Here is a 288358-nt window from a genome sequence, read left to right on the forward strand (position 1 = left end):
TTGAAAATCTATGTCAAGAGGACGGCTTGGATCAGAAAGACGGATTCCTTGTTTGTGCTGTATGATGCGAAGAAAATGGGTTGCCCTGCTTCAAAGCAGTCTATTGCTCATTGGTTTAGGCTTACTATCCAACAGGCCTATGTTTCGGCAGCTTTATCTGTTCCACAGTCTCTGAAGTCCCACTCTACGAGATCAGTGGGGTCTTCCTGGGTGGCTGTCCATGGAGCCTCGGCCCTACAACTATGCCGAGCTGCTACCTGGTCGGGGAAGAACACCTTTGTTAAGTTCTACAAATTTAATTCCCTGGCCAAAGAGGATACCCAGTTTGGGCAGGCGGTGCTGCAGATGTCTCTGCATGTTCCCGCCCGTTCTGGAAGCTTTGGGACATCCCCATCATACTAATCTGTCCCCAATATCCCTTATGGATGCTAGAGAAAATAGGATTTTAATACCTACCAGTAAATGTTTTTCTCGTATTCCATAAGGGATATTGGGGGTCATTCCGAGTTGATTGCTAGCTGCTGTTGTTCGCTGCATAACGATCAGTGAAAAAACGGCTAATCTGCAAATGCGTATGCACTGCAATGCGCACGCACGTTGTACGGGTATGAAGTCCTTTGTGGTTTTGCACTGGTTTTATCGACGATTCCAATCAAACAGCCGAACGCAAGGAGATTGACAGAAAGTTTGACAGTTTGACAGTTTATGGGTGTCAAATGACCGTTTTCTGGGAGTGTTTGTAAAAACGCAGGCGTGGCCGGGCATTTGCTGGGCAGGTATCTGACGTCATTACTGTGTCACTCGTTGCAGCAATCATCGCACAGGATAAGTAACTACAGGGCTTGTCTTGTTTTGCACAAGATGTGTTTGCAGGCACTCTACTGCATTGGCGTTCACAATCCTGCAAAGCGAAAATACACTCCCCCGTGGGCGGCGACTATGCGTTTGCATGGCTAAAGCCTGCTAGCGAGCGATCAACTCGGAATGACCACCTTTGGGCGCCCGTCTCTGTGCGGTGACTTTCTGCAAGTTCTCTGTTATGTGTTACCTGTTCAGCTGTTGCTGTTTCTGATGCCAGCCGTTGCTGGCCCGGTTATGTTATGGTGTGCTGGTGTGTAAATCTCACCACACTTATTGTTATGTTCCTTCTCTCAAGTATGTAATTTCTCCTTCGGGCACTATAACTATAGTTACCTATAACTGCCTATGGGAGGGGGCATACAGGGGAGGAGCCAGCACACCCAGTTGAAGAAATTTAAAGTGCACTGGCTCCTTTGGACCCATCTATACCCCATTGTACTAATCTGTCCCCAATATCCCTTAAGGACTACGAGAAAAGGATCTACTGGTAGGTATTAAAATCCTATTTTTTATGTGATGCTGTGTGTTGTTTTTTTTAACCTCACTTGGTTTTTACTTTATGTGTCCTCGCTACGCCTGCTGGGAGATGGCTCCACACATCGATCACCCTTTCTGTAGAAAATCCTTCCTTTTGTATTCTTCTCTTGTTTTGCAGTACTGTACAGTATTTCCCTTTTGCTCTAGAAATCCTTTTTCTCTTTCATCCACTAGGGGACACTGGAGAGCTTACGCTGGGGTATAGAGCATAGGTCTGCAAACTAGGTCCTCATCACCCCACACAGTGTATGTTTTGCAGGTCTCCTCACAGAATTACAAGTGAAATAATTAACTCCACCTGCGGACCTACACCTGTGTACCTGCTGGGTTACCTGCAAAACATGCACTGTGTTTTACCTCAGAACAAGATATCCAAGGTACAGTCAAGGATTCAGGACTTGCTACACAGTAAAATGGTATCCATTCACGCAGCAATGCGAGTGATGGGTTTGATGGTGTCAACATTCGACATGGTGGAGTATGCACAATTCCACTCAAGACTTCAGGAGTGTCTGATTCTTGCCAAATGGAATGGAATACATCAGACGATAAAGAAAAAGACTATGGTGCTTTCGGTAAAAGTAAGAAGGTCATTAGCCTGGTGGCTACAGACATCCCATCTAGACAAGGGAAGACCCTTTTGGATATCCGATTGGGAGATTCTAACAACAGTTGCCAGTCTTCAGGGCTGGGGAGCAGTGTCCAGAAGATTGTGGTTCCAGGGGCAATGAACCAAAGAAGAAGGTTGCCTGCAAATAAATGTGTTGGAACTTTGGGCCATATACATAGCACTGATTCAGGCAAAGGACATTCTTCAGGGAAAACCAGTCCAGATCCGCTCAGACAATGCGACAGCAGTAGCGTACCTCAACCATCAGGGAGGAACTCACAGCGAAAAAGCAATGAAGGAGGTAAGTCACATACTAAAGTGGGCAGAACTTCATCATCCAGCCTTGTCCGCAGTGTTCGTTCCAGGAGTCCTAAACTGGGAAGCAGACTTTCTCAGTCGACACACCATTCAAACAAGCGAATGGGCTCTACACCCAGAGGTCTTTCAGACTCTAGTAGACAAATGGGGGTTGCCAGAGATAGAACTCATGGCGTCCCATATGAACAACAAAGTGCCCGCATATGGGTCAAGAACAAATGATAACAGAGCAATCTTGGTGGACGCCTTGTCGGTGAGATGGGACTTTCATCTGGCTTATGTGTTTCCTCTGATCACCCTATTACCCAGGGTGGTGAGAAAAATAAAGCAAGGAAGGGGTGCCATGATACTAATAGCTATGGCTTGGCTCAAAAGGCATTGGTATATGGATCTGCAGAGAATGTCTATGGAAACTCCATTTCTCCTCCCTCAACGTCCAGATCTACTGACTCAGGGTCCTTGTTATCACAGCCATCTGGATTGACTGTCTTTGACTGCGTGGCTCTTGAAACCTCTATCCTGAAGTCAAGAGGATTCTCACAACAGGTAATTCAAACAATGCTCAGAGCAAGGAACCCTTCCTCAGCTCGTATTTATCACCGAATATAGCAGGCCTATATTCATTGGTGCAGTGAGGGAAAAGTGGACCCTAAATCTTTCAGAGATTCCAGGGTCTTAGCATTCCTTCAGGCAGGAATGAATACAGGTGGCTTCCTTGAGAGTGCAAGTATCGGCATTGACTGTATGGTTCTATAAGAAAATTGCCAATTTACAGGATGTGCATACTTTTTTCCCTACAGTACCGTGGGACTTATGTTTAGTCCTGAAAGCCCTTCAAGTTGCCCCATTTGAACAACTTAATAAAGTGGATCTTAAATGGTTGACAACTAAAGTGCTCTTTTTACTGACTATGGCATCAGCTAGAAGAGTGTCAGATTTAGGGGCGCTGTCATGTCATTCCCCATTTCTGATTTTTTATCCAGATGGAGCAGTTCTCAGAACTAGATCTGGGTATCTTCAGGGGCGTGGCTTGGATCGGCATGGAGTAGCTGTGTGCTGCCTTAGCTCTCCGCTAAAAATCCTGTAAACCCATCCGTTTTCCCCAACCCGTGGATCCTGCTCCCTGCCAGCTGGCCCCTGAGTGTGTGCTGCCTCTGCTGCTGCCCTTGCTGACCCGTTGTGCGGCGCGGTTGTGCTGCTGTGGACCTTCCAGCGTGGTCCCCGGCTCCCTGCCTCCCCGCCGGCCGCCGCTGGAGCTCCGGGAGTGGCGCGTGTCCGCGCGCCCGGCGGTGCCTGTGTGCTGGTCCTACGGCTGGGGGCTGCAGGGGAGAGTGCCCTACTGTCTGCTGGGTACGGTGGGGGTGCATGCCTGAAGCCCCGCTGCGGTGATGCTGGAGACCGAGCCTGGGTGAAAAAAGCCAGCGAAAAGCCGCCATTTTAAGTCCTGCTGCTCCTTCTCCCCCTGCGGTGCTGTGCGGAGCGATGACTGTGGTTGCCATCCTGTCTCTCTCCTGGGCTTAATACTTCCACGAGGCCTCGCAAAGCCAGTGTCCTTTATATTTTCTCTCGGATGGACTGTATATACTTCACTGAAACCGGCTGCCCTACATCAGCTGCCTGTTATCCTGTGGTGATAGCCTGGGTGTCCCTGACTCAGCTTTCCTTCTGCTGCAATTTACACAACGTACACCTGCTTCCTGACTATCTGCAGTGTGCCCACATACTTGTTCCATTTATTTGGGGTGCCATATCTGCCTGGCCCGGGCGGCCCTGACCCGTGTGCTGAACCTGCTGTAATACTCCTGCGGATCTGCATTCCCGTCCAGAGGTACCATGGTGAGGGGAGGACAGAGTGCGGCTAACGCTGCTGCGAAACTGGAGAAATTTGCCAGATCACAGCAGGCATCTACGTCGGCAAAGCGAGGTGAAGCCGGCCCGCCCTCGCCAGCGGCCGAGGTGGACACCTCCGACCATGATGAGCAGGTGCATTCTACCCAGCAAATATTGCAGGCAATCTCTGCGTCCGAACAGAGGGTCACGGACCGGATTGGGCAAGTACAAATGGATGTTTCTCTGCTAAGGCAGGATATGCAGAAGATCCGAGAGCGTGTGGGTGAAACTGAACATCGGATATCGGCTTTGGAGGATGCTGCTCCACCCTTGCAGTTGAGAGTGGCGGACCTGTCTACCCAAGTGACATCTATGCAGGCTAAAATGTCAGATATAGAAGGGAGATTGCGGCGCAACAACGTCCGATTTGTCGGGTTGCCCGAGAGAGCGGAGGGCAACTCCCCGGAGTCATTTCTTGAAGGGTGGCTTATTGATCTGTTTGGCAAGGAGGCATTTACCTCTCAATTTGCGGTGGAGAGGGCGCAGAGGCTCCCGCCTAGACCGCCGCCACCGGGGGCCCCGGCTAGAACATTTATTGCACGCTTCCTGCATTTCAAGGACCGTGATACTGTGCTCCGTCTGGCCCGAACAAAGGGCCCTATCCAGCAAGATGGACATAATGTTTCCGTATTTCCTGATTTTGCCCTGGAGGTGCAAAAGAGCCGATCTCAAATTATTCATGTCAAGCGTCAGCTCAAAGACCGCAATATACAATATGCTATGATGTTTCCAGCCAAGTTGCGGGTGGTGCTTAACAACACCACTCATTTTTTCACATCTCCTCAAGATGCTGGTGCATGGCTGGAGCGTCAACCACGTTCTCCTTGATGATGTGTTGTCGCTCTGAGGCTGCTTCCAGTTTTTTGGCACCACTGTTTCTATTTATCTGATGCATATTCCTGTGAATGTAAATGCAATGTGTGGATATATGCAATGTGGGGCGTATAGGAGTGGGGCAAATTTATGCTATTGCTTGCTATGCATAGTTATGATATGGCGGTAACGGCCAGTCTCACATTATTTTACTGCTATTTGATGCTTTGTAATGGGGCATGTGCCTGGCTATGTTGGTTTTTTTCTTTTTTCAGGGTTGGGGTACTACTTTTTTCTACGAGTTGTGGAGAGCTCTTGCCGAAAATAGTGTAAAGGCTTTTCCTTAGGTATTTTGGTTAGGCCCTTAACCCTTAGTTTGGTTACTTAATGGGAGTTATGGGATACAGGTATGCCTTAAGTTTGCGAGGTGATACAGGGTGGGTGCGGGGGGGGGGGGGTTAGTTTATATTTTTCTAAGCCATCATTCTTTAGTTCTGTGCGTACTTTGCAATGACGCTTTATTTCTGTATGATATTGCTCTGTGCTCTTTTGCCTCCTGGGACGTAGGGGGACTGGTTGCTCCTGTCCCTGTTTATTGTTTGCTCAGCCTTGCTATGTTGCGATGCCAGGTTTTGCTGTATGTCTCTTTGATCTATCCTGTTACCCCTTTCCGTTACGATTTCTATGTCTGCTGTTTCTGAGGGGCTCCGTCTGCTCAGCTGGAATGTTCGGGGATTGAATGAAAAAATTAAAAGATCATTGGACCTGACTCAGGTTAAAAAATACCAGGCGGACATAATTTGTCTTTCTGAAACACATTTGCATGGAGGTAGGGTGTTGGCACTTAAAAAACCATGGGTTAGTCACGTGTATCATTCCACTTTCTCTAGCAGTGCCAGAGGCGTTTCTGTGGGTTCACTACGGCTGGCCGGCGGTCGGGCTCCCGGCGACCAGCATCCCGGCGCCGGGAGCCCGACCGCCGGCTTACCGACAGCTTGGCGAGCGCAAATGAGCCCCTTGCGGGCTCGCTGCGCTCGCCACGCTACGGGCACGGTGGCGCGCTACGCGCGCCACACTATTTTATTCTCCCTCTATGGGGGTCGTGGACCCCCACGAGGGAAAATAATTGTCGGTATTCCGGCTGTCGGGCTCCCGGCGCCGGTATACTGAGCGCCGGGAGCCCGACCGCCGGCAAACAGAAGACCACCCGTTTCTGTAATGATTAGAAAGTCCGTACAATTTCACCTGGATGACTGTGAAACTGACCAATATGGCAGATACGTCTTCCTACGAGCCCATATTAACTGCAGATTGTTTCATATATTAGCAGTACATGTCCCCCCACCATATAATAATGAGGTTCTCCGTCACGCTGCCCGTTTCCTGGCCCGGTCCCCTGCTACCCCTGTGATATGCCTAGGGGATTTTAACAATGTTATGGATAATGGTATGGACAGGTGGAGGGAGTCTGTTGCGTCTTCCCCTCCCCTGGCGTCCCCTACCTCGTTCGCGAGACTGGTGGGGGAGCTGGGGCTGGAGGATGTATGGAGATGTCGTAATCCCACAGCCACTCATTTCTCCTGTCAGTCCGCTACCCATCATGCTTTTTCTCGTATTCATTTGGTTTTAGTTTCTCCTGATTTATCCCCGGACGTGCTGGCGGTGGATTATCTCCCTAGGGGCATATCGGATCACTCTCCTGTTTTAGTTACAGTTAATATTGGTTGAGAGCGGGGTGCAAAAATATGGAAGCTTAACCCCTTTTGTTGACTTTACTGGGGGAGGGTGCGGATCTTCTGGGAAGGGTTCCAGGAAGATAATTTACTATACAGTGGTCTGCCGCTGAAGCATGATGCCTTTAAAGCGTTTTTGCGGGGCTCCTTTATAAAGCGGATCTCTGAAGTTAAAGCGTTCAGTAAGAGGGAGGAGGTGCGGTTGGAATCTTTGTGCCAGCAGCTGGAATCTCAATATCTTGTTACCCATTTGCGGTCTGATGAGTTGTTGTGGAAGAACGCGCAGAGTGAGTGGTCGGATTGTTTATTTGAGAAATCCAGGCGTAGACTCCTTTTTGCAGGACATGAGCAGTATTTTCGGGCGGAGATGAATGGCAGCTACTTGGCCTTTTTGGCCCGGTCTGATTCCCCTAGAACAGTAATTCAGTGTGTGAAGAACTCTGCTGGCCAACTGTGTTATTCTGGATCATTGGTTGCGGAGACCTTCCGTAGTTATTATTCCTCGCTTTATGCCTCCCGAGCCAGTTACTCTGATGATCAGCTTGGGGAGTTTTTGGCTCAGTTGACCTTGCCATGCTTGTCCCGGGAGGACTCGGGGGCTCTGGATGCACCTATCACGTTGGAGGAGGTGGAGGCTGCGATCCTGTCTCTCCCGGCGTCTAAGGCACCGGGATCCGATGGACTTCCGGGTGAAGTCTATAAAAAATACAGTACTTTTTTGCCCCCTATCTCTTACAATTGTTCGAACTACTCTTAGAAGGTGGGGCTCTCCCGCGTTCTATGGCCGAGGCCAATATAATTGTCCTGTTGAAACCAGGGACAGACCCCCTGCTCCCCGAGTCTTATCGACCCATCTCCCTCCTCAATACTGATGTCAAGATACTGGCAAAAATCTTGGCATCTCGATTGAATTTGGTAATTGCAACAATAATTCATCCAGACCAGACTGGCTTTATGCCGGGTAAATCCACGGCCCAAAATCTGCGTAGATTGTTCTGTCATCTCCAGAGAAGTGATATGGTGGGGTCGGACGCGGTGGTGGTGTCGCTTGATGCGGCCAAAGCGTTCGACTCCATAGAATGGAGGTACCTGTGGGGGGTGCTGGAGAAATTTGCTTTTGGTCCTCGATTTATTAGCTTTATCCAGTTGTTGTATTCCTTGCCTGTGGCTCGTGTGAGGGCCAATGGTTTCACATCTGAGCTTTTTGCGTTGGAGAGGGGCACTCGACAGGGTTGCCCCCTATCTCCTGCACTGTTTGCGATCGCCGTGGAGCCGTTGGCCGCCCTGCTGCGCAGTAATGGCGGGGTCAAGGGAGTTGAGATTGGGGGTCACATAGATGTGGTGGCGCTATACGCGAATGACATGCTTCTTTTCCTGCAGGACTCTGATGACTCCCTACAAACAGTGTTACAGGTAGTGGAGAATTTTGGTATCTTTTCCGGTCTGCTAATTAACTGGGACAAATCCCACATTTTACCTATTTCTGGCCTTCTCCCTGAAAACACACGGGGGGCGTATCCTTTGCAGTGGACACTGCGGTTCAAGTATTTAGGCATCTGGATTACTCCTATGGCGCGTAGCTATGTGGCCCAAAATATCGACCCCATATTAGCAACATTTAAAGAGAAGGCTCATAGCTGGAAAAAACTACCATTGTCTATCCTGGGTAGGGTTAATTTATTTAAAATGGTGATGCAGCCAAAGTTCCTTTATGTTCTGCACAATTCCCCGGTCTACCTCCCCAAGAGGATCTTTACTGTTATTGAGGGAATTTTGTCCTCATTAATATGGAGTGGCAGGCCAGCGCGAGTCTCTATCAGGACACTATGCAGATCTCAGATGTCCGGCGGGGCAAGTCTCCCGGATCTCAGACTATACTATGTGGCGGCTCAGCTGTCTCATCTGAGTGAATGGATCGGGGATTCTCTGGGTACCACAGTGAGGGGGTTTCTGGCTGAGCGGACGGAGTGCTCTCCTGCTTTCTCTCTTTCTCCTCTTCAGCTTCTCCTCTCTGGTCTCTCAGCACCTGGCTTGCCTCCCCTGTTACGTCAAGCCTTGCTTATCTGGCGCAATGCGCACACTTTATATGATTGGGAGGGACATGATGCCTGTACTCCATTGTGGTTCAATAGCGCATACCCTGAGCTATATGAGATGTCGCTAGATAATATATGGATTGCTAGGGGTGTCATAGCACTGGGTCAGCTATACCACGGTGGAGTGCTGAAGTCATTTCAGCAACTGAAGATCGAATTTGATGTACCTAACACTGCTCTGTTCCGGTATTTTCGGCTTAGACATGCTGTACAGACCCAATTCCCTCACGGCCCACCATTGATTGTTGACTCACCTGTTAGGACGCTGCTTACTTCTTTGAGTCAGAGGGGGAGGGTGTCTACCATATATGCTGCTTTAAATAATAGTAGCTATCCCGATCTATTAAATAATCTCCGTATTAAATGGGAGACTGATTTGGGGCAATTGTCCCATGAGCAGTGGCTCCAGATTATGAGTTCCCTTAAAAACACTACGCCATGTATAAGATATAAGCACGTTTTTTTCTATATTCTACACAGGGCCTATCGTACTCCAGTTACTATGCAGAGGGCTGGTCTTAGGGAAGATTCTAACTGCCCCAGGTGTCGGGCAGCCGATGCCGGATTTTGGCACTTACTGTGTGATTGCCCTGAGATTTCCCTTTTCTGGCGTAAAGTGTGGTGTGATGTGATCATGACAGCACCGTCCCTCCCTACATTAGATCCTGGTATATGTTTATTTGGGTTAGATTTGGAGGAAACACACTTTGTTTTACTGTACAAATATGTTCTGTGTCTCACTACGCTAGCAAAGGTGGTTATCGCTAGGGTCTGGTTCTCTGCTGATGTACCTAGGGTGGAGCACTGGAGGGCGTTGGTGAACGAGGTAATTCGTCATGAGAGACATATGTATAAAATACGGGGTTCCACCTCTCGATTTACGGAGATGTGGGATCGCTGGAGTAGCACAAGGCTGGGCGGGCAGGTATTAAGCACCTGAGCGACATTTGTAATAACATGGATACTCTTTGTCGTGGGTATATATGCGATAAGAATTAACACGCACACCAAATTGTGATCTGAAAATATCTGTTTATTGATGGCAATTGTTATTGTTATAGTTAATTTTCAATGTTGATGTTTTGTTATGTTTCTGTGATACAAAACTCAATAAAAATCACTTGATTTAAAAAAAAAAAGATCTGGGTATCTTCCTAAGGTGGTGTCTAAATTCCACCTAAATAAAGAAATTGTACTCCAGTCTTTTCAAGTACCGGGACTTTCTGTGGGAGATGCATCACTGGACGTAATCCGAGCATTAAGGATCTACGTGGATCATACCAGTGCCATCAGAAAGACAGAGTCTCTCTTCATTCTCTACAGATTTCACAGGAGAGGATGGCCTGCTAGTAAACAGACACTTGCAAGATGGCTTTGAATGATGATTTCAGAAGCATATTCTCAATCTGATCTCCCTGTTCCGGCTAATGTCTCTGCTCACTCTACTCGTAAAGTCGACATGGGCAGCACAGCGTGGTGCTTCAGCAGAACAGATGTGTAAGGCAGCCACATGGTCTTCCATTAACTCATTCATTAGACATTATGCCTTGTATACCTGTGCCTCTCATGATGCTGAATTCAGGCGAAGGGTTCTCCTGTCCAATCAGGAGCATCCCCACCACTAAAATGCTTTGGGAAATCCCATTGTTATCCTGTGGATAACATGTGGACCCTGCCGGAGAAATATATATGTTATGGTAAGAACTTACCGTTGATAAGGGTATTTCTCCTAAGTCCACAGGATCCCACCCTGAAGCACCCGATTTGGGGATCTTTGTACTCACTAACCTCTTCCTTCTTGTTTGGAAGGGTGTGCATGTGTGTTTTTCTCATCTGATTAGGTCTCTACATGATGCTCCTGCCTTGTGCTTTGGAATACAACTGATTTGACTGAGTAAGTAGGCGGGGATATATGGACGGGCCCATTGCATCCTGGGAGGCCAGAAAGCTTTGATTGATTGGTGCCAATCCGCTGTCGCTCCATCATATCCCATTGTTATACTGTGGATCCTGTGGACTTAGGAGAAATACCATTATCAACGGTAAGTTCTTAACATAACGTATATTTTCAATGGTGATACATGCGTGACTTTTTCTTTTAGGACGTTCCTTGTCGTGTCTCGAAATTGTGTGCTGGTGCCTGGTGACAAAAAAATCCCCCTCACTGTTAGAGTTCAGTCTCTGTAATGTTGAGAATCTGTTCGTTGTGTGTACATTCTGGTTTCCTTGTGTATCGTTAGTATTTGTCTTATTTCCTGTCCTTTTTTTAGGTACAGACTGCCAGTATTCCCTTTTTCCTCTTTGGTCTTGTTTATGAACACCGTTGAACCAAATCCAATTCGTAATTCTGTTATTCTCATAGTCGTGCTTGTCCCTGATGAATTTCTTTACTTTATTCCTAATAACATCATCTTCAATATGCATACCTCCCAACATGACCCTCTCCAGGAGGGACAGAATGCTCTGCTCCTGGACTTCCCTCATAATTTATGATTGCCATCACCTGTGCTGAAACACCTTTCTTATCCATTAACCTGTTCAAAACAGGTGCCAGCTATCTTAAATTAAGAGAAAAGTCCAGAAGCAGAGCATTCTGTCCCTCCTGGAGAGGGTCATGTTGGGAGCTATGAATATGTTCAAGTTTTTTATTCAATACCTTCTCATTGATCCTAAAGTCCTCTTTGTCATTGAATGTTTCTAGTTTACTCTCAGTCTCTTTTATCTCCAGTTCCAAGGCAGAGATGATACATTTATATATATTGTGGCAGCAGAGGCGTAACTAGGGTTTTTGGAGCCCAGGGCAAGATCAATAATGGCGCCCCCCCCCCCCCACCAAAAAAAAAATAATAATAATAATTTTTTCTTAATAAAAATAATAAATTAACAAAATGATAATAAAAAAAAATACAAAAGGAAAGTATGTGCAGACGCCACCGGTGTCACTGCATATAAAGATGTCAGGGTGTGTATGTATGTGTATGTAGGCGCAGTGGTCGAAGTTGAATTTTTGAAGGTGGAATGAAAGAGTGCAGATAGCAATTATGCTGTGACCGCGCTCCGGAAAAGGGGCGCGGTCACTCAAAAGGGGCGTGTCCTTCAGTGTAGTAGGACCCCTTATACTATCTAGTACTGGTGCCCCTTTCACATTATAGCACACGGTATGAGCCGAAATTCACATTATAGCACACAGTATGAGCCGAAATTCACATTGCCCCACACGGCATGAGCCGAAATTCACATTATAGCACACAGTATGAGCCGAAATTCACATTACCCCACCTGGTATGAGCCAAAATTCACATTATAGCACATGGTATGAGCCGAAATTCACATTATAGCACACGGTATGAGCCAAAATTCACATTACTCCACATGGTATGAGCCAAAATTCACATTTCCCCACATGGTATGAGCCGAAATTCACATTACAGCACACGGAATGAGCCGAAATTCACATTACAGCACACGGAATGAGCCAAAATTCACATTACCCCACATAGTATGAGCCGAAATTCACATTATAGCACACGGTTATAGAGTTAGGGGATCCTACACCCAGAATTAACATGGCCTGTGGGGCACTATGATGAGGGGAGCCCACCCCCTTAATAGACTAATTGCAGAGTTTAGCAGCGGAAGGGCTGCAGCGGTTTCTCACCCCAAGCTGCGGCGCTTCTGCCACCTCCGACACTCCACATCTTCGGCACCACCCGGGATGCAGAGCACCGCACTGGGTATGCACCCTTTTCAGTGTGGTCTGCTGCGCTCCGAAGGGGTTCTTGTTTCATGCTGCAGGATCCCGATGTGCGCCTTCCTCCCCGCTGTTACTGTCACGGTAAGCATTAGTATCGTTTACCGCAGAGGCCATTTTCTGAGGCATATGTGTTAAACCTCAGGAACTGAGATGCCCTTCTCACCATACAGCTGTGTGGCCGAGCCGGGCGGGGGGACAGCCAGCAGCAGCATGCCGGATATCAGCAGCAGAGGGTGCGGGCTGTACATACTTGAGGCAGCTGGATATTCAACAGTGCTGAAAGCCTCCGGAGCCCGCACCCCCGGAGCTGCAGTACACCGGCAGAGGACACCCATCCCCCGAACCCTGCGTAGCCCAAAGCCGGAGATCAGCAGCATGTTGAACGCGGAAGCAGAAGCTGCTTATTGCCGGTCAGCATGCTGCTGATATCCGGCTTTGGGCTCCGCATGTGCATTACAGCCCCCACCCTCGGCTGCTGATATCCGGCATGCTGCCCCTGCTGCTGGCTTTCCACCCGCCCGGCTCGCCCACCCAGCTGGATGGTGAGTGAGAAGGGCATCTCAGTGCCCGTGGTTTAATACATATCTCTCTTCGGTAAATGACCATTAGTACATCCCACACACACTGATTACACACACACAGACTGGCCACCCCCAAATCCTACACACACCCACTCAGACTACACACACACATTCTCATACTTTCCTCTCCCCCACACACACACTGGACTGCAAAAATTTACACACACTGACACTGTTCCACACACACACAATTAACACACACTTACACTGTCCCACACACACAATTAACACACACGCACACTGTCCCACACACCAGTGGCGTGCGGTGAGGTCAGTGGCGTGCGGTGAGGCACTACAGCCATAATGTCCGGCGAATCCTGCCGATGACCCCTACCGCCACCGAGCCAATGCCCGCCACTGCCTCTGAGCCGATGCCCGCTGCCACCACCAATGGCTTACAAACTTGCCCACCATCAACTGACCCAGCCCTCCACCACTAATTTGCAACTCAGTCCAAAGTCGCCAATGCCCGCTGCATGCCTGCTCATCATACTTGTGATATATTGTACATTTTTATAGAAAAAAATAATAATCAGTGTTTGGGACTGGGAAGGGAGTGGGAGGAGGACATGAATGCAATTTTGTTGTCCAGGGTTTCCATTAACTTAATGGAGAAGGGTCTGAATGGGTTAAAAATGTAAAAAAAAACTGCGTGAGGTCCCCCTCCTAAGTATAACCAGCCTCGGGCTCTTTGAGCCGGTCCTGGTTGTTTAAATACTGGGAAAAAATTGGACAGGGGTTCCCCGTATTTAGACAACCAGCATCGGGCTCTTAGTCCGGTCCTGGTTCCAAAAATACGGGGGACAAAAGATGTAGGGGTCCCCCCGTATTTTTAAAACCAGCACCGGGCTCCACTAGCCAGGGACATAATGCCACAGCCGGGGGACACATTTATGTAGGTCCCTGCGGCCGTGGCATTACCCCCCCAACTAGTCACCACTGGCCGGGGTTCCCTGGAGGAGTGGGGACCCCTTAAATCAAGGGGTCACCCCCCCTCCAGGCACCCAAGGGCCAGGGGTGAAGCCCGAGGCTGTCCCCCCCATCCGTGGGCTGTGGATGGGAGGCTGATAGCCATGTAAGTAAAAAAAATAAGATTTTACTCACCGGTAAATCTATTTCTCGTAGTCCGTAGTGGATGCTGGGAACTCCGTAAGGACCATGGGGAATAGCGGGCTCCGAAGGAGGCTGGGCACTCTAGAAAGATTTATGACTACCTGGTGTGCACTGGCTCCTCCCACTATGACCCTCCTCCAAGCCTCAGTTAGGACACTGTGCCCGGACGAGCTGACATAATAAGGAAGGATTTTGAATCCCGGGTAAGACTCATACCAGCCACACCAATCACACCGTACAACTCGTGATACTATATCCAGTTTGACAGTATGAAAACAACTGAGCCTCTCAACAGATGGCTCAATAATAACCCTTTAGTTAGCAATAACTATTTACAAGTATTGCAGACAATCCGCACTTGGGATGGGCGCCCAGCATCCACTACGGACTACGAGAAATAGATTTACCGGTGAGTAAAATCTTATTTTCTCTAACGTCCTAGTGGATGCTGGGAACTCCGTAAGGACCATGGGGATTATACCAAAGCTCCCAAACGGGCGGGAGAGTGCGGATGACTCTGCAGCACCGAATGAGAGAACTCAAGGTCCTCCTCAGCCAGGGTATCCAATTTGTAGAATTTTGCAAACGTGTTTGCCCCTGACCAAGTAACAGCTCGGCAAAGTTGTAAAGCCGAGACCCCTCGGGCAGCCGCCCAAGATGAGCCCACCTTCCCTGTGGAATGGGCTTTCACTGATTTAGGATGCGGCAGTCCAGCCGCAGAATGCTTCTGCTGAATCGTGTCACAGATCCAGCGAGCGATAGTCTGCTTAGAAGCAGGAGCACCCAGCCTGTTGGGTGCATACAGGATAAATAGCAAATCAATTTTCCTGACTCTAGCCGTCCTGGAAACATAATTTTTCAAGGCCCTGACTACGTCCAGTAACTTGGAATCCTCCAAGTCCCTAGCAGCCGCAGGCACCACAATAGGTTGGTTCAAGTGAAAAACTGATACCACCTTAAGGAGAAACTGGGGACGAGTCCTCAATTCTGCCCTATCCATATGGAAAATCAGATAAGGACTTTTATATAACAAAGCCGCCAATTCTGATACACGCCTGGCCGAAACGAAGGCCAACAACATGACCACTTTCAACGTGAGATATTTTAGATCCACGGTTTTTAGTGGTTCAAACCAATGTGATTTTTAAGAAACTCAACACCACGTTGAGATCCCAAGGTGCCACTGGAGGCACAACTGGGGGCTGAATATGCAGCACTCCTTTTACAATGTCTGAACTTCAGGTACTGAAGCTAATTTTTTCTGGAAGAAAATCGACAGAGCCGAGATCTGTATCTTAATGGAGCCTAATTTTAGGCCCATAGACACTCCTGCTTGTAGGAAATGCAGAAATCGACCTAGTTGAAATTCCTCTGTTGGGGCCTTTTTGGCCTCACACCAAGCAACATATTTCCGCCATATGCGGTGATAATGTTTTGCAGTAACATCTTTCCTGGCTTGAATCAGCGTAGGAATGACTTCCTCCGGAATGCCCTTTTCCTTTAGGATCCGGCGTTCAACCGCCATGCCATCAAAACGTAGCCGCGGTAAGTCTTGGAACAGACAGGGCCCCTGCTGCAGCAGGTCCTGTCTGAGCGGCAGAGGCCATGGGTCCTCTGATATATAGTTTCTTGAAGTTCTGGGTACCAGGCTCTTCTTGGCCAATCCGGAACCACGAGTATCGTTCTTACTCCTCGCCTTCTTATTATTCTCAGTACCTTTGGTATGAGAGGCAGAGGGGGGAACACATAAACCGACTGGTACACCCACGGTGTTACCAGAGCGTCCACAGCTATCGCCTGAAGGTCCCTTGACCTGGCGCAATATCTTTTATAGCTTTTTGTTGAGGCGGGACGCCTTCATGTCCACCTGTGGCCTTTCCCAATGGTGTACAATCCTTTGGAAGACTTCTGGATGAAGTCCCCACACTCTCGGGTGGAAGTCGTGTCTGCTGAGAAGGTCTGCTTCCCAGTTGTCCACTCCGGGAATGAACACTGCTGACAGTGCTAACACATGATTTTTCGCCCATCGGAGAATCCTTGTGGCTTCTGCCATCGCCATCCTGCGTCTTGTGCCGCCCTGTTGGTTTACATGGGCGACTGCCGTGATGTTGCCTGATTGGATCAGGACCGGCTGGTTTTGAAGCAGAGGCCTTGCCTGACTCAGGGCATTGTAAATGGCCCTCTGTTCCAGAATATTTATGTAGGGAAGTCACCTGACTTGACCAAAGTCCCTGGAAGGTTCTTCCCTGTGTGACTGCCCCCCAGCCTCAAAGGCTGGCATCCATGGTCACTAGGACCTAGTCCTGTATGTCGAACCTGCGGCCCTCTTGAAGATGGGCACTCTGCAGCCACTACAGTAGAGATACCCTGGTCCTTGGAGACAGGGTTATCAGCCTAATGCATCTGAAGATGCGACCCGGACCACTTGTCTAACAGGTCCCCCTGAAAAGTTCTTGCATGGAACCTGCCGAATGGGATTGCTTCGTAGGAAGCTATCATTTTTCCCAGGACTCGCGTGCAATGATGCACCGATAACTGTTTTGGCTTCAGGAGGTCTCTGACTAGAGATGACAGCTCCTTGGCTTTCTCCTCCTGGAGAAAACTTATTTCTGGTCTGTGTCCAGAACCATCCCCAGGAACAGTAGACGTGTCGTAGGAACCAGCTGTGACTCTGGACTGTTTAGAATCCAACCGTGCTGTTGTAGCACTTTCCAAAATAGTGCTACCCCGACTAGCAACTGCTCCTTGGACCTCGCCCTTATAAGGAGATTGTCCAAGTACGGGATAATTAAAAACTCCCCTTTTCGAAGGAGTATCCTCATTCCGGCCATTACCATGGTAACACCCTCGGTGCCATGTACAGTCCAAACGGCAGAGTCTGGACTTGGTAATGGTAATCCTGTACCACAATCTGAGGTACTCCTGGCGAGGATAGTAAATAGGGACATGCAGGTAAGCATCCTTGATGTCCCGGGATACCATGTAATCCCCCTCGTCCAGGCTTGCAATAACCGCCCTGAGCGATTCCATCTTGAACTTGAATTTTTTATGTATGTGTTCAAGGATTTTAAATATAAAAAAGGGTCACACCGAACCATGCGGTTTCGGTACCCCAAAACCGTGTGGAATAGTAACCCCGTCCTTGTTGGAGTAGGGGCACCTTAAGTATTACCTGCTGGGAATACAGCTTATTAATTGCCTCTAGCACAGCCTCCCTGCCTGAGGGAGTTGTCGGCAAGGCATATTTGAGGAAACGGCGGGGGGAAGACATATCGAATTCCAGCTTGTACCCCTGAAATACTACTTGAATGAAACAGGGATCCACCTGTGAGCGAGCCCACTGATCGCTGAAATTTTTGAGACGGCCCCCCACCGTACCTGGCTACACCTGTGGAGCCCCCGCGTCATGCTGTGGACTCAGAGGAAGCGAGAGAAGAATTATGATTCTGGGAACAGGCTGACTGGTGCAGCTTTTTCCCTCTTCCCTTGTCTATGTACAGAAAGGAAGCGCCTTTGACCCGCTTGCTTTTCTGAAGCCGAAAGGACTGTACCTGATAATACAGTGCTTTCTTAGTCTGTGAGGAAAATTGAGGTAAGAATATTTCTTCCCAGCTGTTGCTGCGGATACGAGGTCCCAGAGACCATCCCCAAATAATTCCTCATCCTTATAAGGCAGAATCTCTATGCGCCTTTTAAGGGCAGCATCACCTGTCCAGTGACCGGTCTCTAATACCCTCCTGACAGAATGGACATTACATTCATTTTGGATGCCAGCCGGCAAAATATCCCTCTGTGCATCCCTCATATATAAGACGACGTCTTTAATATGTTCTCATGTTAGCAAACTAGTATGTTTGACAGGGTCACCGACCACGCTGCAGCAGCACGCTCTGCAGGTTTCAGTCTAGTACCTGAGTGTGTAAATACAGACTTCAGGATAGCCTCCTGCTTTTTATCAACAGGTACCTTCAAAGTGGCCGTTCCTAAAACGGCAGTGCCAAACCTATTTTGACAACCGTGTGAGCGCCTTATCCACCTTAGGGGATATCTCCCAGCGTAACTTATCCTCTGGCGGGAAAAGGTACGCCATCAGTAACTTTTTAGAAATTACCAGTTTCTTATTAGGGGGAACCCACGCTTTTCACACACTTCATTCATTCATCTGATGGGGGAACAAAACACTGCCTGCTTTTTCTCCCCAAACATAAAAACCCATTTTTAGAGGTTAATGTCAGAAATGTGTAACACATTTTTTATTGCCGGGATCAAGTCACGGATGTTCCTAGTGGATTGTGTATATGTCTCAACCTTGTCGACACTGGAGTCAGACTCCGTGTCGACATCTGTGTCTGCCATCTGAATGAGCGGGCGTTTTTGAGCCCCTGATGGCCTTTGAGACGCCTGGGCAGGCACGGGCTGAGAAGCCGGCTGTCCCACAGCTGTTACGTCATCCACCCTTTTATGTAAGGAGTTGACACTGTCGGTTAATACCTTTTACCTAACCATCCACTCTGGTGTCGGCCCCACAGGGGACGACATCACATTTATCGGCATCTGCTCCGTCACTATATAAGCCTCCTCCTCAAACATGTCGACACAGCTGTACCGACACACCGCACACACACAGGGAATGCTCTGACTGAGGACAGGACCCACAAAGCCCTTTGGGGAGACAGAGAGAGAGTATGCCAGCACACACCAGAGCGCTATATAATGTGGGGATTAACACTATAACTGAGTGAATTTTCCCCCATAGCTGCTTGTATATACAATATTGTGCCTAAATTTAGTGCCCCCCCTCTATTTTTAACCCTTTGAGCCTGAAAACTACAGGGGAGAGCCTGGGGAGCTTTCTTCCAGTTGCACTGTGAAGAGAAAATGGCGCCAGTGTGTCTGAGGGAGATAGCTCCGCCCCTTTTCCGCGGCCTATTCTCCCGCATTTTTATGGATTCTGGCAGGGGTTAAAATACATCCATATAGCGCTGGGGGTTATATGTGATGTATGTTTGCCAGCCAAGGTGTTTTTATTGCTGCTCAGGGCGCCCCCCCCCCCAGCGCCCTGCACCCTCAGTGACTGCAGTGTGAGGTGTGTATGAGGAGCAATGGCGCACAGCTGCAGTGCTGTGCGCTACCTTGGTGAAGACTGATGTCTTCTGCCGCCGATTTTCTGGACCTCTTTTTGCTTCTGGCTCTGTAAGAGGGACGGCGGCGCGGCTCCGGGACCGAACACCAAGGACTGGGCCTGCGGTCGATCCCTCTGGAGCTAATGGTGTCCAGTAGCCTAAGAAGCCCAATCCGGCTGCAAGCAGGCGAGTTCGCTTCTTCTCCCCTTAGTCCCTCGCTGCAGTGAGCCTGTTGCCAGCAGGTCTCACTGAAAATAAAAAACCTAATTCTATACTTTCTTTCTAGAGGCTCAGGAGAGCCCCTAGTGTGCATCCAACCTCGGCCGGGCACAAGATCTAACTGAGGCTTGGAGGAGGGTCATAGTGGGAGGAGCCAGTGCACACCAGGTAGTCATAAATCTTTCTAGAGTGCCCAGCCTCCTTCGGAGCCCGCTATTCCCCATGGTCCTTACGGAGTTCCCAGCATCCACTAGGACGTTAGAGAAAGAATATTGTTTTTTGTTGTGGAACTACAAGGCCCAGAAAGCCTCCCCCGCTTGCTGGTACTTGGAGAACCTCAAGTACCAACATGCAGGGAAATAACGGGCCCGCCGGTACCTGTAGTTCTACAACAGAAAAAATACCCAAATAAAAACACAACTCACACACCGTGACAGTAAAAATGTATTAAAGCACACTGACACAGTCACACATACTTACCTATATCCCACGCCGGTCACGTCCACTTGTCCAGTAGAATCCAATAGGGGTAGCTGTAAAAATGAGAGACAGATTACTTACCTACATCCCACGCTGGTCACGTCCACTTGTCCAGTAGAATCAAGTAGGGGAATCTGTAAAAATGAGAGACAGATTACTTACCTACATCCCACGCCGGTCACGTCCACTTGTCCAGTAGAATCCAATAGGGGTACCTGTAAAAATGAGAGACAGATTACTTACCTACATCCCACGCCGATCACGTCCACTTGTCCAGTAGAATCCAATAGGGGTACCTGTAAAAATGAGAGACAGATTACTTACCTACATCACACGCTGGTCACGTCCACTTGTCCAGTAGAATTCAATAGGGGTACCTGTAAAAATGAGAGACAGATTACTTACCTACATCCCACACCGGTCACGTCCACTTGTCCAGTAGAATCCAATAGCGTTACCTGTAAAAATGAGAGACAGATTACTTACCTACATCCCACGCTGGTCACGTCCACTTGTCCAGTAGAATCCAGTTGGGGAATCTGTAAAAATGAGAGACAGATTACTTACCTACATCCCACGCCGGTCACGTCCACTTGTCCAGTAGAATCCAATAGGGGTACCTGTGAAAATGAGAGAGAGATTACTTACCTACATCCCACGCCGATCACGTCCACTTGTCCAGTAGAATCCAATAGGGGTACCTGTAAAAATGAGAGACAGATTACTTACCTACATCCCACGCTGGTCACGTCCACTTGTCCAGTAGAATTCAATAGGGGTACCTGTAAAAATGAGAGACAGATTACTTACCTACATCCCACGCTGGTCACGTCCACTTGTCCAGTAGAATCCAGTAGGGGAATCTGTAAAAATGAGAGACAGATTACTTACCTACATCCCACGCTGGTCACGTCCACTTGTCCAGTAGAATCCAGTAGGGGAATCTGTAAAAATGAGAGACAGATTACTTACCTACATCCCACGCCGGTCACTTCCACTTGTCCAGTAGAATCCAATAGGAGTACCTGTGAAAATGAGAGAGAGATTACTTACCTACATCCCACGCCGATCACGTCCACTTGTCCAGTAGAATTCAATAGGGGTACCTGTAAAAATGAGAGACAGATTACTTACCTACATCCCACGCTGGTCACGTCCACTTGTCCAGTAGAATCCAGTAGGGGAATCTGTAAAAATGAGAGACAGATTACTTACCTACATCCCACGCTGGTCACGTCCACTTGTCCAGTAGAATCCAATAGGGGAATCTGTAAAAGTGAGAGACAGATTACTTACCTACATCCCACGCCGGTCACGTCCACTTGTCCAGTAGAATCCAATAGGGGTAACTGTAAAAATGAGAGACAGATTACTTACCTACATCCCACGCCGGTCACGTACACTTGTCCAGTAGAATCCAATAGGGGTACCTGTAAAAATGAGAGACAGATTACTTACCTACACCCCACGCCGATCACGTCCACTTGTCCAGTAGAATCCAGTAGGGGAATCTGTAAAAATGAGAGACAGATTACTTACCTACATCCCACGCCGGTCACGTCCACTTGTCCAGTAGAATCCAATAGGGGTACCTGTGAAAATGAGAGAGAGATTACTTACCTACATCCCACGCCGATCACGTCCACTTGTCCAGTAGAATCCAATAGGGGTACCTGTAAAAATGAGAGACAGATTACTTACCTACATCCCACGCTGGTCACGTCCACTTGTCCAGTAGAATCCAGTAGGGGAATCTGTAAAAATGAGAGACAGATTACTTGCCTACATCCCACACTGGTCACGTCCACTTGTCCAGTAGAATCAAGTAGGGGAATCTGTAAAAATGAGAGACAGATTACTTACCTACATCCCACGCCGGTCACGTCCACTTGTCCAGTAGAATCCAATAGGGGTACCTGTAAAAATGAGAGACAGATTACTTACCTACATCCCACGCCGGTCACGTCCACTTGTCCAGTAGAATCCAATAGGGGTACCTGTAAAAATGAGAGACAGATTACTTACCTACATCCCACGCCGATCACGTCCACTTGTCCAGTAGAATCCAATAGGGGTACCTGTAAAAATGAGAGACAGATTACTTACCTACATCCCACGCTGGTCACGTCCACTTGTCCAGTAGAATCCAGTAGGGGAATCTGTAAAAATGAGAGACAGATTACTTACCTACATCCCACGCCGGTCACGTCCACTTGTCCAGTAGAATCCAATAGGGGTACCTGTGAAAATGAGAGAGAGATTACTTACCTACATCCCACGCCGATCACGTCCACTTGTCCAGTAGAATCCAATAGGGGTACCTGTAAAAATGAGAGACAGATTACTTACCTACATCCCACGCTGGTCACGTCCACTTGTCCAGTAGAATTCAATAGGGGTACCTGTAAAAATGAGAGACAGATTACTTACCTACATCCCACGCTGGTCACGTCCACTTGTCCAGTAGAATCCAATAGGGGTACCTGTAAAAATGAGAGACAGATTACTTACCTACATCCCACGCCGATCACGTCCACTTGTCCAGTAGAATCCAATAGGGGTACCTGTAAAAATGAGAGACAGATTACTTACCTACATCCCACGCTGGTCACGTCCACTTGTCCAGTAGAATCCAGTAGGGGAATCTGTAAAAATGAGAGACAGATTACTTACCTACATCCCACGCCGGTCACGTCCACTTGTCCAGTAGAATCCAATAGGGGTACCTGTGAAAATGAGAGAGAGATTACTTACCTACATCCCACGCCGATCACGTCCACTTGTCCAGTAGAATCCAATAGGGGTACCTGTAAAAATGAGAGACAGATTACTTACCTACATCCCACGCTGGTCACGTCCACTTGTCCAGTAGAATTCAATAGGGGTACCTGTAAAAATGAGAGACAGATTACTTACCTACATCCCACGCTGGTCACGTCCACTTGTCCAGTAGAATCCAGTAGGGGAATCTGTAAAAATGAGAGACAGATTACTTACCTACATCCCACGCCGGTCACGTCCACTTGTCCATTAGAATCCAATAGGGGTACCTGTAAAAATGAAAGACAGATTACTTACCTACATCCCACGCCGGTCACGTCCACTTGTCCAGTAGAATCCAATAGGGGTACCAGTAAAAATAAGAGACAGATTACTTACCTACATCCCACGCCGGTCACGTCCACTTGTCCAGTAGAATTCAATAGGGGTACCTGTAAAAATTTAAATGATACTTACAAACTGCAATCCACAGGAGGAGAGAGAGAGAGAGAGAGAGAGAGAGGGGGGGGGGGGAGAGACTAACCTGCTGCTGCTGCTGCTGGGGAGACCGGCACACACTGCAGGGCCACGACGGGAGGACGGAGCCGGCGGAGGAGGGGGAGAGCCGCACACCGCCGCTCCTGTCAGCGGCAGCGGAGGAGGACGGGGCGCACACTACAGACGCCAATAACCGCCGAGACAATTAACACACGCACACAATTAACACACGCACACTGTCCCACACACAATTAACACACACGCACGCACACTGTCCCACACACACAAATAACACATACGCACACTGTCCCACACACACAAATAACACACGCACACTGTCCCACACACACAATTAACAAACACGCACTGTCCCACACACACACAATTAACACACTCACACTGTCCCACACACACACACTTAACACACGCACACTGTCCCACACACACACAATTAACACACACGCACACTGTCCCACACACACACAATTAATACACACACACACTGTCCCACACACACACAATTAACACACACACACACTGTCCCACACACACACAATTAACACACACTCAAACTGTCCCACACACACACAATTAACACACTCACACTGTCCCACACACACACACACAATTAACACACTCACACTGTCCCACACATACACAATTAACACACACGCACACTGTCCCACACACACACAATTAACACGCACTCAAAACTGTCCCACACACACAATTAACACACTCACACTGTCACACACACACACAATTAACAAACACGCACTGTCCCACACACACAATTAACACACTCACACTGTCACACACACACACAATTAACACACACACTGTCCCACACAATTAACACACGCACACTGTCCCACACACACACACACTCAAACTGTCCCACACACACAATTAACACACTCACACTGTCCCACACACACACAATTAACACACACGCACTGTCCCACACACAACACACACGCACACTGTCCGACACACACACAATTAACACACACACACTTAACACACACACACACACACACATACAAAATGTCCCGCACCCCCTTCCCGCTCACCTGCACTCACTGCTGTTCAGGGGCCGCACGCCCCCCCCCCCGAGGTCGCGCATGCGCGCACCTCCGCGGTCGCGATCACGCACGCGATCGCGTACACCGTCACTTTGCAGGGGGGAGTAGGGGGAGGCTCCTGGCTGCCGCTGCCTGTCTATTGTGACAGGCACAGCAGCCGGGGAGACAGGGAAAGCATGGGGCGAGTGGGCCGTGCAGGTGCCGGTGGCGCCCCCCTCTGTTGGGGCTGCCATGGCGCCCAGGGCACGTGCCCTGCTCGCCCCGTGCTAGATACGCCTCTGTGTGGCAGAGACAACAGTTTTCTATGTGAAAGGAAAGTGGAGGATCCAGACCAGGTTTTAGAAGCAGTTGCAGAATCCCAGGTGTGTGATCAGCAGCACCTGGGATTTCCTGATATAAGGGTTTAAAGGACAGAGTCACCTTGCTCTCTATGGTGGAATAGCTATCCGAGTGATAGGCCGGGTTGTGTGGGTTAGACTAGGGACAACTGGAGCCTATCAAGAGTCTGCTATGCAGTGAGTACCTGTATGCTACTGCATGTAATACTGACTGTATGGAAATATCTTGCTATGTGGTGACCTGCTGTGCAAAATAAACACAGAAAGTGTTCATCTGAGTCCCTGTGTATGTGATCCTTGTCACAATATCCAGAGCCGGATTAAAGGGGGGGTCCCGGGGATACGTACCCCGGGCCCCCTGCCACACCACAGATCGGATCTTTCTTCAATCCGATCTGCGGTGCACTGCAGCGCTCACGAGCCCCGGCTCCCCGCTGCGCTGTCCCTCCTCCTCCTTCAGTACAGCGTGCGGCCAGTGCCGTTTAGCGGCGGGCGAGCGGCACTTTGTGACTACTTATCTCCTCCCTCTCTCTCCCCCCCGAGCGCTCCTGATCGGGGGGCGGGGCTTCACGGAATGACGCGTTTGCGTCGTGACGTCACAATGCAAACGCATCATTCCGCGAAGCCCCGCCCCCCGAGCAGGAGCGCTTGGGGGGGAGGGGGATGATGGATGGGAGAGAGAGAGGGAGGAGAGGAGATAAGCATCGAAGGAGGAGGCGCCCGGCTTGAGGGACGTGAGTCGGCGGGACCCGAAGAGCGGGAAGATGTAAGTATTTTATTTATTTTTTCTCTCTTTCTCTCTCTTCCTCCCTTCCTCCCCCCCACTTGACACTTGCCTGCCGCACTGTGTAAAATGGGGACACCTGCCGCACTGTGTAAAATGGGGACACCTGCCTCACTGTGTAAAATGGGGACACCTGCCGCACTGTGTAAAATGGGGGCACCTGCCGCACTGTGTAAAATGGGGGCACCTGCCGCACTGTGTAAAATGGGGATACCTTCCGCACTGTGTAAAATGGGGATACCTGCCGCACAGTATAAAATGGGGGCACCTGCCGCACTGTGTAAAATGGGGATACCTGCCGCACTGTGTAAAATGGGGATACCTGCCGCACTGTGTAAAATGGGGATACCTGCCTGCCGCACTGTGTAAAATGGGGACACCTGCCTGCGTACTGTGTAAAATGGGGATATCTGCCTGCGTACTGTGTAAAATGGGGATATCTGCCTACCGTACTGTGTAAAATGGGAATACCTGCCTGCGTACTTTGTAATATGGGGACACTTGCCTGGTGTAATGTGTAAAAAGGGGACTTTTTTATTTTTATTTTTTCCCCCTGTGGTGGGTGTGATGATATCAGACGAGGCCACGCCCACTTTAATGAGACCACTCCCATTTTAATCAGGCCACACACCCTTGTCGGGAGCGCGCGCGCATGCTTTTTCTGGCTATATGGGGGGGGCACGCAGAAATTTTTTATAGCAAGGGGGGGGGACGCATTTTGAAATCTCGCACTGGGAGCCAAATTGTCTAGAAACGGCCCTGCGTGCGGCGCACTAATGACGGAGCCGCAGGCTTGCTGAGCCGGACAGCAATTGGACAACTGAGCCGTCGCTGAGCTGCGCTGACTACAGCTCTAAGAATAGTGCTCTAACAGCTGTAGTCAGGGAAGCTGAGCGACGGCTCAGCTGTCCAATTGCTGTCCGGCTCAGCAAGCCTGCGGCTCAGTCATTGGCGCGCCGCACGCTGAACTGAAGGAGGAGGGATTCTTAGAGAAATATATATATATATATATATATATATATATATAAATCCCTCCTCCTTCAGTGGACTAAAAAACTAATAAAAAATAATAATAATAAAAAAAATATATATATATATTTTTTATTAGTTTTTTAGTCCATGGGGGCCCCCTGCAATTTAGTACCCCAGGCCTCCCGGGGCCTTAATCCGGCTCTGTATATATATATATATATATATATATATAATCTCCAGAACAGGAAGCAGTGGATAATGGCCTATACTGGCAGTAGGAGCAGAGCTGCCTCAGGGCATCGTCTGGGGCAATCCTGAGGGCAACTCTCTAAGCCCAGATTCCTAAGCCCAGTTACTGTGTGCGCAGAGCTCTGAACATTTCCAATTTGGCACCAGCTTGCCAGCCAATCAGGCAGCAGTGGCTCCTAATTGGCTGTCGAGCCGCGAGATCTGATTGCATCGCAAGCCGGCGCCACATTGGAAATTGACAGAGCTCCATATGGGTTGCGATCAGCATGAATGCTGTCAACTGTTTTTCTCAATGGCTGACCGGTGCCCTCCTCACTCGGCGCCTTACTCAGCCATGTACCTGGTGTAATGGTCTGGCCAGCTCTGTGTCAGTATGTGTTAAGGTAATACCAGCCTAGGAAGGCCATCAACCATCACTGGTTTCTTCCTGATGATAAATCATTTTAGAGAGAGATAAAGTACCAACCAATCAGTTCCTGTCATTTTTCAAACCTAGCCTATAACATGGCAGGTAGGAGCTGACTGGTTGGTACTTTAACTCTCTGCAATGTTTGATACATCTCCCCCTTGGTTAGTTGATTGAGATGAGCAGCTGTATCTCTTCCAGGTCACTGGGACTCATTAATGCTGTGGGAAGATGACTGCACACACACACAGGCTAATGATGGTCACCTTTACACCCAACCTCTGAGACGCAGCTGCTGATGTTGCAGAGTGAGTGCCAGCTTAGGGATACCTTACTGTAGGCTATAGATCATCTGCTACACATTTCGCCCACCCAGGGCTGGTTCAGGGGCTTTTTGCACCCTGGACAGCAATAGGGGTGTGACTTCATACAGGGGCGTGGTCAATTACGCTCCCCTGTACAGTAGTAGCGCTGCTGAAATGATGTGTGGTGCGCGATGACGTCATCGTGCACAGCAAAGGTCCTCTCCACGAAGGGAGACTAGACGCGTAGCACAGCGGGCCGCGGGACATAGCGGGCATCGGGGGGCACAGCAGCAGCAGATATTGCCATGGTGTGGCGCCCTGCGGAAGGCGGCGCCCAGGGCAAAAGTCCATCTTGCCCATGGCAAGATCCGCTACTGCGTCCACCATAATATAAGGATTGCATCTGCTATAGAATAACCACAGAGCAAGATGCAACTATGGCGGCTGTAGCCCGATGGTCATCTATATTGCTTTCAGGTCACCTACATAATAAGCCTGCAAGCCTGTATCTCAGCCCCCAATAGCCCCGCCTCCCCCTTGCCTGTCAGTTTCCTGTCTGCAGCACATATTCAGCATGGGATGCAGTCAGGATCCCCAGAATCCCAACTGTAAGTACTGGGGTTAGTGTTAGGCTGTGGGGGGTGGGTTAGGGATAGTCTGCGGGAGGTGACAGTTAGGGTTAGGCTCCAGAAGGGTTGGGTTAGGGTTAGGCTACGGAAGGGCTGGGTTAGGATTAGGCTACGGGAGGGCTGGGTTAGGATTAGGGTACGGGAGGGATGGGTTAAGGCCCATACACACTTGACGATAAAATGAACGACGTCGTTCATTTCAGCCCTCATCAACGACGTCGCTCATTATATCGTCAAGTGTGTATGCATCCGACGACCACTGATGCGCGGCCCCGCGGGAAGTTAACGACCCTCGCTTATCTGTGGAGCATGTATGCTCAATTTCCACTATGGTCGTTACCGACCAGAGACGTCGTTGAATGTGTATGGTGTGAAAGACCAACGACCAAGCCACTGTTCACCAGCCCTGTTCCCAGCTCATTATTTTAATAAACTGTTCAGCTTGAATGCTTCAACGATGAATGGTCTTTGGTCTTTCGTCTTTGGTCGTTGGTAGTGTGTATGCTCATGTCGTTTGCTCAGCTGTTCAAGGGAAGTTCAAGGGAAGTCGTTAACGACGGTCGTTACCGATGTGTGCATCGACAAGTGTGTATGGGCCTTTAGAATTAGGCTGTGGTATGGGTAGGTTAGGGTTAGGCTATGAGGAGGGATGGATTAGGCTGTGGTAGGGTTAGGTTAGGCTGCAGGAGAAGTGTGTTAGGGTTAGGCTGCGGGAGGGGTGGCTTAGGCTTCTGGAAGGGGACGGATAGGGTTAGGCTGCGGGAGCGGTGGGTTAGAGTTAGGCTGTGGGAGGGGTGGGATAGGGGTAGGGTTAAAATACTTCCTGGAATCCATCAGGATTTTGACCAACGGGATGCCCTGTCAGCATCCTGACCATCAGGATTGGGACTGCCGGGATTTGGTACCTAACCCTTCAGCACAGTTCTACTGCTGTCTGAGGACAGAATCACACTGAGATTAGATGAGGATGCAAACCACAGCGGGTCAAGACATTGCAGGCTGCAGGGCAGATTATGTCACGCAGTGCAGTGTTACACATGAGGTTATGTCACACACTACTGGACATCACATTGCAGGACAGGCTGTGTCTCACATTGTAGGACATACCTGTGGAAGGTGCCACACACTGTCTCATCAGCTGCTATTGGCGCATTACATATTATGTCACCATTTTTCGCACACTTTACAAATATATTCCATAAATACAATACAGTCACTTAAGTACCATTTAATATAATCAACCACATGGATCAATATTTTTTACATTACAATAATAAATATGTGTATTTTCCATATAAATGGGGAGAATAAACTTGTAGAATACAGATGGCTGAACACTAGGAGTAGTTGTGCGGGGACTGAACGAGCTCTCAGCGCTACTGAAGGTAATTTATACTGCAAATACTGCTGGGCTGTGAGCTTAGGGATGTGTGTTTAGGTCCCTTTTATGTAAGATAGACAAGGATTTGTACTACTGTCTACATTTCCTCACATATAGCGTTCAAGTAATTCATTTATTTATAAAAATCTTTAATTTGTCCCTGATTTATTACCTGAGTTGTTTAATCCTGTGCAAGTGACTATTATAAAGAAGACTAAGCAGTTACTGTACTTTGTTTTTGTCTTCCTTAAGGACTTCCATGCATTGTATACACCTCTAGAGCACATGGTGTATGGACGTAGTTCCTCTCAATGTTATATTAAGGCAAGAGGCCAGATGGTCGTCAGCAATTGGTCAAAAAGCCAATAGGGTCAAAAGTTAGATGGTTAAATGGTTGACATGGATTTAGGTCAACAGTTTCCAAAGATCTACATGCAAAGGGTCGACACAGAAATGTTGACAATTTTTATATTCTTTTAATACTAACCATCCCTTCTGCCAGCCTAACCCTCTCCCAAGTGCTTAACACTAATCCTAACCCTTAAAATTCAAGATAAACCATTTGTTGATCTTTTCAGTGTCGACCGTACACATGTTAACTTTTTGAACATGTTGACCTTGTGACCTTATCGATCAAGGTCCTTGATGACCATTTAACGGTCAACCTATTGCCTGCCAACAATCTAGAGTTGACCTAATGACTGCCTATCTATGTACTATCTACCATTCTGTTACCCTAGTAAAATATGATTATATACTACTGCAATTGTGGTCATGATTTGAGTCACTGGGGGATGGGGGTGTTTCTGGGCAACTGGAAACCCTCCTTGTGCCTGTGTAAGGAGGGGTACAGATTATCCGGACCAGGGTCAGCTGCTGATGTGCAGTTAATGCCCGTTCACCATCTGTGCAAAAACACACAGCAGTGATCAGGTCTGAATCTCCCCCTTGGATTGTAATATTTGGAAGCTATTTGATAGGGCAGGCACCGGGATATGGACTCAGATCAGAGCTGATCTGAGTTTGGAAATTACTTTTTTCATGCACATGTGCAGCCATTAAGCAAGTTACCAGAAAGGGATCCATTGGATCTCTCAGAAAAATAATGCATAGATGTAGCCCGTAACTTATAATGGCTAAAGACATCTAAAGATGTCATTAAGTAACAGATCCAAGCTCAGAATTGCTAACCTTTCCACATTTTGATAATTTTGGTCATTCTTCATTCAAGCATAGAATTTTCTGGGGACTCCTTTTGCCAGCAGTACTGCTGCGGATAAATCGGACATCTGCTTGCTTGGTTGTCTCTCTGTTAAATGGCCACAATACTCTAAAATGCGTCAATCCTCCGAAAACAGATGTCTCTTGAAGACTGACCACCATTTTGTGCTTAATAAATAAGCTTCTAATAGTTGAGACTTTTTCAGAATGCATTTTAAAATGTGTGTTGTCTGCAAAGGTCAGTTGATAGTTTTGGTAGTTTTTGATGTCTCTGAACATCATTCTGGCCTGACCTTTGGCTGAATATCTTGTGGTACCAAATCTTGGGAAAACGAGCAGCATTTTCCAAGGTTCTCCATTTGGAAATTATCCTTCTTGTCACTAAATGATGTATTTCAGATTGTTTGGAAATATCCATTTACACCTTTCCAGACTAATGCTTTCCAACAACTGCTCTGCGGAGGTCACTGCAGATGTCTTTCCTCAACAATGAGTGCTCCAAACTGAACAGCTGATAGTTTATATGGTGGGAGGGGGGTGGGGGTTTATGCTCCTAGGGTACGCCCAGTACTCCTGAAGGCCTGGGCCACCCCATCTCCCCTCCTCTAAGAGCATCCTTGGACTGTCACAGACCTCAGAACCAAATCAGGATAGTCCCTCAGAATTCAGGGCAGTTGTGAGCCAGGTTTGAAGTGTGTCACATGAGGATGGATTCTGCTATACTTTCCAAAAGTGTTTTGCTTCTAAGTTGATAGTTCCTTTCATTACTAATCGTAATGGGCATTTTAGGTCTTGTTCATGGCTACTGAATCCTAATACTCTTCGTATTGCTTTAAGTTTAAGTTGGCATAAATATTTCTATCCATATAACAGGAGTGTTGACCACTGTTCTATGCGACCTGGGAATTTGATTATTTAAAAAGTAACCACAGTTTACCAGAAAAGTAATATATTGAAAAGAGTGTTTAAATTATTCAATACATTTAGTTTTAGAGTGTTACAAATTTTCATGACTTATTATTACATCACTGGGAAAGAGTTAAAGGTTTTAATTTGATAAGTGCTTGTTTAAAAGTTCTTTGTGATTTAGCTTTTTATAATAAATGTTATAAATGACCACACATTTTTTTGAGTCCATTTAGACAACAGCACCTAATTATCTTTAAGTATTGTCAGAGCTCCGCAAGCTCCGATTGGGTTGTGACCGGCGTGAATGTTGTCAACTCTGTTTTTCTCAATGGCTGACCAGCGCCCTCCTCACTCGGCACCTTACTCAGCCATGTACCCGGTGTAATGGTCTGGCCAGCTCTGTGTCAGTATGTGTTAAGGTAATACCAGCCTAGGAAGGCCATCAACCATCACTGGTTTCCTCCCAATGATAAATCATTTTAGAGAGAGATAAAGTACCAACCAATTAGTTCCTGTCATTTTTTAAACCTAGCCTATAACATGGCAGGTAGGAGCTGACTGGTTGGTACTTTAACTCTCTGCAATGTTTGATACATCTCCCCCTTGGTTAGTTGATTGAGATGAGCAGCTGGATCTCTTCCAGGTCACTGGGACTCATTAATGCTGTGGGAAGATGACTGCACACCAGTGGCGTGAGGTGAGGTCAGTGGCTGGTGAGGCACTACAGCCATAATGTCCGCCAGATCCTGCCGATAACCCCTACCGCCGCCGAGCCAATTCCCACTACTGCCTCCGAGCCAATGTCTGCTGCCACCGCCAATGGCATACAAACTTGCCTACCATCAACGGACCCAGCCCTCCGCCACTGATTTGCATCTCAGTCTGATGCCGCCAATGCCCGCTGCCTGCCTGCTCATCATACTTGTGATATATTGTACATTTGTATAGAAAAATAAATAAAAATTAGTGTTTGGGAAGGGAGTGGGAGGAGGACATGAATGCAATTTTGTTGTCCAGGGCTTCCATTAACTTAATGGAGAAGGGTCTGAATGGGTTAAAAAATGTAATAAAAAAAAAAAGTGAGAGGTCCACCCTCCAAAGCATAACCAGCCTCTGGCTTTTTGAGCCAGTCCTGGTTGTTTAAATACTGGGAAAAAATTGGACAGGGGTTCCCCGTATTTAGACAACCAGCACCGGGCTCTTAGACCGGTCCTGATTCCAAAAATACAGGGGACAAAAGATGTAGGGGTCCCCCGTATTTTTAAAACCAGCACCGGGCTCCACTAGCCAGGGACATAATGCCACAGCCGGGGGACACATTTATGTAGGTCCCTGCGGCCGTGGCATTACCCCCCCCCCAACTAGTCACCCCTGGCCGGGGTTCCCTGGAGGAGTGGGGACCCCTTAATTCAAGGGGTCTCCCCACATCCAGGCACCCAAGGGCTAAAGGTGAAGCCCGAGGCTGTCCCCAGCACCCCTGGGCGGTGGGTGCCGGGCTGATAGCCATAAGTGTGTAAAAAAAAAAAAGAATATTGTTTTTTGTTGTGGAGCTACAAGGCCCAGCAAGCCTCCCCCGCTTGCTGGTACTTGGAGAACCTCAAGTACCAGCATGTGGGGAAATAACGGGCCCGCTGGTACCTGTAGTTCTACAACAAAAAAATACCCAAATAAAAACACAACACACACACCGTGAAAGTAAAAATGTATTAAAACACACTTACAAACTCACACATACTTACCTACATCCCACGCTGGTCACGTCCACTTGTCCAGTAGAATCCAATAGATGGTTCCTGTAAAAATGAGAGAGATTACTTACCTACATCCCACGCCGGTCACGTCCACTTGTCCAGTAGAATCCAATAGGGGTACCTGTTAAAATGAAAATTATACTTACAAACGAAGTAATCCACAGGAGGAGAGAGAGAGAAATGAATGAATATTATGCACTCGCTGACGTGGGAAGACGTTAGCACAGACAGGGGAGGGTGCTGCTGCCGGCTGGCCTGTAGCTTTGCCCCTTGTGGCTGTGCCCCCTGTAGCTGTGCCCCTTGTAGTTGTGCCCCCGTAGCTGCGCCTCTGGTAGTTGTGCCCCCGTAGCTGCGCCCTTTGTAGTTGTGCCCCCGTAGCTGCGCCCCTTGTAGTTGTGCCCCCGTAGCTGCGCCCCTTGTAGTTGTGCCCCCATAGCTGCGCCCCTTGTAGTTGTGCCCCCGTAGCTGTGCCCCTTGTAGTTGTACCCCCGTAGCTGCGCCCATGGTAGTTGTGCCCCCGTAGCTGCGCCCCTGGTAGTTGTGCCCTCGTAGCTGCGCCCCTGGTAGTTGTGCCCCCGTAGCTGCGCCCCTGGTAGTTGTGCCCCCGTAGCTGCGCCCCTGGTAGTTGTGCCCCCGTAGCTGCGCCCCTGGTAGTTGTGCCCCCGTAGCTGCGCCCCTGGTAGTTGTGCCCCCGTATCTGTGGACCGTAGCTGCGCCCCTGGTAGTTGTGGCCCCGTAGCTGCGCCCCTGGTAGTTGTGGCCCCGTAGCTGCGCCCCTGGTAGTTGTGGCCCCGTAGCTGCGCCCCTGGTAGTTGTGCCCCCGTAGCTGCGCCTCAAACACACACATATATATATATATATATATAAAAAAAAAAACATAGTTACCACTCCTGCAGTGACGTCCTCCGTCTCCGGCCGCCGGGTCGTCTCTGCTGTACTATGGGGGAGACGTCATGACTCATGACGTCTCTCCCACTGTAGCGCCGCTCAGACACTAGGGGTCAATTATGACCCCTGTTGTCAGTCAGCGGCGCCGGCTGCAGCGGGCGCCCACACGGCCCACGGCGCCTGCTGCAGCCGGGAAGGGGGCTCGCTAGTGATTGGACAGCGGATCCAGCTCTGGATCCGCTGGGCCAATCACATCTGGGGCAGTGACAGGGGCGTGCATTCGTCAGGGCTGAATGCACGCCCCTGTCATTGCGGCACCAGTATAGGTGCCGCTTCCCTGTACTTTCTCAATGGGCTTTCACAGCCCATTGCAGCGCCCCGCCCACTGCCCGCCCCCCGCTGCCCGGACTTTAATGTTAGGTGCGGGAGCCGCTATTCCCCATGGTCCTTACAGAGTCCCAGCATCCACTACGGACTACGAGAAATAGATTTACCGGTGAGTAAAATCTTATATTTTTTCCAACATTTTTTGGCCAAATTATTGTTTTACGGCCGAAGTTGGGGGTTTTCACTGATTCGTAGTTTGCATTCGCGGCAGTGTTTTTTTTTTTTTTGCAGCCGCATTTCCACTTGTTCTTTCGTTTGTCACTCGAACGTGATTCGTTGTGTTTCAGATGTGGGAGTGTGTGCGGCATCGCATAAATACGCCCCAAACCGTCCGAACCTTGTGGTTTCAGTTAGTGGAGAAGTGAGAGGTTGTGGTCTGTGGTGTTGGAGAGTTGGTTAGTGGATTCGGTGTGTTTGAGATTTCTAAGTGCTGTATTGTGTTTAAAAGTAGTCTTGTCACCCCTGGGAGGGGTGGGTTAGGCTGCGGGAAGGGGACGGTCACTGGGAATCATTAATGCTGTGGGAAGATGACTGCACACACACAGGCTAATGATGGTCACCTTTACACCCAACCTCTGAGACGCAGCTGCTGATGTTGCAGAGTGAGTGCCAGCTTAGGGATACCTTACTGTAGGCTATAGATCATCTGCTACACATTCCGCCCACCATAATATAAGTATTGTATCTGCTATAGAATAACCACAGAGCATGATGCAACTATGGCGGGTGTAGCCCGGTGGTCATCTATATTGCTTTCAGGTCACCTACATAATAAGCCTGCAAGCCTGTATCTCAGCCCCCAATAGCCCTCGCTCCCCCTTGCCTGTCAGTTTCCTGTCTGCAGCACATATTCAGCATGGGATGCAGTCAGGATCCCCAGAATCCCGACTGTAAGTACTGGGGTTAGTGTTAGGCTGTGGGGGGTGGGTTAGGGATAGTCTGTGGGAGGTGACAGTTAGGGTTAGGCTGCAGAAGGGTTGGGTTAGGGTTAGGCTGCGGGAGGTTAGGGTTAGGCTATGGGAGGGCTGGGTTAGGATTACCAACAAACAGAAAAGAATAACTTGCGCCCCTGCTGCAGCTCAGTACCAACCCCCAAGAGCACTACTCCTTGAAACAATATACAACCCAATATGTGGAGTGGTTCACAAGCGCTGCAAGTCACTGATCAATAAATATCAGTTTATCCCAGTTATAGTGTTCATGTTCAAACTTCTTGGGTCACAGAGATTCCCCGACTTCTCCCACTCCACGGTTTTTCAAAGGCTCGCACCTTTTGACTAACCTCCTTAGGGTGGGATATGTACATCGAAAGGTTTCTTTAGATATTCTCCTCGTACACACTCATTTCACAGGATCAAGATTATCACAGCCCCGTCCCTCAAAAAGGGCACTCACCTTCCAACAATGCCCTATGTTCCCTGAAAGGTTTCTTTGCTGCTGGTGGAACCCCGGATTTCCACTGGTAACCACCAGTATTGAATAGATATGTGGATAAAAAAACAATGGATATCCGAAAAAATATACAGATTTATTGTATCCTATATGGATATATCCATACAACATAAAAAAATGGGCAATACAAAAATAAAAATAAAAAATTATAAAAACAATAAATGGTTCCCTAGGTCAGTCGGGAATTGCTTACACCCCCAAGTACCTCAAGGTGCCAACCACTCCAAAATTGTTCAAACAGCTTCAAGTTAAAAATCGAGTGTTGTTCCTCTTAGGCAATTAGAAGGCAAATGGAGGAGCCCATACGACCTGGGGTACACAGATATCACACCGACGTGTTTTCGGATTCAAGATCTTCCCTCAAGGAAGGAAGGATCTTGAATCCGAAACGCGTCGGTGTGATATCTGCGTACCCCAGGTCATATGGGCTCCTACATTTGCCTTCTAATTGCCTAAGAGGAACAACACTCGGTTTTTAACTTGAGCTGTTTGCACATTTTTGGAGTGGTTGGCACCTTGAGGTACTTGGGGGTGTAAGCAATTCCCGACTGATCTAGGGAACCATTTATTGTTTTTATATTTTTTTATTTTTTTATTGCCCATTTTTTAATGTTGTATGGATATATCCTTATAGGATACAATAAATCTGTGTATTTTTTCGGATATCCATTGTTTTTTTATCCACATATCTATTCAATACTGGTGGTTACCAGTGGAAATCCGGGGTTCCACCAGCAGCAAAGAAACCTTTCAGGGAACATAGGGCATTGTTGGAAGGTGAGTGCCCTTTTTGAGGGACGGGGCTGTGATAATCTTGATCCTGTGAAATGAGTGTGTACGAGGAGAATATCTAAATAAACCTTTTGATGTACATATCCCACCCTAAGGAGGTTAGTCAAAAGGTGCGAGCCTTTGAAAAACCGTGGAGTGGGAGAAGTCGGGGAATCTCTGTGACCCAAGAAGTTTGAACATGAACACTATAACTGGGATAAACTGATATTTATTGATCAGTGACTTGCAGCGCTTGTGAACCACTCCACATATTGGGTTAGGATTAGGCTGCGGTAGGGTAGATTAGGGTTAGAGTACAGGAGGGATGGGTTAGGATTAGGCTGTGGTATGGGTAGGTTAAAGTTAGGCTACAGGGAGGGATGGTTTAGGATTAGGCTGTGGTAGGGGTATGTTAGGGTTAGGCTGTGGGAGAGGTGTTAGGGTTAGGCTGCAGGAGGGGTGGGTTAGGCTGCTGGAAGGGGACGGATAGGGTTAGGCTGCGGGAGCGGTGGGTTAGAGTTAGGCTGTGGGAGGGGTGGGATAGGGGTAGGGTTAAAATACTTCCTGGAATCCATCAGGATTTTGACCATCGGGATGCACTGTCAGCATCCTGACCGTCAGGATTGGGACTGCCGGGATTTGGTACCCAACCCTTCAGCACAGTTCTACTGGTGTCTGAGGGCAGAATCGCACTGAGATTAGATAAGGATGCAAACCACAGCGGGTCAAGACATTGCAGGCTGCAGGGCAGATTATGTCACGCAGTGCAGTGTTACACATGAGGTTATGTCACACACTACTGGACATCACATTGCAGGACAGGCTGTGTCTCACATTGAAGGAAATGCCTGTGGAAGGTGCCACACACTGTCTCATCAGCTGCTATTGGCGCATGACATATTTTATGTCACCATTTTTCGCACACTTTACAAATATTTTCCATAAATACAATACAGTCACTTAAGTACCGTTTAATATTATCAACCACATGGATCAATATTTTTTACATTGCAATAATAAATGTGTATTTTCCATATAAATGGGGAGAATAAACTTGTGGGATACAGATGGCTGAACACTAGGAGTAGTTGTGCGGGGACTGAACGAGCTCTCAGCGCTACTGAAGGTCATTTATACTGCAAATACTGCTGGGCTGTGAGCTTAGGGATGTGTGTTTAGGTCCCTTTTATGTAAGATAGATAAGGATTTGTACTACTGTCTACATCATTTCCTCACATATAGCGTTCAAGTAATTCATTTGTTTATAAAAATCTTTAATTTGTCCCTGATTTATTACCCGAGTTGTTTAATCCTGTGCAAGTGACTATTATAAAGCAGACTAAGCAGTTACTGTACTTTGTTTTTGTCTTCCTTAAGGACTTCCATGCATTGTATACACCTCTAGAGCACATGGTGTATGGACGTAGTTCCTCTCAATGTTATATTAAGGCAAGAGGCCAGATGGTCGTCAGCAATTAGTCAAAAGGCCAATAGGGTCAAAAGTTAGATGGTTAAATGGTTGACATGGATTTAGGTCAAGAGGTTCCAAAGATCTACATGCAAAGGGTCGACACAGAAATGTTGACCATTTTTATATTTTAATACTAACCATCCCTTCCGCCAGCCTAACCCTAACCTTCTCCCAAGTGCTTAACACTAATCCTAACCCTAAAATTCAAGATAAACCATGTGTTGATCTTTTCAGTGTCGAGCATTTACATGTTAACTTTTTGAACATGTTGACCTTTTGACCTTATCGAGCAAGGTCCTTGTCGACCATTTAATGGTCAACCTATTGCCTGCCAACAATCTAGAGTTGACCTAATGACTGCCTATCTATGTACTATCTACCATTCTGTTACCCTAGTAAAATATGATTATATACTACTGCAATTGTGGTCCTGATTTGAGTCACTGGCTGACCCAGGGGAGATATGGGGGATGGGAGTGTTTCTGGGCAACTATGTGCCTATGTACAGATTATCCAGACTGGGGTCAGCTGCTGATGTGCGGTTAATGCCTTATCGCCATCTGTGCGAAAACTCACATCAGTGATCAGGTCTGAATCACCCCCTTGGATTGTAATATTTGGAAGCTATTTATGATAGGGCAGGCACCGGGATATGGATTCTGATCAGAGCTGATCTGAGTTTGGAAATGACTTTTTTCATGCACATGTACAGCCATTAAGCAAGTTACCAGAAAGGGATCCATTGGATCTGTCTTTGAAAAATAATGCATAGATGTAGCCCGTAACTTTTAATGGCTAAAGACATCTAAAGATGTCATTAAGTAATAGATCCAAGCTCAGAATTGCTAACCTTTCTAAAATTTGGTAATTTCGGTCATTCTTCATTCAAGCATAGAATTTTCTGGGGACTCCTTTTGCCAGCGGTACTACTGCAGATAAACCAGACATCTGCTTGCTTGGTTGTCTCTATGTTAAATGGCCACAATACTCTAAAATGCGTCAATCCTCCGAAAACAGATGTCTCTTGAAGACTGACCACCATTTTGTGCTTAATAAATAAGCTCCTAATAGTTGAGACTTTTTCAGAATGCATTTTTAACATGTGTGTTGTTTGCAAAGGTCAGTTGATAGTTTTGGTAGTTTGTGATGTCTCTGAACATCATTCCGGCCTGACCTTTGGCTGAATATATTGTGGTACCCACTCTTGGGAAAACAAGCAGCATTTTCCAAGGTTTTCCATTTGGAAATTATCCTTCTTGTCACTAAATTATGTATTTCAGATTGTTTGGAAATATCCATTTATACCTTTCCTGACTGATGCTTTCCAACAACTGCTCTGCGGAGGTCACTGCAGATGTCTTTCCTGAGCAATGAGTGCTCCAAACTGAACAGCTGACAGTTTATATGATGGGAGGAGAGGGGGGGGGGAGGGGGGCGGGGGGCTCATGCTTCCAGGGTGCACCCAGAACTCCTGAAGGGGCTGCACATCTCTATATCGCTGTGGGGGGTACACGCGGAGCGATCATGTTTAAAATCTAAGCAATCTAGTCAGATTGCTTAGATTTTAAGCAGCGATCGCTCCGTAAGTACCCCCCTTAAATGTCCTGTTATTCTTCCTCTGTCAAAAAGGTCCTTTTCTGGCCAATACATAGTAAAACAGCAGATAACATCACATTCAACCCCACATACAGTAATGTTAAATTTAAATATGAGAATCAAAAACTGTATGAAAACTGATTTACCAAAACCACCCTCATGTGTTTTGGATCTGTATTTGTTTTTTAAAAATCGCTAACAACTGCTAAAATCAGATAATATTCCTTTTTTATTGTTTTTACAGTATTCTTAACATTAACAACATTCATTTCCAGTCATTGCCAGTCAATTTTGACCACCTTACATTATTGTTTTCATTCAGTTTAGGTCAAAGGCAGCAGCGGATACGGTAGTTAGGTCGACCCAACTTAGGTTGACACTCATTAGGTCGACCACTGAAGGTCGACATTAGCATTAGGGCTTTAGGTCAGAAGGTCGACATGAGTTTTTCACATTTTTGGGGGAAATTTTTCATACTTAACGACCCATGTGGACTACGATTGGAATGGTAACCTTGCATGAAGCATGGCGAGTGAAGTGAGCCATGCGAGGGGACATGGTGCACTAACTGGGGTGTCACTTTTAGGCAGAAAACCAAAAAGAAAAACCCCAAAACAACTTGTGTCGCCCTTTTTACCTGTCGACCTAGCACATGTCGAGCTAACCCCCATGTCGACCTAGTGCCTGTCGACCTAATACAACTGTCGACCTTCAGTTGTTCAACTAATGAGTGTCGACCTTAGTGTTAAGCACTTGGGAGAGGGTTAGGATTAGGCTGGCGGAAGGGATGGTTAGGATTAAAATAATATAAAAAATTGCCAACATTACTGTGTTGACCCTTTGCATGTAGATGTTTGGAACCTGTTGACCTAAATCCATGTCAACCATTTAACCATCTAACTTTTGACCTTATTGGCCTTTTGACTAATTGCTGACGACCATCTGGCCTCTTGCCTTAATGTAACATTGAGAGGAACTACGTCATCCACCATGCGCTCTAGAGGTGTATACAATGCATGGAAGTCCTTAAGGAAAACAAAAACATAAAGTACAGTAACTGCTTAGTCTGCTTTATAATAGTCACTTGCAGAGGATTAAACAACTCTGGTAATAAATCCGGGACAAATTAAAGATTTTTATAAACAAATTAATTAATTGAACGCTATATGTGAGGAAATGATGTAGACAGTAGTACAAATCCTTGTCTATCTTACATAAAAGGGACCTAAACACACATCCCTAAGCTCACAGCCCAGCAGTATTTGCAGTATAAATGACCTTCAGTAGCGCTGAGAGCTCGTTCAGTCCCCGCACAACTACTCCTAGTGTTCAGCCATCTGTATTCCACAAGTTTATTCTCCCCAATTATATGGAAAATACACATTTATTATTGCAATGTAAAAAATATTGATCCATGTGGTTGATTATATTAAACGGTACTTAAATGACTGTATTGTATTTATGGAATATATTTGTAAAGTGTGCGAAAAATGGTGACATAAAATATGTCATGCGCCAATAGCAGCTGATGAGACAGTGTGTGGCACCTTCCACAGGTATGTCCTACAATGTGAGACACAGCCTGTCCTGCAATGTGATGTCCAGTAGTGTGTGACATAACCTCATGTGTAACACTGCACTGCGTGACATAATCTGCCCTGCAGCCTGCAATGTCCTGACCCGCTGTGGTTTGCATCCTTATCTAATCTCAGTGTGATTCTGCCCTCAGACAGCAGTAGAACTGTGCTGAAGGGTTGGGTACCAAATCCCGGCAGTCCCAATCCTGATGGTCAGGATGCTGACAGGGCATCCCGTTGGTCAAAATCCTGACGGATTCCAGGAAGTATTTTAACCCTACCCCTATCCCACCCCTCCCGCAGCCCAGGGCCGGTGCAAGGTTTCTCAACACCCTAGGCAAAACGTCTGCCTACTGCCCCCCCTTCCAATACCCTCTGTCCACCCAGGAAAGGGGAGAGTGGTGAGTTGTCAGTCACGGTGTGTGAGGGGTAGATATAAGGCAGCAGGGGGAGCAGGAGAGAGAGTGAGTGAGAGAGACCAAGAGGGTGTCAGGGAGAGAGAGAGAAAAAGAGGGGGGGGGGAGCAAGGGAGAGGGGAGAATGAGCGAGAGAGAGACTGTATCAGGGAGAAAGGAGAGTGAGATAGTGAAAGAGGGTGTCGGGGAGAGAGAGGGTGTCAGGAAAATAGTAGGGGAGATAAGGGAGAGAGAGGGTGTCAACCAAGGAGAGAGGGAGGTTTTGAGAAAGTCAACAAGCACAGCAATTTAAGTTGAAGTAGTTAGAGAGGGGTTATAGAACAGTCCACATCAAAATGACATCAAATAACTAGCGTATATATCATATAGCAGGTGGAGGTGCGCCCAGAGAGTAAATATAGTATTAACAGAAAAAAGACAGAAAGAAACTCTCTTGTTGGGGCACTCTTGTCTATGAAAAAAATGGAAATCATTAAAACTCAACTTTTATTAGTTATAATTAGAATAAATATACAATAGCCTCAGAGATAAATTTCACATGGGGCATAACACTAGAAAGAATTTTCTAGGGTTGGCGAAAATATCAGGAATATCAAAACATATAGGCATTCCTATATAAATATATTGACAGTCTGATACTGTTATAAAATTGTCCGGAACCTGAAATATAGATAATAAAAAGCAGGAGGCCTCAATATAAGAAGTTTAATCAATTATAGGTCAGACTGACACTATATTAGGCCGAAGCAATTTCCACAGACACAATCAATTAGTAACACATGCAGTCACAAAATACAAGAGTGGCATGGGTGTGGTATGTAGGGATGACAGTAAGTGGGTTGACAGTGTCTAGGTTGACCACTATTGGTCGACAATAACTAGGTCGACAGGGTTTCTAGGTTGACATGCTCTAGGTCGACAGGTCAAAAGGTCAATATGAGGGGTTTTTTGTTTCGTTTTCTCCGTACAGTGACCGGGAACCCCAATTAGTGCACCATGTCCCCGCGCTTCGCTCACCATGCTTCGGGCAGGTGCCTCACTCCACTACCGCTGTGCACTGCACAGATTACAGTTCCCAATCGTAGTCCACGTAAATCGTTATGTATGAAAGATGAAAAAAATAAAAAAAAGTTGAAAAACTCATGTCGACCTTTTGACCTGTCGACCTAGAACATGTCGACCTAGAGACCCTGTTGACCAATAGTGGTCGACCTCAGGGCCGTAACTACGTGTGTGCCAAGGGGGCTTGGCACACAGCGCAGTTGCCCTGGGGGCGCACGGCCAGCGGCATGTAATGAGTCAAATTGACTCATTACATGCCGCCTCTGAACTGCGCCGTGCGCCGCGCTGGAGGAGAGAAGACAGGAGCGCCGGGCAGCGGAGGAGGAGGGAGGGGGAGCAGAGAGCCGCAGCAGCGCTATTTGATTGGTAGTAAGCGCTGCTGCAGCATCCCCCTCTCCTTCTGTATTGGCTGCCTGGCGCTGCTGTGGATGCATCCCAGCATCCACAGCAGCGCCGGGCAGCCAATACAGAAGGAGAGGGGGATGCTGCAGCAGCACTTACTACCAATCAAATAGCGCTGCTGCTGCTCTCTGCTCCCCCTCCCTCCTCCTCCTTCTCAACTGACTTCACACTGCACCGAGAGGGAGCTGCACGAGGAGCCTGTCAGCGGGGAGAAGGTAAGTATGTGTCTCTCTCTCTCTCTCTCTCTCTCCTGCAATGTGTAAAAAGGGGTCCCATCTGCTGCAATGTGTAAAAAGGGGTCCCATCTGCTGCAATGTGTAAAAAGGGGTCCCGTCTGCCGCAATGTGTAAAAAGGGGGACTGGCTGCCGCAATGCGTAAAAAGGGGTCCCGGCTGCCGCAATGCGTAAAAAGGGGTCCCATCTGCCGCAATGCGTAAAAAGGGGTCCCATCTGCCGCAATGTGTAAAAAGGGGTCCCGTCTGCCGCAATGTGTAAAAAGTGGTCCTGGCTGCCGCAATGTGTAAAAAGGGGGACTGGCTGCCGTAATGTGTAAAAAGGGGTCCTGGCTGCCGCAATGTGTAAAAAGGGGGATGCTGTCTGCTGTAATGTATAAAAGGGGCTCTACCTGGTGTAGTGGCGCTACTGTGCAGCGTAATTTGAATAATGGAGACTACTGTGCACCGTAGTATGAATTGCTATTATTTTGTTGCCACGCCCCTTCCCGTGAAGCCACGCCCCTATATATTTTTCGCGCGCCTACGGCGCGCACTGCGCCTATCTTGTACGGGGGGGGGGCGCCAATGTCAGTTCTTGCACACAGCGCTAAAATGCCTAGTTACGGCACTGGTCGACCTAGACATTGTCGACCTAGAGACCGTATACCGAGTGGCATATACAGTCCATCTCAATAACCTGGATGTTAATGATTAACAGATTCCCTCTGTATGGTAACAAACAATAGTGTGTTGCTGAAGTAGCTAACAATGTGTCAATGTAAAAACTTAATGTGATACAATACTGCTGTGTAGGGGTGGTGGTAACGAAAGAAACAAATCAGAATCATTAAAGTGCAATTCAAAATAAGTCTGCCACATAGATGGATACAATGTATAAGTTAGCTAGCAGTGAAAATATTACTGATTAGTTTAAATTCAATGATGTATCTACCACAATAAAACCATGCATGGGTACACTCAGGGGTGATAGAAAAGAAGATCTCATGGTGTAATGAGCTCTGTAGGGCAGCTGCTAATCTGTCATATGCAAAGTGTCGCAGTGATAACAGCGTTACCGTGTCTGCAGAGCTGGCACTCTAGACAGAAGACAGGGGGGTATATAGAATGTCTGCTATTAGAAAAATGGAGCCAGATTGTCCCTGTTGAATTCAATTAACTAATTAATTAAATTCAGTGCAGGGACACTGCTGACACATGATCCAATGACAGCACTCTGGAGAGGAGAGGTGTGGGCAGAGGAGAGGAATAGAGCTGGAGAGGGATAGAACAAAGTTCCAGTGAGGTTGTGGAGAGCCGCTGCTGCCTGCTGTATGTGAGGAATAGTCACAGTGGACAGCGGTGAGCGGGTCCTGCCGCAGCTGTGACCAGATAGAAGGACATAAGAGTGGGCGGCTGTGGAGAGCGGTCGAGTCAGCAGCGTACCCTGTCGTAGTACCCTGTTTTGAATTGAGTCATTGAACTCAAATTTCTTAATATTATTCCTGATATTTTCGCCAACCCCAGAAATTTCTTTCTAGTGTTATGCCCCATGTGAAATTTATCTCAGAGGCTATTGTATATCTATTCTAATTATAACTAATAAAAGTTAAGTTTGAACTAATTTCATTTTCTCATAGACAAGAGTGCCCCAACAAGAGAGTTTCTTTCTCTCTCTACAGAAAAGAGAGAGTGAGAGAGGGGGTTGTCAGGAAAAGAGAGGGAATGAGAGAGAGAAGGAAAGAAAGGGGAGACAGAGTATGGAGAAAGAAAGAGGGGAGAGAGTGTGAGGGGGAGAGAAAGGAGGGAGAAAGATGGTGTCAGGGAGAGAGGGCAAGTGGGTGGGAGAGAGACAGTGTCAGGGGGAGAGAGAGAGAGGGGAGTAAGAGAGTGTGTCAGGAAGAGAGAGAGGGGAGAGCCAGTGAAAGGGAGGGGGAACGAGCTACAGTGAGAGACAGAGGGTGTCAAGGAGATAGGGGAGAGCGTGTCAGCGAGAGAAGGAGGGAGAGACAGTGAGGGAGGGGTAGAAAGTGGGAGAGAGTTAGGGTGTCAGGAAGGGAGACAGACAGATAGGGGGAGCAAAACGGGGAGATAGTGTTGGGGAGAGAAAGAGGGATATAGAGAGGGACAGATTGAGGGGAGCAAGGGGGAAAGAGATGAGAGACACAGAGAGGGAGGGGTAGTTAATGGGAGAGAGAACGTCAGGGAGAGAAGTAGAGGGGTGAGAGAGGGGAGAGACGGAGGGATGGGGGGAGATATAGAGGGAGGAGGGATGGGGGGAGATATAGAGGGAGGAGGGATGGGGGGAGATATAGAGGGAGGAGGGATGGGGGGAGATATAGAGGGAGGAGGGATGGGGGGAGATATAGAGGGAGGAGGGATGGGGGGAGGTATAGAGGGAGGAGGGGAGAGAGAAAGAGGGGAGGGAGAGGGGAGATATAGAGGGAGGAGGGATGGGGGAGAGAGAGAGGGGAGGAGATAGCGAAGGAGGAGGGATGGGGAGAGACATACTACCTGTCCCAGCCTTGCTAGGCTTCAGCACAGATCTCTGATTGGGGGCGGGCTCTTCAGGGCATTAGGCTCCGCCCCCTTACCACCCGCGAATCGCGGCAATGCATTCCCCTGCTGCAAGAAGTCGGCCAGGTAGACTTGAGTGGTCCCGCCGGCCGAGCAATATTTGTCGTATTGTGGGGGCCCTGAATGTCCGCACGTCTGTCCTGTAATCCGGCCCTGCACACATACACCGCACGCCGGCACTACAGAGCCCCAGCAGTGACTCCACCAGGCCAGGCTCCATCTGCAGGGGAAGAAACGTCCCGTGTCTCCGGGGCTGCCATAGTTAAACTCACCATGTGTCCACACGATGCTGCTCAGGGGCTTTCTGCTGTTCACGGGTCTCCTGTTCGTGCCCCAGCTACCCGAGATCCATCAGTGCGATCATCATGCAGGGGATCCCGGTGGAAGTGGCTGTCCAGGAGGCAGCGGATGAGCGTCAGGTACTGGGGTGGAGGGCGGTGGCATCAGGTTACGTCATGGTGTGTGGAGCACATGGGGGGACCATCTGACCTAGGCACACTTACCCACTGATGTCCCCGAGTCTGGCAAACTGTCAGACTGAGTACAGCATGCTGGTCAGAGATCAGTTCCTGCCATCACCGGGTGCCTCCCGAAAAATGCCTTCCAATGGTTTGCTTCATTTTTTTACCAAGGCAGCCTCAGCGGGCCACCCTTTAGGTCCCAGCGCCCATAGGCAGCTGCCTAAAGCTGCTTAGTGGAAGCGCCGGCCCTGCCGCAGCCTAACTCTAACCCACCCCTCCCGCAGCCTAACCCTAACCGTCCCCTTCCAGCAGCCTAACCAACCCCTTGCACAGCCTTACCCTAACACACCTCTCCTGCAGCCTAACTCTACCATAACCCTACCACAGCCTAATCCTAACCCATCCCTCCCGTAGCCTAACCCTAACTGTCCCCTCCCGCAGACTATCCCTAACCCACCCCCCACAGCCTAACACTAACCCCAATACTTACAGTCGGAATTCTGGGGATCCTGACTGCATCCCATGCTGAATATGTGCTGCAGACAGGAAACAGACATGCATGGGGGAGGCAGGGCTATTGGGGGCTGAGATACAGGCTTGCAGGCTTATTATGCAGGTGACCTGAAAGCAATATAGATGACCACCGGGCTACACCCGCCATAGTTGCATCATGCTCTATAGATTGTAAGCTTGCGAGCAGGGCCTTCCTACCTCTATGACTGTTATCACCCAGTTTGTTATTGTTATTTCAAATTGTAAAGCGCAACGGAATTTGCTGCGCTATATAAGAAACTGTTAATAAATAAATAAATAATGCTCTGTAGCTATTCTATAGCAGATGAAATCCTTATATTATGGTGGGCGGAATGTGTAGCAGATGATCTTTTTTTGTATAATCTGTTTTTATTCAGGAAAATATAAAGGTTACATCACGTTCAGACACAAAAGCGACAATGTGTAAAATTAGGATTAAGTACACTTTTGCCTATGGTAGCTGAGTATTAGGTTACCCCAGACCCTGGGGATCAGTACAGGTAAAGGCATCGGTACATCATCCTATAGCATCAATACAGTATCCACTTGCTTTCTGTCTATACAATGAATACAATCGTGGTATCTGGGTGATCATAGTAGGATAGTTATAGGGAGAGTGAGGAATGAAGTAAAGAAAAGGAGGGGGAAAGAACAAAGTGTGACCAGTACTGGGGGACCTGCAAATTAAGAGCTAGATGTAATGCAGTCTTTGTGATCGAACAATTGCGATGCTAAGTCACTTGTTTGCATAAATGTAATCTTTGTAGTCTTTGGAGGACGTGTATTCTACCCATGATAGCCACGTGGTCATGAACTCTGAGAGTTTGTCTCTGGAAACCAGGAGAATGTTCTCCATATTCATGTAGTAGTTAATTCTAGTGAACCATAGTTTTCTTGTGGGCGGAGTTGGGGACCTCCAGAGAGTGGGGATAACTGCCCGTGCTGCGTTAGATAGGTGGCGGAGCAATGATATTCTATGCTGGGCCTGCGAGAGAGGAGTGGGAAAGCAACCAGAAGGCCGGGTCAATAGGGACGGAGGTATGGAGTATATCTTGAGAGATGAAAATGACATCAGCCCAGAAAGGGCGAAGTAGGGGGCAGCTCCACCAAATGTGCATTAGGGAGCCGGTGGCGCTAAGGCATCTCCAACATCTGTCCGTCACTCCAGGATACATGAAGTGGAGGAGAGAGGGGTGTCTGTACCATCTCATTTGTAGTTTATATTGGGTTTCCCTAACTTGTATGCACACTGAACTTTTGTGGGATTTGAGGAATATCATCCGCCAGTCCTTGTCCATCAATTGAATCCCCAGGTCCCTCTCCCAGGCCACCTGGAAGGATGTAGGTGTTTGAGCATCAGTGCTTTGTAACAGTTTGTAAAGTGTGGAAACAGTATGCTGGGGGGAACACTTGGAAACACACAACCTCTCAAACTGTGTTAGTTCCCTTAAAGCCTGGAGATATCTATGCCTGGAATGCAAAAAATGTCTAAGCTGTAGATATTTCCAAAAGTCATGTTGTGGGATGTCCCATTTTGATCGCACCTCTGAAAACTGCCTAACTCCTGAGGGAGTCGCCAGCTGGCCTACCCTAAAGAGACCCGCAAGGGCCCAATCGCTAAAGTGGGAGGGCGTTAAACCGGGTAAGAAGTCGGGGTTTGCTAGAAAAGAGGTCAACGGGCCAAAAGCGGAAGAAAGGGAGGGCCAACTGTGCGCTTTTTTCCAGAAAGAGAGGGTTGCGTTGATAGTTGGGAGAGAGGATGAAGGCCTGGGCAGGGAGGGGAGCCAAGGGAAGATCTCTGGGAATTGCTGCATGTAGAGCCCCTCTAGAGCCACCCACTGTTTGGTATCGCGACTCCTCGTCCAATCCAGAACCCTATTAAGCAAAATTGCCCAATAATAGCCTCTGATATCTGGTAATTGGAAACCACCACTCCGAGTGGAACGAATCATAGTGGATCGACTAATTCTGGGTCGTCTCCGAGACCATATGTATTGTTGTATCAGGAGTTGTATGGACTTGAGCCAGGAGTCTGGGATCCGTATGGGGGAGGGCTTGTAATTTGTAGAGCAGCTTAGGGAGAGTATTCATTTTCACAACATTTACTTTCCCCAGCCATGAGAGTGGTTTGAGATACCATCTGCTATAATCAGCTCTGAGTGTTCGGAGAAGGGGTGCGAAGTTCAAATTGAACAAACAGGTTAAGTCTCTTGGCAGCTGTATACCCAGATAGGATAGGTGAGAGGTGTTCCAAGTGAAGGGGAAGGATCGCTTAAGTTTAGCCACTGTGTCGGGGGGCGTGGAGAGAGTGCAGGATTTGGACATGTTAATCTTAAAGTTGGAGAGTTGTCCAAAATGGGACAGTTCTTGCATGAAGTGAGGAAGGGAGGAGATCGGATGTGTTATTGTGGCCAATAGGTCATCTGCAAACAGGGAGAGTTTGTGGTCTGTATCTCCAACCCTCAGGCCAGTGATGTAGTCATTGGCCCTGATAGCTCTCGCGAAAAGGCTTCAATACAGAGGACAAAAAGTAAAGGAGATAGTGGGCAACCCTGTCGTGTCCCATTACTTATACTGAAGGGGTCGGATAAGGAACCGTTGACTCGGACTCGGGCTGTGGGAGATCTGTAGAGTCCCATAATTCTGCCAAGTGCTAGGGGACCCAGTCCGATGTGCCCCAACACAGACCTCATAAAACCCCAGCTGACTCTATCGAAAGCCTTTTCGGCATCTGTAGATAATAACACGGTAGGGGGACCCCCCTGGGATGCTATATGAATTAGGCTCAGAACCTTGGTGGTATTGTCTTTGGCCTCGCGGTTCGGGACAAAACTCACCTGATCGTTATGGATCAGGGAGGGCAGGAATGCATTTAGTCTATTCGCCATTAATTTTGCAAACAACTTAACATCGACGTTTAGAAGAGATATGGGCCTATAGCTGGAGCACATCGAGGGGTCCTTGCCGGGCTTAGGCAAAACGGAGATGTGAGCCTCCAGGGATTGGCTTGAAAAATGGGCATCTGCGGAGATGGAGTTAAAGGCCTGGAGAAGATAGGAGGAGAGAAGGTCTTTGAATTGTTTATAGTATGCGATCGTGAAGCCGTCCGGCCCCGGGCTCTTACCAGAGGGTGTCGAGGCCAGGGCGTCCTCCAGCTCTAGCTGGGTAAAGGGTTGTTCCAGTGCCTCTCTATCCGCAGGTGGTAGAACAGGATAGGACACCTTTTCTAAATATGCTTTAGCCTGTAGGAAGTTATAGGGAGTAGCTGTATCGTTGGCTCGGTTCTCTAGGTTATATAGAAGGGAGTAATATTGTTTAAAGCACGCAGCAATTTCAGGGGTTTTGAATCGGAGGGCATCCCCGGTGTCTTTTATGTTAATGTACAGAGATGAGCGCTGAGCTCTAAGAGCTTGGGCCAGGAGGCGACCAGGTTTGTTACCCCACTGGTAGTATTTAGAGTTACATTTGCAGACAGAGAGCTGAATACTATCCGTGAGGGTTTTTTTCAATTGGGCACGGGTGTCAATTAGTTCTAGGTAATCAGTCTCCGAGAGGGACATTTTGTGTGAGGACTCGAGGTGGTGAAGTCGTTCTAGTAGTTTAGTGATTAGTGCTGACCTCTGTTTCTTCATAAATGTCCCCAGCTGTAGTAGCAGATCTATAGCCTACAGTAAGGTATCCCTAAGCTGGCACTCACTCTGCAACATCATCAGCTGTGTCTCAGAGGTTGGGTGTAAAGGTGACCATCATTAGCCTGTGTGTGTGTGCAGTCATCTTCCCACAGCATTAATGAGTCCCAGTGACCTGGAAGAGATCCAGCTGCTCATCTCAATCAACTAACCAAGGGGGAGATGTATCAAACATTGCAGAGAGTTAAAGTACCAACCAGTCAGCTCCTACCTGCCATGTTATAGGCTAGGTTTGAAAAATGACAGGAACTGATTGGTTGGTACTTTATCTCTCTCGAAAATGATTTATCATCGGGAGGAAACCAATGATGGTTGATGGCCTTCCTAGGCTGGTATTACCTTAACACATACTGACACAGAGCTGGCCAGACCATTACGCCGGGTACATGGCTAAGTAAGGTGCCGAGTGAGGAGGGCACCGGTCAGCCATTGAGAAAAACAGAGTTGACAACATTCACGCCGGTCGCAACACAATCGGAGCTCGCGGAGCTCTGACAATACTTAAAGATAATTAGGTGCTGTTGTCTAAATGGACTCAAAAATGTGTGAACAGTCATTTATAACATTTATTATAAAAAGCTAAATCACAAAGAACTTTTAAACAAGCACTTATCAAATTAAAACCTTTAACTCTTTCCCAGTGATGTAATAATAAGTCATGAAAATTTGTAACACTCTAAAACTAAATGTATTGAATCATTTAAACACTTTTCCAATATATTACTTTTCTGGTAAGCTGGGGTTACTTTTTAAATCAAATTCCAAGGTCCCATAGAAAAGTGGTCAACACTGCTGTTATATGGATAGAAATATTTATGCCAACTTAAAATTAAAGCACTACGAAGAGTATTAGGATTCAGTAGCCATGAACAAGACCTAAAATGCCCATTACGATTAGTAATGAAAGGAACTATCAACTTAGAAGCGAAAAACACTCTTTTGGAAAGTATAGCAGAATCCATCCTTATTGGCCTATGCAGTCATGTGACACACTTCAAACCTGGTTACCAACTGCCCTGAATTCTGAGGGACTATCCTGACTTGGTTCTGATGTCTGTGACAGTCCAAGGATCTTCTTAGAGGAGGAGAGATGGGGTGGCCCAGGCCTTCAGGAGTACTGGGCGTACCCTAGGAGCATAAACCCCCACCCCCCTCCCACCATATAAACTATCAGCTGTTCAGTTTGGAGTACTCATTGTTTAGGAAAGACATCTGCAGTGACCTCCGCAGAGCAGTTGTTGGAAAGCATTAGTCTGGAAAGGTATAAATGGATATTTCCAAACAATCTGAAATACATAATTTAGTGACAAGAAGGATAATTTCCAAATGGAGAACCTTGGAAAAAGCTGCCTGTTTTCCCAAGAGTGGGTACCACAAGATATTCAGCCAAAGGTCAGGCTGGAATGATGTTCAGAGACATCACAAACTACCAAACTATCTACTGACCTTTGCAAACAACACACATGTTAAAATGCATTCTGAAAGTCTTAACTATTAGAAGCTTATTTATTAAGCACTCAATGGTGGTCAGTCTTCAAGAGACATCTGTTTTCGGAGGATTGACGCATTTTAGAATATTGTGGCCATTTAACATAGAGACAACCAAGCAAGCAGATGTCTGATTTATCCGCAGCAGTACCGCTGGCAAAAGGAGTCCCCAGAAAATTCTATGCTTGAATGCAGAATGACCGAAATTACCAAATTGTGGAAAGGTTAGCAATTCTGAGCTTGGATCTGTTACTTAATGACATCTTTAGATGGTTTTAGCCATTATAAGTTACGGGCTACATCTATGCATTATTTTTCAAAGAGAGATCCAATGGATCACTTTCTGGTAACTTGCTTAATGGCTGCACATGTGCATGAAAAAAGTAATTTCCAAACTCAGATCAGCTCTGATCTGAGTCCATATCCTGGTGCCTGCCCTATCATAAATAGCTTCCAAATATTACAATCCAAGGGGGTGATTCAGACCTGATCACTGCTGTGAGTTTTCGCACAGATGGCGATCAGGCATATAGTTGCCCAGACACACCCCTATCCCCCATACCTCCCCTGGGCCAGCCAGTGACTCAAATCAGGACCACAATTGCAGTAGTATATAATCATATTTTACTAGGGTAACAGAATGGTAGATAGAACATAGATAGGTAGTCATTAGGTCAACTCTAGATTGTTGGCAGGCAATAGGTTGACCATTAAATGGTCGACAAGGACCTTAATCGATAAGGTCAAAAGGTCAACATGTTCAAAAAGTTAACATGTGAATGGTCGACACTGAAAAGATCAACACATGGTTTATCTTGAATTTTAGGGTTAGGATTAGTGTTAGGCACTTGGGAGAGGGTTAGGCTGGCGGAAGGGATGGTTAGTATTAAAAGAATATAAAAATTGTCAACATTTCTGTGTCGACCCTTTGCATGTAGATCTTTGGAAACTGTTGACCTAAATCCATGTCAACCATTTAACCCACATCCCCTTGATGAAGTCCTGTTGCTGACGGACGAAACGCGTTGGGAGTACCTGCAGACATCTCCTTTTATGGACAGATAAGCTTCAAACAATTTTAAATTCTGTACGCATGCATTCCAGCCATTGTTATGGACAGATAAGCTTGATATAATTTTTTATTCTGTACGCATGTTATCCAGCCATTTTATGTGTATTTTTATGTGATTATGTTATTAAATTCTTTGTATTTTTAATATATATACTGCCCAGGCTATATACTTATCTCTTTTGGGAATAAGCTAGTTCCCTAATTAGGCCTGTGAAATTAAGCAGTAACACAATACGTAATATAAATGGTATACACTATGTTAGTTTTCTTCTGCTTTATCCGCATGTTTTTAAGCCACAAAAAGAGTGCTGCTTGAGCCGAGCTCCTCTCTACCAGATAAGTGTTTTAAGCTGATCCTTATCATCCCTTCCTCTACACCTTCATTCCCCCTGAATTTAATCACTACACTCTTGGGCGCTTGTTTTCACCAATTCTTGCAACCATTTAACCATGTAACTTTTGACCCTATTGGCCTTTTGACTAATTGCTGACGACCATCTGGCCTCTTGCCTTAATATAACATTGAGAGGAACTACGTCCATACACCATACGCTCTAGAGGTGAATACAATGCATGGAAGTCCTTAAGGAAGACAAAAACATAAAGTACAGTAACTGCTTAGTCTGCTTTATAATAGTCACTTGCAGAGGATTAAACAACTCGGGTAATAAATCAGGGACAAATTAAAGATTTTTATAAACAAATGAATTAATTGAACGCTATATGTGAGGAAATGAGTAGACCGTAGTACAAATCCTTGTCTACCTAAACACACATCCCTAAGCTCACAGCCCAGCAGTATTTGCAGTATAAATGACCTTCAGTAGCGCTGAGAGCTCGTTCAGTCCCCGCACAACTACTCCTAGTGTTCAGCCATCTGTATTCCACAAGTTTATTCTCCCCAATTATGTGGAAAATACACATATTTATTATTGCAGTGTAAAAAATATTGATTTATGTAGTTGATTATATTATACCGTGCTTAAGTGACTATTGTATCTATGGAATATATTTGTAAAGTGTGCGAAAAATGGATGAAATAAAATGTCATATATAGCAGCTGATGAGACAGTGTGTGGCACCTTCCACAGGCATATGTCCTGCAATGTGAGATACAGCCTGTCCTGCAATGTGATGTCCAGTAGTGTGTGACATAACCTCATGTGTAACACTGCACTGCGTGACATAATCTGCCCTGCAGCCTGCAATGTGCTGACCCGCTGTGGTTGGCATCCTCATCTAATCTCAGTGTGATGAAGGGTTGGGTACCAAATCCCGGAAGTCCGAATCCTGACGGTCAGGATGCTGACAGTGCATCCTGATGGTCAAAATCCTGACTGATTCCAGGAAGTATTTTAACCCTACCCCTAGCCTACCCCTATCCCACCCCTCCCGCAGCCTAACCCTAACCCACCCCTCCCGCAGCCTAACCCTAACCCACCCCTCCCGCAGCCTAACCCTAACCCACCCCTCCCGCAGCCTAACCCTAACCGACCCCTCCCGCAGCCTAACCCTAACCCACCCCTCCCGCAGCCTAACCCTAACCCACCCCTCCCGCAGCCTAACCCTAACCCACCCCTCCCGCAGCCTAACCCTAACCATCCCCCTCCCGCAGCCTAACCCTAACCATCCCCCTCCCGCAGCCTAACCCTAACCATCCCCCTCCCGCAGCCTAACCCTAACCCACTCCTCCCGCAGCCTAACCCTAACACACCCCTCCCGCAGCCTAACCCTAACACACCCCTCCCGCAGCCTAACCCTAACCCACCCCTCCCGCAGCCTAACCCTAACCCACCCCTCCCGCAGCCTAACCCTAACCCACCCCTCCCGCAGCCTATCCCTAACCTACCCATACCACAGCCTAATCCTAACCCATCCCTCCTGTACCCTAATCCTAACCCAGCCCTCCCGTAGCCTAACCCTAACCTCCCGCAGCCTAACCCTAACACACCCCTCCTGCAGCCTAACCCTAACTGTCCCCTCCCGCAGACTATCCCTAACCCACCCCCCACAGCCAAACACTAACCCCAGTACTTACAGTCGGGATTCTGGGGATCCTGACTGCATCCCATGCTGAATATGTGCTGCAAACAGGAAACTGACAGGCATGGGGGAGCGAGGGCTATTGGGGGCTGAGATACAGGCTTGCAGGCTTATTATGCAGGTGACCTGAAAGCAATATAGATGACCACCGGGCTACACCCGCCATAGTTGCATCATGCTCTGTGGTTATTCTATAGCAGATGCAATACTTATATTATGGTGGGCGAAATGTGTAGCAGATGATCTATAGCCTACAGTAAGGTATCCCTAAGCTGGCACTCACTCTGCAACATCAGCAGCTGCGTCTCAGAGGTTGGGTGTAAAGGTGACCATCATTAGCCTGTGTGTGTGCAGTCATCTTCCCACAGCATTAATGATTCCCAGTGACCGTCCCCTTCCCGCAGCCTAACCCACCCCTCCCAGGGGTGACAAGACTACTTTTAAACACAATACAGCACTTAGAAATCTCAAACACACCGAATCCACTAACCAACTCTCCAATACCACAGACCACAACCTCTCACTTCTCTACTAACTGAACCCACAAGGTTCGGACGGTTTGGGGCGTATTTATGCGATGCCGCACACACTCCCACATCTGAAACACAACGAATCACGTTCGAGTGACAAACGAAAGAACAAGTGGAAATGCGGCTGCAAAAAAAAAAAAAACACTGCCGCGAATGCAAACTACGAATCCGTGAAAACCCCCAACTTCGGCCGTAAAACAATAATTTGGCCGAAAAATGTTGGAAAAAAAATAAGATTTTACTCACCGGTAAATCTATTTCTCGTAGTCCGTAGTGGATGCTGGGACTCCGTAAGGACCATGGGGAATAGCGGCTCCGCAGGAGACTGGGCACAACTAAAGAAAGCTTTAGGACTACCTGGTGTGCACTGGCTCCTCCCTCTATGACCCTCCTCCAGACCTCAGTTGGGATACTGTGCCCGGAATTGCTGACACAATAAGGAAGGATTTTGAATCCCGGGTAAGACTCATACCAGCCACACCAATCACACCGTATAACTCGTGATACTATACCCAGTTAACAGTATGAAATATAACTGAGCCTCTCAACAGATGGCTCAACAATAACCCTTTAGTTAAACAATAACTATATACAGGTTGAGTATCCCTTATCCAAACTGCTTGGGACCAGAGGTATTTTGGATATCGGCTTTTTACGTATTTTGGAATAATTGCATACCACAATGAGATATCATGGTGATGGGACCTAAATATAAGCACAGAATGCATTTATGTTTCATATACACCTGATACACACAGCCTGAAGGTCATTTTAGACAACATTTTTTATAATTTTGTGCATTAAACAAAGTGTGTCTTCATTCACACAATTCATTTATGTTTCATATACACCTTATACACACAGCCTAAAGGTAATTTAATACAATATTTTTAATAACTTTGTGTATTAAACAAAGTTTGTGTACATTGAGCCATCAAAAAACAAAGGTTTCACTATCTCACTCTCACGCAAAAAAGTCCGTATTTTGGAATATTCCGTATATCGGAATATTTGGATATGGGATACTCAACCTGTACAAGTATTGCAGACAATCCGCGCTTGGGATGGGCGCCCAGCATCCACTACGGACTACCAGAAATAGATTTACCGGTGAGTAAAATCTTATTTTCTCTGACGTCCTAAGTGGATGCTGGGACTCCGTAAGGACCATTGGGGATTATACCAAAGCTCCCAAACGGGCGGGAGAGTGCGGATGACTCTGCAGCACCGAATGAGCGAACTCTAGGTCCTCCTCAGCCAGGGTATCAAACTTGTAGAATTTTGCAAATGTGTTTGACCCCGACCAAGTAGCTGCTCGGCAAAGTTGTAAAGCCGAGACCCCTCGGGCAGCCACCCAAGAAGAGCCCACCTTCCTCGTGGAATGGGCCTTCACTGATTTTGGATGCGGCAGTCCAGCCGCAGAATGTGCAAGCTGAATCGTGCTACAGATCCAGCGAGCAATAGTCTGCTTTGAAGCAGGAACACCCAGCTTGTTGGGTGCATACAGGATAAATAGCGAGTCAGTTTTCCTGACACTAGCTGTCCTGGAAACGTAAATTTTCAGGGCCCTGACTACGTCCAACAACTTGGAATCCTTCAAGTCCTTAGTAGCCGCAGGCACTACAATAGGTTGGTTCAAATGAAAAGCTGATACCACCTTAGGGAGAAACTGGGGACGAGTCCTCAATTCTGCCCTATCCATATGGAAAATCAGATAAGGGCTTTTACATGACAAAGCCGCCAATTCTGATACACGCCTGGCCGAAGCCAAGGCCAACAGCATGACCACTTTCCACGTGAGATATTTCAAATCCACGATTTTAAGTGGCTCAAACCAATGTGACTTTAGGAAATCCAACACCACGTTGAGATCCCAAGGTGCCACTGGAGGCACAAAAGGGGGCTGAATATGCAGCACTCCCTTAACAAATGTCTGAACTTCAGGCAGTGAAGCCAATTCTTTCTGGAAGAAAATCGACAGAGCCGAAATCTGGACCTTAATGGAACCCAATTTTAGGCCCATAGTCACCCCTGACTGTAGGAAGTGCAGAAAACGGCCCAGCTGAAATTCCTCCATTGGGGCCTTCCTGGCCTCACACCACGCAACATATTTTCGCCATATGCGGTGAAAATGGTTTGCGGTCACTTCTTTCCTAGCTTTAATTAGCGTAGGGATGACTTCCTCCGGAATGCCCTTTTCCTTCAGGATCCGGCGTTCAACCGCCATGCCGTCAAACGCAGCCGCGGTAAGTCTTGGAACAGACAGGGCCCCTGCTGCAGCAGGTCCTGTCTGAGCGGCAGAGGCCATGGGTCCTCTGAGATCAGTTCCTGAAGTTCCGGGTACCAAGCTCTTCTTGGCCAATCCGGAACAATGAGTATAGTTCTTACTCCTCTTTTTCTTATTATCCTCAGTACCTTGGGTATGAGAGGAAGAGGAGGGAACACATAAACCGACTGATATACCCACGGTGTCACTAGAGCGTCCACAGCTATTGCCTGAGGGTCTCTCGACCTGGCGCAATATCTTTCTAGCTTTTTGTTTAGGCGGGACGCCATCATGTCCACCTGTGGCCGTTCCCAACGGTTTACAATCAGCTGGAAGACTTCTGGATGAAGTCCCCACTCTCCCGGGTGGAGGTCGTGCCTGCTGAGGAAGTCTGCTTCCCAGTTGTCCACTCCCGGAATGAACACTGCTGACAGTGCTAACACGTGATTTTCCGCCCAACGGAGAATCCTTGTGGCTTCTGCCATCGCCATCCTGCTTCTTGTGCCGCCCTGTCGGTTTACATGGGCGACTGCCGTGATGTTGTCTGACTGAATCAGTACCGGCTGGTTTTGAAGCAGGGGTCTTGCCTGACTTAGGGCATTGTAAATGGCCCTCAGTTCCAGAATATTTATATGTAGGGAAGTCTCCTGGCTTGACCATAGTCCCTGGAAGTTTCTTCCCTGTGTGACTGCCCCCCAGCCTCGAAGGCTGGCATCCGTGGTCACCAGGACCCAGTCCTGTATGCCGAATCTGCGGCCCTCTCGAAGAGGAGCACTCTGCAGCCACCACAGCAGAGACACCCTGGTCCTTGGAGACAGGGTTATCAGCCGATGGATCTGAAGATGCGATCCGGACCACCTGTCCAACAGGTCCCACTGAAAAGTCCTTGCATGGAACCTGCCGAATGGAATTGCTTCGTAGGAAGCTACCATTTTTCCCACGACTCACGTGCAGTGATGCACCGACACCTGTTTTGGTTTTAGGAGGCCTCTGACTAGAGATAACAGCTCCTTGACTTTCTCCTCCGGGAGAAACAATTTTTTTCTGTTCTGTGTCCAGAACCATCCCCAGGAACAGTAGACGTGTCATAGGGACCAGCTGTGACTTTGGAATATTTAGAATCCAACCGTGCTGTTGTAGCACCTCCCGAGATAGTGCTACCCCGACCAACAACTGCTCCCTGGACCTCGCCTTTATCAGGAGATCGTCCAAGTACGGGATAATTAAAACTCCCTTTTTTCGAAGGCGTATCATCATTTCGGCCATTACCTTGGTCAATACCCTCGGTGCTGTGGACAGACCAAACGGCAACGTCTGGAATTGGTAATGACAATCCTGTACCACAAATCTGAGGTACTCCTGGTGAGGATGGTAAATGGGGACATGCAGGTAAGCATCCTTGATGTCCAGTGATACCATGTAATCCCCCTTGTCCAGGCTTGAAATAACCGCCCTGAGCGATTCCATCTTGAACTTGAATTTTTTTATATAAGTGTTCAAGGATTTCAAATTTAAAATGGGTCTCACCGAACCGTCCGGTTTCGGTACCACAAACATTGTGGAATAGTAACCCCGACCTTGTTGAAGGAGGGGCACCTTGACTATCACCTGCTGGGAATACAGCTTGTGAATTGCCTCTAGCACAGCCTCCCTGTCTGAGGGAGTTGTTGGCAAGGCAGATTTGAGGAAACGGCGAGGGGGAGACGTCTCGAATTCCAGCTTGTACCCCTGAGATACCACTTGAAGAATCCAGGGATCCACCCGTGAGCAAGCCCACTGATTGCTGAAGTTCTTGAGACGGGCCCCCACCGTACCTGGCTCCGCCTGTGGAGCCCCAGCGTCATGCGGTGGACTTAGAGGAAGCGGGGGAGGACTTTTGTTCCTGGGAACTGGCTATATGCTGCAGCTTTTTACCTCTACCTCTGCCTCTGGGCAGAAAGGACGCGCCTTTAACCCGCTTGCCTTTTTGGGGCTGAAAGGACTGTACCTGATAATATGGTGCTTTCTTTGGCTGTGAGGGAACATGGGGTAAAAAAGCTGACTTCCTAGCTGTCGCTGTGGAAACGAGGTCCGAGAGACCATCCCCAAACAACTCCTCACCTTTATAAGGCAAAACTTCCATGTGCCTTTTAGAATCTGCATCCCCTGTCCACTGCCGAGTCCATAACCCTCTCCTGGCAGAAATGGACATTGCACTTATTTTAGATGCCAGCCGGCAAATATCCCTCTGCGCATCTCTCATGTGTAAGACTGCGTCTTTTATATGCTCTATGGTTAGCAATACAGTGTCCCTGTCAAGGGTATCTATATTTTCCGACAGGGAATCTGACCACGCAGCTACAGCACTGCACATCCATGCTGAAGCAATAGCTGGTCTCAGTATAATACCTGAGTGTGTATATACAGACTTCAGGATAGCCTCCTGCTTCCTATAAGCAGGCTCCTTTAGGGCGGCCGTGTCCGGAGACGGTAGTGCCACCTTCTTTGACAGGCGTGTGAGCGCTTTATCCACCCTATGGGATGTTTCCCAACGTGACCTATCCTCTGGCGGGAAAGGGTACACCATTAGTAACCTTTTAGAAATTACTAGTTTCTTATCGGGGGAAGCCCACGCTTCTTCACACACTTCATTTAATTCCTCAGATGGGGGAAAAACCACTGGTAGTTTTTTCTCCCCAAACATAATACCCTTTTTTGTGGTACCTGGGGTAACATCAGCAATGTGCATCACATTTTTCATTGCTTCAATCATGTAATGTGTGGCCCTATTGGAAGTTACATTAGTCTCATCGTCGTCGACACTGGATTCAGTATCCGTGTCGACATCTGTGTCTGCCATCTGAGGTAGCGGGCGTTTTAGAGCCCCTGATGGCTTTTGAGACAGCTGGGCAGGCACGAGCTGAGAAGCCGGCTGTCCCACATCTGCTATGTCGTCAAACCTTTTATGTAAGGAGTTGACACTTTCACGTAATTCCTTCCATAAGTCCATCCATTCAGGTGTCGGCCCCGCAGGGGGTGACATCACATTTATCGGCATCTGCTCCGCCTCCACATAAGCTTCCTCATCAAACATGTCGACACAGCCGTACCGACACACCGCACACACACAGGGAATGCTCTGACTGAGTACAGGACCCCACAAAGCCCTTTGGGGAGACAGAGAGAGAGTATGCCAGCACACAACAGAGCGCTATATATACACAGGGATTAACTCTGTAACTGAGAGATTTTCCCAATAGCTGCTTATAATATATACACAATATTGCGCCTAAATTTAGTGCCCCCCCCTCTCTTTTTTACCCTATGTAGTCTGTAAACTGCAGGGGAGAGCCTGGGAGCGATCCTTCCAGCGGAGCTGTGAGGGAAAGTGGCGCCAGTGTGCTGAGGGAAGATAGCCCCGCCCCTTTTTCGGCGGACTTCTCCCGCTTTTTTGTAGGTATATCTGGCAGGGGATTTTACACATACATAGTCTCTATGACTATATTATGTGTAGTTTTGCCAGCCAAGGTCTTAATATTGCAGCCCAGGGCGCCCCCCCCCCCCCCCCCAGCGCCCTGCACCCATCAGTGACCGGAGTGTGAGGTGTGTATGGGAAGCAATGGCGCACAGCTGCAGTGCTGTGCGCTACCTTGGTGAGGACCGAAGTCTTCTGCCGCCGATTTCCAGGACCGTCTTCTTGCTTCTGGCTCTGTAAGGGGGATGGCGGCGCGGCTCCGGGACCGGACGATCGAGGCCGGGCCCTGTGTTCGATCCCTCTGGAGCTAATGGTGTCCAGTAGCCTAAGAAGCCCAAGCTAGCTGCAAGCAGGTAGGTTCGCTTCTTCCCTTAGTCCCTCGTAGCAGTGAGTCTGTTGCCAGCAGATCTCACTGAAAATAAAAAACCTAAAATAAACTTTCTTTTTCTAGGAGCTCAGGAGAGCCCCTAGTGTGCATCCAGCTCAGCCGGGCACAAGATTCTAACTGAGGTCTGGAGGAGGGTCATAGAGGGAGGAGCCAGTGCACACCAGGTAGTCCTAAAGCTTTCTTTAGTTTTGCCCAGTCTCCTGCGGAGCCGCTATTCCCCATGGTCCTTACGGAGTCCCAGCATCCACTTAGGACGTCAGAGAAAACTAAAAATCGACAGCTTAGTAAATTACCGAAAATGGGGGGTAATTCCAAGTTGATCGCAGCAGGAAACTTTTTAGCAGTTGGGCAAAACCATGTGTACTGCAGGGGGGGCAGATATAACATGTGCAGAGAGAGTTAGATTTGGGTGTGGTGTGTTCAATCTGCAATCTAATTTGCAGTGTAAAAATAAAGCAGCCGGTATTTACCCTGCACAGAAATAAAATAACCTACCCAAATCTAACTCTCTCTGCACATGTTACATCTGCCCCCCCCCTGCAGTGCACATGGTTTTGCCCAATTGCTATCAAAAATCCTGCTGCGATCAACTTGGAATTACCCCCATGGTTTCAAAAAGTTGCAAAAAAAATACGACAGATAAAATTTGAGATTAAAGTCCCACCAAATCGGCTGAAACACGAATCTTGGTAAATAAACCCATATCTGTCTGTCTGTCTATCACCTTTTTTAATAGCTCCACCCCAGACCTGTAGTTCCTGAACCTATTTTTTTTTTTTTTTTAAATAGTATTGTCTAAACATATAGGTGGAATGTAATAGGGTGTGAGAATGAGAAAATAAGAAATTTTGTGAGAGCGCTTTTTTTTTTTTTTTTTAAAGTGGCAATCATTTACATGGCAAAACCAGGTTGATTCTTGCATATAAATGATTGCCACTTTAAAAAATCTCTCACATTCTGATTCTCACAGCCTATACACCCCTACCCCCTCCCCATTACCCTTCCTTTGGATACAGTATGTTCTATTACAGCAGTTTTAATTTACAGTTAATGCTTTTTCCAAAGCTATTTTATATCACATTGTCATTATCAGACATTTAACAAGTTTTACTGTACAGGCATAAGGTAATGGAGCTTCAGCCTATGCAGTTGCACTCCCATGAAATTCTCCTTGAAGCCACAAGCCCCTCTCTATGTCCTACAATAGTAAGAAAATATAAAACACTAACAGCGATGAAAGCATATTAGAGGCACCACTGTAGCCCATGGAAGTAAGTACTCTCAACAACGTGCCACATATTTCCATAGACATACAGTACGAGACTCCCCAGACTTTTCTTATATCCTCAGTGGCCACGTATTTTCCTTTTATTTGTCATTTGTTTATCTGCCCTCATTGAGAATTTGGTAGTATGAACATCATGAAATTTTGAAAACTGAATGCACGTAGCTTAGCTATATACTGTAGCTACAACTCAAGCCCAGCCTGCAATGATTGCTATCATAAAGACATAACAGTACTGCCTCAGACAATGTGTGGAAGTACCAGTAATGGGGGGGACAGGAAGGTAAGGAGCATTCCGCTATGCTTCTGTCATTGTCTATTTCCTTTTGGTTTTGTTATACAGCATTTAGACTACAGTTTTGATTTCGTCAATCCAGATACAATATGACAAAGACTTCCTCTTATTCAAAAAACAGAAGTGTATTGCATTTAACATTGTGACGGAAGACCCTCACTGAGCATCATGGAACTTCCTGGTAGGTTAAATGGTCAGGATGCCACAGTATCAAGGGACACGTAATTCAGCAGCAGACTGTTCCTGGGTTATAAAGAGCTGTACAATATGTATGTTACCCTCAGGATAAATCCACTCAGTTTCATTACATGCATGTGGAAGCAGAACCAAAAATATAAACTGTGGATTGAATACCTTTCTCATAGGAATCAATTGGAAATAAACAGGTATTAATTGATTCTACACTGGCAAACCGAGGAAGAGAAGTGTAAATTGCATTTTGTATGTTGTATGCTCAGATTGTGCACTAAGGTGAGTGACATCTGCAGATGGGGGAAATCAATAAAACTTCCACTGGAATATTGCCAGAAAAAGCTGAACTGCCATTCAGAATATAAACACTTTCCTTTCCAGTCAATAGAAAAACATTTTACTCATCATTTTCCCATATATATTTAACATGTATTTTGTAATACTCCTGGCTGCAGGAAGTTCATTTTAAATTCATACATCATGCATACATATCCCGAAGCTCGCAGAAGATATATGGTGGTTGAAGAATCTGGTTCTTGTCTCAAATGTAGACGCCCGAATGCCACATTTTTTCATAATTTCTGGTCTTACCCTAAGATACGTAAATTTTGGGAGAAAACAATGCGTTTTATTAACTCCATTTTACAACTCCATTAGCGTTGTAATCCTCTTGCCAAGTTATGTAACAATTTTACAGAGTGGGACTTGGGTCCAGAATCCAGAACCCTTTTTCACCTCCTCGCTGTTATAGTCACGGTGGCTACAAAGGTGATACCTTGCAACTGGACATCCCCGCCCCTCCCCCCCCCCCCCCCCCTTCTTAGAAGCTGTTAAAGCCCTACTATTGCAAATGTTATATTTTGACAGGCAAGCTGTTCTTCCGGCTACTGAGGCTGGGGTCAAGCGATTTTATAGCAAATGGGGCGTCTACATTGAGACTTTGGATCAACTTACTCAATCTAAGATTCTGCAGTTTTTCAACAACACCACCTCATGGTTTTTATATCGCCAGATTACTTGATTTGTAATAAATATTCTTTGGTTGGTCAGTGGCTCTTTCCACCGATTCACTGATTGGGCTCATGTTTTGAGAGCTGAGAGGTCTCCTCGCTCTTGCCCCCCACCTCCCCTCCTCCATCTTCTTTCTTCCTTTCTCTCCTCTCTTCCTTTCTCTTCTTTTGTTTTATTTTCACATCTTGGGCGTATTGTTGGTTTTGCATTCCTTTTATACTCCCAAACTGCAATGGAGTTATAGGGTGTTGCTCATCCTTAGTGGGACGGGTATTCTACTCAAATACACCTTGAACACCTGTGTATATTTGTTGCGGAGGGATGTTCCATTGTGCAAGTATTCAGCATTTTACTGATGTTTCACGCCCTGCCAACTATTATTATGTTTTACTTGTATCTTGTTCTTTTATACCCCCTGCTTTTTGTTATCTTCTGTATTGAAAACTTTGAAAAGCTAATAAACAGATTTTGAAAAACAAAAAAAGGAATTTTGTACTGTTTGATTGTAACTGAAAATCCCAGTCAGTTATCCTATAAAACGTGGACTTGATGATATTTACAACAATTGTTCAACAATGTATACCCTTGAATTGATATAACCACCCCCTGTGAAACATTTAGAGGTAAATTTACTAAGCTCCATGTTTGTCCAAGATGGCTAACACGGTAGTGTGTGGTCAATTTTTCAATCATGGAAATTTAACAAAGTACAAAGTTGGCTCAAATAGAAGTTCTAAGCACGGGTGTACATGGACATATACAGTCAAATATACCATCTGCCAAACTTGGATGTTATTTCCATAGACAACACTGAAACACAGAATTTACCATTATTCGTGTTTGCAAACATGGGAGAAACATGGGTGTAAATGGTGCAAATTTGGTCCAAAATAGAAGTTACAAATACACCACCTTTTCCCCAGCGTGTTTACCATGTGTGACTACTTAAACATCACTGTGTACTCAATTGTGAGGCCTATAAATGGTGACTAAGCCCATGCATCAAGTTCTCTGATATCAAAATGTCTCAACACTTGCGTTTTGTTCTCATGCAGGGTGCTATGGCATTTCTGTGACTCTACCACCAGCCTGGAAGGACCCAGGGCCAAGAAATTTAACAGGCTCAGCAGGTTTTGAAGGTGCTGTGAAGGTTGTGCAGGCCTTGTTGTTTTAGAAGGCATTTGAACATGATGGTGAGGACCAACTTACTCCATCTGTATGACCTCCTCAGATTGGACCTAGACCCTGAGACAGCACAGGCCTGCATAAACTCCTGGCTGTGTTGCACTTTCTAAATACTGTAAATTTTTAATCTGTGGATGGGTAGCAGTAATCACACGTATTTTCAATCCTGCCACTGTACGCATGCATAGCAGCATTTACTAACATTGTATGCATGAAGAAAATCATGAAGATCAGCTCTTGCAGTAAGAACTGTCCTTTGTCATGTGTGGACTTCTGGGTTTATTGCTCAGGAGTCTATCTGTGCATGCGTCTAGTGATGCATTCATCGCAGGGTGTGCTGGGAGGGATCTGGTTGGATCCATATCAAAATGGGAAGTGTGATAGAAGCCAATAGCAATCTACAGATGGTGATGCCCACCACATCCAAGCCCCAGAATCTATTGCATTCTGGGGCTTGGTGCATATGTGGTACCAGGCCAAACTTTCGGAAATTGCATTTCCAGAGGTTTGGCCACGTTTTTCAGCTTTCAGCATCTAACCCCGTGACTGGTGGTACAGTTATAGGAATCTCACAGGCCACCTGATGCAGGTACATGAACAGACATCATGCACACTCTACTACATTGTAGATGGTTTGTGATGCAAACATGAAACTCATGAGTGTTACGGTGGGTTACCCTGGTGCATGTCACAACTCATTCATTCCCAGCAAGTCAGAAATTTGAGGTCGGACAAATCCCAGGGGGTTGACTGCTGGGTACGTACTGTACAAATATCAATGCCCAAATACCAATCGCTTATGGTACTTAACGTTTCTACTCTATTATGTGTCTGTTTCAGGTGATTCTGGGTATGGCTGTTTCTACTGACTTTTGACTCACATTGAGGTGTATTCATGAAGCAGTGAAAAGAGTGTAGAAGTGAGCCAGTGGAGAAGTTGCCCATGGCAACCAATCAGCTGCAACATATAATTTTATAGAATGCATATGACAAATGTTACTTAAAAGCTGCTTGATTGCCCTGGGCAACTTCTCCACTTGCTCACTTCTTCACTCTTTTCACTGCTTCATGAATAGACCACTTTGTCACAACTAAATTCCACTGCTGAGAACAAGTATAATGTTTCACATACGGTCATTTGAGCAGTGATAAAGATGTTTTGGACAGCAAAAATCAACTTGTTTGCGTCAACATCTGGCATATTATTATTATATAAGAGCCAGTCTGCAGGCAGTGGAGTTTGTTCCATCTGGTGACAATTTGAGCACAGAAATTGGGAGGCAGGTAAGGCAAAAGATCATTAATGAGGTCTTCACCAGTAAGTATATCACTCACAATAAACCCTTAGTTAAATATAAAAAAAAAAAAAAATATTAAAAATAATGGATTCATTTTTGTGGTACCTTCGTGGGGAAGGTGCATGGCCACATAATAGTGGCAATTCGCATTACACCACACAGTAGTGCAGTTAATACACATTGCACCAGGTAGAACCTCCTAGACACTTTGCGCCAGGCAGAGCACGTTAGACACTTTGCGCCAGGCAGAGCACGTTAGACACTTTGCCTAGCCACAGACACCTAGCGGGAACACTACATGATATGCTCCCCAGCCGTGCCAGCTACACATGACGTGCCCCCCAGCAGTGCCAGCAACACATGACATGCCCCCCAGCAATGCCAGATACATAAATGGCCACACAGTGCCAGATATGTCCCTACATAAATGCCCCCACAGTGCCAGATACAGAAATGCCCCCACAGTGCCAGATAAATGCCCCCACAGTGCTACATAAATGCCCCCACAGTGCCAGATAGGACCCCACAGTGCCAGATAAATGCCCCCACAGTGCCATATATGCCCCCAGCAGTGCCAGCAACACATGACATGCCCCCCAGCAATGCCAGATACAGAAATGCCCCCACAGTGCCAGATACAGAAATGCCCCCACAGTGCCAGATAAATGCCCCCACAGTGCCAGATAAATGCCCCACAGTGCCAGATAAATGCCCCCACAGTGCCAGATAAATGCCCCCACAGTGCCAGATACATAAAATACCCCTACAGTGCCAGATACATAAATGCCCCCACAGTGCAGATATGCCCCTACAGTGCCAGATACATAAATGCCCCCACAGTGCCAGATACATAAATGCCCCACAGTGCAGATATGCCCCCACAGTGCCAGATACATAAATGCCCCCACAGTGCCAGATACATAAATGCCCCCACAGTGCCAGATACATAAATGTCCCCACAGTGCCAGATACATAAATGCCCCCACAGTGGCAGATACATAAATGCCCCCACAGTGCCAGATACATAAATTCCCCCACAGTGCAGATATGCCCCTACAGTGCCAGATACATAAATGCCCCCACAGTGCCAGATACATAAATGCCCCCACAGTGCAGATATGCCCCTACAGTGCCAGATACATAAATGCCCCCACAGTGCCAGATACATTAATGCCCTCACAATGCAGATATGCCCCCACAGTGCCAGATACATAAAATGCCCCCACAGTGCCAGATACATAAAATGCCCCATAGTGCAAATATGCCCCTACAGTGCCAGATACATAAATGCCCCCACAGTGCCAGATACATAAAATGCCCCCACAGTGCAAATATGCCCCTACAGTGCCAGATACATAAATGCCCCTACAGTGCCAGATACATAAAATGCCCCCACAGTGCAAATATGCCCCTACAGTGCCAGATACATAAATGCACCCACAGTGCCAGATACATTAATGCCCTCACAGTGCAGATATACCCCCACAGTGCCAGATACATAAACGCCCCCTCAGTGAAAGATATACCCCCACAATGCAGACATACATGCCCCCACATTTCCAGATACATAATTGCCCCCCCACAGTGAAAGATATGCCCCAACAGTGCCCCCACACAGAGCCCGATCCATGATACCTGTGGTTGTGGCGGGAGGGGGAGTGCCGCTGAGGACGCGGGCGGCTCTTCTAAACTCCTGTGTGCGCGGCTGCCCGGCACCGGCGTCTAACGTCAGACGCCGGCTCCGCACAGCCGCATACACAACAACTTAAGTTTAGGCCAGGCAGCACTGCAGGCTGGCTCCAGGCACAAAGATGGTGGCGCCAGAGCGCGGCGCCCATAAAGGGTGGCGCCCCGCGCGGCCGCTCTAGTCGAACGTGCCTGCCCTGTTCACCATAACAGGCAACACACACAATATGATTAAATACTATGGCATTGCATGGTGCACACAGGCCAAACCAATAACACTCACAAGACAACACCAAAATGAAAAACACAAATTTATGAACCTTAACACAATAACATTGTTTTATCCAGAATAATGCTAAAAGCAACAACTGGAAATTACCCAACAATAAAATGAACTGAAAGTGATCCCGACTGATAGGATACTGATACCGGAATCCCGACCACTGACCATGCCGACAGCTGGAATCCCGCCTAACAGGGGCTATTCCCACTAGTGGGTGTACACCACACCCATAGAATGGGAATAGAACCTGTGGCAAGCGCAGCGAGCCATCAAACCCACAGCATGGCGAGCGCAGCGAGCCACCAAAGGGACTCTTTGCCCTTGCCCCATTGTTGGCATACTGACAGCCGGCATCCCTTTGTTCACTTCTAGACTCTCACATTACACTATTCATATAGGTTAGGAGGGGAGGGAGATTTCTGATTGTAGAAGGGGGATGTAGTTACATTGCCGTCAGTCGGGATCCTGGCGGTCAGGATACCGATGTCGGAATCCTGACTGGTGACAATGTCGCCAGCCGGAAACATGTCTCACAGGGCTAATCCCACTCGTAGGTGTCCACAACATCCATAAAGTGGGAATAGAACCTGCCGCGAGTGCAAAGAGCCACTGAGCCTGCAATGGGACTCTTTGCACTCTCCATGCTGCCAGCATTCTAACTGCCAGGATGCTGCTGTCTGTATACTGATGGCGGCATCCCGACCATTGGTAATACATACTGATCATGCTGAAGGTAGCTCTACTTAGTGCTAGACACATCTAACACTCCCTGTACAGACCGCATCCCCATAGCAGTGGTCATGCCCTCAGATAACCAGTCACACCACCAGTGGTGGCTCCAGAGGTGGGGCTGCAGCGCAGATCAAAGTTCAAACAGGGGAGCCACACAAACTGCCAGTGAGTCAGTTTGGGATGACAGTTGGTGGCAGTAGGTGAGGGTCAGCTATCTGAAATTTGTACTGCACTGCAGTCCCACCTCTGGAGGCTCCACTGCACACACACACACACACACACACACACACACACACACACACACACACACATACACACACACACACACACACACACTATTGGTCACACATCATGTGGAGGCACAAATAGGCATTTCAATTTCAGAAATTTCAGCTCCATGCCCTTCTGAACCTTAATCTTGTACTGAATCCAGGATAGGGCATTATATAAAGTTGTTGAAGTAACTGCAGCAAACTATATAAGGAAGGCTGCAACTGCATCCAGAACAGAATCAGATCTGATGAGGAGGGATACCCCACCCCTTTTGAAAGGGGTGGGGTTTCCATAAATTTCCTGGGCTGGTTTTCCATCCCAATCTGCTTCTGATAAGTTGTAATAACTAACATTAAATTACAGTAACACCCAACACACACAATATACTGTAAGTATACTTTACATTGTTAAAAAAAAACATATTTAAAAGATTCAGATCAATCCTCCCTCATCGTTAGTCTTTCCGCCTAAACAGAGTATTTGTCACGCCTTAGCTATAGCTCAGGTTGTTGAGGTGTTGCATGGAGAGGCTCGTTGAGGTGCGACAACATACACAGCATGCAATACACATCTTCACCACTGGGTGGCTAGTGCTCCACTAATCCAGTGCTGTAGTGCAAAAAGTGGTGGATGGATATACAGTACAGTACAGTAATCATACTGTAATAGTGTACTCTTAGCAAGCTCTGGCAAATGGCCAGTGACAATGTTATAATGTTATACACACAGACCAATGGTCACACGAAGAGAGTCAATCAGAAACTTGAAGTGTATAGTGTACTGTAAATAAAGGGGTGGTATTCATGTGACTGGCGGTCACATGACCTCCCCCAAAATCCCGCCCCCTCACTATCCCGACCAACAGGGACTATTTCCACTCGTGGGCATCCACGACACCCATAGAGTGGGAATAGAACCTGCACTCCACAAGGGGCTTGCTGCACTCTCCCCCCCCCCCCCCCCTGCCGGATCCCGGTGTCGGTATGATGCCGGGATCCCGGTGTCGCTTTGCTGACTGGTGGTCAGGAGACAATCGGTCAGCCATACCACACCCTAAATAAAGGGATGCTATAATAAATATTAATAAATCAATAAATAAAAATAATGTATACATATCCTTAATATGGCACAACATGCAAAACACGGCTAAGCTGTTTTTCCCGTATAGCGAGGGGATGGATTTAAAAAATGTTGTTTGCCATAATAGAACATGTATAAAGTAAGATATTAAAGAAGCAAATTAAGAAAACTCACAAGGCATGGCTAAATCTCTGAGTCTATGGCAAGCAAAAAATAAGATTTTACTCACCGGTAAATCTATTTCTCGTAGTCCGTAAGGACCATGGGGAATAGACAGGCTCCGCAGGAGACTGGGCACTCTAAAGAAAGATTTAGTACTACTGGTGTGCACTGGCTCCTCCCTCTATGCCCCTCCTCCAGACCTCAGTTAAGGAAACTGTGCCCGGAAGAGCTAACAATATAAGGAAAGGATTTTGGAATCTAGGGTAAGACTCACACCAGCCACACCAATCACACCGTACAACTCGTGATAAACTTACCCAGTTAACAGTATGAACAACAACTGAGCATCAACCAATGGATGCCAACATAACATAACCCTTTATTAAGCAATAACTATATACACGTATTGCAGAAAGTCCACACTTGGGACGGGCGCCCAGCATCCACTACGGACTACGAGAAATAGATTTACCGGTGAGTAAAATCTTATTTTCTCTAACGTCCTAGTGGATGCTGGGGACTCCGTAAGGACCTTGGGGATTATACCAAAGCCTCCAAACGGGCGGGAGAGTGCGGATGACTCTGCAGCACCGAATGGGCAAACACAAGGTCCTCCTCAGCCAGGGTATCAAACTTGTAGAATTTTGCAAACGTGTTTGAACCCGACCAAGTAGCAGCTCGGCAAAGCTGTAATGCCGAGACCACTCGGGCAGCCACCCAAGAAGAACCCACCTTCCTTGTGGAGTGGGCTTTCACTGATTTTGGATGCGGCAATCCTGCCGCAGAATGAGTCTGCTGAATCGTGTTACAGATCCAGCGCGCAATAGTTTGCTTTGAAGCAGGAGCACCCAGCTTGTTGGATGCATACAGGATAAACAGCGAGTCAGTCTTCCTGACACCAGACGTTCTGTTAACATAAATCTTTAAAGTCCGGACCACATCCAGCAACTTGGAATCCTCCAAGTCACGAGTAGCCGCAGGCACCACAATAGGTTGGTTCAAATGAAACGAAGAGACAACCTTTGGTACAAATTGCGGACGAGCCCGCAATTCTGCCCTGTCCATATGGAAAACCAGATAGGGGCTTTTACATGACAAAGCCGCCAATTCTGACACTCGCCTAGCCGAAGCTAAGGCCAACAGCATGACCACTTTCCACGTGAGATACTTTAGCTCCACGGTCTTAAGTGGCTCAAACCAGTGGGATTTCAGGAAACCCAACACCACGTTGAGATCCCAAGGTGCCAAGGGGGCTGAATATGCAGCACTCCCTTAACAAAAGTCTGAACCTCAGGCAGTGAAGCCAGTTCCTTCTGAAAGAAAATAGATAGGGCCGAAATCTGGACCTTTATGGATCCTAATTTTAGGCCCATAGTCACTCCTGACTGTAGAAAGTGCAGGAATCGACCCAGCTGGAATTCCTCTGTAGGGGCCCTCCTGGCCTCACACCAAGCAACATATTTTCGGCATATATGGTGATAATGCTTTGCTGTCACGTCTTTCCTAGCCTTTATCAGCGTAGGAATAACTTCATCCGGAATGCCCTTTTCCGCTAGGATCCGGCGTTCAACCGCCATGCCGTCAAACGCAGCCGCGGTAAGTCTTGGAACAGACAGGGTCCTTGTTGTAACAGGTCCTGTCTGAGAGGCAGAGGCCATGGATCCTCTGTGAGCATTTCTTGCAATTCCGGGTACCAAGTCCTTCTTGGTCAATCCGGAGCGACGAATATCGTTCTCACTCTTTTTTTTCTTACAATTCTCAGCACCTTTGGTATGAGAGGAAGAGGAGGAAACACATAGACCGACTGGAACACCCACGGTGTTACTAGTGCATCCACAGCTATCGCCTGAGGGTCCCTTGACCTGGCGCAATACCTGTTTAGCTTTTTGTTGAGGCGTGACGCCATCATGTCCACCTGTGGGAGTTCCCACCGATTTGCCAGCAGCGTGAAGACTTCTTGATGAAGTCCCCACTCTCCCGGGTGGAGGTCGTGTCTGCTGAGGAAGTCTGCTTCCCAGTTGTCGACCCCCGGTATGAACACTGCTGACAGTGCTTGCACGTTATTCTCCGCCCACCGAAGAATCCTGGTGGCTTCTGCCATCGCCACCCTGCTGCTTGTGCCGCCCTGTCGGTTGACATGGGCCACTGCAGTGATGTCTGACTGAATAAGCACTGGTTGGTCTCGAAGCAGAGGCTCCGCTTGGCTTAGGGCGTTGTATATGGCCCTTAGTTCTAGGATATTTATGTGCAGACAAGTCTCCTGACTTGACCACAACCCTTGGAAATTTCTTCCCTGAGTGACTGCTCCCCATCCGCGGAGGCTTGCATCCGTGGTCACCAGGACCCAGTCCTGTATGCCGAACCTGCGGCCCTCGAGGAGGTGAGCACTCTGCAGCCACCACAGAAGAGACACCCTGGCCCTGGGGGACAGGGTGATCAGCCGATGCATCTGAAGATGCGATCCGGACCAGTTGTCCAACAGATCCCACTGAAAGATCCTGGCATGGAACCTGCCGAAGGGAATGGCTTCGTATGACGCCACCATCTTTCCCAGGACTCGCGTGCAATGATGCACCAACACCTGTTTTGGTTTCAGGAGGCCCCTGACTAAAGTCACAAGCTCCTGAGCCTTCTCCTCCGGGAGAAATACCTTCCTCTGGTCTGTATCCAGAATCATGCCCAGGAAGGGTAGACGCGTCGTAGGGATCAGCTGCGACTTTGGAATATTCAGAATCCAGCCGTGCTGCCGCAACACTTCCTGAGAGTGTGCTACGCTGATCAGTAACTGCTCCCTGGACCTCGCCTTTATGAGGAGATCGTCCAAGTATGGGATAATTGTAACTCCTTGCTTCCGAAGGAGCACCATCATCTCCGCCATCACCTTGGTAAATATTCTCGGTGCCGTGGACAGGCCAAACGGCAGCATCTGGAATTGGTAATGACAGTCCTCTACCACAAACCTGAGGTACTCTTGATGAGGCGGATAAATGGGGACATGCAAGTAAGCATCCTTGATGTCCAGCGACACCATGAAATCCCCCTCTTCCAGGCTTGCAATGACCGCTCTGAGCGATTCCATTTTGAACTTGAATTTCTTCAGATAAATGTTCAGGGATTTTAAATTCAGAATGGGCCTGACCGAACCGTCCGGTTTTGGTACCACAAACATAGTGGAATAGTAACCCCTTCCCTGTTGAATGAGGGGAACCTTTACCACTACTTGCTGGAGATATAGTTTGTGAATGGCCGCCAATACTACCTCCCTTTCCATGGGGGAAACTGGCAATGCTGATTTTAGGAAACGGTGAGGGGGCATCACCTCGAATTCCAGCTTGTATCCATAAGACACAATTTGTATAGCCCAAGGATCCACCCATGAGAGAACCCACTGGTGGCTGAAATTTCGGAGACGCGCCCCCACCGCACCTGGCTCCACCTGTGGAGCCCCAGCGTCATGCGGTGGATTTAGTGGAAGCCGGGGAGGACTTTGGTTCTTGGGAACTAGCTGTATGGTGTAGCTTTTTCCCTCTACCCCTGCTTCTGGCAAGAAAGGATGCACCTCTGACTCTCTTGCTTTTTTGTGAACGAAAAGGACTGCATTTGGTAATACGGTGCTTTCTTCGGTTGAGAAGGAATATATGGCAAGAAATTTGACTTCCCACCTGTAGCTGTGGAAATTAGGTCCGAGAGACCGTCCCCAAATAATTCCTCATCCTTATAAGGCAAAACCTCCATGTGTTTTTTCGAGTCGGCATCCCCTGTCCATTGCCGAGTCCATAAGACCCTTCTGGCCGAAATGGACATTGCGTTTATTCTAGAGCACAGCAGGCAAATGTCCCTCTGCGCATCCCGCATATATAGGACAGCTCCGGGAACAGACGATCAAGGTTAGGTGAGAAAAGAAGAAATCTTTTGCTGCGCCTGTGTAAAGTTATAAAACTGAGAATAGAAAAGAACCCGGAACTTATGGTATGGGGACACGTTCACCGCTATAAGGAGATGTGCAAAACTCCTAAAGGATTGGCCAAATTATAAAAATTAATAGAGGCGCTCATGTAGAACCACACACCAGATTTTCACGGGTTCAATAACAACCAAGGAATCAGATGAATTTAATAATAAGTATGTGTATTTATTAACAACAATACTCAAATACTCTATGCAAATAGAGAGAGAGAGAGAGCGCAGTTCTATCCCAAAGATAGCAATCACCTTCCTTGCAAGGAATTGTGATTGCTATCTTTGGGATAGAACTGCGCTCTCTCTCTTTCTATTTGCATTTACATTTATTATGTATTTTTATTGTATAATTTTTACTATATACAATGAGTATTTAGTTATTGTATAGGGTTCTGAATATCCTTAATGCATACATAAGCCCTCAGCACTTATAGTGCGCACTAACAATCACAGTTGGTATCAGTGTCATAATATATTATATCAGATTTGTTTTTGTGTTTATGATACTTTTCCTCTTTTTTTATCTATGTTAGCTCCGCCATCTTAATTCATCTTAATATATTTCATCTCAGCAGTTTTTAAATATATTCTATTTTATTTTATTAAGTCTATTCCTTCAAGGTATACTATCAAATATGTTTTCATTTAAACAACCAAGGATTCTATGTATAAGTGTCAGTGTTACTATTGGAGTATTATTACATTGATTGATCACATCTGTGTAGGCTTAATTAAGAGCACTTTAAATACCACACACTTTGGCAAAGGAGTCATCTTTGAAAAAGTCACAGGTCACGTGACGAAATGCGTAAGGACTCCTCCCCTTCGTTTCTTCACTGAACACCTACATTCAGGACGTTTCCAGGCCACAGCTACTTCACCTGGCATCTACCCACGGCAGCTACGGGCGGCCCCTAATTGGCTTTACATCCAGCCGCAGGCGTTGTGAGGTCACGATCACCGTCTCCAGTACCTTCCATCTCGTCATCTACCGGCGGGCGGTGCACGTCCAGGTAGATTGAAAGGAAGTTTCCTTTACAGCTGGATACCTCAGACGGCGTTTTGATTTAGCAGACACACGCCCGCCGCTCCTCATTGTCTGCACAGCCATAACAAGGTGAATACCAGCAGGTCAATACAACACATCCAGCGGCTGGCTGTTATATTTAAACACGCAACGTACCCTCCTGTTTCACCATCTATTGGGCATTTTCTGGACTTACCCGGGGACGCTCGGGTTCACCAGCCCTTATGGAGAGGTAAAGTCATTCATATATAACCCATCCATGCGGGTAATCTCTATTACAGCAATTTTAGCAGCTGTGGCAACAGTGTTCTTAAAAGGATTGCAACATTCTGTTACATTTTTTGAACTCTCATAATATCCAGTTCAGTGATACTTTATTTGATATTTATTACAGTAATCAAAGCTTAAATCATTCATGTGTTTTTTTAAAAAATTTTTTGTATTTTATAAATCAAGTACAGAGTATTGTTGTTAATAAATACACATACTTATTATTAAATTCATCTGATTCCTTGGTTGTTATTGAACCCGTGAAAATCTGGTGTGTGGTTCTACATGAGCGCCTCTATTAATTTTTATAATTTGATCAAGGTTAGGTACCTGTGTTCGATCCCTCTGGAGCTAATGGTGTCCAGTAGCCTAAGAAGGGCCACCTAGCCGCAGTTAGTAGGTTTGCTTCTCTCCCCTCAGTCCCACGTAGCAGAGAGTCTGTTGCCAGCAGAAGCTCTCTGAAAATAAAAAACCTAACTAAAATACTTTCTTCTTAGCAAGCTCAGGAGAGCTCACTAAAAGCACCCAGCTCCATCCGGGCACAGATTCTAACTGAGGTCTGGAGGAGGGGCATAGAGGGAGGAGCCAGTGCACACCAATAGTACTAAATCTTTCTTTAGAGTGCCCAGTCTCCTACAGAGCCCGTCTATTCCCCATGGTCCTTACGGAGTCCCCAGCATCCACTAGGACGTTAGAGAAATGTGACATACATGGCGGAATATAGCAAAGATGTATGTGGACACCTCTGTAAGCAAACTTACGTGTTAAAGCTATGGTCCATTGCGTTTTTGCACAGTGTGCGATCAGATCTGAACTGCGCATGAGTATGCACCGCAATGCGCCGGACAACTGCACTTGGCATCGTTGCCTAGCGACGGGATGGTGCAAAAAAAGTGATCGCAGGGGTGATCGCAAGTTGATTGACAGGAAGTGGAAACTGACTGTTTTACAGGAGTGTCTGGAACAACGCAGGCGGGATCTGGCATTTTCAGGGAGGGTGTCTGACGTCAGCTCTGGCTCCGATCAGCAGGATCACATCGCAGCGGCTGAGTAAGTCCTGGGCTGAGCAGAGAATGCACAAACTGATGTTTGTGCAGCTCTGTTCATGAAGCGAATGCACACTTCCACAGCATTTTCCCCTCCCCCTGTAGGTGGCGACTATGTAATCCCTGGGATGCAAAAAATGCACCCTAGTGATCAGGTCTGAATTACCCCCCGTATTTGCATACAAAATGCTCTGCTACGTTTCATTTTGGATGTAGATAGAGCCGCTATTACACACAGAATATAGGCATGCTGCATATCATTTTAATCAGCAGAAGCTGCTTGTGCGTCCTATTCACATAGCGATGCATATAATATGCATGTATGTCAAAAAAGAAGCCCGACGTTAGCAGAGCTGCCTGGCAACTGACGGCTCACTCATTCCAGGCATCTCTCGATGTCTTGGTGCATGCACAATGCTAATATGCCTTACAAATGAATGTGCCTTCTGTGTTCCCTTCCCCCAATCAAAGCCAGCATGAGCCATTAATTTACATACAGTAGTGTACCGGCCATGTTGTGTTTGTCATTTATTAAGCAGTACACACAGTCTGTGAAATCACAAGTCTCACGGGGTGAGATTGTAGGTGGGGGAGGCTGCCTATTAAAGCTATGGGGAGGCACAGGAAAAAGTACAGTAATCAGTCTCATAAAGATAAGACTCTCGTAATTTGAAAAGTCACACTATGTGTAATAAGTAGCACCCACTGTTTTTTCCCCCTAATTTTGCCTGTATATCTGTGTGCATGTATGAGACTGTATACAAAGTATGACAGAACTTGTTTTGGCAAAATTAGAAAAAAACTGTGGATGCTTATCTTTACACAGATATACAATACAAGTGTGTCCTTTGTGGGAATTGAACCTTAGCTCACAGGCATAGCAACCATCGGTGATACCACTCTGCCAAGCTGTGTAGAACTCTGAACTATGCTTTTCTTTGTGTGCATTGTAGACGCTGACCCAATTTACAGATGTGTCCTCTTACATCCTTGCTACAGTCACTCTAAACAGCACTTGAAGTCACACAATGCCGCGAGACTCAGTAGCACTGATCGTCTTTGTTTGCATTTTTTTTTTCAGTGAATAGGTGTCTTAGGGGTACATTTACTAAGCAGTGATGAGAGCAGAGAAGTGAGCCAGTGGAGAAATGTCCCCATCAACCAATCAGCAGCTCTGTATCATTTTATGGTATGCAAATTATAGATGTTACATCAGTGCTGATTGGTTGCCATGGGCACTTCTCCACTGGCTCACTTCTCTGCTCTTATCACTGCTTAGTAAATGTACCCCTTAGACACAAAGTAATGTAATAGGATGCACAAGCAGCTTCTGCTGATTAAAATGATAAGCAGCATGCCTATAATATGTGTGTGACTGTATTTGCAGTGTTTTTCTGGAAAACACCAACGTTTTATTTCAGATGCAGATAGAGCCGCTATGACACACAGAATGGTGAAGTGCATGGTAACAATTGGCGATACTACTAGACCAACATAGCCACAGATATGTACAGTAAAGTAGTTCTTGCACTATAGTGTATTTCAATGGAGACCTCACTTATGCGTAATGGTGATTCTTGCACTATAGTATTTTATTGGACACCTCACGCATGCGCAATGGTGATTTTCAAAAGTGGCATCTGGTGGATGATCGCTGGTATTACACTCACTGGTAACGCCATATGCCACACTAAGCTCCATGCGCCACCCTGCGACCAGTCACACTGCGACTCTGTGATCGGGCCAAATGCCATAGACGGTATAGATGTGCGAGGCTCCATCTGTACATAAAAATGAATGTACACTTACCAGGCTGCCTTGGCACATTGGTGTTACGAACATTCATGTACTGGACAACTTCACGCAGGATCAGCACCTTCAGAAGTTCTTCATATTCCAAATATGTGGTCATGTTATGACTTTGCCTCCTTAGACATTTGGCCTTCATTTGGTGCTTTATGTTGGACAGCCTCTTTTTGCACGTGTCTTGCTTACTGGTCCCTCAGCATTGACCGCAGTCACCACACTCGCCCATATGGCTTCTTCTTTCTGGTCAATACACATGCCACATCATGACCAACAACTGGCAGTGATGTTTCATCACCTTCATTACCAGGATCATATTCTCTGCAAACAAGTACGTGACATTGTGGCCCGTCTTATTACTGGTGCGTAGTATGGGCAGCCCACCACTATCCCCATCAGAGGACTGCCAACATGCCTTATAAATAAATATGCCTTCTGGGTTCCCGTACCCCAACCAAAGCCAGCATGAGCCATTTATTTATATAGTCTACAGGCCGTGTTGTTTGTAATTTATTAAGCAGTACACCCAGTCCGTGAAATTACAAGTCTCATGGGGAGTGGGATTGGGGGTGGGGGAGGCTGCCTATTAAAGCAATGGGGAGGCCCAGAATGAAGTACAGTAAACTCAGTCTCATAAAGATAACACTCTGAACTTGAAAAACCACTCTTGTAGTGTATATCTGTGTAAAAAGTAGCATAAATGGTCCATTTAGTGGGCGTGTCAAAAAAGTGACTGCATTCAGATGTACAGTCGCAAGCACAGCAGGACATGGTCAAATGGAGAAACTGCACCTGCCAAAGGGCTGATGCAAGTTTCAATGGCGCAAGTGATGGTGGCATATAAGTATGCAGCCATCGGTATTACAGTGTGCACAGGTGCTAAAAGTGGGCATCTCAGTCCTTGCGCATTTGGTAACACAGATGTACACTTGGGAAGGAGTTTGTATACCATTTTCATGAACTCGCTGATGGGCAACCGCCAATATGAGGAAGCTACTGCATTCGCTTTTATGTGCGAGTCAATGTCGTCCCAATGTTCCTCAGATGAAAATATTACCAGAGCTTGTGAGGAGCCATTTTATGACCTATATTAACCACACATCCTAACCAAATTGCAAATATATTTAATAGTTTCGACATATTCCAGATGATTTTTAGACACCATACATATATGTTTAACATAGACAAAGATTTCAGTTAAAAATGAAGATACAAGTGGGGAGGGGTATGAGGGGCGGGGGGATCACACTGCTTTATAGTAAACATGCAAGTATATCAGCATGAACAGAGATAAATATTTCTTAACTTACATTTATTTTTTAAATTGAATATATGAATTATATAAAAAAAAAAAATCATTCCATTTTATGATACAGTATATACAATACATTAAAGCATTTTTCCTGCTTCCACATGTTAAACCTTTAAAAGGATGTTCAGGTACATTTTCATAAACAATATAGCATTGGCAGTTGTTATGTTAATGTACAGTAATACAACACGATTGTGTAGGCTGGCGAGCTGCAGACGTTAGCAGGAAGCATGACTTTATTACGATCATGCTGACAACTTCTTCTTTCAGAAATCTGTATGGAGAAATTAAAAGGAATTTATAAGTCTAATTTTAGAAGGGAAAAGCAAACGTTAAGAGGGTTATTACTAATAAATTTCCATGACACCACAAATATTTTTGTAGTTGCTACATACTGAGAAGTATTTTTCGGGAAAGTAACATAATTTTCATCAGAAACGCTAACAGAAAATTCAAATTATACATGAGAAAGGTGACCATTATTTTTTACATAGGATAGCCCCAGGTTTTATGCTAGAAATGCTGATTTCTCAGGAAGCCCTCAAGTACAAGTGTGGCAATATGGATGAGTAGAACCACAGAAGCACTGTGGGATGACATCACTGCACAGAAATACTCTTATTTGCTATTGAAACCCCTACTGTGACAACCTGGTCAGAATAAGAATACTGCCAAGGACACATGGTCACGCCATGCAATCAATGCATGGGATGTAATAAATTCTGAGTTCAGCGACTGTGTGGGATGCTGGCTAAACTCAGACATTTTTTAAAGGGGCAATCAGCCGGCATCCCACACAGCTGCCAAACTCAGACTTCGTTACATCCCGGCCCATGTCTACAGGTACATAAACTGCAGTGAAAATAAATGCACTAGTAATCATAGTCAGGTTCAAGAATGGGATAGACAATTTCTCATCTCTGATATCAATTAACACTTTTGTACAGTATATTGATCAAACTGCCAGTATGGATTTTCTCCCTCTAAGAACCTACCTGAACTATGCTTCCTCTGTCCCCTTCTGAATCAACTACCTTAATATTTAAGGTTTTAATGGTTGAACTTGGTGGATTTATACAAAATGGTAACCACTTAAAAAATGGATTGTGTCTAGCCAAAATTATTATTCTGGTTTAATCTCCTACTGTACTTTAGAAACGTCACCAGCTACTTTGGGCTTCAATACCAGAATCCAATATATAAGCTGGTGACAGTCAGATCTACCTCTCTTCTCTCATCATTATACAGACTACTGTAACCTCCCTGGCCCCCTCTCTTGCCTTTCCCCAGCTTAATCTATTCTATATACTACTGCTTATCTCATTATCCTCTCCTGCCGTATGACATGTGCTTACTCCATCTGCCACTTGCTTCACTGGCTCCCTATCCTGCTCAGTATCTAGATCAAACGCCTTACTATCACTTACAAAGCCTTAAACCATTCTTCCCCTCCTTACATCTCTAACCTCATCTCTTATCACAGTCCCTCCCATCCTCTCTGCCCTTCTTCAAACCAATAGCTGTCCTTCACCCTTGTCACCTCCTCAAACACTCACCTCCATGACTTTACTTCAGGTGTCCCTATGCTCTGGAAATCACATTTTCGCCCTGTCAGACTCAAACAGTTTACCCAGGTTGAAATGCTTCTTCGAACGTACCCTTTAATCAAAGTTTATCAGCTTTCTTGATAAATTGAGGCTATTCTCCTGTAACCCTTCATCATGTATCTTTTCCAGTTCAACCTTCATTTGGTCCCCTCTTACCCATATTATGTAAGTTCTTATGAGCAGAACCCACCCTCCTCGTTTTCCTCCTTAGCACACTCCATGTCATTGGTGTTCCATGCTTTTGTGTCCATTTTGCTTCAGCAACTCTAATTTATTCACCCGTACTTTGGGTACAAGGACACTGAGTACTGAATCGATTTCCACAGATGATGACTCCTAGCCTCCGCAAATTGCCCTACCTATGTTCCTATTATAAGTATTACTCAGTTCTGTAGTATTATGCTAATACTGAGTACTCTGGTAATTTGAAACATTTTGGTTTACTCTATAATTCATTTCAACCAGTATTTACCCTGCATGTAAAAAATAGTACATTTGTCCTAGTTTACTATTATTTGCTCTTTCTTGTTTTACTCCCAACTCAGAGTCAGGCCAATATACAGCTAATTTTATGAAAGTAGTTGTATGCGTAATGGGAAAATACTGAAAATGTGGCATTACTTACCACTAAGAACTTTATCCAGATCAGTAATGAAATTTTCCAGCTCTTTTGTATCACCAAGCTTTGCTATGGAAATAGAGTAAATGGTTGGTTAAACTGAATGACTTATGTAGCAATAAAGGTACTTAACATTACTGATTTTGAATTTTACCTTTTGGATGGTGTCTTGTGTTGGTGAATGAAAAACTAAAATTTTCTTCACTAGTATTCAAGCTGCTTCTCTGCGAGGAAATAACACCTAAAATTAAACATATACACATTTAAGAGCAAGAGAACACAAGTCATCTAAGGAATTAACTATAATTAATTACATGGTCGGACTGGCCCAAAGGGGTACATGGGAAACTCCCGGTGGGCCTTTCTGCCTAAAGTCCCCACTCCTTCCTCTAATGTTAAGTTCCAGACTGTGCCCTGAAATTATACCCCATTCACACTGCATGCTGTACTCGGGATATTACCATTGCTTCTCATCTGCCAGCGCTTGGAGATGACATCATCTCCATCCCCAAGTGCCAGTGAGCCAGCTGTCCATAAGGTTTGAATGGGACCCAGGTCGGATGACCCAGGTTACCTGTTCACACTGCCCTGCAACCTGGGTCCTTCACAGACTAACCAAGTTAGATTCCCAGGTCACTGGACTCGGGTTAACCCTTCCACACTGAGCTGTGACCTGGCTTAACCTGGCATTAACCCGGATTTTTACGGTAGTTTGAAAGGGCTATAATATTGTTATTTTATTAAAGGGTCAGTTACCTGGTAAAGGATGAACATGGGTGCTTGGTTTTCTTCTATAGAAACCATACCTAGATGTACCCTCTTGACAATCAGAAATCACCAGATCTATTGTTTCTTGGGTGGAATGAACTAAACTTGAAAATGTGGCCAAAACTCAGACATTGCAGTTTCCATAGTTTTGGTCGCATTTTCATTAGAGATGTGCAGGCTCACTTTTAAGAAAACCTCCTTGTTCTGATTCCACAATGAGGCAAAACCTCGTCTTCCCAGTGTCTGATGATCTCATGTGTTTTGGATCTAATATAAGTCACTCCCACTGTGATTCTGGGCGCCATTTTACACCATAGTGCAGGAGCTGCTTGTTGGATGCCAGGCATTTAATCCATATACAGTATTGTATGCAAAAAGAGTACTCTGATTTGCAGTGGCAACCACATTTCCCTTACTGTCTTTTAGTATTAATACTGGCTGAGTTAGATTTGATCAGTGGTCAGTTGGCAAAACTTTGGTTTTTTTATAGGAAGTTACATCTATTATCTGTGTGTCACCACGGGCGGATTGGGATCAAAAACCAGCCCGGGAAATTTATGGAAGAAGCCCTAATAGGGGTGGGGTCTGTCAAGTGGGCAGGAGTACTGCTCTGAAGGCCGGACTATATGGAGGGATTGGATGAGTGTGCTGTAGCCGTGCCGCAACATTTTAGGGGTGTGGCTTCATGGGGAAGGGGCGTGGCCACATAATAGTGCCAATTCACATTACACTACACAGTAGTGCCGCTTATACACCCTGCGCCAGGTAGAGCACGTTATACATATTGCACCAGGCAGAGCACCTTACACACATTGCGCCAGGCAGAGCACGTTACACACATTGCGCCAGGCAGAGCACGTTACACACATTGCGCCAGGCAGAGCACGTTACACACATTGCGCCAGGCAGAGCACGTTACACGCATTGCGCCAGGCAGAGCACGTTACACGCATTGCGCCAGGCAGAGCACGTTACACGCATTGCGCCAGGCAGAGCACGTTACACGCATTGCGCCAGGCAGAGCACATTACACGCATTGCGCCAGGCAGAGCACGTTACACGCATTGCGCCAGGCAGAGCACGTTACACGCATTGCGCCAGGCAGAGCACGTTACACGCATTGCACCAGGCAGAGCACGTTACACGCATTGCACCAGGCAGAGCACGTTACACGCATTGCACCAGGCAGAGCACGTTACACGCATTGCACCAGGCAGAGCACGTTACACGCATTGCACCAGGCAGAGCACGTTACACGCATTGCACCAGGCAGAGCACGTTATACACATTGCACCAGGCAGAGCACATTAAACCCATTGCACCAGGTAGAGCACATTATACATATTGCACCAGGTAAAGCACATTGGGGGTAATTCTGAGTTGATCGCAGCAGCAAGTTTGTTAGCAATTGGGCAAAACCATGTGCACTGCAGGGGGGGCAGATATAACATGTGTAGAGAGAGTAAGATTTGGGTGGGTTATTTTGTTTCTGTGCAGGGTAAATACTGGCTGCTTTATTTTTACACTGCAATTTAGATTTCAGTTTGAACACACCCCACCCAAATCTAACTCTCTCTGCACATGTTATATCTGCCACTCCTGCAGTGCACATGGTTTTGCCCAACTGCTAACAAAATTCCTGCTGCGATCAACTTGGAATTACCCCCATTATACATATTGCACCAGGCAGAGCACATTATACACATTGCACCAGGCAGAGCACGTTATACACATTGCACGTTATACTAATATATAATATATATAATATATGATGCAGCAGACAGGCACACTATATAATTATTAAATGTAGTAAAGTAGACCATATTTACTGACTAAATATAACAACCACCAGTGCCTGGCGCTAAGGAGTAATTGGCTTGTGGATATAGCCAAAATCCACATGAAACAATCAAGTGTAGAACAAAAAACAACTTTTTCCTCTCTGCGCTATTTGGTTAAAATGAAGCAACAGGACATGAATAAACCTGATACACAAATCTGTAATATTTATGAGTTTTAATCTTAAATGACCAATCTCATATGTGAAAGAAAAAAAAAGTATAAAAAAAATACATATATATATAAAATATACAATAAATGCAAAAGAGGTGGATCACATATTAAAAACTATAACATTAACCATAGAGAACTTCACTGTACGCTGTAGTATAGAAACACTATCTGAGTTCCCGTTATAATGTTATAATGTGCCGTATAACACAAGCACATTACATACGTCACCCCCTTTACAGGCCGCCGCCAGCCACTATCGTCACCCCTCATGAAGGACTCCGCCACTGTCCGCAGCCGCGATCACGGCAGCATTAAGTGAAGCTTCTGCGCATGCGCAGAAGCTCTATGAAGAATTTAAAAAATGGCTCAGATGGCGGCCATTTTTGAAATGCTTCACTGGGCTTCTGCGCAGCTTCACTTAACGCTGCCCATTTGCCATGATCGCGGCTGCGGCTGGCGGCTTTCATAGGGAATGACGGCCAGCCAATGAGGGGATGCCGGACCGGCCAAACGGAATCCGGTCCGGCGTCCCGGCACACCAATCCGCCCCTGTGTGTCACGCTGGTGCTATCTGTAACGCTAAGTGTGTCACTGCAGAATGGGTTTTTTCTCCACTGCCTGTAGTGCAGCTGCAGTCAAGAGATCCATATAGGGCAGCATTAACCCTTGGTGCACAGCACACTGGTGTTTTTTCTTTTTGTCACTGCCTATATTTCAGCCCAGAGCACCTAATATATGGCAGAATTAGCAGTAACTCTTTATTGGTGCACAGTGCAATCTGGTGACTGCACAAAAAAATTAATGACGTTTTTGTCATTTGTGAAAAAAGAAAAATAAGCTGTTATATTTTGTACAACTTCTGTGTTCAAGAAAGCCCAGTAGGTGCACTGTGAGTGCGCAGTATGAATTTGTCATTTGTGAAAAAAAATAAAAAAGCATTTTTTTTGCTCAACTTGTGCGTTCAATAAAGCCCAGCATGTACCCCATTGTGTTAATAAATCTAAGAATTATGAGTCCACAGTGTGAATTTGTGAAAACAAAGCTGTTACTGTTTTTCATTGTAGAACTTATGTTTTCAATAAACCTTGGTAGGTGTTATGCACACCAGTGCCTGCAGGAATGTACTGGTGTCTGAACGGAGAGGGATGCAAAACAAATGAACTCACAGACAGACTGGGGAATATGACATTACGTACACAGAAGGTGATAGGGTAACAAAATAAACACAAAGTGAACAGAGAAGCCCAGAGGCTAAGAAACTGGATGTCTCCCTAGTATTAGGAGTGCTCAGATGGAAAGAAGCAAGATGTTGTGTTTTAATACGTAGAGAACCCGAAATGCTGTTGCTAAGGGCAACAGCAAAACCCTAAAGGGTTACCAACGGGTGTGGCAGTAAACTCCTTGGTCAGAGATGGAATAATAGACACAAGGAGAGTCTCCACAATCCTAGTCCTCACTTGCAGTGCACTGGTTCAGCTTACTGCCACTAAACTGACACCAGAACACCTTGCACAGTGAGAAAGGATTTTGGCAGGCAAGTCTGAGAATACAGCCGCAAACTTGCTAAGTTCACAGAGTAGCAAAAGAACCCCAGCAAGTTAAACGACTGACTCCAGTCTTACTGCTAGGTCTGGATTGGCAGAGTGTAGTACCAAATCCCAAGGCCTATTTGCAGTAAGCAACAAACAAATACAAAGCTACACAGTACTGGCTAACTTTCAGGAACTGACTAACCAACAAAGATTCAGCAGCATCTGCTTAACCTGAGAAGAGGCCTTATATAGCAGGTGCTGTCCACGCCCCACTCAGACCTCACAGACTGTGAGCACAAAAACCAGCACCGGATCCCCTGCCCTGTACAAAGCCTGTAACCACTGCACAGCAAAAGACCCGAACCGGAGTATCAGCTGCGCTCAGGCCACTTGTCTCCCGGTTGCCATGACGACGTGGCAGCACAGGGCAGGAGACCCTAACAGTACCCCCCCTCTGACGAGGGGTCAAAGAACCCCTACCACCGGGTTTATCGGGGAACTGCGAGAAGAAAGAGCGTATCAGTCTGGGGGCATGAAGATCACAACTGCGCACCCACGACCGCTCCTCCGGGCCATACCCCTTCCAGTGCACCAAAAATGACAGCCGACCCCGAACCATCTTGGAGTCAAGAATCCTTTCAACAACAAACTCCCTCTGGCCACGTATCAGAAGAGGAGAAGGTCTTCCACTGGAAGAAGGATTACTAATCGCCCGTTTTAAAAGGGAACAATGAAATGTTTTATTGATACCCAAAGAACGGGGCAGATCTAACTGAAATGCCACCGGATTGATAACCCTAGTGATCTTATAAGGGCCGATGAACCGGGGGCCTAACTTATGAGATGGCTGTCTCAACTTCAAATTCTTGGTAGACAACCAAACGAAGTCTCCTAATTTGAAGCTGCAGGGTCTTTTCCGCTTATCAAAAACCCTTTTGGTCACTAATGACACAGACACAAGGGCTTTCTTCACTTTCCTCCAAACACCCCTAAGGACCGAAACCACAGAGGAACCACCAGGCGTGGAGTCCAGGGGGTCAAAAGAATTGGCCTTAGGATGATGCCCATACACACAAAGGAAGGGAGAGATCCCTGTAGCAGAGTGAGCCGCGTTGTTATAGGCAAACTCCGCCATGGACAGATGAGCAACCCAGTCAGTCTGACACTTGGAGACATAACACCTGAGGAACTGCTCCAAGGACTGGTTCACCCTTTCAGTCTGCCCATTAGACTGCGGATGGTAGCCTGACGACAAGCTGACAGAAATCTGGAGATCGGAACAAAATGCCCTCCAGAATTTGGCCACAAACTGGGATCCGCGGTCAGAGACCACATCAAGTGGCAACCCGTGGAGGCGCACAACATGCAGCATAAATAATTCAGACAGGCGTCTGGCCGATGGCAGCCCAACCAGTGGAACGAAATGCGCCATCTTTGAAAACCTGTCAACGACAACCCAGATGGCTTTTCCCCCCCGAGGATTTGGGCAAGTCCACCACAAAATCCATTGAAATGTGGGTCCATGGCTTAGATGGAATAGAGAGTGGATGTAATGGGCCAACAGGAACCCCTCTAGGAGTCTTATTTCGGGCACAGATGTCACATGCCCGAACCCACTGATCCACATCCTTAGCCACCGAGGGCCACCACACCGCCCTAGATAGCAACTCCCGAGTTCTGGCAATACCCGGGTGACCTGCCGACTTCTTGGCATGGAATTCCAGGAACACTCGCTGTCTTAACCTAGGAGGCACAAACAAAAGACCTACCGGAAGGTCTGGAGGAGCCTGCTCCTGTGCTCTAAGGACTAATGACAAGAGGTCCTGGGTAATGCCCACTTTAATATATGATGGGGACACAATGGGCAATGGCTCCTCGGTGGTCTCCTGGATTGGAGCAAAACTCAGCGAGAGCGCATCAGCCTTGATGTTTTTTGACCCAGGGCGATATGTTATCAAAAAATTTAAGCGAGCAAAAAACAAAGCCCATCGTGCCTGCCTGGCATTGAGACGCTTCGCTGACTCTAAATATGCCAAATTCTTATGGTCGGTGAGAATTGAGACCACAAACTTAGCCCCCTCAAGCCAGTGTCTCCACTCCTCGAGTGCATCCTTAATAGCCAACAATTCCCGGTTACCCACGTCATAATTCATCTCGGCAGGCGAAAATTTACGGGAAAAGTAAGCACAGGGATGAAGGCGATTATCAGACACTCCCATCTGAGAGAGCACTGCCCCAATACCCATCTCAGAGGCATCCACCTCCACCACAAAAGGACGCTCTGGATCTGGGTGTCGCAGCACCTTGGCCGAGACAAATGCCCTTTTGAGACGGGCAAAAGCCGCTTTGGCCTCACAAGACCAGTGAGCAACATCCGCCCCTTTCTTAGTGAGTGCCACCAAGGGCGCCACTATAGACGAAAATCCAGCGATAAATCGTCTATAAAAATTCGCAAAGCCCAGGAAACGCTGAAGCGCCTTCAAACTAGTGGGCTGCACCCAATCCAGGACTGCCTGTACCTTGAAACCCTCCATTTGGAAACCTTCTGGGGAGATAATATATCCTAGAAATGCGATTTGCTGAACTTCAAATTCGCACTTCTCTAGCTTCGCCCCAAGCCGGTGGTCTCTGAGTTTCTGGAGGACTAAGCGTACATGCTTCCGATGTTCCTCCAGGGAATGGGAGAAGATTAGGATGTCATCTAAGTATACAACTAAGAATCTATCCAAATATTCCCTGAGCACATCGTTCATGAAATCCTGGAAGACTGCCGGGGCATTACAGAGCCCAAAAGGCATCACCAAATATTCATAATGCCCTGAGTGGGTATTAAAGGCAGTCTTCCATTCATCCCCCTCTCTTATTCGGATTAGATTGTACGCACCGCGTAGGTCAATCTTAGAAAAAATGGTGGCAGTACGAAGCTGGTCAAACAAGACCGAAATGAGAGGCAGTGGGTATGAGTTTTTAATCGTGATACGGTTCAATTCCCTGAAGTCGATGCAGGGTCGCAACGAACCGTCCTTTTTACCCACGAAGAAGAACCCCGACCCAACTGGAGACTGTGAAGGTCTGATAAATCCCTTAGCCAAGTTCTCCTGAATGTACTCTGCCATAGCCTGAGTCTCAGGACGTGACAGGGAGTACAACCTGCTCTTGGGAAGCTTAGCATTTGGCAACAAATCAATGGCACAGTCATAGGGGCGATGGGGAGGTAGTACCTCTGCAACTTTTTTGGAGAACACGTCCGCAAAATCTGCATAACACCCTGGCAATCCTGGCAAACTTAGCTGCGAGAGCCTGACTGGAAGGCTCAAGCAACTCCTGAAACAATCAGTACCCCAACTAAGAATCTCCCCAGAGACCCAGTCAAATTGAGGATTGTGGGCCCTTAACCAGGGTAACCCCAACACCAATGGGGCAAAAGTACAGACAGTCACATAAAAGGACAATTTTTCAGAGTGTGTGGCTCCAATAAACAAAGAAATCTGGCTAGTGCAAGAGGTAATTTTACCTTGGGATAATGGTTCCCCGTTTAACCCACAGATCTCAATTTCCGATGCCAAGGATACTAAGGGAACAGAGTGTTTCAGGGCGAATTGGCGGTCCATAAAAACCCCGTCGGCCCCACTGTCCACAAAGGCCTCAGTCTTGACAGTTTGACCGAGGATCTTCAAGGTCACCGGAATGATAAAAGTCTTCTTGGGAAATTCTGACTTCTGGCCTGACAGGATATTTCCCATCACCCTCAGGCCCTGAAGTTTTCCGGCTTTTCTGGGCATGATACTACCACATGACCTTTATTCCCACAGTACAAACGCAACCCCTGCTGTCTCCTCCGCGTCTTCTCACGCGAGGAGAGGCGGGTAGCCCCAATCTGCATAGGCTCCTCGGAAAATTCCTCAGAGTCTGAGGTTCCCTTGGGAAAGAAGGAAACCTCGGTCTCCCTTTCAAGCCTACGCTCTCTCAGCCGTCTATCCACCCGGATGGATAACTGCATGAGCTGATCCAAGCTATCAGGCAAGGGATATTGTACCAGTTGGTCTTTTATCTGGTTAGAAAGACCTCTTCGGTACTGGTGTCTCAGGGCTGGGTCATTCCACTGGGTATCATGGGCCAACCTCCGAAACTCCGTACAGTAAACCTCAACTGGCCTTTGCCCTTGCTTAAGGATCGAAATCTGAGCCTCGGCTGAGGCCGTCTTGTCAGGGTCATCATACAACATGCCCAGTGCCATAAAAAAAGCATCAACACTTTTAAGCGACGGACAGTCAGGCTGCAACCCATATGCCCAGACCTGTGGGTCTCCTTGTAGCAAGGAAATCACTATGCCCACCCGCTGAATCTCTGACCCAGAAGACTGAGGCCTAAGCTGGAAATATAGCTTGCAGCTCTCCTTGAAACAAAAGAACTGCGAGCGATCTCCAGAAAAACGATCCGGGAGATTTACTTTAGGCTCCTTAACCCCTGAAGGTGCAGCTACTGCGGGAGCTCCGCTAGCGGCCTGGGAGGTGTGCATTTTAATGGACAAATCATTAAATTGTCGAGTCAAGACCTGCACCTGATCGACCACCTGTTGCAAAGTATTTTGAGAGGTATGCTCCATATTCCCAAAAAATTTCAACAGGAGTATTGGGCTGCTGAATATGTTATGCACACCAGTGCCTGCAGGAATGTACTGGTGTCTGAACGGAGAGGGATGCAAAACAAATGAACTCACAGACAGACTGGGGAATATGACATTACGTACACAGAAGGTGATAGGGTAACAAAATAAACACAAAGTGAACAGAGAAGCCCAGAGGCTAAGAAACTGGGAGTCTCCCTAGTATTAGGAGTGCTCAGATGGAAAGAAGCAAGATGTTGTGTTTTAATACGTAGAGAACCCGAAATGCGGTTGCTAAGGGCAACAGCAAAACCCTAAAGGGTTACCAACGGGTGTGGCAGTAAACTCCTTGGTCAGAGATGGAATAATAGACACAAGGAGAGTCTCCACAATCCTAGTCCTCACTTGCAGTGCACTGGTTCAGCTTACTGCCACTAAACTGACACCAGAACACCTTGCACAGTGAGAAAGGATTTTGGCAGGCAAGTCTGAGAATACAGCCGCAAACTTGCTAAGTTCACAGAGTAGCAAAAGAACCCCAGCAAGTTAAACGACTGACTCCAGTCTTACTGCTAGGTCTGGATTGGCAGAGTGTAGTACCAAATGCCAAGGCCTATTTGCAGTAAGCAACAAACAAATACAAAGCTACACAGTACTGGCTAACTTTCAGGAACTGACTAACCAACAAAGATTCAGCAGCATCTGCTTAACCTGAGAAAAGGCCTTATATAGCAGGTGCTGTCCACGCCCCACTCAGACCTCACAGACTGTGAGCACAAAAACCAGCACCGGATCCCCTGCCGTGCACAAAGCCTGTAACCACTGCACAGCAAAAGACCCGAACCGGAGTATCAGCTGCGCTCAGGCCACTCCGCTAGCACTTGTCTCCCGGTTGCCATGACGACGTGGCAGCACAGGGCAGGAGACCCTAACAGTAGGTGTCATGTCCCACTGAGTTAATTAATATAAACACTTGATGTTGATATAGATCACAATCAGTCAATAGAAGAGCAGGAGCAGCAACCAAGTACTAGTGCCGTGGCTGCTACTTATCATGATAGTTCTATAATCCAGGAGGCAGAAAGTTTAGGAAGGGGCACCTGAAACAAAATCTTTCACAATGTCAAAAGAAAGGTTGCAGGTCTGAATAAGGTGCACAATTGCGTCCAAGGGTCTGCGTATGTGCAGCAACTGTAGTGTGCGTGCGCGCATGACACTTCACTATGCGATAGCATCCCGTAAAGATGAGATTGCATAGTGATTGACAGACAATGAGTGTCCGGGGTCAGTGACACAGTGTTGGGAAAGCAGGAAATGGGAAAGCATATCATGGCCATATTCAGGGCCATCCAATGACATAACCTGTCTTTCCTACGATTGAAACATGGCGGCAGTACCCCTGCATACGCAGCCATGCTGAATAGGCAGTGGTCTACCTCTATTCGATGTGATCACAAGTGAATTGCAATCAAATCGCAGGGTAGTGCCACACATGTTGTGCGGCCCCCAGCATGTAAGTAGTATGGTAATCGGTGACCAACTCTGAATAACCCCCAGTGTTCACAAATCCCTGAGAGTCTAGTGGTGTACACATTAGCTAGGTTTGAGTCTGACATTCTCACACTGTACTCACTGAGAATCCTCCTTCCAGCATTTCTGTACCATCTGCAAATAATGGGATGAGCAGTATAAGTAAAGATACTGATGATAACATAATAGAAATTGAGGATGCTTGTGTGAAAGTGGACCTGGATGAGGGGGATATTTGTGTACTATCTGAGGATAATGAGGATGTTGATTTTGTTTACGTAAGTCAGCCACCAGGTAAGCAGTTCTTGCCCATGATAAAAATAAAGCTATTATGATGCCTAGACAATACAGTAAGACCAAAAAAGCCACCTCTTGGGTTTGGGGAAAAAGTCACCTCTTCAGTGTGGGATTATTTTTACCCAAATCCTGACAAAATTTTTGAAGGCATCTGCTCCATTTGTGATACCCTGAAACTGCAGCCCAAATCAACTGTGGCACTACAGGTGCCAGCATGACTTTAATAAAAGTAAAATGTTTGCTGGAGTTGCATAAGCACTGTGCCAGCAGCCTACAGCTTGCAGCACAGAAGGAGTTAACAGCACAGCTCATAGCTATACAGATCAGTCTGCAAAATGCAAAGGGCATGACTCACTCATTTGCAGACTCAGAGCGGGAAACTGAGAGCGGGAAACTGAGAGCGGGAAATCCCAGATTTAGAATGTGACCCTGGGAATGCAAGGTTATAAAAAGGTTGTCCTGCAGTGAGACACAACACAGCTACAACAGAATGAGAGCAGCAGAGCAGAGAGCAGACAGACAGTGAGGGGAAGCACATGTTTTAGCTAGCTGAAGTGTGGTGGATTAACCAGAAAGATGTAGCCCCAGTGAGGGCTCCCCACATGTTTAGGTGGGGAGTGATGCCAGCCACAGCAAAGCATTTGACAGAGGGAGACATCGCAGTGTGAGAGCAGCAGTATGCAGAATCCAGTGAAAGGGTGATGCCAGGAGAAAAGTGTACTCAAGGTGTGAGTCTCAAGAGGTATCTGGGTGAAGTGGTCGGAAGCCACGTGGCGTGAGTAAGCGCCCCCCATGGAAAAGTATCTCGAGAGGTATCTGGGTGAAGTGGTCGGAAAGCCACGCGGCGTGAGTAAGCGCCCCCAAGGAAAAGAATCCTCGCTAAGTAAGAGAGAGAGAGAGACGGCAACCTGATGTGTAGCCCTACTGGTCACAGAATGCCCTGGTATGTACTGATGTTCGCTATATATATGCCGCTGCGACTAAGCGATGCGCTGGAGGAGGTGCCCTGATATGGGATCCACTGTAACTTATGCTATGTGCTGGAGGAGTGTTCACAAGTTATCCCTGCAATATCCCTGTTTGATGTTTAAATAAACTTTATGCTGTTTATCTGAGATGGCCTGGCGCCCAATTCTTTATGCGCTGCACCGACACCGGTAGTCCACACCCACAATGTACTTGTAGTTAAAGACCTGATTCTTCAGGGGACCCTCTGGTAACTGTGCCTGAACCCATGACCAGCCGGGGCAAGGTAAGGGTGATGCACTATACACAGTGACTGCAGATTTTGACATACCTAAATCCAGTGGGCTATTACATTTGGCGTCACGAACAGGATACGAGCAACCATGGTTACCAACGTGGGGCTCTAAGGGCAATATTTGTGGAGGTGGAACTCATGTCACAGGACATCGGGACTATGCAGTGCACCCGGTCGGAGCAAAACCCTTGGGGGCACTGTGTTTGGCCATTTCTGAGTGTCCGAAAGAGCCAAGGATCGCAAGGGGAATGTAGTCCCCTATATCTATTTTCCTAAAGTTGGAGAAACTTGTTTAATGGGAGGGGCCCACGAGAGCCACCTGTCTCTTTTGACCCAGACGTGGGGGGAGACAAGGGCAGGCGAGGGCAGGTTCTCTGTGTTTGGCGCAATTGCCACAAGATGTCTAGAACATTTTACTATCACATGTGACTCTGGACTGTAACTCGTTTGAAAACCGCAACAGAATATGTGATTTGTATGTAATGTGATGTTTGACATGCCATGTTTTCCTGAATATGTGATTGTTGTTTTTTTGTCACATGTACTGTCATTATATGTTATGTTGAAAACTGCTGTTGCGTGAGGACACGCAAGATTTTAGCTGGGGTGCATGTGATACCCTGAAACTGCAGCCCAAATCAACTGTGGCACTACAGGTGCCAGCATGACTTTAATAAAAGTAAAATGTTTGCTGGAGTTGCATAAGCACTGTGCCAGCAGCCTACAGCTTGCAGCACAGAAGGAGTTAACAGCACAGCTCATAGCTATACAGATCAGTCTGCAAAATGCAAAGGGCATGACTCACTCATTTGCAGACTCAGAGCGGGAAACTGAGAGCGGGAAAGACAGAGCGGGAAATCCCAGATTTAGAATGTGACCCTGGGAATGCAAGGTTATAAAAAGGTTGTCCTGCAGTGAGACACAACACAGCTACAACAGAATGAGAGCAGCAGCAGCAGAGCAGAGAGCAGACAGACAGTGAGGAGAAGCACATGTTTTAGCTAGCTGAAGTGTGGTGGATTAACCAGAAAGATGTAGCCCCAGTGAGGGCTCCCCACATGTTTAGGTGGGGAGTGATGCCAACCACAGCAAAGCATTTGACAGAGGGAGACATCGCAGTGTGAGAGCAGCAGTATGCAGAATCCAGTGAAAGGGTGATGCCAGGAGAAAAGTGTACTCAAGGTGTGAGTCTCAAGAGGTATCTGGGTGAAGTGGTCGGAAGCCACGTGGCGTGAGTAAGCGCCCCCCATGGAAAAGTATCTCGAGAGGTATCTGGGTGAAGTGGTCGGAAAGCCACGCGGCGTGAGTAAGCGCCCCCAAGGAAAAGAATCCTCGCTAAGTAAGAGAGAGAGAGAGACGGCAACCTGATGTGTAGCACTACTGGTCACAGAATGCCCTGGTATGTACTGATGTTCGCTATATATATGCCGCTGCGACTAAGCGATGCGCTGGAGGAGGTGCCCTGATATGGGATCCACTGTAACTTATGCTATGTGCTGGAGGAGTGTTCACAAGTTATCCCTGCAATATCCCTGTTTGATGTTTAAATAAACTTTATGCTGTTTATCTGAGATGGCCTGGCGCCCAATTCTTTATGCGCTGCACCGACACCGGTAGTCCACACCCACAATGTACTTGTAGTTAAAGACCTGATTCTTCAGGGGACCCTCTGGTAACTGTGCCTGAACCCATGACCAGCCGGGGCAAGGTAAGGGTGATGCACTATACACAGTGACTGCAGATTTTGACATACCTAAATCCAGTGGGCTATTACACATTTATGAGGCCAAAGTTAGTAGAGGTAGGTAACCATCTAGGCACCTTTTACATGTTACGTCAACTGCAGAGAGTTCATGCAATTTATTTTACAGTATCCATCAGTTTGGACAAGCCCATGCAATCTTCACCGCCAACATCACCATCATCAACCTCCTCATTAGTGATCAGCAGTAGTCCTTCCAAAAAATTGGTTTGGGGGTGCCCAAACAAAGAAAGCACTTCCCCCACAAAAGTGGGTGACCCTGTTGCTGAAGTGTTTGGTTTGTTAAACTGTGCATGTCCTTTTGAATATCCAACATAGTCATTTTCTACTAGACACTACTACCTTTTTGAACAAACTAAAAGCATTAGGGGAGAACCCTCCAGGCTGCTTTCTAGCAAGCATTGATGTAATTATCATATATACATCAATCCCTCAGAATTAGGGTTATCAGCAGTGAAGAGATTTTTTATTGAAAAGAGCTGTTTTTCCCTTACCTGTTGCAGAAGTAATAGTATCACTCTTAGAACTTATATTAATGCAAAATTATTTTTCTCTGGCTGGGTCCACAGGATTATCCACAGGATAACATTGGGATATTGTCGAGCGACAGCGAAAATGGCACCAACACGGTCACAAGCTTTCTGGCCTCCCAGGATACATTGGAGCCTCCACTATATAGTCCCGCCCACTGACTCAGTCAGATCAGTTTTTTGCTTGGTGCGGCAGGAAGCCGCATGGTCACAGGGCTACTGTGAGAGCAGCCTCAAGCTTTTATTATTTTATTTTTATAGACTTACTATATTGTTTTTTTGAGCGACTTCTCTTAACAGCGTCTTAAACGCATACTATAAAGAGTCGCTCCAACAACTCCCCACCGGGTCGCAACAACGCTTACCTTCGGGTATCAGTGCTGTCTCGACGGGCGTCTGTGTCGGATGTTCTAGCAGGTCCAGCAGACGTAACCAGGCTGTGGCCGGAGCATGGGGAGACGGTGAGTCTATGGACTTCCTCTTACTAGAGGGGTCAGGACACAGCTACACTGATTTGGTGGAGACTACAAACAGTGTGTTGATGCGCCCAACATCTCGAGTGTGACAGCGCTATGCTCCGGGGATCATAGGCGCCAGGACTAGGTAGAGGCCGCGATCCTGGGAGTTTAAGTCAACAGGGGGATTCAGACGCTCTCCTGGCCGTCCCTCCTCCAAGTTCATGGCCAGTTCCCGCGGGTGTCTCGTTTCATGAACTGAATGACCTCACTTCCGGCTAAGACGCTACCACGAGGGTACTCGGTCGCATCTTAGACGATGCGGTTGTGTACATTGGATATAAACCCGCCAGACCGAATCGCAGGCTTTAGCGTCTGCATACACGTGGAAGTGGCTCAGCGTCCGTGTCCGTTGGTGAGCGTCCGTGTCCATTATCAGTTACCAAGAGCGGCAGTGTACACCAGTAGCGTCTGAATCCACTCAGCGTCTTACGAGCGTATTTGCTTGGATATGGAAGTGTGGTGAGTCTCCCTGTATCCCACTCTACGGAGGCAGGGTATACAGTACTAAAAATTCTCTCTACTTCTTTGTATGCATTGTTAATTTTTAGTACCTATTGCATATGAGACCTGTATATTACTGTGTTTTCTGCATGCTATGTTGAAAAAAGAACCAGTTTAAAACAGAAGTACAATTTTCCTACTTATGTATAAGCTGTTATGGAGGTTGTATTCTCATAAGGCAATGTCCAATGCTTTAACATGTGACTGACTGCTAGTATGTGTGCTGACTTTTCTGTGTAATGTCAGTCCTGTTCTGACCCTCAAATCAGGTGCACTGTGGTCAGCTTGATCTCACCTCTATATACTGACATATAGGGTGATTTTCAGTCACAAATTGTGTAGTCAATAACAGGTTAATACCATGTCTGTGAGCGGCAAAAGTGATGAGGAGAATTTATCAAGCAGTCCTACAGCCCTAACATGCTTATCTTGTAAGTCAGGGGTAATTGATATGAACCAATTGGTCACTTATGAGGGGTTGTGTGCAAACTGTTTCGCTTTTCAGCGAAGTAAGAAACAGGAGTTGGTTCAACCACCAACAGAGCCACCATGGAATATGTTCGCAAAGACTGTCTTCAATAGCGGACAGGTTAGCTCCGGTAGCACCACCTCAAGGGTTAGGTTACACTATGAACCCATACATGCAGCTCCCTTCCTATGGTTTGGTTCCAGTAGCCTCTACAAGCAACCAAGGGACAGGTAAGACTAAGACAGATATGTCTGTGTGGCAGACTACACAAGATGATACATCGGATGATGATGAGACAATAGATTCAACTCCGTTTGATCAGTCGCAGAGCTTTAGTTCATAGGATGTAGCTGAACTTATTAATGCTGTGAAGGCTGTTCTCTCGTTGGAAAAGCCAGCCAAGACAGTGTTAAAAGCTAAAGCACCTGTATTTAAACGAACAAAATCAGTGAAAGCTGAATTCCCAGCTTCAGATGAGCTGACGGAAATGATGGATGAGTCTTGGGCAGCGCCCAGTAAAAAGTATAAGATTCCTAAGAGATGGGATTCTTATTATCCATTTCCTGCTGTGGATTGTTCGAAGAGAGAAGTTCCTCCAAAAGTAGATGCACATGTTCTGCGACTCGTGCATAAATCTGCTTTACCACTGTCATCTACCTCATTGAATGATGTCACAGACAGGGTAGAGGGCCTGTTGAAAAATATTTTTTCTCTAGTAGGAGCAGTGGTAAGATTTGCTATGGCTTCGGCCTGGGTAGCAAAGGCAATAGGCGAATGGATAGAGGAACTAGAGAATGACATCCCTTCTCCTACTAGGGAGCAAGAGGATCGTATTTGCCGTTTAAGACAATCTGCCCAGTATTTGGAAGAAGCAGCAGCAATTGATGTAAGTCTCCTTTCCTAAGTTTTTTTCCAGACAGAGCAGTTCTCAGAATGAGATCTGGTTATCTTCCAAAGGTGGTATCAAAGTTTCACCTGAATAAAGAGATTGTAGTCCCAGCTTTTCAGGTATCGGGACTATCTGCGGGAGAAGAGTCGCTGGACGTGGTCCGGCTTTAAGAATCTACATAGATCGTACTAGTGCCATCAGGAAAACAGATTCTCTCTTCATCCTCTACGGATTCCATAGAAGAGGATGGCCTGCTAGTAAACAGACGCTGGCGAGATGGCTCCGAATGGTAATATCCAGAAGCTTATTCTCATGCAGATCTCCCTACTCCGGCTAATGTCTCTGCTCACTCTACACGTAAGGAAGGTCCTTCTTGGGCAGCACAACAGAGTGCTTCAGCAGAACAGATATGTAGGGCAGCCACATGGTCTTCCATAAACACATTCATTAGACATTAGGCCTTGGATACTTTTGCCTCTCATGACGCAGACTTCGGGCGAAAGGTCCTCCTGTGCAATCAGGAGCGTCCCCACCACTAAAATGGCTTTGGGAATCCCAGTGTTATCCTGTGGATAATCCTGTGGACCCAGCCAGAGAAATATACTTTATGGTAAGAATTTACCGTTGATAACGTGATTTCTCTTATGTCCACAGGTATCCACAGGGATCCCACCCTGACGCATCTGATTTGAGGATCTAGACAATCACTAAAACCTCCTCCTTCTTGTATGGAAGGGTGTGCATGTGTGTTCTTATCGCCTAAACAGGTCTCTGCCTGATGTTCCTGCCTAAAATCGCTGTGGAAAGAACTGATCTGACTGAGTCAGTGGGCGGGACTATATAGTGGAGGCCCCAATGCATCCTGGGAGGCCAGAAAGCTCGTGACCGTGTTGGTGCCATTTTCGCTGTCACTCGACAATATCCCAATGTTATCCTGTGGATACCTGTTGACATAAGAGAAATCACGTTATCAACGGTAAGTTCTTACCATAACGTATATTTTTATATGACGTCAGTTTTATTTGCAGATGAGGGGCTGCGCAATGGGCAGTAGCGCCGCTCCTTCATATGCAAATATTGTTATGTTTGCCACTGAACAGGAATTGTTCACTTCTGATACCTAGGTGAGCCAAAATATTATACTCTGTACCCATTTCAGTGACGATTTATCTGTCATTTTGAAGATTAATGAATCCTTATTCAAGGATACTATCAATTATTATAATCAGCATGAGGGTTCAATTAAATTCACATATGTAATAGAGATGAGCGGGTTCGGTTCCTCGGAATCCGAACCCGCCCGAACTTCATTTTTTTTTACACGGGGCCGAGCGACTCGGATCTTCCCGCCTTGCTCGGTTAACCCGAGCGCGCCCGAACGTCATCATCCCGCTGTCGGATTCTCGCGAGGCTCGGATTCTATCGCGAGACTCGGATTCTATATAAGGAGCCGCGCGTCGCCGCCATTTTCACACGTGCATTGAGATTCATAGGGAGAGGACGTGGCTGGCGTCCTCTCCGTTTATAGAGAAGAGAGTGAGACTAGAGTAGAGAGAGACACAGTAGTAATTTTGGGGAGCATTAGGAGGAGTACTACTACTTGCTGAAGTGATAGATAGATAGTGTGACTGTATAATGTATATCTGACTTGTGGGGGAGACACTGACAGTGGGGAGCAGTTAGAGTCTGAGAGCAGGACTCAGGAGTACATATAACGTACAGTGCACACTTTTGCTGCCAGAGTGCCACACTGCCATTGTGACCACACTGACCACCAGTATAATATATATTGTGATTGTCTGCTTAGGAGTACTACTTGCAAGTTGCTGATAGTGTGACCAGTGACCTGACCATCAGTTTAATAATCACCACCAGTTTAATATATATATATATATAATTGTATATAATATATATATAATATTGTATACCACCTACCCGTTTTTTCTTTTTTCTTTCTTCTTCTTTATACATACTACTATAGTAGCTTACTGTAGCAGTCTGCGGTGCTGCTGAGCTGACAGTGTCCAGCAGGTCCGTCATCAGTCATTACATAATAAATATATATACCTGTCCGGCTGCAGTACTAGTGATATTATATATATATATATATATTGATTTCATCTCATTATCATCCAGTCTATATTAGCAGCAGACACAGTACGGTAGTCTACGGCTGTAGCTACCTCTGTGTCGGCAGTCGCTCGTCCATCCATAATTGTATACCACCTACCCGTGGTTTTTTTTTTCTTTCTTCTTTATACATACTACTATAGTAGCTTACTGTAGCAGTCTGCGGTGCTGCTGAGCTGACAGTGTCCAGCAGGTCCGTCATCAGTCATTACATAATAAATATATCTACCTGTCCGGCTGCAGTACTAGTGCGATATTATATATATATATATATTGATTTCATCTCATTATCATCCAGTCTATATTAGCAGCAGACACAGTACGGTAGTCCACGGCTGTAGCTACCTCTGTGTCGGCAGTCGCTCGTCCATCCATAATTGTATACCACCTACCCGTGGTTTTTTTTTTTCTTTCTTCTTTATACATACTACTATAGTAGCTTACTGTAGCAGTCTGCGGTGCTGCTGAGCTGACAGTGTCCAGCAGGTCCGTCATCAATCATTACATAATAAATATATCTACCTGTCCGGCTGCAGTACTAGTGTGATATTATATATATATATATTGATTTCATCTCATTATCATCCAGTCTATATTAGCAGCAGACACAGTACGGTAGTCCACGGCTGTAGCTACCTCTGTGTCGGCAGTCGCTCGTCCATCCATAATTGTATACCACCTACCCGTGGTTTTTTTTTTTCTTTCTTCTTTATACATACTACTATAGTAGCTTACTGTAGCAGTCTGCGGTGCTGCTGAGCTGACAGTGTCCAGCAGGTCCGTCATCAGTCATTACATAATAAATATATATACCTGTCCGGCTTCAGTACTAGTGATATTATATATATATATATTGATTTCATCTCATTATCATCCAGTCTATATTAGCAGCAGACACAGTACGGTAGTCCACGGCTGTAGCTACCTCTGTGTCGGCAGTCGCTCGTCCATCCATAAGTATACTAGTATCCATCCATCTCCATTGTTTACCTGAGGTGCCTTTTAGTTGTGCCTATTAAAATATGGAGAACAAAAATGTTGAGGTTCCAAAATTAGGGAAAGATCAAGATCCACTTCCACCTCGTGCTGAAGCTGCTGCCACTAGTCATGGCCGAGACGATGAAATGCCAGCAACGTCGTCTGCCAAGGCCGATGCCCAATGTCATAGTACAGAGCATGTAAAATCCAAAACACCAAATATCAGTAAAAAAAGGACTCCAAAATCTAAAATAAAATTGTCGGAGGAGAAGCGTAAACTTGCCAATATGCCATTTACCACACGGAGTGGCAAGGAACGGCTGAGGCCCTGGCCTATGTTCATGGCTAGTGGTTCAGCTTCACATGGGGATGGAAGCACTCAGCCTCTCGCTAGAAAAATGAAAAGACTCAAGCTGGCAAAAGCACCGCAAAGAACTGTGCGTTCTTCGAAATCCCAAATCCACAAGGAGAGTCCAATTGTGTCGGTTGCGATGCCTGACCTTCCCAACACTGGACGTGAAGAGCATGCGCCTTCCACCATTTGCACGCCCCCCTGCAAGTGCTGGAAGGAGCACACGCAGTCCAGTTCCTGATAGTCAGATTGAAGATGTCAGTGTTGAAGTACACCAGGATGAGGAGGATATGGGTGTTGCTGGCGCTGGGGAGGAAATTGACAAGGAGGATTCTGATGGTGAGGTGGTTTGTTTAAGTCAGGCACCCGGGGAGACACCTGTTGTCTGTGGGAGGAATATGGCCGTTGACATGCCTGGTGAAAATACCCAAAAAATCAGCTCTTCGGTGTGGAAGTATTTCAACAGAAAGGCGGACAACATTTGTCAAGCCGTGTGTTGCCTTTGTCAAGCTGTAATAAGTAGGGGTAAGGACGTTAACCACCTCGGAACATCCTCCCTTATACGTCACCTGCAGCGCATTCATAATAAGTCAGTGACAAGTTCAAAAACTTTGGGCGACAGCGGAAGCAGTCCACTGACCAGTAAATCCCTTCCTCTTGTAACCAAGCTCACGCAAACCACCCCACCAACTCCCTCAGTGTCAATTTCCTCCTTCCCCAGGAATGCCAATAGTCCTGCAGGCCATGTCACTGGCAATTCTGACGATTCCTCTCCTGCCTGGGATTCCTCCGATGCATCCTTGCGTGTAACGCCTACTGCTGCTGGCGCTGCTGCTGTTGCTGCTGGGAGTCGATGGTCATCCCAGAGGGGAAATCGTAAGACCACTTTTACTACTTCCACCAAGCAATTGACTGTCCAACAGTCCTTTGGAGGAAGATGAAATATCACAGCAGTCATCCTGCTGCAAAGCGGATAACTGAGGCCTTGGCATCCTGGGTGGTGAGAAACGTGGTTCCGGTATCCATCATTACTGCAGAGCCAACTAGAGACTTGTTGGAGGTACTGTGTCCCCGGTACCAAATACCATCTAGGTTCCATTTCTCTAGGCAGGCGATACCGAAAATGTACACAGACCTCAGAAAAAGAGTCACCAGTGTCCTAAAAAATGCAGCTGTACCCAATGTCCACTTAACCACGGACATGTGGACAAGTGGAGCAGGGCAGGGTCAGGACTATATGACTGTGACAGCCCACTGGGTAGATGTATGGACTCCCGCCGCAAGAACAGCAGCGGCGGCACCAGTAGCAGCATCTCGCAAACGCCAACTCTTTCCTAGGCAGGCTACGCTTTGTATCACCGGTTTCCAGAATACGCACACAGCTGAAAACCTCTTACGGCAACTGAGGAAGATCATCGCGGAATGGCTTACCCCAATTGGACTCTCCTGTGGATTTGTGGCATCGGACAACGCCAGCAATATTGTGTGTGCATTAAATCTGGGCAAATTCCAGCACGTCCCATGTTTTGCACATACCTTGAATTTGGTGGTGCAGAATTTTTTAAAAAACGACAGGGGCGTGCAAGAGATGCTGTCGGTGGCCAGAAGAATTGCGGGACACTTTCGGCGTACAGGCACCACGTACAGAAGACTGGAGCAACACCAAAAACGCCTGAACCTGCCCTGCCATCATCTGAAGCAAGAAGTGGTAACGAGGTGGAATTCAACCCTATATATGCTTCAGAGGTTGGAGGAGCAGCAAAAGGCCATTCAAGCCTATACAATTCAGCACGATATAGGAGGTGGAATGCACCTGTCTCAAGCGCAGTGGAGAATGATTTCAACGTTGTGCAAGGTTCTGCTGCCCTTTGAACTTGCCACACGTGAAGTCAGTTCAGACACTGCCAGCCTGAGTCAGGTCATTCCCCTCATCAGGCTTTTGCAGAAGAAGCTGGAGACATTGAAGGAGGAGCTAACACGGAGCGATTCCGCTAGGCATGTGGGACTTGTGGATGGAGCCCTTAATTCGCTTAACAAGGATTCACGGGTGGTCAATCTGTTAAAATCAGAGCACTACATTTTGGCCACCGTGCTCGATCCTAGATTTAAAACCTACCTTGGATCTCTCTTTCCGGCAGACACAAGTCTGCTGGGGTTCAAAGACCTGCTGGTGAGAAAATTGTCAAGTCAAGCGGAACGCGACCTGTCAACATCTCCTCCTTCACATTCTCCCGCAACAGGGGGTGCGAGGAAAAGGCTCAGAATTCCGAGCCCACCCGCTGGCGGTGATGCAGGGCAGTCTGGAGCGACTGCTGATGCTGACATCTGGTCCGGACTGAAGGACCTGTCAACGATTACGGACATGTCGTCTACTGTCACTGCATATGATTCTCTCCCCATTGAAAGAATGGTGGAGGATTATATGAGTGACCGCATCCAAGTAGGCACGTCACACAGTCCGTACTTATACTGGCAGGAAAAAGAGGCAATTTGGAGGCCCTTGCACAAACTGGCTTTATTCTACCCAAGTTGCCCTCCCACAAGTGTGTACTCCGAAAGAGTGTTTAGTGCCGCCGCTCACCTTGTCAGCAATCGGCGTACGAGGTTACTTCCAGAAAATGTGGAGAAGATGATGTTCATTAAAATGAATTATAATCAATTCCTCCGTGGAGACATTGACCAGCAGCAATTGCCTCCACAAAGTACACAGGGAGCTGAGATGGTGGATTCCAGTGGGGACGAATTGATAATCTGTGAGGAGGGGGATGTACACGGTGATATATCGGAGGATGATGATGAGGTGGACATCTTGCCTCTGTAGAGCCAGTTTGTGCAAGGAGAGATTAATTGCTACTTTTTTGGTGGGGGCCCAAACCAACCCGTCATTTCAGTCACAGTCGTGTGGCAGACCCTGTCACTGAAATGATGGGTTGGTTAAAGTGTGCATGTCCTGTTTATACAACATAAGGGTGGGTGGGAGGGCCCAAGGACAATTCCATCTTGCACCTCTTTTTTCTTTAATTTTTCTTTGCGTCATGTGCTGTTTGGGGAGTGTTTTTTGGAAGGGCCATCCTGCGTGACACTGCAGTGCCACTCCTAGATGGGCCAGGTGTTTGTGTCGGCCACTAGGGTCGCTTATCTTACTCACACAGCTACCTCATTGCGCCTCTTTTTTTCTTTGCGTCATGTGCTGTTTGGGGAGTGTTTTTTGGAAGGGCCATCCTGCGTGACACTGCAGTGCCACTCCTAGATGGGCCCGGTGTTTGTGTCGGCCACTAGGGTCGCCTATCTTACTCACACAGCTACCTCATTGCGCCTCTTTTTTTCTTTGCGTCATGTGCTGTTTGGGGAGTGTTTTTTGGAAGGGCCATCCTGCGTGACACTGCAGTGCCACTCCTAGATGGGCCCGGTGTTTGTGTCGGCCACTAGGGTCGCTTATCTTACTCACACAGCTACCTCATTGCGCCTCTTTTTTTCTTTGCGTCATGTGCTGTTTGGGGAGTGTTTTTTGGAAGGGCCATCCTGCGTGACACTGCAGTGCCACTCTGCCACTCCTAGATGGGCCCGGTGTTTGTGTCGGCCACTAGGGTCGCTTATCTTACTCACACAGCTACCTCATTGCGCCTCTTTTTTTCTTTGCGTCATGTGCTGTTTGGGGAGTGTTTTTTGGAAGGGCCATCCTGCGTGACACTGCAGTGCCACTCCTAGATGGGCCAGGTGTTTGTGTCGGCCACTAGGGTCGCTTAGCTTACTCACACAGCTACCTCATTGCGCCTCTTTTTTTCTTTGCGTCATGTGCTGTTTGGGGAGTGTTTTTTGGAAGGGCCATCCTGCGTGACACTGCAGTGCCACTCCTAGATGGGCCCGGTGTTTGTGTCGGCCACTAGGGTCGCTTATCTTACTCACACAGCTACCTCATTGCGCCTCTTTTTTTCTTTGCGTCATGTGCTGTTTGGGGAGTGTTTTTTGGAAGGGCCATCCTGCGTGACACTGCAGTGCCACTCCTAGATGGGCCCGGTGTTTGTGTCGGCCACTAGGGTCGCTTATCTTACTCACACAGCTACCTCATTGCGCCTCTTTTTTTCTTTGCGTCATGTGCTGTTTGGGGAGTGTTTTTTGGAAGGGCCATCCTGCGTGACACTGCAGTGCCACTCCTAGATGGGCCAGGTGTTTGTGTCGGCCACTAGGGTCGCTTAGCTTACTCACACAGCTACCTCATTGCGCCTCTTTTTTTCTTTGCGTCATGTGCTGTTTGGGGAGTGTTTTTTGGAAGGGCCATCCTGCGTGACACTGCAGTGCCACTCCTAGATGGGCCCGGTGTTTGTGTCGGCCACTAGGGTCGCTTATCTTACTCACACAGCTACCTCATTGCGCCTCTTTTTTTCTTTGCGTCATGTGCTGTTTGGGGAGTGTTTTTTGGAAGGGCCATCCTGCGTGACACTGCAGTGCCACTCCTAGATGGGCCCGGTGTTTGTGTCGGCCACTAGGGTCGCTTAGCTTAGTCATTCAGCGACCTCGGTGCAAATTTTAGGACTAAAAATAATATTGTGAGGTGTGAGGTATTCAGAATAGACTGAAAATGAGTGGAAATTATGGTTTTTGAGGTTAATAATACTTTGGGATCAAAATGACCCCCAAATTCTATGATTTAAGCTGTTTTTTAGTGTTTTTTGAAAAAAACACCCGAATCCAAAACACACCCGAATCCGACCAAAAAAATTCGGTGAGGTTTTGCCAAAACGCGGTCGAACCCAAAACACGGCCGCGGAACCGAACCCAAAACCAAAACACAAAACCCGAAAAATTTCAAGTGCACATCTCTAATATGTAATCAGTCCTTGTGAAATAAACTTTCTGGATGTTAAGATATGTATTCAGAAAAAAAACAGTTGATGACCACTGTTTATTCTAAGCCTACAGACAGGAATAACTTATTATAAGCAAATAGCTGTCATCCAAATAGTATGGTCAGGAGTCTCCCTTACTCACAAATGGTAAGAATATTGCAGAACAACAAATAGATGTATTAATGCAAAAGCTTATGTATAGGGGCTACATCCTTAAATCATTATTGGAATCTAAATGCAAAATTCTGACCCTAGACAAAGAATCCTTATTGGTAAAGAGACAGACAAATGAGGATACAGAAGAAAGGTTACCTTGGGTAAACAAATACAATACCTCATCACAGTCTAATAATAAAATTTCTAAAAAAAACATTGCCCATTGGTAAAATCAGATAAGAATTTGGGATTGTCAGACACTATGCTGATGCCTTGTTATTCGCGGGGTTGCAATCTCTGCAATTTTTTGGTAAAATCTGACATATCCAAAAAAAAACAGACAAACCAGAGACCAATGTTTTCACAAAGTAGAAAAGTGGGGTGTGTGTGTTGCTTTTGTGTCCCACGCCAGTTTCTCATTCCAGGAGATACGTTACCGCATCCCCAGACAGGGAAAAAGATTCAAATACGACACTTGCTGGATTGCAATATGAGGTTTGTGGTATACCAAATATGCCAATGTGGGCTATCAAATGTCGGAAAGACAGAAAGGAAATTCAAAGACAGAATGGCAGCCCATCGCTCACAAATCCGCAATGCCTTAAATACTGGATCTAGCGACCAACTTTGTGACCGCTAAACACCCTCTTTCTTCACTCAGGTATAGGATGATCGATCACATCCCCTCTACTTTAAGAGGAGGCAATAGACCGTTGAAATTAATACAGTGTGAGACACGCTGGATTGCTAGACTGGGGGTAATTCATCCCAATGGTCATAATTAAAATTTAGCCCTTGGTAGCTTTTTAGAAATAAAGCTGTGATTATGTTAAGGTGATAATGGATATTGTAAGTTCCTCATTTCTTAGGTAAATTATTATATTGATATATGTTTTGCATTCGTGTGTGTATTTAATAAGGAGCTAATTATTAATCTAATAGTCTTGGATTCACTGTTTAGTATGTGATAGCTTGCAATAGAGCAGCATAAATGTATTAGAATAAATAAGAACTTTAGAGTAGTTCTATTATGATGAGTAACAAGCTATAATAACAATATAACTACTTAGTTTTGATTCTTAACATTGCATCAATGCTTTTCTGCGCTGTTCTCCCACAAAGCCCCTTTGTAAACATGGTGATAGATTTATTTCTATTATTGTGGTGATGACTCACTGACGCTCCGGAGCTTCAGCTACGGAATGATGTCATCATAAGATGCCCCCGGACGGGTGCGTGGTCCCACTCCGGCGAGCGTGATGCACATGGAGGTGTTCTATAAAGGTACGTAATTTGCATTACTTGTTATTCTGAAGACAGTTTAAACACTGAAACATTAATGAAGACATAACTGAGTCCTGTGTGTTACTTTCTGAAGCCTGGAGTGCCACACTAGAAAGAATAGTATCATGTTGTTTGTGAGGGCACCGGCTGAAAGTTGAATTGTATTGCAGTGAGTGCCAGTATATACATACATACATACATACATACATACATACATACACAAAAGGAGCCCGGCACTCTCCAGTAAAACTATGCACCTCATCCCTGATGCCCTCCAATTCCCCTAGGGGAAAATTAGTCAAGATACAGAGTCGCCACTCAAAGTACTTCAGAGACCGAATATATAAATTCTGGGTCCACACCAGCGTGGACCAATACTGGTGTGGACCCAGAATTTATATATTTGGTCTATGAAGTCCGTTGAGTGCTGATGCTGTATCTTGTTTATATATATATATATATATATATATATATATATAAAAAAGTGGAGAATAGCGCCAAGGCTAATCCTAAATGACACACAAGCTAAAATATAGTGGATGTGCTTAGGTGACAAAATATTTATAATTGAATGAAAAATGTTTTAACACCCCCCATGAATTTATGGGTGGCAGCTCGTGCCCAGTATATGGATAAAATGTAGAAAATGAAGTGCATAAGAGCGCCTAATAGTGTTTTAAAATTTGTCAAATCAATTCACCATGTGAAAAAGTGCAAAGTGTAAATTTAAAAAGGATCGACTTAGCTTCCTTGGGAAACTGCTTCAGTCTGATGACACTTTTGAGACATGCAAAATAGAAAAAGCTAACATAGTGTGTACTGTTTAAATGGTAAACAATGCTCCAAACATTAGGGGCCTTGCTGGTCCCAATATAAATAAAAGAACTGGATGAGCAATTCCAATTCCAATATGTAAGAGCTATACACAATTGTAATACATAAACAATAATTTTAATATAATATCTCCTGAAGCCAATGTAGGTAACACACGTACAAGATAAAAATGAATAAACAGCTTATCTGTCCATAAGTAAAAGTCACAAGGTGTGCAGCAGCCCAATCCTGTTAGCACGTAAACAAAATGTCCTGAAGCAAATGCAGGTAGCATACGTACAGAATAAATAGATTAAAATGGCTTATCTGTCCATTCAAGGAAGTCAAGGGTGAGTAGTAAGTCCCGATCCCGACGCATTTCGTCCTGTAGCATAGGACTTCATCAAGGGGATCATACATATATACAGACCGTGCACTGTAGTGTCCATGTTGTATGCAGTCTATGGCCTCTCCAACGATTAACCAAGCCCATGTGGTGGTGGTGGTTGGCCACACTGCCTTTGGTGGCTGGCCACACACCTTAAGCTTGGACACCTACCACTGCATTCTCCTGGTAGGCCCTTCATGCTACTGTACATGACTAGATATGGATTAGTTATAATTAACATAACTAATGATTAACATCATTAATTAAAATCACTATAGCAGAGATGGACAATCAATTTCCTCCATTTCACCTCTGCCAGAAAACAGAGGCTAGGCCTACCCCTTAGAACATCGGGACCCCTAAAGGAGAGCAGGGAGTTGAGGGAGCAACACACCAGGATTGTCCTCTGAGTAAAGGTGGAGTACACCACAAGCAGCCACACCAGGGACTTTTCTACTGAACTCTAGTGGGCTCCCCACATTCTCATGTCCTCCAGACATTTACTTTATATATCAGTTTCTGAACAATATTATCCAGGTTTGCCTTCTTTAGTTTGTTATGCGCAAATGTGTTTCTTGTCAGAAAATGTGTTTCTGAAGCCAGTAGGCAAGTAGCTGAACCGTACACTGCCAGTCTCACTGTATGCTATGCTAGTATGCAGTACCACCACTGGTTGTACACCCAGATGGCTGCCTCGGATGGTTCCTCCATTAGTGGGATGTACTATATGTGGATCCATTCATACAGGGTAGATCATACTATTACACAGATGTCAGTTCTCCCTTAGGTCTGTGTATGTTTATCTCCCACGGCATAACTTTCGTAGTGTGCCCAACACGACTGCCTCACCTGGTATGCCCGTGGATAGGATGAAAAATGACATGGATTTGTTGGTTACATTGGTATACTACCCCTAGTACTAGGACACTGGAATTAAGCATTTTAGGTCATCTCTTCCAGGTGTGACCTATTCCACCCAGGGTAATCCTATGTAGTGCACCCAATATGGCTGCCTCACTGGTACCTTTCATAGGTGGATTATATAACCTGTAGAGATCAGAAATGTTAGGCAGGCATTTTTTGGGTTTTGTGTTTTGGATTCGGTTCCTCTGTCGTGTTTTGGATTCGGACGCGTTTTGGCAAAACCTCCCTTAAGAATTTTTGTCGGATTTGAGTGCGTTTTTGATTCAGTTTTTTTTTTTAAAACCCTCAAAAACAGCTTAAGTCATAGAATTTGGGGGTAACTTTGTTCCTATAGTATTATTAACCTCAATAACCATAATTTCAACTAATTTCCAGTCTATTCTGAACACCTCACACCTCACAATATTATTTTTAGTCCTAAAATTTGCACCAAGGTCGCTGGATGACTAAGCTAAGTGACCCAAGTGGGCGGCACAAACACCTGGCCCATCTAGGAGTGGCACTGCAGTGTCAGATAGGATGGCACTTAAAAAAATAGTCCCCAAACTGCACATGATGCAAAGATTAAAAAAAAAAAGAGGTGCAAGATGGAATTGTCCTTGGGTCCTCCCACCCACCCTTATGTTGTATAAACAGGACATGCACACTTTAACAAACCCATCATTTCAGCGACAGGGTCTGCCACACGACTGGCTGAATTGATTGGTTGGTTTGGGCCCCCACCAAAAAAGAAGCAATCAATCTCTCCTTGCACAAACTGGCTCTACAGAGGCAAGATGTCCACCTTCTCCTTATCGTCCGATTCCTCACCCCTTTCACTGTGTACATCCCCCTCCTCACAGAGTATTAATTCGTCCCCACTGGAATCCACCATCTCAGGTCCCTGTGTACTTTCTGGAGGCAATTGCTGGTAAATGTCTCCACGGAGGAATTGATTCTAATTAATTTTGATGAACATCATCTTCTCAACATTTTGTGGAAGTAACCTCAGACGCCGATCGCTGACAAGGTTACCGGCTGCACTAAACACTCTTTCGGTGTACACACTGGAGGGGGGGGGGGGCAACTTTGGTAATATAAAGCCAGTTTGTGCAAGGGCCTCCAAATTGCCTCTTTTTCCTGCCAGTATACGTACGGACTGTCTGACATGCCTACCTGGATGCTGTCACTCATATAATCCTCCACCATTCTTTCAATGGTGACAGAATCATATGCAGTGACAGTAGACGACATGTCAGTAATCGTTGGCAGGTCCTTCAGTCTGGACCAGATGTCAGTTTTCGCTCCTGACTGCCCTGCATCACCGCCAGCGGGTGGTTTTGGAAATGTTATCCTTTTCCTGGCAGCTCCAGTGGTGGTAGAAAATGAAGGAGGAGCTGTTGGCGGGTCACGTTCCGCTTGACTTGACAAGTGTCTCACCAGCAGGTCTTTGTACATCTGCAAAATTGTGTCTGCCAGAAAGAGAGCTAAAACATAGGTTTTAAACCTAGGATCGAGCACGGTGGCCAATATGTAGTGCTCTGATTTCAACAGATTTACCACCTGTGAATACTGGTTAAGCGAATGAAGGGCTCCATCCACAAGTCCCACATGCCTAGCAGAATCGCTCCGTTTTAGCTCCTCCTTCAATCTCTCCAGCTGCTTCTGCAAAAGCCTGATGAGGGGAATGACCTGACTTAGGCTGGCAGTGTCTGAACTTACTTCACGTGTGGCAAGTTCAAAGGGTTGGAGAACCTTTCACAACATGGAAATCATTCTCCACTGCGCTTGAGTCAGGTGCATTCCTGACACTTGGCAGCAAGAACAGCACTGGACTATTGTACTGTAGTATATTGGTCACCACAATGCAGCACAAGACAATGGCCCTCATTCCGAGTTGTTCGCTCGCTAGCTACTTTTAGCAGAAATGCATACGCAAAGCCACTGCCCTCTGGGAGGGTATTTTAGCATAGCAGAATTGCTAACGAAAGATTAGCAATTGCTAACGAAAGAGTAGCAATTCTGCTAATATTAGCAGAATTGCTAACGAAAGCAATTACCTTGCAGTATCTGAGTAGCTCCAGACCTACTCCTAGATTGCGATCACCTCAGTTCGTTTAGCTCCTGGTTTGACGTCACAAACACGCCCAGCGTCCGAACAGCCACTCCTCCGTTTCTCCAGTCACTCCTGCGTTTTTACCTGGCACGCCTGCGTTTTTTAGCACACTCCCTGAAAACGGCCAGTTTCCGCCCAGAAACTCCCACTTTCTGTCAATCAGCAGAGCGATTGAAAAGCTTTGTTCGCCTGTGAGTAAAATAGCATAGTTTTGTGTAAATTTGCTTAGCGTGTGCGCCCTGAGATGCATACGCATGCGCAGAACTGCCGGATTTTAGTCTATTAGCAATTCTGCTAAAATTAGCAGCGAGCGAACAACTCGGAATGAGGGCCATTGAGTAGTGATACTGAGCACTGATGAGGATACTAGAACTGACACTGGACTGCGAGAACAGCACTGGACTATTGTACTGTAGTATACTGGTCACCACAATGCAGCACAAGACAATGAGTAGTGATACTGAGCAATGATGAGGATACTAGAATTGACACTGGGCAGCGAGAAGAGCACTGGACTATTGTACTGTAGTATACTGGTCACCACAATGCAGCACAAGACAATGAGTAGTGATACTGAGCACTGATGAGGATACTAGAACTGACACTGGGCAGCGAGAACAGCACTGGACTATTGTACTGTAGTATACTGGTCACCACAATGCAGCACAAGGCAATGAGTAGTGATACTGAGCACTGATGAGGATACTAGAACTGACACTCAGCAGCGAGAACAGCACTGGACTATTGTACTGCAGTATACTAGTCAGCACAATGCAGCACAAGACAATGAGTAGTGATACTGAGCACTGATGAAGATACTAGAACTGACACTGGGCAGCGAGAACAGCACTGGAATTTTGTACTGTAGTATACTGGTCACCACAATGCAGCAGCAAGACAATGAGCAGTGATACTGAGCACTGATGAGGATACTAGAACTGACACTGGGCAGCAAGATGCAGCACTGGACTATTGTACTGTAGTATAGTGGTCACCACAATGCTGCACAAGGCAATGAGCAGTGATACTGAGCACTGATGAGGATACTAGAACTAACACTGAGCAGGAGAGACACACTACTATTATTACTGAGCAGCAATAAGTAAGCACTGATACTGAGCACTGATATTGAGCTTCCCACTGAGAGAATGTAGCCACGTCCTCTCCGCGCTCTCTACAATGCACAAGTGAAAATGGCGGTGACGTGTGGCTCTTTATATGGAATCTGAATCTCGCGAGAATCCGACAGCGGGATGATGACGTTTTGCCTCGTTCGGGTTTTCCGAGTAAGGCGGGAAGAATCGAGTCTGCTTCGGACCCGTGTAAACCACGTGGAGTTCGGGGGAGTTCAGTTCTCGGAGAACCGAAACCGCTCATCTCTAATTTTAACTCAGTTAATATTTATTGAGAGCTGCATTTTGCACCTAGTGTTATCAGATTGTAGGTGGGATGGAGGATAGCTAAAAATATGGTAAAAACTTCAAATATGCCCTTTTCGGAGGTTTGGCCTAGTATCTTATATGCAGCAAGCTCCTGAAAGTAATACATTCCATAACTTAAACTCGGTAGAAAGCTATGGGCTTCATTTTTCATGTTCCTCTGAGAGGGATCCAATCTCCCTGTGTCCACTGTAGCATGTTTAAACTGGTCTTTGCAATTATATTCAAGCATATGGCATTACCACATACCATTTTGCTTGCAATGAGTGGTGGGATGCGCAATGCTTGATGCATTCCGCCCATTGGGACTAATTCTGAGTTGATCGCAGCAGCAAATTTGTTAGCAAAACCATGTGCACTGCAGGAGGGGCAGATATAACATGTGCAGAGAGAGTTAGATTTGGGTGGGGTGTATTCAAACTGAAATCTAAATTGCAGTCTAAAAGTAAAGCAGCCAGTGTTTACCGTGCACAGAAACAAAATAACCCACCCTAACTCTCTCTGCAAATGTTATATCTGCCCCCCCCCCCCCTGCAGTGCACATGGTTTTGCCCAATTGCTAACAAACTTGCTGCTACAATCAACTCAGAATTAGCCCCATATGGCCTAATTTAGATCTGATTGCTGCTGCAAATTTGTTAGCAGTTGGGCAAAACCATGGGGGTCATTCCGAGTTTATCGTAGCTGTGCTAAATTTAGCACAGCTACTATCATCTTCCCTGACATGCAGGGGGATGCCCAGCGTCAGTGCAGGGCCCCTTCCCCCGCACAAATACAAAAGCATCGCACAGCGGCGATGCTCTTGTATTTGTGGAGTAACTCCCGGCCAGCACAGCTCCTGCGGCTGGCCGGGAGTTATGTGTCGCTGGTGCTGGCCGCAGCGGCTGCGTGAGACGTCACGCAGCTGCCGCGGCACGCGCCCCCAATGGTCCGGCCATGCCTGCGTTGGCCGGACCACGCTTACTAAATGGCGGCTTAACGCCGCCATTCAGCACCCTCCCGCCCAGCGACCACCTCTCTCGCAAAGCATGAGTTGTAGCTTTGCGAGAGCGAAAAACTACAACTCATTTCTCAAGCATGTGGGGGCCGCCCAGTACAGGGCAAGACCGCCCCACATGCCGGGTCCCCCCCCCCCACTGAAATGCGAGCGCATCACTAAAAAGCAATGTGCTCGCATCTTAAGGGTAGCCCCCTGCTGGGCCGCCATGTTTTGGGTCACAGCGGCTGCGTGTGGCATCACACAGCCGATACAGCCCACACTCCAAATGGTCTGTACATGCCTGCATTGTCTGGACCGCGACCCCCCCATGCCGCAAAGCAGTCCCCAAATTGCCAGTCGCCACTCCCACCACCAGGACTTAGTTTGCGATTGCATGCTATCACAATCTAAGTCCTCGCACATGTGCGTAGCAGCTTGCCCACATGCGCAGAAGTGCGGAAATCACAAAATAACAATTTCCGCACTGCAGCATTCTATGCTGAATCGGCCCCTAAAGCCTGCAACTACTTGAATACCCCCAATGTATTAGTAACATAGTAACATAGTTGTTAAGGTTGAAAAAAGAGCATTGTCCATCGAGCTCAACCTATAGTGCTATTCCACCAACTTAACTTTGTTTACAGATATCCTTGGATGTCATTTTCGGCTAAAAATGTATCTAAACCTTTTTTGAACATCACAATAGATTCAGACATTACCACGGTCTCCGGCAGTGTGTTCCATAATCTAACTGTCCATACCTAAAGAAACCCTTCCTTCGTTTGGTGTTGACCTCCCTCTCCACCAACTTTAAAGGGTTACCTCGTGTCCTGTGTAAAGATCTCTCTAAGTAAATCACACGAAAGATCCCTATAAGGTTCCTTCATGTACTTGAAGATATTAATCATATCCCCTCTCAGGCGCCTTTTCTCTAGTGTAAACATTCCCAATTTAACTAACCTTTCCTCATATTCCAAGGACTCTAAATCTTTAATCAATTTAGTAGCTTTTCTCTACACCTTTTCTAGTTCTACTGTCTTTTTCTATAATGAGGAGCCCAGAATTGTACACAGTATTCCAGATGGGGCCGAACCAATGATTTATACAATGGCAGGATTATGCTTCTATCTCTAGTCTCTATTCCCCGTTTTATGCATGCTAATACCCTATTGGCCTTTACCGCAGCATCCCGACATTAGACACTACTGCTAAGTTTATTATTTCCAAGAATTACCCCATTCAATGTATAGGTTGCCTGTTCGTTTCTGATCCCGATTATTGGGATCTGGTTATTCATCTGGTTATTGGGAGTGGTCAGCTCCACTTTATATGGCAGATGTATTAAGCCTGGAGAAGTGATAAACCAGTGAAAAGCGCAAGGTGATAACGCACCAGCCAGTCAGCTCCTGTCATTTTTCAAATCTGTAATGATTGGCTGGTTCGTTTTCACCTTGCGCTTATCACTGCTTTATCACTTCTTTATACCTTCTCCAGGTTAATACATCTGCCCCTATATTCCCATTCTGTCCATGTGCAAGTCCTAGTGGAATTTAAGTAAGCCTATATAGGCAGAGGCTTATCTAGAGAGGAGGGGAACCATGTGCAGTCTCCTTGTGTGGGCTACCTCCTCTCCCGTAGCCGGCAGCGCTGCTGTTAGCGCTCTGAGCACTGGGACTCTGGCACAGTGTCAGAGTCTACAGCGCTTGCGCGGGACTCTGAAATATGGCCACCGCAACATTTTTTCAGAGTCCTGCGCATGTGCTGTAGACTCTGGCACTGATGACCAAATTATTTTTCTATGTTTGTTGACTGGGATCGTAGCCCCACCCACTCGCGGCAGCATTAGGCCACACCTCCCGCAGGACAATGCCCTCAATTCATTAAATTGTCAGGAGGGGAGTCCAGCTGCCAGATACCCTAATGGTGGGAAAGGGAGAGGGAACTTTATCACCAGGCTTTCTTCCCAGCAAGAGCCCTGACGGCAGGACAGGAAATCAGTGGAGCAGCGCTGCAAAGCAACTGTGGCTCTGTATTTTCATCCTCCACAGTTACTGCAGGCAGTCTAACATTGGGCAAGACAGACTTCAGCGACCAGGTAGGAGGAGTGCACACCCCTGGGGAGGGTTTAGGTTTAGGTGCCACTCGGGGGGGTTAGGGTCAGGCTATGGGGTGGGGGGCTAGGGTTAGACACCACCAGGGTGTAGTTAGGTTTAGGCACTAAAGGTGCATAAACATGGAACAAAAGAACAAACAATGTGGGTGTTCCTGATCGGCCAATCGTTTACATCGTTTCGTGTGTATGCAAGAGAGCGATGCCGCGGGTTGATGGCAACAGCCTCAGATCTTTTGTACATGCAAGAAGATCTGAGGCTGTCGCTAGCGTTGCCATGCTGCCGAATGAAGCATGGCCCCCACCGTCATTTGTCACCGCTGGCATCGGCAAGTGTGAATGCACTTGCTGTTGCCGACCCTGCCAACGCGTCCCGTCATGTACGATGTTCAATAATCACATGTTTACCCACCTTAAGATTGGAGGGTTAGGGTTAGGCTGCGGGGAAAGGGGGGTAGGTTTAGGCACTAAGGGGGAGGTTATGGTTAGGATGCAGAAAGGGAGGGTTACAGGGTAGGGCAGAGGGGGGGGGGGGGCAGTCTTACCTCCCCCCCTGTCCGGATTTACAATATCAGGATGCCGGCGTCGGTATACTGTTTTATTGCAGATATTGGCATTTGCACCAAATTTAGGCACTAAACTCTATCTTTGAACTTATTATTTTACTCTGGTCAGGTAAGGACCACTAGTGTCTGATGCTACAGTACATTGATTCCACATAAATCTATCTACACACACCCCTCATAACATATAATTATCCAGCTAATGTTCGCAGGACACCACCCTCTTATTTTTTTTATTTGAAGACACACAGTCCTGACTCAGAGCCACTGAGGTTACTATACCACAAATGGACTAGACCTCCACAGACAGCACCAGGAGAACTGGAGCTATTGGTCACAAGATGCTACCTAATCTGAATGTGACCACACAGACTGATCCTTCCTAGCAGACCTTGATCAAGTGGCCACGCTCTGTTTAAAACAGTCCTATAATTTTAACAGCTTCACACTGTCCCTGCAGGTTTTGGCACCCATACATCAACGGCTGCGATTCCCCAACCAGCTGGCACAGCTGATCTGCCAATTGGCGTCCCATCGAGAAATTGAGGAAATGACACATGTTTAAAAACTACGAGATTGTTGATCCCAACTTTTATATACTGTATAATAATAAGGGCGGCAGAAATGAGGGCTAGGTGCCGTTGTAGGGAGTATGTAGTAGAAGGCAGTCTAAGTAGTAAGAGACAGAAAGGCACACGGGGAAAAAGGGCCCTGCTCATTAGAGCTTACATTCTAATGGGGAGGGTTAGACAGACAGGTGTGACGCAGATGGGATATATATATCCGGAGGGCGCCGCACCATGGCAAGATCCGCTGCTGCTGTGGTGCCCGCCGCTGCCGTGTCCCGCTGTCCGTTGTGAAGGGAAACTAGACGCTACGTGTCTAGTTTCCCTTCATGGGCTGCCCGCTGTGAAGGGAAACTAGACGCTAAGCGTCTAATTTCCCTTCCTGGAGAGGACCTTCACTGTAATGGTGTGCGGTGCGCGTAGACGTCATCGCGCACCGCACAGCAAAGGTCCTCTCCACGAAGGGAACTAGACGCTTAGCCATGAAGGGAACCGGCCCTGATATATATATATATATATAGAAACGGGGAGAATAGCGCCTGAGGCGATCCTATTATAAACAAAAACCAAATATTCGATATAGCTAGAACCATTCAACACCCCCTATATATCTGTGGGTGGCAGCTCCTGCCCAATGGTGGATACAAATATACAAAATGAAGTGCACAAGAGCGCCTACTGGTGTTTTTGGCATACAAATGGTTAAATGCGTGATAATTCACCATGTGAGACGTGAAATAATATAGATATTTCAGAGAACAACTTATCTCTCTAAACGTCTTCAATTCTGATGACACTTTGATGCATGTAAATTAAAGAAGAAAAAGAAACATAGGGGTAAATTTACTAAGCTCCCGATTTTGACCGAGATGCCGTTTTTTCATCAAAGTGTCATCTCGGTAATTTACTAAGCAATAATCACGGCAGTGATGAGGGCATTCGTAATATTTTGAAGTCCAAGAAAAAAATCACGAATGAATACACCATCGGTCAAAACGCGGCTGTTTAAGTATGAATCTCGGTCATTTACTAAGAAGTGCAAAGCAAAAAAAAAAAAAACACTGCCGTGAAAAATTACAACTCGTAAAAAAGTGCTAAAAAAAAACAGACCTACTTCTTTTTTCCGTGATTGGATAGGCATGCAGGGATCCATGAGATCCGTGCATGTATATCAGTGGGAAGGGGTGGGAAAGTTGTTATTTTATTAAAAAAAATTGCGTGGGGTCCCCCCTCCTAAGCATAACCAGCCTCGGGCTCTTTGAGCCGATCCTGGTTGCAGAAATATGGGGAAAAAATTGACAGGGGTTCCCCCATATTTAAGCAACCAGCATCGGGCTCTGCGCCTGGTCCTGGTTCCAAAAATACGGGGGACAAAAAGAGTAGGGGTCCCCCGTATTTTTAAAACCAGCACCGGGCTCCACTAGCTGGACAGATAATGCCACAGCCGGGGGTCACTTTGATATAGTGCCCTGCGGCCGTGGCATCAAAAATCCAACTAGTCACCCCTGGCCGGGGTACCCTGGGGGAGTGGGGACCCCTTCAATCAAGGGGTCCCCCCCCCCCCAGCCACCCAAGGGCCAGGGGTGAAGCCCGAGGCTGTCCCCCCCCATCCAATGGGCTGCGGATGGGGAGGCTGATAGCCTTTTGTGATAATGAAAAGATATTGTTTTTAGTAGCAGTACTACAAGTCCCAGCAAGCCTCCCCCGCATGCTGGTACTTGGAGAACCACAAGTACCAGCATGCGGCGGAAAAACGGGCCCGCTGGTACCTGTAGTACTACTACTAAAAAAATACCCAAAAAAACACAAGACACACACACCGTGAAAGTATAATTTTATTACATACATACACACATACATACATACTTACCTTATGTTCCCACGCAGGTCGGTCCTCTTCTCCAGTAGAATCCAAGGGGTACCTGTTGAAGAAATTATACTCACGAGATCCAGGGGTCCAGGGTCCTCGGGGAATCCAGGTGTAATCCACGTACTTGAAAAAAATAACAAATCGGACACCCGAGCCACGCACTAAAAGGGGACCCATGTTTGCACATGGATCCCCTTTTCCCGACTGCCAGAAAACCCACTCTGACTGATGTCTAAGTGGGTTTCCTCAGCCAATCAGGGAGCGCCACGTTGTAGCACTCTCCTGATCGGCTGTGTGCTCCTGTCCTGACTGACAGGCAGCACACGGCAGTGTTACAATGTAGCGCCTATGCGCTCCATTGTAACCAATGGTGGGAACTTTCTGCCCTGCGGTTGACCTAAAGTGACGTCACCGCTGAGCAGAAAGTTCCCAGCATTGGTTACAATGTAGCGCATAGGCGCTACATTGTAACACTGCCGTGTGCCGCCTGTCAGTTAGGACAGGAGCACACAGCCGATCAGGAGAGTGCTACAACGTGGCGCTCCCTGATTGGCTGAGGAAACCCACTTAGACATCAGTCAGAGTGGGTTTTCTGGCAGTCGGGAAAAGGGGATCCATGTGCAAACATGGGTCCCCTTTTAGTGCGTGGCTCGGGTAAGCGTTTTTTTTTTTTTTTCAAGTACGTGGATTACAAAGGATTTCTCCGAGGACCCTGGGCCCCTGGATCTCGTGAGTATAATTTCTTCAACAGGTACCCCTTGGATTCTACTGGAGAAGAGGACCGACCTGCGTGGGAACATAAGGTAAGTATGTATGTATGTGTGTATGTATGTAATAAAATTATACTTTCACGGTGTGTGTGTCTTGTGTTTTTTTGGGTATTTTTTTAGTAGTAGTACTACAGGTACCAGCGGGCCCGTTTTTCCGCCGCATGCTGGTACTTGTGGTTCTCCAAGTACCAGCATGCGGGGGAGGCTTGATGGGACTTGTAGTACTGCTACTAAAAACAATATCTTTTCATTATCACAAAAGGCTATCAGCCTCCCCATCCGCAGCCCATTGGATGGGGGGGGACAGCCTCGGGCTTCACCCCTGGCCCTTGGGTGGCTGGGGGGGGGGGACCCCTTGATTGAAGGGGTCCCCACTCCCCCAGGGTACCCCGGCCAGGGGTGACTAGTTGGATTTTTGATGCCACGGCCGCAGGGCACTATATCAAAGTGACCCCCGGCTGTGGCATTATCTGTCCAGCTAGTGGAGCCCGGTGCTGGTTTTAAAAATACGGGGGACCCCTACTCTTTTTGTCCCCCGTATTTTTGGAACCAGGACCAGGCGCAGAGCCCGATGCTGGTTGCTTAAATATGGGGGAACCCCTGTCATTTTTTTCCCCATATTTCTGCAACCAGGATCGGCTCAAAGAGCCCGAGGCTGGTTATGCTTAGGAGGGGGGACCCCACACAATTTTTTTTTAAATATTTTGCAGTGTTTAATTTAAAAAAAACAAAAAAAAAAAAATCCCCAGCACGGATCACACAGATCCGGCCGAGATTCATTGTAAAAAAGTCGGCAGTGTTTTGCTAATCACTGCCGTAAAAATAGAAAAAAAACCACGAATGACATCGACATCGGAACAAAAGAAAAACCCGAATACGACAGCTTAGTAAATTAGTCGTAATAAATTCAAAAAGTTGCAGTTTTACACTTTCGATGTCATTCGTGATTGAACTTTGACCTGAAACGGGAAAATACGAATCTTAGTAAATTTACCCCATAGTGTGTACTGCATAAACCAGATATTTCTCAATTTGGAACCTTGCTGGTCCCAGACATTGAATGAGATAATGTAATAGTTAAATAAAAAACAATTTAATAGCAATCCTGAAGCGAATGTAGGTAGCAAACGTACAAGATCATTATATAAAAACAGCTTATCTGTCCACTCAGGGAAAGAAGGATAAAACAGCAACTCCTGATCTAATAACAAAAGTATGACAAATAGAAGTAAAATCCTGAAGCAAATGCAGGTAGCAAACGTACAGGAAATACAAGTAAAATCAGCTTATCTGTCCACTCTGGGAGGTTCAGGGTTCAGCAGCAAGTTCAGGGTTAAGCAGCAAGTTCCAGTTCCCTGAGTGGACAGATAAGCTGTTTTTATACAATTATCTGGTACATTCGCTTCAGGATTGCTATTAAATTGTTTTTTATTTAACTATTACATTATCTCATTCAATGTCTGGGACCAGCAAGGTTCCTAATTGAGAAATATCTGGTTTATGCAGTACACACTATGGCCCTCATTCTGAGTTGATCGCAGCAGCAAGAAAGTTAGCAATTGGGCAAAACCATGTGCACTGCAGGAGGGGTAGATATAACATGTGTAGAGAGAGTTAGATTTGGGTGGGGTGTGTTCAATCTGCAATCTAATTTGCAGTGTAAAAATAAAGCAGCCAGTATTTACCCTGCACAGAAACAAAATAACCCACCCAAATCTAACTCTCTCTGCACATGATATATCTGCTTCCCCTGCAGTGCACATGGTTTTGCCCAATTGCTAACTTTCTTGCTGCTGCGATCAACTCAGAATGAGGGCCTATGTTTCTTTTTCTTCTTTAATTTACATGCATCAAAGTGTCATCAGAATTGAAGACGTTTAGAGAGATAAGTTGTTCTCTGAAATATCTATATTATTTCACGTCTCACATGGTGAATTATCACGCATTTAACCATTTGTATGCCAAAAACACCAGTAGGCGCTCTTGTGCACTTAAAAAAAATAAAGAAATAAAAAAATAATTATTTATATATATATATATATACACAAAATTAACGTACACACGGAAACTCCCCCCTTGCAAGAGAGAGAGATTTGGGTGGGGTGTGTTCAAACTGAAATCTAGATTGCAGTGTAAATATAAAGCAGCCAGTATTTGTGGGATATATGCAAAAGCACTTGTGTCTATAGTGAACCAACAGTACAAGATAGCACAAGCGTACATATGTTGCGCAGAACAATTCAATTTAGGATTGCTTGTGCGGGTTATTTACTCCCGTCACCACAGCCGCTTACTTTTACAACACGGATATTCATCAGTATTTTTTAATCTCTCTTTGTTAGGGGACCATATTTTAATCAATATTAATAAAAGTTACATTTTATGTTTTCATCATTATACATTTCGACATACGTCCTTTCTTTAAGAGTGCACCAACCAAGAGTCTTCTATCTTTTTCTTTCCCTGTACTTCAAATTGATTACTGACTTAACCGGCAGGTTTAACAGTGAGCAATTAGCCACTTAAATTGTGAATTGCTGGTTCTAATTCATTAATAATTTTGTATTTACTCCTGACTGGTGTGGAGACATCCCCAATTCCTCAAATACAGAAATGAACATCTTGCCAGGAGGCGGAGCTGGAGACACATTAGTGGAAGCAAAAACCAAAGGATTGAGAACTGGACGAGAGACTTGTTCTGCAGATTTTTCATTAGAGCTTTAACATTCTAAGAGCCTGGATGGAACTGCAACTTAAAATTAAAATGAGAAAAGATTAAGGCCGACCTTGATTGTCGAGGATTCAGACACTGTGCTGCCTTCAGGAAAAGGAGGTTTTTGTGGTCAGTATAGATGGTGATGGGAAACTTGGCGCCCTCCAACAGATACCTCCATTCTTCACGGGCCAGTTTAATTGATAACAGCTCCTGGTCTCCGATGGAGTAGTTAATCTTGGCGGGTGAGAATCTATGGGAGAAGAACCCACAAGGGTGAGTCTTACCATCGGCACCAGCTTGGGACAAGACTGCGCCAATGCCAACCGTCAAAGCGATCTACCTCTAACACGAAAGCACTGTTGACATCTGGCTGCTGTAACAAAGGAGCTGAAACAAAAGCTTGTTTAATTTTTCGAAAGGCAGATATTGCTTCTTCAGACCACTGGAAAGGACTCACCCTTTCCGAGTGAGGCAAGTAATGGGAGCTATCAATGTGGAGAATCCTTTGATAAGTTTTCTATAATAAGTAGCGAAGCCAATGAAATGCTGAATCGACTTGAGTGTAGTGGGAAGAGACCAGTTCTCTATGGCTTCCAACGTGGCTGGATCCATTTCAAGATCGGAACCGGAAATTATGTATCCTAGGAAGGGCATTGAACAAGTTTTAAAGGTACACTTGGACAGTTTACCATAAAGATGATTCTGTCGAAGATGTCGAAGAACCTCTTTCACTTGTTGGTGATGGGAGGCCAAGTCATGGGAAAACATCAAGAAGTCATCGAGGTAGACTACCACATACTTGTATAAAATGTCTCGGAATATTTCATTGACAAAGTTCTGGAATACCGCTTGGGCATTACTTAGGCCGAAGGGCATCACTACATATTCGTAGTGGCCATCACGAGTGTTGAAGGCGGTTTTCCATTCATCGCCACTTCGGATCCTGATGAGATTATAATACCCGCAGAGATCTAGCTTGGTGAAGATACCGACACCTTTGACTCTGTTGAATAGTTCCGTGATTAATGGCAGAGGGTAGCTGTTCTTAATAGTGATGTCATTTAGACCTCGGTAATCGATGCAGGGCCTAATCCTCCATCTTTTCTCTTAATGAAGAAAAACCCTGCTCCTGCTGGAGATGAGGAAGGATGGATGAACCCTTTCTGCAGATTTTCTGTTATGTACTCACTCATAGTGAGGGTCTCAGGAATGGAGAGCGGATATGTGGATGGGGATGCAGAACGTCATTGGCCTTTTCACTGAAGATGTCACAAAATCTTTGTAGGCCTCAGAAAGTCCAGACTGGGGTTTTAACCCTGAAGATCTCACGGGACAGATTTGAGCCAAACAGGAATGTAAACAGGAAGGACTCCATGCTGTGAGCTGTAGTGTGGACTAGTTGATTTGTGGGCTGTGTATTTGAAGCCAGGGCATGCCTAGTATGATCTCATGAGTGGCTTTAGGGATAACCAAAAGTTCCATGAACTGGGAATGGAGGAAGCCCACTACCAGGGCCACTGGCTTAGTCTGCTGGTTGATTGAACCCTCAGCAATACGGCTACCATCCACGGCAGTGAGGTAGACTGGGCAAGACAACTTTAAAACAGGAAGATGGATCTTATCAACTGCAGCTTGTGTAATAAATTTCCCAGCAGCACCACAATCTACTAAAGTAGAAAAGGTATGTAATCCACTCTGTTGTTTCCAATGTTACAGAGAGAATGAGGTCATGAGAAGAAGGAGCTTTGGTAGAAATTCCTAACTTGACTCCTCCTTTTCAAGTTAGGATCTGGCATTTCCCGAACGAGAAGGACAGGAACCAATCATGTGACCAGCAGCAGCACAATATAGACACAGTCTCTCTCGTAACCACCTTGACCGCTCCTCAGGGGTTAAGCAGGACCTATTCACTTGCATAGTATCATCAGAAGTAGTGGGTACAGACTGTACTTGAGGCATAGCCCGATTCTTGAGAGGGTCACTTTGAGAACGTTCACTGGTTCTTTCGCGTAAACGCAGGTCCAATTTCACACATAGGGAGATTAAAGCTTCCAGTTGCTCTGGGAGATCTTGGGTTGCCAACTCATCTTTTATACAGTCACAGTCCATGCCAGAATGCAGCAGCCAACGCTTGATTATTCCATTTAACCTCTGATGCCAATGTCTGGAACTGGATGACATATTGTCCCACGGTGCGTATTCCCTGGTGAATCTGGAGGATGTCAGAAGAGGCAGATATTGTACGCCCAGGTTCATCAGAGATGCGTTGGAATGCAGCAACAAATTCCGTATAGTTGTTTAGGAGAGAATCTGCTCGCTCCCATAACAGGGAAACCCAATTCAAGGCAGGACCAGTCAGGAGGAACACAATGTATGCGACCTTTGTCCTAGGTGTCGGAAAATTGTGAGGCAGCAATTAAAACTGGACTTCACACTGATTCAGGAATCCACAACACATTTGGGATTACCATCGAACTTGCTAGGTGTAGGAAGATGGAGACGAGACCCTGGAGAGGTAGCAACTGGAGGAACTGAAGCTGTGGAACTGGAAACTGGAGATGGAGCTGAAGCTGGAGTAACAGAACTTGGAAGAGACTGTTGTAATGTGTCCAGTCGGGAAGACATCCCTTCCAGGAATTGTATAATCTGCTGTTGTGCAGCCTCTTGACCATAGAGTTGTGACACTAAACTTTGAAGGGCCCCTGCCCCCACACTCTGACTGCCGTCTGGGTCCATGGGCCTTGAACAAACTGTCAGGTCTGTAACTGTGTCTGTTCCCGGAGGGGGCACTAGTGGGTCAGTGGTGGTGTGGTGGAGGAAATGAGGACGCTGTAGAAGATTAATGTGCATGTGCGCAATTATATTTATTTAGCATACAGATGTATGATAGTCACTGAAGCACAATAACAATACTGATGGGTTAACCGAGGAAGCTGACAGAAGTATAATAACAACATGTCACAGGTGATGATCTGTAAACCAGTGAGATAGACAACAGTGATGACCGGCCTGGAAGCCGATGGCAAACATCGATGGTTGACTTGGAAGTCGATGGTAACTGGATCAAATATGCAGATGATGGTAATGCAACTGATGACAGTGAACACAGACAATAGTAACTCCAGTGATTGGTCTGGAAACCAACAGCAATGAATTCACACAGTCTGTATATAAGCACAAGTCCACAAAGCCAAGCAAGGCCAAAGCAGGAGACAGTTTGTAATTTGCAAGCTGGTTGTTTTAAGTGCCAGATGAAATAGGACAGTGCTGAACGCAGATAAACAACACACAGGTGAGAATGGTAAGTAGCACCTGGAGAGAGTCTCTTACTGCATGCAGGGGTGGAAGCTGACTGTGGAAGGAGTTGTAGCAGAGCTGGATGGCTGGAGCCTGTAGTTCCATGGAGACACTGGAGTAAGGAAAACACTGGAGACAAAAGACTGGAGCCAGGAGACTCTGTGCACTGTGTCAAGGCGGCGCCCATGCTGCACAGATGGTGGGCACACACCGGATGGACTTCAGGGGTACACAATGACAGTGGTCACCGCACCCGCAGACAGAGCATTCATGCAGCTGCAAACTGGGGCTGTGACCTCCGGAGAACTGCACACCTGCGCGCTGGTAAATGAGATGACACTGAACGCCGATTCCTGACAACAGGTTTCATATAGTGAAAACCTCACTACTGTATGGGAAAGAAGGCTGACCACTTTCAGAACAGTCACTACTATCTGATACACTACTTTGAAAACAGTCATCGTCTTCTGGTTCTGGAGTAAGTAATTAAACAAAAAGAATTCTTACATTTATTAAATAATTTGTAAAAGATAAATAATACCCTATACCTATAGGTTTCTGTACAGTGAAAATCTTGAATTAAATACAGACATCATCTGGTCACTTACACTCTTGGATTATATAAGATCCCCTATAAACTATATGTAAGTAATCCTACATGAATTTTGAAAGAAATTCATATAAACATCATGAAGTTTTTTGTAAGCAAGAGATCCATAGATTCTCAATGAGTATTTTGAGTATTTTAAGTATTCTCGATGCAGGAATATCTAATGAAGTGAACATGTTCTTCCTTTAAGGATCTAGAACGGTTATATATGTATGTAATATATTATTTTTTGTTAAATGAACATATATTGATTAATCATAATATTATAGCCATCGGTCCATATTCTTTCTGTCTGGCAAAGTACATCTAATTTGTGAAACATAAAATTTATATATATGTTTTTTCTCTACTTCTCATTTTCCTTCTTTATAAAATCCAGCAAAAAAAACTATGCCCCTGAGGAAGTTTTCTGTGGACGAAATGTGTTGGGTTTTATGGACAGTTTCATCTGAACGATTGAGTAATGACTATTTTATCATTGCTTTTGTAAAATGAATTTCTTCTGTATTATGGTATGTGAGGTTATACCACTAACTACATATGACTAGATTTTAATAAAATACTTTTTTAAGGTAAACTGGTTTGCAGGTCAAAAGTTTGGAAAAATAGTAATATTTTATTGTGCGCCCTCAGAAACTGTATCTATTGTGTTCATCTGATTCTCTACTAGCTGGAGGATTTTTTGTGAGGTGCAGCCATATCACTGTGCGAGATAAGGGTAAAATTGTTCTATTCCATTTCTGTGTGCTAGTTACACGTAATTGCTGCTGTGAAATATGCCTGTTTTTAAGGATAGAATAAAAAGATCTCAGACAGTTAAACATATTTTTATGGAAGATGATCAATCTGGGTCTATGGAGGAATATGAGGAGGATTATTATGGATAACTTAACATTATGGTAAAACTCTCTACTAAAGAAATGAAAGGATGGTATGATATCATCACCCTTCAGAAATATATTGAAGTGTGTAGAATTCCGAGGGGTTTAAGATTAATTAAAGCACCCACCTTTGGTAATGAGTGAAAGTTTTATGTCCGAATAGAACACGGTCCTTGATGACTGCTCTACAAAATTAATGAGCTTAATCATTAATGAGCGCAAAAAGGAATTAATAAAACTTGATCACGAAATTAGAATCCACAATGGAAATATTTGAAAATAGTGCAGAATATAAGAAAGATGTTAGTGATTTACTGTCAAAATTAGATCATTTGGAAAATTAGATTGTCACTAGAAACAAAGGAAATATACTAGAGATAAGAATGATTATAAGAATGGCAATATCCAGAATTGGTCTTAAACAGATAATCACTTTTTGAAAGAGAATCAAATTGAACGTTGTCACTATGATTGGCAAACAGTAGACTATAGGCAGAGAGGGAGACCTAGTAATCGGTCCCCCTATGGAAGAAAGAGGTTACCTTATTATAATCAAACTCAGAGAGAATACCTTCATATCAGTATAGACAAAGAGAGAGATTACACTCTCATGCTGAAAAGTATAGGGACCGTATACTATCACACTATAATCGATATGATAATTTAAGATCTCCTTCCCCCCAAGTGTTTGAACATAGACATTTTTTGGGAGAGCGAAGGACTACTCGCTATCCTGTAAGACAGAAACCATAGGAGATAATGGTGAAGGAAATCTCCCAGGGTACAAAAACATAGTATCTAGAGCAGGGGTTCTCAAACTCGGTCCTCAGGACCCCACACAGTGCATGTTTTGCAGGTAAACCCAGCAAGTGCACAGGTGTATTAATTACTCACTGACACATTTTAAAAGGTCCACAGGTGGAGCTAATGATTTCACTTGTGATTCTGTGAGGAGACCTGCAAAATATGCACTATGTGGGGTCCTGAGGACCGAGTTTGAGAACCTGTGATCTAGAGGAAGACGGGGAAGTAGAGGAGGCAGAAAACACCCCCCAAAAAATAAGAGCACCTCCATTACATCAGGGAAGTGTGAGACAGGACTTATCAAATAAAGAACTTTCCGCAGCCGAAAAATCTTCTAAAATACTGAATGATGAACAGACCTATATGAGATTAGATAAAGATCCATATACTGATTTTCAAGATTCCCTATACAAACTTTTATCAGCGGCCAGAGGTAATAATTTACTTTGTAATGAGGAATTCGATTATCTTAATAAAAAATTCCTTACAATGCCTATATTTTATCAGTTGCCTAAGGAACATAAGAATAAGGTGCATCCACTAGGATGTCCCATTATAGCGGGGGTAAACTCCCTAACATCTAACCTTTCACATTATATTGATTTAAAGTTACAACCGTATATTAAATTAAATAAGTCTCTTTTAAAAGACTCTACTAGTCTATTGAGATTGGTTGAGGATTATGTCTGGTCTTGTAATGACAGGTGGTTAACTGTGGACGTCCAGGCTCTCTATTCCTCCATCCCACATGATAGGGGAATAGAGGATGTTAGGGGCATACTAAGTAGGGATTCTAATAATACATAGATAGAAATCACATTCATTATGGATTGCATCAAATTTATCTTGGAGTATATTTTTTTTTATTTAATGGTTCCTATTTCCTACAAAAACAAGGCACTGCAATGGGGACAAAATTCGCCCCATCATATGTGAGCTTGTTGATGGGGGAATGGGAAGGTAAATACATATATGATACAGAATATGAGATTTTGAATATCAGACTTTACCAAAGATATATAGACGATCTTCTATTTATATGGCAAGGTGACCAAGATCGTGTGGACAAATTTATGGAGTATCTGAATATTAATGACTATAATCTTAAATTTACCTATAAGATAGACAAAGTTACCATCGATTATCTGGATTTGGAACTGAAAGGTTTTGATATAGGAGTTACCACAAAAAACTTTTTTAAATCTGTAGATGCAAATAGCTATATTCCACAGACAAGTTGTCATCATCCAGTGTGGAAGACTGGAGTTCCATATTCGCAGTTCGTTAGGATAAGGAAGAATTGTAGCGATATGAGAGGATATTGGGAACAATCAGCTACTCTGCTAGAAAGATTTGTGGAGAGCGGGTATAATGTGACCTTACTATAGGAGGCTAGAGAAAATGCCTCAAAACAATCCAGAGATGATCTTATTAGGAAAAAACCTCCTAGTGTCCCCGATGATAGAAACCAGATTAGACCCTTCATAACTCAATATAATAGAGATGCAAATAAGATGCCGAAAATAATAACGAAACACTGGAGTATATTTTTGAAGGATCCTATACTGGGACCTACCCTTCCCAGAAAACCTTGATTAGTTTACAGGAAAGCTGTTTTTTTTTTTTTTTTGGGGGGGGGGGGGGGTTTAGACTGTTTGTGTATGCTTCATATAAGCAAAAAGAGGAAGGAGATTGAAGTGGGTGAAGGAAGGTGGGTAGCTATGCCAACCATGGTGCTAGTCACACCCCATGGTATAGACCACTCCCCCATATCAGTAGTCACTTCCCCCACCATGCTGGTCACACCCCCTGTAGCAGCGCACAATAGTGTTAGGCGCCGAGGGTCCGCCCGTCAGTGCGGCCCGGCGCCTAGCAACTAGGGACGCCGCAGGCAGACAGCCGCCGGCTCCCTAGCAACGCTAGACGCCGGGCGCACGGAGCCGCTCAGACCCTAGCAACGGGGACGCCACGCTCGGACCGCGTTCCCGTTGCTGGGTCTTAATTAATCAGTTCAATTGTATCCTGGCCGTACAGCATGCAGCTGCACGGCATGATTATGTGATTACCCTGTCTGGATCTTGATTGGAGGGCTCCCAAATTTAAGCACTCTCAGGACTTCTCACAGACGCCGGTGATAGCTTCCTGTTTGCTGTGTCAGTTACAGAGAGTTTCCAGTCCTGCTCAATCCGGTTGTTCCTGTCCTCAGTGGTCCTGTACTCGGAAGTTGTCATCTATTCCTGGAGTCCAACCGAGCACCTTTAACATCCTGTGGTGTTCGTGAGTCGCGGCGTAGCCGTGTGTTGCGGCTTGACCGCTTACTGTTTATTATTTAGTTTCATTGTGTTCCGGAGCTTTTGCGGAGGATTCCGCTCCCACTAATCCACTCTGGTATCCAGCGGTGCTGGATAGGAGTAACGGATCAGTGGATCTTTGGTTGTCCTTTTCCCTGGCGGTTTGTCCGCACATACTTTTGGTTTAAGTTAGTTAGCTTGTAGCCCCTGGCCTGGTTGCTTAGTCAGAGGGCCCCTTGTTATCACCCTGTCTCGGATTTCCCTTTGTCTCCCATTAAGACCTGAGGGGGCATCGAAGTTGGGCAGACATAATCCGCCCTTCAAACGCGGCTGCCATGGGCTCAAGCAACCATAGTCTCGCAGGGGATTTCTGATAACACGGGCGAGACAACGGAGTTAGGGCGCCAGGGGTTACTAGGCTTTCCTGCTCCCGTAACCAGCATATCTTTCCAGTACTCAGACCTCTGCCATAAGATCTCCTCTGGTCTGGAGTACGGGAATCATAACATTATCACCGGCCAGACTAAAATTTAAAATTAAACAGGATTTAATTTTTTTCCCTTATTCAGTTGGAAGATTTGTCGGCCTCATGAATCCCACCGGTGTTGGGCCAAATCCTGGCCAGCTTCTAGTTAGCCAGATTCAAGAACTTACTCAGATGGTTCAGGATCTGTCCCTTCGGGTGAGGTCACAGGAAGATCTGTTACGGACTTCCCCGAGGGTCATTCCTGAACCAAAAATGCATTTGCCTGACCGTTTTTCTGGGGATAGAAAGCAGTTTTTTAATTTTAAAGAGTCTTGTAAACTTTATTTTCGTTTAAGACCAGTCTCTTCAGGTACGGAATCTCAGCGGGTTGGAATTATTATTTCTTTACTTCAGGGGGATCCTCAGACCTGGGCTTTTGGTTTAAGAACAGACGATCCGGCTTTATTGTCTGTAGACGCCTTTCTGGGGTCTTTAGGACTATTGTATGACGACCCTGATAGAGAGGCATCCGCCGAGAGTCAGTTGCGTGCTCTCAGACAGGGTAGGAATCCCGCAGAGATTTATTGTACGGAGTTTCGCCGTTGGTCGAACGACTGTGGATGGAATGACCCAGCCCTGCGCAGTCAGTTTCGCCTCGGCTTATCCGAGTCTATAAAAGACAGTCTCCTTCAGTATCCCGCTCCTGAGACTCTCGATAAACTCATGGAGCTCTCTATTAAGATTGATCGTCGTCTCAGAGAGCGGAGGGCTGAAAAAGGAGCATCTGTCGGGTCTACTCCTTGTGTTTTTTCCATTCCTGTGGACATAGAGGAGCCCATGCAGATAGGCCTCTCCAAACTGTCTCCTGAAGAAAGAACCAGAAGGCAAAATTCTGGTCTTTGTTTATACTGTGAAGGTAAGGGACATTTTGCCCGTAGTTGTCCGAACAAGTCGGGAAACGCCTCGACCAAGTGATTTGTGAGGGGGTTCACTTTGGTCTGCAGCTTATCTCCTCAAATAATTCACTGTTAGTCCCAGCTAAAGTTTCCTTTGGCAGCCTCTGTTCCTCGGTCTCGGCTTTTGTGGACAGTGGAGCTGCAGGGAACTTTATGGATTTAACATGGGCCAAGGCCTTAGGTATTCCTCAGTTAGCCTTGGGTAGGTGTATCACCATGCATGGTTTAGATGGGAGTCCCTTGTCCAATGGGGTTATTTCTCTCTGTACACCTCCTGTTCTACTTTCGGTAGGAGCTCTGCATTCTGAAAAAATTGAGTTTTTCCTTACCCATTGCCCAGCAGTTCCAGTGGTTCTGGGTCACCCTTGGCTGGCCTTTCATAATCCCATCATTGATTGGCAGTCGGGGGAGATCTCACAATGGGGTACCATCTGTAATAAGGAATGTATTACGTTTCCCATCAGAATAGCTGCTGTCATTCCCGCACCCATTCCTGTGGAATACCAGGATTTTGTTGATGTATTTTCCAAGGGCAATGCGGACATTCTGCCTCCCCATAGGCCTGATGATTGTGCTATTGAGCTAATTCCTGGTGCCACTTTGCCTAAGGGAAGGTTATATGCATTGTCCGGACCTGAAACTGTGGCCATGAATGAGTATGTTAAAGAAAGCCTAGGGAAAGGATTTATCAGGCCATCTAAATCCCCTTTAAGTGCAGGCTTCTTCTTCGTGGAGAAGAAGGATGGATCACTCAGACCTTGCATTGACTTTAGAGCCTTGAATAAGATCTCAGTAAAAAATACTTACCCTTTGCCGCTGATTTCTGTCATCTTTGATCAGCTACGTTCGGCTGTGATTTTTTCTAAGATTGACCTGAGAGGAGCATATAACCTCATCCGGATCAAGTCAGGGGATGAGTGGAAAACGGCATTCAGTACTCAGTCGGGTCACTATGAGTATCTGGTTATGCCATTCGGCCTGTCTAACGCTCCGGCAGTTTTCCAGGATCTCATTAACGATGTGCTCCGTGAATTTCTTGGAAGATTCGTTGTAGTCTACTTAGACGATATTTTGATATATTCTGACTCTATAGAACAACATGTTACCCAGGTGCGTCAGGTTCTAAAAAAATTACGTGAAAATCACCTATATGCCAAGCTGGAGAAGTGTGAATTTCATGTCACGGAGGTATCCTTTTTAGGGTACATCATTTCCCCTCGGGGATTCTGTATGGAACCAAAGAAGCTCCAAGCCATCCTTAGTTGGGCGCAACCCACCAACTTAAAAGCAATTCAGCGCTTTTTAGGGTTTGCGAATTACTATAGAAGATTTATTCACTCTTTCTCCGACCTAGTTGCTCCCATTGTGGCACTGACTAAGAAGGGAGCAGATCCTACCAACTGGTCACGTGAAGCGGAGTTATCTTTTCAGGCCTTGAAACAAGCCTTTGTCTCAGCCCCAGTCCTCAGACATCCCAACCCAGAATTGCCTTTCATTGTTGAGGTTGATGCCTCGGAGGTTGGAGTAGGGGCTATCCTATCTCAGAAGGATCCGGATTCTCTAGAATTACATCCTTGTGCCTTTATGTCCAGGAAATTCTCATCTGCTGAATCCAACTACGATGTTGGTAACCGGGAATTACTGGCTATTAAATGGGCTTTCGAGGAGTGGAGGCATTGGCTTGAAGGAGCCACTCATACCATTTCAGTTTTGACTGATCACAAAAATCTTCAATACATTGAATCAGCTAAACGGCTGAATGCCCGGCAAGCTCGTTGGGCTTTATTTTTTACCCGTTTCAAGTTCATTATCACCTTCAGGCCAGGTTCCAAGAATACCAAGGCAGATGCCCTGTCACGCAGTTTTCTTCCAGTTCAAGACAACAGTCCTGTTACTCCCATACTTCCGTCTTCAGTCATTCGGGCAGGCCTCACACAAGATTTATTTACCCAGTTAAAGCAGCTTCAACATCAAGCTCCTGGAAATACTCCTGCTGGTCGTCTTTATGTCCCCGAGTTTTTGAGAGCAACTGTTTTGACGGAGTTTCATGATAGCAAAGTTGCCGGGCATCCGGGGATCGCCAAAACTTTTGAATTAGTTTCCCGCTCGGTATGGTGGCCTGGTCTTTCCAAAGACATTAAGGAGTTTGTTTTTTCTTGTCAGGTCTGTGCACAGCATAAGGTTCCCCGTTCCTTGCCTATCGGTCAACTTATGCCCTTGAATGTTCCTCTTAGGCCATGGTCTCATATTTCCATGGATTTTGTGGTGGACCTCCCTCTGTCAGCCGGATGCCGAGTCATATGGGTGGTAGTGGACCGTTTTAGCAAAATGGCCCATTTCATTGCTCTTCCCCGATTGCCATCTGCCCAGGGATTGGCAGTCTTGTTCCTCCGCCATGTTTTCAGACTCCATGGGTTACCCACTGATATTGTCTCTGATCGGGGTCCACAATTCATTGCACAATTTTGGAAGTCTTTTTGTGCCTCATTAAAGATGAAATTATCTTTAACGTCTGGCTACCATCCCCAATCCAACGGGCAGACTGAGCGAGTTAATCAATCATTAAAACAATATTTGCGTTTGTACTCGGCCAAACTCCAAAATGACTGGTCTGAGTTTCTTCCGTTGGCGGAGTTTGCTTACAACAATGCCTGTCATTCCTCCACCAATGTGTCTCCATTTTTTACAGTTTTTGGTTTTCACCCCAGAGCTAATTCCTTTTTTCAACATTCCTCTGTCTCCTCACTGACCTTGACCTCTCATCTCAAACTCATTTGGAGAAAAGTGCACCTGGCTCTCAGAAAAGCGGCATTTCGGGAGAAAAATTTTTCTGACAGGCTCCGGCGGCCGTGCACTTTTAAAGTAGGAGATAGGGTATGGTTGTCGACTCGCAACATTAAACTTCGACAAACCTCAGCCAGATTGGGTCCTAAATTTATTGGACCATTTCATATTATCAAAAAAGTCAATCCAGTTGCTTTCCGGTTACGTTTACCAAAAACTTTACGGATCGGAAATACCTTCCATTGCTCCTTGTTAAAACCATATGTTTCGTCCAGTAGATTTCCTCGCAAGATCTCTCAGGGGAAATCACCAATAGATGTACAGGGTCAGCAGGAGTTCTTGGTGGAGAAGGTTCTCGATTCCAAGTTGTCCCGGGGTCGGCTTTATTTTTTGGTACATTGGAGAGGTTATGGTCCAGAAGAAAGGTCTTGGGTCCTGGATGAGGATCTCCATGCCCCGAGGCTCAAAAGGGCATTTTTTCGAGAATTTCCTCAGAAACCTGGCCTTAGGGGTTCCTTGACCCCTCCTCAAGGGGGGGGTACTGTTAGGCGCCGAGGGTCCGCCCGTCAGTGCGGCCCGGCGCCTAGCAACTAGGGACGCCGCAGGCAGACAGCCGCCGGCTCCCTAGCAACGCTAGACGCCGGGCGCACGGAGCCGCTCAGACCCTAGCAACGGGGACGCCACGCTCGGACCGCGTTCCCCGTTGCTGGGTCTTAATTAATCAGTTCAATTGTATCCTGGCCGTACAGCATGCAGCTGCACGGCATGATTATGTGATTACCCTGTCTGGATCTTGATTGGAGGGCTCACAAATTTAAGCACTCTCAGGACTTCTCACAGACGCCGGTGATAGCTTCCTGTTTGCTGTGTCAGTTACAGAGAGTTTCCAGTCCTGCTCAATCCGGTTGTTCCTGTCCTCAGTGGTCCTGTACTCGGAAGTTGTCATCTATTCCTGGAGTCCGACCGAGCACCTTTAACATCCTGTGGTGTTCGTGAGTCGCGGCGTAGCCGTGTGTTGCGGCTTGACCGCTTACTGTTTATTATTTAGTTTCATTGTGTTCCGGAGCTTTTGCGGAGGATTCCGCTCCCACTAATCCACTCTGGTATCCAGCGGTGCTGGATAGGAGTAACGGATCAGTGGATCTTTGGTTGTCCTTTTCCCTGGCGGTTTGTCCGCACATACTTTTGGTTTAAGTTAGTTAGCTTGTAGCCCATGGCCTGGTTGCTTAGTCAGAGGGCCCCTTGTTATCACCCTGTCTCGGATTTCCCTTTGTCTCCCATTAAGACCTGAGGGGGCATCGAAGTTGGGCAGACATAATCCGCCCTTCAAACGCGGCTGCCATGGGCTCAAGCAACCATAGTCTCGCAGGGGATTTCTGATAACACGGGCGAGACAACGGAGTTAGGGCGCCAGGGGTTACTAGGCTTTCCTGCTCCCGTAACCAGCATATCTTTCCAGTACTCAGACCTCTGCCATAAGATCTCCTCTGGTCTGGAGTACGGGAATCATAACAAATAGGCCCTGTATAAATTTCAGCTCCAGGCCCATCTGGACCTTAATCTGGCACTGCACACACTGCACCCATTATAGATACACCACTGTAAATAGGCATATATATATGTATATATATGTATATATATATATATATATATAGCATTATTGGAAAGACGGCTGTTATAGATGGAATTAAAGGTTCTGACTTTAAGAAATGTATTAAAAAAAGTATTATTGTATGATTCATAACAGGGAAGAATAGGGGGGTTTGCAAGGACAAAAACAAAGGGGCTACACAGAAACAGGGGGAGTTGAAACAAACAGGACACAAATGGATGTAGAGACAAGCAAAAATGGAGGTGAAGAAGGAATCGGGGGTAGGCATGACACGTGTGGCTTCATTTATTGCCCATCCCCACCTGCACCTCCTTTAATATGATTAAAGCATATGGTATACTGTAGGTTGGACTGGGCTTTGAGCATTTACGGGCCTCTGATTACTTCATCATTGGCCTACTACTTGCCTATTAATTTATACTATAATGTGCTTATTACTATTTCTTATTACTATAATATAATGTGCCCCATGCTGTCACAGTGAAGTAGGAAGCCAGTCACATTGAAGCTGGGGGACGAGGGTCAATAGAGGAAGACAGGATGCGGGGCTGCACATGTGCTTAGCAAAAGGCTGTGACTAAATTAAATGGTTTCATGCTGCTGCACTATAGTGCTGCTTCAGATCCCGAAGTATCTGCATCCTGATACACAAAGTACTCTGCGTATACGCATGACCGATTCTGCTTGTGTGCAAATGGGTCCAGTGACACAGGATGCCATATGGCATCAAACTGTCAGCGATTGAAAATGGAGGCGTGACGCCATTGTTTAGGGGGGGTGACGAGGCCAGGATCCTTACGAGGATCTGCGATGGGCAGCTTGCGGTATCCCATGTGTGCTGCATGCCGCCTGATGCAGCTTGGATCACTATTGCAGAAGGAGGTTTCTACTTATAATGCCTCCTGTTGCATTTACATACAGAGTTTCCAAGGAACAGCAGTGGTAGCTACTTCAACCACATCTGAAGTAGCCCCAATGTCAATAGGCTGAGTGCAGCCCATGCGCCTGGCCTAGCCCACCATGGCTTGTGAAGGGAAAAAAGTAACCAGGATAGATCCAATTGCCTGATAAGTCGCATACATGTGTCCCCCACACTGCATATAATCATAAGTCATCAGACTAAATGCAGCTTGATTAATTACTTGTTGCCTTACTTTCTGAATCACTACTGCTATGATTAAGTGTTGCCTGATGCTGTTGTTTTAGCTTTTTAAGATGTTCCTCAAAATTACATGGTCCTCTTGTGAAGTCTTGTAAAGCATCATCAAACTCTGACAAGGTGAGGACGAGATCTTCTCCTAGGGACACTAGAAGTAAAGGACAATAACAGAAATTGTTATTTTTTTAGAAAAACTTTGCACGTCCTAATCATCATATTAAATAAGAATAATAGTAAAGTCGACATAACAAGCTATTGTGATAAACCAGTAATAAGACTACAGGTATATACTAGAGATGAGCGGGTTCGGTTCCTCGGAATCCGAACCCGCCCGAACTTCATGTTTTTTTTCACGGGTCCGAGCGACTCGGATCTTCCCGCCTTGCTCGGTTAACCCGAGCGCGCCCGAACGTCATCATGACGCTGTCGGATTCTCGCGAGGCTCGGATTCTATCGCGAGACTCGGATTCTATATAAGGAGCCGCGCGTCGCCGCCATTTTCACTCGTGCATTGAGATTGATAGGGAGAGGACGTGTCTGGCGTCCTCTCCATTAGAATAGAGATAGATTAGATAGAGAGAGAGAGATTGTGCAGAGTCGCAGACAGAGTTAGTTTACCACAGTCAGTGACCAGTGCAGTTGCTAGTTAACTTTTATTTAATATAATATATCCGTTCACTTCTCTCTGCTATATCCGTTCTCTGCCTGAAAAAAAAAACGATACACAGCACAGTCAGTCACACAGTGTGACTCAGTCTGTGTGCACTCAGCTCAGCCCAGTGTGCTGCACAGTCATCAATGTATAAATTAAAAGCTTATAATTAATTGTGGGGGAGACTGGGGAGCACTGCAGGTTGTTAGCAGGAGCCAGGAGTACAATTATATTAATTAACAGTGCACACTTTTGCTGCAGGAGTGGTGACCAGTGCCTGACCACCAGTATAGTATTGTTGTATACTACTAATATCTCTTTAAATATCAACCAGTCTATATTAGCAGCAGACACAGTACAGTGCGGTAGTTCACGGCTGTGGCTACCTCTGTGTCGGCACACGGCAGGCAGTCCGTCCGACCAGAATTGTATTATTTATTATTATATACCTACCACCTAACCGTGGTTTTTTTTTCATTCTTTATACCGTCATAGTGTCATCCTAATTGTTACGAGTATACTACTATCTCTTTATCAACCAGTGTACAGTGCGGTAGTTCACGGCTGTGGCTACCTCTGTGTCGGCACACGGCAGGCAGTCCGTCCGACCAGAATTGTATTATTTATTATTATATACCTACCACCTAACCGTGGTTTTTTTTTTCATTCTTTATACCGTCATAGTGTCATCCTAATTGTTACGAGTATACTACTATCTCTTTATCAACCAGTGTACAGTGCGGTAGTTCACGGCTGTGGCTACCTCTGTGTCGGCACACGGCAGGCAGTCCGTCCGACCAGAATTGTATTATTTATTATTATATACCTACCACCTAACCGTGGTTTTTTTTTTCATTCTTTATACCGTCATAGTGTCATCCTAATTGTTACGAGTATACTACTATCTCTTTATCAACCAGTGTACAGTGCGGTAGTTCACGGCTGTGGCTACCTCTGTGTCGGCACACGGCAGGCAGTCCGTCCGACCAGAATTGTATTATTTATTATTATATACCTACCACCTAACCGTGGTTTTTTTTTCATTCTTTATACCGTCATAGTGTCATCCTAATTGTTACGAGTATACTACTATCTCTTTATCAACCAGTGTACAGTGCGGTAGTTCACGGCTGTGGCTACCTCTGTGTCGGCACACGGCAGGCAGTCCGTCCGACCAGAATTGTATTATTTATTATTATATACCTACCACCTAACCGTGGTTTTTTTTTCATTCTTTATACCGTCATAGTGTCATCCTAATTGTTACGAGTATACTACTATCTCTTTATCAACCAGTGTACAGTGCGGTAGTTCACGGCTGTGGCTACCTCTGTGTCGGCACACGGCAGGCAGTCCGTCCGACCAGAATTGTATTATTTATTATTATATACCTACCACCTAACCGTGGTTTTTTTTTTCATTCTTTATACCGTCATAGTGTCATCCTAATTGTTACGAGTATACTACTATCTCTTTATCAACCAGTGTACAGTGCGGTAGTTCACGGCTGTGGCTACCTCTGTGTCGGCACACGGCAGGCAGTCCGTCCGACCAGAATTGTATTATTTATTATTATATACCTACCACCTAACCGTGGTTTTTTTTTTCATTCTTTATACCGTCATAGTGTCATCCTAATTGTTACGAGTATACTACTATCTCTTTATCAACCAGTGTACAGTGCGGTAGTTCACGGCTGTGGCTACCTCTGTGTCGGCACACGGCAGGCAGTCCGTCCGACCAGAATTGTATTATTTATTATTATATACCTACCACCTAACCGTGGTTTTTTTTTTCATTCTTTATACCGTCATAGTGTCATCCTAATTGTTACGAGTATACTACTATCTCTTTATCAACCAGTGTACAGTGCGGTAGTTCACGGCTGTGGCTACCTCTGTGTCGGCACACGGCAGGCAGTCCGTCCGACCAGAATTGTATTATTTATTATTATATACCTACCACCTAACCGTGGTTTTTTTTTCATTCTTTATACCGTCATAGTGTCATCCTAATTGTTACGAGTATACTACTATCTCTTTATCAACCAGTGTACAGTGCGGTAGTTCACGGCTGTGGCTACCTCTGTGTCGGCAGTCGGCAGGCAGTCCGTCCATCCATAATTGTATTATTATTATAATATATACCACCTAACCGTGGTTTTTTTTTCATTCTTTATACCGTCGTCATAGTGTCATACTAGTTGTTACGAGTATACTACTATCTCTTTATCAACCAGTGTACAGTGCGGTAGTTCACGGCTGTGGCTACCTCTGTGTCGGCAGTCGGCAGGCAGTCCGTCCATCCATAATTGTATTATTATTATAATATATACCACCTAACCGTGGTTTTTTTTTCATTCTTTATACCGTCGTCATAGTGTCATACTAGTTGTTACGAGTATACTACTATCTCTTTATCAACCAGTGTACAGTGCGGTAGTTCACGGCTGTGGCTACCTCTGTGTCGGCAGTCGGCAGGCAGTCCGTCCATCCATAATTGTATTATTATTATAATATATACCACCTAACCGTGGTTTTTTTTCCATTCTTTATACCGTCGTCATAGTGTCATACTAGTTGTTACGAGTATACTACTATCTCTTTATCAACCAGTGTACAGTGCGGTAGTTCACGGCTGTGGCTACCTCTGTGTCGGCAGTCGGCAGGCAGTCCGTCCATCCATAATTGTATTATTATTATAATATATACCACCTAACCGTGGTTTTTTTATACCACCTAACCGTGGCAGTCCGTCCATAATTGTATACTAGTATCCAATCCATCCATCTCCATTGTTTACCTGAGGTGCCTTTTAGTTCTGCCTATAAAATATGGAGAACAAAAAAGTTGAGGTTCCAAAATTAGGGAAAGATCAAGATCCACTTCCACCTCGTGCTGAAGCTGCTGCCACTAGTCATGGCCGAGACGATGAAATGCCAGCAACGTCGTCTGCCAAGGCCGATGCCCAATGTCATAGTACAGAGCATGTCAAATCCAAAACACCAAATATCAGAAAAAAAAGGACTCCAAAACCTAAAATAAAATTGTCGGAGGAGAAGCGTAAACTTGCCAATATGCCATTTACCACACGGAGTGGCAAGGAACGGCTGAGGCCCTGGCCTATGTTCATGGCTAGTGGTTCAGCTTCACATGAGGATGGAAGCACTCAGCCTCTCGCTAGAAAACTGAAAAGACTCAAGCTGGCAAAAGCACCGCAAAGAACTGTGCGTTCTTTGAAATCCCAAATCCACAAGGAGAGTCCAATTGTGTCGTTTGCGATGCCTGACCTTCCCAACACTGGACGTGAAGAGCATGCGCCTTCCACTATTTGCATGCCCCCTGCAAGTGCTGGAAGGAGCACCCGCAGTCCAGTTCCTGATAGTCAGATTGAAGATGTCAGTGTTGAAGTACACCAGGATGAGGAGGATATGGGTGTTGCTGGCGCTGGGGAGGAAATTGACCAGGAGGATTCTGATGGTGAGGTGGTTTGTTTAAGTCAGGCACCCGGGGAGACACCTGTTGTCCGTGGGAGGAATATGGCCGTTGACATGCCAGGTGAAAATACCAAAAAAATCAGCTCTTCGGTGTGGAGGTATTTCACCAGAAATGCGGACAACAGGTGTCAAGCCGTGTGTTCCCTTTGTCAAGCTGTAATAAGTAGGGGTAAGGACGTTAACCACCTCGGAACATCCTCCCTTATACGTCACCTGCAGCGCATTCATAATAAGTCAGTGACAAGTTCAAAAACTTTGGGCGACAGCGGAAGCAGTCCACTGACCAGTAAATCCCTTCCTCTTGTAACCAAGCTCACGCAAACCACCCCACCAACTCCCTCAGTGTCAATTTCCTCCTTCCCCAGGAATGCCAATAGTCCTGCAGGCCATGTCACTGGCAAGTCTGACGAGTCCTTTCCTGCCTGGGATTCCTCCGATGCATCCTTGCGTGTAACGCCTACTGCTGCTGGCGCTGCTGTTGTTGCCGCTGGGAGTCGATGGTCATCCCAGAGGGGAAGTCGTAAGCCCACTTGTACTACTTCCAGTAAGCAATTGACTGTTCAACAGTCCTTTGCGAGGAAGATGAAATATCACAGCAGTCATCCTACTGCAAAGCGGATAACTGAGTCCTTGACAACTATGTTGGTGTTAGACGTGCGTCCGGTATCCGCCGTTAGTTCACAGGGAACTAGACAATTTATTGAGGCAGTGTGCCCCCGTTACCAAATACCATCTAGGTTCCACTTCTCTAGGCAGGCGATACCGAGAATGTACACGGACGTCAGAAAAAGACTCACCAGTGTCCTAAAAAATGCAGTTGTACCCAATGTCCACTTAACCACGGACATGTGGACAAGTGGAGCAGGGCAGGGTCAGGACTATATGACTGTGACAGCCCACTGGGTAGATGTATGGACTCCCGCCGCAAGAACAGCAGCGGCGGCACCAGTAGCAGCATCTCGCAAACGCCAACTCTTTCCTAGGCAGGCTACGCTTTGTATCACCGCTTTCCAGAATACGCACACAGCTGAAAACCTCTTACGGCAACTGAGGAAGATCATCGCGGAATGGCTTACCCCAATTGGACTCTCCTGTGGATTTGTGGCATCGGACAACGCCAGCAATATTGTGTGTGCATTAAATATGGGCAAATTCCAGCACGTCCCATGTTTTGCACATACCTTGAATTTGGTGGTGCAGAATTTTTTAAAAAACGACAGGGGCGTGCAAGAGATGCTGTCGGTGGCCAGAAAAATTGCGGGACACTTTCGGCGTACAGGCACCACGTACAGAAGACTGGAGCACCACCAAAAACTACTGAACCTGCCCTGCCATCATCTGAAGCAAGAAGTGGTAACGAGGTGGAATTCAACCCTCTATATGCTTCAGAGGTTGGAGGAGCAGCAAAAGGCCATTCAAGCCTATACAATTGAGCACGATATAGGAGATGGAATGCACCTGTCTCAAGTGCAGTGGAGAATGATTTCAACGTTGTGCAAGGTTCTGATGCCCTTTGAACTTGCCACACGTGAAGTCAGTTCAGACACTGCCAGCCTGAGTCAGGTCATTCCCCTCATCAGGCTTTTGCAGAAGAAGCTGGAGGCATTGAAGAAGGAGCTAACACGGAGCGATTCCGCTAGGCATGTGGGACTTGTGGATGCAGCCCTTAATTCGCTTAACAAGGATTCACGGGTGGTCAATCTGTTGAAATCAGAGCACTACATTTTGGCCACCGTGCTCGATCCTAGATTTAAAGCCTACCTTGGATCTCTCTTTCCGGCAGACACAGGTCTGCTGGGGTTGAAAGACCTGCTGGTGACAAAATTGTCAAGTCAAGCGGAACGCGACCTGTCAACATCTCCTCCTTCACATTCTCCCGCAACTGGGGGTGCGAGGAAAAGGCTCAGAATTCCGAGCCCACCCGCTGGCGGTGATGCAGGGCAGTCTGGAGCGACTGCTGATGCTGACATCTGGTCCGGACTGAAGGACCTGACAACGATTACGGACATGTCGTCTACTGTCACTGCATATGATTCTCTCAACATTGATAGAATGGTGGAGGATTATATGAGTGACCGCATCCAAGTAGGCACGTCACACAGTCCGTACTTATACTGGCAGGAAAAAGAGGCAATTTGGAGGCCCTTGCACAAACTGGCTTTATTCTACCTAAGTTGCCCTCCCACAAGTGTGTACTCCGAAAGAGTGTTTAGTGCCGCCGCTCACCTTGTCAGCAATCGGCGTACGAGGTTACATCCAGAAAATGTGGAGAAGATGATGTTCATTAAAATGAATTATAATCAATTCCTCCGCGGAGACATTGACCAGCAGCAATTGCCTCCACAAAGTACACAGGGAGCTGAGATGGTGGATTCCAGTGGGGACGAATTGATAATCTGTGAGGAGGGGGATGTACACGGTGATATATCGGAGGGTGAAGATGAGGTGGACATCTTGCCTCTGTAGAGCCAGTTTGTGCAAGGAGAGATTAATTGCTTCTTTTTTGGGGGGGGTCCAAACCAACCCGTCATATCAGTCACAGTCGTGTGGCAGACCCTGTCACTGAAATGATGGGTTGGTTAAAGTGTGCATGTCCTGTTTTGTTTATACAACATAAGGGTGGGTGGGAGGGCCCAAGGATAATTCCATCTTGCACCTCTTTTTTCTTTTCTTTTTCTTTGCATCATGTGCTGATTGGGGAGGGTTTTTTGGAAGGGACATCCTGCGTGACACTGCAGTGCCACTCCTAGATGGGCCCGGTGTTTGTGTCGGCCACTAGGGTCGCTAATCTTACTCACACAGTCAGCTACCTCATTGCGCCTCTTTTTTTCTTTGCGTCATGTGCTGTTTGGGGAGGGTTTTTTGGAAGGGACATCCTGCGTGACACTGCAGTGCCACTCCTAGATGTGCCCGGTGTTTGTGTCGGCCACTAGGGTCGCTAATCTTACTCACACAGTCAGCTACCTCATTGCGCCTCTTTTTTTCTTTGCGTCATGTGCTGTTTGGGGAGGGTTTTTTGGAAGGGCCATCCTGCGTGACACTGCAGTGCCACTCCTAGATGGGCCCGGTGTTTGTGTCGGCCACTAGGGTCGCTTATCTTACTCACACAGCGACCTCGGTGCAAATTTTAGGACTAAAAATAATATTGTGAGGTGTGATGTGTTCAGAATAGGCTGAAAATGAGTGTAAATTATGTTTTTTGAGGTTAATAATACTTTGGGATCAAAATTACCCCCAAATTCTATGATTTAAGCTGTTTTTTAGGGTTTTTTGAAAAAAACACCCGAATCCAAAACACACCCGAATCCGACAAAAAAAATTCGGTGAGGTTTTGCCAAAACGCGGTCGAACCCAAAACACGGCCGCGGAACCGAACCCAAAACCAAAACACAAAACCCGAAAAATTTCCGGCGCTCATCTCTAGTATATACAGTATCTGCTTTGTGGCGTTGAATAGTATAAAGCTGCTGATTTTGTTTTCAGGTGGCAGGAAGTGTAAAATACAGTATGCTGTGTAGAAAAATCATTAGTAAGTTAATAATCATGCTGATGCATTTGCATAGGAAGTAGAGATGAGCGGGCTCGGTTCCATGAGAACCGAACCCTACCGGACTTCACTGCCCAGATCCGAGTCAGGTTCGGGTTTTCCCGCCTGACTCGGAAACCAGAACGAGACAAAACATCATCATTCCACTGTCGGATTCTCACGGGGTTTGGATTCCATATAAGGAGCCGCGCGTCGCCGCCATCTTTACTCCGGCATTGGAGAGTGTAGAGAGAGGGAGTGGATCTGTCCTCAGTGTCCTGCATCAGTTCAGTGTTAGTGTCTTGTGCTGCATCAGACCAGTCACAGTGGTTGTGTCCTCTGCTGCCATGTGTCCAGTGCTGCTGTATAAGTCCAGTCCAGTGGTGCTGTGTTGTGCTGCATCAGTTCAGTGGTGGGGTCTTGTGCTGCATCAGTCCAGTCACAGTGGTGGTGTCCTCTGCTGCCATATGTCCAGTGCTGCTGTATAAATCCAGTCCATTGCAGTGGTGCTGTGTTATCCTGCATCAGTCCAGTGGTGCTGTGTTGTCCTGCATCAGACCAGTGGTAGTGTCCTGTGCATCAGTCAGTCCAGTGACCAGTCACAGTGGTGTCCTCTGCTGCCATATGTCCAGTGCTGCTGTATAAGTCCAGTCCATTGCAATGGTGCTGTGTTGTCCTGCATCAGTCCAGTGGTGGTGTCCCTGTGCTGCCGTATATGTCCAGTGGTACTACCGTATATGTTCAGTGATACTGCCGTATATGTCAATTGATACTGCCGTATATGTCCAGCTGTACTGCCGTATAAATCCAGTGATCATGCCATATAATTCCAGTGGTACTGGCGTATAAGCCCAGTCCAGTGATACTGCCGTACAGTATATGTCCAGTGGTAATGCCATATAATTCCAGTGAACCTACTGTATAATTCATGTTACTGCCGTTTTATTCCAGTGGTACTGGAGTATAAATCCAGTTCAGTGATCCTGCCGTATAATTCCGGTGATCCTGCCGTATAATTACAGTGATCATGCCATATGATTCCAATCATCATGCCATATACTGTAAGTCCAGTGACCCTGCCATATAAGTCCAGTCCAGTGATCCTGCGGTATAATTCCAGTGATCCTGCCGTATAATTCCAGTGGTACTGGCGTATAAATCTAGTCCAGTGATCCTGCCATACATGTCCAGTGGTACTGCCGTATAATTCCAGTGATCCTGCCGTATAATTCCAGTGGTACTGGCGTATAAATCCAGAGATCCTGCCATATAATTCCAGTGGTACTGGCGTATAATTCCAGTGATCCTGCCGTATAATTCCAGTGATCCTACTTTATAATTCCAGTGATCCTGCCATATAAATCCAGTGGTTTTGCTGTATAATTCCTGTGGTACTGGCGTATAAATCCAGTTCAGTGATCCTGCTGTATAATTCCAGTGATCCTGTCGTATGATTCCAGTCCAGTGATCCTGCCATATATGTCCAGTAGTACTGCTGTATAATTCCAGTGATCCTGCCACAAAATTCCAGTGGTACTGGTGTATAAATCCAGTGATCCTGCCATATAGTTCCAGTGGTACTGGCGTATAATTCCAGTGATCCTGCCGTATAATTCCAGTGATCCTGCCGTATAATTCCAGTGGTACTGGCGTATAAATCCAGTGATCCTGTCGTATAATTCCAGTGATCCTGCTGTATAATTCCAGTGGTACTGGCATATAAATCCAGTGATACTGCCGTATACTGTATGTCCAGTGGTACTGCCATACAATTCAGTGATCCTGCCATATATATATATATATATATAGTCCAAGGGATGAACCCGCACTCTGATGCTGATATGTCGAAATAAATAGAGGGTGCCCTCAGCAAATGTAGATGCAAAGAAAAACATTTGCAAAATGTTGGTGTATTGATTAAAAGGTCATGACAGCAGTACAAATGGCAGCGACGTTTCGGTACTCGCAGGTACCGTTTTCAAGCTGCGTGCTGCTGAAAGGGAAAACAGAATAAACAAGAATAACTAAGATATACTTACTTAAATACCCCCCGCCGCTGAGAGAAGCCGGGTCGCGGCAGCGTCCCGCATGGAGTCCGTCCGTGACGGGCGCTTGCCGATGACGTCATGCCGCACAGCGTAAGGAGGTTCCAGGGGAGCGTGAAGCGTTGCCTGGCAACCGGACGCTGAGGACTGAGATCTCTCCCCGGCCTCCCACAGCAGCTGAAGGAGACACAAACTGATCGTTTTTAGTGAAAATTATGCATGCATGTGAAATAATAAAAATCGATGTGAAATAACAAAAGACACATATGTGCAATGCAGTGAGGGCGCAAGCGGTATACTTGAACACACACTGATACGGGCAACAGGTAACCATGGTGATAATGATAACAAAACGACATGTCCTGGAAGAAATTAAGTGAACCTACAACATAACACAAAAGGGAAGAAACAATCATTACGGAGCCTGGATATTCTCATACTATCATAGGCCTCTCATAGTAAATAAAGAGGGAGGGCAAGCTGGTGGCCCAATGGTATACATTACTTATATATAAGCTACATGCAAGCGTAACGTATCGCATGTACCAAATATAGTGGGTGTTACTAAACAATAAGATACCCTATTATAGAAAAGTGTTCCAATTATAGCGTTCGTTCAATCCAGCTGGTGATACTGTATTAAGACGGTGTATCCACGACATCTCACACTTCAACAGCTTTCCATTGCGGTCGCCGCCACGAAGTGATGGCGGAATGTGATCAATTAACATATGTTTCAGCGAAGATAGCGGATGTCCGAACTGTTGGAAATGTCGGGCAACAGGTTGATCGGAGCTTCCACTGGCAATGGCCTTTTCAATGGAAGATCTATGAAGTGCCATACGTTCGCGTGCTGTACGAATTGTTTTGCCCACATAATACAGATTGCATGGGCAGATAATAATGTAGATCACATGGGTGGAAAGACATGACAGGGTATGCTTCAAAAATATATTTTTTTAAGTGTGAGGATGTTGAAATGATGGACCAGTTAGCATATGAGAACAGGTGGTGCATCGCGGGCATTTGTAGCAGCCTGGTGGTTTTGTCATGAAGTGAGGCACCGGAGCCGGTCTATCAAAGCCAGTGATGTCCGTGTGGACAACCATGTCCTTAATATTTCGTCCTCTTGTGAAACACGCCATGGGCCTTTTAGACTTGAAACAGGGTAAAGCTTCATCGGATGCTACAATGGGCCATAGAGCACGACTCGCTCTCTGAACCACTTGACTGGATGTGGAATATTCCATCTTCCAAGGAATTATTGATTGGGTGTCCTTCACTTTGGGAATGAGCAATTGGGACCGGTCCAATGCTAAAATTTCCACTTTTAGTTTCTTTAAATCAGTGAGGTTGTATCCTCTGGCCACAAATTTGTCAATAATAGCATCAATGCTGTTGGCTGCTATTGTTTTATCGCTTGCTATCCTGGCCACCCGCATCATTTGTGATTTGGGCAGACCTCGTTTGAGGGGTTTAGGATGGAAACTGGAGGCTGATAACAAAGTGTTCCGGTCGGTGGGTTTGGAAAACACCTCGGTTCATAATTTGTGGTCTATAATGGACACTTGGACATCCAAATAGTGGATTGAAACTGTGCTATAGTTAACCGTGATCCTGATGGTGGATGGTCGGGAATTGATGGTTTCAATAAGATTCAGCAAGGTTTTTTCATCGCCCAACCATAGCATGAATAGGTCATCGATGTAGCGCATGTATATTGAAATGTGACATGCACTCTCTGGAGCAGTAAAGAACATGGATTCTTCTTCAGCAAACATAAATATGTTAGCGTAGCTAGGTGCTACATTGCTGCCCATGGCACATCCCGACAATTGCCGATAGAATGTGCCATTGTAGATGAAATAATTGCGTGTTAATGTAAGTTCAAGCAACTGCATAAATACATTGATGTCGAGATCTGAAATTTCTTCTTCCAGATAGAACGTTCTCACTGCTGCAAGTCCCTGTGCATGGGGAATCGATGTGTAAAGACTATTGATATCCATGGTGACTAGAAGTGCATTTGCTGGGATATCAGTAATGACTTCCAATCGGTTGAGAAAGCTTGTGGTATCCTTGATTAATCTTGCATGTCGAATCACATAAGGTTGTAGAATCTGATCGAGATACATCGCTATAGGCTGGTACAAAGAGTCACGAGCCGAGATAATTGGGCGCCCTGGGGGAGACGCGGGGTCCTTGTGAATCTTAGGGACAGTATATATTATCGGACTCACTGGGAATGGTTGTTGTAAGGCCTGTAGGAGAGAATCATCCAGCTGGCCATTGGCTTTAGCCTGCTGCAGAATACCTGTGAGTTCTACTTGGTACTGATGAGTCGGATCGCCATCAAGCTTCTGGTATACGGCTGAATCAGCTAGTTGTCGTTCGATTTCCGCCATGTAGGCCCCCAGGTCCTGGACCACGATGGCGCCCCCCTTGTCTGCTGGACGAATTACAATGTCTCTGTACTCAGACAGATTTTTGAGGGCAAGGTGTTCATCCCTGCTTAGATTTTGGTGTAGTCTGGGTTGAGCGTCCACAAATTTCTGAACCGAAGCATCCATCAATCGGGAAAACGTTTGTATGGAAGAGTTTTGTGAAATAGGGTCAAACTTAGAGCGGCTTCTCTTCCTTAAAAATTGTTGTGTAGGTGATGTAATAGGGACTTCCGGGGAATGTTGAAAATGCTCCTTTAATCGGAGCGATCTGGAAAATCTGTAAAGATCGATGTTCCAGGTGAGATCGTGATGTTTGTTGGTCGGCACAAAGGAGAGGCCCTTGTTGAGGACTTTCTCCTCTGTCTCAGTGAGCACGCGGGAAGAGAGGTTGTAAATCATTTTTTCTTTTGGGAGGGAACTTCTTTTTTGCCTCGAGTTTTGACCCCCGCGGCGGGTGGCTTTGACTTTACAGCCTGGTCTTTTGTTTTCTTGATCTGGCCGCCTGGGGGCAGAGAGGTCACCTCTAAAGGGTCATCAGAATCCCGGATTTGAAAGTCACTGTCGCTGTTAGAAGTAGCAGTGCCTCTTGACCTGGCTTCACGGCGTTGCCGCCAACCTTGGCGAGATCCTCCCTTTTGTGATCGCATGGAAGGACGATCGCCACCCATTAGCCAATGGTAGACTCTGTTGGTCTCGTAGTCTTGCACGACTGTGTCATATTTCTTGAGCTTGAATTTGGACAATTCCTTCTGATAAGTTTCAATAGTTGATTTAATTTTGGAAAGCCAATCGGTGCCCGTGTCAGCAGATAAAGTAGGGACGTTGGTCGTTTGAAATTTGTTAATTTTCTCTCTCACCAAGTGGAGTTCTTTTTCAGATTCTTTAATCACAAGTAACATGAGATCAAGTCCACACTTGTTGACAATCCCTATCCACTGCTGACAAAATTCCGGGCTGTACCGACCGATAGTTGGTGCATTGCGACAGCGGAAGCCGCGTGGTATCATCTTCTCCTTGAAATATTTAGTCAAGGTAACTCCATGCATGAGATAGTCTATTTCACGTTTTTTTAACTTAACTAGCTGTTGAAACACTTCTTCAGCTGAAAGATCCGATGCAAAGGAAGGCCACGGTTCTTTAGATAGGATACCTTCTGCCTCCTCGTCAGTAAAGCTGCATAGTAGTCCTTTAGTTCGGGGCATGCTGCGGCAACCTGATGCAAAGCCACCACTGTCGTCCGACTATGTGTCTTTTGTTATTTCACATCGATTTTTATTATTTCACATGCATGCATAATTTTCACTAAAAACGATCAGTTTGTGTCTCCTTCAGCTGCTGTGGGAGGCCGGGGAGAGATCTCAGTCCTCAGCGTCCGGTTGCCAGGCAACGCTTCACGCTCCCCTGGAACCTCCTTACGCTGTGCGGCATGACGTCATCGGCAAGCGCCCGTCACGGACGGACTCCATGCGGGACGCTGCCGCGACCCGGCTTTTCTCAGCGGCGGGGGGTATTTAAGTAAGTATATCTTAGTTATTCTTGTTTATTCTGTTTTCCCTTTCAGCAGCACGCAGCTTGAAAACGGTACCTGCGAGTACCGAAACGTCGCTGCCATTTGTACTGCTGTCATGACCTTTTAATCAATACACCAACATTTTGCAAACGGAGTGCCGCAGCCTTTTCTTTTTCTTTTTATATATATATATATATATATATATATATATATACCCTGTTGCAAAGTAGATTACTGAGGCCATAACAACTATGATGGTGTTGCGTGCATCCGGTATCCACCATTTGTGCAGTGGGACTGCAGTGCTACCTTAGATTGGCCAGGTGTTTGTGCCGCACACTTGCGTCGCTTAGCTTAGTCATACAGCTACCTCATTGCACCTCTTTTACTTCTTTGCAAGATGTGCTGTTTGGGGCCTAGTTTTTTTAAGTGCCATTCTGTCTGACACTGCAATGCCTCTCCTAGATGGGCCAATTGTTTGTGTCGCAAAGCTTAGTCATACAGCTACCTCATTGCACCACTTTTTCTTCTTTGCATGATGTGCTGTTTGGGGCCTTTTTTTTATATCTGCCATCCTGTCTGACACTGCAGTGCCACTCCTAGATGGGCCAGGTGTTTGTGCTGCACACTTGTGTCGCTTAGCTTAGTCATACAGCCACCTCTGTGCAACCTTTTAGCCTAAAAACAATATTGTGAGGTGTGAGGTGTTCAGAATAGACTGGAAATGAGTGGAAATGAATGTTGTTGAGGTTAATAATACCGTAGGATCAAAATTACCCCCAAATTCTGTGATTTTAGTCTTTTTTATGTTTTTTTCAAAAATCATCCAGATCCAAAACCAAAACACGAAAGGGTGGTTTTGGCAAAACCAATCCAAAATCAAAACACGAGCGGGGAATTAGAACCAAAACCAAAACACGAAAAGTGCCCGCTGCACATCCCTAGTAGGAAGTAACTAGAAAAAAAAAAAGACCGATAGACAGTTGCCAATTTATTGGTTAGAAAAATATTTAGTTGCCCCCCCACCCCCCCCCTCACATAAAAAAATAATATATCTTTTTAGGGCCAATTAATTTCATTTAAACAGAAAAAAAAATGTCAAGGCAGCTGGGTTATGCTAATTTCAACTGCACGTTTTTTTTTTTTTTTTTTTAAGAATTGTTGCTATTCCAAGTCACCTGTTTTGGCAACAGTGATGAGAGGCCACTGCTAATACTTAAACATAACTGATACTGATTTGATTATAGCCTTTTACTCAATTGGTCATGTGTACTTGTACATGCATGGCTTAACTTTAGAGCTAAGAATATGCCTCTGGCAGGATAAACAAGTGTTGATGGGGCGGCAACAGAAAAAGGGGGTGGTGCCAGTCAAATGGTGGGCATGACGGGGACGTGATTGGGGCAGCTGTGTGATGTCACACGCAGCCGCTGCAATCACAAAAATGGCGGTGGGCCTCCTGCGGGTGCAGCCAGGCTGCGCCGGCAAGACACTACCATATTTTTCACCATTTTCTCTATTTTTCTCTAACGTTCTACTGGAATACTGGGATGACATTAGTACCATGGAGTATAGATCAGGTCCATTGGAGCCTGGCACTTTAAGAAATGTTCAGTGTTTGATGGCTCCTCCCCTCTATGCCCCTCCACCAGACTCCATTTAGAAAAATGTGCCCAAGGAGCCAGGTGCATTCCCTGGAGCTCCAGAGAGTTTTCTTCAGAATTTAATTTAGTTTATTATTTTCAGGAAGCATTGGTTGGCAACCAGTCTGCCTGTATCAAGGAACTTAGGAGGGAGGGTGACCGAACCAACCTCCTATCGAGTTAAAGGTTTGTTTCCCCGCTGACAAGACATTAAGCTCCTGAGGCGGTGTTTCACATGCCCCCAGGTTGTGCGCACATGCCGGCAGCATGCTGCCACCCCTAACTTCACCAGGGGGATCCCTCATATGTATCAAGTGTTCTCTACCCTCACAGGGTAGTAGTGTTCAGGAACCTGAGTGGTTAGAATCATTCAAAAGCATGATTACTAATATAAATACAGAGTTGGCTACTGCCAGACAGGAATGGCAGACCCTTAAAAAGATGATTTTTTGATCAAAGCTGCTGACCACAGACAGGCTCCTCAGTACCCCCTGTTGGTCTCTCATAAACGCACGCTCTCACATGTGCTCCAATCTGACTCTGATACTGACATGCCAGTTCTGGATAAAGGGGAGGTGGATATGGAAGGTGACAATACTCTGTCTCAGGTTGTTGAGGCTCTAATTTATTATATTAGGGAAGTCCTCAACATACCAGATAAGAAGACAGAACCTGAGGAGGAAATGTTTTTTAATGTGAAACCAAAATAACGAATTCAACTCCATCTTTAACCACTTGCCTGGCATGGTCGCATCAGGATGCACATGATGCGACCAGTCAGATAAACAATGTTAGCAGCTGCAGGCAGGGTTGGACTGACCCACAGGGGAACAGGGGAAACCCCCGGTGGGCCCCACTACCCGGTGGCCCTACTTCCTCTTCTAGAGACAAAGGTTCCAGACTATGCACTTGAATTATACATTATACATAAGCTACTTTAGACTACACAGGACTATGGTGTATTTTCTACAGTGCATTGCAATTTTTAATCTGATACATTATAATGCATGCACTACAAGTATTTATTATACACTGCTCCAAAAAATAAAGGGAACACTTAAACAACACAATGTAACTCCAAGTCAATCACACTTCTGTGAAATCAAACTGTCCACTTAGGAAGCAACACTGATTGACAATCAATTTAACATGCTGTTGTGCAAATGGAATAGACAACAGGTGGAAATTATAAGCAATTAGCAAGACACCCACAATAAAGGAATTGTTCTGCAGGTGGTGACCACAGACAACTTCTCAGCTCCTATGCTGTGTGGCTGATGTTTTGATCACTTTTGAAAGCTGGCGGTGCTTTCACTCTAGTGGTAGCATGAGATGGAGTCTACAACCCACACAAGTGGCTCAGGTAGTGCAGCTCATCCAGGATGGCACATCAATGCGAGCTGTGGCAAGAAGGTGTGCTGTGTCTGTCAGTGTATTGTGCAGAGCATGGAGGCGCTACCAGGAGACAGGCCAGTATATCAGGAGACGTGGAGGAGGCCATAGGAGGGCAACAACCCAGCAGTAGGACCGCTACCTCCGCCATTGTGCAAGGAGGAACAGGAGGAGCACTGCCAGAGCCCTGCAAAATGACCTTCAGCAAGCCACAAATGTGCATGTGTCTACTCAAACGATCAGAAACAGACTCCATGAGGGTGGTAAGAGGGCCCGACGTCCACAGGTGGGGGTTGTGCTTACAGCCCAACACCGTGCAGGACGTTTGTCATTTGCCAGAAAACACCAAGATTGGCAAATTCGCCACTGGCGCCATGTGCTCTTCACAGATATAAGAAAGCAGGTTCTCACTGAGCACATGTGACAGAGTCTGGAGATGCCAAGGAGAACGTTCTGCTGCCTGCAACATCCCTCCAGCATGACCGGTTTGGCAGTGGGTTAGTAATGGTGTGGGGTGGCATTTCTTTGGGGGGCCGCATAGCCCTCCATGTGCTCGCCGGAAGTAGCCTGACTGCCATTAGGTACCGAGATGAGATCCTCAGACCCCTTGTGAGACCGTATACTGGTGCAGTTGGCCCTGGTGATAAAGCTGAATTTTTATCTTATATAATATCCTTTAAGAGGTCTAAGAACACTGTACGCTATCTACGTAAGAAGTACCGTAAGGGTACGCAAGTTGCGTAGCGATCGCTCAGCCGTAGTCGAGACGCTCAAGCGTCACGTTCGCTTACGGCTTAGTGATCACAGGCAGGCACGCTATTGGCTGCCGACTAACGTAATGATTAGCTATAGCGTAGCGGACGCTCGGGACCACGAGGAGATCACCAGCGATGCAGACGCTCACAACGTTAAACCTTTATATCTATACCTTCAGCAATGAAATACACAGTAAACCTTAGTGTGGAGACAATGTGTAAGTGCAACCTTGTGTAACCTGATTACCTACAAAGCTGCTTGAGCGTCACCGACGCTCAGAGAATACTTAACACTATAAAGAATACACAGATACCTGGCTTAGGGTCCGAAACCTATTATATGTATTATGACTATTACTTGCAAAAAGAATCACAGTACAAAGCATACACTACAGTATAACATAAACCAACTAACCAGATAACTGCACAGGAAATATAATACAATACAATATACTTAAAGGAATATACGAGAGAGAGAGAGAGAAGAGAGAGAGAGAAGACGGCTCACAGTAAGACAATATGATTACGGAGAAAACTTACGCACAAGGGGAAACGATCGCAAGCGCCTCTGGACATCCAGCTTCCCGATTATCAGCAATGAGAACCGTTTGAAGAGAAGTCTAAGCTGGATGCCACAGGCCCGTCTTTTATGCTCCACACACAATGCAATCTAATGGTCCCTACAATCTTATTGTCCATTGGACACAGGAATTCGGCTTCGCATTATAACAAAAGGTCATAGGTTGTTTCATACAGGTGGGCTGTGACTGTTTCCAACTGTTCAGGTGGGTGGGAAACTAGGTTTCCCGCCGCATGATTAAGTAAGAACAAATAATAGTAAATGAACATAAACTTCTTATGTTCATAACTATTCGCACGAGCGATTGATCCGCTCCAAACCAACACCGGAATATTGCTATTTAAATACTCTTCCGATGGGTACCAAACACTGCCGTATGACTCCTGTTAGACCCTTCGTACAATGCAAAGAGGGATTCCACCGTTCAGGGACATTCTATATTAACCAAACTTTCAGAATCTATCAAAGGGACCATGATCTATAAACTACATTAATTGTGAAAATATGTAACGATTGGGTCGCACGCTACGACTACATACTCTTTACCGTAAATACGCATACCGAGTGCGAGCGGGTGCACGCAACAACGGGTATGCGCTATCACGGGAAAGCGCACGCATGCGCAGCGCGGACCAGTGTGAGGTGCAAATATGGCAGCGTGTATAGGGATATTTTTCTGACTTTGACAGTCCACCCTTTGGCAGTCAATAATAACTGCCACCTTCTAAAACATTTCAAAAGGAGAAAAATATATGTCAGGGGTTAATTCATTTCCATGGTTGGGTAGGGGAGGAGAGAGGAGTAGGTGTGAGGAGGGTATGACCTAGTGAGATAGCAGAAGCATGTGTGTATGAGTCCATGTTTGGGGGGTCATGTATCATCGTGCCGTACGTGTTGTAAATCAAGCTTCGAGGTATTGCGAAGTATACATTTGAATTCCTTCTCATCCCGTATTAAGGATCTGTGGATGGGCTGTCAAACTCTACCGAGCTCATTTCGGCTTTCAGTTGTAACAAAATGGGGAAGCACATTTTAGTTGATGATACATGAATAGGGGAGGTATGTGGTTGCTGATATCTGTGCCTGTATTCCCTATCGACTATGTGTGTCATTACCTGAGGGTTGTAGAGATGAAGATAAAGAACACTTATGGAAAATGCAGTGGTATTCTATGTCAGGTTAATGTACATCTGTCGGTCGAAGTTTTGTTCGGTATCAGTTGAAAGTCGTCTTCTTTGCGCTGTTTTGCTCATTAGGCGTGAGCAATAAGCTTTGTCAATGCCATCAGATTTACAAAAAAATGTTGGGCTAGCGTAAGTTTAAGAATTCTAGGGAAACTGGGGATCCATGGCAAAGTTCATCAAATGTCCGTTTCTCAAGTGGTCAAAACTTCTTCTTTGGTCAATCCGTTGTCTGTATAGCGTCTCGTCAACTTCCTCGTCCAAGGGGGTCTTTTTATCTTGGAGAAAAGCAGAAAAACAGGTGAAAGAAACGGACCGTATAATCGCATTTTCATCACATCATTGTTTCTATCGTTGGGTCGTAAATCAAATCCAGGTTAATTACAGTTTCCTCACTCCTCAAACTCATCACTCTGGTACTTTGTTTGCACCTCATTAAAGCCTGCCCGCATCTAAATATCAATCCAATCGATATAACGACACCTAAGATACATAGGAGAAACTTCCCAACATCCATTATGACTCCTTGAGCCCAGTCTCCTAAACCAGAGAACCAATTTCGCGGGTTCAACCATGACACCCAACCAGTCAGCTCATTACCCACAGCAGCAAGAGTGAGATTGTGTTTTCGGCGAAATTCCCACTTTAATTGGAGAATATCGTCCATCTTTTGGTCTATGACCTCTACCGGATCCTCGGTGCTATTCGTGATATACGTGCAACACTTCACGCCGTACTGTGTTGCCAATGTAACACAATATCCGCCTGTCACTGCTGTGAGGTAATTAAGAACCATTCTATGCTGTACCAGTTCTGTTTTATAGGCTTGAAGTTCTCTTCCAGTGTATCTAAACGTGTCATCATACATTTCAGTGATATTATCTAACAAATTGGCGAGTGCGGAAATGTATCTATAATTCATCACTCCTCGAGCGGTGCGAGTGAAATCTAACGCCACCAGAACCTGAATCCCGGTGGATTCATGGATCAGATCAGAGGCCGGATGCTCTAACCTTTCTGACAGTTGTCTTTTAACAAGGTGCTCGTAATGAGTGTGAGTATAAGGAGCTTGGGCACCACGGTGTATGTCTTTCATTTTGTCATGTGTTACAGTCATCACTTCAGGCAATACTTTTCCAATATAACACAATCCTTCAGAGTTTGGGGCAAGCCACTTGTACGCCTTTCTCCCGCATATGAAATATGCCTCATCGGGGAGAACATATGGGACGGAGAAGGGCATTACCATATTACACACCTTCCAGGTGAAATCTCCTAACCCTAATTCTTCCATCTGCTTAATACACGTATCAGGTTGTACGATATGTGCACAGTATCCTGGTGATACTTCTCCAACTCTAGTAATCCTATTTCCTAAGGTATATCTATACCTGAAAGATTTTCCTCTACTGGCTATGTGGCGTACAAGCTCTGTATCTGTAGGCATTCTATCTGCTCTATGTGAAAAGGTCATGGTGTGGTCACTCCATGACACTTCCCAATTTCCCGGCTTTCTGGGATTGGAGATGTTGAAACATAACAGGGACCTATCCACATGGTATTGGTGGAGCTTCAAACTAGGAGGGCTGGAGATATTAAACCTCCTGTCCACCGGTCTCCCACCCTTTAGCTCAAGTACCTCCCCTATTGTTAAAGGAAATGGTACTAGCCCTGATTTGCTATGACCCTGAGGTACTTGAGAGCATACCCAACAATCTGTTTTATTTAACACGCTACCCACTAAGGAGTGATAGTCACTCAATGGATGCTGGTCCATATGGTTATTAAAACTGGATTGGCATTATTGTTACAGAGCCTACAGATACGGTCTTTCTTCTTAAACTAACAATCCTTCAAAATGTTTACAAATAACAAGGTTGTTAGATCGTGCCCGGTACTCGCCTTTGCTTGGTGATTGGGTTGCTATTGGAAATTTACACCTCCGTCTCAGTCATTAGAACCTTTCTGGATCCTTCCTCGACCTCACTGGTACTCTCACCGAAACAGACTGCTCTGGTCAACATCAGGGTCGACAGGAAAATCCATATCACAGTCTCTTGGGGCAAGTCCATCTTACAGGAGGAGAAAAGAAGAAATTTGTAAAGGGGGGTATAAGAAAATCAGTTTGAGGGGGAGAGAACTTGTTACGATAATAAGTTCTCTCGTCTTGTTGTTCTTCTTGTTCTGCTGTCCTCTCGAAGGTGCTGTCTCTCAGTCTTCAAAATGAACATTCTGGTGATGCAATATTCCTTCCTAAGCAGCGATCTTTCTGTAAGGAGCAAAAATCTGGCATTACCATTGGTCCAACTGAGGGGTGCCATACCATCTTCAAACCATGAAAACATGAGTGAGAAGAGAGAGAAAATAAAAAACAAAAGAGACAGAGAACAATTCATGTGCATATATACATTACATAATTCGACAATAACCATCAATAAGAGAAGAGAAACAAAGCATTTTTAAACATTGTCAACATTAAGAAAACATTGTTAGCATTAGAAAAACATTGTCAGACTTATTAGGCTGTCATATCTACGTGTCTAATGGTCTCCTTGAGCAGTCCCTCCCCACCAGCACCTGCATTACTCCACTGTCTGTATCTGGCCAGAAATACATTGTGGCGGAGGTCATGCTGGGGTTTGGTAGACTTCTGCAAGGACCAAGTGGATATGCAATGTGTGAATTCTTACCAATACTCGTCAGAGATGGGGATAGAGAGAGAGAGAAAAAAAAAAAACATTTTTCTTCACAAATACATTTACAACGTTTCACCTGGTCATTCCTGTGTCTTCAGTGAATGGCCTCCCATTTTATTAACCGTTACCTCAGGCTTACCTCCAGTCTTAATGATCACCTTTCTTGACTACTTACCATGGGTGTGGCTCAAAATCCTCACTATATGATCCTTGATTATAATGGTGTGTGTTGTAATTTTGCTCATTTCTTGGTCTAGGGGGTCTAACTTTATGTGAGTTATTACAGTTGCTGGCGTAATGCCCTTCTCTTCTACAATGGTAACAAACCCTTGGCTTTCTCTAAGTGTCAGTGAACTGGGGTCTTGGCTGATTTGATGCCTCTTCAAACGCTTGGATGCTCATCACCCTCAACCGCTTTCCCTGTATCTCCCTGCTTCTTTGGGTATTATGGTTATGTTGTTGTCTAGGGGGTGCATATACCTTGTGTGTGCTTCTAGGCCTGCAATCTCTTGCATAATGACCTTCCTCCTGGCAGTTATAACACCTAGTCACCTTTGACTTACCCACAGGGACCTGAGGCTCCTTTGCTTCCCCGTGCTTGCTGATGTTCTGCTCATGATTAATGATGGCCTCTCTTAATGCGGCCACCGAGATATCTTTCCAGTCTGGGTTGGTGGTCTGTACCCTTGTTCTTAATTCATCATTTAAACCATTTATTAATGCTTTACCCACTATTCCTTTATATTGTGCATTTGTCTTGATGTCTGCGATCCCAGTGTTTCTAGCCATTATTTGCAGTGTTCGATTGAAATAATGAGAAATACTTTCCCCTTCCCTTTGTCTTATGGAGAAGATTATGTTCCACTCGCCAATGGTTGGAAAATATACTTCTAACTGTTGGTTGATCTGCTTAATACATTCCTGATTGTGTTCCTCCGTACAAGGTGCCTCCGTGTCTAATTTACAATCAGCAATAAATTTCGCAGGGTCAACACTGGAGGGCAAACATACCCTCAGCACTGTCCGCCAATCTTTGTTGGTGGGTTCTGTGGAGTTTCCTAGTTCTTTAACAAATCTCTGACATGCTGCTAGATTTTTCCTAGGATCAGGAAATTCAGACATAATTGATCTCAATTCGGCCCGGGACCAGAGACAGCGCATTGTACTGTCCTTGACGGGAATGATTCTCTGATCGTCAGTCTTCCCATTGGGGACTGCAATCACCCTGACCGGATCAAACTCAGCTACATCATCTTGTGTTGGTCTTACAATATGTGGTACATCTGTAGGTGCGTGATATGAAACATTGTACGTACCTGTGGACACGACCTCACCTGACCCTCCGTTAGGGGGTTTGATTATTGCCTTTACCAATTTGGTCGCGTCCACCTGGATGTCTTGTGTGATGGTTGTTGGAAGGGGTGCCGACATCGTTCTGGACTCCCTTTCTTGTTGGTATTCCTGAGGGAAGTTTGACATGGGGTGCAACTTGCATAGGTTAATAGTTGTACATTCAACAGTATTACAATAATCATTGTTACATTTATTACACTTATTCTTATTATCTATACTACAGTTGCTAAGAGCGTTTTTATTGTTCACCCTTGTGCTTTTCTCCGCAACCACAATCCCCTCCATCGCCATGTCTCTCTTCTCAAGATAAGAGTCAGATAAGTCAATTAAATCTCTTTGTAATTCACCTTCCTGCTGCCATAACTGAAAATAATCATAATGTTTGCTTCGTCTCTTTGCTGGTTTTATGAGACATATCCTCCTCCTTAAATTTTGTAACACTTTTGGGCTAAAGCTGCCTATATTTGGGAACTTCTCCCCATCATGTACAGTCATTCTTTCCCATTCATCACATAAAACCTCTGTGTGACTTCCATATTTCCCACACATTACATACCTGGCCGATCCTACTGGACGGTTTACAGGGTCAACCCGAACCGAGGTTGATCGCCCTCTTCCTGAACAACTGGCCCCCATAACCTGCAGGCGTCCACTTGCTCTACCTCTGATCTCTATATCAGGGGCTTCAGCGAACCCTTACAGAAAACCAAATTATTCACGATAGGTAGGCGGTGAAGTTTACCGAGCACCTCACTCGCTCGCCCACGCCGACCAATGCGACCTGATCACACCGATATGGTGCTGGCGCACTCGACCCAGGGCACCTATAAAAACCTTTGTTTACTGGAACATGTGAGGGTTATCCGAAGAACACTTACTCTTTCCAGTAAAGGTGGGGTTGTCAGATAGTTCCTGAGTGACCAGCGAACTTCCCTTCTTGAAAAATAAAAAATTACACAAATCACGTCAGAATGTACAAATAGTGTTTGTGACCCCTTTACTCTAATGGTACTAGGTCAGATTACTAACTACTGTACACAATTACGTGCGGTACAGTCGTTCAGCACACAAGCAACTAAACTTATGTACGGAAAGACCAATGGAATCGAAAATTGCGGCTGCGAATTCCTTCAGCGAGCTTGTATGGCCTATATGGGTGTTGCACCAACCCTTTTTGGTGTTGTGCCTGTGGACTGTATAGCGGACTTCCTTGTTTACTGTACCTGGACCTGTTGGTCTACTATGACCTCCTGGTCTTGTTTCTATACGACCTCCTGGTCTTGTTTCTATACGACCTCCTGGTCTTGTTTCTATACGACCTCCTGGTCTGACCTTCTATACTAGTCCGCTATACTCTAATGCTCAAATGTTGTGTTTAACCAAGGATGCCTCCCTAGCCACCGTGCATGTCACTTACACGTATGTTCCTCACGAGTACTCGGTGATTTCTTTTGGTTCAACCTCCAAATTGTATAAATGTAAAAAAAAAAAACACTCACTCATCACATGTACACTTTTGCTTCTATTTCTATTTCTATTTCTGCGCAGAAATTTTTCCTTTAGCCCAGCTGTGTTACCAATTAGGAGCAGGATCTGTTAATTAAATTTCGGACACCAAAAATAGACTTGCGTTATTTATCGCCTGTTGCGCTATTTACCGCTTTGCGTTACTTATCGCGTTGCGTTAAAAAATAAACTTTATCGTGACTTGAGCTACGTGGGCGTAACCGGACGCTCCGTTGCGTAATGTACGCTGCGTGCGTCTGCCTTTGGATTGCGTACACAAGTCTTTTGTTAGGGACACGTGTACGTAAAGCAAAGATCCACCGTAACACAATTTATACTTTTATCAATGTAGATGATCCCTGATCATCTACCACACACCACACTGACTTCGCCCTATCTCCCAGGCAAAACTGTGTGTTTGTCTACACTTTAACTATGTTACCTCTATTCTTAAACTATGAAATAACAGCAAATCTCTTTTAGCACTTTTATCAACTATAAAACTGGCAGACAGGATAGTGATATACGAAAAATGAAAAAGAAATGCAGATATATATGTATGCGTGCGTGTATACGCAAGACAGAAGAAAAATAGACAGTTTAAAAAGACACTAGCGTTTTGTTCTTACCTCCGGTTCCCGGATTCCTTCAGCACTCGTTATCTAAGCGAAGCAGACGCTTATCCCGTCAGCACTACGAGACAACCTCCCGCCCTTTGCTGAGGGATAATGTCTGCTGATTCTACCTAGTGCAGATATGTGAAGGACTGGACGGCCCCCAATTGATAAAGCTGAATTTTTATCTTATATAATATCCTTTAAGAGGTCTAAGAACACTGTACGCTATCTACGTAAGAAGTACCGTAAGGGTACGCAAGTTGCGTAGCGATCGCTCAGCCGTAGTCGAGACGCTCAAGCGTCACGTTCGCTTACGGCTTAGTGATCACAGGCAGGCACGCTATTGGCTGCCGACTAACGTAATGATTAGCTATAGCGTAGCGGACGCTCGGGACCACGAGGAGATCACCAGCGATGCAGACGCTCACAACGTTAAACCTTTATATCTATACCTTCAGCAATGAAATACACAGTAAACCTTAGTGTGGAGACAATGTGTAAGTGCAACCTTGTGTAACCTGATTACCTACAAAGCTGCTTGAGCGTCACCGACGCTCAGAGAATACTTAACACTATAAAGAATACACAGATACCTGGCTTAGGGTCCGAAACCTATTATATGTATTATGACTATTACTTGCAAAAAGAATCACAGTACAAAGCATACACTACAGTATAACATAAACCAACTAACCAGATAACTGCACAGGAAATATAATACAATACAATATACTTAAAGGAATATACGAGAGAGAGAGAGAGAAGAGAGAGAGAGAAGACGGCTCACAGTAAGACAATATGATTACGGAGAAAACTTACGCACAAGGGGAAACGATCGCAAGCGCCTCTGGACATCCAGCTTCCCGATTATCAGCAATGAGAACCGTTTGAAGAGAAGTCTAAGCTGGATGCCACAGGCCCGTCTTTTATGCTCCACACACAATGCAATCTAATGGTCCCTACAATCTTATCGTCCATTGGACACAGGAATTCGGCTTCGCATTATAACAAAAGGTCATAGGTTGTTTCATACAGGTGGGCTGTGACTGTTTCCAACTGTTCAGGTGGGTGGGAAACTAGGTTTCCCGCCGCATGATTAAGTAAGAACAAATAATAGTAAATGAACATAAACTTCTTATGTTCATAACTATTCGCACGAGCGATTGATCCGCTCCAAACCAACACCGGAATATTGCTATTTAAATACTCTTCCGATGGGTACCAAACACTGCCGTATGACTCCTGTTAGACCCTTCGTACAATGCAAAGAGGGATTCCACCGTTCAGGGACATTCTATATTAACCAAACTTTCAGAATCTATCAAAGGGACCATGATCTATAAACTACATTAATTGTGAAAATATGTAACGATTGGGTCGCACGCTACGACTACATACTCTTTACCGTAAATACGCATACCGAGTGCGAGCGGGTGCACGCAACAACGGGTATGCGCTATCACGGGAAAGCGCACGCATGCGCAGCGCGGACCAGTGTGAGGTGCAAATATGGCAGCGTGTATAGGGATATTTTTCTGACTTTGACACTGGGTTCCTCCTAATGCAAGACAATGCTAGACCTCATGTGGCTGGAGTGTGTCAGCAGTTCCTGCAAGATGAAGGAATTGATGCTATGGACTGGCCCGCCCGTTCCCCAGACCTGAATCCAATTGAGCACATCTGGGACATCATGTCTCGCTCCATCCACCAACGCCATGTTGCACCACAGACTGTCCAGGAGTTGGCGGATTCTTTAGTCCAGGTCTGGGAGGAGATCCCTCAGGAGACCATCTGCCACCTCATCAGGAGCATGCCCAGGCATTGTAGGGAGGTCAAACAGGCACGTGGAGGCCACACACACTACTGAGCCTCATTTTGACTTGTTTTAAGGACATTACATCAAAGTTGGATCAGCCTGTAGTGTGTTTTTCCACTTTAATTTTGAGTGTGACTCCAAATCCAGACCTCCATGGGTTAATAAATTTGATTTCCATTGATCATTTTTGTGTGATTTTTGTTGTCAGCACATTCAACTATGTAAGAAACAAAGTATTTAATAAGAATATTTCATTTATTCAGATCTAGGATGTGTTATTTTACTGTTCCCTTTATTTTTTTGAGCATTGTATATACTGTATATTTAATAAGGGGCCCAGACCATGCACTCTCTAATGGTTAGCCAAGCCTCTGTGGCAGCTGGCCACACCCACTCTGGAGGCTGGCCACACCCCTAAACATGGGCCCCACAATCGCATTTCCCCGGTGGGCCCTTTATGCTCCAGTCCGACACTGGCGGCAGGGAATGGAAATTTCCGTCCGCTGCTGCTGTCAGAGGGACTGGAAGGTCCCTCTGCCTCCCAGCATCTCCCCTACTGATTGCCATGCTGCCGATCACTGCTGATCGGTCAGCATGGCAGGACCCCCTTCTCCAATGGCTGCAGACAATAGCAGCTGCTGGGGAAGTGTAAATTAACCCCCCCTGTGTACATGGAGGCTGTCCAGGCTTTCAAAATTAAAGCCGCAATGGTCGCAATGTTTCCGATGGTCACAATGTTTCCAATCAATGTTTCGATGTTTGAAAAAATATTTAAAAAAAATATATATTTCTTTATCTTTTTTAACTAAAATAATTTTGTAAAGGGTTAAATTCATGTTCTTCACCTAATTCACTCATAAAAAAAACTGACAATTTCGAAGCATTTTTTGGGGGGAAAAATCATCAGTTAAGTGGTTAAGGAAGCGTGGGTCAATCCTGACAAAAAATTCCAAACTTCTAAAAGGTTGTTGAATTATTTTCCTTTCACACCTGAGGATAGGAAAGCATGGGAAAATCCACCATGCATGGATACTTCAGTGTCCAGGCTATCATGTAAGATTGTACTGCCTGTACCTGGGGCTATCTCTTTCAAAGACCCAGGCAAAATTGAGACTACACTCAAATCAATTTATACAGCGGCCCACTATAGCCTGCGGCTGGATTACAATGGCCATGGTAAAATGGTCTGATAATATAAGAGAGGGGTTTGACACTCTACCTCAGGAAGAGATCCTGACTCTACTGCATCATATCCAGTATGCTGCAAATTTTCTGAGTGAGGCAATCAAAGAAATAGGCCTCATCAATGGCCGCGCCACAGCAAAGACTGTCTCGGCCTGCAGGGCTCTGTAGCTGCGACAGTGGTCAACGGATGCTGATTGCAAGAAAGGCATGGAGAATCTTCCTTTTACAGGAGAGGCCTTGTTTGGGGAAGAATTGAACAAGTGGATTTCTCAAGCGACAGCAGGTAAGTCTACCTATTTTCCGTCTGCTGCGCCTCTGGCTAGATGTCCCTATCCTGGGCCCTCTCTGCAGTCCTTTCATGTGGCCAGATTTAGAGCCAGAGGTGCATTAAACGCTGCAAGAGGAAATCTAGGTAAGTCCCGTAAGCCAGTGGCTGCTGGATTTCTGAACCAGGCCTCCGAATCCTCATCCACTAAGCCCACTGCGTGACGGTTGGCCCCAGCAGCTAGGTGAATTTCAGGTGAGTGCTCGCCTTCTACGCTTCACCCATGTATGGGCAAAATCTTGCTGGGACCCTTGGGTGAGGGACCTCATATCCCAAGGGTACCGATTGTAATTTCAAGCACTGCCTCCTCTCAGATTCTTCAAGTCAAGCTTACCAACTTCACCTGTAGCAAGGGCTACCTTGCAAGAAGCCATTCAAAAACTGCTACAAATGGGGGTTATTGTTCCAATATCTCTTCCGCTGCGCAACAAGGGATTTTATTCAAGTTTATTTGTAGTACCAAAGCCAGACAGTTCGGTACGGCCAATCTTGAACCTCAAGTCTTTGAACCCATATCTACGCGTGTTCAAGTTCAAGATGGAATCCCTAAGGGCAGTGTTCTTTGGCCTGGAGGAGGGGGAGTTCCTGGTATCCCTGGATATCAAGGATGCATATCTGCACATTTCAATATGGCCTCCTCATCAAACTTACCTCCGGTTCGCTATACTGGACCACCAGTCCAGTTCCAGGCTTTACCGTTTGGTCTTTCCACAGCTCCAGGGTGTTCACAAAGGTCATGGTGGAGATGATGCTGCAATTGCGCAAGATGGGAGTCAACATAGTCCCCTACTTGGACGATCTCCTGATAAAGGCGGTTTCCAGGGAATGTCTGCTACACATCGACTTGGCTACTTGCCTTCTTACAGAACATTGGTGGATCCTAAATTTCCAAAAATCTCACCTGGAACCATCAGAGAATTCAGTTCCTGGGAATGATACTGGACACAGTGTTTCGGAAGGTATTCCTCCCCATGGACAAGGCCTTGACAATCCAGGCTATGGTCCACTCGGTGCTCAGACCTCGCAAGATCTCGATTCATCTTTGAATCCACCTACTGGGCAAGATGGTTGCCTCCTATGAGGCAATCCAGTGCAGCAGATTTCATGCCTGCCCGTTACAGCTAGATCTCCAGGACAAGTGGTCGGGGTCTCATCTACAGATGCACCAGTGTATAACTCTGTTGCCAAAGACATGGATTTCCATGTTATGGTGGCTCCAGGTCTCTCACCTTGTGGAGGGTCGGGGCTTCAGTACCCACTCTTGGGTCCTGCTGACAACGGATGCCAGTCTCTGGGGTAGGGGGGCTGTGACTCAGAGGGCTCAGTTTCAGGGAAGATGGTTGAGTCTGGTATCTTTGCTACCAATCAACCTCCTGGAACTCAGGGCAATCTACAATGCTCTTCTGCAGGCCTCCTGTCTTCTCCGAAATCAAGCCATTCAGGTACAGTTGGACAATGCCGCTGCAGTGGTGTACATAAACCGGCAGGGAGGAACAAGAAGCAGGTCCGCAATGCGAGAGGTGTCACGAATACTCCTCTGGGCGGAAGCCAATGCAAGGGCCATCTCAGCCATATTCATTCCAGGCGTGGACAATTGGGAGGCGGACTTCCTCAGCAGGCACTACCTCCGTCCGGGGGAAATGGGGCCTTCACCCTCAGGTGTTTCAACAACTGGTTCACTGGTGGGGCTGTCCGCAGATAGACCTGATGGTTTCTCATCTCAACAAGAAGCTCCATCGTTACTGTTCCAGAAGTACAAAAACACAGTTACACAAACTGGTACATCTAGGCGGCAGCAGTGGACGCTCTGACGGCACCGTGGACGTACCAGTTTGTGTACCTGTTTCCTCCGATCACTCTCTTTTCCCAGGGTTTTAAAAAGGGAAAGCGTTCGAGCGATTCTAATTGCCCTGGATTGGCTTCAACGGGCCTGGTATGCAGACCTCCTGACCATGTCTCTGGAGGAGCCCTGGCCTCTGCCGTTGCTCAAGGACCTTCTTCAACAAGAGCCATTCGTCTATCCAGACTTACTTTGGCTAAGTTTTATGGCTTGGAAGTTGAGAGGGAGATTCTAGCCAGAAAAGGACTTCCCTCCAAGGTTATTTCAACTATGGTCCAGGACCGTAAGGTTGTCACGTCAAAACATTACCACCGTATCTGGAAGAAATGTTTCTTGGTGTGAGGGGAGAAAATATTCTCCTGTGGAATTTCAACTTGGTAATTTTCTGCTCTTCCTGCAAGCAGGCGAGGATATGAGCCTACGATTAGGCTCCATTAAAGTTCAGATTTCGGCTCTCTTCATCTTCTTCCAGAAACAGGTGGCGGTACTTCCGAAGTGCACACATTCCTGAAGGGTGTTATTCGCATTCAACCACCCTTTGTCCCTCCCATGGCTCCGTGGGATCACAATGTGGTCTTGACCTTTCTCCAGTCGGACTGGTTTGAACCAGTTAAATATAAAATACTTTTACTCACATACAAGGCTATTAACCAAACTGCACCAACATACATCTCTTCACTCATCTCAAAATATCTCCTTACCCGACCTCTCCGCTCTGCACAAGATCTACGTCTCTCATCCACACGCATTACTTGTTCACGCTCAAAATTACAGGACTTTATCCGGGCTTCACCCACTCTGTGGAATGCCCTCCCACGCACAGTAAGACTCGCCTCTAGTCTCCAAACCTTTAAATGTTCCGTGAAAACTCACCTCTTCAGACAAGCCTATCAAATTCCAGACTCACCCACATAACCTTCAGTGCTTCCCTATCTAATTACATCCTCTGTAGAGTATTCATAACATCACATATCTTGTCTTTCTTTAGTCTCACACCCTCCTGACACTTGGATAACTTTGTGGGTATCATCATACAACCCATTAAGAACCTAGCAATCTGGTGGACCATTATGCAATAGGTAGCATCTATCCTTGTGTATCTATGCTTATTTCCCTATAGATTGTAAGCTTGCGAGCAGGGCCTTCCTACCTCTGTCTGTTTGTTTTTACCCAGTTTTGTTCTATTACTGTTGTTCTAATTGTAAAGCGCAACGGAATATGCTGCGCTATATAAGAAACTGTTAATAAATAAATAAATAAATAAATGAATAACCCTTACACAGAGTGGAATTGAAATATCTTACGTGGAAGACTGTCATGTTACTGGCTTTAGCCTCTGCATGACGTGTGTCGGAGTTGGGGGCCTTATCCTTTAAGAGTCTATGTTTGATATTTCACGAGGATAGGGAGGAGCTCAGGACTGGCCTGCAGTTTTTGCCGAAAGTGGTATTGGCCTTTCACATTAGTGGTTCTGGTACTGTCTGACACATCAGTTGTTCCAAAGTCCTTGGACATTGTGAGGACTTTGAGGATTTACGTCAGGATAACAGCTCATCACAGGGAGTCTGACTCACTTTTTGTCCTTTATGACGCTACCAAAGTTGGATGTCCTGTTTCTAAGCAGTCCATTGCTCGTTGGCCTAGGTTGACTGTTAAACAGGCCTATTCTTCTGTGGCTTTGCCTTTACCGACTTCTATTCAGGCCCACTCCACAAGGTTGGTGGGTTCTTACTGGGCAGCTGCCCAGGGCGTCTCAGCCTTACAGTTGTGCCATGAAGCTACTTGGTCTGGTTCGAAAACATTCATTAAGTTCTATAGGTTCGATACCTTGGCCAGAGATGACCTTCAGTTTGGTCAGGGGGTTTTGCAGGGGTCTCAGCACTCTCCCACCCATTCTGGGAGCTTTGGGACTTTCCCATGGTACTAATGTCATCCCAGTATCCCCTAGACGTTAGAGAAAATGAGATTTATGGTAAGAACTTACTATTGTTAAATCTTTCTGCGACGTACACTGGGTTCCACAAGGAATAACATTGGGGTGTAGAGTAGGATCTTGATCTGAGGCACTAACAGGCTCAAAGCTTTGACTGTTCCCAAGATGCACAGCGCCGCCTCCTCTATAACCCCGCTTCCGTGCACAGGAGCTCAGTTTCGTTAACCAGCCCATTGCAGTAGCAGGTACCAGAGACGACAATCGCTCGTAGCCAATTACACCACACACTTACTACAGGAGAGGGTGTCAGCGGCTAATGCCATACCAACCCAAAGAAGCTAAGTGCGTCAGGGTGGGCACTTGTGGAGCCCAGTGTACCTCGCAGAAAGAGATTTAACAACGCATAAATCTCATTTTCTGCTGCGGGGTACACTGGGCTCCACAAGGATTAACATCGGGGATGTCCTAAAGCAGTTCCTTATGGGAAGGGTCGCACTGTAGCGGGCACAAGAACCCGGCGTCCAAAGGAAGCATCCTGGGAGGCGGAAGTATCGAAGGCATAGAACCTTATGAACGTGTTCACTGAGGACCATGTAGCCGCCTTGCACAATTGTTCAAGGGTCGCACCACGGTGGGCCACCCAAGAAGGTCCAACCGACCGAGTAGAATGGGCTTTGATTGTAGCAGGAGCTGGACAACCAGCCTGTACATAAGCATGTGCAATCACCATTCTAATCCATCTAGCCAGGGTCTGCTTGGAAGCAGGCCAGCCACGTTTGTGAAAACCAAACAGTACAAACAGAGAATCAGATTTCCTAATGTAGGATGTTCTCTTCATATAGATACGGAGAGCCCGTACCACATCCAAAGATCGCTCTTTGGAAGACAACTCAGGAGAATTAAAGGCCGGAACCACAATCTCCTGGTTAAGGTGGAAGGAAGACACCTTGGGTAAATAACCCGTTCACGTTTTAAGAACTGCCCGGTCACAATGAAAAATCAAATGGGGGGACTTGCAGGATAAAGCACCCAAGTCCGAGACCCTTCTAGCTGAAGCAATAGCCAGCAAAAACAGCACCTTAAGGGAAAGCCATTTATAGTCAGCAGAGGCAAGAGGTTCAAATGGAGACTCTTACAAGGCCTCCAGAACCACCGACAGATCCCAAGGGGCCACAGGAGGAACATAAGGAGGCTGAATCTGCAACATGCCCTGAGTGAATGTATGAACATCAGGTAGGGCAGCAATTTTTCTCTGAAACCAAACCGACAAGGCAGAAATGTGAACCTTGAGGGAGGCCAGACGAATGCCTAAGTCCAGGCCCTGTTGTAGGAAGGCCAACAGTTTGGCCGTGCTAAACTTGAAAACGTCATGATTGTGAGACGCACACCAAGTAAAGTAAGCATTCCAGACCCTATTGTAAATCCGAGCAGAAGCCGGCTTATGGGCCTTCAACATAGTCTGAACGACCGCCTCAGAAAAACCCTTGGCTCGTCTGGCTTTGACGGCATGGCTTTTGAAGCTTCCGTCCTGAGGGCCAAGTCCTGGTAAACACAAGGGCCCTGAACGAGGAGGTCTGGTCGTTGTGGAAGTAGAAGGGGACGATCTAGCGAGAGGCCCTGTAAATCGGAGAACCAGTGCTGCCTGGGCCACGCTGGAGCGATCAGAAGTAGGTTTCCTCCTTCTTGTTTGAACTTCCGTATTACTCTGGGCAGTAATGACTCCGGAGGGAATACATACGGAAGCCAAAAGTTCCATGGGATTGACAGAGCATCCACGAACGCTGCTTGAGGATCCCTTGCGGACGAGATAGGAAGCATCGAATCTTGTCCTGAAGCTTCAAGACTTTCACCTGAGAAAAGAACAACCGATGGTTGTGAGTGTCCAATAATGCTCCCAGGTGCAGCATGCTCCGAGCAGAAACCAGGAAGGATTTCTTCCAGTTGATTAGCCACCCGTGGGCTTTCATGAACTGGACCGTCAGATCTAGATGACACGGGAGAAGTTCTGGGGAATTCACCAGGATCAACAAATCGTCCAAGTATGGTAGGATCCTGATCCCTTGACGGCGGAGTACAGCCGTCATTACCGCCATTACTTTGGTGAAAACTCGCGGAGCCGTTGTCAAACCAAAAGGTAATGCCCGAAATTGGTAACGAAGGTTGCCCACGGCAAACCTCCGGTACTGCTGATGAGACACTGCAATAGGAATATGCAGGTAGGCATCCTGTATGTCCAGGGAGACTATATAGTCCGCAGGGTCCAAGGCCAGAACAATATAGCGAAGAGTTTCCATACGAAACTTGGAGACCCACACATACTTGTTTAAGGACATCAGATTGAGAAGGGGTGCGAGGACACGTTTGGTTTCAGGACTAGAAACAGCGGTGAATAGTACCCCTTGCCTCTCTGAGCCAGAGGCACCTGTACTACCACTCCTGTGGTCAGGAGGGAATGTACCACTGAATGCAGAGTGTTTGCCTTCTCCGGGTCCAGAAGAATATCTGCCAGACAAAATCGATGAGGGGGACGATTCTTGAAGGGTACGGCGTAACCTCGAGTGACTACTTCCCTTACCCAGGCATCGGAAGTGGTCTTCAACCATTCCTGGGCAAAGTCTAGAAGTTGGTCCCCCACCCTGGGATTCTCCAGAGAGAGGCCCTCCCCGTTATGCGGCAGGCTTGTCAGTTTTGGAAGCAGGCTGAACGGCAGCCCAGGCCCGCTTTGGTCTGGGATTGGCAGGTCTGGAAGCACGAGCTTGCTTCGGGTACGCCTGACCTTTTGCTTTACCTGAAGGACGAAAGGGCCGAGGGAAAGTATTTTTAGCCTTCTGGCCGTACTAGGTAGGCAAGCTGTTTTAGCAGTAGCCAGATCAGCCACAATCTTACTGAGGTCTTCTCCAAAGAGAATGTCTCCCTTGAAAGGAAGCACCTCCAGGGTTTTCTTGGAATCCATATCCACCGACCAGGATCTAAACCAAAGGATACGTCTGGCTAAGACGGACGTAGTAGCAGCCCTGGCCGTCAGCACCCCGGCATCGGAGGCCACCTCCTTAAGGTACAGATAAGCCGTGGCAATATATGAGAGACATTGTCGAGCATGCTCAGATGCATTGGAAAGCAGCTCCGCCTCTAGCTCCTGAGCCCACGCCTCAACAGCTTCAGCAGCCCATGTTGCTGCAATGGTTGGCCTATGCACAGCCCCCGTTAGGGTGTAAATTGCTTTCAAACAACCCACTTCAGAGAGGTGACGGTAGTTACTGGCAGAGCAGAGGAAACTACCATGCGTGCCACATGAGAATCTACAGGCGAAGGAGTTTCCCAATTTTTACATACTGTAGGTCCGCAGAGAGAGGATAGCAAGCCAACAGTCTCTTATGTGGTGTGAATTTTGGCCCTCATTCCGAGTTGATCGGTCGCAATGCGAATGTAGCAGAGTTACACACGCTAAGCCGCCGCCTACTGGGAGTGTATCTTAGCTTCTTAAAAGTGCGACCGAAGTAATCGCAATATTGCGATCACAAACCTCGTAGCAGTTTTGGAGTAGCTTCAGACTTACTCTGTCTGTGCGATCAGTTCAGTGCTTGTCGTTCCTGGTTGACGTCACAAACACACCCAGCGTTCGCCCAGGCACTCCCACCGTTTCTCCGGCCACTCCTGCGTTTTTTCCGGAAACGGTAGCGTTTTCAGCCACACGCCCCTGAAACGCCGTGTTTCCGCCCAGTAACACCCATTTCCTGTCAATCACATTACGATCGCCGGAGCGATGAAAAAGCCGTGAGTAAAATTACTTTCTACATAGCAAAGTTACTTGGCGCAGTCGCAGTGCGAACATTGCGCATGCGTACTAAGCGGATTTTCATTGCGATGCGATGAAAAATACCGAGCAAACAACTCGGAATGAGGGCCTTTGTTCCCGGGTTTTCCCAGGATTCCTGACGTATGTCAGCCAGGTGTTGAGAATGAGGTAAAACTTGTTTAACCACTTTCTTACATTTAAATTTGTCCGGATATTTAGAGACAGCCACAGGCTCAGGTTCATCATAGACCTGAAGAATGAGCCTGATAGCCTCAATCAAATCAGGGACCTCCACCGTTGACTTCCCTTCCCCATCAGAAGCATCTGAGTCAGTGTCTGTGGGGTCAGTATATGCACCATCCTCCTAAGAGGATGTGTCTGGAATAGCAGTGGATTGTGAGGAAGTAGCGGCCCATTTAGAGGACGTCTTAGTCTTAGGTGGGCGAGAGTGAGATTTAGATTTAATCCGTGATCGGTTCAAGTGCTGTAACTGAGTTGAAATTTGATCCGCCCATGGCGGATTGACTGCAGGGACCATAAACTGCTGCACTGGCACAGGTGGTCTCATAGGGGGCATCAGTTTAGTTACTAGCGTATTTAACAATGTGGAAAAGGTAGCCCAAGGATGGTCATTTGTGGCCTCCGGTGCTACAGACCCACCGGGGGGGTAAGGAACCCCCTGAACCTGAACTCTCTGCTGCCATATTTTCCTCAAAACTGTCTGCAGTATCACCACCACGCAATGTGGGAGAAGCCCCAGCTCCGTTGCCTCGTGTAGCTGACATAATAATAAGGACAATATATCAGGCAACCTGGTACAATCTTAGCAGCGATATACCTAGCAAGAACTCCCAGTGTAGTGTGACTTTCCTGTCAGCACAAACCGGGAATCCAAGATAGATATATATATATATATATATATATATATATATATATAGGTATAGGTGGGTAGGTATACCAAAGGACGGCACTCACTGGTCTCACACAGAACTAATAAACAGAGTCCTCTTGTCAACGTTTCGAGTTTATTTCAACCCGTCATCAGGATACACATAACTATATAATTATATATAATATATATATAAATAAATAAAGTGACTATAAATCACAAAGAAAAATACACAGCATCTTGTGAAATACTTATATTATTCAGAAAACCTGACACACTTAGCCCCTTCAGGTTACAGAATATAGGAGTAGCACGCTGAGTGAAATACCCAAGATGGCAGCCATGCAGCAGCTACATGCACACACACATATATAGTCACAAGCGTACCATGCAGGAATTATACCACCATAAAACTGCACTGGACTAGCAATACAAAGTAATACTCAGTATTGCTATATATGTAAACAGGAGATTTAACAAAACACAGTAGATACTGGATGTATATCACAGGGTGTTTGTACTACACAACCCTGAATGTATGCACTCTTTCTTAACTAACACTGTCACTAGACAGGTAGAATACTTAAGCATCCTGTAAAATGCACAGCACTGGCGAGCAGGCGGCTTTACAGAGGAGGATTTGCCCCAGCAGTACCAGGAACAGCGCAGCTCCGTGTGGTGGCGGCTGGCAGGGAGTGAGGGAGATATACATGCAGCTCCAGGGCGGGAACATTTACCCAAATGGCACCCTGGGGCGGGGGGAGGGGCTACAGGTAAGGCCTTATCTCCCTGCTGGCTTCCCCACCGGGCGCTGCGGGCTGTTAAAAATGGGTTTTTATAAGAGAAAAAACCCCACCTGTGCCCTGTGTCACGGTGACTAGTGGAGTGGCTGCTCTTTACAGTGTCCACACCAGCGTGCGCGGCCCGCCTTCCACGGCTGCGCCGGATCGAGGGAATAGCGGGCCAAAGAAACCCCTTACCTCCCCTTGTACCTGCGGCCATGCGATCCCGGAGGTCAGCGGCGAGTGTGTGTGACTAACGAGGAAGGACACTGGAGCCTCCACTGTAGTTACCCGGCAACCAGGGCGCGGGAGTATACAGCGCCGCTGGGGGAGTGATGGAGCTGCAGAAGAGGATGTCTATCTGACATGTATAAAAGCTGCAGCCCTTGAAGTCTTCAAAATTTCTTCTTTTCTTCTGAAATTAAGCTATAATATGGGCTGCAAGAGCCAGCCCCCCTGTTGATTGCCTGCTTACTGCATGGCACCAACTTACAAAACTGAGCTCCTGTGCACGGAGGAGGGGTTATAGAGGAGGCGGCGCTGTGCATCTTGGGAACAGTCAAAGCTTTGAGCCTGTTGGTGCCTCTGATCAAGATCCTACTCTACATCCTGATGTTAATCCTTGTGGAGCCCAGTGTACCCCGCAGCAGAAAATAGGAACTTAATACCTACCGGTAATTCCTTTTCTCATAGTCCGTAGGGGATACTGGGTGCCCGCCCCTGTGCTTCATGTTCCTGCTTACCTGGTTGTAAGTGTTCTTGGTTGGGTCTGCTGTTGCTGTTTCTGTTTGGTTAGCTTTGCTATCCTGTGTTCTGGTTAGCACTGCTATCCTTATTGATGTTGTGTGTTGGTTCGTTACCTCACTACTTTCGTAGTATGTTTCCTTCTCTCATAGAATGTCCATCTCCTCGGGCACAGTTTTCCTAGTGGTTTCCTTCTCTCATAGTATGTCCATCTCCTCGGGCACAGTTTTCCTCCCCTCTATGCCCTTTCTGGTGGAGGGGCATAGAGGGGAGGAGCCAGCACACACTGAACATTTCTAAAAGTGCCAGGCTCCAATGGACCCGATCTATACCCCATGGTACTAATGTCATCTCAGTATCCACTATGGACTACGAGAAAACAAATTACCTGTAGGTATTAATTTCCTACAGTCATTTTGCGGTCACGTTGAAATTGCGGTGCAACCGCAATTTCAGCATGGTCAGAGGAGAGGGTGTGGTGGTTGGCATGCTAGGCGGCCTTGCCCTGCGATGGGCGGTCCCCAGCATGCGATCCAAAAGATTGAAAATTCTGCTACTTAGCAGAATTTGCAATCCTTACTGAATCACGTCTATAGTAGCTCTGGAGATGGACTGCTCTCCTGCCATGGGAGTGTTCTTCATAGACTACTGCCAGCATTGCTAATTAATTAGGGGGTTTTGGGGGTTTAATAATTAGACACCTTTGCCTTTATATTACTACACCATGGTACTGAATGTTTATCCTCCTATTCAGAGCCAGATTTAGACCTCATAGGGCCTTACGCATGATATCAATTTGAGGACCCCTCTTTCAAACAATCCATAGCACTATATTTTCATTCCTGATTGCGAGTGGCACCATAAAAGTACCTTGGTCCATGCGTAGTGCGATTGTGGTGCATTCGCAGTCTACCAATAATCATTCAGTTGCATGATCCTGACTCATCCCTAACGCCAAACCTCACCCTAACCATAACCCCTAACCCTAATACCCTAACCGCAAACCAAATCAGCTAAACCCTACACAACCCGAATACCCTATTCCTAACCCAAACCCCTAAACTAACCCTAATACCCTAACCCAACCCCCTAAACTATCCCAAAGACCCTACACCAAACCACTACACCAACTCTAATACCCTAGCCATAATGCCCTAACCCAAACCCCTAAATTAACCCTAATGCCGTAACCCTAAATTTTTCCCTCTTAGTACTATAAAGGTAGATAGCCCTTTACCAGTTACTCCATACATACAACACAATTCTGATCTGAAAGAGTGCCAGGGATTTGAAAGGTCGCTGCAAGCTGGGTTAGGGTACATGCACAGTAATGTGTGTAACTGTGCCCTGCTTAGTGCCCCTACTGTATGACATGTAACAATGGTGATGAGTCCTGACCACAGACAATGGTGGGCTCAGCTCTCCAGGGCTGCCTGGCACAGGGCCTTCATTTGCATTTTCACACTGCAAGCACTGGGTGCCTGCCTAATATAGCAATGACATTACTCGGGTGTCAGGGCTCACCATTTTTTTCCTTTTAAGTACACTATAGGATTTATTTTTTTATGGTAGGTGGGAAGTGGATAGACTGCCTTATACATATACTATATTACAAGTACCTAATACTCACAGTGCAGACAATGGAATTCTGGGTATACGTGTGAGTCTGTGTAATGTCATGAAATAGTCATGCAGTGCTACTCTGTGAACATTTTGGACAGGCCGGATTTCTTCATGGGGCCTGTCCAAGGGCTCCACGGGACTCACGGGTGCCTAGGTTGCCTTGTGGGAAATCCAGGCCTACTCCTATTTAAGCATTAATTGATTTCATTAATTCTTGTGATCGGGGTCTAACTGGTCCACAGGGGTATAGGGGAAACTCCAGTGGGTCCTACTGCCTGAGGGGCACACCCCCTCCTCTAGGGATCAGGATCCAGACTGTGCATTTGAATCATACATTATATATACAGGTTGAGTATCCCTTATCCAAAATGCTTGGGACCAGAGGTATTTTGGATATGGGATTTTTCCGTATTTTAAAATAATTGCATACCATAATGAGATCATGGTGATGGGACCTAACTCTAAGCACAGAATACATTTATGTTTCATATACACCTTATACACACAGCCTGAAGGTCATTTTAGCCAATATTTTTAATAACTTTGTGCATTAAACAAAGTGTGTCTACATTCACACAATTCATTTATGTGTCATATACATCTTATACACACAGCCTGAAGGTCATTTAATACAATATTTTTAATAACTGTGTGTATTAAACAAAGTTTGTGTACATTGAGCCATCAGAAAACAAAGGTTTCACTATCTCAGTCTCACTCAAAAAAGTCCGTATTTCGGAATATTCCGTATTTCGGAATATTTGGATATGGGATACTCAACCTGTATATATACTGTATATTGTACTATGCAAAAAAATGCTGCAAAGAATGCTTTCAAAAATAGAAGTGTTAATAGTTTATTTTTATTAATAAAATGCAAAGTGAATGAACAGAAGAAATATTTAAATCAAATCAATATATGGAGTGACCACCCTTTGCCTCCAAAACAGCATCAATTCGTCTAGGTACTGTACACTTACACACAGTTTTTGAAGGAGCTCGGCAGGAAGGTTATTCCAAACATCTTGGAGAACTGACCACAGATCTTCTGTGGATGTAGACTTGCTTAAATCCTTCTCAGGGGCGTTTTAAGAGAGGAGGCCCATGTTCAGCCTCCTCCGTCGGGCCCCCTCCTCTTTGCCCGGAGCGCCGTAGAGTCTGAGCACTAGAGGGCTCAGACTCTACTGCTTGCATGCGCAGATCTCCGGGAAAATGGCGCGGCGGCCATTTTCCCTGAGAGCTCTCTACTGCTCATGCGCAGAATGCCGTGAAAATGGCAGCTGGGCCATTTTCACTGTGTTCTAGCGGCGCTGCGGATGCCGGCGCTGGACTTCGGAGGGATAAGTATTTTACAAATGGGTGCAGTGTGTGCGGTGGGGGCCCCCTCTGGACTCAGGGGCCCGTGTGGACCGCACACACTGCACCCATTATAGAAACGCCAGTGATCTTCATGTAATTCCAGACAGGTACTTATCCACCATGCAATACCTTCAAAGAGGTGTCTGATTGGCTACAAATTTATAATGCAGCAGGACAAGGACCCCAAACCACTGTCATTAAGCCACTGTCATTAAGAACTATCTTCAGCGTAGAGAAGTACAAGTAGTCCTGGAAGTGATGATATGGCCCCCACAGAACTCTGATCTCAACATCATCGAGTCTGTTTGCCAAGTTACTTCAAAAACTGTATTTAAGTGTACCTAGAAGAATTGATGCTGTTTTAAAGGCAAAGGATGGTAAAACCAAATATTTATTATTTTTAGATTTCTCTTTTGTTAATTCACTTTGCATTTTGTTAATAGATACAAATAAACTATTAACACTTCTGTTTTTGAAAGAATTCTTACTTTGAAGCATTTTTTCCACACATGCCTAAAACTTTTGCATAGTACTGTATGTTGTCATGCCCGAGAGTTGGGTCTGGCTTGGGTGGGCATGGGAAGCTGAAGCTGGAGCTAAAGGAACATGGATGAAGCTGGGATGCTTACTCCAGCTGCTTTTCATGGAGCTTTAGGGAAGACTGTGGAAACTGCTAGCTAGTGAACTATTGTAGGAGTTACGCTTGTATTCTAGGCATGAGCAGGAAATTAGTGATTTTTCGGGTTTTGGGTTCGGTTCCGCGGCCGTGTTTTGGGTTCGAACGCGTTTTGGCAAAACCTCACCAAATTTTTTTGTCGGATTCGGTTGTGTTTTGGATTCGGGTGTTTTTTTCAAAAAACCCTAAAAAACAGCTTAAATCATAGAATTTGGGGGTCATTTTGATCCCATAGTATTAACCTCAATAACCATAATTTACACTCATTTCCAGTCTATTCTGAACACCTCACACCTCACAATATTATTTTTAGTCCTAAAATTTGCACCGAGGTCGCTGGATGGCTAAGCTAAGCGACCCTAGTGGCCGACACAAACACCTCGCCCATCTAGGAGTGGCACTGCAGTGTCAGGCAGGATGGCTCTTCAAAAAAATACTCCCCAAACAGCACATGACGCAAAGAAAAAAAGAGGCGCAATGAGGTAGCTGTGTGACTAAGCTAAGCGACCCTAGTGGCCGACACAAATACCTGGCCCATCTAGGAGTGTCACTGCAGTGTCACGCAGGATGGCCCTTCAAAAAAATACTCCCCAAACAGCACATGATGCAAAGAAAAAGAGGCGCAATGAGGTAGCTGTGTGACTAAGCTCAGCGACCCAAGTGGCCGACACAAACACCTGGCCCATCTAGGAGTGGCACTGCAGTGTCACGCAGGATGGCCCTTCAAAAAAATACTCCCCAAACAGCACATGACGCAAAGAAAAAAAGAGGCGCAATGAGGTAGCTGTGTGACTAAGCTAAGCGACCCTAGTGGCCGACACAAACACCTGGCCCATCTAGGAGTGGCACTGCAGTGTCAGGCAGGATGGCCCTTCAAAAAAATACTCCCCAAACAGCACATGACGCAAAGAAAAAAAGAGGCGCAATGAGGTAGCTGTGTGACTAAGCTCAGCGACCCTAGTGGCCGACGCAAACACCTGGCCCATCTAGGAGTGGCACTGCAGTGTCACGCAGGATGGCCCTTCAAAAAAATACTCCCCAAACAGCACATGACGCAAAGAAAAAAAGAGGCGCAATGAGGTAGCTGTGTGACTAAGTTAAGCGACCCTAGTGGCCGACACAAACACCTGGCCCATCTAGGAGTGGCACTGCAGTGTCAGGCAGGATGGCCCTTCAAAAAAATACTCCCCAAACAGCACATGACGCAAAGAAAAAAAGAGGCGCAATGAGGTAGCTGTGTGACTAAGCTAAGCGACCCTAGTGGCCGACACACACACCTGGCCCATCTAGGAGTGGCACTGCAGTGTCACGCAGGATGGCCCTTCAAAAAAATACTCCCCAAACAGCACATGACGCAAAGAAAAAAGAGGCGCAATGAGGTAGCTGTGTGACTAAGCTAAGCGCCCCTAGTGGCCGACACAAACACCTGGCCCATCTAGGAGTGGCACTGCAGTGTCACGCAGGATGGCCCTTCAAAAAAATACTCCCCAAACAGCACATGAAGCAAAGAAAAATGAAAGAAAAAAGAGGTGCAAGATGGAATTGTCCTTGGGCCCTCCCACCCACCCTTATGTTGTAAAAACAGGACATGCACACTTTAACGAACCCATCATTTCAGCGACAGGGTCTGCCACACGACTGTGACTGAAATGACTGGTTGGTTTGGGCCCCCACCAATAAAGAAGCAATCAATCTCTCCTTGCACAAACTAGCTCTACGGAGGCAAGATGTCCACCTCATCATCATCGTCCGATTCATCACCCCTTTCACTGTGTACATCCCCCTCCTCACAGATTATTAATTCGTCCCCACTGGAATCCACCATCTCAGGTCCCCGTGTACTTTCTGGAGGTAATTGCTGCTGGTGAATGTCTCCATGGAGGAATTGATTATAATTCATTTTAATGAACATCATCTTCTCCACATTTTCTGGAAGTAACCTCGTACGCCGATTGCTGACAAGGTGAGCGGCGGCACTAAACACTGTTTCGGAGTACACACTGGAGGGAGGGCAACTTAGGTAGAATAAAGCCAGTTTGTGCAAGGGCCTCCAAATTGCCTCTTTTTCCTGCCAGTATACGTACGGACTGTCTAATGTGCCTACTTGGATGCGGTCACTCATATAATCCTCCACCATTCTTTCAATGGTGAGAGAATCATATGCAGTGACAGTAGACGACATGTCAGTAATCGTTGGCAGGTCCTTCAGTCCGGACCAGATGTCAGCATCAGCAGTCGCTCCAGACTGCCCTGCATCACCGCCAGCGGGTGGGCTCGGAATTCGTAGCCTTTTCCTCACACCCCCAGTTGCGGGAGAATGTGAAGGAGGAGATGTTGATGGGTCGCGTTCCGCTTGACTTGACAATTTTCTCACCAGCAGGTCTTTGAACATCTGCAGACTTGTGTCTGCCGGAAAGAGAGATCCAACGTAGGTTTTAAATCTAGGATCGAGCACGGTGGCCAAAATGTAGTGCTCTGATTTCAACAGATTGACCACCCGTGAATCCTGGTTAAGCGAATGAAGGGCTCCATCCACAAGTCCCACATGCCTAGCGGAATCGCTCTGTTTTAGCTCCTCCTTCAATACCTCCAGCTTCTTCTGCAAAAGCCTGATGAGGGGAATGACCTGACTCAGGCTGGCAGTGTCTGAACTGACTTCACGTGTGGCAAGTTCAAAAGGTTGCAGAACCTTGCACAACGTTGAAATCATTCTCCACTGCGCTTGAGACAGGTGCATTCCACCTCCTTTGCCTATATCGTGGGCAGATGTATAGGCTTGAATGGCCTTTTGCTGCTCCTCCATCCTCTGAAGCATATAGAGGGTTGAATTCCACCTCGTTACCACCTCTTGCTTCAGATGATGGCAGGGCAGGTTCAGGTGTTTTTGGTGGTGCTCCAGTCTTCTGTACGCGGTGCCTGTACGCCGAAAGTGGCCCGCAATTCTTCTGGCCACCGACAGCATCTCTTGCACGCCCCTCTCGTTTTTTAAATAATTCTGCACCACCAAATTCAAGGTATGTGCAAAACATGGGACGTGCTGGAATTTGCCCAGATGTAATGCACGCACAATATTGCTGGCGTTGTCCGATGCCACAAATCCCCAGGAGAGTCCAATTGGGGTAAGCCATTCTGCAATGATCTTCCTCAGTTGCCGTAAGAGGTTTTCAGCTGTGTGCGTATTCTGGAAAGCGGTGATACAAAGCATAGCCTGCCTAGGAACGAGTTGGCGTTTGCGAGATGCTGCTACTGGTGCCGCCGCTGCTGCAGCGAGAGGCAATACATCTACCCAGTGGGCTGTCACAGTCATGTAGTCCTGAGTCTGCCCTGCTCCACTTGTCCACATGTCCGTGGTTAAGTGGACATTGGGTACAACTGCATTTTTTAGGACACTGGTGAGTCTTTTTCTGACGTCCGTGTACATTCTCGGTATCGCCTGCCTAGAGAAGTGGAACCTAGATGGTATTTGGTAACGGGGGCACACTACCTCAAGCAATTGTCTAGTTCCCCGTGAACTAACGGCGGATACTGGACGCACGTTTAACACCAACATAGTTGTCAAGGCCTCAGTTATCCGCTTTGCAACAGGATGACTGCTGTGATATTTCATCTTCCTCGCAAAGGACTGTAGGACAGTCAATTGCTTACTGGAAGTAGTACAAGTGGTCTTCCGACTTCCCCTCTGGGATGACGATCGACTCCCAGCAGCAACAACAGCAGCGCCAGCAGCAGTAGGCGTTACACTCAAGGATGCATCGGAGTAATCCCAGGCAGGAGAGGACTCGTCAGACTTGCCAGTGACATGGCCTGCAGGACTATTGGCTTTCCTAGGTAAGGAGGAAATTGACACTGAGGGAGTTGTTGGTGTGGTTTGCGCGAGCTTGGTTACAAGAGGAAGGGATTTACTGGTCAGTGGACTGCGTCCGCTGTCGCCCAAAGTTTTTGAACTTGTCACTGACTTATTATGAATGCGCTGCAGGTGACGTAAAAGGGAGGATGTTCCGAGGTGGTTAACGTCCTTACCCCTACTTATTACAGCTTGACACCAGTTGTCCGCATTTCTGTTGAAATAATTCCACACTGAAGAGCTGATTTTTTTTGTATTTTGACCAGGCATGTCAATGGCCATATTCCTCCCACGGACAACAGGTGTCTCCCCGGGTGCCTGACTTAAACAAACCACCTCACCATCAGAATCCTCCTTGTCAATTTCCTCCCCAGCGCCAGCAACACCCATATCCTCATCCTGGTGTACTTCAACACTGACATCTTCAATTTGACTATCAGGAACTGGACTGCGGGTGCTCCTTCCAGCACTTGCAGGGGGCGTGCAAATTGTGGAAGGCGCAAGCTCTTCCCGTCCAGTGTTGGGAAGGTCAGGCATTGCAACCGACACAATTGGACTCTCCTTTGGGATTTGTGATTTCGAAGAACGCACAGTTCTTTGCTGTGCTTTTGCCAGCTTAAGTCTTTTCTTTTTTCTAGCGAGAGGATGAGTGCTTCCATCCTCATGTGAAGCTGAACCACTAGCCATGAACATAGGCCAGAGCCTCAGCCGTTCCTTGCCACTCCGTGTCGTAAATGGCATATTGGCAAGTTTACGCTTCTCCTCAGACGCTTTTAATTTTGATTTTTGGGTCATTTTACTGATCTTTTGTGTTTTGGATTTTACATGCTCTGAACTATGACATTGGGCATCGGCCTTGGCAGACGACGTTGATGGCATTTCATCGTCTCGGCCATGACTAGTGGCAGCAGCTTCAGCACGAGGTGGAAGTGGATCTTGATCTTTCCCTATTTTTTTAACCTCCACATTTTTGTTCTCCATATTTTAATGCGCACAACTAAAAGCCACCACAGGTATACAATGTAGATGGATGGATACTATAGTATTATATTACTTATGGACGACGAGTGCACTGACGACACAGAGGTAGGTACAGCCGTGGCCTACCGTACTGCTTATATATATAATATACTGTATAATAATAATAACGGACCTGGTGGACACTGTCAGCAGACTGCTAAACTAGTATAAAGAAAAAAAAAGCCACCACCGGTATACAATGTAGATGGATGGATATACTATAGTATAGTATTATATTACTTATGGACGACGAGTGCACTGACGACACAGAGGTAGGTACAGCCGTGGCCTACCGTACTGCTTATATATATATAATATACTGTATAATAATAATAACGGACCTGGTGGACACTGTCAGCAGACTGCTAAACTAGTATGAAGAAAAAAAAAGCCACCACAGGTATACAATGTAGATGGATGGATATACTATAGTATAGTATTATATTACTTATGGACGACGAGTGCACTGACGACACAGAGGTAGGTACAGCCGTGGCCTACCGTACTGCTTATATATATATAATATACTGTATAATAATTATAACGGACCTGGTGGACACTGTCAGCAGACTGCTAAACTAGTATGAAGAAAAAAAAAGCCACCACAGGTATACAATGTAGATTGATGGATAGTATAGTATTATATTACTTATGGACGACGAGTGCACTGACGACACAGAGGTAGGTACAGCCGTGGCCTACCGTACTGCTATATATATATAATAAATATAATATACTGTATAATAACGGACCTGGTGGACACTGTCAGCAGACTGCTAAACTAGTATGAAGGAAAAAAAAAGCCACCACAGGAGTGTTTTTCAGGCAGACAAACGTATACTGGACTGGTGGTCACTGTCAGCAAAACTGTGCACTGTACTCCTGCTATAACTGCTCCCCAGTCCCCACAATTAGGCAGTGTGAGCAGTGCACTCAGCACAGATATATCATGCAGCAGTGCAGCCCACTGAGTGAGCACAGATATGGTGGAGCGTTTTTTTCAGGCAGAGAAACAAAGGATTAAACTCACTGGTGGTATAATCGAAACCCTGCACTGTACTCCCTAACAGCTGCTCCCCGTCCCCAATCCTCCCCACAATTATAACTAAGTCACTCAGTCTTTACTCTTTTCTAATATAACGGAGAGGACGCCAGCCACGTCCTCTCCCTATCAATCTCAATGCACGTGTGAAAATGGCGGCGGCGACGCGCGGCTCCTTATATAGAATCCGAATCTCGCGAGAATCCGACAGCGGGATGATGACGTTCGGGCGCGCTCGGGTTAACCGAGCAAGGCGGGAGGATCCGAGTCGCTCGGACCCGTGAAAAAAAAGGTGAAGTTCGGGCGGGTTCGGATCGCGAGGATCCGAACCCGCTCATCACTACAGGAAATAGCAATAAACTTTATTGTACAGGAACTAGAACAAACTGGAACTGGATAGTAACTGAGCTAGAATCAGATTAGTAACTGTACTGGAACTGAATAGAAACAGAACTGGAACCAGACTGGAACAGGATTGATGACTGAATTGAATGTGGATTGGTGACCGGAATGGAACCGGGTAGGTGAATGGGCTGGAACCGGTGAGTGACCAGTCTGGAACCAGTGAGGCAACCGGACTGGACCCAGAGAGTGATCAGACTGCAACTAGAGAGGTGTTGCTAGGAATAAGTCCCTGAATAAACAGACTGGACTCAAACTGGAAACTGGAGCAGAGACTTGAAATTAATAAGACTACAACTGGATTTCTCATACGTCCTAGAGGATGCTGGGGACACCAAAAGAACCATGGGGTATAGACGGAATCCGCAGGAGACATGGGCACTTTAAGACTTTGGAAAAAGGGTGTGCACTGGCTCCCCCCTCTATGCCCCTCCTCCAGACTCCAGTTTTAGAATTGTGCCCAGTGAGACTGGACGCACTACAGGGAGCTCTACTGAGTTTCTCTGAAAATACTTTTTTGTTAGGTTTTTTATGTTCAGGGAGGCTGCTGGCAACAGTCTCCCTGCTTCGTGGGACTAAGGGGAGAGAAGTTATGACCCACTTCTAGTGAGTTCAAGGACTCTGCTTCTGGCTACAGGACACCATTAGCTCCTGAGGGTTTGATCGCTGGGTACGCTCAGATGCTCGCTCCCGCAGCCGGCCGTTACCCCCCTTACAGAGCCTGGGCAGCTTAAATCACCTCAAAAAAAAGTCTGGCAAGGGGACATTAGTGTTATACACTGTCCTAACCCCTGCCAGTATATTTTATATTATTAAGAGCGGGACGGAAGGGTGCCATTAAGGGGGCGGAGCTTCATCCCCACAGCTCACTCGGCGCCATTTCCCCTCCGCTGGCTGCAGAGACGCTGGTCCTTCCTCTCACTGCTGAACAAGTATCAGGGGTGCAAAACGGGGGGCGGGGGGGGGGGAGGTCATTTGGTGCTATATTATATTATATAAAAAGCGCTACAGAGTTTTGGGGCGTTTTAGTTACCGCTGCTGACCCATTGATTTGGCGCTGGGGTGTGAGCTGGCAAATTCTCTCTGTGTCTCTCTGACAGGCTTCTCTGTGGGTCTGTCCCCTATAAGCCCAGTGTGTCTGTGAGTGTGTATTACACGTGTGTCAGCATGTCTGAGGCTGAGTGCTCTTCACAAGAGGAGACTGTATTGGAGATGCAGAAGGTGGTGGGGGTGACCGTGTCAGAAACCGCTGACTCCTGATTGGGTAAATGTATTGAGTGCTATAAATGCTAATGTTGCTCGTATTAGTAAAAGACTGGACAAGTCTGAGTCACAGACCCAAGCTTGGAAGAAATCTGTGGAAGATATGTTATTACAGGTTCAGGTCCCCTTGGGGTCACAGAAACGTACGTTTACCCAGTTGGCGGACACTGATACCGACACGGACACTGATTCCAGTGTCGACTATAGTGATTCCAGATTAGATCCAAAATTGGCAAAGAGTATTCAGTACATGATTGTGGCTATTAAAGAGGTATTGCATATTACTGAGGACCCTGCTGTTCTGGATAAAAGGGTCTGCATGTATAAGGAAAAGAAACCTGAAATAACGTTTCCTCCCTCTCATGAACTGAATACTTTATTTGATAAAGTCTGGGAAAGTCCTGAAAAGAAGGTTTCAGATTCCCAAAAGGATTCCGGTAGCTTATCCATTCCCCACGGGGGATAGGGAAAAGTGGGAGTCACCCCCCATTGTGGACAATGCCCTATCGCGGCTGTCTAAAAAGGTGGCTCTCCCATCACCGGACATGGCAGCCCTTAAAGACCCTGCAGATCGTAAGCAGGAAGCTACGTTAAAATCCATTTATACAACCACAGGCACATTACTCAGACCGGTCATTGCCTCGGAGTGGGTGAGTAGTGCTACTGAAAAGTGGGCAGATAACTTGTCATCTGACATAGATACCCTAGATAGGGATAACATCCTCTTGACGCTGGGTTATATCAAGGACGCGGCAGTTTGCCTAAAGGAAGCTGCAAGGGATATTGGCCTTTTGGAATCAAAGGCCAATGCCATTGCTGTCTCAGCTAGACGAGCGGTTTTGGATTCACCAATGGAATGCTGATGCTGATTACAAGAAAAGTATGGAGTCTCTTCCATATAAAGGTAAGGCCTTATTTGGTGACGGCCTTGATGATTTGGTATCTACAGCTACCGTGGGTAAGTCATCCTTTTTGCCTTATGTTCCGCCACAACAAAAGAAAACGCACCACTACCAGATGCAGTCCTTTCGGCCCAATAAATACAAGAAGGGCCAAGGTTCTTCCTACCTTGCTACAAGAGGAAGGGGAAGAGGTAAGCGGTCACCAGCCCTTGTCAGGCTCCCAGGAGCAGAAGTCCTCCCAGGTTTCTGCCAATTCCACCGCATGATGCTGTATTCGTTCGGACCTGGACCCGTGGGTTCTGCAAATAATTTCCCAAGGGTACAAACTGGAGTTTCAAGACGTCCCCCCTCACCGATTTTTCAAATCGGCCTTGCCAGTTTCTCTTCCGGACAGAGAGGAAATTTGCAACGCCATACAAAGGTTATGTCAAAATCAGGTTGTCATCAGGGTTCCCCGGTCACAACAAGGAGAAGGCTTTTATTCAAGTATTATTGTGGTTCCGAAGCCGGATGGCTCGGTCCGGCCAATCCTGAATCTGAAATCCCTCAATTTCAAATTCAAAATGGAGTCTCTTCGAGCAGTGATCTCCAGTCTGGAGGAAGGGGATTTTATGGTGTCGGTGGACATAAAGGATGCCTACTTACATATCCCCATTTATCCTCCGCATCAGGCTTACCTAAGGTTTGCAATTCAAGATTGTCATTACCAATTTCAGACGTTGCCGTTTGGTCTGTCCATGGCTCAGAGGATTTTCACCAAAGTAATGGCGGAAATTACGGTTCTCCTTCGCAAGCAAGGAGTCACAATTATCCCGTACTTGGATGATCTCCTGATAAAGGCGAGATCCAGGGACCAGTTGAAAAAAAGCGTGGCCCTCTCTCTGACAGTTATTCAACAACACGGTTGGCTCCTGAACTTGCCAAAATCACAGTTGATTCCGACAACGAGGTTGTCATTTTTGGGGATGATACTGGACACAGAACTACAGAGAATTTTTCTTCCGGTGGAAAAGGCTCAGGAACTTCAGAGCCTGGTCAAACAAATCCTGAAACCACCAAGAGTGTCCATCCATCAGTGCACTCGGTTGCTGGGGTAGATGGTGCCAACCTACGCGGCCATTCAGTTTGGCAGATTCCATGCCAGAGTATTTCAGTGGGACCTGTTGGACAAGTGGTCCGGATCCCACCTGCACATGCACCGGAAGATAGTCCTGTCTTCAAAGACCAGAATATCGCTCCTGTGGTGGCTACACCCCTCTCACCTCCTGGAGGGACGCAGGTTCGGGATCCAGGACTGGATCCTAATGACCACGGATGCAAGGCTCCGAGGATGGGGTGCAGTCATGCAAGGGGAAAACTTTCAAGGAAGATGGTCAAGCCAGGAAACTTGCCTCCACATAAACGTTCTGGCCTGGTGCAGGCGGAACATCTTCTTCGCAAATTTGCCCGTGCTGATCCAATCGGACAATGTGACAGCAGTAGCGTACATAAACCGCCAAGGCGGAACAAAAAGCAGACCGGCAATGACAGAAGTCACAAAGGTTCTCCGCTGGGCAGAGAAGCATACAAGAGCACAGTCAGCGATCTTCATTTCAGGAGTAGACAACTGGGAAGCAGACTTTCTCAGTCGACACGATCTCCACCCAGGAGAATGGAGCCTCAGTTTTCACAGAAGTCACAAGTCATTGGGGAATTCCTCACGTGAACATGATGGCGTCGCGCCTCAACAAAAAGCTTCAGAGATATTGTTCCAGGTCCAGGGACCCCCAAGCAATAGCAGTGGATGCACTGGTGACACCATGGGTGTTTCCGTCGGTGTATGTGTTCCCTCCACTTCCTCTCATTCCAAAAGTTCTGAAGATCATAAGAAGAACGAAGGTTCAAGCGATCCTCATTGTCCCAGACTGGCCAAGGAGGGCTTGGTATCCAGATCTTTAGGAATTACTCATAGGAGATCCCTGGGCTCTTCCTCTGCATGAGGACCTGTTACAGCAAGGGCCGTGCGTATACCAAGACTTACCGCGGCTACGTTTGACGGCATGGCGGTTCAACGCCAGATCTTAGCACAAAAGGGTATTCCTAGTGAAGTCATTCCCACACTTCTTCAGGCCAGGAAGGGAGTAACGTCTAAACATTACCACCGCACTTGGAGGAAGTATGTATCTTGGTGTGAATCCAAGAAGGCTCCTGCGGAAGAGTTTCAGCTAGGACGTTTTCTCCATTTTCTACAAGCAGGTGTAGAGGCGGGCCTAAAGTTGGGCTCGATTAAAGTTTAAATTTCAGCCTTACCTGTTTTCTTTCAAAGGCAATTGGCCTCCCTTCCAGAAGTTCAAACTTTCGTGAAGGGGTGTTGCACATCCAAACTCCATTTGTGCCCCCTGTGGCACCATGGGATCTTAACGTGGTGTTGCAGTCCCTTCAATCGCATTGGTTTGAGCCTTTGCAGACGGTGGAGTTGAAGTTTCTCACTTGGAAAGTGATCATCCTGTTGGCTTTGGCGTCCGCAGGGTCTCACAAGAGCCCTTATTTAATCTTTCACAACAATTTCATCTTTCCACAAGAACCAACCTATTGTGGTGCCGGTGGCTACTGACGCTTTAGTTGAGTCTAAATCTTTGGATGTGGTCAGATCTCCAAAAATCTATGTCGCCAGAACGGCTCGGGTTAGGAAAACCGAAGCTCTGTTTGTCCTTTATGCTCCCAACAAGATTGGGTGTCCTGCACCCAAACAGACAATTGCATGCTGGATCTGTAACATGATTCAGCATGTCATTGCACGGCCGTTTTACCATTACCGGAATAGGTAAAGGCCCATTCAACTAGGAAAGTGGGCTCTTCTTGGGCGGCTGCCCGAGGGGTCTCGGCATTGCAACTTTGCCGAGCTGCTACTTGGTCGGGTTCGAACACTTTTGCGAAGTTCTACAAGTTAGATACCCTGGCCGATGACAACCTAAAGTTTGGTCGATCGGTGCTGCAGAGTCATCCGCACTCTCCCACCCGTTCTAGAGCTTTGGTATAACCCCATGGTTCTTTTGGTGTCCCCAGCATCCTCTAGGATGTATGAGAAAATAGGATTTTAATACCTACCAGTAAATCCTTTTCTCTTAGTCCATAGAGGATGCTGGGCGCCCGTCCCAGTGCGTACTGTACCTGCAGTTGTTGTTTCTGGTTACACGCATGTTGTGTTATGTTTATAGTCAGCCTGTTGCTGACATTGGTTCATGCCGTTGGCTTGGGTTCTGTTGAAAGCCACGTTGTGCGGCGTGTTGCGGTGTGTGCTGGTATGTCTATCACCTTAATTAACAATAAATCCTTTCCTCAAAATGTGTCCGTCTCCCTGGGCACAGTTCCTATAACTGGAGTCTGGAGGAGGTACATAGAGGGAGGAGCCAGTGCACACCCCTTTTCCAAAGTCTTAAAGTGCCCATGTCTCCTGCGGATCCCGTCTATACCCCATGGTTCTTTTGGTGTCACCAGCATCCTCTACGGACTAAGATAAAATGATTTACTGGTAGGTATTAAAAACCTATTTTTCCGGACTGGAACAGTGCTGATACAAAGTACCAGGGTACAGAACACAGAGCTGTTACTTCAGCAGAAGCGACGTTGTACTGGCAACTTGGGCTAGTCAGGAAGTTCCCTTATAGCACTGAGTGTTCACTCATTTGAAGCTGCAATCATTTGGTCTGGGAACATCACTTTGAGGAAAGTCAGGTGACTAATTCCAACATGGTTGCACCCATATTGGTGTTTTGGAGGTACTCTAGAATTCAGTCTGTGCAGCAAAATGCTGAGTGGAAGCAGAGCACTACAGGGAGACACACTTTGGATTAGCCTTAGGACGCTGAGAGAGTTGTGCAGGGATAGCGTGAACAGACCCCACTACCAGTTGGGAGCGATGTGCATGGACACCAGTTGCTCAGGAATCCACTGCTGCAATCAGGATTCTGCAGAACTCGGGAAAACTCTCAGGTGGTTAATCAGCCTGGAAGGAGATTCAGCAACTAGTAACACAGACTTCAGCTTGTTAACTGAGCAGACTTCTCAGGCAATGAACTGAGCTCAGCAGGATATCCTGATCTGCAGGACAGCTAGCAGAGGTAAGTCACCAGACAAGCTACTAAAACAAAAGGAAATTAAATCAAAGGACTGTTGTATTTTCTACAGTGCATTCCTGTTATTAATTTGGTATATTCTCCATGCACGTGCTACCAGTATTTACTATATACTGTATATTTATAATAGGGCATATGCTACGCACACTCTAATGGGTGTAGTATGGTCGCCAGGGGTTCTATTCCCACTCTATGGGTGTCGTGGACACCCACGAGTGGAAATAGTCCCTGTTGGTCGGCATGCCGACCATCGGGATAGTGGGGGTCGGGAAGCTGGAGGAGGTCATGTGACCGTCGGTCTCCCGACCGTCGGTCACATGAATACCACCCACTGTAATGGTAAGCCAAACTTCGGTGGAGGCTGTCCACACAACCCTCTGGAAGTATGGGCCACAATCACTCAAGTTTCCGGTTGGCCCTTCATGCCCCAGTCTGACATTGGGGGTAATTCTGAGTTGATCGCAGCAGGACTTTTGTTAGCAGTTGGGCAAAACCATGTGCACTGCAGGGGAGGCAGATATAACATGTGTAGAGAGAGTTAGATTTGGGTGGGTTATTTTGTTTCTGTGCAGGGTAAATACTGGCTGCTTTATTTTTACACTGCAATTTAGATTGCAGATTGAACACACCACACCCAAATCTAACTCTCTGCACGTTATATCTGCCTCCCCTGCAGTGCACATGGGTGGTCATTCCGAGTTGTTCGCTCAGTATTTTTCTTCGCATCACAGCAATTTTCCACTAATTGCGCATGCGCAATGTTCGCACTGCGACTGCGCCAAGTAAATTTGCAATGAAGTTTGGTATTTTACTCACGGCATTACGAGGTTTTTTTCTTCGTTCTGGTGATCGGAGTGTGATTGACAGGAAGTGGGTGTTTCTGGGCGGAAACTGGCCGTTTTATGGGAGTGTGTGAAAAAACGCTACCGTTTCTGGGAAAAATGCGGGAGTGGCTGGACAAACGGGGGAGTGTCTGGGCGAACGCTGGGTGTGTTTGTGACGTCAAACCAGGAACGAAACTGACTGAACTGATCGCAGTGGAAGAGTAAGTCCCGAGCTACTCAGAAACTGCTAAGAAGTGTCTATTCGCAATTTTGAGAATCTTTCGTTCGCAATTTTGCTAAGCTAAGATTCACTCCCAGAGAGCGGCGGCTTAGCGTGTGCAATGCTGCTAAAAGCAGCTTGCGAGCGAACAACTCGGAATGAGGGCCATGGTTTTGCCCATCTGCTAACAAAAATCCTGCTGCGATCAACTTGGAATTACCCCCATTGTTGGCAACTGCAGTGGGGCACTGTCTGCTAATACCCCTGCCCACTCACTCTCTGTCAGCAGTACAATTGTGAAGAAGTTTAGAGGCCTATTTATTAACATTATTTTTACTAAAAAAATTTGAAAAGGAGTGTTCTCACACCCTTTTCACATTATTTTAGTATCACTTATAAACTGCTCCAAACCCTTTAATTCCCCTTTTTTAGTAACCCACATCGCATTTCTCATACTTATAATGGAAAATGCGATGTAGGCTGAATTTACAAAAAAAAAATTGTGAAATTTTTTTTCTTTACAGGTAGACTACAGGTGCCAGCAGGCCCTTTATGTCCGGGTATGCTGGCACTTGTGGTTCTCCACCCACCGCCACCATGGGCTGGTTGTTGCTCGGGAGGGGGGACCCCATTTTAATTTTTTGGGGTCCCCACTTTCTGAGGAATTCCAGCCCTGGGCTGACTGGCTTGGGGGGCACTTTAATGGCATGGCAGGGGGACCCCACACTGAGTGTCTCCCCTGCTATGGTATTGTCCCCCCCCTGGCTGGTTTTAGTGGTGTGTGGGGGGACTACACTTTATTTTATTTTTTCTCCTCAATGGGGATGACCTCGCGGCACGTAACTGAGTGCTACATGTGTTAACCTGGCTTTGGACAGGCGCTGGCTAACACGTGGTGTGGGCTGCCTGCATACACTAAATGTTGCAGGGAGGGGGCGGGGATCTGAGATGCTAGGCATGTGTAATTGGATAAGAGGAGTGTCAGTCTCTGCACAGCCACTGTGGTGTGATCAGTGTTAATTATGTGCTGTACAGCATGTATGTGAGACTACTACTGTAGCCTGGCAGCATGAACTGTTCAATGAGACAGTCACTGTGCACAGCCTGTGGGATTGCAATCTGTTTATAGCAGCAGGTTTATTTGTTTTAAAATGACAATTGATCAAGTTTATTATATGCTAATGAAAGGTTTAATATAATTATACTACTGAGGTCACCATCTGCTGACAGTCTGCAGTCTGAACATTATTTTATAATTTTTTTACAATTGAATTTGATGATGATTTTTTATTTTTTTATAAATCTGAGGGAGACGCTTTGTCTTAGTGGGTTATACTATACGGTCTCTGATTTGGCATCATAGCAGCATACCTCTCAATATGAAGTGTATAAGTACTCTACCTGGTGCAATGTGTGTAACATGCTTGACCTTGTGCATTGTGTGTAAGTGCTCTACCTGGTGCATTGTGTATAAGTGCTCTGCCTGGCGCAATGTGTATAAAGTGCTCTACCTGGCGCAATGTGTATAAAGTGCTCTACCTGGCGCAATGTGTATAAAGTGCTCTACCTGGCGCAATGTGTATAAAGTGCTCTACCTGGCGCAATGTGTATAAAGTGCTCTACCTGGCGCAATGTGTATAAAGTGCTCTACCTGGCACAATGTGTATAAAGTGCTCTACCAGCTCAATGTGTATAAAGTGCTCTACCTGGCACAATGTGTATAAAGTGCTCTACCTGCGCAATGTGTATAAAGTGCTCTACCTGGTGCAATGTGTGTAACATGCTTGACCTTGTGCATTGTGTGTAAGTGCTCTGCCTGGTGCATTGTGTATAAGTGCTCTGCCTGGTGCAATGTGTATAAAGTGCTCTACCTGGCGCAATGTGTATAAAGTGCTCTACCTGCGCAATGTGTATAAAGTGCTCTACCTGGCGCAATGTGTATAAAGTGCTCTACCTGGCGCAATGTGTATAAAGTGCTCTACCTGGCGCAATGTGTATAAAGTGCTCTACCTGGCGCAATGTGTATAAAGTGCTCTACCTGGCGCAATGTGTATAAAGTGCTCTACCTGGCGCAATGTGTATAAAGTGCTCTACCTGGCGCAATGTGTATAAAGTGCTCTACCTGGCGCAATGTGTATAAAGTGCTCTACCTGGCGCAATGTGTATAAAGTGCTCTACCTGGCGCAATGTGTATAAAGTGCTCTACCTGGCACAATGTGTATAAAGTGCTCTACCAGCTCAATGTGTATAAAGTGCTCTACCTGGCACAATGTGTATAAAGTGCTCTACCTGCGCAATGTGTATAAAGTGCTCTACCTGGTGCAATGTGTGTAACATGCTTGACCTTGTGCATTGTGTGTAAGTGCTCTGCCTGGTGCATTGTGTATAAGTGCTCTGCCTGGTGCAATGTGTATAAAGTGCTCTACCTGCGCAATGTGTATAAAGTGCTCTACCTGGCGCAATGTGTATAAAGTGCTCTACCTGGCGCAATGTGTATAAAGTGCTCTACCTGGCGCAATGTGTATAAAGTGCTCTACCTGGCGCAATGTGTATAAAGTGCTCTACCTGGCGCAATGTGTATAAAGTGCTCTACCTGGCACAATGTGTATAAAGTGCTCTACCAGCTCAATGTGTATAAAGTGCTCTACCTGGCACAATGTGTATAAAGTGCTCTACCTGCGCAATGTGTATAAAGTGCTCTACCTGGTGCAATGTGTGTAACATGCTTGACCTTGTGCATTGTGTGTAAGTGCTCTGCCTGGTGCATTGTGTATAAGTGCTCTGCCTGGTGCAATGTGTATAAAGTGCTCTACCTGGCGCAATGTGTATAAAGTGCTCTACCTGGCACAATGTGTATAAAGTGCTCTACCTGCGCAATGTGTATAAAGTGCTCTACCTGGCGCAATGTGTATAAAGTGCTCTACCTAGGTGTCAGGCGCGGCGGCTCGTGCCAGCGCCCAACCGTTGCTAAACAACGACCCCGACGCGTCACGCCCTCCGCGCCTCCTTCTGCTCGGCGCCTGGCAACGGGTCTGAGCCGCCGGCGCCTGGCAACAGGTCTGAGCCGCCGGGTCCCCGCTCGGCGCCTGGCAACGGGTCTGAGCCGCCGGGTCCTTGGCAACGGGGACGCCACAGGCGGACCGCGTTCCCTGTTGCCATATAAGTAAATTATCACCTGGCAGCATGTGGTTGTGCAGCAGGGCAGCTGCACGACATTATTAATTTAGGGTCTCTTCAGCTATTGGTGCAGATACCTCTTATATTCTCCCTCAGTGCCTTACACTGACGCCGGTGATAGCTTCCTGTGAGCTGTTCCTGCTCTGGAGAATTCCTTGTTCAGTGTTCTGTTATCTGGTCTACCCTGTTTCAGTGGTCCTGAGTCCTGGTGTTCGGAAGCCGGTCATAGGAGTCCTTCCAGCCCTCCAGTCGATTGAAACCTGTGCCTGTTATCTCGGGGTTCTCGTTCACTTGTGGTTACCTTCCCGGTGTTGTGAGTAGCGGCTTCTGCCGCGTTTTGCGGCCTAGGCCGTAGTATTCTTTTGTTATATTTGTTGCTGGTGTTTTTGCGGAGGTTTCCGCCCTAGCTGTCCTCCCCGGAACACGACGGTGCCGTGTAGGGTGTGGACAGTATTACCTTTGTAGTCCTTTTCCTTCAGCGGCAGTGCCGCACATATGTTTTGTTTGAGTTTAGTAGTAGCCCCTAGCTCTGTTCTTTATTTAGTTAGAGGTCCCCTTGTTCTCGCCCCCGTCTCAGTTTACGCCTTGTCTCCAATTAAGACCGGGGGGCATCGGAGTTGGGCAGACTTAATCCGCCCATCAAACGCGGCTGCCGTGGGCCCAAGAACACACAGTCTCGCAGGCGTAGACTAACCACGCGGGAGGAACAATGGAGTTAGGTTCCTAGGGGTGTCAAAGTCGAAAAATATTACAGAACACGCAGCACGTATAAAATACACACACGTGCCCACAGCGTGTGCACGTGTTCCGCCGTGCGTGCACATATCCGTAATTTGCGTATAGTCGCTCCCGCGGTCCTGTGTGTGGTATGTGTATTTACGGCGGAGTTTGTGAACGCATGGAGGGCTATCAAAACATTACATATTTAATCCAAATAGCGCACATTGTACACACAGTCCCCATGCACCACATCAGCAAGTATCAACAGTTTAAATGATTCCAGAACAAAGGGATTCACCTTTGCATGATAGGAGGGGACAGACTAAGGTTATAAGGTGGTGTCTGGTATCCAGCTGTAGGGTATTTTAAGGGTAACATTCCGGTGTGGGTTTGAGGAAGATTGCATGTTTCTGCGTATAGTTATGTGCAGAACCAGAATATAGATATAACTGTATTTACTGTATATTATGTATGCGGCGGAAATCCAGAGGAGACCTCCCACAAGAGCAGTTGAGAAAGACATCGCCCACCTTTTCAAATCAACCTATGACCTCTCCTGTACTGTAAAGATGCATCCCTGTGTCCAATGGACAAAGGGATTACAGTATCCATTGTATTGCTTTTGGAAGACTTGTATAAATAAAGCCTGCTGCAGCCCGGCCATGCACAAGACTCTTAACGTTATCTACCTGATAGCGGAGGACCGGACCTGGAAGCGCATGCGAATATTCTCACGTATGTACACTGACTGTAGCCATTTACTCTGTTGTATTGTAGTGCATAATTTGTATTGTTAAACCCCCTATCAGAAATATTACTCTGTAATGTCGGAAACCCAGTGATTAACTACAAATCGGTGTTGTGTCCTCTTTTTCCTGCTAGGGTTTAAAGTGTATTACATTGCCTAACTGTATAAGGTTTTAAAGTGTATTAATTGAGTGTGTACGCGCTGCGTGTACTTTGTACCCCCAGCGTGGCGTCTGTACGCAGAGTCCGTACACAGTACGGGACTCATTACGCAAATTGCGTAAAAGGTACATAGAGCGCATATTAAGTTTAGCGGCCGTAGCGGCTCCATGGTAAAAGTGTGTTTAAAGGTATAGCTTTATGGTTTAAGATAATATCGACATTATCAATTGGGGGCATCGTCCGGTTTTTCCACATACCCGCAGCCTAGCAGGTTAAAGCAGACTTTATCTATCAGCAAAGGGCGGACAGGTATCCTACGTAAACCTTTTTCTGGCCGCAGGATACACTGGGAAACCCTATTTTATTGCTAATTTGATGGCGTCTGCTCTGCATGGTTTGTAGGGATGCTGGTGGGACCCGTAAAGTAAATACGCAAAGCTATTTAAACAGTTTGTGAATTTCTGTTTGGCGCCAAATGCGCACACAACACAAGCGTACACCTGTACTCTGTATACCTGCTCACATTGTTGCCATAAGTACTGATTACTAGATTCATTTAGACCTGTGCGGAGAAATTTGTTGCTATTTAGTTAAAAATATAGAATAAATATTAAGGAAGTAAACGTAAAACACAAACACAGTCTGGCCTAGTTAAACAGGTTTATACAGAAAGAAACTGTGTTGTGTTAAGTAAGCGATTATAGGTAATATCGCTTACATTTATAGAAGTGTGGGATTTATACTATTGCGGACGTACGGTTTTTGTACACGTGTCTCGGTCAAAGGACGGGACTGCGTATGCAACGTAAAGACATACTCTCGCAACGTGCTTAAGGGTACGACCGCTAAGTACAAATTACACAATAGCATTGTTTAGTTTAGGGGCGGGATAGTAGCCACGCTACATTAGCACAAATTGCTCGGTTTCCAAGATTTAGTTTAAATAAAACCTTTTTTACTGTATTGCCTCTGGTACTAAAGCTGTTTATCTGAATGAAAGATAATTTTCTGTACAGAAAAACCAAAGTGTATTTGAGTGAACGAACGTGAGTGAGCAAACGTAATAAAGGTTTAGTGGACCCAGGGAATTTGGGATCCCGTCGAGTGGTACATCAAGTGAGTGGAGACTTGGTGGCGTGAGGCAGCTGACTCACGTTAATATAGATTGAAGTACAAAGGAGCAAGGTAGCAGAGTACCGCGGCCCAGGAGGTCAGCAAGGTTTAGAGTTCCGCGGCTCAGGGGGTTAGTGAAGGTTTACCCATTTAGTTTTTTGTGATACGCTCCGGCTGAGGTCTCGCAGCCTGAGAATCGATTCCAGTGGTCGTACGGCGGATAAGTAACAAGTACCTATACGCTGTGCGATTGGACCGCGCGTTCGTGGGTGCAATATTTAGCGCAACGTGATACCCCTTTTTACGAGCTTTGCGTAATATCGCAGTATCATTAGCGCTGTATATAGCATACGCAAGCGTGATTTGTGTATAAAAAAGGTTTAGGGAGTTTTCGCTGGTCTCTCTCAGGAAATCGCCAACAACTGATATTTACTGGAAAGGGTAAGTTATTCCCAGAAACTTCCAGTAAATAGAGGTTACATAGGGCCCTAAGTTGGGTACATTGCCTTCGCTATCGACAGTGTATGGTAGTACTGGCCAACGTGGGCGGTGAGCGGGTGAAGAGCACTCAGAGAACTTTCACCGTTGCCTTATATTGAGTATTTTGTTTTTTTTTGTGGGATTAGCCGAAAGGACAATACCTGCAAAAATATGGGGGCCAGTTGCTCAAGTAAGGGACGTTCAACCAGGGTTCCGGTTGACATACCGCGGCCCAGGGGGTCAGCGAGGTTCATAATGTGTGAGAAGTATGGACCACACACAGAAGTTTCATGCAATGAATGGGAACGTATGACTGCGGGAGATAGGGAACCATTCCCTAAGGTAGGCAGTTTTGAACCAGAGGTATTGCAGAATTTAAGGAGTAGGATATGTCTAATAAAATCCAGAAAACAAAGGATTAGACATACAGATTGTTTAAATTTATGGTAGCAAGAGGGCGATATGCAACGGAAATTAACATATGCAGCAGGTTCCAAAGCTAGCGGGGATGAGAACACAAACACACCATTGTTGACACAGGTCAAAGGGGAACAGAAGGCTACAGTCAATGATACATCCGTAAATGATAGTAATATGAAAGAGCAATGTATTAACCCTAACTTTTGCAAAATGTATCCTGTTTTGAAGTCTCTCCAAGGTTTTAGGTCACAGGGAGATGAAGGATCCAGCCAAATCGCAGCTCTCCTCCAAGCAGTCATTTTGCAGGAAACTCAGGTGGGACCTGTCCAACCAGGTAGAGCAATAACAGTATTTCCCAATGAAAGAACTGGTGAGGTCACAGCTACCGGTAAGTATGAGACAGTTCATTGCACAAAAACAACAACACCACACAGTAAACAGATTAGGAACGGAACGGTAGGATTACACTCTGTCTTGGAAATAGTAACTCCCAATGGGGGAACCGATAGTCAGGAAGTAGTCCTCACCAGGAATAATGCAATGTATTGCCCGTGGCCCAGAGATGAGCTGCGGTCAATCATTTCAGAATTCCCCAACCCTCGGAAGCATTTAGCCAGATGTCAGAAATTTATCAGAGATCTGGGTAATGCGTATGAACAGACAAACCAACATTGGCGGACATTTTTGAAAGCATGCCTACCCCCTAATAGTGACACCCAAAAATTCATCACTGATTGTAGATTAGAGTCGGATAGTCGTATGACTGACAAACACAATCAGGAAAATATAGAACGAATTAATAGGCAACTAGAGTTGTGTTTCCCCACTGAGTGGAGAAGAATTTTCTCCATAAAACAGAGAGAAAATGAAATGACATCTGAATATTTCCATCGGGCCCTGCAAATAATGGATAGATACATGTGGGGTATCAGATACAGGGAACGATACGAATTACAGGAAGGTAGCTGTGTCAGTGCTAATGGACGGACTCAATAAGACAGTAAGGGACAGGGTACAAACATCTCTGCCTAATTGGAGAGGGGTCACAGTAGCTTGCCTTAGAGAGTGCGCAATTGAACACCATATGAATATTGCTAGGCGTAGGAAACTGCAAGAGGAGAGGCTGAAGATAGAAAGTATGCAGGCTCTTACACCAAAGTCTCATCAGCCCAAGCCCCAAAACCCTAGTAGTAACAAAAGACTGAGAATATGTTACATTTGTAAAAATAAAGGACATTTTGCTAGAGATTGTAAGAGTAGTACAGCACATAGCCAATATAGACCCCTAGACAGAATAAACACGCCACGTTATTAAACACATAGACGGGATCAAGGGACATACAGTAAGGAATCACGATATATATAGAAAAACACAGATTCGGTTAATGGGAAGAACAGAATAAATGCAACTTTACCCTTTTGACAGAATTTACTGGGATTAGGAGGAGGCCTCTAAACTTCTGCTTCTCTCTCTAGCAGAAGTGACCTCTAAGTAACTTAACAGGAGTTTTGTTAGAGATGGTATACATATAGAGTGCTCCCACCCAGGAAGCACAAAATATGTTAGATACCCACGAAGACTAATATTGCATTTCACTGTTTTAGATGCATGTCCATCACAGGTAGAGGAAATTATCTCAAGGATACCGGATTCCCTATGAACTTAGAATGGACAAGAGACTGGATTGATGGCTGGGATAGTCCCAGTAGAGATATAACACACATACATTTTTTTTTTAAGGGGAACAGACTGATTAGGGAATCATTCCCCGTAGTGCCCAATCCAGATGTCAAACTTTGTAAAATCTTCTTTGCCTTTACAAACTTACCTGTTACTAAACCCTGTGATTTGTCTTCAAAGTTTCCTCTTCATGTCTTACGTTCACTGACAGGATTACAGTTCAAACGTCACATGCCTACTCGGTCTTTTCAGAGTTCTGCCCAAACCCAGTATATCTCACCAGCATAGGGACACCAGTATCAGTGTGCCTGGTCATGCACAAAGGGTGAAGAATGGGAATATTGGTGAAGGTAGACTGTGCATAGATACCGATATACATGATGGTGTGACAACCTGATGGTGAACGCAAATCTGACAAATTTTATTTTTATTATTTCCCCTCTCTTTTCACTTTCCAAAGATGGTTTACTTCACACAACTGATAATACACAACAGTTAAACACATTGAAATGCAAGATTTATGTTCCCTACAGAAAGGTCGCTGACCCGGAGAGAACATCGTATCACTGGAGTGTCTGTTCCGGGAAGGTTGAGAGGCAGGACTGTTGAGACGGCACCTGAGCGCGGAGAACAACAAGACCAGAGGCGGTTGTCGCACCAGTTTTCTTTTTTATTATTTTCTCCATCTCCCACTACCCTCCTTCTCTCCTTCCCTTTCTCCCCCTTCTTGTTTCCTTTCTCTTCCCTTAACAAGATGGACTTACCCCAAGAGACTGCGTTCCGGGTTTTCCTGTTAACCCTGTTGTTGACCAGAACAGTCTGTTTCGGTGAGGGTCCCAGAGAGGTCGACAAAGGATCTGGAATGGGTTCTGAAGGCGAGGATGGATTTGTAGAATTCCAAGAGCAACACATCACTCGAGCAAAGGCGAGTATCAGAAAACGAGCTCGGAGGCACTGTAAAGGGTCATTGGCTGAGGAAAATTGCATTTGTAGGAATTGTGAGAACATAGTTGAGGATGGGTGCATCCAGAGATGTCAGTCCAGCCTTAATATCAACATGGACCGTCATCCATTGAGTGATTACCACTCACTAGTGGGTAAGGTCTTAAAGCAGACAGAATGCTGGGTGTGCTCACAAGTACCTCAAGGTCAGAGCAAGTCAGGATTAGTACCGTACCCTTTGACAATAGATGAGGTACTCGAATTACGGGGTGGAAGACCGGTGGACAAGAAATTTAATATTTCTAGCCCCCCTAGTTTGAAGCTCCACCGGTATCATGTAGATAGATCCTTTAGTGTGTTTCAACATCTCCAATTACCGAAAACCGGGAAATTGGGAAGTGACCTGGAATAACCAAACAATGGCCTTTTCACATATAGCTGATAAGATACCCATAGACTCTGAACTTGTACGCCAAATAGCCAACAGTGGAAGGTATTTTCGGTATAGGTATACTCGAGGAAGCAAGACCATGTGGGTTGGAGAAGTATCACCAGGGTACTGTGCTCGTATCATCCAGCCTGATACTTGTACTGATCAGATGGGAGAACTATGGATTGGGTTTTTCACTTGGAAAGTTTGTAATATGGTAATGTCATATTCTGTCCCATATGTTCTCCCCGATGATGCCTATTTCATATGTGGGAGGAAGGCGTATAAGTGGCTTGCCCCAAATTCAGAGGGATTGTGTTATGTTGGAAGAGTGTTGCCAGAGGTCATCACCATAACCCATGATAAGATGAAAGATGTTTACCGCAGTGCTCAGGCTCCTTATACTCATACTCACTATGAACACATAGTCAAGAGCACGTAGCCTCTGATTTGATCCACGAATCCACCGGGATTCAATTCCTTCTCGCATTAGACATCACCCGCACTGCCAGAGGAATTATAAATTATAGGTATATCCATGCGCTAGCGAACTTGATAGATAATATCACTGAGATGTATGACGACACCTTCAGGTATACGGGTAGGGAGTTGCAAGCTTACAAGACAGAACTGATCCAGCACAGGATGGTCCTCAATTATATCACAGCCGTGACGGGTGGGTACTGTGTCACTTTGGCAACTCAATATGGTGTGAAGTGCTGCACGTATATTACAAACCGCACTGACGACCCCACAGAGATTATTGATCAAAAGATGGATGATATATTGCAGTTGAAGTGGGAGTTCCGGAGGAGGCACAAGCTTACCCTGACCGCTGTGGGTAATGAGCTGACCGGCTGGGTCTCATGGTTGAACCCACGAAATTGGTTCTCAGAATTAGGAGAGTGGGCTCAAAATGTTATTATGAGCGTAGGAAAGTTTTTCCTTTGTATCCTGGGAGTCGTCATAATTATTGGCTTGATATTTAGGTATGTTGGAATTCTAACGCCGCGCAAGCACGGCACAAATTTGATGAGTTTAAGGAGCGGGGGCATTGTTACAGCAGCAGATTTAATTTACGACCCATCCATAGAGGGGTGTAGTACGGCTGACCGGCGGTCTCCTGACTGCCGGTCAGCTTACCGAAGCCGGGATCCCGGCAGCATACCGATGCCGGGATCCCGGCGGGGAGGGGCGAGTGCAGCAAGCCCGTTGCGGGCTCGGTGGCGACCTGCGGTTGCCACGGGTTCTATTCCCACTCTATGGGTGTCGTGGACACCCACGAGTGGAAATAGTCCCTGTTGGTCGGCATGCTGACCATCTGAACAGTGACTCGTCGGGCTGATGGAGGAGGTCATGTGACTTTCGGTCAGCTGACCGGCGGTCACATGAATACCACCCCTATAGAGACAGTGTTATGATAAGACATGATTGCAAATGAATTCCATGGCCTGTTTCTTTCAGCCGTTTTTCCTTTGTCACCCCCTCTGCCCAGATAGACCGATCCGGAAAAGACATCGACTATTCCCAAGAATGATTACGAAAATGTTATGTGAATGTATTTTAGATATGTCAAGAAAAGAAAAAAATTGTAAGTGCGCAACCAACAGCAGCAGGTATGAGGAAGGTCAAATCCTCAAAATGTAAACTGGAGTAAAAGAAAGTGTATACCAGCGCTGGCTGACAAATTAATAAGAGATGGTTTGCTTTGTATATAGAATTATAAACAATTTATTGACATTACATGTAAAAACAATTAAAAAAGGAATATATCCCTATTACCACTAGTTGGTAAAGTTCATTCGTCTTATCTGGATAAGCTTAGTTGTGCAGTGTGCCACTTTCCTATATGACCGAAGTCAAATCCTTATGACTAGGACGATCTCCCAAGATATAAGCACTGTATTTTGCAGATAATTACCGGATTCACAGAGATGTAGGCATCAGCATTAGGACAAGTCCATTTACAGCTGTAGGTGTGGGCCAACCGGTTTGATTATGATTCATCCAGTGATGGGAGGGAGAGTCCAATTGTTGCCAGAGGATGACAAAGGTCCCGTAGGTCTATTTAGGAAAGTGGAGTCCAGATAGATGTAGGAAAAGCTCAACGCGTTTCACTGCACAAGTACAATCCAGCTTCCTCAGGAGCAATTTTAGATGTGTCTTATCTTCATCTCTACAACCTTCAGTTAATGACACACATAGTCGACAGGTGATATCCACATATAATAGCACTCACATATGTTCGCCCTCCATGTATCATCAACTAAATGTGCACCCCATTTGTTGGAACAAGAAGCCGGAAAGAGCTTGGTAGTGTTTGTTGGCCCACTTACAGACCCTTAATACGGGATAAGAAGGATTTAATGTATACTTCGCAATACCTCGAAGCTTATCTAGAACATATACGGCACGATATATGCCCCTCAGACATGGATTCATACATACATGCTTTTTACTATCCCACTAGGTCATACATTTCCCGCCTACAACTCTCCTCCTACCATTCAATCGTTTGAAGATATTGTATTGATATTTTTCTGTTTAGTGATTAGATAGTGGCAGTTATTGTTGACTGCCAAAGGGTGGACTGTCAAAGTCAAAAAATATTACAGAACACGCAGCACGTATCAAATACACACACATGCCCACTGCGCGTGCACTTGTTCCGCCGTGCGTGCACATATCCGCAATTTGCGTATGGCCGCTCCCGCGGTCCTGCGCGTGGTGTGGGTATTTACGGCGGAGTTTGTGAACGCATGGAGGGATATCAAAACATTACATATTTAATCCAAATAGTGCACATTGTACACACAGTCCCCCTGCACCACATCAGCAAGTATCAACAGTTTAAATGATTCCAGAACAAAGGGATTCAACTTTGCATGATAGGAGGGGACAGACTAAGGTTATAAGGTGGTGTCTGGTATCCAGCTGTAGGATATTTTAAGGGTAACATTCCGGTGTTGGTTTGAGGAAGATCGCATGCTCCTGCGTATAGTTATGTGCAGAATATAGATATAAACTGTATTTACTGTATATTATGTATGCGGCAGGAATCCAGAGGAGACCACCCACAAGAGCAGTTGAGAAAGACATCGCCCACCTTTTCAAATCAACCTATGACCTCTCCTGTACTGTATAGATGCATCCCTGTGTCCAATGGACAAAGGGATTACAGTATCCATTGTATTGCTTTTGGAAGACTTGTATAAATAAAGCCTGCTGCAGCCCGGCCATACACAAGACTCTTATCTACCTGATAGAGGAGGACCGGACCGGGAAGCGCATGCGAATATTCTCACGTATGTACATTGACTGTAGCCCTTTACTCTGTTGTATTGTAGTGCATAATTTGTATTGTTAAACCCCCTTTCAGAAATATTACTCTGTGGTGTCGGAACCCAGTGATTAACTACAAATCGGTGTTGTGTCCTCTTTTCCCTGCTAGGGTTTAAAGTGTATTACATTGCCTAACTGTATAAGGTTTTAAAGTGTATTAATTGAGTGTGTACGCGCTGCGTGTACTTTGTACCCCCAGCGCGGCGTTTGTACGCAGAGTCCGTACACAGTACGAGATTCATTACGCAAATAGCGTAAAAGGTACATAGAGCGCATATTAAGTTTAGCGGCTCCATGGTAAAAGTGTGTTTAAAGGTATAGCTTTATGGTTTAAGATATCGACATTATCAGGGGTTACTCTTGAACTTCGCTATTATTACAGCGTCATGTTTCTGTGATCTTAACTAACCCACTCAGCATCTTACGTTGTGAGCACAGACAACGTAACACTAGCGCAATGTGTATAACATGTTCTACCTGGTGCAATGTGTATAACGTGTTCTACCTGGCGCATTGTGTATGATGTCCTCTACCTGGTGCAGTGCCTACTGTGTGGTGCAATGTGAATTAGCACTATTATGTGGTCACGCCACTTCCCCATGAAGCCATGCCCCTTCAATTTTTGCAGCGCGCCTTTGGCACGCACTGCCTATACTTTAACATCTGGGAGGTGGAGCACCAATTCACGTTCTGCCAAAGGGCAGAAAAATGTCTAGTTACAGCTCTGGTGCAGGGTATCCTGCATGCTACACAGCCCAGCACCACTGTCACCCCATTCCCCCCACCTTGCAACACTTTTGTAGTGTCCAAATAAGATTAAGATTAATAAGAACCTTCATTCCGATGGGACCCAGAACAGGACTGGTAGGACCCCAATTTTTAAAAGTGAGGGGTCCCTGGGACCCACTTTTTTGGGGGCTCAGCGCAATCACTACCCATGACACTCCGATAACACATACATAAGACTGTCCATCTATGTGCATCCACTTAGCCTCTCTGTCACCAGTACAGTACATTTTCAAGGCATGCATCTCAACCATAACTACTTGTGGCAAACTACTGGGGGCAAACTACATTGGGCTAAACTACCGGGGGAAAACTACATTGGGCTAAACTGCTGGGGGCAAACTACTTTGGGCTAAACTACTGGGGGCATTACTACTGGGGGGCTAAACTACTAGGGGGCATAACTGTAGGGGGAAAACTACAGGGGCATTACCACTGTGGGCTAAACTACATGGGGCAAACTACATGAAGACTAAACTACAGGGGCTAAGCTACTGGGGCATTACCACTGGGAGGATAAACTAAAGTGGGGGTAAACTACTGGGGTCATAACTGCAGGGGCATTACCACTGGGGGCTAAACTACTGGGGGCGTAACTACTGGATCTAAACTACAGGTGGCTAAATGACTGGGGGCATTACTACAGGCGACATTACTACTGGGGGCAATACTACACAGGGGCATTACCCTTAAGGGCATTACTAATAGGGGCACTACTAATGAGGGCACTTCATAAGGGGCATCACACCTGGGAACATAAGGGTCACTACTACTGGGGGCATTGCATAAAGGGAACCACTACTATGGGCTCTATATAAGGGGCAATACCACTGTGGGCACTACCAGTACAGTGGACATTGCACAAGGAGCACTACTACTGTGGGAATTGTAAAAGGTGTTAAGTTCAATTAACTCACAGGAAGAAAAAGCAAATACCTTAAATACAGAAATGTTCAGGCTACTGCAACCCTCTAAGCGTGTGTGTGAAACCCCTATGAAATGCGTACACATTGCATAAGCACACTGTAAGCACAAAGTAGCTACACGTGCGGCGGAATATACTTTATAACCCCTAACAGGAAAGCAATGCGACACCAGTTGTTATGTAATGTTGTGGTCCAACCCAGCAACAAATATTTACTCAAAAGGGGGTATAACAGAAATACAATCACATAAGAAAAAAGGCTACAACCAATGGATACATACGTTTGTTCACCTGCGCAACCCGGTTCCGGCCCTCAGTCAATCTGGATAGATGACCTTCAGAGAATAGACTGAGACCAGCCAGGAGGCTTCGTTTTATACAATGGTCCAAAACATGAAACAAAGGAAACTGTAATCTCTTCTTTCATAGGTCAAAGAGCTGGTCATTTACAGTACATGAGGGGTCATAGGTTGGTTTGAACAGGTGGGCGATGCTTAGTACAGGTGTACTTGCAGATGTCTTCCTCTGGGTTCCCACCAAATATCAAGAGTAAAGTACATACAGTGTGATATTAATAATATATTCCTGCGCATATCTATGCGCAGGAGCGTGCTACTTTCTGCAAACTGCCATCAGAATATTGCCCTTAAAATACTGTACAACTGGATACCAAACACCACCTCCTAACCTAATTCTGTCCCCTCATATCCTGTAAAGTTGACTCCCTCTATTGTTCCATTTCTAAAGTAATTGTAACTTGCTGGTGTGGTGTGTGTGGGCTATGTGTAATTATGCACTACGTGGATGAAATGTCAGTTATGTCTTTGTGGCTTTTCCATGCGAATGCGTATGCTACCGTATTTACTCATACCACGCGCTAATGCGCAGGGCTTCATGAGCCAATGTACGCAGCGTGAGGCAACTCTGTGTGGTGTTTGTACTTGATGCATGTGGGTATAATATTTTCGACTTCGACATAGGGGAGCTACTGCTGTGGGCATTGTGTATTACAGGGTGCTACTACTGTGGGCATTATGTGTATTAGGGGTGCTACTAATGTCAGCATTATTACTATTGTGTGACCATGCCTCTTTCTTTTTGAGACCATGCCCCTTTTTGGGGGCGCGCGCCTATGACGTGTGCAATACCTTTATTGCTTGGGTGCCCGGAGGAGGGGGGGCGAGTTCCACCACCTCTCTAGGACCACTTTAAGCAGTGCAGGGTGGTCATAATAAAAGTTCTCCTATTCAGAGTAATCTGAAGTACATTTTTATTTTAGGTGGAAACTACCTTTGAATTACTGATTGGTTCTCTAGTTCCTTTAATTTGTATATACAGGCAAACTGATATATCTACTTGTAATTGTATACTGATCATAGTTGCGGCCTCGCTGGTTGCGCTCTCCGGGAAGGGACAGCCAGGTCGGCACAGCATCGTAAGATGGCATTGTATAGTGGACGAAGTGTGACGGAACAGGTTGTGGGTGGGGGTGTAGCACCATGATCGTGTCATCACAGCCCTGTGCCCCGCTATGCAATGCTGAGTTAACCAGCCAGATGTATGTACGAGGTACTGCAGCAGACTTCACAACTTTTATTGCAAAAGCAGCCCCCATAAGTTTCTATGGGTGATGCTAAAATTCTGAATTTACCAAGCTTAAGGGATAATTTACTAAGCCCTTGGAGAGAGAGAGAGTCTCTCACTCACCTCCTAATTGTTGCATCTAACTAAATAGCACAGAACTACCTTACTTGGACATTTCAAAAACCAACCATTTTACCAACAAGTGCTTTTATCTGTTTTTTTGTAATTTGTTTTTTATGCACAGGTGCACCAATGCAATTTTACCTACAAACACTTAAAAATCCTTTCAGAATTACCATTGCTTTTTAACCCTCTCACAAGCCTCTCATTTTTTTACAGTCCAAATACATTTCTGCACCCACTTTATCTATGCTTTTGATTCTCTTCAAACTATATCTACACCCATCGAGCTTACACTGCTTTTCTCACCTGCATTTCAGCAATTTTTCTGCTCTGATTCCCTTACAGCCTCAACTCCTACTTCCAGCTTCCCTCAACCTATTTACCTGCTTAACACTATGTCAAGGTTTTCTTTTACTCCCCACATCACTCGGTGTCTACCTTTTATCCTTCCCCCTAGTCTCCCACTCCTCTGTCTCCCCTCCATTCGTCTGTTTCCTTTCCCCTCCTTTCATGTTACCCCACTTTCATTCACCTCTGCCCCGTGGTCCTGTTACCCCACAACTCAGCCCTGCTCCCTCCCTCCCTTGTCATCTCCCCACACCCCCCATCCACATCACAATGAACTCCCTCCCTGCCCACCTTCTGCTGTTTCCCCTCCTAGCTCAGACTCCCGCTCCATCACTACTCGCTCATCATCCCTGCCCTCAAAGTTAATCTCACCTCATCGCTACAGTAACCCTGATAATCTCATTCACATCTCTCCCACAAACTCATACCCCCTATCCTGTGCCCTCTGGAATGCCAAATCTGTTTGTAACAAACTGGTCCGCACTCATGACCTTTTCATTTCCAACTCCCTGCACCTACTAGCCATTCCTGAAACATGGATTACTCCCTCTGACACTACTTCTCCTGCTGCCCTCTCTGCTGGGGGCCTCACATTCTCACACACTTCCCGACCTGGGGGTCGCAATGGGGGTGGTGTTTGGGTCTTTTTATCTTCCAGTTACTCCTACCAACTCATACCACCAGAACCATCCCTTACAGTCTCTATTTCTCATACGTCCTAGAGGATGCTGGGGATGCTTCAAGAACCATGGGGTATAGACGGGATCCGCAGTAGACATGGGCTCTTTAAGACTTTAAAAGGGGTGTGAACTGGCTCCTTCCTCTATGCCCCTCCTCCAGACTCCAGTTAGATTCTGTGCCCAGTGAGACTGGATGCAAACTGAGGAGCTCTCCAGAGTTTCTCAGAAAAAAAGACTTTGTTAGGTTTATTATTTTCAGGGAAACCAGCTGGCAACAGGCTCCCTGCATCGTGGGACTGAGGGGAGATAAGCAGACCTACTTCTGTGAGTTTCAGGGCTCTGCTTCTTAGGCTACTGGACACCATTAGCTCCAGAGGGTCTGATCGCTAGGTACGCCTAGATGCTCGTTCCCGGAGCCGCGCCGTCAACCCCCTTGCAGAGCCAGAAGTCAGAAGCCAGGTGAGTAGAAGAAGATCAGAAGACTTCAGTGACGGCAGAAGATTTCAGTGACGGCTTTTGAGGTACCACGCAGCGGCCGCGCTGCGCGCCATGCTCCCACATACAAAACGGCACTACAGGGTGCAGGGGGGGCGCCCTGGGCAGCATAACACCTCAATAGCGACTGGCACAAGTGTATAGAGTGCCTGGGCACTAAATACAGACCCCGCCAGTATAAATATGTTAAAATAAGCGGGACTGAAGCGTGCCATTAAGGGGGCGTGGCTTAGCCCTCACAGCTCTGACCAGCACCATTCTCTCTTCACAGCTGCAGAAACACTGAGCCTGGCCTCCCACACTACTGTACAAGTAACAGGGTGCAAAACGGGGGGGGGGGGGGGGGGGGCAAGAGATTTGGTGCTAATTTATTGAAATGAAAATCGCTAACAGGTCTGGGCAGTATATTACTCGCTTCAGAACCGGGATAGGCACTGGGTTGTGAGCTGGCAGAACTCTCTCTGTGTTTCTCTAACAGGCTTTGCTGTGGGTCTGTCCCCTATAGCGCCAGTGTGGCTGTGGGTGTCGGTACACGTGTGTCGACATGTCTGAGGCTGAGTGCTCTTCCCAGGATGAGGCTGCAGTGGCGACAGAAAAGGCTGTGGGAGTGACCGTGTCGGCACTGCCGACGGCTGATTGGGTAAATATGTTGAGTGTTTTGAATGCAAATGTGGCTTGGTTAACTAAGAGATTAGATAAATCTGAGTCTAAAAACCAGACATGGGGATAATCCAAGGAGGATGCATTGTCGCATTCCCAGACCCCTTCGGGGTCACAGAAACGTGCATTTACCTAGATAGCAGATACAGATACCGACATGGACTCTGATTCCAGTGTCGACTATAGTGATGCCAGATTGAATCCTAAACTGGCTAAGAGCATTCAGTACATGATTGTGGCGATAAAAGACGTATTACATATCATGGAGGACCCTGCTGTTCCTGATACAAGGGTCTGTATGTTTAAAGGAAAGAAACCTCCCTCTCATGAACTGAACGCTCTTTTTGAAAAGGCTTGGGAAAATCCTGACAAGAAGGTACAGGTTCCCAAAAGAATTCCAGTGGCATATCTGTTCCACTCTGGGGACAGGGAAAAGTGGGAGTCAACCCCCACGGTGGACAAAGCTCTGTCGCGTCTGTCAAAAAAAGTAGCGCTTCCGTCTCCTGACACGGCAGTCCTAAAGGATCCTGCAGATCGTAAGCAGGAAAATACACTAAAATCCATTTATGTCACTACAGGTTTGCTACTCAGGCCTGCCATTGCTTCGGCATGGGCGAGTAGCGCTATTGAAAAGTGGGTAGATAACTTGTCATCTGAGATAGATACCCTGGACTGGGATAGTGTGCTTTTGACTCTGGGTCATATCAGGGACGCTGCAGCATATTTAAAAGAAGCTGCAAGGGATATTGGCCTTTTGGGATCAAGGGCCAATGCCATGGCAGTCTCGGATAGAAGGGCATTGTGGATTCATCAATGGAATGCTGATGCTGACTCTAAGAAGACTATGGAGTCTCTACCGTTTAACGGTAGTGTCTTGTTTGGTGACGGCCTCACTGACCTGGTATCTACGGCTACCGCGGGTAAGTCATCGTTTTTATCTTATGTTCCTGCACAACAAAAGAAAACGCCCCACTATCAGATGCAGTCCTTTCGGCCCAATAAATACAAAAAAGGACGAGGGTCCTCCTTCCTTGCTGCGAGAGGAAGAGGAAAGGGAAAACGGTCACAGGCTGTGACAAGTTCCCAAGAACAGAAATCCTCCCCGGCTTCTACCAAATCCACCGCATGATGCTGGGGCTCCTCTGTGGGAGTCCGCACCGGTAGGGGCACGTCTCAATCTCTTCAGTCAGGTCTGGGTTCTCTCGGCCCTGGATCCTTGGATATTAGAAATAGTAACCCAAGGGTACAAATTAGAGTTTCAAGACGTGCCCCCTCACCGATTTTTCAAATCGGCCTTGCCAGCTTCTCTTCCAGAAAGGGAGGTAGTATGCGCTGCAATACTAAAGCTGTGTCAAAATCAAGTCATTGTTATGGTACCCCCGTCACAACAGGTGGAGGGTTTTTATTCGAGTCTGTTCGTGGTCCCGAAGCCGGATGGCTCGGTCAGACCGATTCTGAACCTAAAATGCCTCAATTTCTTTCTAAAAAAATTCAAATTTAAGATGAAATCTCTCCGAACAGTGATCTCCTCCAGTCTAGAGGAGGGGGATTTTATGGTGTCGGTCGACATAAAGGATGCCTACTTACACATCCCCATATATCGTCCACATCAGGCTTACCTGAGGTTTGCTGTTCAGGATTGTCATTACCAATTTCAGACGTTGCCGTTTGGTCTGTCCACGGCTCCAAGGATTTTCACCAAGGTTACAGCGGAAATGATGGTTCTCCTGTGCAAGCAGGGAATCATATTTATCCCGTACTTGGATGATCTCCTCATAAAGGCGAGTTCCAAGGAGCAATTGCTGAAAAACGTTGCACTCTCACTGACTATTCTGCAACAACAGGGTTGACTCCTAAACTTGCCAAAATCACAGTTGGTTCCGACGACACGGCTGTCGTTCCTGGGTATGATTCTGGATACAGAATTACAGAGAGTTTTTCTTCCAGTGGAAAAGGCTCTGGAAATACAGAACATGGTAAAACAGATTCTGAAAACGGCAAGTGTCGATTCATCAATACACTCGGTTGCTGGGGAAGATGGTAGCGGCCTACGAGGCCATTCAGCATGGCATGTTCCATGCCAGGGTGTTTCAGTGGGACCTGTTGGACAAGTGGTCCGGGTCTCACCTGCACATGCACCGGAAAATAATCCTATCTTCCAGGACCAGGATCTCCCTCCTGTGGTGGCTGCACAGTTCTCACCTACTGGAGGGACACAGATTTGGGATTCAGGATTGGATCATGGTGACCACAGATGCAAGTCTCCGAGGCTGGGGAGCAGTCACACAGGGGAGAAATTTTCAGGGAAAATGGTCAAGCCAGGAAGCTTGTCTGCACATAAACATTCTGGAATTAAGGGCCATTTACAATGGCATTCTGCAAGCGGAACATCTTCGCGGTCTGCCTGTCTTGATTCAGTCAGACAACATAACAGCAGTGGCGTAAATAAACCGCCAGGGCGGAACAAAGAGCAGAGCGGCGATGGCCGAGGCCACGAAAGTTCTTCGCTGGGCGGAGAGACATGCAAGCGCTCTGTCAGCTGTCTTCATTCCAGGAGTCGACAACTGGGAAACCGACTTCCTCAGCAGACACGATCTCCATCCAGGAGAGTGGGGTCTTCATCAAGAGGTCTTTGCAGAAGTGACAAGCCGTTGGGGAATTCCTCAAATAGACATGATGGCATCTCGCCTCAACAAGAAACTACAGAGATATTGTTCCAGGTCGAGGGACCCTCAAGCAATAGCGGTGGACGCCCTAGTGACACCGTGGGTGTTTCCGTCGGTCTATGTGTTCCCTCCACTTCCACTCATTCCAAAGGTGATAAAGATTATAAGAAGAACAAGGGTTCAGGCGATACTCATTGTTCCAGATTGGCCAAAGAGGGCCTGGTATCCAGATCTTCAGGAGTTGCTCATAGAAGATCCCTGGCCTCTTCCTCTACGGGAGGACCTGTTAAAACAAGGACTGTGCGTGTATCCAGACTTACCGCAGCTGCATTTGACGGCATGGCGGTTGAACGCCAAATCCTAGCCCGAAAGGGTATTCCCAGTGAAGTCATTCCCACACTTCTTCAGGCTAGAAAAGAAGTAACGGCAAAGCATTACCACCGTATTTGGAGGAAATATGTGTCTTGGTGTGAATCCAAGAAGGCTCTACGGAGGATTTTCAACTGGGGCGTTTGCTCCATTTTTTGCAAGCATGTGTGGATACGGGCCTAAAGTTAGGCTCCATTAAAGTACAAATTTCGGCCTTATCAATCTTTTTCAGAAAGAATTGGCCTCCCTTCCAGAAGTTCAGACCTTCGTGAAAGGCGTGCTGCATATCCAACCTCCATTTGTGCCCCTTGTAGCACCGTGGGATCTTAATGTGGTATTGCAGTTCCTGCAGTCTCATTGGTTTAAACCTTTACGTAAGGTTGAGTTAAAATTCCTTACTTGGAAAGTAGTCATGTTGTTGGCCTTGGCATCTGCAAGGCGGGTATCTGAGTTGGTGGCTTTTCTCACAAAAGCCCCTATTTAATCTTCCGTGCTGATAGAGCGGAGTTGAGAACTCATCAGCAATTTCTGCCAAAAGTGGTTTCATCATTTCACGTAAACAAGCCTATTGTGGTGCCAGTGGCTACTGACGCCTTGGCGGAATCAAAGTCTCTCGATGTGGTCAGAGCTTTAAAAATCTATGTCGCCAGAACGGCGCAGATTAGGAAAACAGAGGCTCTGTTTGTCCTGTGGGCTCCCAACAAGACTGGGGCTCCTGCTTCCAAGCAGACTATTGTGCGCTGGATCTGTGATACGATTCAGCAGGCTCATTCTACGGCAGGATTGCCATTACCGAAATCGGTGAAAGCCCATTCTACCAGAAAGGTGGGCTCATTCTGGGCAGCTGCCAGAGGGATCTCGGCATTACAGCTTTGCCGAGCTGCTACTTGGTCGGGTTCAAACACCTTTGCAAAGTTTTACAAGTTTGATACCCTGGCTGAGGAGGACCTCTTGTTTGGTCAATCGGTGCTGCAGAGTCAGCCGCACTCTCCCGCCCGTTCTAGAGCTTTGGTATAAACCCCATGGTTCTTGAAGCATCCTCTAGGACGTATGAGAAATTAGGATTTTAATAAATCCTTTTCTCTTAGTCCGTAAAGGATGCTGGGCGCCCGTTCCAGTGTGGGCTGTATCTGCAGTTTGGTTATCGTTACACTCATGTTGAGTTAAGTTCAGTCAGTCTGTGGCTGATGTTGGTCATGCCGTTGCATGCCATGTTGTACGGCGTGTTGAGGTGTGAGCTGGTATGTATCTCACCTTAGTTTTAAAAATTAAATAAATCCTTTTCCTCGAAATGTCCGTCTCCCTGGTCACAGTTCCTATAGGAGCCAGTTCACACCCCTTTTAAAGTCTTAAAGTGCCCATGTCTCCTGCGGATCCCGTCTATACCCCATGTTTCTTGAAGCACCCGCAGCATCCTCTACGTACTAAGAGAAAAGGAGTTACCGGTAGGTATTAAAATAAGAATTTACTTACCGATAATTCTATTTCTCGGAGTCCGTAGTGGATGCTGGGGTTCCTGAAAGGACCATGGGGAATAGCGGCTCCGCAGGAGACAGGGCACAAAAGTAAAGCTTTCCGATCAGGTGGTGTGCACTGGCTCCTCCCCCTATGACCCTCCTCCAAGCCAGTTAGGTACTGTGCCCGGACGAGCGTACACAATAAGGGAGGAATTTTGAATCCCGGGTAAGACTCATACCAGCCACACCAATCACACCGTACAACTTGTGATCTAAACCCAGTTAACAGTATGATAACAGCGGAGCCTCTGAAAAGATGGCTCACAACAATAATAACCCGATTTTTGTAACTATGTACAAGTATTGCAGATAATCCGCACTTGGGATGGGCGCCCAGCATCCACTACGGACTCCGAGAAATAGAATTATCGGTAAGTAAATTCTTATTTTCTCTATCGTCCTAGTGGATGCTGGGGTTCCTGAAAGGACCATGGGGATTATACCAAAGCTCCCAAACGGGCGGGAGAGTGCGGATGACTCTGCAGCACCGAATGAGAGAACTCCAGGTCCTCCTTAGCCAGGGTATCAAATTTGTAGAATTTAGCAAACGTGTTTGCCCCTGACCAAGTAGCTGCTCGGCAAAGTTGTAAAGCCGAGACCCCTCGGGCAGCCGCCCAAGATGAGCCCACCTTCCTTGTGGAATGGGCATTTACATATTTTGGCTGTGGCAGGCCTGCCACAGAATGTGCAAGCTGAATTGTATTACACATCCAACTAGCAATAGTTTGCTTAGAAGCAAGAGCACCCAGTTTGTTGGGTGCATACAGGATAACAGCAAGTCAGTTTTCCTGACTCCAGCCGTCCTGGAACATATTTTCAGGGCCCTGACAACATCTAGCAACTTGGAGTCCTCCAAGTCCCTAGTAGGTGCAAGGCACCACAATAAGCTGGTCCAGGTGAAACACTGACAACACCTTAGGGAGATAACTGGGGACGAGTCCGCAGCTCTGCCCTGTCCGAATGGACAAACAGATATGGGCTTTTTTGAGAAAAAACCACCAATTTGACACTCGCCTGGTCCAGGCCAGGGCCAAGAGCATGGTCACTTTTCATGTGAGATGATTCAAATCCACAGATTTGACTGGTTTTAAACCAATGTGATTTGAGGAATCCCAGAACTACGTTGAGATCCCTCAGTGCCACTGGAGGCACAAAAAGGGGGTTGTATATGCAATACTCCCTTGACAAACTTCTGGACTTCAGGAACTGAAGCCAATTCTTTCTGGAAGAAAATCGACAGGGCCGAAATTTGAACCTTAATGGACCCCAATTTGAGGCCCATAGACACTCCTGTTTGCAGGAAATGCAGGAAACGACCGAGTTGAAATTTCTTTGTGGGGCCTTCCTGGCCTCACACCACGCCATATTTTCGCCACATGTGGTGATAATGTTGTGCGGTCACCTCCTATCTGGCTTTGACCAGGGTAGGAATGACCTCTTCCGGAATGCCTTTTTCCCTTAGGATCCGGCTTTTCACCGCCATGCCGACAAACGCAGCTGCGGTAAGTCTTGGAACAGACATGGTACTTGCTGAAGCAAGTCCCTTCTTAGCGGCAGAGGCCATAAGACCTCTGTAAGCATCTCTTGAAGTTCCGGGTACCAAGTCCTTCTTGGCCAATCCGGAGCCATGAGTATAGTTCTTACTCCTCTACGTCTTATAATTCTCAGCACCTTAGGTATGAGAAGCAGAGGAGGGAACACATACACCGACTGGTACACCCACGGTGTTACCAGAACGTCCACAGCTATTGCCTGAGGGTCTCTTGACCTGGCGCAATACCTGTCCCGTTTTTTGTTCAGACGGGACGCCATCATGTCCACCTTTGGTATTTCCCAACGGTTTACAATCATGTGGAAAAAACTTCCCGATGAAGTTTCCACTCCCCCGGGTGGAGGTCGTGCCTGCTGAGGAAGTCTGCTTCCCAGTTTCCATTCCCGGGATGAAACACTGCTGACAGTGCTATCACATGATTTTCCGCCCAGCGAAAAGTCCTTGCAGTTTTTGCCATTGCCCTCCTGCTTCTTGTGTCGCCCTGTCTGTTTACGTGGGCGACTGCCGTGATGTTTTTCCCACTGGATCAATACCGGCTGACCTTGAAGCAGAGGTCTTGCTAAGCTTAGAGCATTATAAATTTACCCTTAGCTCCAGTATATTTATGTGGAGAAAAGTCTCCAGACTTGATCACACTCCCTGGAAATTTTTTCCTTGTGTGACTGCTCCCCAGCCTCTCGGGCTGGGCTCCGTGGTCACCAGCATCCAATCCTGAATGCCGAATCTGCGGCCCTCTAGAAGATGAGCACTCTATAACCACCACAGGAGAGACACCCTTGTCCTTGGATATAGGGTTATCCGCTGATGCATCTGAAGATGCGATCCGGACCATTTGTCCAGCAGATCCCACTGAAAAGTTCTTGCGTGAAATCTGCCGAATGGAATTGCTTCGTAGGAAGCCACCATTTTTACCAGGACCCTTGTGCAATGATGCACTGTTTTTAGGAGGTTCCTGACTAGCTCGGATAACTCCCTGGCTTTCTCTTCCGGGAGAAACACCTTTTTCTGGACTGTGTCCAGAATCATCCCTAGGCACAGCAGACGTGTCGTCGGGATCAGCTGCGATTTTGGAATATTTAGAATCCACCCGTGCTGTTGTAGCAGTATCCTAGATAGAGCTACTCCGACCTCCAACTGTTCCCTGGACTATGCCCTTATCAGGAGATCGTCCAAGTAAGGGATAATTAAGACGCCTTTTCTTCGAAGAAGAATCATCATTTCGGCCATTACCTTGGTAAAGACCCGGGGTGCCGTGGACAATCCAAACGGCAGCGTCTGAAACTGATAGTGACAGTTCTGCACCACGAACCTGAGGTACCCTTAGTGAGAAGGGCAAATTTGGGACATATAGGTAAGCATCCCTGATGTCCCGGGACACTATATAGTCCCCTTCTTCCTGGTTCGTTATCACTGCTCCGAGTGACTCCATCTTGATTTGAACCTTTGTAAGTGTTCAAAAAATTTTTTAGAATAAGTCTCACCTAGCCTTCTGGCTTCAGTACCACAATATAGTGTGGAATAATACCCCTTTTCTTGTAGTAGGAGGGGTAATTTAATTATCACCTGCTGGGAATACAGCTTGTGAATTTTTTCCCATACTGCCTCCTTGTCGGAGGGAGACCTTGGTAAAGCAGACTTCAGGAGCCTGCGAAGGGGAAACGTCTCGACATTCCAATCTGTACCCCTGGGATACTACTTGTAGGATCCAGGGGTCCTGTACGGTCTCAGCGCCATGCTGAGAACTTGTCAGAAGCGGTGGAACGCTTCTATTCCTGGGAATGGGCTGCCTGCTGCAGTCTTCTTCCCTTTCCTCTATCCCTGGGCAGATATGATCTTATAGGGACGAAAGGACTGAGGCTGAAAAGACGGTGTCTTTTTCTGCAGAGATGTGACTTAGGGTAAAAACGGTGGATTTTCCAGCAGTTGCCGTGGCCACCAGGTCCGATGGACCGACCCCAAATAACTCCTCTTCCTTTATACGGCAATACACCTTTGTGCCGTTTGGAATCTGCATCACCTGACCACTGTCGTGTCCATAACATCTTCTGGCAGTTATGGACATCGCATTTACTCTTGATGCCAGAGTGCAAATATCCCTCTGTGCATCTCGCATATATAGAAATGCATCCTTTAAATGCTCTATAGTCAATAAAATACTGTCCCTGTCAAGGGTATCAATATTTTTAGTCAGGGAATCCGACCAAGCCACCCCAGCTCTGCACATCCAGGCTGAGGCGATCGCTGGTCTCAGTATAACACCAGTATGTGTGTATATACTTTTTATGATAATTTCCAGCCTCCTGTCAGCTGGTCCTTGAGGACGGCCCTATCTATAGACGGTACCGCCACTTGTTTTGATAAGCGTGTGAGCGCCTTATCCACCCTAAGGGGTGTTTCCCAACGCGCCCTAACTTCTGGCGGGAAAGGGTATACCGCCCATAATTTTCTATCGGGGGGAACCCACGCATCATCACACACTTTATTTAATTTATCTGATTCAGGAAAAACTATGGTAGTTTTTTCACATCCCACATAATACCCTCTTTTGTGGTACTTGTAGTATCAGAAATATGTAACACCTCCTTCATTGCCTTTAACGCGTGGCCCTAATAAGGAATACGTTTGTTTATTCACCGTCGACACTGGATTCAGTGTCCCTGTCTGTGTCTGTGTCGACCGACTAAAGTAAAACGGGCGTTTTAAAACCCCTGACGGTGTTTTTGAGACGTCTGGACCGGTACTAATTGTTTGTCGGCCGTCTCATGTCGTCAACCGACCTTGCAGCGTGTTGACATTATCACGTAATTCCCTAAATAAGCCATCCATTCCGGTGTCGACTCCCTAGAGAGTGACATCACCATTACAGGCAATTGCTCCGCCTCCTCACCAACATCGTCCTCCTACATGTCGACACACACGTACCGACACACAGCACACACACAGGGAATGCTCTGATAGAGGACAGGACCCACTAGCCCTTTGGAGAGACAGAGGGAGAGTTTGCCAGCACACACCAAAAACGCTATAATTTTATATAGGGACAACCTTATATAAGTGTTTCTCCCTAATAGCATCTTTATATAGATATTTATATCGCCAATTAGTGCCCCCCCTCTCTGTTTAAACCCTGTTTCTGTAGTGCAGTGCAGGGGAGAGCCTGGGAGCCTTCTCTCCAGCCTTTCTGTGAGAGAAAATGGCGCTGTGTGCTGAGGAGATAGGCCCCGCCCCTTTTCTGGCGGGCTCGTCTCCCGCTATTTAGAGAAATCAGGCAGGGGTTAAATATCTCCATATAGCCTCTGGGGGCTATATGTGAGGTATTTTTAGCCTTTATATAGGTTACATTTGCCTCCCAGGGCGCCCCCCTCCCAGCGCCCTGCACCCTCAGTGACTGCCGTGTGAAGTGTGCTGAGAGGAAAATGGCGCACAGCTGCAGTGCTGTGCGCTACCTTTAGAAGACTGCAGGAGTCTTCAGCCGCCGATTCTGGACCTCTTCTGACTTCAGCATCTGTAAGGGGGCCGGCGGCGCGGCTCCGGTGACCATCCAGGCTGTACCTGTGATCGTCCCTCTGGAGCTTGATGTCCAGTAGCCAAGAAGCCAATCCATCCTGCACGCAGGTGAGTTGACTCCTTCTCCCCTCAGTCCCTCGCTGCAGTGATCCTGTTGCCAGCAGGAATCACTGTAAAATAAAAAACCTAGCTAAACTTTTTCTAAGCAGCTCTTTAGGAGAGCCACCTAGATTGCACCCTTCTCGGCCGGGCACAAAAATCTAACTGGCTTGGAGGAGGGTCATAGGGGGAGGAGCCAGTGCACACCACCTGATCGGAAAGCTTTACTTTTGTGCCCTGTCTCCTGCGGAGCCGCTATTCCCCATGGTCCTTTCAGGAACCCCAGCATCCACTAGGACGATAGAGAAAATCCTATTATTTAAGGTCCATGCTATACACCTCTTTAAACCAGTCCGTCTTAGCGTAGCTGTCATTTACCGCCCCCCTGGCATTGCCTCCAAATTCATCAGCAACTTTGGTTCCTGGCTTCCTCATTTCCTCTCTTCTGACATTCCCTCCATTATACTAGGCGATTTCAACATCCCTATTAATATCCCCACACAATGCCCTGCCTCTAAAGTCCTTAACCTCACCATTTCACTTGGTCTCTTCCAGTGGACCTCCTTATCCTCCCATGTGAATGGGAGCTCACTGGATCTGGTCTTCACTCACAGTTGTGATATTTCAGATTTTTCCAACTCCCCATTTCCCCTCTCTGACCACCACCTACTCTCCTTTAACCTCTCTCTCTCTGCTTCCCCATCTCTACCTCTTAAGGTTACCATCACGAAGCGTAACATTGAGGCTATTGATACCACTTCCCTATCCTCCCTTTTTGTCTCGCTTCTCTCTCTTATTCTTTCTCTCTCATGCCCTGAACAAACCACCTCCATATACAATGCATATCTTACTTCTGTTCTTGACTATGTTGCTCCACCAACCACTATTCACCCTCGCAAATTAACAGCTCAACCCTGGCACACCAAATGTTCCAGATATCTGCAAAACTGCTCACGTACTGCTGAGCGACACTGGAGGAAATCACGCTCTAAGTCAGACTTCCTCCATTTCCAACGTATCTTCTCATCCTTCGGTGCTGCCCTTTCTCTAGTTAAACAGTCATACTTCAAGAAACTCATCTCCTCCCAGTCTTCCAACCCCTGGTACCTCTTTGCCACTCTCAACTCACTCCTCTGCCCACCTCCACCATGTCCCCTTCCTCACTCTCTGCTCTTAACTTTGCCACTTACTTTACATCCAAAATTGACTCCATACGTCAGGACATCACATCACACCAGACCATCAGCAACCAGCCTCCTCCCATCCCTTACCACCCTTCCCCATTTTTCTCACCAACTCTGACATCTTTCTCCCATGCTTCTGGTGAGGAAGTCATGGCCCTCATTCGTTCCTGTCCCCTCCCCACCTCCCCACTTGACCCTATCCCCTCCCATCTCCTCCGCTACCTCTCTCCTTCTGCCTGATCCTATCTTTCCCACCTTCTCAATCTTTCCCTCTCATCAGGCACTGTCACCTCTACCTTCAAGCATGCATTCATCTCTCCTATCCTTAAAAACCTAGCATTGATCCAAACTCTCTCCAACTACCGACCCATCTCTCTTCTCCATTTTGCCTCCAAACTCCTTGAGCGTATTGTCTACAACTGCCTTACTTCCTTTCTATCCTCACACTCCCTGCTTGACCCATTCCAGTCTTCCGTCCTTTCCACTCCACTGACACTGCTCTTACAAAAGTCTGCAATGACCTCCATGCAGCCAAATCTAAGGGCCACTACTCTCTACTTATTCTTCTTGTTCTCTCTGCTGCTTTTGACACTGTGGACTACCCTCTCCTACTGCAAATCCTTCACTCCATTGGTCTATGTGATACTGCCCTCTCTTGGCTGTCTTCCTACCTCTCTGACCGTTCATTCTCTGTCTCCTCTCATGACTCCACCTCCCCCTCACTTCCACTAACTGTAGGTATACCCCAAGGTTCTGTCCTTGGTCCTCTTCTTTTTCTCTATCTATACGTCCTCACTAGGTAAACTTATTAGTTCTTTTAATTTCCAATATCATCTCTATGCTGATGACACTCAATTCTATCTTTCCTCTCCGGACCTCTCACCTGCTCTCCTCACGCATATATCCAACTGTCTCTCTGCTATCTGTGTTTGGATATCCCAGAACTTTCTTAAACTTAAAATGTCTAAGACCGAGCTGATCATCTTCGCTCCTTCGTAACCTCACCTTCCACAATATTATTATCTATTGATGGCACTACTATCTCCTCTAGCCCCTAAGTGCGATGACTTGGAGTAATCCTTTACTCCTCCCTCTCCTTCAAACCTAACATTCAGCACCTCTCACAAACCTGCCGTTTTTTCATCTAAAAAATATTTCCAAGATCAACCCAGGATGCTACTAAGACCCATATCCACTCACTGGTCATCTCCAGGCTGGGCTACTGTAATCTCCTCCTGACTGGCATTCCTGACAAATACCTCTCTCCACTCCAATCTATCCTTGTGGCAAATGGAACATTAATTTGTATCCAGCGATATAAGAATTGTATGTAATGTCTACGTGTATATTGTAATAGAGTCTGTGACACAAAATGGTTTCCAACCTATCCTTTAAGTGAACCCATAACTACATAGATATGGGAGTAGAGGACACTGATGTATAGTGGGGAAGTCAGAGGTTAGTTTATGGCTTTTACCTTATCTAAGAAGCTATAAACGACATTACAAAAAGCCAGGCCAGGTCAAGAAACCTGACCTCTTGAAACTTAAAAGAAAGGCAGCTGTTGAAAGTGAAACCAAATTAAATCTGGTTTCCTACTGCCCAGGTACACAGCATTGAGAGAGTAAAGGAAAGGGTGGGGGCCTGCAGCTATGAGGGGGTTATATCTGACACACACACACACACACACACACACACACACACACACACACACACACACACACACACACACACACACACACACACACACTGTTTTGTTCATTCTGATGGAAGTGGCTACCTGTGCCTGGATGAATGTCTGTATTCCTGTGAAGCTTCCTCACGCAGATCTTAATGCACTAAGTAAGCGTAATTAGGTTCTGATTTCCTTTATTCCCTTTTTGTTTATTGAGACTGCTAGTAACCTGTATATCTCTTCTAAACTCCTTATATTCTTCTAAACTCCTTATATTCTTTGTAATCTTTTTACCCTTGTAAACCTGAAGATATTTCTTAATTATAATAAACATATAATTAGATCTGACTGCTGTGTTCTTGACCCTAACCCAAGTAAAGCCAAGTGAAGTACGTTACCTATTGTTTTCATGAGATATTAAGATTGGTGGTTAAAGGTAAAGCTAAAGACACCTGCAACATCCAGAATACGTTGAAAAGTCTTTGCTGGTGGCAGCGGAGATTCGCACTGCGCTGGGGCAACTCTCGGATTGGTGTATCCGGACAGTGTGGCGGCCGGGGTCCGTGACAATCCTCAATGCTGCTGCCCGGCTCATTTTCCTCACCAAACGCACTACGTCCACCTTTTTTCTCTTACAAGACCTTCACTGGCTTCCCTTCCCTTTCAGAATCCATTTCAAGCTTCTCATGCTCACTTACAAAGCCCTCACCCACTCCTCTCCCATTTACATCTCTGATCTTATCTCCCTTTACACTTCCACCCGTCCTCTTCGCTCTGCTAATGCACGCCGACTCTCCTGCCTACTGATTACTTTCTCCCACCCCTACCTTCAAGATTTTTCACGTGCTACACCACTTCTCTGGAATTCCCTACCTCTCCCCCTCAGACTCTTCACCTCTCTACAAAATTTCAAACTGGCTCTCAAGACCCACTTCTTCACCAAACCCAGCCAAATCCCATCCTAACCCTCTTTTCCATGCTTTCTATGTACGCCGTCTGTGTCACCCCCTCCCCTTTAGAATGTAAGCTTTCACGAGTAGGGTACTCTTCCCTCGTGTGCTTATCCTTTTTCTTACTTTAATAATCTTCAACTGCACCTAATCCAGCAGTCTTCTTCCACCTGATACTTATTCCAGTGTCATCTGCTGATGTAGCTATGTTTATGTACCCTGTACTTGTCCTATTTTGTCTTCAAATGTAAATTGGTGTTTTCCTGTTTTGATTATTTGCTTATGTACTCTGTAATTGGGCGCTGCGAAACCCTTGTGGCACCATATAAATAAAGGATAATAATAATAATAACTGCCATGTTACAGGATGTGTTTGAAAATTGACAATTAGGAGTTGGTTGGTTTGTACTTTATTTACCTCCACTTTATCTCTCTCCAAGGCATAGTACATAGACCCCTAAATCCCCTTAGATGGTGTTAGCCATTGTAACCTATGGGCTATGTACTGCAAAATTCATGGGAGATCAAGATCTGTGATCCCTCTTCGGTACACTCACACAAGTGTTGTCCAACTATTCAGTTAGCAGAAATTTGGATAATTTTAGAAAGAGAGTTAAGGCCCATTCACACTGGGAGATTTTAGCCTCAAAATCGTTCATTTTTGCCGTTTTGAGCGATTTTGAGGTCAAAGTCGCCCAGTGTGTATTAGAGATGAGCGGGTTCGGTTTCTCTGAATCCGAACCCGCCCGAACTTCATGTTTTTTTACACGGGTCCGAGCGACTCGGATCTTCCCGCCTTGCTCGGTTAACCCGAGCGCGCCCGAACGTCATTATCACGCTGTCGGATTCTCGCGAGGCTCGGATTCTATCGCGAGACTCGGATTCTATATAAGGAGCCGCGCGTCGCGGCCATTTTCACACGTGCATTGAGATTGATAGGGAGAGGACGTGGCTGGCGTCCTCTCCGTTTAGAAATTAAAATAGATAGGAGAGTGAGAGTGAGACACTTCATTTACTTACTGGAGCTTAGGAGGAGTTATACTAGTGACTGATGACCAGTGACCTGACCACCAGTGCAGTTTTATCATTTATTATTATTTAATAATCCGTTCTGTTCTTGTTCTCTGCCTGAAAAAAACGATACACAGTGACTCAGTCACACTCACATACCATATCTGTGCTCAGCCCAGTGTGCTGCATCATCTATGTATAATATCTGACTGTGCTCACACAGCTTAATTGTGGGGGAGACTGGGGAGCAGTTATAGGTTATAGCAGGAGCCAGGAGTACATATTAAACAGTGCACACTTTTGCTGCCAGAGTGCCACTGCCAGTGTGACTGACCACTGACCACTGTGACCAGTGACCTGACCACACTGACCACCAGTACAGTATATTGTGATTGAATGTCTGCCTGAAAAAGTACACTCGTCGTGTGACTTGTGTGGTGTTTTTTTATTCTATAAAAATTAAAAAACTCATTCTGCTGACAGACAGTGTCCACTCCAGCAGGTCCGTCATTATATAATATATACCTGTCCGGCTGCAGTAGTGATATATATATATTTTTTATATCATTATTTATCATCCAGTCTACTAGCAGCAGACACAGTACGGTAGTTCACGGCTGTAGCTACCTCTGTGTCGGCACTCGGCAGTCCATCCATAATTGTATACCACCTACCCGTGGTTTTTTTTTTCTTTCTTCTTTATACATACTACATCTCATTATCATCCAGTCTATATTAGCAGCAGACACAGTACAGTATGGTAGTCCACGGCTGTAGCTACCTCTGTGTCGGCACTCGGCAGTCCATCCATAATTGTATACCACCTACCCGTGGTTTTTTTTTCTTTCTTCTTTATACATACTACATCTCATTATCAACCAGTCTATATTAGCAGCAGACACAGTACGGTAGTTCACGGCTGTAGCTACCTCTGTGTCGGCACTCGGCAGTCCATCCATAATTGTATACCACCTACCCGTGGTTTTTTTTTTCTTTCTTCTTTATACATACACACTACATCTCATTATCATCCAGTCTATATTAGCAGCAGACACAGTACAGTACGGTAGTCCACGGCTGTAGCTACCTCTGTGTCGGCACTCAGCAGTCCATCCATAATTGTATACCACCTACCCGTGGTTTTTTTTTTCTTTCTTCTTTATACATACTACATCTCATTATCATCCAGTCTATATTAGCAGCAGACACAGTACAGTACGGTAGTCCACGGCTGTAGCTACCTCTGTGTCGGCACTCGGCAGTCCATCCATAATTGTATACCACCTACCCGTGGTTTTTTTTTTCTTTCTTCTTTATACATACTACATCTCATTATCAACCAGTCTATATTAGCAGCAGACACAGTACAGTACGGTAGTCCACGGCTGTAGCTACCTCTGTGTCGGCACTCGGCAGTCCATCCATAATTGTATACCACCTACCCGTGGTTTTTTTTTCTTTCTTCTTTATACATACATACTACATCTCATTATCATCCAGTCTATATTAGCAGCAGACACAGTACAGTACGGTAGTCCACGGCTGTAGCTACCTCTGTGTCGGCACTCGGCAGTCCATCCATAATTGTATACCACCTACCCGTGGTTTTTTTTTTCTTTCTTCTTTATACATACTACATCTCATTATCATCCAGTCTATATTAGCAGCAGACACAGTACAGTACGGTAGTCCACGGCTGTAGCTACCTCTGTGTCGGCACTCGGCACTCCATCCATAATTGTATACCACCTACCCGTGGTTTTTTTTTTCTTTCTTCTTTATACATACTACATCTCATTATCAACCAGTCTATATTAGCAGCAGACACAGTACAGTACGGTAGTCCACGGCTGTAGCTACCTCTGTGTCGGCACTCGGCAGTCCATCCATAATTGTATACCACCTACCCGTGGTTTTTTTTTTCTTTATTCTTTATACATACTACATCTCATTATCATCCAGTCTATATTAGCAGCAGACACAGTACAGTACGGTAGTCCACGGCTGTAGCTACCTCTGTGTCGGCACTCGGCAGTCCATCCATAATTGTATACCACCTACCCGTGGTTTTTTTTTCTTTCTTCTTTATACATACTACATCTCATTATCAACCAGTCTATATTAGCAGCAGACACAGTACAGTACGGTAGTCCACGGCTGTAGCTACCTCTGTGTCGGCACTCGGCAGTCCATCCATAATTGTATACCACCTACCCGTGGTTTTTTTTTTCTTTCTTCTTTATACATACTACATCTCATTATCATCCAGTCTATATTAGCAGCAGACACAGTACAGTATGGTAGTCCACGGCTGTAGCTACCTCTGTGTCGGCACTCGGCAGTCCATCCATAATTGTATACCACCTACCCGTGGTTTTTTTTTCTTTCTTCTTTATACATACTACATCTCATTATCAACCAGTCTATATTAGCAGCAGACACAGTACAGTAGTTCACGGCTGTAGCTACCTCTGTGTCGGCACTCAGCAGTCCATCCATAATTGTATACCACCTACCCGTGGTTTTTTTTTTCTTTCTTCTTTATACATACATACTACATCTCATTATCATCCAGTCTATATTAGCAGCAGACACAGTACAGTACGGTAGTCCATGGCTGTAGCTACCTCTGTGTCGGCACTCGGCAGTCCATCCATAATTGTATACCACCTACCCGTGGTTTTTTTTTTCTTTCTTCTTTATACATACTACATCTCATTATCAACCAGTCTATATTAGCAGCAGACACAGTACAGTACGGTAGTCCACGGCTGTAGCTACCTCTGTGTCGGCACTCGGCAGTCCATCCATAATTGTATACCACCTACCCGTGGTTTTTTTTTTCTTTCTTCTTTATACATACACACTACATCTCATTATCATCCAGTCTATATTAGCAGCAGACACAGTACGGTAGTCCACGGCTGTAGCTACCTCTGTGTCGGCACTCAGCAGTCCATCCATAATTGTATACCACCTACCCGTGGTTTTTTTTTTCTTTCTTCTTTATACATACTACATCTCATTATCATCCAGTCTATATTAGCAGCAGACACAGTACAGTACGGTAGTCCACGGCTGTAGCTACCTCTGTGTCGGCACTCGGCAGTCCATCCATAATTGTATACCACCTACCCGTGGTTTTTTTTTTCTTTCTTCTTTATACATACTACATCTCATTATCAACCAGTCTATATTAGCAGCAGACACAGTACAGTACGGTAGTCCACGGCTGTAGCTACCTCTGTGTCGGCACTCGGCAGTCCATCCATAATTGTATACCACCTACCCGTGGTTTTTTTTTTCTTTCTTCTTTATACATACATACTACATCTCATTATCATCCAGTCTATATTAGCAGCAGACACAGTACAGTACGGTAGTCCACGGCTGTAGCTACCTCTGTGTCGGCACTCGGCAGTCCATCCATAATTGTATACCACCTACCCGTGGTTTTTTTTTTTCTTTCTTCTTTATACATACTACATCTCATTATCATCCAGTCTATATTAGCAGCAGACACAGTACAGTACGGTAGTCCACGGCTGTAGCTACCTCTGTGTCGGCACTCGGCACTCCATCCATAATTGTATACCACCTACCCGTGGTTTTTTTTTTCTTTCTTCTTTATACATACTACATCTCATTATCAACCAGTCTATATTAGCAGCAGACACAGTACAGTACGGTAGTCCACGGCTGTAGCTACCTCTGTGTCGGCACTCGGCAGTCCATCCATAATTGTATACCACCTACCCGTGGTTTTTTTTTTCTTTATTCTTTATACATACTACATCTCATTATCATCCAGTCTATATTAGCAGCAGACACAGTACAGTACGGTAGTCCACGGCTGTAGCTACCTCTGTGTCGGCACTCGGCAGTCCATCCATAATTGTATACCACCTACCCGTGGTTTTTTTTTCTTTCTTCTTTATACATACTACATCTCATTATCAACCAGTCTATATTAGCAGCAGACACAGTACAGTACGGTAGTCCACGGCTGTAGCTACCTCTGTGTCGGCACTCGGCAGTCCATCCATAATTGTATACCACCTACCCGTGGTTTTTTTTTTCTTTCTTCTTTATACATACTACATCTCATTATCATCCAGTCTATATTAGCAGCAGACACAGTACAGTACGGTAGTCCACGGCTGTAGCTACCTCTGTGTCGGCACTCGGCAGTCCATCCATAATTGTATATCACCTACCCGTGGTTTTTTTTTGTTTGTGTCGGCCACTAGGGTCGCTTATCTTACTCACACAGCTACCTCATTGCGCCTCTTTTTTTCTTTGCGTCATGTGCTGTTTGGGGAGGGTTTTTTGGAAGGGACATCCTGCGTGACACTGCAGTGACACTCCTAGATGGGCCCGGTGTTTGTGTCGGCCACTAGGGTCGCTTATCTTACTCACACAGCTACCTCATTGCGCCTCTTTTTTTCTTTGCGTCATGTGCTGTTTGGGGAGGGTTTTTTGGAAGGGACATCCTGCGTGACACTGCAGTGACACTCCTAGATGGGCCCGGTGTTTGTGTCGGCCACTAGGGTCGCTTAGCTTAGTCATCCAGCGACCTAGGTGCCAATTTTAGGACTAAAAATAATATTGTGAGGTGTGAGGTATTCAGAATTAGACTGAAAATGAGTGTAAATTATGGTTTTTGAGGTTAATAATACTTTGGGATCAAAATGACCCCCAAATTCTATGATTTAAGCTGTTTTTTAGTGTTTTTAAAAAAAAACCACCCGAATCCAAAACACACCCGAATCCGACAAAAAAAATTCGGTGAGGTTTTGCCAAAACGCGGTCGAACCCAAAACACGGCCGCGGAACCGAACCCAAAACCAAAACACAAAACCCGAAAAATTTCCGGCGCTCATCTCTAGTGTGTATGGCCCAGCGACTGACAACTGGCAATGATGCACGCTCCTGCATCATCGCCAGCGAGATGGCCTGTTGATTGGTAAAACCAGCATGCTTGAAGATGATGGTTCATTTTCCAGCCATCATCGTTCAGTGTGTACGGCCGCGAGCGATGATGGCTGGAAGATGAACTGTCTTCTGTCCGGCAGACCTGCCCTGCTCCCTCCCCAAGCCCCACCTGCTAGACGACGTTGTCCGCCCCCTCTCTCCAGCGCCTGCTTCCTCCAGCTTCTTCTCCCTTCCAGACGCAGCGGCACGAATTCAAGCAGCGATACCAGTGAGTCGCTGCACCCTCAGTTATATACATTGCTGACATAGGACAGCAATGTATATACCACTGTCCAACAATGTTTATTTATTGGTTTTTTTTTGTTTTAGCCAGTAATATATACATTGCTAGCACAGGCCAGGAATGTATATAATACTGGGGGTGTAGTATGGTATGCCGGCGGCCGGGCTCCCGGCGACCAGCATACCGGCGCCGGGAACCCGATCGCCGGCATACCGACAGTGTGGCGAGCGCAAATGAGCTGCGGGCACGCTGCGGGCATGGTGGCGCGCTACGCTATTTATTCTCCCTCCAGGGGGGTCGTGGACCCCCACGAGGGAGAATACCTCTCGGTATGCCGGCTGTCGGGATTCTAGCGCCGGTATACTGTGCACCGGCATCCCGACAGTCGGCAACCTGAAGACCACCCATTACTGGTACCACTGCCCACCAATGTTTGTTTATAATATATACATGATATATAAATTGCAAGTAGAGTCCCTATTCATATACATGGCAGCAGTCTCCTCTTTACACACATTACGGTTGCAGTCCCCCTTTTTACACACATTACGCCAGCAGACCCCCTTTTTACACACATTACGCCAGCAGTCCCCCTCTTTACACACATTACGGTTGCAGTCCCCCTTTTTACACACATTACGTAAGCAGTCCCCCTTTGTACACACATTACGCCAGCAGTCCCCCTTTTTACACACATTACGCCAGCAGTCCCCCTCTTTACACACATTACGGTAGCAGTCCCCCTTTTTACACACATTACGTAAGCAGTCCCCCTTTGTACACACATTACGCCAGCAGTCCCCCTTTTTACAGTGGCCCATGCTCCCCCCCCCTTGGAATTCAAACCCAGCTTATTATGTAAATATCATTTCTAATGAAAGATTTTCAGCAAAGACTTTCGCCTCCTGAAAATCTCTTGCTCTTTGAGAAAATAGCTCAGTGTGTATGCACTACTTTGGGTGAAAGATATATCTTTCAAAGATGTTGTCAAAGTCCTTTGAAATGAAAATCTACTAGTGTGTATGGCCCTTAAGGAATACAACAGAAAGTGAAGTGGTGGGAGACAGGGGAGGCAGTCAATTGACCGCCTGTCGGGATCCCGGCTGTCAGGATACCGACGCCGGAATCCCGACACCAGCTGAAATACCGGCGGTCGGAGTCTTGACTGGCAGCTGGTTACCCCTCTTGGGTGGTGGTTCACACCACCACCCGGAGGGGAATAGAAACCTGTGGCGACCGAAGGTCGCCACTGGGCCCGAAGCGTGGCGAGTGCAGCGGGCCCGCAAGCGGACACACTGTACTCGCCATCGGGCTCCCGGCATCCTGACCGCCGGGATCTCATACTGATCACGGGGACAGTACTAGCAGCAACTACAAAGGTGAATATTACTGAGATGATAGAAAAGTGTGAATAAGCGAGTCATGTAAAAACTATTTTTTTCTATTTATTGTCCCATTCAAGGGAGAGTCACATTGCCTGTGCAGTTTAGTTTCTTCAAATGAATTACATTATCACTGTAAAAATAACTTGTTAGACTACATCTTGATTATCAAGCAATGTACAATTATGATTACCTCACTGTAAGAAAGACATAGGAAAACTCGATGGAGTTTGTGGGTACCACATAAGTAAAGGGAATGGAAGGGTTAAAAAATAAAGGAACGCTAGGAAAACTACATTTGTTTTACTTTGGGGAAAAAGGTGTCTGTAAGGTGGCCTAAATCATACTGTATGAATTAAAACTGTGGTCAATACAAAGATTTGTCTAAAACATTTTTCATATCTGGGCAGCACGGATGGTGTAATGGTTAGCATTACTGCCTCACAGCACTGAGGTCATGGGTTAAATTCCCACTGTGGCCCTAACTGTGTGGAGTTTGTATATTCTCCCTGTATTTGCTTGGTTTTCTTCTGGGTAATCCGGTTTCCTCCCACAATCCAAAAATATACTAGTAAGTTAATTGGCTCCTAAAGATGAACCCTAGTGTGAATGTGTCTGTGTGTACATGTGAAAAGGAATATAGATTGTAAGCTCCACTGGGGAGGGACTGATGTGAATGGGCAAATATTCTCTGTACAGCGCTGCGGAATGTGTGTGTGCTATATAAATAACTGGTAATAACTAAATATCAAGGACCATACAGAGATCAAGGGTCATTCACATGGAAGTAGGATGGTTTGGCCATCAGCATAAAAGTACATACTGTACATGTGGTTCAGCTGTGGAATTCCTTACCAAATCTGTTGATGGTGGCAAATCCAGTACAGAATTTTATAATGAATTGGATGTATTTCTTTCAAGAAATGGGGGATAGTGTATTAGCCTGCCGTATAGGATGCAGGCACGGGTGTGATTCCGGGTGTCTATCCATATTTTATAGCCGCAATCATTTGAAATGCAAAAACAGGTTGGTTTTCAGTATTAACATGCTTAAATTTAGGTGTCACAAAAAAATCACTGATGTTAAGCATGAGTGGATTTATAAAGTATAATCTCTGATATACTGTATGTACAGTAACATGAGAGGATCCTCATAATTAGAATAGGCTAAATGTCTAAAGTCCCTTATAGTGTACTGATCCGTATTATTAAGACATAAAGTGCACATATTTGCAATACTAAAACATAAAATGCAGTACTAATTTCTGGTATCCTATTACCCTTATAAATAGTGTTATAATAATTCTGGAAGTATTACATATTTCTGAAATGTGTATAGAAAATGTAATATTAAGCTTACTGAAGAAGTCTTACCTTTACTGTCCATGACTTCTCCTGTCTTACTGTGTAATGTGCACACTCTGCTATATACCAGTGACACAGCCTTGCCAGATGTCAGTTTGGTTGACAAGCACGCCTCCCCCCTCCCTCCCCCCACCCCTTTAAACATTAGTAGACCAATCATACAATAAAGTGGGAGTAGAGCTATAGGGTGACAGGATGTGTGCTGTTGTGGTTTATGAATAGAAACATCTTGTGAAATAGCTATATAACCTGCATTTTCTCAGATCCACTGTGAAGTCGACATCATAGATTTATAGATTACTAGCTGCAGTGCCAGATTATGGTCCACATGGGCCTGGAGCTGAAATTTAGGAAGAACCTATTGTGTGCATCGGCAGGGGCATACCCTACAACTGTACCTTTTTGGCCTGTACAGTACTGTTGTTTTCTCTAACGTCCTAGTGGATGTTGGGGACTCCGTAAGGACCATGGGGAATAGACGGGCTCCGCAGGAGACTGGGCACTCTAAAGAAAGATTCAGTACTATCTGGTGTGCACTGGCTCCTCCCTCTATGCCCCTCCTTTAGACCTCAGTTAGAATCTGTGCCCGGCCAGAGCTGGGTGCTCCTAGTGGGCTCTCCTGAGCTTACTAGTAAAGAAAGTATTTTGTTAGGTTTTTTATGTTCAGAGAGCTTCTGCTGGCAACAGACTCTCTGCTACGTGGGACTGAGGGGAGAGAAGCAAACCTACTCACTGAAGCTAGGTTGCGCTTCTTAGGCTACTGGACACCATTAGCTCCAGAGGGATCGAACACAGGTACCTGACCTTGATCGTCCGTTCCCGGAGCCGCGCCGCCGTCCCCCTCGCAGAGCCAGAAGACAGCAGCAGCAGAAGCAAGAAGACATCGAAAACGGCGGCAGAAGACTCCAGTCTTCACTTAAGGTAGCGCACAGCACTGCAGCTGTGCGCCATTGCTCCCACAGCACACCGCACACTCCGGTCACTATAGGGTGCAAGGCGCGGGGGGGGGGGGGGGGGCGGGCGCCCTGGGCAGCAATTATATACCTTTTTGGCAAGAAATAGACATATATACAGTCAGGGACTGTATATATGTCCGAGCCCCCGCCATTTTTACACATTGAAAGCGGGACAGAACCCCGCCGCTGAGGGGGCGGGGCCTTCTTCCTCAGCACTAACCAGCGCCATTTTCTCTTCACAGCTCCGCTGGAAGCAGCTCCCCAGGCTCTCCCCTGCAGTATCCAGGTACAGAAAGGGAAAAAGAGAGGGGGGGCACATAAATTTAGGCGCAAAAGACATAAAATCGGCAGCTATTGGGTAATCTCTTATTATAGTGAAAATCCCTGGGTTATATAGCGCTGTGGCAGTGGCGTGCGGTGAGGTCAGTGGCTGGTGAGGCACTGCAGCGATAATGTCCACCGCGTTCCGTCAATGAATCCTACCGCCACTCACTACTGCACCTGAGCCGATGCCAGCTGCCGCCGCCCCTGATGCCCGCTACTCCTGCCACTAATGGCCACAGCTTCCGTCAATGGCTTACAAAATCGCCATCAACTACCCCAACCCCCCACCACTAATTTGCATCTCAGTCCACTACCGAAACTTGTGATGAGCAGGCGACTAATATATTGTCATTTTTTATCAAATAAAAAAATAAATATTAGTGTTTAGGACTGGGGAGGGAGTGGTAGGAGGACAATTTTGTTGTCCAGAGCTTCCATTAACTTAATATTGCCACTTGAGCGATGCTATTAAGTTAATGAAAGTCCTGGACAACAAAATAGCCAGCAAAGCGTGACAGGAAGAGTGTGATGCCAGGAACCTGGTGACAGGTAGAGGGTGACAGGTAGAGGGTGGCAGCAGTTGGTGCCAACTGTGGGTGACAGGAAGTGTGTGATGCCAGGGAGAGTGTGACAGTAGTGGATGGCAGCAGTGGGCGACAGGAGAGGGTAATGACAGGAAGCTGGTGACAGGAAGAGGGCGACAGGGATAGGGTGACAGCAGTCAGTGCCCACTGTGGGTGACAGGGAGAGGATGACACCAGGGAGAGGGTGACAGGAAGAACGTGATGCCAGGGAGAGGTTGACAGTAGTGGGTGACAGGGAGAGGGTGATGCCAGGGAGAGGGCGACAGGGAGAGGGTGATAGAAGGGAGATGATGACAGGAAGAACGTGATGCCAGGGACAGGGTGACAGGGAGAAGGTGACAGCAGTGGGTGACAGGGAGAGGGTGACACAAGGGAGAGGGTGACAGGAAGAACGTGATGCCAGGGAGAGGGTGTCAGCATTGGGTGATACCAGGGAGAGGGTAATAGCAGTAGCAGAGGGTGAGAGTGTGATAGAAAGAAAGAAAGGGTGATGAGAATAGGTCCTGGGCCTAGAACTGCAGCGCGGCTCCTCTGCATGGACTTCACTCAGAGTGACCATAGCATACCTCCCAACTTTCTTTATCCTGAAAGAGGGACGAACACGTGGCGAAAAGGGGCGTGGCTTCGCTGTGATACAGCTATCGTAAGCCACACACCCTAGTCCGTCACTGAAGGGGGCATGCCCAGTGCTCTGTGAGCTGCTGGCATGACCCCTCTCCCTCTGTCACTCGTGAATAGAAGCGCAAAGCAGAGCAGCAGTGACAGGAGCCTCTCAACTGCCCCACCACCACCACCGCGGGACACTGCTGCTCGCGGGAGGGACAGCGGGACAGTCCCACAAAAACGGAACGGTCCAGTGAAAATCTGGACAGTTGGGAAGTAAAGTATGCCATAGTAAGCCAGAGACAGGCAGTGACGGCGGTGTCAAAGGGGGAGTGAGGTTCAGGGGCAAACGCAGGATTTAGTCGGGGGGGTTCCGTATGTGTGTGTGTGTGTGTGTGTGTGTGTATGTATGTATGTATGTATATATATATATATATATATATACTTACATGCGCTCGGCACTGCCAATAAAGATAATCTACCTGCCGAGTGCCCTTCTTCAATAAAAATAATATATCTGGTGTAACAGGCGGCAGTCACGGACTTCTCACAAACAGAACCGGACTCTCCCGTATTTATTTCAACGTTTCGGTCTTTAATAAACCTTCGCCAGGAAGGTTTATTAAAGACCGAAACGTTGAAATAAAAATGGGAGTCCCTTCTGTTTGTAAAAATCTGTGGGAGCCGCCTGTTACACCAGATATATATATGTATATGTGTATATACACACACACAGACACACAATAAGTCCGGCACTCACACTATGAACAGACAAAACAACTTGGTCCGGTGCACAACCTCTTAGAAGAGCATACAGGATAGAAGAAATGGTGGCACTCAGAAATAATTTAGACGACACAGCCGCTGGTTTGGTCGACGTTTCGGGGACACCTCCCTTTTATCAAGACACGACCAGCTTTTACAAAATAGGAGATATATATACAAAAGTACAACTTACCAAACACCAATAGTGGACTGCAGGCCACCGCGTTCAGCAGAGGGGTGAAGACGTCACCGGCGCGACCCTGCGCCGGGAATCACAGACTGTTGGGTAGGAGGTGCGGCTTGCCAGTGTTGGAACATAGTTGATAAGCAACCTATACAAACAACATAGGGGGGTCATTCCGAGTTGATCGCTATTTGCTGTCGGTCGCAGCGCGGCTATCAGGCAAAAAAGCGGCACTACTGCGCATGCGTATGGGCCGCCGTGCATACACGCCAAGTACTTTCACACAAAACTATGCAGTTTTACACAAGTTCGAGCGACTCATTTCAGTTGCACGGCTGATTGGGGAGTGATTGACTGGAAAGGAGCGTTTCTGGGAGGCAACTGAGCGTTTTCCGGGAGTGTGCTAAAAAACGCAGGCGTGTCAGGTAAAAACGCAGGCGTGCCTGGGGAAACGGGGGAGTGGCTGGCCGAACGCAGGGTGTGTTTGTGACGTCAAAGCAGGAACTAAACTGACTGAGGTGATCGCAAGGTAGGAGTCTGGAGCTGCTCAGAAACAGCATGACATTTTTTCTGTGCAGTTCTGCTAATCTTTCGTTCGCTATTCTGCTAAGCTAAGATACACTCCCAGAGGGCGGCGGCTTAGCGTGTGCAATGCAGCTAGCGAGCGAACAACTTGGAATGAGGGCCATAGAGTGCACTAGTGAACATGGAATAACAAACAATTCTACCTTCATACTGTACACAGAAACCTCTACGGAAATCTTGTATCACCAAAACTCTTGTAAACAGATAAATATAATAAACCTTAAGCGCTGTTATCTATCCTAATCAGATAGTGCCATAAGAGACTATAAAACAATATATACTATGTTAATTATACCCCTTTCACACCAGCCTATTTTCCCGGGATGATCCCGGCAACAACCCGGGTGTAGCGCTGGTGTGAAAGGGTACCGGGACAGAATCCCGGGAACCATGCCCCCTGCATTTCAACCCTGCTATCTTCCAGGGTTGGTCCCGAGATCCTCCCGGGAACCTGGTCAGTGTGAACGGGAGCCGGGTCAATGTGGCCCGGCTCCCGTTTACTCTCTATGTAGCAGGCGGCGCTTGGAGATCATGTGATCTCTTGCGCCGCCCCCGCCGCGTCACCGCTGACGTCAGCAACCCGGCAATATGCCGGGCTGCTGACTGCGGTATGCAAGGGGTCTTACCCGGGAATGTCCCTGCATGATCCAGGGACCATATTCCCGGGTAAGACCCTGCATTTCTGGTGTGAAAGGGGTATTAGAGAGACAGCGCTTGGGGTGAAGAGCATACCAATTGGGCCAAATAGAGGTACTGATCTGGGGTCCTAAATACATAAATGCTGATCTGCCTAATAGCAGGGACCTGCCGGGTGCCCTCCTTCAACAAAGGTAATATATCTGGTGTTAACAGGCGGCACTCACAGACTTTTCACTCACGGAGAAGACAGCCAGCAGGGTGAGGACGAAGCAGGGTGAGGACGGCCAGCAGGGTGAGGACAGCCAGCAGGGTGAGGACGGAGCAGGGTGAGGACTGCCAGCAGGGTGAGGACAGCCAGCAGGGTGAGGACGGAGCAGGGTGAGGACAGCCAGCAGGGTGAGGACGGAGGGAGCTGCTGTGGCTGACCATGCACACCCAGCAGCTCCCTCTCAGACATTCTCTGTTGTTCTGCAGTGGGAAGCTCCGCGGTCGCGATTGCGCCTTTTGCTGAGACGGAGACACAGCAGTCTCCGTCTCAAAAACAAGTGGGGGATTCCCTGCGTGCGCCACTGATGGTGAAAGTGGGACTGGGGTCTCTGTGGCAGCACCGAGCACAGGGAACTTTTCTCCAAACAGTTCCCTGACCAGCGGCTCCCTCTTTACCTGTTGCAGGGGGGCGGGCTGCTGTATGTGCTGGGGTCCAGGCTGGAGGACGGGCTGCTCGCGAGAGGGCAGGGACGGCCGCATACAGAGTCAAGTGTAGAGATGATATCCTTGGTGCCCGCTCCTCCCCCCTACCCTTACAGAATCCTCTACTGCCCAATCACAGTGACAGGGGCGTGCTTTCAAATGGACTGAAAGCACGCCCCTGCCAAAGAGGCACTGCTATCAGTGCCGCTTATAGTGATTTTTTCAATGGCCTTTTTCTCCCTGATGCTTGGCCCCGCCCCCCTCTTCCGGCCCTGTCACACAGACAGCGGGAGGCACCCCAGAGGGGTGCCTCTGAAATGCTTTTAAAACGGTTTTTCACAGGAGAGAAATAATGAAAATAATATAAATGGTAAAGCAGATACTTATGACACAGAATATGTGTCATAAGTATCTTCTTTATATTATTTTAATCATTTTGACAGGGGAGTCACTGCCTCCCCTGACTGCACGTCCCTGCGCTGTGGTGTGTGCTGGCATACTCTTTCTCTGTCTCCCCAAAGGCCTTTGTGGGGTCCTGTCCTCAGTCAGAGCATTCCCTGTGTGTGTGCAGTGTGTCGGTACGGCTGTGTCGACATGTTTGATGAGGAGGGTTATGTGAAGGCGGAGCAAGTGCAGATAAATGTGGTGTTGGGGCCGACACCTGATTGGATGGATATGTGGAAGGTCTTAAATGATAATGTAAGCTCCTTACATAGAAGGTTTGATGACGCTGCAGCCTTGGGACAGCCGGGGTCTCAACCCGGGCCTGCCCAGGCGACTCAGAGGCCTTCAGGGTCTCATAAACGCCCACTATCTCAGATGGTTGACACAGATGCCGACACGGAGTCCGACTCCCGTGTCGACGATGATGAGGCACATTTACAGCCTAAGATGACCAAGGCCATCCGCTACATGATTATTGCAATGAAGGATGTATTGCACATTTCAGAGGTTAACCCTGTCCCTGACAAGAGGGTGTATATGTTTCGGGAGAAAAAGCAGGCAGTGACTTTTCCCCCTTCACATGAATTAAATGAATTATGTGAAGAAGCGTGGAGTTCCCCTGATAAGAAAGTAGTGATTTCCAAAAAGCTACTTATGGCGTACCCTTTCCCGCCAACGGATAGGTTACGTTGGGAATCCTCCCCTAGGGTAGACAAGGCGCTGACATGCTTATCTAAGAAGGTGGCCCTGCCGTCTCAGGATACGGCCGCCCTAAAGGATCCTGCGGATAGGAAGCATGATGCTATCCTGAAGTCAGTTTATACACACTCTGGTACTCTACTGAGACATGCTATTGCTTCGGCCTGGATGTGTAGTGCTGTAGCAGCATGGACAGATACTCTGTCAGAGGAAATAGATGCCCTGGACAGGGACACTGTTTTGCTAACCCTGGGCCATATAAAAGACGCCGTTTTATATATGCGGGATGCCCAGAGGGACATTTGCCTGCTGGGCTCTAGAATAAATGCAATGTCCATTTCTGCCAGAAGGGTCTTATGGACTCGGCAATAGACAGGGGATGCCGATTCTAAAAAACACATGTAGGTTTTGCCTTATAAGGGTGAGGAATTGTTTGGGGACGGTCTCTCGGACCTCGTGTCCACAGCGACAGCTGGAAAGTCAACTTTCTTGCCTCAGGTTTCCTCACAGCCTAAGAAAGCACCGTATTATCAAATGCAGTCCTTTCGTTCTCAGAAAAGCAAGAAGGTCAGAGGTGCATCCTTTCTTGCCAGAGGCAGGGGTAGAGGAAAGAAGCTGCACCATGCAGCTAGTTCCCAGGAACAAAAGTCCTCCCCGGCTTCCACGAAGTCCACCGCATGACGCTGGGGCTCCACAGGCGGAGCCAGGAGCGGTGGGGGCACGTCTCCGAAAATTCAGCAACCAGTGGGTTCGCTCGCAAGTGGATCCTTGGGCTGTACAAATTGTATCTCAGGGATACAAGCTGGAATTCGAAGTGACTCCCCCTCACCGTTACCTAAAATCAGCCTTGCCAGCTTCCCCCATGGAAAGGGAGGTAGTGCTGGCTGCCATTCACAAGCTGTACCTCCAGCAAGTGATAATAATGGTTCCCCTCCTTCAACAGGGAAGGGGTTACTATTCCACAATGTTTGTGGTACCGAAGCCGGGCGGTTTGGTAAGACCCATTCTGAATTTAAAATCCCTGAACACTTATTTGAAGAAATTCAAGTTCAAAATGGAATCGCTCAGAGCGGTCATTGCAAGCCTGGAAGAAGGGGATTTTATGGTGTCTCTGGACATCAAGGATGCTTACTTGCATGTCCCCATTTATCCGCCTCATCAGGAGTACCCCAGGTTTGTGGTACAGGACTGTCATTACCAGTTCCAGACGTTGCCGTTTGGCCTGTCCACGGCACCGAGAATATTTACCAAGGTAATGGCGGAAATGATGGTACTCCTTCGGAAGCAAGGTGTTACAGTTATCCCGTACTTGGACGATCTCCTCATAAAGGCGAGGTCCAGGGAGCAGTTGTTGATCAGTGTAGCACACTCTCAGGAAGTGTTGCAACAGCACGGCTGGATTCTGAATATTCCAAAGTCGCAGCTGCTTCCTACGTCTGCCCTTCCTGGGCATGATTCTGGACACAGACCAGAAGAAGGTGTTTCTCCCGGCGGAGAAGGCTCAGGAGCTCGTGACTCTGGTCAGGGACCTCCTAAAACCAAAACAGGTGTCGGTGCATCACTGCACGCGAGTCCTGGGAAAGATGGTGGCCTCATACGAAGCCATTCCCTTCGGCAGGTTCCATGCAAAGATCTTTCAGTGGGATCTGTTGGACAAGTGGTCCGGATCGCATCTTCAGATGCATCGGCTGATCACCCTGTCCCCCAGGGCCAGGGTGTCTCTTCTGTGGTGGCTGCAGAGTGCTCACCTTCTTGAGGGCCGCAGGTTCGGCATACAGGACTGGGTCCTGGTGACCACGGATGCAAGCCTCCGCGGATAGGGGGCAGTCATTCACTAAGGGCCATATACAACGCCCTGAGTCAAGCGGAGCTCCTGCTTCGAGACCAACCAGTGCTGATTCAGTCAGACAACATCACGGCGGTCGCCCATGTAAACCGCCAGGGCGGCACAAGAAGCAGGGTGGCAATGGCGGAAGCCACAAAGATTCTTCGTTGGGCAGAGAATCACGTGCAAGCACTGTCAGCAGTGTTCATTCCGGGAGTGGACAACTGGGAAGCAGACTTCCTCAGCAGACACGACCTCCACCCGGGAGAGTGGGGACTTCATCAAGAAGTCTTCACACAGATTGCAAATCGGTGGGAACTGCCACAGGTGGACATGATGGCGTCCTGCCTCAACAAAAAGCTAAAAAGATATTGCGCCAAGTCAAGGGACCCTCAGGCGATAGCTGTGGACGCACTAGTAACACCGTGGGTGTTCCAGTCGGTCTATGTGTTTCCTCCTCTTCCTCTCATACCCAAGGTACTGAGAATTGTAAGAAAAAGAGGAGTGAGAACAATACTCATTGTTCCGGATTGGCCAAGAAGGACTTGGTACCCAGAACTACAAGACATGATCACAGAGGACCCATGGCCTCTGCCTCTCAGACAGGACCTGTTGCAACAGGGGCCCTGTCTGTTCCAAGACTTACCGCGGCTGCGTTTGACGGCATGGCGGTTGAACGCCGGATCCTAACAGAAAAGGGCATTCCGGATGAAGTTATTCCTACGCTGATAAGAGCTAGGAAGGACGTGACAGCAAAGCATTATCACCGTATATGGCGAAAATATGTTGCCTGGTGTGAGGCCAGGAAGGCCCCTACAGAGGAATTCCAGCTGGGTCGATTCCTGCACTTCCTACAGTCAGGTGTGACTATGGCCCTAAAATTAGGGTCCATAAAGGTCCAGATTTCGGCCCTATCCATTTTCTTTAAAAAAAAAACTGGCTTCACTGCCTGAGGTTCAGACGTTTGTTAAGGGAGTGCTGCGTATTCAGCCCCCTTTTGTGCCACCAGTGGCACCTTGGGATCTTAACGTGGTGTTGGATTTCCTGAAATCCCACTGGTTTGAGCCACTTAAGACCGTGGAGCTAAAGTATCTCTCGTGGAAAGTGGTCATGCTGTTGGCTTTAGCTTCGGCTAGGCGTGTGTCGGAATTAGCGTCTTTGTCGTGTAAAAGCCCCTATCTGGTTTTCCATATGGAGAGAGCAGAATTGCGGACTCGTTCCCAATTTCTGCCAAAGGTGGTATAATAGTTTCATTTGAACCAACCTATTGTGGTGCCTGCGGCTACTCTGGACTTGGAGGACTCCAAGTTGCTGGACGTAGTCCGGGCTTTGAAAATATATATATCCAGAACGGCTGGAGTCAGGAAGACTGACTCGCTGTTTATCCTGTATGCACCCAATAAGCTGGGTGCTCCGGCTTCAAAGCAAACTATTGCTCGCTGGATCTGAAACACGATTCAGCAGGCTCATTCTGCGGCTGGATTGCCGCATCCAAAATCAGTGAAAGCCCATTCCACAAGGAAGGTGGGCTTTTCTTGGGCGGCTGCCCGAGGGGTCTCGGCTTTACAGCTTTGCCGAGCTGCTACTTGGTCGGGTTCAAACACCTTTGCTAAGTTTTACAAGTTTGATACCCTGGCTAAGGAGGACCTTGTGTCTGCCCATTCGGTGCTGCAGAGTCATCCGCACTCTCCCGCCCGTTTGGGAGCTTTGGTATAATCCCCATGGTCCTTACGGAGTCCCCAGCATCCACTAGGGCGTTAGAGAAAATAAGAATTTACTCACCGGTAATTCTATTTCTCGTAGTCCGTAGTGGATGCTGGGAGCCCGTCCCAAGTGCGGACTTTCTGCAATACGTGTATATAGTTATTGCTTAATAAAGGGTTATTGTTATGAGCCATCCGTTGAGTGATGCTCAGTTGTTGTTCATACTGTTAACTGGGTAAAATGTTATCACTAGTTGTACGGTGTGATTGGTGTGGCTGGTATGAGTCTTACCCTGGATTCCAAAATCCTTTCCTTGTAATGTCGGTTCTTCCGGGCACAGTTTCCCTAACTGAGGTCTGGAGGAGGGGCATAGAGGGAGGAGCCAGTGCACACCAGATAGTACCTAATCTTTCTTTAGAGTGCCCAGTCTCCTGCGGAGCCCGTCTATTCCCCATGGTCCTTACGGAGTCCCCAGCATCCACTACGGACTACGAGCAATAGAATTACTGGTGAGTAAATTCTTATTTTATGGTCTGTACCAAAAAGGGCTTTGTACCGATTTTTGACTCATCAAATTGCCATTGAAAGTATAGGAAAGGGGGCATGGCCATGTCCCTTTACCCGTGGCCACGCCCCTTTTCCTAATTTGCACCTTTTTTGTGTAAAATGTTGGAGGGTATGCAGGAGGTGTGACAAGCGCTGTGGTGGTGTGACTAGTGATGTGGGGATGTGACCACTGTGGTGTGGGTGTGGTCTAATTAGGGGCTGTGGCCTGTGCCATATGTGTGGCTATCTCGATGGAGGTCATAGCTAGTGTCTACCTTTAACCACTTAATAGTGGCGCTATTACAAGAAAAAGTTTGTGACCACCATATAATACAAAGCATCAGTGACCACTATATGATAAAGAAATCAACTCAGTGACCAGCATATAATACAGAGAGCCTCTCAGTGACCACCATATGACAGAGGGAGCAGTATCAACATGCAAAGAAGGTGGAAAGGGGAGAAACAATGGGGCAAAATAAAGCAGTTGTGAAAAGATGGGGGCAATACAGCACATATAGGGAAAGGGGAGCAGAGATAGGGGCAAAACAGAGCAAACAGGCAACTGAGGGCTCATGGGACACAGTTACTTATTGACACAGACACCACATTCTGACACAGACATCTCTTACTGACACAGGCAGACAGACACTGCTTACCAACAGACACCCCTTATTAACACAAATACAGATACAGACCCACTTACTGACCCACTTACTGACACACACACACCACCTACTGACACAGGGCGGGATGTACTAAGCTCTCCCACCGCAGAATCTCCCCTTCACTGTGCTCCTGGTGCCTTCTCTGTGGTAACCGCTCTCTTCCCACTGGCCGGTGCTGTCCTTCGCTCCCTGTATTTCTCCCCCTCCAGTTGTTCTGCCTCCTCCCCACCGTGGTTACTCTGGATACTGCCTTGTCTCAGCCGCGCTTCTCCCTTCCTATTCTCCTGTGCACGTGCATATGATACGGCCTCCTGTCATGCGCGCACTGGACTGTGGGACACCGGAACTCTCTCCTCCCGGGCTCAATTATTACTCCTGCCCTCGGTGCGTAAAGTACGGGAAGCGAAGGGCAGCACTGACCAGTGGGAGGAGAGCGGGAGGAGAGCGGTTACCATGGAGAAAGCAACTGGGAGTGCAGAGAAGGGGAGATTCCGCGGCGGGAGAGCTTAGTACATCCCACCCACAGACTTACTGATACTTATCACTTACTGACACCTACTTAGATACCTATTACTGACACAGACACCACTTAATGACAGATTCCACTTACTGACACAAACACTTACTGACACACACATACAACACAATACCTACAGACACCACTTACAGACACTACTTACTGACAAACACACAATGCAAAACCTACTGACAAAGATGCCACTTACTAACACTGCATACTGACACACACACGGCACAACACAAACCCTACCGACACAGACACCACTTACTGACAGACACTACTTACTCACACGCACACAAAAAAAATGCAAAACATACTAACAAAGACACCGCTTACTGGCAGACGATACTTACTGACACACACACACAGTAGCGGCTCTTGCCACGGGCAAGCAGGATTTTTGCCCGGGGCGCCGCTGCCGTGGCAAGAGCCGCTACTGGTGCAGTGCGGTGCACCTGACGTCATTGCACACCGCACGGCATTGTGGGAGTGGCCACAGACGCTAGGGGTCATAATTGACCTCTAGTGTCTGTGCAGTACTATAGGAGAGACGTCATGACGTCTTTCCCATAGATCCGAGGAGCAGCGCCCAGAGACGGAGGACAGCAGTAGCGTCTACTCGGGGCACAGCTATAGGAGGCAAAACTACTGGGGGGGCACAGCTACAGGGGGCAAAACTACTGAGTGCACAGCTACTGGGGCTACAGCTACTGGGGGCACAGCTACAGGGATCACAACTCTACTGGGGGCACAGCTACAGGGGGCACAACTGTGACCACGCCCCTTCCCTATGAAGCCATGCCCCTATTGTTGACGTGCACCTATGTCACGCAGTAACCCTTTTTTGGCTATTGGGGGTAGGGGTGCACTGAAGGAAACTTTCTCCCTTGGCGCCACAAGGTCTAGAACCAGCCCTGCACACACAAAACTTACTGACACATACACCACTTAATGACAGACTCTACTTACTGACACACAAACACAACACAAAACTTACTGACACAGACACCATGCAAAATGTACTGACACAGACACCACTTACTGACAGACACTACTTATTGACAGACACAACACAAAACTTAAGGTCCATACACACTAGACGACGTCGCTCTGTGAGCAACGTTGTCTAGTGTTTCCCCTCTCGGGTCAGGAGGTCGGCGGCCGCCCGTACACACTGAGCGATATGCCGGCTGTGCATGCAGCTCCTGGACGACAGTTCAGATCAAACATGCATGCACTGCCGACAGCGATGATCATTGCCGACCCGTGGGGCTGCACATCGACCGTCGCTGGCAGCATATACAGTTGCCGAGAAAATGCGCTACGTCGGTTAGGAACGGTGGAAATGAGCGACATCGCTCATTTTCTCGGCAAGTGTGTATGCACCTTTATTGACACAGACACTACTTACTAACACACACACACACAACACTTGCTGACACAGACACACACACACCACAAAACTTACTGACACAGATACCACTTACATAGGAGGAGAGGAGACCTCAGGGCCTCGTGTGGGCTGCAACTAATAGGGTTTAGCATGCTCCCTCAGCTCTGACATCCACTGACCCAGCTCTCCTACAAGACAGCAGCCTCCTGCCCAGAACCTAAGGTATTTTATAGTTGGGAAGCTGCAGAGGGAATGGTAATTTTGGATGGGCGAGGGGGCAGGGCCTCGGGATGCATGGGTGGCAGAGCCTCGGATGGACATGGGGGCGGAGCCTCGGAAAGAGGAAAGGCAGTTTCATTCCGTGGTGGGGTGGTCAGGACACAGGCTAACCAGTTCGGGTGGGGGTGAATGGGCAGCTGGAGGTGAGTGAGCTGCTGTATGTGGTGACAGGAAATTGTTTTTTTTCTGTCAGCACTGGCTGCCTGCATTGCAGGGAACTCTGTGGGCCTATTTTCAATGGGGAGCATGGAGCTGCAGCTCCAACTGCCCCATTGTTAATCTGGCCCTGTTAATATGTGCTGCCTGTGGCTTGAGGCGCAACGGGACGTTATATCTCCTACCTGGGCTCTTGTGATTGGACAGTGGCGTTAGAGTGACAGAGAGAGAGAGAGGCCAATGAAGTGTGGGCTGTGCAGCGCGGGAGACATGGCGTCTGATGTCAGAGAGGAGAGCAAGGAGCGTGTGCATGGCTGGGCTGTGTGAACGCCTTTCGCGACAAAAATGAGTTTCCGGTGAATGGGGAGAGTGAGCTCCTGGCACGACAATGCTGCACTACTGGCAGCTGGGACTTGCGGATGTCTGTTGGATGGCCAGTAGATCCCTGCAAAGACAAAAATAAGATTTTACTTACCGGTAAATCTGTTTCTCGTAGTCCGTAGAGGATGCTGGGGACTCGGTAAGGACCAAGGGGAGAAACGGGCTCCGCAGGAGACATGGGCACTTTAAGAAAGAATTTAGTTCCTGGTGTGCACTGGCTCCTCCCCCTCTGCCCCTCCTCCGGACCTCAGTTAGAGAACTGTGCCCAGAGGAGATGGACAGTACGAGGAAAGGATTTTTGTTAATCCAAGGGCAAGATTCATACCAGCCACACCAATCACACCGTATAACTTGTGATAACAATCCAGTAAACAGTATGACAATAACATAGCATCAGTTCACGCCCGATGCAACAATAACGTAACCCTTATTGAAGCAATAACTATATACAAGTATTGCAGAAGAAGTCCGCACTTGGGATGGGCGCCCAGCATCCTCTACGGACTACGAGAAATAGATTTACCGGTAAGTAAAATCTTATTTTCTCTAACGTCCTAGAGGATGCTGGGGACTCCGTAAGGACCATGGGAATTATACCAAAGCTCCCAAACAGGCGGGAGAGTGCGGATGACTCTGCAGCACCGATTGAGCAAACATGAGGTCCTCCTCAGCCAGGGTATCAAACTTACAGAATTTTGCAAAGGTGTTTGAACCCGACCAAGTAGCAGCTCGACACAGCTGTAGTGCCGAGACCCCTCGGGCTGCCGCCTAAGAAGAGCCCACTTTCCTAGTGGAATGGGCCTTGATCGATTTAGGTAACGGCAATCCTGCCGTAGAATGCGCCTGCTGAATCGTGTTACAGATCCAGCGAGCAAGAGTCTGCTTCGAAGTAGGGCCGCCAAGCTTGTTGGCTGCATACAGAACAAACAGTGCTTCTGTTTTTCGGACTCTAGCCGTCCTGGCTACATAAATTTTCAAAGCCCTGACCACATCAAGGGACTCGGAATCCTCTAAGTCCCGTGTAGCCACAGACACCACAATAGGTTGGTTCATATGAAAGGATGAAACCACTTTTGGCAGGAACTGAGAACGTGCCCGCAATTCCGCTCTATCCATATGGAAAACCAGATAGGGGCTTTTATGTGATAAAGCCGCTAATTCCGACACTCGCCTAGTTGAAGCCAGGGCTAATAACATGACCACCTTCCAAGTGAGATATTTCAACTCCACCGTTTTCAGTGGTTCAAACCAGTGTGACTTTAGGAAGCCCAAGACCACATTAAGGTCCCAAGGCGCCACCGGAGGCACAAACGGAGGCTGAATATGCAGTACTCCCTTAACAAAAGTCTGAACTTCTGGGAGAGAAGCCAATTCTTTTCTAAAGAAAATGGATAGGGCTGAAATCTGGACCTTAATGGACCCTAATTTAAGGCCCAAATCCACTCCAGTTTGTAGGAAGTGAAGGAAACGGCCCAGAAGGAATTCTTTCATAGGAGCATTCCTGGCCTCACACCAAGAAACATATCTTCGCCATATACGGTGATAATGTTTTGCTGTTACTTCCTTCCTAGCCTTTATCAGCGTAGGGATAACCTCCACCGGAATACCTTTTTCCGCTAGGATCCGGCGTTCAACCGCCATGCCATCAAACGCAGCCGCGGTAAGTCTTAGAACAGAGAGGGACCCTGTTGCAACAGGTCCTGCCTTATAGGAAGAGGCCACGGATCTTCCGTGAGCATTTCCTGCAGATCTGGATACCAGGTCCGTCGTGGCCAATCTGGAACAACGAGGATTGTTCTCACTCCTTTTCTTCTTACTATTCTCAACACCTTTGGTATGAGAGGAAGAGGAGGAAATACATAGACGGACCGGACACCCACGGTGTCACTAGGGCATCTACCGCTACTGCCTGAGGGTCTCTTGACCTGGCGCAATACCTCTGCAGCTTTTTGTTGAGGCGGGACGCCATCATGTCTATCTGTGGCAGTTCCCACCGACTCACAATCTGTGTGAAGACTTCTGGATGAAGTCCCCACTCTCCCGGGTGTAGGTCGTGTCTGCTGAGGAAGTCTGCTTCCCAGTTGTCCACTCCCGGAATGAACACTGCTGACAGTGCACTTACATGATTCTCCGCCCAGCGAAGAATCCTGGTGGCTTTCCGCCATTGCCGCTCTGCTTCTTGTGCCGCCTTGGCGGTTTACATGAGCCACTGCGGTGATGTTGTCTGACTGGATCAGAACTGGAGGGTCGCGAAGTAACGCCTCCGCTTGACGTAGGGCGTTGTATATGGCCCTTAGTTCCAGGATGTTGATGTGCAGACAAGTCTCTTGACTTGACCAAAGACCCTGGAAATTTCTTCCCTGTGTGACTGCTCCCCAACCGCGGAGGCTTGCGTCCGTGGTCACTAGGATCCAATCCTGAATGTCGAATCTGCGGCCCTCGAGAAGGTGAGCACTTTGCAGCCACCACAGGAGTGACACCCTGGCCCTGGGGGACAGGGTGATCAACCGATGCATCTGTAGATGTGATCCGGACCACTTGTCCAACAGATCCCATTGGAAAGTCCTCGCATGGAACCTGCCAAAGGGAATGGCCTCATATGAGGCCACCATCTTTCCCAGGACTTGCGTGCAATGATGCACGGACACCTGTCTTGTTTTCAAAAGGTTCCTGACCAGCGTCATAAGTTCCTGGGCTTTTTCTATCGGAAGATAGACCCTTTTCTGGGTCGTGTCCAGAATGATGCCCAAGAAGGGCAGACGAGTCGTAGGAACCAACTGCGACTTTGGGATATTGAGAATACAGCCGTGTTGTTGTAACACTTTCAGTGAAAGAGATACGCTGTTCAGCAACTGCTCTCTTGATCTCGCTTTTATGAGGAGATTGTCCAAGTACGGGATAATTGTGACACCCTGCTTGCGCAGGAGCACCATCATTTCCGCCATTACCTTGGTGAAAATCCTCGGAGCCGTGGAGAGACCAAACGGCAATGTCTGAAATTGGTAATGACAGTCCTGTACCGCAAATCTTAGGTACGCCTGATGAGGTGGATAAATGGGGACATGAAGGTACGCATCCTTTATGTCCAGTGACACCATAAAATCCCCCCCTTCCAGGCTGGCGATGACCGCTCTTAGCGATTCAATCTTGAACTTGAACCTCTTCAAGTATAGGTTCAGAGATTTTAAATTCAAAAAGGGTCTGACCGAACCGTCCGGTTTTGGAACCACAAACATGGTCGAATAATACCCCCTTCCCTGTTGAAGGAGGGGAACCTCGACCACCACCTGCTGAAGATACAATTTTTGTATTGCATTTAACACTATCTCCCTCTCTAGGGGGGAAGACGGTAGGGCCGATTTGAAAAACCGGCGAGGAGGCACCTCTTCGAATTCCAGATTGTAACCCTGAGACACAATTTCTATTGCCCAGGGATCCACCTAGGAGTGAACCCACATGTGGCTGAAATTCCGAAGATGCGCCCCCACTGGCCCCGACTCCGCCAGTGGAGCCCCAGCGTCATGCAGGGGATTTTGCAGAGGCCGGGGAGGACTTCTGTTCCTGGGAACTAGCTGTATTGTGCAGCTTCTTTCCTCTGCCCCTCCCTCTGGCAAGAAAGGATGCACCTCGGACTTTCTTGTTTCTTTGTGAACAAAAGGACTGCATTTGATAATGCGGTACTCTTAGGCTGTGAGGGAACATAAGGCAAAAAATTTGACTTTCCAGCCGTAGCTGTGGAGACTAGGTCCGATAGACCTTCACCGAACAATTCCTCACCCCTGTAAGGTAAAACCTCCATATGCCGTTTTGAGTCAGCATCACCTGTCCATTTCCGAGTCCACAGGACCCTTCTGGCAGAAATCGACATAGCGTTTATTCTAGAACCTAGCAGACTGTCTCTTTGAGCATCTCTCATATAAAGGACAGCGTCTTTAATATGCCCCAGGGTCAATAAAACAGTATACCTATCTAGGGTATCAAACTCCTCTGATAAGGTATCAGTCCATGCCGCTACTGCACTACAGACCCAGGCCGACGCGATTGCCGGTCTGAGCAAGGTACCTGAATGTGTATAAATGGACTTAAGGGTACCCTCCTATTTGCGATCAGCAGCATCCTTGAGAGTAGCCGTATCCTGGGACGGCAGGGCTACCTTTTTGGATAAGCGAGTTAAAGCTTTGTCCACCCTAGGGGAGGATTCCCATCGTAACCTGTCCGTTGGCGGGAAAGAATACGCCATAAGAATCCATTTGGAAATCTGCAGTTTTTTATCTGGAGATTCCCGAGCTTTTTCACATAACTCATTCAGTTCGTGTGAGAGGGGAAAAGTTACCTCAGGTTTCTTTCCTTTATACATATAAACCCTTGTGTCAGGGACAGGGGTTTTCTCTGTGATGTGCAAAACCTCCTTAATTGCTATAATCATATATCGGAGTGATTTAGCCAACTTTGGCTGTAACTTTGCATCATCGTAATAGACACGGGAGTCAGAATCCATGTCGGTATCAGTGTCAACAATTTGGGATAGTGGGCGCTTATGAGACCCTGACGGTCCCTGTGACATAGGATCAGGCACGGGTTGAGACCCTGACTGTCCCAATGTATCAGCCTTGTCTAATCTTTTATGCAAAGAATTAACGTTATCATTTAAAACCTTCCACATATCCATCCAATCAGGTGTCGGCGCCGTTGGCGGAGATGCCACATTCATTTGCTCCCGCTCCTCTCCCACATAGCCTTCCACATCAGACATGTTGACACAAGCGTACCGACACACCACACACACAGGGAATGTCCTTTCTGAAGACCGTTCCCCCACGAGGCCCTTTGGAGAGACAGAGAGAGAGTATGCCAGCACACACCCCAGCGCTATATAACCCAGGAATAACACAGTAACTTAATGTTAACCCAGTAGCTGCTGTTAATATACTTTTTTGCGCCTAATTATGTGCCCCCCCTCTCTTTTCAACCCTCTTCTACCGTTTATCAACAGGGGAGAGCCTGGGGAGCTTCCTCTCAGCGTGCTGTGGAGAAAAAATGGCGCTGGTGAGTGCGGAGGGAGAAGCCCCGCCCCCTCGGCGGTGGGCTTCTGTCCCGCTTAAATTTTATTTCTTTGGTGGGGGCCCCTACATATATACAGTGCCCAGCTGTATATATGTGTTTATTTGCCAGAATGAGGTCCCAAATGCTGCCCAGGGCGCGCCCCCCCCCCCCCCCCCCCGCGCCCTGCACCCTAACAGTGACCGGAGTATGTGTAGGTGTGTGGAGCAATGGCGCACAGCTGCAGTGCTGTGCGTTACCTCCAGTGAAGATCACGAAGTCTTCTGCCGCCTGTGAAGTCTTCTTGCTTCTCATACTTACCCGGCTTCAGTATTCCGGCTCTGCGAGGGGGACGGCGGCGCGGCTCTGGGACGGACGGCGAGCGCGAGATCCTGCGTACCGATCCCTCTGGAGATAATGGTGTCCAGTAGCCTAAGAAGCAGGACCTAGCTTCAGAGAGTAGGGCTGCTTCTCTCCCCTCAGTCCCACGATGCAAGGAGTCTGTTGCCAGCAGAGCTCCCTGAAAATAAAAAACCTAAAGAAAAAACTTTCTATCAGCAAACTCAGGAGAGCTTACTGAAAAGCACCCAGCTCCTCTGGGCACAGAATCAAACTGAGGTCTGGAGGAGGGGCAGAGATGGAGGAGCCAGTGCACACCAGGAACTAAATTCTTTGTTAAAGTGCCCATGTCTCCTGCGGAGCCCGTCTCTCCCCTTGGTCCTTACGGAGTCCCCAGCATCCTCTAGGACGTTAGAGAAACACTGGGACCCATGGTGTACAGACTGGATTTGGTATGATATATATGGGATGCCGGCGGTAATAATACCGACAGCGGCATCCCCACCATCAAAATCCCGACTGCCCCCCAGATAGTATCCTAACCCTCCCCTAACCCTCCCTTGTCGGTGCCTAACTCTAACCCTCCTTGGTGATGTGTAACCCAAACCCTCCCCGGTGGTGCCTAACCCTAAGCTTCCCTTTACCGTTGCTTAAACCTAACCCTCCCCGCTTGGTGCTTAACCCTAACCTCCCCTTGTAAGTGTCTAACCCTAACCCCCCCTCCTTGGTACTTAACAATCCCCTTCCCGTCCCTGCACCCTAACCCCCCTACTAGTGCCTAAACCTAACCTCCCACCCCTGCGGCAGGACGCGAGTATGTCCCACTAACAGAACGTTTGGGATACCAGTCAGTATTTTGATGCCAGCATCCCAAGCTCAGTCGGGATTGTGATGCCGGCATTATGCCACCGTTCGGGATTCCAGCGCCGTTGTTTTGGCCACCGGGATCCCGTCCGGCGGCATTTTAACTACATCCCTACAGACTACTGAGAGTCTCCCTGCACATACCGTAAGCCAGCTTGTCACCTATTACTGCACTACACACTACATCTGCTTAATACAGGACCCAGCCTATTGTGAAGAGATACTGACACTCTCTGCATATCATTCCAGTTACTTTACCTCATACAGCATTACACTAACCTCTGGGGTAATTGAACAGTTGGCAGGTGCCCCAAAGTACAGGAGATGGAACAAAGACTGTATATAAATCTCTGCCAGTGAACTGCAACGGGACATACCCTAGCCACTCTAAAGAATTATTATTGCAATACTGAGAACTTTGGGGGTCATTCAGATCTGATCGCTGCTGTGTGTTTTCGCACAGCAGGCAATTAGATCCGAACTGCATGTGAGTGCACTGCGCCGGCGCATCGCACGGCTGCGACGGTCATCGGCGCACTGCGCCGTCGCATCGCACGGCTGCGACGGTCATCGGCGCACTGCAACAGGATTGTGCGAAGGATCCATTCGCACGGGGATTCGCAAGGAGATTGACAGGAAAAGGACGTTTGTGAGTGGCAACTAACTGTTTTCAGGGAATGTCTGGAAAAACACGGGCGGGCTCAGACGTTTTCAAGGAGGGTGTCTGACATCAGCTCTGGCCCCCGATCATCAGGATTCTATCGCACAGGAAGGGTAAGTCCTGGGCTGCGCAGAGACTGCACAAAATCAGTTTGTGCAGCTCTGCTACACTGTGTAGCAGAGCTGCACAAACTGATTTTGTGCAGTCTCTGTGCAGCCCAGGACTTACCCTTCCTGTGCGATAGAACATGCGATCGCATACTTGCATGGCGAAAATACACTCCCCCTGTAGGCAGCGACTATCTGAGCGCAGGACTGCAGAAATTGCTGTCTAGCGATCAGATCTGAATAATCCCCTTTGTTTGCCCTGCTAATCAAATTGTACTGGTGGGAGTGTGACTGCATTTTATTACAATCATAAACCTTGGTCTTTGCAGCATTCACAGAGAAAAAGTAAGGGACCAGCGCCATCTAGTGATTCTATCCGGAAATGATTAGCACATATTGACCCAATGACCATGTCATCCTAGTGATCATGTCGACCTAATGCATGTCGACCAAATGTGGTCAACCCACTGTATGTCGATCTAACTCCTGTCGACCCATTTCATACCCCTTTCACACAGAAAATTAAATTACCAGTTCTACCCGATAATTTGCTGAAAAACACTGGTCCTTTTTCTGTTTAAAAGGGTCAACCTGGGTTTAAATTCCTGGGACTTCGACCAGGGTTGGAGACGCGGGAATTGCGACCTGGGTTGACCCTTTCACACAGACGAAATACCCATTTTGATCTGCAAATTACCGGGTAGAATTCTTGACCCGGTAATTTGCTTCTCGAGACTGGCAAAATGACCACTGAAGTGCCGGGTAATTGCCAGGATTTCTGTCTGAAAAGAGTATTAGGAGCATATATCCAGTATGCCCTTGTAAGTGTGATTGAACTCTTTCACATCTCAGTTAGGCTGACCATCAGGGCCGGCTCCAGGCATGTTCGAATAGAGCGGCCGCGCAGGGCTCCACCCTTAATGGGCGCCACACGCTGGAGCCAACCTGCTGCCCGGCCTAAACTGTTTTGTGCGCTGTGCGGCGCTGGCGTCTGATGTTAGATGCCGGTGCTGCGCAGCGCGCATAACGCGCACTGTTTAGCAGAGTCCGCTCGCGGGCCTAAGCACTCCCCCTCCCAGCACTGTGGGGTCTGCACTGTGGGTCATTTATGTATCTGGCACTGTGGGGGCATTTATGTATCTGGCACTGTGGGGGCATTTATGTATCTGGCACTGTGGGCGCATATCTGGCACTGTGGGGACATCTGGAACTGTGGGGGCATTTCTGTATCTGGCACTGTGGGGGCGTATATGGCACTGTGGGGCATGTCTGGCATTGTGGGGGATTTTATGTATCTGGCACTGCCTGGGGGCATGTCATGTGTAGCTGGCACTGCCTGGGGGCATGTCATGTGTATCTGGCACTGCCTGGGGGGCATGTCATGTGTATCTGGCACTGCCTGGGGGGCATGTCATGTGTATCTGGCACTGCCTGGGGGGCATGTCATGTGTAGCTGGCACTGCTGGGGGGGCATGTCATGTGTAGCTGGCACTGCTGGGGGGGCATGTCATGTGTAGCTGGCACTGCTGGGTGACATGTCTAGCTGGCACTGCTGGGGGGCATAACATGTCGATCTGGCACTGCCGCGGGGCATATTGTGTAGCTTGCACTGCTGGGGGGCATGTCATGTGTAGCTGGCACTGCTGGGGGGCATGTCATGTGTAGCTGGCACTGCTGGGGGGCATATGTGTAGCTGGTACTGCAGGGGGGCATATCATGTGTTAGCTGGCAGTGCTGGGGGGCATGTCGTGTATCTGGCACTGCCTGGGGGCATGCCGTGTATCTGGTACTGCCTGGTGGCATGTGATGTGTATCTGGCACTGTCAGGGGGCATGTCATGTGTATCTGGCACTGCTGGGGGGAATGTCATGTGTATCTGGCACTGCTGGGGGGCATGTCATGTGTAGCTGGCACTGCTGGGTGGCATACCATGTCTAGCTGGCACTGCTGGGTGACATCATGTCTAGCTGGCACTGCTGGGGGGCATAACATGTCGATCTGGCACTGCTGGGGGGCATATCGTGTAGCTTGCACTGCTGGGGGGCATGTCATGTGTAGCTGGCACTGTTGGGGGGCGTGTCATGTGTAGCTGGCACTGCTCGGGGGCATGTCATGTGTAGCTGGCACTGCTGGGGGGCATGTCATGTGTAGCTGGCACTGCTGGGGGGCATGTCATGTGTAGCTGGTACTGCAGGGGGGGCATATCATGTGTAGCTGGCAGTGCTCGGGGGCATGGCGTGTATCTGGCACTGCTGGGGGGCATGTCATGTGTATCTGGCACTGCCTGGGGGCATGTGATGTGTATCTGGCACTGTCGGGGGGCATGTCATGTGTATCTGGCACTGCTGGGGGGAATGTCATGTGTATCTGGCACTGCTGGGGGGCATGTCATGTGTAGCTGGCACTGCTGGGTGGCATACCATGTCTAGCTGGCACTGCTGGGGGGCTTATGTGTATCTGGCACTGCTGGGGGCATGTCATGTGTAGCTGGCACTGCTGGGGGGAATGTCATGTGTATCTGGCACTGCTGGGGGGCATGTCATGTGTAGCTGGCACTGCTGGGTGGCATACCATGTCTAGCTGGCACTGCTGGGGGGGCTTATGTGTATCTGGCACTGCTGGGGGCATGTCATGTGTATCTGGCACTGCCTGGGGGCATGTGATGTGTATCTGGCACTGTCGGGGGGCATGTCATGTGTATCTGGCACTGCTGGGGGGAATGTCATGTGTATCTGGCACTGCTGGGGGGCATGTCATGTGTAGCTGGCACTGCTGGGTGGCATACCATGTCTAGCTGGCACTGCTGGGGGGCTTATGTGTATCTGGCACTGCTGGGGGCATGTCATGTGTAGCTGGCACTGCTGGGTGACATCTTGTCTAGCTGGCACTGCTGGGGGGCATAACATGTTGATCTGGCACTGCTGGGGGGCATATCGTGTAGCTTGCACTGCTGGGGGGCATGTCATGTGTAGCTGGCACTACTGGGGGGCATGTCATGTGTAGCTGGCACTGCTGGGGGGCATATCATGTGTAGCTGGTACTGCAGGGGGGCATATCATGTGTAGCTGGCAGTGCTGGGGGGCATGTCGTGTATCTGACACTGCTGGGGGGCATGTCATGTGTATCTGGCACTGTCGCGGGGCATGTCATGTGTATCTGGCACTGCTGGGGGGAATGTCATGTGTATCTGGCACTGCTGGGGGGCATGTCGTGTGTAGCTGGCACTGCTGGGGGGCATGTCGTGTGTAGCTGGCACTGCTGGGGGGCTTATCATGTGTAGCTGGCACTGCTGGGGGGCATGTCGTGTAGCTAGCAGTGCTGGGGGCATGTCATGTGTAGCTGTCAGTGCTGGGGGCATGTCATGTGTAGCTGGCAGTGCTGGGGGGCATATCATGTGTAGCTGGCACTGCTGTGGGTCATGTCTATCTGGCACTACTGGGGGGCATGTCATGTCTATCTGGCACTGCTGGGGGGCATGTCATGTCTATCTGGTACTGCACTACTGTAGACATTGGGGTCAATTCTATTCAGCGACAGTTGAATAGCGCCGGGAGTTAGCTCCCGTCGCTATTCAATTCAGCTCATGTTATGTCGGCGAAGGCCCGTTCTCGCCGACTTAACAGGTTGAATTGTCGGGAGAACGGGCATTCTCCGACTTAACTCCCCAGCCTCGCAGCAGCACTTTTGTCGGATTTCTTCTCTCATCCCCCGGGGGTGAGAGAAGAATTCCCGACAATTGGTGTCACTTGGCGCTGTATTGAATAGTGCCGGGAGCTAAATCCCGGCGCTATTCAACTGTCGCTGAATATGAATAGAATTGACCCCATTATGTGTATCTAGCACTATACTGGAGACATTATGTGTAAAGAACACTACTGTGGCTGTTATGTGTAAGGTTGCTAATTGTGTGTGTAGAGGAGGTGTGAAAATATATTTATTTATAGTTTGATAATATAAAATTGCGAGGCCACGCCCACTTTTCCAGGAGCGCGCGCGCCTTTGGTGAGTGCATGGGGGGGGCGCTTTAAAATTTTCTTGCTCAGGGTGCTAGTAGGCCTGGAGCTGACCCTGCTGACGATATTATCCCTTTAACCTGGGACACTCATGATTTACACAGGTTCTATGATTGCTTAAAACCAGGTGAAATGCAGGCTTGTAGTCAGCCAACCACAGAATCTGTGTAATTCATGAGTGTCCCAGGTTAAAGGGATACTATGGTCAGCCTGTCTCAGTTATTCTGCCAAACTTACTGTGGAAAAGGATACGCAAAGGAGAGACAATTCCGGTAATTGTGAAGTCCACATGCTATAACCCTCCTAGTTGCCTGTAATACCCACGTGATGACATTTAATGCACTTAGGGCCCAATTCAGACCTGATCGCTGTTGTGCGAATTCGCATGGCGGACGATTATTGACTGACTGCGTATGGATCGTAGTATGCATGCGCAAGGCCTAACTGTGAAGAAATCCAGCAACTTTTTGTTCTCTAGGTATACGCAAGTTGATTGACAGGAAGCTGGCATTTGGGAGTGGTAACTGGACATTTTTTGGGAGTGTCAGGAAAAACGCAGGCGTGACCAAGCATTTTCAGGGAGGGTGTGTGACGTCAGCTCTGGCCCGAATCAGCCTAATTTTATTGCACTGTAGGAGTAAGTCCTGGACTACGCACAGACTGCACAGCCTGGAAAAATCATTCAATGGTGAGTGAGTTGAGAACGGATTTGCAGCTGACCAGCGTTCTCAGAGATTTTCTTAAGGCATACGCAGACTTACACTGGGCGGGTTTTCTCTCTGTCTGCGCAGCGGCTATCTGATCGTAAATTTGCAGAGGAGCATCAGATCTGAATTACCCCCTTAAAGTAGTGAGACATTTCCGCCAAAGCTCCACAAACTCACCGATGACAAAACCACTTAAGTCCTGACAGCAATACTAATGTAATTGCATATAAATTAGAGATGTTCGGTGGGCACTTTCAGTGTTTTGGTTTTTGTTCTAATTCCTCGCTTGTGTTTTGGTTTTGGATCTGGATGATTTTTCTAAAAAACATAAAAACAGCTAAAATCACAGAATTTGGGGGTATTATTAACCTCTATAACATTAATTTCCACTCATTTCCAGTCTATTCTGAAAACCTCACAATATTATTTTTAGGCCAAAAGGTTGCACCGAGGTGGCTGTATGACTAAGCTAAGTGACACAAGTGTGCGGCACAAACACCTGGCCCATCTAGGAGTGGCACTGCAGTGGCAGACAGGATGGCAGACTTAAAAGAAAAAAATAAGATTTTACTCACCGGTAAATCTATTTCTCGTAGTCCGTAGTGGATGCTGGGGACTCCGTAAGGACCATGGGGAATAGACGGGCTCCGCAGGAGACTGGGCACTCTATAAGAAAGATTTGGTACTATCTGGTGTGCACTGGCTCCTCCCTCTATGCCCCTCCTCCAGACCTCAGTTAGGATACTGTGCCCGGAAGAGCTGACACAATAAGGAAGGATTTTGAATCCCGGGTAAGACTCATACCAGCCACACCAATCACACCGTATAACTCGTGATACTATACTCAGTTAACAGTATGAAATATAACTGAGCCTCTCAACAGATGGCTCAACAATAACCCTTTAGTTAGGCAATAACTATATACAAGTATTGCAGACAATCCGCACTTGGGATGGGCGCCCAGCATCCACTACGGACTACGAGAAATAGATTTACCGGTGAGTAAAATCTTATTTTCTCTAACGTCCTAGTGGATGCTGGGGACTCCGTAAGGACCATGGGGATTATACCAAAGCTCCCAAACGGGCGGGAGAGTGCGGATGACTCTGCAGCACCGAATGAGAGAACTCAAGGTCCTCCTCAGCCAGGGTATCAAATTTGTAGAATTTAGCAAACGTGTTTGCCCCTGACCAAGTTGCAGCTCGGCAAAGTTGTAAAGCCGAGACCTCTCGGGCAGCCGCCCAAGATGAGCCCACTTTCCTCGTGGAATGGGCTTTCACTGATTTAGGATGCGGCAAACCAGCCGCAGAATGCGCCAGCTGAATTGTGCTACAAATCCAGCGAGCAATAGTCTGCTTAGAAGCAGGAGCACCTATCTTGTTGAGTGCATACAGGACAAAAAGCGAGTCAGTCTTCCTGACTCCAGCCGTCCTGGAAACATAAAGTTTCAAGGCCCTGACTCCATCCAGTAACTTGGAATCCTCCAAGACCCTAGTAGCCGCAGGCACCACAATAGGTTGGTTCAAGTGAAAAGCAGATACCACCTTAGGGAGAAACTGGGGACGAGTCCTCAATTCTGCCCTATCCATATGAAAAATCAGATAAAGACAAAACCGCCAATTCTGACACACGCCTGGCCGAAGCCAAGGCCAATAACATGACCACTTTCCACGTGAGATATTTCAGATCCACAGTTTTAAGTGGTTCAAACCAATGTGATTTTAGGAAACTCAACACCACATTGAGATCCCAAGGTGCCACGGGAGGCACAAAAGGGGGCTGAATATGAAGCACTCCCTTTACAAAAGTCTGAACTTCAGGCAGTGAAGCCAGTTCTTTCTGGAAGAAAATCGACAGGGCCGAAATCTGGACCTTAATGGAACCCAATTTTAGGCCCATAGTCACTCCCGACTGTAGGAAGTGTAGAAAACGACCCAGCTGAAAATCCTCTGTTGGGGCCTTCCTGGCCTCACACCACGCAACATATTTTCGCCAAATACGGTGATAATGGTTCGCGGTTACTTCTTTCCTGGCTTTTATCAGCGTAGGAATGACTTCCTCCGGAATGCCCTTTTCCTTTAGGATCCGGAATTCAACCGCCATGCCGTCAAACGCAGCCGCGGTAAGTCTTGGAACAGACAGGGCCCCTGCTGCAGCAGATCCTGTCTGAGCGGTAGAGGCCATGGGTCCTCTGATATCATCTCTTGAAGTTCCGGGTACCAAGCCCTTCTTGGCCAATCCGGAACCACGAGTATCGTTCTTACTCCTCGCCTTCTTATTATTTTCAGTACCTTTGGTATGAGAGGCAGAGGAGGGAACACATAAACCGACTGGTACACCCACGGTGTCACTAGAGCGTCCACAGCTATCGCCTGAGGGTCCCTTGACCTGGCGCAATATCTCTTTAGCTTTTTGTTGAGGCGGGACGCCATCATGTCCACCTGTGGCCTTTCCCAACGGTTTACCAACAGTAGGAAGACTTCTGGATGAAGTCCCCACTCTCCCGGGTGTAGGTCGTGTCTGCTGAGGAAGTCTGCTTCCCAGTTGTCCACTCCCGGAATGAACACTGCTGACAGTGCTAGTACGTGATTTTCCGCCCATCGGAGAATCCTTGTGGCTTCTGCCATTGCCATCCTGCTTCTTGTGCCGCCTTGTCGGTTCACATGGGCGACTGCCGTGATGTTGTCTGACTGGATCAGTACCGGCTGGTTTTGAAGCAGGGGTCTTGCCTGACTTAGGGCATTGTAAATGGCCCTTAGTTCCAGAATATTTATGTGTAGGGAAGTCTCCTGACTTGACCATAGTCCTTGGAAGTTTCTTCCCTGTGTGACTGCTCCCCAGCCTCGAAGGCTGGCATCCGTGGTCACCAGGACCCAGTCCTGTATGCCGAATCTGCGGCCCTCTAGAAGATGAGCACTCTGCAGCCACCACAGTAGAGACACCCTGGTCCTTGGAGACAGGGTTATCAGTTGATTCATCTGAAGATGCGATCCCGACCACTTGTCCAAGAGGTCCCACTGGAAGGTCCTCGCATGGAACCTGCCGAATGGAATTGCTTCGTATGAAGACACCATCTTTCCCAGGACTCGAGTGCAGCGATGCACCGATACCCGTTTTGGTTTTAGGAGGTCTCTGACTAGAGATGACAGCTCCTTGGCTTTCTCCTGCGGGAGAAATACTTTTTTCAGTTCTGTATCCAAAATCATCCCCAGGAACAGTAAGCGAGTGGAAGGAACCAGCTGTGACTTTGGAATGTTCAGAATCCAGCCATGCTGTTGTAGCACTTCCTGAGATAGTGCTACTCCGACCAGTAACTGCTCCCTGGACCTCGCCTTTATAAGGAGATCGTCCAAGTACGGGATAATTAAAACTACCTTTTTTCGAAGGAGTATCATCATTTCTGCCATTACCTTGGTAAACACCCTCGGTGCCGTGGACAGTCCAAACGGTAGTGTCTGGAATTGGTAATGGCAATCCTGTACCACAAATCTGAGGTACTCCTGGTGAGGAAGGTAAATAGGGACATGCAGGTAAGCATCCTTGATGTCCAGGGATACCATGTAATCCCCCTCGTCCAGGCTTGCAATAACCGCCCTGAGCGATTCCATCTTGAACTTGAATTTTGTTATGTAAGTGTTCAAGGATTTCAAATTTAAAATGGGTCTCACCGAACCGTCTGGTTTCGGTACCACAAACAGTGTGGAATAGTAGCCCCGGCCTTGTTGAAGTAGGGGTACCTTGACTATCACCTGCTGGGAATACAGCTTGTGAATGGCCTCTAGCACAGCCTCCCTGCCCGATGGAGTCGTCGGTAAGGCTGATTTGAGGAAACGGCGGGGGAGAGGCGCCTCGAATTCCAGCTTGTACCCCTGAGATACTACTTGAAGGATCCAGGGATCCACCCGTGAGCGAGCCCACTGATCGCTGAAATTCTTGAGGCGGCCCCCCACCGTACCTGGCTCCGCCTGTGGAGCCCCACCGTCATGCGGCGGATTTGGAAGAAGCGGGGGAGGACTTTTGGTCCTGGGAACCTGCTGTGTGTTGCAGCTTTTTCCCCCTTCCTCTGCCTCTAGACAGAAAGGACCCGCCTTTTCCCCGCCTGTTTTTCTGGGGTCGAAAGGACTGTACTTGGTAATACGGTGCTTTCTTAGGCTGTGAGGGGACATGGGGCAAAAATGCAGACTTCCCAGCCGTTGCTGTGGAAACAAGGTCTGAGAGACCGTCCCCGAATAACTCCTCACCCTTATAAGGCAAAACTTCCATGTGCCTTTTAGAATCTGCATCTCCTGTCCACTGCCGAGTCCATAAGCCTCTCCTAGCAGAAATGGACAAAGCACTTATTCTAGATGCCAGCCGGCAGATCTCCCTCTGTGCATCTCTCATGTATAAGACCGAGTCTTTTATATGCTCTATGGTTAGCAATATAGTGTCTCTGTCTAGGGTGTCAATATTTTCCGACAGGGAATCTGACCAAGCAGCAGCAGCACTGCACATCCAGGCTGAAGCAATAGCTGGTCTCAGTATAACACCAGTGTGTGTGTATATAGATTTTAGGATAGCCTCCTGCTTTCTATCAGCAGGTTCCTTTAGGGCGGCCGTATCCGGAGACGGTAGTGCCACCTTTTTAGACAAACGTGTGAGCGCTTTATCCACCCTAGGGGGAGTTTCCCAACGTGACCTATCCTCTGGCGAGAAAGGGAACGCCATTAGTAATTTTTTTGAAATCACCAATTTTTTATCGGGGAAAGCCCACGCTTCTTCACACACCTCATTCAATTCCTCAGATGGGGGAAAAACTATAGGTAGTTTTTTCTCCCCAAACATAATACCCTTTTTTGAGGTACCTGGGTTTATATCAGTAAGGTGTAATACCTCTTTCATTGCCTCAATCATGCCACAAATGGCCCTAGTGGACATTAAATTTGACTCATCGTCGTCGACACTTGCATCAGTATCCGTGTCGACATCTGTGTCTGCCATCTGAGGTAGTGGTCGTTTCAGGGCCCCTGACGGCCTTTGAATCGTCTGGGCAGGCACGAGCTGAGAAGCCGGCTGTCCCGCATTTGGCATGTCGTCAAATTTTTTATGTAAGGAGTCGACACTTGCACGTAATTCCTTCCATAAATCCATCCACTCAGGTGTCTGCCCCGCAGGGGGTGACATCACATTTATAGGCATCTGCACCGCCTCCACATAAGTCTCCTCATCAAACATGTCGACACAGCCGTACCGACACACCACACACACACACACACAGGGAATGCTGTTAAAGGAGACAGGACCCCACAAAAGCCCTTTGGGGAGACAGAGAGAGAGTATGCCAGCACACACCAGAGCGCTATAATAATACAGGGACTAACTGAATTATGACCCTTTATAGCTGCTTATTATATTAAACTGCGCCCAATTTTAGTGCCCCCCTCTCTTTTTTACCCTTTCTGTAGTGTAGACTGCAGGGGAGAGTCAGGGAGCTTCCTTCCAGAGGAACTGTGAGGGAATAATGGCGCCAGTGTGCTGAGGGAGAAGGCTCCGCCCCTTTTTCGGCTGCCTTTTCTCCCGCTTTTTTCGGTATTCTGGCAGGGGTAATTACCACATATATAGCCTCTGGGGCTATATATTGTGGTTATTTTGCCAGCCAAGGTGATATTATTGCTGCTCAGGGCGCCCCCCCCCCAGCGCCCTGCACCCTCAGTGACCGGAGTGTGAAGTGTGTATGAGGAGCAATGGCGCACAGCTGCAGTGCTGTGCGCTACCTTGGTGAAGACTGAAGTCTTCTGCCGCCGAATTTCCGGACCATCTTCATGCTTCTGGCTCTGTAAGGGGGACGGCGGCGCGGCTCCGGGAACGAACACCAAGGACGAGTCCTGCGGTCGATCCCTCTGGAGCTAATGGTGTCCAGTAGCCTAAGAAGCCCAAGCTAGCTGCAAGCAGGTAGGTTCGCTTCTTCTCCCCTTAGTCCCTCGATGCAGTGAGCCTGTTGCCAGCAGGTCTCACTGTAAAATAAAAAACCTAATTTAAACTTTCTTTCTAGCAGCTCAGGAGAGCTCCTAGTGTGCAACCAGCTCGGGCCGGGCACAGAAATCTAACTGAGGTCTGGAGGAGGGGCATAGAGGGAGGAGCCAGTGCACACCAGATAGTACCAAATCTTTCTTATAGAGTGCCCAGTCTCCTGCAGAGCCCGTATATTCCCCACGGTCCTTACGGAGTCCCCAGCATCCACTAGGACGTTAGAGAAAAGGTATTTTAATTACCTGCTGGTAAATCCTTTTCTCGTAGTTCATGGAGGATGCTGGGGTCCACATTAGTATCATGGGGGTTTAGACTGGTCCACTAGGAGCCATTGGCACTTTAAGAGTTTGAGAGTGTGGGCTGGCTCCTCCCTCTATGCCCATCCTACCAGACTCAGTCTAAAATTGTGCCCGAGGAGACGGACATCTTCAATAGAAGGATTTTACACAGATAGTGGGGAGAATCACACCAGCTCACACACAAGGCAAACCAAACTAACTAGCTTGAAACATCAGCAACGGCTGAACAATATTACTTACCAAGTAACAAAACAGTACTTAACCTAGAACTAAGCAGTACTGAACTAAGTAACCAATGCAGGATCACGAAGCGCTGGGCGGGCGCCCAGCATCCTATACGGACTACGAGAAAAGGATTTACCGGTAGGTAATTAAAATCCTATTTTCTCTTAGGTCCTAGAGGATGCTGGGGTCCACATTAGTACCATGGAGATGTACCAAAGCTCCCAGAACGGGAGGGAGAGCGCGGAGGCTCTTGCAGAACCGATTGACCAAACTTGTGGTCCACAGAGGCCAAAGTATCAAACTTGTAGAACTTTGCAAACGTGTTCAACCCAGACCAAGTAGACGCTCGGCAAAGCTGTAAAGCCGAGACACCCCGGGCAGCCGCCCAGGAAGAACCCACCAAACAAGCAGAGTGGGCCTTATCAGACGTAGGACATGGCAATGCTGCCATAGATTACGCATGCTGGATAGTGAACCTGATCCAGCAAGAGATTGTCTGCTTAGAAGCAGAACACCCAAGTTTCTTTGGATCATACAGGACAAACAGAGTCCGATTTTCTGTGACGAGCAGTCCTCTTCACATAGATTTTCAGAGCCCTTACAACATCCAAGGACTTTGATGAAACCGAGGAGTCAGTAGCAACTGGCACCACAATAGGTTGGTTATGAAATGCCAACACAACCTTCGGAAGGAACTGCAGATGTGTCCGGAGCTCAGCTCTATCTTCATGGAAGATCAGTAGGGGCTTTTATATGACAAATCCCCCAACTCTGACACACATCTAGCAGAAGCCAAGGCCAACAAAGTGACAGCCTTCCATATGAGAAACTTGACCTCAACCTCCTGTAGAGGCTCAAACCAGTCCGATTGGAGTAACTGCAACACCACGTTAAGATCCCAGGGCGCCGTAGACGGCATAAAGGGAGGATGGATGTGCAGAACTCCCTTCAAAAAGGTCTGAACCTCAGGGAGGGCAGCCAACTGTTTCTGGAAGAAAATGGATAAGGCTGAAATCTGTACCTTTACGGAACCTAATCGCAGGCCCATATCCACACCTGCCTGGAGGAAGAGGAGAAATCTTCCAAGTTTAAACTCCACAGTAGGAAACTTCTTGGATTCACACTAAGACAAATACTTTTTCCAAATGCGATGGTAATGCTTTGACGTTACTCCTTTCCTAACCTGTGTCAGGGTAGGAATAACCTTGTTCGGAATGCCCTTCCGAGCTAATACCTGGCGTTCAACTGCCATGCCGTCAAATGTAGCCGCGGTAAGTCTTGATAAACAAACGGCCCCTGCTGTAGCAGGTCCTCCCAAGGAGGAAGAAGCCTCGGCTCTTCTAGCAGTAGATCCAGAAGATCAGCGTACCAAGCCCTTCTTGGCCAGTCCAGAGCAATGAGGATTGCCTGATCTCGTGTTCCCCTTATGAGTTTATAACCCTTGGAATGAGTGGAAGTGGAGGAAACACGTATACCGACTAACACCCACGGAGTCACTAGGGCATCCACAGCCTCGGCTTGCGGGTCCCTCGACCTGGAACAATACCGCTGATGCTTCTTGTTGAGACGAGAGGCCATCATGTCTATTTGAGGTACACCCCAAAGATTTATCACCTCAGTGAACACCTCCAGATGGAGGCCCCACTCTCCTGGATGGAGATCGTGTCTGCTGATGAAGTCGACTTCCCAGTTGTCTACTCCCGGAATGAAGATTGCTGACAGCACCAACGCATGTTTTTCCGCCCAGAGGATGATTCTTGTTACCTCTGACATTGCAGCTCTGCTCTTCGTTCCACCCTGTCGGTTTATGTAAGCCACTGTCGTTACATTGTCCGACTGCACTTGAATGGCCCGATTTCTCAGAAGATGGGCTGCTTGAAGAAGACCGTTGTAGATGGCTATTAGTTCCAGAATGTTTATTGGCAGGCCGGCTTCCAGACATGACCACCTTCCTTGGAAGGTTTCCCCTTGAGTGACTTAGCCCCAGCCCTGGAGACTTGCATCCGTGGTTAGAAGGATCCAGTCCTGAATCACGAACCTGCGGCCCTCCAGAAGGTGAGGCAATTGCAGCCACCAGAGGAGTGAGATCCTGGCCTACGGCGACAGACGTATTCTCTGGTGCATGTGTAGATGAGATCCCAACCACTTGTCCAGGAGATTCGGTTGGAAGGACCGAGCATGAAATCTCCCGTACTGCAGAGCCTCGTAAGAGGCCACCATCTTCCCCAGAAGGCGAATGCACTGATGAACCGACACCCGGGCTGGCTTCAGGACATCCCGGCCCATTGTTTGTATCACCAACTCTTTTTCCTCTGGAAGAAACACCCTCTGCACTTCTGTGTCAAGGATCATTCCCAGAAATGACAACTTCCTGGTTGGTTACAAATGTGATTTTGGAAGATTCAGGATCCAACCTGAGAAGCTGGGTCGTGATAGCTATGGACTGTAACAGCTTCTACTTGGATAGTGCCTTTATCAGCAGATCGTTCATATATGGAATTATGTTCACCCCGTGTCTGCGGAGGAGAACCATCATTTCCGCCATCACCTTGGCGAATACCCTTGGTGCTGTGGAGAGACCGAATAGCAGGGCCTGTAATTGAAAATGACAGTCCAACATTGCGAATTGGAAATAAGCTTGATGCGGCGGCAAAATCAGAATATGGAGGTACGCATCCTTGATATCCAGGGATAACAGAAATCCCCCCTCCTCCAGACCTGATATCACTGCCCTTAGAGACTCCATTTTGAACTTGAACTCTCTCAGAAAGGGGTACTGTGATTTTAAGTTCAGAATGGGCCTGACTAAACCATCCAGTTTTGGTACCACGAAAAGGTTCGATTAGTATCCCTTGTTTTGCATCTGGGGAGGAACTGGTACAATAACCTATGCCTCCACCAACTTCTGGATGGCTCCCTGTAGAATAGCCCTGTCTGCCGGCAAAGCTGGCAAGCCTGATTTGAAGAACCGGTGAGGAGGGAGATCTTGCAATTCCAGCCGGTATCCTGGGACACAATATCTTGTACCCTGGGATCCAGGCTGGACGACACCCAGACGTGACTGAAATGTCTGAGTCTCGCCCCCACCGGCCCTACCTCCAGGCCGCGTGGTCCACCATCATGCTGAGGACTTTGGCGTATACCTGAAGCAAGCTTCTGTTCCTGGGAACCCGCAGCAGCAGGTTCTTGAATTTTGGTCGATCTCTTCTAAAGAAGGTGTTGGATGGTTTGGCCTTTCTTGTTTTAGCAACCTGAAAGGACTGTGATGCTGCTGAAGAATATGGTTTCTTCGTAGCAGGTGCAGTTGAGGGAAGTATAAAAGAATATATTTAGTGTGGATCCACAGCAGTCTAAATGAATCTATTGAAGTATTAAATTAATTAAATATAATCATGAACTACCAATGTACAAGCAGTTACCAAATGAATCCTAAACTGCTTACGATTGGTGGTGCTCCCAGGAATTTTGTAGATTAAACTACAATTGAGAAAATAGAAGGAAAAAGACAAAAAACCCTTGTTTGGGAGCACTCATTTGTTAACATATGTATTATAAATATGAATGGAAATGTCAAAAAGAAAACTTAACCTTTATTTAATTCTTAAATAAAAGACTTATATATAGAAATTTTAAGAATAATATCATATGTCACTTAATATTGATATTGAATTTAAATCTTGTTTACCTTTTTAGCAAATGAGGTACAAGATAATTAAAAAGGTGAAAATATCAAAGAGATGAAATTATTAAGGATACCTGCAGGTGGCTTACAATTAAGGGTATCCAATAAATCACGGTGCATGCCTCGGATATGTTTCTCCAATTACAATAATGAGCAAATTTTGAAGGTACAGATAATATCTCAGGTTGAGCTAAAGATTAGTACAGAAAAAATAAGAAAGATGGTGATAGTCTCCTTGGAAAAAGGCCCTCTGCACCTGGTATTCTCAGGAGGTTTCCCTTCCTAGTACTGACCAGGCCATACCTGCTTAGCTTCCGAGATCGGACAAGATTGGGCATTTTCAGGGTAGTATGGCCGTGGGCCGTTATTGAAGGAGGAGAATGGACCACTTCTGCTTTCTGTACTCAACATATATCAGAACTAAAAATAGTCCGAAAATGTATTTCCAGATGAGAGAGTGTATGGAAAGAACACTTCTGCTGTCTGTTGTGACAGTAAGATATTCACTGGTCAGAGCGTAATGTCCTTACCAGAGTAACTGTCAACCAGATGAGAGAGTGCGGAGAATGCGAAAATTAGAGTAAACTGAATGTTTGAAGCAGAAAGTAAATGTTATTTGAACTGTAATTGCTCAAGAAAATCAAAAAGTCATTAAACCTAATTCTGGTATTAGTTACTAGTCATGGGTTAAATAACATCCACAAAACTCAGAGCTAGTTATAAAGCACTGTAAAGTGATATAATGGATCACAGGAAATTAAAGACAATTAATGCCCAACAAATTCAGGGCTAATTGCGGATTATAATATGCAGATGAGTCCTATGTAGAGACAACACTGGCATGTCAAATATTTTAAAGTGAGCAGTACATGAATTAATAAATGGATATAAAAAGGTATCAATCAATTCATAGAAAGGAAAAAAAAATGTAAAAAAAAAATGTAAAAAAAAAGCAGGTTGGAGCTCAAGGCTGGCTCAAAACAGTTTCATTAATCCCTATGGTATAATCATCATGAGATCTATCATGAATGAATAACATGAAATCAAATTACTATCCTTAGCATGAGTGGAGAAAAATATCATAAATGAATAACATAAATCAAATTACTATCCTTAGCATGAGCGGAGAAAATATATGGGGCTTGTTCCTGTTTGACTGTGTATACAGGCACTAAGTCCCAAAAATAAACACCCTTATCACGTGTCTGCAGTATAAATAGCTACAGTCCTGTGTGAAATGCTGTACACAGGGCTTCTACAGATATGTGCAGTGCTGCTGCAGGTGTGAGCAAATCTGGGGGGAAAAAAAGTCAAACCGTTGGGTCATGTGTGACCACAAATGGCCCTGCTGGTCCGGTGTATGTTACCACTACCACGGCGTGTGCAGACGGTATGTCCTGGAGTCCCCCGGAGTTCCCCGCTGACAGTGATGATTGCGGCCGCTCGCTTGCGGATCGAGCGGTGCCGCGATGACGTCACCAAATGACGTCTCTCGACGTACGTTTCACCTGGTGGGCTTGGTCACGAGAGCCTCTCTCTGCCGCTCTACTTTGGCCAGTATATGAGTACATTGTTGGCCTATCATGTGGAAGATTGAATGATGAGCAGTTAGCTGTACCTATAGGGTGGCAGCTTGGATAATAGGTGCAGCCATGTTAGAAAATAAGAATTTACTTACCGATAATTCTATTTCTCGTAGTCCGTAGTGGATGCTGGGAACTCCGTAAGGACCATAGGGAATAGCGGCTCCGCAGGAGACTGGGCACAAAAGTAAAGCTTTAGGACTACCTGGTGTGCACTGGCTCCTCCCCCTATGACCCTCCTCCAAGCCTCAGTTAGGATACTGTGCCCGGACGAGCGTACACAATAAGGAAGGATTTTGAATCCCGGGTAAGACTCATACCAGCCACACCAATCACACCGTACAACCTGTGATCTGAACCCAGTTAACAGCATGATAACAGAGGAGCCTCTGAAAAGATGGCTCACAACAATAATAACCCGATTTTTGTAACAATAACTATGTACAAGTATTGCAGACAATCCGCACTTGGGATGGGCGCCCAGCATCCACTACGGACTACGAGAAATAGAATTATCGGTAAGTAAATTCTTATTTTCTCTGACGTCCTAGTGGATGCTGGGAACTCCGTAAGGACCATGGGGATTATACCAAAGCTCCCAAACGGGCGGGAGAGTGCGGATGACTCTGCAGCACCGAATGAAAGAACTCCAGGTCCTCCTCAGCCAGGGTATCAAATTTGTAGAATTTAGCAAACGTGTTTGCCCCTGACCAAGTAGCTGCTCGGCAAAGTTGTAAAGCCGAGACCCCTCGGGCAGCCGCCCAAGATGAGCCCACCTTCCTTGTGGAATGGGCTTTTACAGATTTTGGCTGTGGCAGGCCTGCCACAGAATGTGCAAGCTGAATTGTACTACAAATCCAACGAGCAATAGTCTGCTTAGAAGCAGGAGCACCCAGCTTGTTGGGTGCATACAGGATAAACAGCGAGTCAGATTTTCTGACTCCAGCCGTCCTGGAAACATATATTTTCAGGGCCCTGACTACGTCCAGCAACTTGGAGTCCTCCAAGTCCCTAGTAGCCGCAGGTACCACAATAGGCTGGTTCAAGTGAAACGCTGAAACCACCTTAGGGAGAAATTGAGGACGAGTCCTCAATTCTGCCCTGTCCGTATGAAAAATTAGGTAAGGGCTTTTATAGGATAAAGCCGCCAATTCTAAGACACGCCTGGCTGAAGCCAGGGCCAACAGCATTACCACTTTCCATGTGAGATATTTTAAGTCCACAGTGGTGAGTGGTTCAAACCAATGTGATTTTAGGAACCCCAAAACTACATTGAGATCCCAAGGTGCCACTGGAGGCACAAAAGGAGGCTGTATATGCAGTACCCCCTTGACAAACGTCTGAACTTCAGGAACTGAAGCCAGTTCTTTCTGGAAGAAAATCGACAGGGCCGAAATTTGAACCTTAATGGACCCTAATTTTAGGCCCATAGACAGTCCTGTTTGCAGGGAATGCAGGAAACGACCCAGTTGAAATTCCTCTGTAGGGGCCTTCCTGGCCTCGCACCACGCAACATATTTACGCCAAATACGGTGATAATGCTGTACAGTTACATCCTTCCTGGCTTTGATCAGGGTAGGGATGACTTCATCCGGAATGCCTTTTTCCTTCAGGATCCGGCGTTCAACCGCCATGCCGACAAACGCAGCCGCGGTAAGTCTTGTCCTTACTCCTCTCCTTCTTATGATTCTCAATACCTTGGGTATGAGAGGCAGAGGAGGGAACACATACACTGACTGGTACACCCACGGTGTTACCAGAGCGTCCACAGCTATTGCGTGAGGGTCCCTTGACCTGGCGCAATACCTGTCTAGTTTTTTGTTGAGGCGGGACGCCATCATGTCCACCTTTGGTTTTTCCCAACGGTTCACAATCATGTGGAAGACTTCTGGGTGAAGTCCCCACTCTCCCGGGTGGAGGTCGTGTCTGCTGAGGAAGTCTGCTTCCCAGTTGTCCACTCCCGGAATGAACACTGCTGACAGTGCTATCACATGATTTTCCGCCCAGCGAAGAATCCTTGCAACTTCTGCCATTGCCCTCCTGCTTCTTGTGCCACCCTGTCTGTTTACGTGGGCGACTACCGTGATGTTGTCTGACTGGATCAGCACCGGCTGACCTTGAAGCAGAGGTCTTGCTAGGCTTAGAGCATTGTAGATGGCCCTTAGCTCCAGGATATTTATGTGAAGTGATGTCTCCAGGCTTGACCACAAGCCCTGGAAATTTCTTCCCTGTGTGACTGCTCCCCAGCCTCTCAGGCTGGCATCCGTGGTCACCAGGACCCAGTCCTGAATGCCGAATCTGCGGCCCTCTAGAAGATGAGCACTCTGCAACCACCACAGGAGAGACACCCTTGTCCTTGGTGACAAGATTATCCGCTGATGCATCTGAAGATGCGACCCGGACCATTTGTCTAGCAGATCCCACTGGAAGGTTCTTGCGTGGAATCTGCCGAATGGGATTGCTTCGTAAGAAGCCACCATCTTTCCCAGGACCCTTGTGCATTGATGCACTGAGACTTGGCCTGGTTTTAGGAGATTTCTGACTAGTTCGGATAACTCCCTGGCTTTCTCCTCCGGGAGAAACACCTTTTTCTGGACTGTGTCCAGGATCATCCCTAGGAATAGAAGTCGTGTCGTCGGGATCAGCTGCGATTTTGGAATATTGAGAATCCAACCGTGCTGGCGCAGCACTATCTGAGATAGTGCTACCCCGACTTCCAACTGTTCCCTGGATCTTGCCCTTATCAGGAGATCATCCAAGTAAGGGATAACTAAAACTCCCTTCCTTCGAAGGAGTATCATCATTTCGGCCATTACCTTGGTAAAGACCCGGGGTGCCGTGGACAATCCAAACGGCAGCGTCTGAAACTGATAGTGACAGTTCTGTACCACAAACCTGAGGTACCCTTGGTGAGAAAGGTAAATTGGGACATGTAGGTAAGCATCTTTGATGTCCAGAGACACCATATAGTCCCCTTCTTCCAGGTTTGCAATCACTGCTCTGAGTGACTCCATCTTGAATTTGAACCTTTGTATGTAAGTGTTCAAGGATTTTAGGTTTAAAATTGGTCTCACCGAGCCGTCCGGCTTCGGTACCACAAATAGTGTGGAATAGTACCCCTTTCCCTGTTGTAGGAGGGGTACCTTGATTATCACCTGCTGGGAATACAGCTTGTGAATGGCTTCCAATACTGCCTCCCTGTCTGAGGGAGACGTCGGTAAAGCAGACTTTAGAAAACGGCGAGGGGGAGACGTCTCGAATTCCAATTTGTACCCCTGAGATACCACCTGAAGGATCCAGGGGTCCAATTGCGAGTGGGCCCACTGCGCACTGAACTTCTTGAGACGGGCCCCCACCGTGCCTGAGTCCGCTTGTAAAGCCCCAGCGTCATGCTGAGGACTTTGCGGAGGCGGGAGAGGGCTTTTGTTCCTGGGAACTGGCTGTTTGTTGCAGCCTTTTTCCTCTCCCTCTGCCACGGGGCAGAAATGAGGCGCCTTTCGCCCGCTTGCCCTTATGGGGCCGAAAGGACTGCGCCTGATAATACGGCGTCTTCTTAGGTTGAGAAGCTACCTGGGGTAAAAATGTGGATTTTCCAGCAGTTGCCGTGGCTACCAGGTCTGATAGACCTACCCCAAATACCTCCTCCCCCTTATAAGGCAATACTTCCATGTGCCTTTTAGAATCCGCATCACCTGACCACTGCCGCGTCGATAAACCTCTTCTTGCAGAAATGGACAGCGCGCTAACTCTTGATGCCAGTCGGCAAATATCCCTCTGTGCATCACGCATATATAGAAATGCATCCTTCAAATACTCTATAGTCAGTAATATACTGTCCCTATCTAGGGTATCAATATTTTCAGTCAGGGAATCCGACCACGCCAGACCCGCACTGCACATCCAGGCTGAGGCGATTGCTGGTCGCAGTATAACACCCGTGTGAGTGTATATACATTTTAGGATATTCTCCAGCTTTCTATCGGCAGGTTCCTTTAGGGCGGCCGTATGAGGAGAGGGTAGTGCTACCTGTTTAGACAAGCGTGTGAGCGCTTTATCCACCCTAGGGGGTGTTTCCCAACGTGCCCTATCCTCTGGCGGGAAAGGGTACGATGCCAATAACCTTTTAGGAATTATCAGTTTTTTATCGGGGGAAACCCACGCCTCATCACACACTTCATTTAATTCCTCGGATACAGGAAAAACTACAGGCAGTTTTTTCTCACCAAACATAATACCCTTTTTAGTGGTACTTGTATTATCAGAGATATGCAATACATTTTTCATTGCTTCAATCATGTAACGTGTGGCCCTAGTGGAAGTCACGTTTGTCTCCTCATCATCGACACTGGAGTCAGTATCCGTGTCTGTGTCTGCCATTTGAGGTAACGGGCGTTTTAAAGCCCCTGATGGCGTTTGAGACCCCTGGACAGGCACAAGCTGAGTAGCCGGCTGTCTCATGTCGTCAACTGTCTGTCGTAAAGAGCTGACACTGTCACGCAATTCCTTCCATTAGCTCATCCACTCAGGTGTCGACTCCCTAGGGGGTGACAACTCTATAATAGGCAATTGCTCCGCCTCCATCTCATTTTCCTCCTCAAACATGTCGACACAATCGTACCGACACACCGCACACACACAGGGAATGCTCTGATAGAGGACAGGACCCCACTAGCCCCTTGGGGAGACAGAGGGAGAGTATGCCAGCACACACCAGAGCGCTATATATAGACAGGAATACCACTATAAAATGTGCTTTTCCCTTTATAGCTGCTGTTAGTATTAAAACTGCGCCAAATTAGTGCCCCCCTCTCTTTTTTACCCTTTTCTGTAGTGCAGGACTGCAGGGGAGAGTCAGGGAGACGTCCTTCCAGCGGAGCTGTGATGGAAAATGGCGCCCGTGTGCTGAGGAGATAGGCCCCGCCCCCTTCTCGGCGGCCTTTTCTCCCGCTTTTTGGTGAGTTCTGGCAGGGGTTAAAATACATCCATATAGCCCTGGGGGTTATATGTGGTGTATTTATGCCAGCCAAGGTGTTTACATTGCTGCTCAGGGCGCCCCCCCCCTAGCGCCCTGCACCCTCAGTGACCGAAGTGTGAAGTGTGCCTGAGTAACAATGGCGCACAGCTGCAGTGCTGTGCGCTACCTTGTTGAAGACAGATGTCTTCTGCCGCCGATTTTTCCGGACCTCTTCTTGCTCCTGGCTCTGTAAGGGGGCCGGCGGCGCGGCTCTGGGACCGAGCTCCGAGGCTGGGCCTGTGTTCGGTCCCTCTGGAGCTAATGGTGTCCAGTAGCCTAAGAAGCCCAAGCTGGCTGCAAGCAGGCAGGTTCGCTTCTTCTCCCCTTAGTCCCTCGATGCAGTGAGCCTGTTGCCAGCAGGTCTCACTGAAAATAAAAAACCTAAAACTAAACTTTCACTAAGAAGCTCAGGAGAGCCCCTAGTGTGCACCCTTCTCGGCCGGGCACAAAAATCTAACTGAGGCTTGGAGGAGGGTCATAGGGGGAGGAGCCAGTGCACACCAGGTAGTCCTAAAGCTTTACTTTTGTGCCCAGTCTCCTGCGGAGCCGCTATTCCCCATGGTCCTTACGGAGTTCCCAGCATCCACTAGGACGTCAGAGAAAAGGGAAAACGGAAAGCAATGGGGGAATAATGCTGTAATATGCTGGCAAACAAACGGGATTGATTAAGAGAAATGAATCTATGTAGCCCTGTTAGTGGAGGGAAAAAGAGGGGATATTACAATTCGATAGTGCTGGTATTCACGGGATTAAAATGAATAGATGAATTAAGGGAATAAAGTGATTCTTTATGTTACCTGTTAAGTTTGAATGAAAAAGGTGGCATAAATAACTATTAGCATTGATTTTTTTGTGATCGCGAGGTACGTAAGGATAAGGATGACTATGTATGAATATTAAATGCTATGATATAGTAGGTGGTTGAATGGTTTATGGGAATTGCATAGATTGTGTTTAAAGTGAATCTGAATGAAAAAAGGGTGTTGTTAATGTGTGTAAGTGAGGAAGAAATAATATTAAAGAGGGGTGAGGTGGAATGTGGGCGTGTATGCTCGAGTGTTAATGTGTATATTGGAAAAGTGTTGTTTGGGGGTTGAGGATGGGGATGTGTGAGTGGAATGGGTGTATTGAACTTGTGCGGCACTGCAAACTTGTGAAAAAAATGTGGTATTGTCTAGAAAAAATTGTAAACTGTGGAGCGGGGGGGGGGGGGGGTTTGAAGGGGGGAAAAAGGGGGGGAGAAAATGGGGAAATGGGGGGGAGGGAGGGGGGAGAGGAAGTGAAAGGGAAAACCTGCTGAAAGGTGTAAGAAGTGTGGGCCCAGTAGCTGTGAGGATGGGGGAAGGGTGAACTGTAGTGGACGAAGAAGGGAGGGCAATGACGAGGAATTGCTGAATAAGTGATGATACATGTGAATGTGTCATCTGCCTATTTTTTTTTTTTTTTTTGCAGGTGACATGGTGATATTAAAGGAATGTATTACTTTCATAACATGATATTTATGTTTGTAAAAAGATGCTGTAATTAATGTATTCGTTTAAGCCTCTAGGCATGAGGGTGTTCAGTTTGAAAATCCACTCGGATTCCTTTTTTTGAAGTGCAGAACTGCAATCTCCTCCTCTTAGTCCCATCTTAATGTGTTCCAGGCCAGAAATGCTCAAATCCTCTGTTCGGCTGTTGTGGAATTGTAAAAAATGTCTGGCAACTGTGGTAAGCTTCTTGAATTTGGCTGAGTCGGATATGGCATTCCTCACTGTGCTGATATGTTTAAGTGCCCTTACCTTCAACATACGAGATGTCATGCCCACATACCGCAAGTTACAGGGACATGTGATACAATAGATCACATTCTCTGTCTTGCAGTTAAATAAATCTTTCACTTCAATCTTCTGATTGAATCTGTCTGTGACATTCATTAGATTCTTAATGTGTGGGCATGACTTACAGCTGCCACATGGGTAGCTGCCTTTGAGAGGTCTCGGCTTCGGAGGGTGTGAGAAGTAGCTCTTTACTAGTTTGTCTTTCAAATTTGGTGCCCTTCTCCAACTCATATTGACATTCTGGCCAATTTGATCCGAAAGGTCCTCGTCCATTTTCAAAATGTGCCATTGGGGTTGCAGGATTTTTCTAGCATCTTTCAAATTTTTACAGAAATCCCCTATGAACCTAAGGTGCTTTTATCTTCTTTGGGTTTTTTTTCTGCCGGAAAGATCAAGGAGTCGCATTGTACTTTCTGTACTTCAGATTTGGCTTTTTTGATTAGCCTATTGCTATAGCCTCTCTCTTTCAATCTCGCTACTAATTCAATGCTCATAGTCTGAAATATGGAGTCTTCTGTGCAGTTTCTTTTTAATCTGAGAAATTCCCCTTTGGGAATATTTCTAATTTTGGTGGGAAATGACTACTGATTGAGTGGAGCAAGCTATTGGTTGAGGTTTCTTTTCTGAAGATTTCTGTTGCTATGATGTTGGTATCATCCCGATATATCCTAAGATCAAGAAATGGGATACTGGATTTGCTGCTGGTATATGTGAACTTCAGATTTATCTGATTGTCGTTGAGAGAGAGGATGTACTGATCCAATTTGTCTTGGGTATCATCCCAAATCATAAAGATATCGTCTATATACCGTATCCAGATTACAATATGATCGGTGTACTCCTCTTGATTGTCATTAAAGACTATTTCCCATTCCCACCAACCTGGAAATAGGTTTGCATATGTTGGCGCACATGCCGCCCCCATAGCTGTACCTCTAGTCTGGATATGGAAGTGATTGTTGAATAGGAAGTAATTGTGATTCAGAACAAACTGGAGTAATTCCAAAAGAAACTCTTAAAAATCACCAATGCCCTCCATGGAGAGTAAATATTTCACCGCTTTTATGTCCAAATCATGCTCTATAGATGTGTATAGAGACTCCACATCCAAACCCACCAGTATGTGGGAGTCCTCCAGACGTATGCCTTGGATTTTCTTCAATACATCTGTTGTATCTTTAACATAAGATGGGAGGCTCAAGACTTGTTGTCTCAAATGAACATTGAGAAAGCAACTAGCTTTCTCCAGGAGGCCCCCATTGCCCAATATAATGGGTCGTCCAGGTGGATTGGTAACAGATATAGTGTCAGGGTTCTCGGATGAGGGGTGTTCAAATAGTCCCACTCCATTTTTGTGATGGTGCCTTGCTGTAGGTATCTGTCGATGATCCAAGAGTATAGAGTTAGGAATTTTTTTGTTGGATCAAACAGAGTGGTCTTATAGCAGGAGGTATCCTTTAGTTGTTTGTTGGCTTCCTTGAGATATAATGTAGTAGGCCAGATGACGATGTTTCCTCCTTTATCCGACATTTTTATTTGAACATCATCCCATTTCTGTATTTCCTTAAGTGCTTCCTTTTGTTTCCTGGACAGATTATCAATGATTTTGTGTGTTATCTGACATTGGTAGAGTGTGTCAAAATCTCGTGACACCAAATTAAGGAATACCTTAATTTCAGGGCACAAACTGTCCTGGGGAAAGAAAGTTGACCTTTTTTTGCAGATGGGGAGATTGGATGTAGAGGGCTTCTCATCTGATAGTTCTTTTAAGATGGCTAAGGCATCCTGTTCCTGCTGCGATAAATTGGGTGTGTCGATATTGGGTAGAAATGTATCGGTTTCTTTTTTGGTGGAATGGAAGCTGGAATCCCTCCTGCGGTTGAATGGTTGACTGTGTATACAGGCACTAAGTCCCAAAAATAAAATAAACACCCTTATCACGTGTCTGCAGTATAAATAGCTACAGTCCTGTATGAAAATAAGAATTTACTTACCGATAATTCTATTTCTCGGAGTCCGTAGTGGATGCTGGGGTTCCTGAAAGGACCATGGGGAATAGCGGCTCCGCAGGAGACAGGGCACAAAAAAGTAAAGCTTTACTAGGTCAGGTGGTGTGCACTGGCTCCTCCCCCTATGACCCTCCTCCAGACTCCAGTTAGGTACTGTGCCCGGACGAGCATACACAATAAGGGAGGCATTTTGAATCCCGGGTAAGACTCATACCAGCCACACCAATCACACCGTACAACTTGTGATCTAAACCCAGTTAACAGTATGACAACAGAAAGGGCCTCTTAAAGATGGCTCCTTAACAATAACCCGAATTAGTTAACAATAACTATGTACAAGTATAGCAGATAATCCGCACTTGGGATGGGCGCCCAGCATCCACTACGGACTCCGAGAAATAGAATTATCGGTAAGTAAATTCTTATTTTCTCTATCGTCCTAAGTGGATGCTGGGGTTCCTGAAAGGACCATGGGGATTATACCAAAGCTCCCAAACGGGCGGGAGAGTGCGGATGACTCTGCAGCACCGAATGAGAGAACTCCAGGTCCTCCTTTGCCAGGGTATCAAATTTGTAAAATTTTACAAACGTGTTCTCCCCCGACCACGTAGCTGCTCGGCAGAGTTGTAATGCCGAGACCCCTCGGGCAGCCGCCCAAGATGAGCCCACCTTCCTTGTGGAGTGGGCTTTTACAGTTTTAGGCTGTGGCAGGCCTGCCACAGAATGTGCAAGTTGAATTGTGTTACAAATCCAACGAGCAATCGACTGCTTAGAAGCAGGTGCGCCCAACTTGTTGGGTGCATACAATATAAACAGCGAGTCAGATTTTCTGACTCCAGCCGTCCTTGCAATGTATATTTTTAAGGCTCTGACAACGTCCAACAACTTGGAGTCCTCCAAGTCGCTAGTGGCCGCAGGCACCACAATAGGTTGGTTCAGATGAAATGCTGATACCACTTTAGGGAGAAAATGCGGACGAGTCCGCAGTTCTGCCCTATCCGAATGGAAGATTAGATAAGGACTTTTATAAGATAAAGCCGCCAATTCAGATACTCTCCTGGCAGAGGCCAGGGCTAGTAACATAGTCACTTTCAATGTGAGATATTTCAAATCCACCTTTTTTCAATGGTTCAAACCAATGGGATTTGAGGAAATCTAAAACTACATTTAGATCCCACGGTGCCACCGGAGGCACCACAGGAGGCTGTATATGCAGTACTCCCTTGACAAAAGTCTGGACCTCAGGGACAGAGGCCAATTCTTTTTGGAAGAATATTGACAGGGCCGAAATTTGAACCTTAATGGATCCCAATTTGAGACCCATAGATAATCCTGATTGCAGGAAATGTAGGAAACGACCCAGTTGGAATTCCTCCGTCGGAACCCTCCGATCCTCGCACCACGCTACATATTTTCGCCAAATGCGGTGATAATGTTTCACGGTGACTTCCTTCCGTGCCTTAATCAAGGTAGGAATGACTTCTTCTGGAATGCCTTTCCCTTTTAGGATCTGGCGTTCAACCGCCATGCCGTCAAACGCAGCCGCGGTAAGTCTTGAAAAAGACAGGGACCCTGCTGTAGCAGGTCCCTTCTCAGAGGTAGAGGCCACGGTTCGTCCGTGAGCATCTCTTGAAGTTCCGGATACCAAGTCCTTCTCGGCCAATCCGGAACCACTAGTATTGTTCCTACTCTTCTTTGCCGTATGATCTTCAATACCTTTGGTATGAGCGGCAGAGGAGGAAACACATACACTGACTGGTACACCCAAGGAGTTACCAGTGCGTCCACAGCTATTGCCTGTGGATCTCTTGACCTGGCGCAATATTTGTCCAGTTTCTTGTTGAGGCGAGACGCCATCATGTCTACAATTGGTCTTTCCCAACGGTCTATTAACATGTTGAAGACTTCTGGATGTAGACCCCACTCTCCCGGATGAAGATCGTGTCTGCTGAGGAAGTCTGCTTCCCAGTTGTCCACGCCCGGGATGAACACTGCTGACAGTGCTATCACGTGATTCTCCGCCCAGCGAAGAATCTTGGCAGCTTCTGCCATTGCACTCCTGCTTCTTGTGCCGCCCTGCCTGTTTACATGGGCGACCGCCGTGATGTTGTCCGACTGAATCAACACCGGCTTTCCTTGCAGGAGAAGTTCCGCCTGGCTTAGAGCATTGTAGATTGCTCTTAGTTCCAGAATGTTTATGTGAAGAGACTTTTCCAGACTCGTCCATACTCCCTGGAAGTTTCTTCCTTGTGTGACTGCTCCCCAGCCTCTCAGGCTGGCGTCCGTGGTCACCAGGATCCAATCCTGAATGCCGAATCTGCGGCCTTCTAATAGGTGAGCCTTCTGCAACCACCACAGAAGTGACACCCTTGTCTTTGGTGACAGGGTTATTCGCAGGTGCATCTGCAGATGCGACCCTGACCATTTGTCCAACAGATCCCTTTGGAATATTCTTGCATGGAATCTGCCGAATGGAATTGCTTCGTAAGAAGCCACCATTTTTCCCAGGACTCTTGTGCATTGATGTACTGACACTTTTCCTGGTTTTAGGAGGTTCCTGACCAGATCGGATAACTCCTTGGCTTTTTCCTCTGGAAGGAAAACCTTTTTCTGAACCGTGTCCAGAATCATTCCTAGGAACAGCAGACGAGTTGTCGGGATTAAATGGGATTTTGGAATATTCAGAATCCACCCGTGTTGTCTTAGCACCTCTTGAGATAGTGCTAAAGCTGTCTCCAGCTGTTCTCTGGACCTTGCCCTTATTAGGAGATCGTCCAAGTATGGGATAACTAATACGCCTTTTCTTCGAAGAAGAATCATCATCTCGGCCATTACCTTGGTAAAGACCCGAGGCGCCGTGGACAATCCGAACGGCAGCGTCTGAAACTGATAGTGACAGTTTTGAACAATGAACCTGAGGTACCCCTGGTGTGCGGGGTAAATCGGAACGTGTAGATACGCATCCTTGATGTCCAAGGATACCATAAAGTCCCCTTCTTCCAGGTTCGCTATCACTGCTCTGAGTGACTCCATCTTGAACTTGAACTTTTTTATGTAGAGGTTCAAGGACTTCAGATTTAGAATAGGCCTTACCGAGCCATCCGGCTTCGGTACCACAAATAGAGTGGAATAATACCCCTTTCCTTGTTGTAATAGGGGTACTTTGACTATCACCTGCTGAGCGTACAGCTTGTGAATGGCTTCCAACACCCTCTCCCTTTCGGAAGAGACGGTTGGTAAGGCAGACTTCAGGAAACGATGAGGAGGATCCGTCTCTAATTCCAACCTGTACCCCTGAGATATTATCTGCAGGATCCAGGGGTCTACCTGCGAGTGAGCCCACTGCGCGCTGTAATTTTTGAGACGGCCCCCCACTGTCCCCGAGTCCGCTTGAGAGGCCCCAGCGTCATGCTGAGGTTTTTGCAGGAGCCGGGGAGGGCTTCTGTTCCTGGGAAGGAGCTGCCTGTTGGTGTCTCTTCCCTCTTCCTCTGCCTCGTGGCAGGTACGACAAGCCCTTTGCTCTCTTATTTTTGTAGGAGCGAAAAGGCTGCGGTTGAAAAGGTCGGTGCCTTTCTCTGTTGGGGAGTGACTTGAGGTAAAAAAGTGGATTTCCCGGCAGTAGCCGTGGCCACCAAGTCTGATAGACCAACTCCAAATAACTCCTCCCCTTTATACGGCAAAACCTCCATGTGACGTTTTGAATCCGCATCGCCTGTCCACTGTCGTGTCCATAAGGCTCTTCTGGCTGAAATGGACATAGCACTCATCCGAGATGCCAGTGTGCAAATATCCCTCTGTGCATCACGCATATAGATAAATGCATCCTTTATTTGTTCTAACGACAGTAAAACATTGTCCCTATCTAGGGTATCAATATTTTCAATCAGGGATTCTGACCAAACTACTCCAGCACTGCACATCCAGGCAGTTGCTATAGCTGGTCGTAGTATAACACCTGCATGTGTGTATATATTCTTTTGAATAACTTCCATCTTTCTATCTGATGGATCCTTAAGTGCGGCCGTCTCAGGAGAGGGTAACGCCACTTGTTTGGATAAGCGTGTGAGCGCCTTGTCCACCTTAGGGGGTGTTTCCCAGCGCGCCCTAACCTCTGGCGGGAAAGGGTATAATGCCAATAACTTTTTTGAAATTATCAACTTTTTATCAGGAGCAACCCACGCTTCATCACACACGTCATTTAATTCTTCTGATTCAGGAAAAACTGTTTGTAGTTTTTTCACACCATACATAATACCCTGTTTTACGGTATCTGTAGTATCAGCTAAATGTAACGTCTCCTTCATTGCCAAAATCATATAACGTGTGGCCCTACTGGAAAATACGTTTGAATTTCTACCGTCGTCACTGGAATCAGTGCCCGTGTCTGGGTCTGTGTCGACCGACTGAGGCAAAGGGCGTTTTACAGCCCCTGACGGTGTTTGAGGCGCCTGGACAGGCATTAATTGATTGTCCGGCCGCCTCATGTCCTCAACTGACTGTTTAAGGGAAGATAAACCATCACGTAATTCCACAAATAAAGGCATCCATTCTGGTGTCGACCCCCTGGGGGGTGACATCTGCATATTTGGCAATTGCTCCGCCTCCACACCAATATCGTCCTCATACATGTCGACACCACGTACCGACACACACCGCAAACTCACAGGGAATGCTCTAATGAAGACAGGACCCACTAGCCCTTTTGGGGAGACAGAGGGAGAGTCTGCCAGCACACACCACAAAGCGCTATATATACAAGGGATATCCTTATATTAAGTGCTCCCTTATAGCTGCTTTAATATATATATATATAGCCATTAATGTGCCCCCCCTCTCTGTTTTACCCTGTTTCTGTAGTGCAGTGCAGGGGAGAGACCTGGGAGCCGTTCTGACCAGCGGAGCTGTGACAGAAAATGGCGCCGTGTGCTGAGGAGATAG

The 288358-nt window shown here is 46.8% G+C and overlaps 1 protein-coding gene and 1 pseudogene across 3 annotated transcripts; both read right to left on the reverse strand.

Annotated features, from left to right (window-relative positions):
- Positions 1-80851: 80851 nt before the first annotated feature.
- Positions 80852-237159, reverse strand: LOC134947588 (regulator of cell cycle RGCC-like). Of its 3 annotated transcripts, none has more exons than XM_063935600.1 (5): positions 237113-237159; positions 139871-139945; positions 83436-83522; positions 83288-83350; positions 80852-81329 (listed from the first exon to the last, which is right to left on the reverse strand). In XM_063935600.1, the coding sequence occupies exons 1-5, from the start codon at positions 237123-237125 to the stop codon at positions 81322-81324; spliced, it is 246 nt and encodes an 81-aa protein (XP_063791670.1). In that variant the 5' UTR covers positions 237126-237159; the 3' UTR covers positions 80852-81321. The 3 variants fall into 3 exon arrangements, with proteins under 3 accessions (XP_063791670.1, XP_063791668.1, XP_063791669.1); XM_063935598.1 differs by having other exon boundaries at positions 139793-139945; XM_063935599.1 differs by lacking the exon at positions 237113-237159 and adding an exon at positions 149511-149671 and having other exon boundaries at positions 139793-139945.
- Positions 237160-273238: 36079 nt separating this feature from the next.
- Positions 273239-273356, reverse strand: LOC134953798 (5S ribosomal RNA; annotated as a pseudogene).
- Between the last annotated feature and the right edge of the window lie 15002 nt (positions 273357-288358).

Source organism: Pseudophryne corroboree, chromosome 8, assembly GCF_028390025.1.
Source record: "Pseudophryne corroboree isolate aPseCor3 chromosome 8, aPseCor3.hap2, whole genome shotgun sequence".
In the NCBI taxonomy this organism is placed as follows: domain Eukaryota; kingdom Metazoa; phylum Chordata; class Amphibia; order Anura; family Myobatrachidae; genus Pseudophryne; species Pseudophryne corroboree.

Bases quoted from the DNA above. Each gene is read 5' to 3' on its own strand.
- LOC134947588 (XM_063935598.1), bottom strand. The intron at 83,523-139,792 runs GTAAGGCAACAA...GTTTAATTTTAG, and splicing joins TAGCAGTAGTGATTCAGAAA to GTGTTATTTCCTCGCAGAGA. The intron at 83,351-83,435 runs GTAAAATTCAAA...CTATTTCCATAG, and splicing joins CACAAGACACCATCCAAAAG to CAAAGCTTGGTGATACAAAA.